This window comes from Symphodus melops, assembly GCF_947650265.1.
Source record: "Symphodus melops genome assembly, chromosome: 3".
NCBI lineage: Eukaryota > Metazoa > Chordata > Actinopteri > Labriformes > Labridae > Symphodus > Symphodus melops.
Window position 1 is genome coordinate 3,265,615 of NC_136693.1, and position 288,358 is coordinate 3,553,972.

Here is a 288,358-nt window from a genome sequence, read left to right on the forward strand (position 1 = left end):
CTTATCAGTAAGATGCCATGAATTGCCTTGGTGTATTATGATTTTCTTATTTGTCTCTATGTTTTTATGATGGAGCAAAAAATTATGCAGACATGCCTCCCCATCTTGAGCTTCATCACAAGCGTACGAAATGCTCTTTAAAAATGTGTGTGTGCTGGTGTGTTTGTAGGATTTACTGCTTGATTTGTCCTCGGTGGTCTCTCCTGTTGAGTGTCTGACAAAGAAGCTAAAGGCCAGTAAATGTCAAATGCTGTGGTCTGACCCCCCCCCCCCCCCCTCCCTCCTCCTCCTTCTTCACTCAAACCCCCCTCCCCTGCCACAGCCTCTGCAGATTTCATGCTGGCTGAAGCCATCCAGCAAACGACAGCGGCCACATCCAACCAGAGCCACACAGTGGGAGTGTAAACTACATACTGTGAGTACATGAACATATCCACACATACATGTTGCCCTGGGTGGGACAAAACACCAAGCAGAGGTTGTCCGATCAAACTTTGTTAAGGTGATTGACGTTCATACACCCCTGTAGAATACTGTATACGGTTTCAGGAGTAAAGCCAGTGCAGTATAGTGTCTGAAACCTGCATTCTTTCTCATGTCCACCTGGGGGAGACTCGCCAGTGTTCACAAGAGCTTTAAATATGTGAAAACACATGGAGACAATAAACGCTTAAAGGTTGATCTGCTAACATTTTCGTTGGAGTTTATGATGTTTTTCTATTTAAAAACATGTTGTGTTTTTTTTTTAGTTTTTTTTTATATTTGACATCTTTTTATTCTATTTTATATACAAATTGCTTTTACATTTGCTTTTACATCTTGAAGTATTTGCTGTTTTTTTTTTTTCCTTTTTCCCCCATGTTAACTGTTTTTTTTAGCACCAATATACAGAGACAAATTCCTTCTGATTCTGATTAAAAGCTACTTTCAAGTCTTCAATACTGCAAAGATAATGTGTTTTGTGGACGTGGCTATATATTATTGATTATTCCTTGCTGATCAGACAATGAGTAAAAAAAGTTTAAGTAAGCATATCCAATCCTTTGGTCAAAATCATTTCATTTCTGGTAAACAAAAAAAAAGAGATATGTTTCAAAAAAAAAATGTAACAGCGATTTTATGAAATTTTTATCTTGCCATGCCAATGAAGAATAGTCCTACATAAATCTACACATCTCCGCAATAACAACGATATGTTTAACGCAACATGAACAGTGTATTGCTCATGATGCAGTTACTGTATCAGTTTAACCTTTACTAAAAAAAAATAAATGTGATACTTTTATCATCCAAGGTGATAAAACCAATTAGTTTAATCCAGTTCTGCCAGCAGATCAAAATGTTCTCTTTTCTCATGTTTGGTATCTCCTTATTCTAGTCAGCTTTTTTAAGCGAAGGCAAAGCTAGCCTTTATTCTAAATGTTAAACCAAATGTCAAATGCCTTTTTCAGAATATCTTAAGAAATAAGGATGCATCCCATACTTTTTTTGTATCTATGACAACCATGCAGGAGGGGGGGAGACTGGAATTGAGCCTGAAAGCTGAAGATGGTTTGTTCCCTGTGGGTCGGCCTCCTGGAGACTCGTCTCTCTTCACACCACCTCCTGTTCGACAGCAGATTGTTTGTAAACCATGCCACAGCATTTTGGCACCGAGCTGGATACCAGGCAGACCGAGATTGGTGGGTTTGTGTGGGTAGAGGCCAGAAATCCTTCTACAGAGGAGTTATTGAACGGTGAGGGGCAGCCTGAAGAGTTAAACGGTACCGACTGCATGAAACAGCACTTATTTGGGTTAAAGCAGGAGAAATGCTTTCAGACCCAGAAGGCTATTTGTAAAGTTAGCTCTTACTTTCTCTACTTTTCCTCCTGCTGCAGTTATCATTCTGACCTCTGAAATATTCATCTAAAATGCCTTGCTTATTTCATATAATTGAAATTATCTCAGGCAAATGGATGCCAGGCCTTTTCATAATGAAAAGTAGACGTTCATCCTCAGGCTTCCTTTGCACTGGATCCAAAAATTCAAGACCAGCATTTAGAAGCAAGTGCATTGCAACCCCCATCTATCCAGGGTTAATTGACTCTTAGAATCCATTTCCAGTACTCGTTTTTCTCTGTTGCCTGAGCCGTATCAATATCACTTCATTATTCCAGCAAACAAAAAAGCCGTTCCAAACATAACAAACCACATAATAATTTCTGAACCCTCGCTGCTGGGAAGAACTCTGTCTAGACTACAGTGAACACTGACATACCATCGGTTTCCAAGGGGTATTCTCCATCTGCTCGCCCAGATAAAACATCCAATTTCATTCGCGTTGCGAGGTGAGCCATGCTCCCATTCTGCTCCAAGAAGCAAAGACAAGAGCAGGATGTTGGAAACAAAAGCCCGATGGGAGTTTTACCAGCCTGCCTTGGCTAACCCACTCACCATATAATTAACTATCCACATTAAATACACCTCCCGAGTTTCAGTAGAGTATAGACACTGTGGTAAACGGTCTGGAGACTGCACGCTAATCTTTTTGGCAAACAAAACTAAGAATAATCATTCAGCCATCTAAGCAGTTTCCATGACAGGATTTCTGGAAGGTGTCCCATTGTAGCAGTTACCACTAAGATCCCACGGCTCTTCTCTTATGAAAATGTGTCCTTTGATTGAACAAGTTAGTGGGACACATCGGGCCCATGGGTCGATACCGATGATGATCAATGAATGCCAAGAAGCAGAGCTGCAGCACAACAAGAAGGAAAAGAATGGTAGCGAGACTTCTTTTTCCTCCATGGACCTCTATGTTATCCCCAGCCCAACTTCCAGGTATATCTATCCATCTGTTTGTGTGTGTATGTGTGTGTTGGTGTGTTGGTGTGTGTGTGATGACAGTAGAGTTTGGGACACAGACAGTGGGGTTCCATTTCTACGGCCCATTGTCCTCCATCAGACACAACGGGATGTTATCAGCCTCATCCAGGCTCAAGCCTCTACAATGCTTCATTACCCGTGTGTATGTGTGTGTGTGTGTGTGTGTGTGTGTGTTTGTGTGTGTGTGTATGAGAGAGAGTATTCTCATCCTTGAACAATGCTTCATTACATGTTTCTCCCAGGGCTCCCTTAACATTTCCTCCTGTCTCATTACCTGAGAGCCGCGCTATCTGTTCCAGTCATATTTACCGAGCAGACCTTTGCCTTGTCACACACACACAAACACACACACACACACACACACACACACACACACACACACACACACACACCGGTGCTGAGCCGTCATGTTTGTGAGCAGCATATTATGACATCTGTTCTTGTGATAAAAAAACAACTTAGATGATACAATTAGTATACACTCCATTTACAGTGAATCCTGTGGTATCCAGAAATGTTTGTATTTGGCAGGATCTGGATAAATTAGAGGGTTTTTATAGTCCTAAATTAATTTATTGTGCAAATAATACCTTGCCAGAATCAGAATCAGTATTTTTTGCCAAAGAATAACACATGGATAGTGTAGGAAACCAGGGAGAGCCAGAGGAGAATGTTGTGGGAAAGAAGCCACAGGTTGGATTCGCTTGGGAGGCTATGGCCTACATGCATCACTTTTACCATCCTTCATTCATTCAGGCAGTTCATAGGACAAAACCTCGCCAAAAGGTACTCTATAGTCACTAAATTATTATTGTAATGGCAGGACAGAGCAAAAGACTTCTTTTTTCTTTCTTCATTCCATACAGCTGACACTTCTACATTGTCAGCAAGACGAATCAATGAAACATTCATTAGTTGAAAACATCCTGGCATTATTATAGAGTTGCACAGATCTGGGAAGACTTCCAGACGGATAATAGCAGAAGTGGAAAGGGGTTGGAGCACTATGGTGACGAGCCAGGGTCTGAAGTGTGAGCACAGTTATGTTGGCCTGTTCGTTCCACTTTTCCACTAAAACTAAAACCTTCTTTGACATTTAGAGCCAAAGCCTCTGCCATCAAAGATTTGGGAAATTGTAAAAAGATCCACTTTGAAAAACAAAATCAAAACTTCACACCATAATAATGTTGTTTTTTTTTTACACTTCACCATTGACAGCATAAAATATATAATGGCCGATTTTACTCAACCGCTTCCATTTGTGCATGTCCAAATTATTCCCTCAAGTATTTGGAGCCAGCACCTGCACAGTATAGGGAGCCTACTGATGGAGTAGCAATATTGACCTCCCTCTCTGACCAAAACACACATTTAACTTACTAAGTAAAACATCAAAGATCTCGCGGCGGTTACAGTCCAAAGCAAAATAGATTCCTGTGTTAGTTTGAAGCAGACACTCGGCTTAATGAATAGTTCAATGTCTGCTCTTTTAGTGTTCATTACATTTCCTCTCTCTGTTTCCCCTTGACTTCAAAGAGCAGCAGAGCAGTTCAACACAACAGCCAATCATGGAGTTGTGACCCCTTGAATAGCATCAAATGAGTTGTTGAAACACTCAGGCCTAAATCAGAACGGTAAGAACTAACTATAATGGCAAAAACGATTTTTAAAAGAGTTTTATGTGATGGGTAATTTGAATGTAAAGTTTGATCAATGTCCCGTCTGTTAACATGGAGGAGGAAGAAATCACACAGCAGCCAATCAATCAATCTTAATCCAATTTATAAAAGTGTTATCTCAAGACACTTTACAAAGGAGGTAAAAGACCTTACTCCTGACTATTACAAAGACACAACGTCAGCATCATGAGCGTAGCACTTACCAACATGTAGCAAGAGTTACAGTGGCAAGTCATGCTGTCCACCAATGATCCCGAGACATGAGCGAAGATTTTCAGATAACGACATGCAGTAATAATCAATCAATCAATATTTGTTTGTTTAACGCCAATTCACAATAAGTGTTAGCTCAAGACACTTTACAAAAAGCAGGTAATAAAGATGTGAATGCACAGAGAGAGGGGGGGTCAGTAAGTGGATTTCAAATGTTTTAGCCTCACTTTCAAGAAGCTGTCATGTCGTCTTTTTTTTCAGTCTTAACAAATGTAATGAAAAAACAATAACAAAACACAAGATTTGTAACATATGAATTAAAAAAACAGGAAATTCTTTAGTGATTGGAGGTGAAATGTCTACAAGGATTTGATCCAGGTGTAGTTACCCTTTGGATTACATTTTGGATAATTAAGGAGACTGTTTTAATTGACCAATAAAAATACAAAGACGTTGAAATAGTAGCTAAAACACATCTGACCATTCTTTAGAAAGGCTGTGGAGATAGTTTAAAATAGATCGTAGAGGGTACAGTTAGATAGAAACTGAAGGGGACCAAGTGCACCAAAAGACTGACTGTATCAATTACTGAACTTTTGGAGTTTGGACAGAACAATGTGACCTGTTAAAATGAAGTGATTCACAAACTTTTTTGGCCAGTGAACCCAAACTGACTTAACAAAACTCACCCAAAACAACATTCAGCTTCGAACTAAAATAATGTGTTTTCAATTTTGTAAGATTTTTAAACAAATTTTAAGGCAACCCCATTTGAGTCTTAAGGCGAGGTTTTAAGATGATCTACCGTTTCTACCTCACCTGCACATGTGATTTATTTTCAAATGCAATCCTGTTCGACTCTTCTTTTAACAACGTGCAAACAAACCTCTAAACCTCTCATGGGGTCAGAACCTGAAGGTGGGAAAAGCCTGGTCGTGTTGCCTGTCTTCAGGCTAAGCTAAGGCAGGCTAACTGGTTGTTGGTTGTAGTTTCAAACGAGCTTCATTAAAGTGATAACCGTCAACTGATCACTGCATAAAAACACTTTTCTTAAAAAGTACTTTTTCATTTAAACTATCCAGTTTTGAAAGTCTTGCTTCCATATACCACCACAGTAAAAGAGAACTGTATATTATGTGTTAGGAATTACGTCACAGTGAGGTGTGTGGATAATAAGAACGTTATATTTGGGTATAGACCCAGCAGTGTCAGAGGCAGCGAAGATGTTATTGTGATTTGTCAGTATTCTTAAACTCTAGTCCCTTCACGTCTATTTCTTTTTCAGCTGATGATTGTAAGCCTCTTAGCACTTTCCTAGAAACGGTTCTATATCTCCTCTTTCTGATGCCGCCACGGGAACGAAACATCCGTCTCTCCAGGAAATAAAGACTTTGGCACTCAGGTGTTTCAGGCGGTTCGCTGTCACAGTCTGCTTTGTTCGCATCCAAATATTCAAAGTCAGTCGGCGTGAGTGCGGATGAATACGATGGCAGTGCTGGAGGCTGCAGCCTGTCAGGTCTAATAAGAATCTGTCAGGTTTTCATAGAAAGTCTATTGATCATCCACATCTGGCCCACTTTCTCTCCTCGGCCCAGATGGAGGATTTCACAGAATCGACGACGGAAAATGAATCACAAAAACAGGAATAGTGGGACACGGTTGAGTTTGGGAGCATGTATAATTACATGCAATTATTCAGCGTTATGCAATCTGTTTTTTTCCAGTCATTTCAAGGAGCTATGTGTCATACTGGTGCAAATTAAGCTTAATGTTTAAATGAGAAACGGCATCCATTTAGGTCCGCATTTACATAATTCTGAATATTTGAACATTAGCTTTCTGCTTTGATTTTGTCTTCAGACTTGAGATTCACACACTCCTACTTTGCAGTCGGTTTAAACGGTCAGCGATATTAGACGTGTTGTTTTCCAACGAACCTCTCTGTTTTCAGTTTGATGAAGTGGAAAATAAAAACACATTCTGAGAGATTTTTCTCTTAAAGCCTGTCTTTTCTCATAACAGCCTCTGAAGGGATAATAACGCTGCGAGCTGTTCAACAGCTATTTGTGAATTCATGTTTTTTTAATAAAGGCCAGCTGCCTGCTCAACTTATAATCGTCAGTCTCTACACACAGTGATAAACAAGCGCATTAGGGAGCAGTACATCTGCTGACACCTCCTGATACACAAGGTCTTGGAGAATTCATTAATGCCTGGTATTTTCTCTAAATGGGCCTGGCACTTTGCGTGTGGCTCTGCCTCTGGGCTGCTTGCCCTCTACATTAAATCTGTTTGCCTAATTGATAAATGTTATCGCTTAATAAGTTGTGACAGAAAATTAATGCTGCTGGTCAGAGCGGTTGTGTGAAGGTCGTTGCGGAGGCTGACGGTTGATGGTTTAATTGGTTTTTACTCAGCCGAGCCAGACACAGCTTCCTAAAACCACCCTGATGGCTAATTCTGGCACACATGTTGGCACTTTAATCAGGATCCAGTCCAGCCACGATACTGCCCTGCTGCCTTTTAAATTCACATTGTTGAAGAGAAATGCCCTCCCTAGATATTCTTCTATTGTAATACATAGGATCAGTAATTTGACACTCTCTCTCTCTCGCTCTCTCTAAAGTTAGAAGTTAGAAACAAGAAGACAGTGATTAAAGCCAAAGAGTCAGATAGCGTTGAATACAACCTCGTAATTGCATCTGAATCTTCAATGTTATTGAGCCCATGAGTTGACAATGTGAACGAATCGAGCCACTTTGAAACAATAACTGACCAATGTGTTTGTTTTAATGCAAACACATGCTGTATTTCCTCCCTCCCACGGTTGGAGAAAAAACCAAGGAGTGCAGCTCTGGTTTGTGCTGGCAGCACTACAGAACGATGATGAATGTGCATGATGTAATCGTGCTCAGGCCTTTAACCGTTCACGCTTTGGAGCAGGGCTATGCTCGTCAATATCACTTCTTCCTCATGGCCAATCAAAATCAAAAGGGAGTGGGACTTCTGATATCAGCTTCGACTGCAACAATGGCAGGGGAGAAAGAAACGTTAATATTGCTTAACATGTAAATTATGTAATCTGAAACTTACTTTCAACTTTGTTTTCAATTTACCTAAACTTTTTTTTTTTTTTCCCCCAACTTTCACAGTTGCTTGAATATTGCACAATATCATTTGTATCTGTTGCCTCAAGTCAGGAGTTACCTCCAGAAAACACTGCATGAATTTTCATGACATCAAACCCAGCATCAGCAAAAAACGACAAGTCGAGAGCGGGTGAAGAGGTCATAAAAATACATTGAACACAGAGAATCGCATACATTTGCTTAAACCAACACATACACATACAATGACACTGAGTTAAATAAACACTTAACCGCTCCATCTGACCACAGGTCAATAATAACACTGCAGCGCCGCTTGTCACTGGCTCAGCTGCACTTTTTAATTACACGCCCATTGATTGGTTGGGACGTCGATAAAGCATTTAAGCTGCTTAATCCTTGTTGTATTAACATGAACAATATGCACATATTTATGTATTAATTCTCGGCCCGAGGAAGAGCACTTGTAGTTGTTGCCTCCTGCATTTTAATCAGGCTGCCCGGGGTTTTCAGGAAACGTCAATAAGAAAAAAGGAGGAATTGATCGGGTTCACTGCTGGTGGCGAAAAAAAGGAGGAGGAGCTGCTGAAGTAACTTTCCGCTTTGCTGGAAGGTTGCCAAACTCGTCCTTTCTCTTTTGCTCTACTCTAACAAATCTATCAGGAAGAGTAAGACATCTCTTAGAGTTAAATTAGAGCTGATTGAAAAAGCAATTTTCAATTGTGTGCTGTTAAGTCTGACCATTCATGCAGAGATGCTAGCTCTGACCCCCTCCCTCTGCAGCTATACAGCAGATGAGAGTTGTTGTTTAGGGAGTCACTCCATCACCTCTGTGGCAACCTCCTAGGTTCCAGCCCATGAATGGTAAGCACCTTTGGGTGCAGCCATCCCCACGACCGAGGGGAGCTAAGGTCGGGGCGGAGACGGAGCACAGGGCCACCGCTCACCATGACTGGAACAGACAAGGCGGGGAGAGCAGAGCGCTTGCTGTACAGCTGAGTGACAGCGGGTTAATTGACTGAACCCTCCCACTGCTGCTCTCTGAAGAGCCCCCCCCATCACCCCCCCGAGAACCATCTCAATACACCATCTGAGATAAAGACGTTAACTCTGATTTGATTGATGCTCATAGCAGCACACAGGGACTGATGAAATAATAGTTCTTAATATTACAAAAATTCCCTTCTCTATTTGTGCCAACCTCAGAATCCGTCGATTGTCTCAAGAACAAAAGTTGACAGATAATACACTAAATGCCAAGAGATTTGATTTTAACTGAGAATAAAAGGAAAAACACTTGAGCATATTAATAAGCATTAGTGGAGTTTCTTCTGGAAATCTGGTGAAATCACAGAGAACTGATTTGGTTTCAAACTCTAAATATTCCCTTGTGATCCAAGTGTAAAGTTGACCTCATTGCCAGTTCCATTGACAAATTTGATGTCACAATTAAGAGAGGCTTACCACATTACATAAGTCAGCGGTAGCATCAGTTAATATAAGGTTGAACAAAACAGAGTTTAAAGGCAGGGCTTGTCATTTTTGAAAACTAGCATGATTTTGAAAGTAGCATTCTCTTCTTAAATTTTCTTCTTCTTTTTTTTATTCACTAAACATATTTATATCCATTGAAATCCCTGATACTGTGGAGCCTGGAACTGAGCAAACGCAGTGACATTTTGGTGCTGGAACACTTCACATGCCCTTCACTTGTTTTACTTGTGTGTTTGTCTTTTACCTTAACATGGTTTAACTGCGAAACTCTGCAGACTATGAAACTGAATGAATTGCTCGCTGAAGGATCAGTGACATTTGCAGCTTTGGACGACATCTGTGATGCTTCTTTGCAGGCTCAGACACAAAAGTTGAATAACTTGTGCAGGAAAAGTTTGCAGCTCCTCTCCGGCTTTATTTCCAATTCTGGGGGTAGTTTTAGCAGCAGCACAGAGGTGGGCACAGTGAATCAAAATATAACTCTGTTAAAGGAAAAATCTGCGACTTTTTGATCCAGTAGATGTCACCCTTCAGCACCAGCTTGAATTCATCATAATAAAGAACCAGAACCATGAGCTGCGGACTAAATTGTCCTTTGCTCGAGCTGCAATGGTCTGTGGTCTGCCTTGTTGTGTTAGCAGGATAATGTTAGCACACTTTAGTTAGCTCTTAGCTTTATATTGACACATAATGACCGTGATCTAAAGACCCTTACAGTATGTCCCGTCCAAATAAGCAGTGAGTATGTTTTTCTTCCTTGATTTGAAGATGTCTCTAAATCATTCTTAAAGCTAGGGTAGGTCATTTTCTAAAACTTACATGATTTTGAAAGAAGCATCCTCTACATGCTCAGATTTCTGATTTCTTTTTTCAGAATGAAAATTGTGAATAAACATGCAGGTGTTTGCAAGTAACGATGTAAAACATATTTCAGTTAAGTAGCATACAACGTTTTGTCACATGCTTCAGTGATGTTTCTAGTATAAGCCGACCTACACAGAAATGGCGCAGAGAGGACAAGTGTTTGGGCCCCTCCACAGAAACTGTTTTTGAACAGTAGTGTCAGTACTACAGTCTCCTGAATCACAAGTTATGGTTAGGGATAATGCCTTAGCTACTTTCTTTCTGGCATTCTGACTTTAATGCAGGTCCATGGCAGGGCTTTGCCCAGTCCAAGACAACTAACAGTGAAGTATTAATGAATATACTAGCTCATTTTGGAATGAATCAATAAAGGCAGACATTATTCAAAGTAAGTCGTGTGTATGTAAATCCTGTCGTTTCTTATTTAATGCATGGCTTCATTAACTTGTGATTACCTGGGGATTAATTGAACATTCATACATGCTTTTCAGTAGAGCAGAAATGTCAAGTTTATAAGCTCGACTTCCAGTCGTCATTACACTGAAAAGTGAAATAATCTCAGCAAATAAACAACTAAAATATTTATTAAATGAAGAATTATTTTACAGCAAACTCTTATCACGACACAGTCTTCAAGTCAAATGACACTTAACCCTTACAATTAGGTTGGCAGCTCTCATCTGGAGAAGTAACAATGAACAGACCGTGGAGGAGTCCTCCGCCGCGGTCTTCTATCAAAAAACATGAACAAGCACATCAGGGTCTAGGAGGTCCAAAACTGCTTCTTTGAAAAAAGTCCGACATGAAAAGAGGAACACAATGGCTTGCCGTTTTAGTAGGAACTGAATCAAGAACAACATTTTTTTCGTTTCGTTTTTTTTTTTTTTTTTTTACACGTGTACATTGTCCCGTTTTGTCTGCTTCCTGTGGACATTGTTCAGTTCAGTTTATAAAGGCGTGTGTTGAAAGAAAAAAAGGGTGAGGTGAGTGGTCGGCTCACAGGTCTTCAGCTCTTTGCAAAGACGTGCTGATCAGACGCCTGCCTGTCTTTGCTCTTACAGATTCCCAAAATCCACTTGTGTTGACTCGCAGCTTTGAGTGAGGGACAAATAGATCCGTACGCACAAATCCATAGTGTTGTCCTTAAACAGTGGAAAGACACCAAACCAAACGACAGATACTAAAAGGGTTAAGGCAAGAATAGAAAAATAAAGAAATAGTAAAAACAATAGAAATGTTGCTTCTCTGTCAAAGTTGACTTGCGAACGCTCAGATTTCTAAGAAGCCGTAGTGAGAATCATTATTCACATAATCTTACTCTCTTTACAGAACCCTTCACTTTACACATTATTTACAGCAAGAACAGAACCTATCGACTGGAAAACAAAGGTAGTGGACTAAAATGAACACGTTATTCATGAACACAATGAGAATTAAAAAACTGTATAATCGTATCATATCGTCAGTATGTAAAAACATTTACACACATACTTGCAAATAGTGTTCTACAGTAGTCATATTTTATATCAAATCAATCGACAGAGCAATCTGAAAACATGGTCTTCAGTCATTGTTTGTACAAATGTTTGCTTCTTAATTGCTGTGATAAACTCTCAACGGGGACAGAAACCATTTACATCACTTGTTTTTCTTTTCTGTGAACTTTGTGCACATTGAAAATTTCAGGTTTTTTTTTTTTTTTTTACGAGCAGCTTCATTGCGATGTAACAGAGGAGAGGACACAGAGATGCTCAGATGAGATATAATAAATGAGGCGGCGAACAAAGACGACACAAGGACATGACGACTGAGAGGTCAGAGCGACAAGATCACACGTCGCTGCATGTCCCCTTCAGAGGGTTCAACAACTGCATCACCTTCGGCAAAAGTTTGTGAAGTGGTCACCAAACAACGTGTGACCTGTGCATGAAAAGAGAAAAAAAAAAATCACCTTTCATGCTGTTTCTGTGAAGGGCAGGGAAGACAAACCAAAAACAAGAAGTAGTTTGACATTAAAAAGAGGAAGGTCAGAGGGAAGAAATTTACTTTAAACTCCGAAAGTAAAGGAAACAAAAGAGTATTTTTCTTTTTAGCGACAGCTGAAGTTGTTGGCAGATACACATGACACAGCTCTAGACCAGGGTTTCCTAACCGAGGGGTCAGGACCCCATGTGGGTTTGCATGGAACTCATATAGGATAGGCTGAAATTTGCATTAAGTGATCAATAAAAAGTTATTGTATTACCAAGTTACCGTTGGTCCTGTTGGTTTTGTTTTACGTTCCAAAGTCATTTATTTACATACCTTATTATTCCACCAAGTACTTATTGCTTATTTTAGTATCTCTATTCTATTTTTTATTTTTTTTACAGTCAAAATTATTTCTTTACTTCTGTACTGTGTTTTTGAGCAACGGTAACAACCGAGTTTCCCCCTGGGATTAATAAAGTATTTCTGATTCTGATTCTGAGAGTTTTCTGAAGTGAAAGTGAAGTCATGAGCCGAACCACTGCTCGAGACACTTTTCAAATGACTCACTCATATCCTGCCTCTTATATTGGCAAATGATCATTTCATCATTGCACACTTATCTCCAAGGTACCCGTGGACGGGCATCTTGTTCTTCACCGTGATTGAAAAATGATGAAGTGACTGAGACATCTTCAGGAGGAGTCCCAGAGAAAGACAAACTCTGAGTGTGAGTTTGGATCTTTAGAGGTGGAGTCTGTACCCTGCTTTTAAAATAAAACTGGTTGCTTTTTTTTAGAGCTTTAGCTGATTTCTTCAAATAGAAATAGATCATTTATGAAGCCAAATTGAGGTTTTATTTTAACTGCGAGTGATTATATTAATAAGTGGAAGCTCGTCGTTCAGATGAGCCACAATAACAGCAACGACTGTATGATAAAAAATAACATGTAGAGTATACTCAGACCATTGGTACCAACTCCTAAATAAACATACACTGCTCGATTTCATTGCATTACCTCCCTACAATGATCTTTTAAAGGGGTTAATCATGAGCTGTACGACAGGTTAACAAAACAGCTTTTTACCTGAATCAGTGTGACACCTGTCAGGTGAGATATCTGCTTTTACCTGCTTATTTCATGGTCAAAGCATAATTCATGGCTCCAACTTTGAGACCAAACTTCAAAGACAACATGTTGAGAAATTCAGTGAACTTCTCTTTGGTTTCATCTGCAGAAAGAACGGAGGGTGACGTAAAGACAGGGCGATAACAATGACACTTGAAGGAAACTTTAGCGCTCTCCAGACAAGCCTGAGGAGAGGAGGAGAGGACAGGGACGAGACCAGAGCAGCTTTCGAAGCTGTAAATGTGAGAAGTGCAGGGAAAGCTCCAGAATCTCCTGCCTTAATAAGCCTGGCCCATCTGTAAACAGTTTTGACACTTGGTGACCTCCTGGCATACTCAAAATCCAGATCCGCCTGGCATAGCTTTAATTATCCACAATTCTTCCCTCTCTGTCTCCCTCTCTCACTTCCCTGCTGTCTCTCTGGCACTCTGCGGTTACGAGCTGAGGGGCCTTGGGAGACGCCAGAGGAGTTCAACCCACCACATGCTCTCCCAAACAAGACAAGAGCTACGGCTGAATGTGAGTGTGCCATCACAATGCTTTCCCAGTGCTTTAAAACCATAGCTGCTGGTGGGTGGTTCTCTGTCAATCAATCACAGCACGAAATAGACGAGGAGTTGAGAGAAAGTAAAAAAGACGGATGGGTTAGTGGCTCAGCTGGTGAACCACAGCTACTGAATGTCTCAATTCAGAGCCTGGATCATCTGGAGGATGTGACTTATGAATGTTGATCGATTAAAGGACCTGAGGCCTGAAGGCTGCAGGAGGATTTAAATTAACTTATTCAGGCACCATATAACCTAGCTGTTAACTCGAACGCCCAATGTATAGATGTGTGGGTGGCCGTGGGTTACAATCCGACCTTGGCCCTTTGCCGCATGACCTCCAACCACTCTCTCCTTCCAACATTTCCTGTCACTCTTCAGCTGTCGTATCCAATAAATGCAAAACGGCCCAAAAAAACAAAAGAATTAACTTCCTCACAGTTATTGCTTCAGTATTATCTTATGCATCTCAACCTGAAGTCAAACGTCAAACGGGAGTGCAGTGGAGGCGATGAAAGAAACGTGTGTTCGATGGTGCCATGAGCATTTTGTACAAAATGACTCTGACAGATTCAGACTGCTCTTACAACTGCCAGAGTCCAGCTGCACATGGACCAAAACTAACGGTAGCGGCAGCAAGGCCAGTTGACTCAAGGATAACCTCATCATGAAAACAAAGCATTGCAAGTTCTTGCTCTCTAGGTGAAGCCCTCAGCCATAGAACCCTTACTTTAAGTCAACGTTTTTTCCTTCAATCTTGTCATCAAACAAAGAGTTTAAGAAATGTAGTTTAGTTACTTTTTAAGATTCCAGTCAAATGGACCAGTTTAAAAGTTCCATTGGACATGTGACTGGTGCACACAAAGAGTGAACACGACTGCACCTTGCCAGTCAACATGGTTATGTTTCTTCTTGCATTGTCTTTGAACCATCTGCTTGTAAACAAATACGTGTTCTCCAATAAGGGAAGGTGTAACAGCACTACGTGTCTTGCAACAGTGCAGTTGCATTCAGAGACCTTTGGTGGGCGCCAAAAGTGCACCAAGCCATATCCCTTCATGTTGTTGCTTAAAGTGAGAGGAAATGATGGCTCTGAGTTTACATGATGGATGCAGATAAACTGTTGATTTGTTGTTGATTGTTTTTGCATGATCAGCAACATACTAACTATAAACATGTAAATGCATAATCCATCTGAACAAAGAGAAAGTTGGTTAGTTGACTTCTCTGCCATGAGAACAGTTTTTACTGCTTTTTGTATGAGAGGAGAATAAAGAACACAGAAACCAAACAACCTATCAATGATTAAACATCGGATTGTCGACACGTATCATGAAGTGACTTTGATCAAACACAGAGCGGAACATCTCAAAGGTTTGGATGAGCTTTTTGTCACAACAGAAGAAAAAAAAAATGTTGAAATCACATGAAAAGTCTCTCCAATGGGAGAAGTTCGGATTTGAGTTGGAAAATGAATCATCAGACTCAAAGGTACCTTTTTCTGTTCTTTTCCGACTTGTTATTTTTACATCAAACCACCTCCTGTTCCTGTAATGTCAAACTTGACTCCTCATGTTGTGGCTGCACAGATCGTCGTAGAAACGGAGGATGCTTTACTCTTTAGTGTGAAATAATAAATGTTTGATCCGACCTCCTCTAAATGCAAACCAATCACTTGTCTCTGGTTTCGGGGTATGGAGAATTATCTCTTAAAAAGCTTTCCTCGTGACATGTAGTGGAATGGAAACAAGACAAAGACACAAACACAACACAGTGATTGTGGTGACCAGGGCCTCAAGTCTCCACCTGGGCCACACACACACACACACACACACACGCGCGCACGCACGCATACACGCACACACACACGTTCATTCACTTTTTGTGGAAAGGTTTACAGCATAAAAGCACAGCCTCATCATCTTAGTCTGTCGAGTGTGTGTTCCTCTTTTTCTGTGCACACTCTGGCATGCACATTTTGTGTGCGTGAGTCTGTTTTCAGTAATCCAATGGGGAGTCATCAGACGTGGGGGGAGGGAGGGAGGGGGGGGGGGGGGGGGTCATGGCAGTCCCGCAGTGATAGGAGGAGGGGAGCTTTAGTTGTTCTGAAGGCAGTCGAGATCCACTGAGCAGCAGACGTTTCCGTTCTGCACAGCAAGAACAGACAGGAGAGAAGAGACGCAGAGAATGAAATGAAGTGTATTAACACAAACTGTACATGCTGCATGTAATGACACAATCCAGAGTCTGGATGGTTGGACTTACATAACTGAGGGATTTGGCCATATCAACGCGACATAATACCACTTATACACATTTTACAAGAGAACATCTTTTGCTCCTAACGTTAGTGGCATCTAGTGATTTCCTCTCAGGATTATCTTCTGTGTTTGTGAAACATCCGTCTCTAAGAGTGATGCTGCCAATCCTGTACATTTGAGGGAATCATAATTTAGGATGTGTGGCACCGAGAAGTGACAAATATGAGTAATTCAGCAGCAATTTGTCTTCCCACCGACAAGGTCTCAGTTATTCTGGATAATAAATAGACCCCAATGTCACGTCGGATATACGTTGAAAGAGATTCTCTCTCTCTCTCTCTCTCTCTCTCTGGTGCGGTGCCGGCTTAGACGGCAGAGCGAGTCAATCACTAATCAGACAATCAGCAGTTGGATCCTCTGGTTTCTCCGGCACACATCTTGAGCAGGCTTCTGGCACAGCACGCGGACATGAGTTGTGTATACGTGTGCCTGAATGGTGAAATTTAATGTTAAATACTTAAAGAGGTCAAAAGACACCACAGGCCAGGTCAGAGCACTATGATAAGCATTTACTTAATGCTCCAATCGAAATAGTGTCAGAGGGCAAAATCTCCCAGCGCATAGATCAATACCTAAAGATACACTCATGTTTGTATTTGAAGAGTCTGACCCTGAAAGTCATGTAGAGCAGAGTAGAGGAGTCTGAGCCATCTGATTATAGGGAAGCATAAAAACAAGGTGCCCTGCTGCTCAGAGGCAAACTACATTTATTCTTACAGCGATGCAGAAACAGATAAGCAACAGGAAGTTCAAACCAAAATCACAAAGCGTGAAACACTTTTTTTTTCCCTTTCCAGGAAGATTCCGGTTTGTAAATTTCTTTGGGGACTGGTAACATGTTTTCTCGTCTTTTAATCTTGCTTCCTTGGCTTTTGTAATTTTGTTCTCAAAGCCATTAAAATGATTTTTAAGCTTTGCAAAAGTGTTTCAAACTTTGTGGTTTTGGTTCGATCTTCCCAGCCATCATACGTAATGCAAACGAGTGCCTGCAACATTATGATCGCAAGGAGAAATCAGAGAATCCTGATCTGCACGTTAAACTGTTAACTTTTAATTTTGGGAGTTGATATGTTTTGTGGTTATTTGATTTGGTGCTTGTTTGTTGTTGCTGCTCGGCCTACCTTGCACTTGCAGGTGGTGCAAGGTGAGTTGGGCATATGCCATGTGTCCCCGCTGAGGCGGATGACACCTGCGGGGTCCTGGCACGTCTGCCGAATGTCATACAACAGGTTGTCAGCCAGGCAGGGGTCTGTGACGCAGCGCGGGCAACACTCGCCCTCCGCCACCGCCGTGTACTCGCACATCAACACGGGGCAAACCAGAGGCCAGCAGTCCACCTCGCCCTCCTGCACAGACAGACACAGAGGTAAGAATAAAAGAACAGTGAACCGTGTGTGCTGTTTTTCTTGTGTGCAATAAATAAGGTGAATGCAGTTACAGCTCACATGCCACATCTGTAATTAAAGAGGTGAGAATAACAGACACACACAGCCGAGCAGCCTGGCATTACACAAAGTCCAGCTGTCTGCTTCACGTTGGTGAGAAGGTTTTCTGTTGTTTGTCTCATCTGTTTCTTTCTAACAGACTTGTATCTGCACGCTGAGGAATTCATCCTTATATTTCTGTTGGCAAGCGACATGTAGTGTGTGTGTGCATATTTGTTTGCTTCTGTGTACAGACCATGCAGCGGCACTGCTGGCAGCCGTAGAGCCAGGAAGCTCCGCTGCGGTAGAGTGTGCGTCCGCTCTGGTCCAGGCACTGGCTGCTGGGCCTGTTGTCACAGCCGGGACAGCAGAACAGATCCTCGTCTGGGTCTCCACACTCACAGGGTCTCCTCCTGCAGTACGTCTGAGCATCCTGCAAAGGAAAAGTTCGGACACGGAGGTCATGGAGAAAACACATGACGTGATGGTTTCCCTGTGCAGAAAGGTAAAGAAGAAAGGCAACACTTCCAAAACACTGCAAATGTCATTTCTCTTACCTCTAGTAGTAGACTGTTGCATGCACTACACCCATTTCTATATCATGTCTCAGGATATTTAAGGTCAAATAGTTTTTTTTCTTTTTTTAATAATTTATGACCCTGAACAGTATGGATGGTAGTGTGCAAAATGCCTATATATGTACTGTATGTGTTTTCCTTTCTCTCTGAACATGAACCCTTCTTATTGTGGCATGGAATAAGTGTGCAGGCTGGCCTCGTTTGATTTGTGTTCTTGTTCTCATTGAGCTGCGCCTACATGAGGAGCATAGAAACCCCCTCTCATTCACCGTGCTGCTTTAACACATAGTGCTTTCACAAAGACTTCACCTTCGCACACCACTTCATATGGCGTGCTGCAGATACATTTTTCTGAGTTTCTCTATATCGCTGAGTGGGTGAGTCACTCTGCGTTCAACAGCTGCAGAAACTGAAAGCTTTTTGTCTGTTTGGTTCAGAAGTGAAGAGTTTAAGGATTTCCTAATGCTCTGAATGACGCTTCACATCCGTTTCCTCTCCTGAAAAGACTAAAACCCTCGAAAGAAAACAAAGCACCTGAGACTTTCTTTTAATGCTAAGCAAGTTATGCAATTGCAAAGATACTGAAATGTATTCATTTAGAAACTAAAGAAAAAGAGATCAGCATATTCAGACTTTAAAATTTAAGGTGTGTCTGACGCCTTTCTTACTCGACTTAAGGGAGAGCCGGTCTACAGCTCTGCATACTGGCTTGTCAAAGCAGATAATTCAAGGCCAACATGCCAATAAAGGTATTTTACTCGGTTGTATCACCTCTCCAATTTCCATTTTCTAACAGCAATTTATTAGAGCCATGAACGAAGACGGAATATGTAAAATGTTTGGTGCCTGCGTTGGAATGCAAAGTGAAATTCAAAGAAAAATCCTGGATCTGTGTGACTACACCCGGCCGCTGTGTCCCCAGCTCACCGTCTTTACTCAGACTAAAACTTTATGGTCCATTTTACTCACCACAGCCAGCACAGTCTGGCCCGGAGACGGCAGGGTAATGATGATGTAAAAATGTAACATAAAATGGCTGTTAGAAAATGTATGGGGGGCATAAAATCATTGCGAATACCATTAAAAGGCCAATACAGAGCCAATGTTTTATTGATGTGTATTGTCCTGCTACAGTAACCATTCAGCCCCTGGGTATCGACAGCGATGGCGCTGGTCTTTAAGGTTACGGCCTTGGACTTGCTTGGAAATTACTGCCAATTGTTGCGTGCTGGCAGGAGGCATAAAGGCAGACTTTTCATTTTAATGCCAGGAAAAACACAGCGCATGCTAATGCTGTGCTAAAAAGAACATCAATACACAGCCTTCGACGTAAACTTTGTTGACAAAAACTTAATAGTGGATCGGATGCATGCAGATGATTTTCTCTTTCATCAACACTTTGCTTTCAACACTTCATTTACGGTTTCTTTAAAGGTAATTTGAATTACAACTTTTACCTTGTTGAGTCAGTGTACGGACAAAATCAATCTCAAACCAAACAAATGATCCGACAAAAAGACCAAATGGCTAAGGTGTGAATGCACCCTTAATCTCACCTTAAACAACAACTGAACAATTCTACGTACCTTTACCACAAGTCTTTTCTTTCTCAACCTGACTACCTTTAAAATCCTTCAGGCTAACTTATAAAACGTTTTGGTATGACTCTCATGCAGTCTTCTTTTATCCCTCTGTTGTGAAACTCAGAGTTCTGCCTGTTTGCATCCAGTGAGCGTCCCACATCTGACTCACAAACCAGCAGGACACTGGATCTCATAGGCATGCTAAACACCCCTAAACTGACAAAGAATCCCCACTGTGTTTCTTTTCTCCAGTGTACTGTTTTTTCTGTCTTGTCCTTCACGGGAAAGCTCTCATCTGTGAAATCTTCTTGTGAATATACATCATGCAAATACCGGTGTTTGATGGTGACATGTGAAAGAAGCCTTGTTGCTTTGTTATCGACTTGTAGCATAGCTACTTTTTTTTTTTACCCTTTCTTATTTATGTCCCTGCTCTTAAAGTCTCTGAATCATAAGAAGGAAGGCTTCAGAATGAATCCTGCTAATAAACCATGAGATAAGGAAGTTCTGGAAGTGGTTTGAAATGTAATCCACAAATCTGTTCAAGGCGCCAAACGTACTCAATGGGATTATAAAACACAATAAATATCAACACAGCGACTTTGAACTACACTGAAAATGCATCCGACACGTTCTCGTGAAATATATTGGTTGTACATTGGATGGTTTATGAGACATCACAAGCTGAATGACATCCTCTTACCTGACATTTGATTTCAAATAACAATCGGTGTCTGCTCAGTATCACTCTCGCTCACTAAGCCTCACCTTCCCAAAGAACAAACCTGATCGATATCTCATTTTCCTGCAGTCACAGCACCGCCTCCCGAGAACAGAAATAAGTTGTTAGCTGACCTCAAATACTTGTCAGAACGGGAATGCCAATTGACACGAGACTGGTCACTGTGGAGCACTTTTCTTTGAGTTGACCCTGGGCGATGCTTCATTGGGTCAGTTGAGGTCATAAAAGCAGTTTGTATTTGTGTTTGTTTCATGACGACTATCCAAACTTTTTACATCCCTGTATTTAGAAAATATGACGTCTGGAATATGCTTATTTGTAACCAAAGCCTTTTTACACAATTGTGTACTTATGAAAATAGAAACAGAAAATCAGGCTCACTGACCCTGAAATCTGATCATTCCCACACTGCCAAAACTAAAACTTTGGCAAGTGTATTTATCTAATCTCACATTCACCTGACAAGTCCACATGAACATTTTATTTCATGAAATACAAATTGAAGAATAAAGTTTAAATTGTTTTAATGAATGAAAATAGTTGCAAGTAAAATGTACTTGTTAAGTTTCTTGTTAAGTTTCTTGAATTAAGATGAAGAGCTAATTTTAAAGAAAGCTTATGAGCATATTTCAGCTTGCTGCACTTTCAGCAAGTTTCACTCATTAAAGCAATTCAGGCCTCACATTGAGTTTTATAATTCGTGAAAGAAGATGTTTATCTGGACTTGTTAGGTGAGTTTGGTTTATAATAAGCACGATGAGATTATTTTTCGACCAGAAATTACACAAACACACTTTGCTAAGAGTTGAGTTTTTTTCCGTGCATGTGCACCCTGGCGATGGGCGTGGTCATTCGGTCATTGGAGACAAGACACCACCATCAAACTGTGTTGTCCCCACAACCACCGCCGTCCTCATTCATGTAAGGCCTGTTCCAACCTCCACCTCAGGAAGTGTGGACAACAGGAACGTGAAGAATACAAAGGAGAAATCCTTCCTGCATATTTCGCTGTTTGGTAAAGCGTCCCGAGATAACACTTGAAGAATTGGCGCTTTGTTTGATTGATTGATTTCTTAAAGACACATCACAGTTTAATGGACTTGTGAGTGGAAGCTACATTTTCATTGCTCAGTTGTAAGAAACAGAAGGATTGCTAAAAATATGTCACTGGTAGTCTTTCACTTCACCATGACTACACATTTACAGTTTTGTTAAAGGGAGCAACAGAACAACGAGTTTAGATCGAAATGTTGCAATAGGAAACTCCATAGGAGTAACCATGAAGGTAAGTTAGATGGCATTTATCCTCTGTACCTTGCAGGAGCAGATAGCACAGCGGTCAAAGCCTGGTTTCCAGTCCTCCCCGTTGCGTCTGATTCCCTCCTCCTGTGGACAGTCGCCGCTGCAGCCTGGGCCAGACGTGCACACGCAGTCGTAGCCTCCAGGGAGGTTCACACACACACTGTCGTTCCAGCAGGTGTGTGTCTGCAGACTGCACTCATCGATGTCTGGAAGACAAGAAGTGGATCATTGCAAGTTCTGTCGTACACATTTGGGACAAATACTTAATCTAGCTCCAGTAGTGTCAAACTTCTTCTGTCATGTCGAGGGCACACATTTACAAACAGATGTTTATGTTTTCTTAACTGAGCCTTCAGGGGGGCTCTGTGCAACACACCAACAGTCCTGTTTGAAAAAGTGATACTTGACTCTGTTAGCACAACAGGTCAACCTCGAGAAGTGTTGTTATCAAGACCCAGCAAAACCAAGAGCGAGCAGAAGCACATCAGCAGCAAGCAGCAGCTGCTGACGAAAATGAAACCAAACAAAAAGGCAGCGTTGTCGTGGAGCAGACGTTACACTGCTTCAAATGTGCTCAAAGGGAGCTAACAGCTGATACACTGTATCTCTCTCTCTCTTTCTCTCTGTTCACCTGCAGAGTAAACAAACCTGCACCATGTATGCGAGGGGTACAGAGCGAGGGAGATCAATCAACTGCAATTCATTGGTCTTGAGAGGGGACATAATCTAAAGAACTTTTACAGTGTTTTTGAACATAAACTGTATTTCGGTAATGTGATCGTCTACCGACACACAAAAGGTGAAATAAACCAAGTTCTTTGTTTGTGGTCTGCGTACGTCCCTCCCCTCCCCTGTTTTCTCCACACATGGACTTCTCCACCAGCCTAGAGCAAAACATTCGCACCGGTCCGCCATTTTTATTCTGGCCAGAGAAGGAGTGATGTCTATGGGGAAAACTTTTAAAATATTGAGGTCAAAACATAAAAGGACAAGTGGCTAAAGTTATTGAAGCTTCATAGTTTGTTTAAGCTGTGTTCTGCAGTATTTTCTGCTCGAGAAGTTAACCCTGTTTATGTGATTGTTATTATTGTAAACATTTAAAGTTTTAGCCAGAGACTAAAAAAATCCCATACAAAAACTCGAAAGTAAGAGTAATTCTGTTAAAAAACAACAACATATTTTTCATTGACATTCTTCATTTATATTTGTGGAAATGGATTAAGAAACAAATAACAGTACAAGAGACAGGGGAATATTAGCCAACTGTGCTGCAGGTTGGATGCACCTTTAAAATCGCAATTACATTTTCTATTCTCTCACATTACCCACAGGCTGTTAAATGCAGCATTTATATTAAACTGTGCAGCCCTCAAGTCATCAAGTGTCATCCCCATATCCAATCATTAGCAGAGGGATGGTATTGTTTCTGTGGTCATCAGAGAGCAGAATCAGGCTGCTGGTGGTGCAGTTCAGAGGTTTAATTCACTTGCTCAATTCCCCAGACTGTGAATGTGGCAGCATTGACTGTACATGCGAAGAGTCGCACACATGGGGCTGTGTGAGTGCAAAATAAGCAGAATATATATGAGGAGAAGATTAACTATTTCAGGCCTTGGCTGTCACTCCCAGCAATGTGCTTTTAAAAATGTTTGAAAAAATAAAACGTTTTGCATCATAATTTGAAAGAAATTGGGTCACAATGTATCCCCTTGGCTGCCTATACGAAGTGTGCGCCATTCACACATCCTGGCCTCAACGCTTCAGTCACATCAATCAGCACCTATAGATAGTTTCTCTTCACTGGTTCAGTGTAGCCATCAAAGGAAGCAGACATCTGCTCTGTCAGCTTCTTTCGCGTACATCTTCTCTCCACACACCAAAAGGACCGTCAAGAACAGAGAGGACGGACGCCATTTTTGATCTACTTTTTCTTTATCAGCGGAGCCACAGGAAACAGGGTGCCAAAAGGTCTGCCCCATCCTTTTATCAAGCCATGACATTTAACTCTCTTTATCCTCACTAAACGTGAGCTGTTCAGAGAGAAAAGAAAGACCAAAGTCCCTTCGACAGCCGCTCCTCTGCTAGCACCTGCTGCCTACGGACATCGATCAGCCCCACACTGACAGCACAGTGCCGAGTGCTGCATGAACAAAGAAAAACTAAGACTAAATATGAGCGACATTCAAGTTTTTCCACGTGTGTTCAACTCAATACATACAGTCAGAAATGTGTTCCACATAAACATTTTTCTCTGAACTGGTGAGTGAGATGAGAAGCTGTCAGACGTATTGATTTAGAATGAACTGTACCACGTAAAATAAGTGGAAACATGTTAGACTGCAGCAGACATTTCCATGGATTAGTTTATGTGACAGAACTCTGGAAAGGATTTTGCTGTCATTTTGGACATTTTTGTTTTTCTGTCTAAACTTTTATAAAATGCCTTGAGATGTCAATGTGGGTTATATAACTCTTTCAATACTGACCCAGAATCCTAGTTTCTAATAAGTACTCACAGGCTACTAATGTCAAGTTGATAATGCTGTGAAAAGAAGAAAAAAAGCAGAAGAAAAAAAACACAATTTGTACCTTCCGAATGTCACATATAAATGTTCATAGCCTCTGGTAGGGGATTCTCAACATATACTAAACCTCTTGCAGGAAGACCTACTGTGGGCAGATAAGAGGCTATGACCACACCAGCCTTATAAATAAACTGTGACAGAGCTGAGAACACACTGTAATTGGTTACACTATCAGTTTTGCTGGATACAGAAGGAGAGTGAAACAGCTCAGTGGAGAATTTATTGTGTCTGTGGCAGACTATTTGCATACACTAAATGAAATCCCTGTCAGCCAGTCAGACATACTGTACCTCTGCTGGTAGAAGGATTAATGCTCTTCATGCTACATTCACCACATTCAGCCACAAGCTGCTGCCTGCAAGATGAAGCGTACTCTTACACGCAGGCAGTGAAAGAAAGCGTCACATCCACACACAAAAGCCCTGCGGAGAAAACCAGCAGAGCAAAGCCAACCATACGAGGAAGTTCCTCTCACATGTGCTGTTATACACGAGGCACTAATTCTGCAGCATATGAACGCGACAACACACATTCTCACAAACACACGGGGGCACAGAACAAATAAATCCCTGTGACAGATGTTGGTAATTAGAAGGCATCAGAAAGCTCGGTATATCAGTATTTAAATTATAGTTCTTTGGTGAGTCTCCAGGCTGCCCATATGGAAAGGTCATGTTCATCAGAGAGAGAGAGAGAGAGATGATGATGCACACACACTGCTGTGCAGGGAGACAGTCGTAGTTTATAGTGTATTATCCTCATCTCCATGCACAATCTGTTTATTAAAGCCACCTGCCTGTCCCTGAAGCATTAGGCATGATAAACAGGTTAGCGACGCAGCACATGCAGCTCCTCAGTCAGAGCAATAAAGCACAGGGATCAGTGCTCGCAGCTGCTCGTGTAGTTACCGCGACAGAACGCAGTGCAGCACAATGAAAACATTGTACAATGTAATGAAATGTGCTGCATTCTAGCGCAGAGCACTAAACACTCTGAACAGCTACAAAACATCCGAGTGTATCATTCTAAAGTGCTATGATGGGACGTATTGTAACACAAGGTATTGTAAGAATCGGGATGTGTTATATTGTAAAGAAATGCACCATTGCTGACTTGTCGTATGCTTTGTTGTCACCGTTGTTTGGCCTATAATGAACGCACACAATGCATCTACTTTTCAAGGTTCCTTCCAGCATGGAGGTAAAGATCTTTTTTCTTTCCTTCGAACACGTGGGGCAGCTGTGGCTCAATGGTAGAGGAGTCAGAAAACAAGCAAAGCGCCACACAGGCTCTTTAAGGTCATTTACCATTTGTGCTAAATGGACGGTTCAATGAGCTGTTCCCTGTTAGCTGCCACCTCAGTAGACACAGGCTCCATACATGTAAGCTCCAGGAAGTGACATCACTGACACTACCTATGCCCCCTCGCAACTCAACTGTGTTGACTGAAGGGCAGCAAGAGCCAGGACTTCACCGGCGTAGTCGCTCATAGATGACTTTTGGATGATTACAAATGTAGAAGTGATTGTAAATAAGGCCATTTAGAGGACACTTAGATTTGTTTTCAAATCATTTAACAGAGTTCTTTGAGGATAGTCCAATGAATTTTGTTCATTGAAGTGTCTCTATGAACTGATACTTAAAAAAAAAAAAGACCACTCATACCCAAAATGGATGAGCGCTGCTCACAGAAAAAAAAAACTCTTATAGATGACTGTGTCACCCAGCAGGATGCAGAGAGAGCTGCACAGCCAGTTGTTCCAGTGGTGCCAAACATGAATAAGCACCGACACGACAACAAAGCATTCTGTTCATTTGAAAAACACAACACATCCTTTAGCTGGAAAAGTCTTTTTATCCACCGGGAAACAATCCACCAACACTGAATAATTCCCCAAATTGTTGTTTGCTGGCAAAACAGAGGATATCAACACTGTTTTGTTTCATCATCCCATTAGCCTGCCCTAAGGATTCTGGGGTTTTTTTTCCAACAGAAATAATAATGTGAAAGTAATGTTTTGGGTGTGCACATTTGGTTGCTGAATGTTCCTTGAGAGAAATCTATAGAAACAGGTGAACGTATGTTCGATGCATAGGACGATGCATGCTCATTTTACAAATGTCTTGATTTAAAGTGAGCTCTCAAATCCACTTATTTATTTGTTGTTATTATTTTTTGGTTTTGTTTATTATTTTACATGACTTTGTATTGTATGTGTGTTTTTATTGTGTATCTTTGTCTTCTGTAAAGCACATTGGGTTTGCGTTTATATGAAATGTGCAATACAAATGAAACTGAATTGATATTGTGGCTGTCTATTTGCTCCTGAAAGTTTTAATAACATCTAAGCTGACGTGTATGAGTTCCTCCATCAGATTAGCAGAGAAGAAAGTTTTTGTATATTTACATCAGTATATGTTTGGATGATTGCATCTGCTTTCTTAAAACCCTCTGTCACACCCATTCTGGTCCCCAGTGCTGTCTGCGCTCTCTGCACTTGTGTCACAAACTATCAGGCCAGTAAGACGCTGTTCATGCAGCAAACTTTCCGCTGACTCACTATTACAAAACGCTTCTGTCATGTTGACTCATGAGAGGCTTTCTGTGGGATATTGTGGTGTTTGAAATCCTGTAAAATTGTCATTTGTACTTATTTCCCCTGCGGTCCACCAACCTATTACTGCATGGAGGGGAGAAATGGTTGTGCATGAACGGTCACATTCATGTGCAGCTTTCTCGTTAAGGATCTTTCAGGGAATTCAAAAGCAATGCTTTCTATGAACATACTGAATAAATCATAATTCAGTTAATAAATATGTTGTTTTCAGGTGCCTCTGGTCTCAGAGCCCAAAGAGCCAAGTTCATTTAGTAAAATTACTTTTTTTTTTAGTTTCCATCAAACGGCAACTTGTGTTAAAAAAAAGGAGCAAGCTGCAGTTCCTCAAGCACCCACTCCAGGCTGGCTATTTCCCATTTACAATATGTCCTGTCAGGTTGGCATTTTCATGTTTCACTATTTTATTTCAGAAAGAAAAAACCCAGTTCCTTCGATGCGTCAGATGTAAGGCAATCTTGTTATTGTGGCGATGTTTGCCAGGTAATTGGCAGCTGTCAGAAACCGGGGTACAGCACCTTCTGACAACCATTCCCCTCCATTTAGGGTAATGAAACTCTCTTGTCGATTTCAATAAAGACTTGTTTATTGTTGTTATATTTGGACTGCTGTTGGGGGAATAACTGAAGCAGTATGTTTTTCTTTTGATTTGATGGATTTGTCCTTACATGGTTGGTGCTCTGTCAACACCCCTCCCCTCTGTTGTCTTCCTTAAGAGCCAAGCCCCTCCCTTACATGCACGAATGCCTAGCTCTAGGAGCGGACCTCAGCTTATTGCTTGCATTGTGTAGAAACATAAGCAGGGAGACAGGGAGGCGTGACTGGTTCATTAGTTTGGTTCCTCGAGGCGACATTGGTAAAAGTTTTTACAGACTTACAAACTGATACAGATGACAGATTTTCTTTGTTCCTTTTTCAGTGAACATGAGTTTTTAATTTCTTTTCGGACCTAAAGGCAATTCAACCAAAATCGAAAAAAGTGGATGTAGAGAAAATGACCAACCCTGTCGTTAGGACTATCAAATGTTTAATGTACCAACTGCATTTAAAGATGTTCTGCATGGCGTCAAATGTCAAATCAACTTCTCACCAAGTTTTTCCTTCTGATTTATTGATTTATTTTCTCAACACAGACACATTCTCTGTTTCATTTAAAAAAGTGACTCATTGTTCTAGTTGTCATTACAAACACTACAGCAAAACAACACAATTAACCTTTCAACGTTTTTAGTACATGGTTTGGTGCAAATGAGCTCATATGATTGATCACGAGTTGAACACGTCTCTAAAAGTTCAGCCTTCAGGTGTAGGAGGTGTCAGTAAGTACATCTACTAATTGGTATTGTGTTAGCATGCTAAAACAATTCATTCTATGGTTATAAGTACGATAGTGTTAATTATGTTTTGCAGCAGTGTCTGTGCTGGCATGCGTGAGGCTGAGAATAACATCACTTATTGAATGCAAATTAGTCTAATTAGCAGATGTTTCTAATTTGATTAAAAGTTAAAACACAAGATAATATGAGCTTTTTAATTTCGATACCATTCAGAACACATTTAAGGAAGTGTGACACAAAGCTGCTGTAAAGGTACATTACATGAAGTCTGACTGCCAGGTGTCATGAAAGACTCACTGACATCTTTCTGAAATGTGTTACAATCATCAAACTCTCAACCCTTGAAGGGAATCAATTAAATGCAAAATATGTCGAATGTGTCCACTAAAATGTCTAAATTAATTAAAAATGGACTGAAGCTATGTTTATATTTTCTTGTTTGTTGAGTGCTTACATCACCTGAAATATTTCCAACCATTTTTTAAAGCCAGAGAAACCGATAATTTTATCCAGTAGTTGTAACGCGACTATTTTATGCATATTTTCTTCCTCAGGTCTGTTTCACGTTTTCGTCCAGACAACTGTCAACTCGGAGTGAGTTTTCATTCGGGGTGAGGGGAATAGCATCATTCCCATGATTCCCTGCCAGTCTCGACATAATCTTTTATTGTTTTAATGGAGAACCCCCTTGTAGCAGAATTTACATACTGTGCATCGTGGTGATTCAGATGTTTATAATAGATGCTATATTTCATATTCAATTTTCTGTTCCCCATCCATGTCCCACATGGTGTAAAGAAACTAGACACATACTCTTCTTCTTCCTCGAATGTTAGTTTGAAATTGTCACATTTTGTTGTGTAACATTGGTGCAAACAATGTGACATGACAGGTTTTTTCTGAAGATGTTTCATTAAACTGAAAATCAGACATAAAACAGTTACATCAGTCAAGACAAGAAGTGGAACATATTCAAGATGAACAAAGTTCTGAAATCTGAGCAAACTATAAAAAGAAAAAAGCTCCACGAGGCAGTGAAAGAAGTTCATGAAGCTTCTTAAATCTTTAATCTGATGGAGCGGCAGAACAAATATCCTGCTGTTGGATTCAGAGTTGCAGCGTCTGTCCCAGAATAAACTCTGCTGAGAAGTTATCGATTTCTTTCTCCTCTGTTTCAATTTTAGCTTTTTATAATGGACTCAGCTAGTGTACCATAAATCAACAGAATCATGCCATTATGTAGGAGTGAGAAACAAAGTGGTGTAAAAAAGTATTGTAAACAGCCTGTGCATGCAACGGCATCTTAATGATCGAGCAAATTGTGAAAGTATTGCAAATCATCAAGCTTGCAGGGTAACTGTTTAGCCAGCCTTATAAGCGGAGCAGAGTCAAACTGGTTGATAATTGATCATAAAGGTACAACTCTCTATGTACTCCATGCTCTGCACTCCATCATTAACAGTGAGGGTGACAGGAAACACATGCTCAGTGTTTCTCTAGGTATTTCCGTCTTGCACAACACGAGAAACTAGTGGAAGCACGAGGCTAATATGTGTCCCTCATGAATATCTCATTAAAGGTCACGTATGTGGGTTTCACTCTGCCTGGTTAGATCTTAAGCTGATGAGTAGGTGGGAAGATCTCTGATTCTGATTAGCACCCTCGACACTGAGCTATATGGCACGTTGCAGCTATATGGGCAACCACAGTTGTCGTAAAAAATAGGGTTAAAAAAAAAAATGACAAAAAAGACCTAAGAAGACATAAAAAGGCAAATAAAGTGACAGAGTCAGTCACTAATGACAGTCTTTCAGTCTTTAGATCAATGCTACATGTTTATCAAACATTCAGAGCATCAATGAACGAGTGGAAAAGAACATTCTGTAAAGCCATTAAATAAAGTATGAGGCTGCTTTCTTATACGTGCACACAGATTACACCATCGGCACACGTTGAAACATCATGACTCAAAATGTGTTTGTTTTTTTTGTACTGGACCCCCTTTATAACGAGATGGATCATCTCAAGGGGCTGTCCATCAAATAAACAGAATTTGAACTATAATTGATGCATGTCTAAATCCCATAAAATGTTTGATAACTAACTGACTAATTATTAGTGTTCACCTTGCTGCTTTGGTTCGATGTGCCTGTATCTGCAAAACTGAGTATAAGGCGTACTTAGATGGTCATCATTTAAAGCCTGAGGCCAAAGATTAAGCTGCCAGATTTAATGACTTGTGAATGCGAAAGTGTTGTTACAACTCTGTGCTGGTGTCTACGTATTGAATTTCCAAAGAGGTTAAATGAGACAAAGAATGCCAATTAAGGAGCATTTTTGAGACCAGAGATAAAAGAGCTTTGTAGAGGCAGCCAGGCAGGAAGTCACAGTGTCCAATAGTCCTGGTCAGAGGGAGAAAAAGAGTGGAAAGAAGCTGCAGCAGCAGCAACGTGCAGCAGAGGATGAGGAGCTAATATCCATAGCAGTGATGAGGATGTTTTGAAATTCAGTGTATGCTCACCAATGCAGGAGCTCCCATCAAGCAGGTAGGAGCCATTGTCATGGAAACCACTTCTGCATTCACAGTGGTACCAGCCGGGCAGGTTGACACAGCGGGAGTGGTTGTGGCACTCAATCAGGCCCTCTGCACACTCGTCGATATCTGAGGACACAGAGACACACACACACACTGTGGCATCAGCATCAGTGCTAATGGTTTTTCCTGGCAACAAAAGTGAACCTGAAACATCACCTCATTTCTGTCTTTTTTTTGTCTTCTTTTTGATCTGTGATTGCCGCGACAATCGAGGTCGGTTTACTCAGACCGAACTCCCACAACAGCAGCAGAGCAGGTGAGCAGCTGCCCACACTAGGCGGCCAATATCTCTGCAGCAGTAAGGATCAACGCCTTTTCCAAATCACACCATTTGGCGTGTGTTTCCTTTCGTGCACATTTCTCGATTTCTTCCTGGCACTCAAGTTGATGCTTTATTTTCTGCTTGTGGCGTTCGCACACATGCCCATCCCACAGACGCCAGGTCCTTACTCCTCTACAGAATAAATCTCTCTCATGCATAATGTATGCTGTGAGCTCTGCCACATGTATGCAGCTCTCTCCAGCTTCCAGCTGCAAGTCCAGACCTGCGCACAAACACCTTTTTTTTATTCTAAGCATGACCTTTAGCCCCACCCTCTGAAGGCTCAAATGCAAACTGGAGCAAAAAAGAAGAGGTAAAGTGGTACTGCTTGTTCGCGTCATGTCTTTAAATATCTCATATTGCCACAGAGGGAGGAAAACCCTTACCAAGAGCAAATTGAATGTAAGTGTGTAGCTTTACAAGCAGACATTTCTAAACATGAACAAGCTATAATAAACTTTCTTTTTGTTCTCTGTAAGGAGTAGTTCGGGATGGATGCTTGTAAAATGCACCTCTCACAGAGCCTTGGTTAAAGTGATGATAAATGATGATCAAATAAATGGGGTGATTCCTGCAAGCTAGTTCAGGCTGGCAACTGGAGCTGCACTGATTTCTGTGACAAAAAATTATGAGCTTAACTTATAGAGCTACAATTTTAGCTTTTTTCTAAATAGTCATAACTGCATCATTTATGAACAGTGTCACTATCTCTCTATAAAGACAACCAAACTGACCTTTTGATCTCGTGCTATAAACACTTTCCTGTCCAGCTGTGAAAGTCACAGTTGATACCTTCGGCCTTTCTTAAGGACCACACACAGTACACACAGACACACACATTTATCTCGATAGAGATAAAAGAGAGACTGAGGTCGAGCTGTTTAGCAGTGTGTGCTGTGGTTGTGTTGTTAGCCTGCTGTGCTGCAGGTAATCAGACGTGACAGCTGCAGGGAGGCCTGCCCTCTGTCAGCCTCTTAGGTCAGAGCTACACCACAAGATTCCCCGTCTGACATCCCACTGAAACATACTGAGATTAGAGGTGACTGGTGGCTGAGAGCAGCTAACCCTTCTCAAAAGAGCAGTGCTCTGTGTGTGTGTGTGTGTGTGTGTGTGTGTGTGTGTGTGTATGTGTGTGTGTGTGTGTGTGTGTGTGCGTGTGTGTGTGCGTGTGTGTGCGTGTATGTATGTGTGTGTGTGTGTGTGCGTGCATGCATGCGCATCAGAAGACACTGTATTTGACCACATGATGAGGACGGTAATGCTGCTAGTTTCAGTACATTATTTATTTAAACTAAATTCTGATCCTAATTTCACATGTAAATACTAAATGCAACAAAAGTAATGTTCAATATATGTTTTTTTTCTGGTTTGCAATGATATGTGTGCTTTTCTGTTCACAAATGGAATACGCACAAATTTGTGGACATTATCATAACGTATCATATTCCCATTTAAAGGAATAGTCTGTTTTTAGTTGTGGTCGAATAAGTTCCTTTCCTATATTAAGCATATTAGCCTCAGGAGATGCTGGTCAGTGAGAGACCATCCGGAGTGATTGAAAGGAAGCAAGGCCATCCGTGGCTGCAGACAGGGCTATTTGTACCAAATAATTTACCATTTTCTCTTTAAGAAAGAAAAAACAATGGCTGGTGTCTCAATAAAAGGGTCAAGTTGACAGACGTCTCCTGTGGTTAATAAACTTTGTCGACAACCAAAGTTATTGCTGTTGGATACACAACTGTAAACTGTACGTCTTACTTAATTAGTGTTTTGTGAGTCTCTAGTGACGACATATGAAAAAGGGCGAAAAGTATTTCAAACACTTTCCCTTCTATGGACCCCAGCATCACAACATCTTCACAAAGACCCACAACAATGAAAAAAGACACAATCCTTTAACAGCTTCCAGCAGAGACCGACGTGCCCAGAAAAAAACCAGAAAACAGAGGTGCAACTGAGTGCATTACAGCATTTCATTTTTCTTCTCTTGTTTGAGCTCTTTGTCAACGATAACTAAGAAAAATTCATTGACAAATATGTTACAATGGCTTTTTTTTTTTTTTTTACAAACCCAAACAAAGATATTACATGAATACTGCGTATTTCAATTAAAGGTGCACAATGACATAAACGTAGGTAGCCATGCGTTCAACAAAGGGATGCTTTCATAAGAAAAGAAGGAGGAATAAAAGGGGTTCACCTGAGGGTAAAACAAGTGAATGTGGTTTTGATCTGATTACATATTGAATTTAATTTGCAGCTGTTTATAGAGGAAAGAAGTGATGAAAATGAATGCATAAAGCACGTCAGATTAGCATTTCAATGAACTGAAATGAACACACTTGCAGTATAATCTTCTCATATTTTCCATGTTTTATTCATTTATTAGTTTTCACGATTTCAAAGCTGTTGGAGATGTGTGCAAACACAGGTGTTTTTATGTGACCCTGCAACAAAACACACACAGAGGTCAGCGTGTGATGATGGCTAATAGCTGTTCTTGGGTTATTAGTTATTTTTTTGTTTTAACTCACATTCATCATTTGGAGCTGCTGTAATTACATTGTATTACCATTACTGTTTTATAATCCAAATACTGTTTGTTGAGTTTGACTTCAATGTCTGCAAACCTCACCATCCCAGTTTCCAAGTGTACTACGACAACAATGAGGGGACCTTCGGTGCTCTGTTTATCTTGCTGCCTCCCCGTCGACTGTTTCTACTTACAGTAGAAACCCCACCTCTTCGTCCTTCCAACAAACATTTGCGCGTTAACCATTTGTGTACGTTTGCACCTCATCTCTCTGTGGAAAGAGGAGTACACGTGTTTCTTGAGAAAGTCACACCACCAGCTACTGGTCTGGTGCATACTACCGCACTTTTCATGTTTTTTTTTTTCTTAGATCGTCAAGATATTTGTCATGCAAATGTTGTCAAATGAAATCAGAACTTTTTGTAAATGCAAAACAAACAAAAAGTTTTCAATTTCAATTCATCATTCTGGTTTCCTCGTGGCCTCTGAAGCTGAAAGGGGGATTCCAGGTATGCATGCTGGGGCCTTTTTATAGCTTTTTTTAGTGAGTAAAAAGGTGCTGAATTTTAAAGCAAGCAGCAACTGGGAGCCAGTGGAGGGAGATGAACAACAGAGTGACGTGCTGTTTTGGCTTGGTTTAAAACCAGTTGTGCTGGGATCTTCAGATCCTTTAAGAGATATTAGCAAGCCACAACAAAATCTGTGTCGAGACTGTAATGCATCGGGCGAGAATGACAGGAAGAGCTGGGTATCATCAGCATAGCCTGAACATTACAACTACATTTTTTAAGACTTTTTTAAGCTTGTCTTTTAAGTCTCTATGCTTTTCTTACCTCTCTGTATGGATGCAGAAAACGTGCGACCTTCAAACCAGAGTCAAATTATTTGTTTAACACCTTCTGACAATTTCAAAAATTCCTCTGATTATTTATTTACTTATTTACACCATCCGCAGTGCTATCAGGCATCCTTAAAAAAACAATCCAGCTCTGCTCTACAACTATCCATAATTTATGAAATATGACTCATTCTAAGATGTTTTTCACTGCAATGATACTTCTATTGTGAGGTCCTGAGTGCAGCAATTCATCCATCATCGTCAGAGAGAAATGCTCATCTTAGTGTCTCTTAAAGATTTTAACATTTTTCATTGTTTTGACATGAAAGTGAACTCTGCATAAATGTAAATAGAATTTTCTTAGCCAATAGCCTTGTTTGCAGCAATTCCAATAAAATGTGTTTTCCTTCTAAACTTCAATTCAATACTTGTAGTAAAAGCAAGAAGTGAATGGCTGCAGAAAATGAAGAGGAGAGTCTGCTGTGCTGCTGTGGAAACTGAAAAAAAAAAATAAAAAGGCTACTACTGGGTGCACTGCATCCCCAAGGTGACTCTGCAAAGTGTGTGCACGCATGGTGGATGACTGGCTGGATGAACGGACGATGAGAAGATCTTCCCAAGCATTTAGTTAATGATGAATATTGCTACCTTGATTTAAAAACTGTCACTGTCTTTTTTTAAATTAGAAAATAGACATTGCTTGTCAACAACAGACACACTTGTAATGTTGGACCCAAGTTAGACTAACACGATGTATCCTGAGTCCTGGGATGCAGGACAGCATCAACTGTGAGCACACAAATGTACAATTCCAGTGCAAGAGAAGCTACTTTCATAGAGAGCAAATGCTATTTAAAACCCCATTCATCACCCGCCTTGTAAGGTCTTTTTATTTAGAGCATTTCATGCACACAAAGTCAATAATTCCTGTCGCTCAGTAGTTGTATGGAGCTATTTTGTTAGCTTGAGTGTCTGTACACAATGTAGGAGAACAGCTTTCCTTCCACTTTGCCCGTGGCAGTGAAGTGGACAGGTGACCTTCCTGTGGTATTAAGTACAATAAGCTTGAGTACACACACACACACACACACACACACACACACACACACACACACACACACACACACACACACACACACACACACACACACACACACACACACACACACACACACACACACACACACACACACACACACACACACACACACACACACACATACACACCATCAATCTTTGCTACAGCAGCAGGAAGGAAAGCAGGCAGACAGCATGTCACATTTCCCTCTGTTTCCTTCCATTGCGATGCAAACGAGAACACTTAGTACTTTCTGCAGGGTTTTTCTCCTTCCCGTCAATGAAGTTTCCCAACGGGGGTTCGTGAAGACAATTTGACAGCACAAACTATGAAGAGTTGTGAGGTTTAGCTCGGCGAGGAAAAGGGAATTAATCCACACACATGAAGTTAAAATAATCCCCGAGCCCTCTGGAGAATCCTCTGGAAGCTGAGCTCTACATAATTACACTCAGCCCTACTAACCTACTGAAACAGCTATCCTGGAAAATGTTACATGGGCTATGTACAGTAATGTGTCCTCAGATAGAACGGACAGCAACCAGAGTGAGTGTTACCTGATAGGCTGTGACCAGTAAATGTGCAACAAATGAACAACCTGTTGGATTAAAGGATCACACGATGTGACCTCAGAAAAGCCATATGCTAAAGGACATGTTGAACAGCTGCTAATGTTACCACTGATATCATGGCTCATTCTCAGTTTCCTCTCATGTATGCAAATTATCAGAAGTTTGCCTTCTAACATCACGTGTTGGACCCCCACAGGAAAATGAGATGGTTCATCTACGCATCAATAAACAGAATTTCTAAATAGTTCTAAACATAATAAGGTTTTAAAGAGGAGGAAGTGGATTAGTTGTTAGGGAATTTGTTGCAGTCTTTCTCCCTAGTTTCTCGATCCACTGTTCTATCCAATGAAATGCAATATATGTATACACACACACACACACACACACACACACATACATACATACATACATATACATACAGAGAGAGAGAGAGAGAGAGAGAGAGAGAGAGAGAGAGAGAGAGAGGAGAGAGAGAGAGAGAGAGAGAGAGAGAGAGAGAGAGAGAGAGAGAGAGAGAGAGAGAGAGAGAGAGAGAGAGAGAGAGAGAGAGAGAGAATTAGAATAAATTTAGCCTTAATAGAATCCTTGGGTAAGTGTTAGGTGTTAAGTGGTAAGTGTTAGAAAAAAAGATTCTGGTCATTGTAGTTTGATAAGACAAGGGAATAGGATTGGTTAAAATCACTGGCTTATGTGTCAAAAGGGAGGCAAGATTTGATCTAAAATGTTTCAATAGTTGGTAAATTTAGCAAAAAATCCACATCACTACTGCAGGTATGCAAGCAAACAAATAGAGACAAATATTCATTGCTATGTCAATTCAATCCAGAGTGGACTTTGAAGTAAAGTGCTTTACGATGTAAACTAATCTCCCAAATGTCCTCCACGAGAGCCTCACAGGGAGCCCTTTCATGTCGGGTATACAATGTGCTATGATAGGATATGATACAATTCTAAAGTATATGATGTGTTTACAATATGATGCAATGTGATATGATTTGCTTTATCGTGCCATGGGGGAAACACTGCACTGTATGTCTTCTGCAAACTGTGCTGCATGCATTTTGCTTCCTCCTCAGTCGCGTCAATAAAAAACCAACAATCCACATGTAAACAGATAAGCACATAGAAGAAGAAGTAACCCAACTGGGGTCCAGTAAACAACATTTTCAACATGGGCTGATGAGTTTTGTTTCATGACAGATTTTATTAAAGCTGAATCCAATCTTGTTCGAGGCTGCACTTACTTGAAGTCTGTTAAAGAACATCTTGTTTGTCTGCATTACATGTTGAACTTGGCAGTGAGAGGAGCTGGTACTTACAGCTTGGTTTGGCTGCACCTCAAAACTCCAACTCAAACTGTGTACACACATCGAAGACAGCATCACACGTCCATGTTCTGGCATTTTCTAAAGAGTCAGACTGAAGCAAACTTGTGCCAATTTATGTTAAACTCCAACCCAACCACATCCTCAGCGGTACAGTATGTAGCTTTGCATGTACCAGTTTTGGCACATATTTTAGCATGCACTTCACAATGTGCGAACTGTGAGTTCATCACTGGGTCAGTCCTTCTGTTTTTTTGATGCTTTGGAGAAAGATATTTCAGAAAATAAATCCCACAAATCTCACAGCTGAGAGTGGAAAAAAATCAGTGAGGAGATCGACTTTGTTCCCGTCGGATTTATATTTAGATGCTCCTAGCCTTCCATCGAGTTACAGTATGAGTGTGGAAAGGGGAGAAATCAGTGGCAGGTGTCATGACAGATTGAGAGGGAAACAGAACACGTCGCTCACAAAGTTCAAACAAGAAGCTTTAGCTCGTACAAGAAGCCTGCGGCAAGTCTTAGACTCCAACTCAACAACCCCAGAAGCACTGTAAGAGGACATGGAAGTAGGTTATAGCTCCTGTCAATGCTCCTCTCTGACACATACTACTGTATGACATGAGGAGGATGGATAATTCAACGAGGTTCTGTGGCACTATGACCACCTCACATTCCTGACACCCAGCCACAACCTTCGGACTGTGCTGTCCCCACAACCACTACCGTCATCATTCACGCACAGCTTGCTCCGACCTCCACCTCAGCGCCAAGGAAGTGTGGACAACAGGAACGCGAGGAACACAAAGGAGAATCCTTCCTGCATATAATCCCATATCATGCTCCTGGTGTTAAAATTGGTGCTATACAAATAATGATTGATTGATGATTCATTTTTATATCGCAGTGATGTTTGCTTCAAGAAAGTTGCAAATGATGCATCCAGTCAAACAGCCAAAAGTCACAACTTCTTATGGACAAAAAAATCTGCTTTCTTATTAGAAAAAATGTACATTTCCATTCTGAAATGTATTCTAAGATGCTTCTAATCATAGAGGGAGTAGATACTGGCTTCTGCAAATGTGATGAAGAGACGCATAGAGGTTCTGACATGGAGAGAAGGAATGATTTCACTCTGCATCATATCCGCCCGCCGCTGCCTTGGGCAGCAGCCAGAGGGCCACGGGGTGGAGCCTCATTAGTGAGACGATGTGCTAGTCCTCATCTGCCTCACAATTCAGCATGGTGCCATCTTTCCCTCCCTTTAACCCAAAGCTAAGCGGTTGAAAGAAAAGCAGCAGTATAATTTTGCCACTGGAATTCAGTTATTTTGATCCAAACCTACACTTAGTCAGTCATTAAAATTCAATGTTGGGCCCTATTTGTAAAGTCTGAGCCAAGTAATAACATTGAAATGCTATGTTTGTATATGCATGTAAATCCCCAGTAAACACCACAGAGAAACACTAATTAATTGATTGATATCTGCTGCTGTTTATTAGGTTAATTAGTCCTTGGTTGATTGCCGACTTTCATTAAATGTTGCACGCTGATTGCCACTGATTACCTCTCAAAGCTTTAAAATGCTCAGGCATGAGAGCATATGTATCAGAATCTACGCAACTATTGCTCTGCAGAGAAATATGAGGTACCAACAAAGAAGGTGCAGAGAGACATTCAAAGAAAATGTATAGCCTCCAAGAAATTAACCTTTAGTTCTGAACTTCGCTGGATGTCTAAAACTTAAAATCGTTGGTTTGGTTCGAATTCACGCAGACAAGGAGACGTTTCTCAGTCAGAGGGAGCAGATTCATTAAAGTAACTTGAAGTATATATATAGAATAGAGTTAATCCATAAAAACTACAATTTCACTCCTTCTCTGGATGTCACTCGTTGTATATGTTGCTGAGAGAAGTCACTGTTAATCAGTGATTTCCAAAGTAAGGCCTGAGGCGCCTCTGGGCCTGAAGGTGTCGGGGGCGGCGGCTAAATAAAAACAATGCACACTGTTTTGCACTGCAAACATCCATCCATCCGTTATCCATACTGCTTTCCCTGTTGTCTAGAGACAGACTGCACTGCAAACAAAGCATGGCAAATCTTGTGAGAGTACTTCAAGGTAAACATCAAGCTGACAATAAATCTACAGCAGATGTCACAACTACTGAAGCAAAGACAAGAAAATATGACAAGTCCCATCTCCCCCTCAACCTCACCTGAACCGGGTCAAAGCAATAGCTGTTGTTACACCCTGACAATGTGGAGGTTTCTTTTTCTGTCTTAACTCTCTAAAATAAAAAATAAAAACGCCTGGTAGTTTATTTCATTTTGTTGTAACACTGAAGGATGAGCAAAGGACCGACAGTGTGATTGGTGTTTAATTGATGTGTTTTGATGTGTATGTTGAGTGGCGGGGGGAAGATTTTGGGAAACTCTGCCGTAAATTCACACGAGTGGGGAGGAGCAGACGAGTGTGAGATGAATCCAATCTTGTTCAACGACTGTTTCTCAGATCACCAGAACGTTGGAGGACTTACATCAGAAGGTACCTGTGGCTGCAATTTATAGTAATGCTATTGTAGCATTTGCATCGGCATCATTCACGTTCATGTGTAGCCTGTTATTGAACTGGAAACCTTGGCAGCGTGCAGTAAATAGCTATTATTCAAGCTGGTAGATGAATCTGGTAATATTATAGCACAGAGGCAGAAAGGTTAATAAAAAGAGGGGGGGGGGTGGGGGGGGGGGGGGGGGGCGTGGTGAGAAAGAGAGAGAGGGAGGGAGGGAGGGAGGGAGGGAGGGAGGGAAAACACAAATAGGAACAATGGGAGAAAATGAAATTCAAGGAAAGAAAGAGTAGGAAAAGGAAAATGGGTATGGTCAGCGAAAGAGTTAATAAGAATGGAAATTAGGCAAAGGAGGGTTGTAAAGGGTAGAGAGAGATACCGAGGTAGGAGATGATTAGAAAATGATGGTGGGTAAGACATCATGAGGAGGAAAGAAGAAGGGGGGAGGAAAAGCCGAAGAGGAGAGCGAGGGCATGCAGGGAAGAGATGATTGAAGAATACAAAATATGGAGATGGTGAAAAGAGGGGTAAAAGGTGTTAGGAGGGAAAAGAAGAAGGGAAAGGAAAAAAGGGGGAAAAAAACAATGAGAACACGAGGTAAGGATAAGGGACAGGGAGGAGGGAAGACGAATTAGCAGTCCCTTTTTATGGCTCTCCGGGGATCCTCATTCTCTGCAAAGGCCAATTTAAACACAGGCTTTTACAAATGGAGTGTGTGTGTGTGTGTGTGTGTGTGTGCGTCTGCGTGTGTCTTTGTACTGTCTAAGTATTGAGCGAATGCGACAGAGAGAATAAGAAAAAGGGCTACAGCTGACCAGTCCTCCAACTTTTAAAACTCCCAAGCTGCCTCAGCTTCTGCTCCTCAGAGGACAGATGAGGGGGGGGACGTGGGTTCAACCTGGAGGTCTTTGCATCTTACCTGTCTCACAGCGACGTCCCGTAAACCCTGAGGGACAGACACACGTGTTGGGAGACACGCAGGTCCCTCCGCTCCTGCAGCCCTCCTCACAGAACGCTAGAAAGAGAAAACAGAAAATGCACGAGCTCAATTTCTCCTCATATCCAGGATATCAAAGCAGAAGCAGAAACACATAAAAAAAAGCATTGAACTTCTGTCGTTTAAGGTTTCATGAAGGCCTTACAGCGTACAAAGTGGCTCCCCTGACGATTTTTTAAAAGCAGTTTAACAGTTCTGGGAGGAAACACTCGCTTTTTTGTCATTCACAAGGGTTTATAAATGGTGTTTTTATGTTTCTCTGTGTGTGTGTGTGTGTGTGTGTGTGTGTGTGTGTGTGTGTGTGTCTGTGTGTGTGTGTGTGTGTGTGTGTGTGTGTGTGTGTGTGTGTGTGTGTGTGTGTGTGTATCTGTGTGCACTTGGGATGTGGAGCACTGCAAAGGAACCTGATAAAATATTTTCACAAGATCTGAAATGATAAAATTGTGCAGTGAAAAGAGACACTTCACACGATCTGCCTTTTTCAATACTGACATCACATCACATCATACACAGCTCACAACTATAACCTGAACTCTTGAAAGTCATTTTTTGGTGCTTTATTAAAAACGCCTGGTGGGAAATTTGTCTTCAAAAAGGACATCATCTGATTAGAAAATGTACCATGAGTAAGAAGAAGAATGTTCTTCAAGAGAGACTGGCAACAGTGCTGCTGCTTTACACACGATCAAAGCTCTAAAATTGAAATCAACCCAAGAGTGTGTTTTATGTGAAGGGGTGATATGTACTGTGGCAAGGAACCATCAGCTCATCCAATAATGCGACTTGGTTGGCGGCCACAGTCTGTACAATACAAGCACTGACATTTTGTGAATTTACAAGCAGAATCTTTGAAGTAGGGATCGGCTGGAAGAAAGCTGTGGTAACCAAAACAAACATTTACCGCTCGAACGTGAAAGTTCTCTCAGGTGGGTACAGTCCAAAGTGGAACTTATTTATGTTGGTTTGAAGCAGACTCTCAAAGTCATCCTGTTTAGGAATCATGCTAAAGCGTTACTGGCTGCGTCATGATTTGAAGCATTTGGCCTCTGGTAAAGTCCTCATGTTTGCAAGGCTCAAAGTGAGAAGGGAACCACTAAACCGACAGCGAGCAGCATGCTGTAGCTCTGTGGCTCTGGGAAGCTCTTTTAGCCCAGTAGCTCATTTTTTAGTCCGCTTTACAGCACATTTACTGTAAAGGTCAAAAACTACAAACCTGTATCAAACAGCAGAAGCAAAGTCAACAACTAGCTTGTGAGGAAGTGAAACAGTCTGCAAGATTTAGTTTTGTTAGAAGGAACGTAAATATTGGCTTTATAGTACAATAATTAGTTGAAAAAACCCCCAGCTTGAAATGAATAATCGTGCTGCACTTTTTGCCGGTGTTATGAAAGATTTAATTATTCTCTCTGGCCTTAATCACACTTGATATAGAGGCAGCACATAATACGGCAGGGGACCTGTTATGTATGAGCTATATTGGCAGAGAGCAACTGCAGAACTGCATTCAATAGTATTTCTTTTCTTGAAAACCTTGAACAAGTGTGACTGCACACGGATGCAACATATTTCATTATGGATACTGAGGCTCAGCCTCAAGGTAAGTGGACTTCTTTTGTGTGGCACAATCATCCTGAGGACAGCGCAAGCACTTTGCAGAGCTCCGCATTCAACCAAACACACACTCATAAGCTGATGTAAGGCGCTTATGTCAGGAGCAGATTCAAGTTTGAGTGTCAAGGACGAGCTGCTCCAACACCTGAGCTGCTGTTGAGACACTCTCAAAAGAAATATGATAAAATCCTGGCATGGATGGATTTTCTGTATCAAATGTTCTCACTTTAAACAGATTTTTACAAGGGCCTCTCTTTGCAAGTAAAAGGCCCTGGCACCTGGTCCTTTAAACTTAATAACAGCAGAGTAGCTGAAAGCTCTTTCCCCTAAGTATCGACCTCAGTGTTCAACAAATAACAACAACACTTAAGTAGAAGTCCAGGCACGTTTACACCTTTAGAACTACCTGGTAGAAATTAGAGAAGGTTAACCAAAACAAACCAGCTTTGACAATATCTGCGTTTCAATCTGTGTCGATTGGAAGAGGCTGACACTTTTATATCCATCCACATCTACTTTACACATCTTCCATAACCTGTGTGCCATACCCATCATCAGTTGAATAAAATGTAGTTAGAAGCGTATTTCTGCGTATGGGTGTTTCTGTATGTGTGTGAGAATCTTTGTACAATCATCCCCAAACCTTTTCCTGGAAGCAAGCTAGCAGACCAAATGACTGTGATTTGTTCTGTGTGTGTACATGGCGCGATGCATCGACACGGCTGAGACAAACACACGAGGAGAAGGGGGCAGGTTGAGAGGAGCTGGCGGAGAGACTCAGTGTTCAGAACAAAAGGAAGAGCGAGTGACAAAGAGTGAAAGAGAGAGGGAGAGCATTCAGCCAGTGTTTAACGGGAGGAGGATTAAACCAAAAAAAGAGGTCAGACTTAATTGAGCAAGTTCATTAAATAGAAATTACTTGAGTATTTCTAAGCTTAATTAGTGACAAGATTTGACAGATGAGCCTTAATGTGCTGAGAAATCTATTTATAACCCACACATCCAGAGTGTGTGACTTCAATATGTGCGGGTGTGTGTAATGTATGTGAGGTAGCCTGTCTCCCAATGCATTATGAATCCAAAGAAACATAAATTATCCGTGTAAATAATCACTCTGGTGTTTAGAAAAACGTGCTAAATATACAAACGAATGCTGAAGTGCAATAAATAAAAGCAGAGTCCCATGCCTGTGAGCTATTAGAGCTATTCATTTGACTGGATCCACTATTTAAGACGTTCTAGCAGGCCCTCATTAGGAGCCTGATTGCCTCTGTACTAATAAACCTCACACTAAAAATTAATTACACTTATATTGACTCAATCTATCTCCAGCTCTAATCATCATTTCACCACCATCAGCATAATGTGGCCTGCCAGTCAAACAAATGACTCCCTAAGAAAAGGGGAGTTCTCACTGGGTATGTACTCTACGACCCCCAATAAATAATAATTAAAAAAAATGCAGCTGGCAACAATTTCATACCCAAATACAACCCCTATGTCCAGTTGCCTCCAGTATTTCATTCACATGACAGAATGGAAGAAAAATGTTATATAAGTATGAAGTCATACCATTAGCAATTAAATATCTCCTCTGAAGCTCGAGTTTTCACCCAAACAATGCTGCTGCCAGTTATCAAGCCCGGAGCTATGCAATTGCTCTTGGCATTTTTTGTATTATTTTATACAATAACGTGCACTTACAGAGCACCTCTTTTAGTCTTCTTACCACTTAAAGGCACTTTACAGCACACTTCAGAATTCACCCCTTCTCTCACAAATTCATGCAGCGCAGCAACGTTCACACAAAAGCGCTGCACTGAAAACAAAATCATTTAGGAGTTATTTTTGCTCAGAAGCAAAGCCACTTAGAATCAATCACCAATCATAGCCCACAATGAAACTGAATGGTTTGTTGTATACATTGACAGCTTAAACCAAGTGTACGTAACCTCAAGGTTTGAGGTGGAAGCAAAGCAGAAGTCATTCATTTGTCTGTACTTTAATGTCATGCAGCATAACAAAATTAGCCAGCCAGTGTCACCTCAGTAACTTCTACTTCAACAGTGATTGTTGTTTTCATGGCTAGTCAAACAATGCATCATGTATGGTTAGAATAATTTCAAGATGCACCATGCTAACAAAGCATGCTAACAGCTGGTCTGCTATAACTCTCACTGCTCTCCATCTAAAGCCTTTTATCCAAATTAAGGTCACACAGTGGCTTACACCTCTTGCAGGTCGTATTCTTACTTGCAGTTTACAAGTTTGCAGGTATAACTCTGACTATGTTGTGCCAGCCGGTTATTGTAGTGACGAGGAGAAGACAGTGACAAGACAATCCAATCAAAATCAATTTGCTTGACCTTTGGGAGTGTAAAGTCGATGTTAGATGTTTTGCTGCTGTTTCAAATTGCGACCTTCTGTTGTCACTGAATGAAAAAGTCAGGTGTATTGTATCTACAGCGTATTCCTGTGGTTTTAGGATTATATCTTCATGTTTTCTTCTTTGAAACCAGAGCCAGATGTTAACCATTGATGCTGTAGGATGCTATCTCACTGTTTTGTTGCAGAGAAATATATCTCAACTCCCCAAACTCTTTAGTCTCCCCACAGACTTATACATAGAATCCCACCAACACTGTACCCACTGCCTCCATCTTCTACAGCTCTTTGTACGCCGTGTATCAACTCTTATTCACAAATTCTTCCTATTACAGCTGTCCATTTCCTTCCTCTGCTCCCCCTCCATATAATAATATGAGGACCCCCGCTACACAACAAATAGCCTGTTTTGGGGGCGACTGGCACGCGTTCATTGGCCTCCTTCCTGTGACCTCCAGCTAAACTATCTTGCTGCTTAACTGAGCTTGTTGCTGACTCGTGACTTCTCGAGACATGCTTATACCCACAGATTTGCTATTTGAGTTTCCCATTATGGGCCTAGATTGCTTTCCAGTGGGTGGTGAGAATGGAATCATTCCACTCGGCGCCGTGGCTAACAGCCACATTCACGGTCATTGGGTGTCCAAGGATGCATCCCAGAATTAAGAGCGTGGACATCTCAGAGAAAGCTGTAAATTCAAATACGAATGAAAAGAGAGAAAAAAAGCTTTTCTATTCTTCAGAAGAGTACTGTGATAATAATTTGTGTCCTGCATTAATACTATGATATTCCTGAAAATGAAATCATCTGCAAATAAGTTAAATTCTCAGGATATAAGCAGCATTTTTGCAAAGTCCTGGCTACAATGTTGGAGGAAATGACAGGCTTAATACACTTGAATCACTCGATTAGTGTCTAAACATCAAGGTCACAGTGGTAAATTTGTATTTCCCTTCAGGATAAACTCTGGGATTACCACTGCTCTGATAGTCCCAAAATCTTTAAAAAATCTTCTCATCACCTTGATAAAACCCCCCCCCCCCAAAAAAAACCCATCCAATTAGCTGTGTGATTAAAACAACGTTTCACTTTATTTTTCTACGTTTTTAAAGCTAAATGCATGTGACAGATGGGATATTTATTTTCAATTAGAATCGTTTTGAAATAATCTAGCCGAGGATACATCACTCAAAGTGATGTCGCCTCAGAGAATGTTATTCTATGTCAGCAGATTGTTTTATGACACATTTAATAGATCAGCCTCACATGTATTGACCATAATTATGCTTTTAAACATATTCCTTATAACTCCTATATCTCATAAAACAATTCTGCTTTAGGTTTCTACTTGTCTGACTTACAGGAAGTAGACTTTGGCCATAGACTCGCCATCGGGTGGTAGCATTTAATGACGCCCTCCTTCCTTCTAGTTAAACATATTCCTTATTATAATTATTTAGTTAGATTCTTAAAGTAATTGCTGCTAATGAAAGTTTTGACATGATTTTTATAGAACAGGCAAGCACTTCTTCTTTCCACGTCTCTCAATCGTCAGGCCTCCCTTCTCCCAATGCACATGGTCCACCAACAAACACTTTATTCTGCCACTTTTTGCAAGTAAGGCTGCATCCTGGGAGAGAAGCGAGTTAAGTGAACAATGTAAAGAAAGGTGAATGGTAAGGGGACTTCTGACTACTCAAAACACTTTGACACCACATGGCAAACCTTTCTTTTTTAACTTAACTTTAACTTAACCAGATAAGAACCCACTGAGATCAGGACTCTTTAACAAGCGTGACCTGGTCAAAGCTAAAAGCTCTTTTTCCTCGTTCTCTGTTCATCGGGTAAGGACTGAAAAAAGTGTTGAACAAGAATGCAAGGCAGAGGAATTGCTTATTCTGCGCAATAAAGCACACAAATATGGACGAGTCAAGCCTAAAAGAGAATTTAGGGTCAGCCAATGTGTGTATCTGCATGCACTCAAAGAAGGCAAGTTTCATTTCAAAATCAATTCACATCGGTGGGTGACTCCAGTCAATACCTACACATTAACACACTGATGGTCGAGGTTGCTATGTAATGAGACCATCAGAAGTAACTAATCCCATTAATATGCCATCAACAAAGAAAGTGGGAGCGAGAGAGTTGAGTGTCTTGCCCAAGTACACATCAGACACGTTGCTGGAGATCAAACCCTCCACCGTCCGGTTGAGAGACAAGAAGTCACCCAACTGAGCTACAGCTGCCCCTGTCTCGCTGCGCATCATATTTCTACCAATGCTTTTATTCAATTAACTGAAATCCTCACACACGTCAGAAACTTCCATTTTAAATTCCTCATGCTATTACGCATCAAGTCCATGCTTAACATAATAAGCTATGATGGGGTATGGGAAGTATGCGGGGGGGCCGATTAGTGATCAATCAAGACCAGTACGCACAGAGAAAAGACAGCAATGATATTAGGGGTATTTCTGATATTATTCATTCTGGTTGAGACAGTCTGGCTGGTTATGCTGTGTACTACCTGAAGGACAGTTCCCTTTGATGATAGTGACAGCCGTAACCAAGTCTCAGAGTCAGTTTCGCTTCACGTCTGAGTAGCATTTAAGTACAGCTGACACGATTCTTTCCAGCCAGTCAGTCTCACCAAGCCTAACTCCAGCTAAAGCAACAAGCTCTCAATAACCTACAGTAGACAAAGCAAAAATCAATTACTGTAGCTTTTAAATACAATAAAACACATCACAGAGTGCTTCTGAGCACAGCGTCAATAGCTCTGACAGAAGAACAGAAGGGTTTCCCGATAATGGACTCTAAAGCCCTTGTACCCCTCCATCTTTCACTCCCACAGACTTGATCTCAGAGGACAGAAGAGGCCTTTCCCACTCTTCTCTCTGCAGTATATCTGTGTCTGCCAAACTTTCCCGCTAATGAATGCACAGCAGCAGGCGCAAATGCAGAGTTAGATGTCCACCGTCAGCCTGTGAGGAAGAGCTGAGCAGGTCAGAAACTCAGCTAAAGAAATACTTAACACCCTCCCATTTGCTCGTACAAATGTCCCACTTTGTTATGCATCAGAGTAGAGGCAGTTCACCCTTGGCTGTACTCTCTGTTGGGCATTCACCGAACATCACAGATAATGACCGCACTTACAAGACAATAAGGAACCGGGCCAGGCGGTCGGCATGGATTAAAGACGCATTAAGGGAGATTTTTACTGCCATAATGTATCTGCAGAGGGTTAAAAGGGTGGTTGATCAATATCGCCGACAAGACAATTAATTCTACCAGGTGCTTTCAGAGATTTCTCGCTCTGGAACGAACCTCCACACATTTCAAACCACTCAAGGTTGGAGGGCTGGAGTGCTAGCGAGCGAGGGATCAGCATACACACCCGTGTGGATCTCGTCACATTACAAAGTCATTCCACGAATTAGTAGAGGACCTATGACTGCCTCTTTATTGTTGTGTAAATGATTTAAGGCGGCTTTTACTGGCATAATTAGCCACTCTTTGCGGTTGTAAAATCTATTGGTGTTGCTGGATTACATTTGAGGTTACTTAGAGAGTAAGTGCAAGGGTTACATGGCAATAGATTTGTACCATTCCCCTGATTACTAGGTATACAATGAAGTAACTAAAAATAAGTAAAAGATGGTATTCACTAAAAATATGTTGTCGTACTACACAGTCCAGTGATATCACTCCCCTCGTGACTTAGCAACACAATGTGTCTTAAAGGTACATCCCACAATTACAGCAGTCACAAGAGCTAGAACAAGAGAGTAGATATTGCACTAACAACCTGTCCAAACAGCACGCAACACGAGGGAGCGCCAGCAACAAAACCAGCCTGATTCTATTGTTCCTAATTAGAGTGTCCTAACTGCCTACGAGCGACGGAGTGCAAAGCAGCGTTGTGTCCCTGTTTGTATTTTCCTCCCTGTTGCTCTTGTAGACGGACGAGGGATGAGGAAAGAGTTGGCTCTACAAGGTTCTGACACTCGCTTTTGTCAGCTTGTTAGCTTATCTAACAAAGTGGAGATAGTGGTGCAGCAATAATATCCACATTCACGATTTAAATGTGCTTTGACTTGTGTCATTTACGGAAAATAACCTTTTTTTTCGGCTCACCCGTTAAAAGTGAGACTACTGAAATTCATAGAGCAGAGAATTCAGTGTATAACAAATGCAGTGTGGACACTGCACATTGCTTTGTGATATATGCTGTTAGGACACAGTGTTAGGTTCATCTGACACAAACACCACTCTGAATAAATGTGCATGTAGTGTTTTTTCTGTATGTGTTAATAGACATCTATAAACAGAAGAGAAGATGACATTGTGTCAGTGATGTTTTACAGTTTCCATTTCTCACTTGCCAGAAGAAATAAAGAAATAAATGCAAATAAAGTTTTATATCTTTAAGTTTAGGGTCAATGAACTTGTAAGTCTGACTTGAATTCTTACTTCTTGATTATTCAGTTTGACCAGAAAATGAAAGCTAGAAAACATTTCAGTAAGGCTGTGTGGGAGATTGCGTATACATATTATGTGCTTGAGAACTTTGGCAGCTGAAGAGCAAATTAAGTTGACAAATGTAAATGAAATTAGTTTGGGGAATATGAGTTTATAATAACAGAAGTTATAGCAGGACTGGAATGGAACAAAAAACCCCAAAGCTACAATAGTTAGTTTGTTCTGGAAGTTATTTGTGTTTGTAAAATAATCATCTTCCAAAGAAAGAACTAAATATATATATATTTAAAATATAAATGTTTATTTATCTCACATTTATCTCTTTTGATTGAATCATTGTGAACATTAGCTGGCTGTTCACGTCTCGCCTGGATGATTTGATCTATTTTCATCAGTGGAAGAGTCGCGGGGCGTGAACCTTTGGAGCGGCGACGATGGGAGGAGCTGGGACGTCCTTGGCAGCTGGATGTGAGGAGCTTTCATAACCAAGAGCGACTGCTCCTTTCTGAATCCATTACTAAAACACACACTCACACAGTTAGGCATCTGACCAAGCTGTTTTCTCAAACCTCTGCTGTTTACCTATTAGAAAGCAGTTCACTGCTGAGAGGTGAGACATACTGGAAATACAGCTGCTGGGTTCTACTGGATACAGATCACACTGAGTCATGATAGGAATTTGATTTTGTGGTGATGATTTCAAAGTGTTCACTTATTTGGTCCAGAGTTAGGGCATTGTAGCTTTACATTTATTGTATTCAGTGAGGTGTTTGTTGTTGCTGTTGCTTTGTCCATCTCGTCTTTTGATCGCCCTCTATCTCACTTTCAAATCCCAACACGGCACACAGATCCTGTCTGGTTCTGGCCGAGGTTTCTGACTCTTAAAGGACGTTTCTTCTTGCCACTGTAACATTGTAAATGTTGCTTGATTCTGTGCCCATGGTGGAGGAATGTTGGGTCTTTGTAAATATGAACTGATATTCACCAACAACGCACTTTAGACACAAAGAAGTACAGAGTTGTATTTTAGTACATGAAACGTTTAAACACTTTTGTGTCGTGGATTTTTTTCATGGGCAAAAAAAAAAAGAAATTTAAATTATTTGCATAAAAGACATCTTCTCATCTGACTCATCTTTTAAATATTTATGGTCAACATTTTTTGAATAAATTTGTACATCATGATTAACATTTTGCTTTATTTCTCTTTCTCCGGAGCATTTGCATTTCGTCTCACTTGTTAATTTTCCAATGATAATGTTACGATAGTATTAATATAATAGGATTTGACATACTTACTGTCTCTTTTTATTTCTTTCTGCTTTTATTTCTCTTTTTTTTTGGTTGCAAACAAATATCACTGGCTTTTGCTTTCACTGTAAGACTCTCTCTCTCTCTCTCTCTCTCTCTCTCTCTCTCTCTTTTTGTGTGTGAGTGTCCCTCCAAATTTCCTGTTGGCAGAAACATTGCACTAATTAGCTAAAGAAACCTTGATATCAGATTCTAATTAACACACACACACACACACACACACACACAAACACACAAACACACAAACACAAACACATACGACGCAGTGCACATTATCACATCCCTAAATAAGACACTGATATCACAGATGTATAAAAGGCTGATGACATCATCTGCTCGGATGTAGCACTGCCTGAATGACACATTAACTACAAGTTGGCAGGTTTAGTCTGCAGCCGATATGTTTGTCAGTATACAAATCAGCAATTTTCTTTTCCTATGACTGTTTTGCTGTCAGTGCCCTGTAGAGACGTCAGCAGGCTTTCATCACACAGAACATTTTTGCATTTGAATGGGTAGATGACAGTGCCACTTTTGCAGTGATATTAAACCACATCATGGTGATATTGAGAACATTAATGATGTCAGAAAAATACTGAGAATGAAAAAAAAAAAGGATGTTGCAAGTCGACAATCATAGTCAAAGTTTTAGAACTAAACTTCCTACAAATGTGTTTCTCTAGAGGAGAGAAAAGAAAGTCATACTGTTTCCTCTAGAGTCAGTTTGAAGTAAGCTTACATTGGAATTCCTTCCGTTATGACAGATTAGAACCAGTACAGCTGGAGATAACTATGCACGCTATCAGCTACGCGTGTCCATAGCACGATGGCTGCCACACATGCCCGACATAGCGTCAGTGATGCACATCCTAAAAAATAAAGGTAAAACAGATGCAAAACAGACAGTATGCACATGACCAGCAGGGGCAGTATAGAGGACTTTGATAGACACTCAAAACGCTGTTACACTACAGGTCACACCTACGCGTTCACACCAGTTCACAAAGTGATGGCAGAGGCTGCTATGTAAAAGGAAGAAGTTGCCATTGGTGTTATACTATTATAGAATAATATGTAATAAGTAACAGGGCCACATTTTAAGGAAACATCCCCTACAGTGACTAAGAGTAAACATTAATGGACTACACCAGCTCAAGTTTCAAAGCATTTTCTGAGTCAATTCTTTCCTCTACTTGTCTCTCTGTTATTTATGCGTGTGCCTGTGTGTGTGTGTGTGTGTGTGTGTGTGTGTGTGTGTGTGTGTGTGTGTGTGTGTGTGTGTGTGAGCAGCCTGCAGCCTGCCATAAATCAGTCAGGGAACCACACATCTGAACTAAAGTGTTTTGGAGCTTTGGAGCCTCTGGGCTTTGTGCTTTTCAGCCCCAGTCAAAACCCCATCTGTGTTTGAAAGCACAGATTTCTCTACCGCAGCTATGCACAAGGTGATTTTTTTTTTGCTTTGAGTGCAGCTTGCGAGTTAAATTGTGTCTAATTTTGAGAGCAAGGGTGACACATTTGCTTCTGAGGAAAATTAGTTTTAGTTAGATTTGATTGAATTAAGGAGAAGGCATCTTGAGAAATGAAGCTAATGTGAGTACAATATTATCTGAAGTTAAATGAAAACTGTTTGCCATCCACAAACACATTCAGAGCTTAACACTTGCTCCTAGTAGGCTACGTCAGGTGAATCTTGCCAGATTTTTTTATACACTTTTAAAAAACATGAGCCGATCCTGAAGCTATAACATATAAATATGAATAATAGATTACTGCCTAACAGAGAAACAAGTGACAAAGCTTCTTAACTTTTCTGCATTTGTAAAAATCCTCTAAAATATCTAGAAAAACAAAGACAGAAAGTTTTATGTCAAGGATTATTTTCCTTCTTTGAGTGGTCTGTGGAAGTCATAAGAGATGCACAGACATTAGAAACAACACTTCAGCACAGTGTAACTGTTTGTAGTTGGCACAGTGAAGTAACTGATGTACATTGTTGTTTCCCTGAAATCGCCCTTTAACTGTGTAAAAAAGCCGCCTTAAGATGAAGTGTTCCCATGCAATAATAATCAGAGGCTTATAACTGAAGTGAAGGTGGTTTCATTGACTTTTTATCTAATGTCCACTGAATGAATGTTTACAACAATGCTAAGTGAAATTGAAAAAGTGAAATAAAGTTAGAGGTCTCAACAACGAGCCTGGATGGTATCTGACAACTTTCAAAATAAATATTCCATGAGAAAGATACGTATAAATGTTGAAAGAAGGATCTACTTTGGCACACTTTGGTGCATTTGTAAGAGAGACAGCTGTCCCGGCCAATCATAGTCAAGAAGAGTGCTTGCCATGTCCTTGTACAACCCTCAACTCCAAACAGGCACAATCCATGATGTTTATAAATCTCCACAAGATGATCATAAAACAAACTCTCGACTACATATCATCTCTCCAGACAAGAGGTCAGGAGTTCCCAGCTGTTCAGAGGGTCCCCATGGGAAATATGAGGAAACAAAGGGGACAAATGAAAACCATTATGGGTTACAGAAAATACTTTTTTTTTTCAATCACTTTTGCGGCATGCAGGACACTAATAATCCTTTAAATACATGACAAAAAAGGCTGCAGTAAAAAAAGCTGTCAGTCTTCTAAGATCAGGAATAACAAGTGGCTAAATGATGAAATTACAAGTGCAAAGAGTTGGGATAACAATGGTATCTTAATTCTCAATCACTGAATCTCTATCATTCCATTGATGTCTAAAGTTAAAGCAGGCGTGAACTCGTGAAGCTCTTCCGACCTCACATTTGCATAAATGGAGATAAAAATGAGCACATGAGAAAAGGCCAATGAAACCATAAAAACACTCCTCAAATGACTACGGAGAAAAACTAGACATAAGAATTCACTCAATTTCCTCCTGAGTAGCTTTTCAGCCATTAAATTCTCTGTTTCATTACGCTCCCTCAGACAACATCCCAGGTATTAGGAACCGAGACAGAGACTTTTTAACATCATTTTGAAGCCTGAATCTTGGATAAAATCTGTCAGAGCATGTCTCATGTGTCCCTGCAGTCGTTCACCTGTGGAATATGCTTAAATTTATTCCATGCTTAGGGTTCCTTTCGCCACTATCATCAGAGCATAGTGCAACTGCCTAATTATAACTTAGTGCTTAACATTGTCAAATAAGGACAACAACACCACTGTAGATCATTTTATAACTTACAGTTTGATTGTGAGTATCGTCGACTGCAGTTTTGTCAAACTGGAACATTTAGTGGGCCAGACTGAGTCTTAGGGCGTACTCGAACTAAGCAACCCATTTCATGCACAAGCACACTTGACCCCCAAAGTCAAGTTAGTTTGACTGTGAGTGCTGCAATCCATGTTCAAGCACGGTACGCTTCCTTAGACCTGGCCTAGATAGAAGAAGTGTGATTCGGTACGGTTCAGTTGCTCATGCACAAGCACAAGAGTTTTGTTGACACACTATTTTTTATCGACACCTTATATTCTTTGTATAATTTTGGTATACCAGTGTTGCTCATTTGCTGCTCTTTGTGCCTTTGAGTTAAACTAAAACCAACAGGGGCACGCAACATGAAAATGAAGCATAATTGATACCTGCCTTCCAATAAAGAGAAAATCCAGACAAAAAAAAAGCGGTCACGTTCTCTGTGTTTTCACACGCAGATTCGACCTCACATCCCTTTTTTCAAACTTTAACCTGTCTTGTAAATTCTTGAGGATCACATAAAGTCCTGTATATGTCGTATCACCACGTCATGCTCAGGTCCGGTTAGTCCTGGAGTAGTGTGAGTGCAGGCCAGTGTGGCAATGGGAAGAGGGGCAATCATGCTTTAGCATAGTACTTGGCAAGTGGGCATAAAATGAGTGGGGCCTTAAAAGTCCAGAACTACTGTTCTTACCCAGCCTGTCTCTGAATCAGAGTTAAAGTCAAGGTGCAGATGAAGTTTTTCAGACAGATACAGACTTAGTCATAGCCCTTGGCATCTCATAAATACACATAAAGGTAACCTCCAGTTTCTGCATGAGAAGCAAGGGGCAATGAAAAGAAAAGTGATGTGTACCCCCCACCGGCAAAAAGGTGCTCTGAGAAAGCAGTAAACAACACAAAGACCTTTCCTGGAGGTGGTTGGAAGGGAGACAGACACTTTAATCTAAAAAAGATGCTTTATTGATTTTAACTACCGCATGATTCTCGATAGATAGATAGATAGATGGATAGATGGATAGATGGATAGATGGATAGATGGATAGATGGATAGATAGATTGATTATGGGTGGTCATCCTTCCTCTGTACACCATTACATCACTGACAAGCCTCTCTGTGTTATAGAAGAGAGTCCTTTGCACAAATTTAATGTTGCAAAGAAACACTGACACAACACTAATTGAAAAAAAAAAAAAAAAAAAACCCGAGCATACATAAGATGGAATGGGAACAGCTTGCTATCTCGTTGCCTGGTGCATTATATTATAAGAGAGGATGGAGTTGCACACATGAGAGGATTTGTTTCTTTGCTGCAAAGCAGCTATGGCTAACAGCAGGGCTCAGAGTAAAAAAATAATTGCCTCAAATGATAATTGCTTCAAAGCTTCAAAAACAAGTAGTGCTTTTTTTTCTCCCTGGGTAATTTTTTTTTTCTTCCACATTTGCAATTAATCATAGCTTCAGATACTGCTCTTCTCACCCAATTAAATGTTGTAAAACATCATGCCCTCCAGCCCAGAACTACACGGCAGAGGGGCAGCTAAACGTGTTGTTCCTATCAAAGAGGAATGAAGGGGAGCAATAATTATGTAAACAGAAAATTAAATGCTTCAGACTTGTAAAGGGAAATGAAGGCTGTATCAAGCACCCCCACCCACTTTTATTTCACTCCCCTCCTCCCTCCCTCCTCAGAATACATTAGCCTGGGTTTCACTGCTTGTTGCTTAGCTGGTTGCAACACGGTTCCTCTGTGATTAGCTCTGATAGCAGCATGAGAAAAGCACAAGTCAATGCTTTTGTCCTCGGAGCCGCTGTTTAGACTCGCTTCTCAAATCCTCTATTTAAAAGCCCTTTGTCTGTACAAACCAGTCCAAGGAATGAATCGGACCATTAACGAGATTAGCTCACTCATTCTGCTGCCGACAAAGGCTGCTGATCATTAGGCTGGCAGCGGGAACAATGCTGATCTATAATCTTATGCTGTGCTCCATTTGAACTATAGTGGCTTATTTATTGTGGACTGAGGGAGATGACAGAATGGCCGCCTTTTTTCCTCCCCAAGAGAATTGCAGCACAAAAGGACAGTGGTTAGGGGGAAAAAAGGCAGAGGAAGGAAAGGGAGACAGAGTAAGTAAAGGTAAAGCCAGTCCTAACCCCTTATATCTTCTTGCTCCCAGTCAGCCCAGTCGATCAATAGAGTATAATAGGCTCTTGAGATAGCAACCTTTTTTCATGTGACCCTGATATCATCTGAGTGACAGAGGGCAGGCAGGGATTCCAGCTGCAGGCCTGTGTGTGTGTGTGTGTGTTTGGCAGATATGCAGATGCTTTATGGTTAAATCAGAAAAAAACCAAGTGGACTAACAAGCTGCATGTTTCTCTGTGTCGTTTGTGAACAAGCTGGATAGAAAAATCTTACAAGCAGCAATGAATAAAATCGTTTGTCTGAATTTTTGTGTTTTTAAATTGTGCTTCTGAACTGGAGATGCGTTACAGCTGAACAGTGTGCGCCTCTGCATGAGCAGCACTTCTCCTTCTATCGTCTGTTTGCATGAAATCAGCAGCAGGCGGATCTATTGTGTTGAAAGCAGTCACCAGAGGGGCACGGCTTTACTGTAGCAACAATTTAAGCTGTAATTACTCTCCTGTAATAGAAATGAGATGTGGAATGAGAGAGGACAGCAGTTATTTACAGGACCACACAAGGTTGCTTGTCTGGAAAACTCGAGTAGTTTTAGATAAATGAACAGTGCTAATGTTTTTGTTTTCTTCAAGGATGAGTCACAGTCAGTCATAGAAACGACAAAGAATTGTGTTTTTCATGCTCTTTTTGCACCGACAATCTCTGTCTCTCTGTTACTATAGTTGTACTTTTATGGCCCAACAGAATTGTCTTATCATTAAAGTCAGATGCCAGAGCAACTGTTCCTTTTGTCCAGCATGTGGCAAGTCACGACACCAAGTAAAGAGGCTGACAAAGTACACGAAAAGGTGCACTACGGAATGGATGGCTCAAATAACACAGGACTGATCCAAGACGATATCGTCTCAGACGTGTGTAAAACAAAGAGTCAATGCTGGATTGTAAATGTTGATCGGGGCAGCTGTGGATCGATGGTATGGAGTTGGCCTTCTCCCAACCAGAAGGTCAGGGGTTCAATCTCCAGCTCCCGCAGACACATGTGGAGGGGACCTTGGGCATGACACTTAACCCTGAGATTTCTCCCCCTGCTGTATCAGCAGTGTGTGAATGGGATTACTTTATACTAGAGAATAATTTATATAGCAGCCTCTGCCATCAGGACAGTATGTGGATGGGATGTAAATGCAGAAGTATGACCTCTTAGTGTAAAAAGCATTTACCATTAAACCAATACTGCCTGAACTAATGCAAACATGTATTCTTCTCCTTACCTAATAAAAGTACATGATCGAATGAAGGAAAGCTGGCTTAAAAAGTTTCAGAAACAGAAACTTCCCTATACATCCCTAGTGGATTAGGATTAGGCATAAGAGATTGGTCTGAGGCGATGGACAGGTCCAATAGCACAATACTTTCTCCAAGGACACAGAAGTTTGAGCAATGTGCAAGGTCAATTATAGACTGTAAAACCCATAATGCCTGTACTGCAGTGTGCAAAGTATTTAGTTTTTTCATCCGTCAGGGACAATACATGTGGGTAGTGTTACTTCTAAATAAAGTCCAAACAAAGCGACGCAGGTTGGACTCTTAGTCATGGCTAATTTTGCAGTCCTTGTTCCCTGGTTCGGCTTTTAGAAAATAACATACATGATACAACAACATAGTGCTCATAGATATATTTGTTGTTGCCTTAAACGACCATACCTGCATGTTTCATTGATGGCAAACAATGTTCTTAAAAGACACCACCCTCTGGGGCCTTTGCATTAGTATTACACATCCAACAATAGGAGCAGAAACAGATTGGTACGCCTACATACTGCAATGAACATGGTGTCTGTTTAGTAACATTAAGTAGGACATTATCTCTCCATCGCTGTATGTTTATCCACTTTAATAATAACTTAACACTTTGAGGCTATTACTAGTCTGCAGAACAGGATTATTATCCAGGGAGTTATATCAAATGCTCAGGTGAATTTAGATAGATAAAGTATGTGGTCAGGCCAGCTAAGGAAAAAAAAAGAAAGAAGAAAATAATACCTGTAATTCCTCAAATTAATGAGGTATAACAGAAGACGAGGGTCTCCTTCCATTAAAATCTTGCCGTAAAATGAGAGATTCAGAGTTTGTAAGTCATTGAGTATGCAAGGCTACATTTGTCGCTGTCCCTATCATCCCTCGAGTCACAACAAATGGAAAGGTCAAATCATACCTTCACAACACCAATCATCCAGCTTCCTAAACCAATTGAAGTGCGGCAGTGGAATTTGAAAAAGTTTTGGCTTGTATGGGAAATAAGCTGTTGTCACTCAAGACCAATCATCACCTGTTTAGCTTCTAACATGGTAAGTTAATCACACTCTTTCAGCTCTGAAACCCCATCTCGTCCCATTTACCAAGACTCATTGCTCAAGGCTGCCTAAACACACTTTTTTTTTGCCTTATTAACATTAGCAGGGACAGGCTGAGGAGCTGCAGACGCATTCAGACTAATTCCCTTATTCCTGAGGGGGCTGCGATGATGTATGAGGCGAATGAGATGGGAGGCACAGGTCGATTGGCCAACACTGTCGCCATCACACAGTAATGAGATCTCAGGGGGGAGGGAAAATAGAAGCCGATTCCTTCACCTCTCTGCTTGGGTAATATTAATGGGTTAGAATAGTATAGGTATAGACATAGGGAGTTTTCATGGCATTATTAAAAACCATATATTCATACCTGATTCTGACAAATATTATCAGGAGGAGAGATTGACACCCATGAGTGCTTTCTATAAACTGGCTGATCATCTATTAGTTAGACTATACAGTATACAGCTTAAACTCTGTGGCCAATTACTCGTTTGAACCTTCAGAGATATTAACGTATCAAGTATCTCCTTGGACTGATTAACATGTGCATTGCAGCATTTTGTAACATTTACCAATTGGCTTCCTATATTCAATTAAAACACATTGTTTGGCAGCTGTACAACAATGTGTTCTCTTGGAAGATAAATTCAAAGTGACCATTTGCAACCTCCAACAAACTTCAAATCCTCTGCAAGCACTTCAATGTTGTTCTTTGCTATGTTGTTCGATAATAACCTGAAATCAGTCTCTTGACATCTTTAAAACAGTACTCGCTCACGGCAGCCATGATAAATCCATGGTGGCGGTGCAGCACAACTTGTCGGGGGAGGCTGAGGATTTGGAGCAGCAAAATGGAATTTGCTGTAAAATAAGATCATTTCTTTTCAAGGCTAGCAAATGACAGTATTGGATTGGATCAGTGCATGACTGAAAACACTGATTCCACATTTAAGGTGGTATGTGACACAAATTACATACTGGTATTTGTATTGATAACACTAGACCACGGATTGGCAAATGATGGCCACATGTCACCCCCTCCTCACTCAGTGTTGCCTGCAGGTCAATTTCAAATATCAATAAATTGTTAACACGAACATGATGAAATCTGCCCTGAAGGATTTCAAATAAAGTTGCAAATAGTTACAGTTTACAAACTTTTTCACATCTTTATAAATCATAGTTTAAATTGTCTTTAAGGCTGTTTCGCTCATACTGATCTAATTTAGAGTATCCTACAATTTGTAACAATCCGGCAGCAAGAATAAAACAAATATGACCTTCTTGCTAACCAAAGTTTTCCATCCCCGTACAAGACAATAACATTTTTCTCAAATTAGAGTTAAGAGTGGGAATCTACAATGTTCAAAGTGTGCTCCAGAAAGAAGGGACTGTTCATTGTTCAATGCAAGAGTGGAGGAACTTCAACTCCATCTGACTGAAAACATGTATAGACAATCGTCAGCATGCAACCTCACTCATTCTTTTGGGACCTTTCGTGGCCTGGTTCCAAGTCGAGTGGAGCATATTTAACAGTCACATAAAGGTGTAATGTCTGCTTGGCCACAAACTGGTGTCCATTTCCCAGATGTCATACTCCAGCATTAGTGCAGTCTTTCCACCATGTTAAACAATTTCCATGTATTTAAAATCCATAATACGTTGACCAGGACCTCTAGAGAGCAAAATATCGATGAAGCGGTACAGTCAGGTGATATATAGCGTGCAAATGTGTAAATGTGTGTGCAGCATGAGCTTAGAGACAATCCAGGAGCCAAAATTGTGTGGAAGGCACTTTGCAAATTGCATTGATCTCTCTCTAGACCTTCCTTCCACCTGCTGCCCATCCTAATGACTGTGTTACAGGAGAGGAGAGGGGGCTGTGCAGTCGGAAACGCCTCCTTTTCTCCTTCTTTTTTTTTTTTTTTTGCCTTTGTCCCCATGTCTGTTTTTGCCTTTTCATTCTGTATCACTTACACACATTAGTTTCCTTCATTTATCTCTTTCACCCTTGCATTCACTCACCATCTATCACACGTTCACACCCATACGAATGGACGTCCACGTGCAGCAGAGCATTACACACTTTCCTAAGCCAGTTATTGGTATGACTTACATGTTTTCCCGGGTCCTGTCCCTCTAATCAAGACATTATTAGTTGTCACGGTGATGAACAGCGGTGGAGATGCAGAACATGGCTTAATGAATGAGAAATGATCGTGGAACATGCTAGAGGGTAAACTGTAACCGTTTATTTCCCCCCGTGCTCTTTTAAAATTAATTCTGGGATGATTAAAACACCTGAAGGGCACTTTGACCAACAATCAGAAAATTTGGTTTTGAAATTTAATTCTGAATATCATTTTTTTTATGCATCATGTCTGGTCTGTAGATGTTGGCTTTCTTTACAGCACTGATATATTCCATGATGCAACAGATTTTGCTGGACGTTTACTGTAATCATGTGTAAGCAGATTGGGAAATCACAGCTTAATTAAGCCTGATGATACTCCTATCACTTGGACCGCAGCCAAGCATACGCACACTGTCATGAAAATTACATGAAAGGCCTCCTTGCGAGCTCTCGGGATGTCTTTATTCACAAATGAGGCCCTAGACAGGAGACGGGCTGCATATCAAAACACTTCTTTTGATTAAATTGTGACTTTGACTGCTTGGACAGATTCTTAGTCAAATGACTTAATTCTACAGAGGTTTTAAAAAATGGTTTTCGAATATTATACATTGTCTGATGACTGTCAAGCAACAGAATGCTAAAATATAAATGCAAGGAAGGCAGTATGCATGAGCCTTTCTTTAAACTATGGATCAACTCCGGCCTTTTCTAATCCAAATCCAGTATGAAACCTGGTGACATAATCGTTATCCTTTGTAATCTTTTCTTAAAAGGAGCAAAATGTAAGATATCTCATGAATTAAATCATAAACTAATCAGAAAATGACCTTACTCTGTCATCAGACATTAAGTGAATGTGTGATGTTGGAGTGCTGCTTCTCTGACTACAATGCAGCAGCGAGTATGTCCTCCATCCACATTTCTAATTTCCTGAAAGCTCTGTATATGTTTTGACCAGAAAGGCTGGCATTTTTAATTTAGGCTGCAGTACCCATGTTATACACTAGGTGTTAGAATGACATGCTATATATTTGCCAATTGAAACGTAACGATTTCATGACAGTTTGTAAGATATTAAACAAAAGTTCTCACATCTGGTCTTTACTACAACCCAAGTTGAATGATGTCATGTTGATATTTAAAGACTGCTGTGCGGTTCAATCTGTTGCTCATAGAATCTATTTGGATCCATGTTCTTTTAAGAAAGTCCACCCCTCTCTCTTTGTGTCTTTGTCTGTCCTGTAAGTGTGCACGCTGCTCTTGCCTGTTTGTGTTCTTTGTGCGGCTGTCATGTTGTAGACGAGGTCGTGTACCTCCTGAAGCCGTATCAATCATCCATCACTGTCCTCTCCCGTCTCTTAGCCTCAACCATTGTATCAAACTGTGCCAAGACAGGTTTTGTGGTTACTGCAATAAAGCCGTATGCACTTCTTGGGAGAGAACCGCGCATGGCCTGCTGCCAATCTTACACACCAGAGACAGGCTATCATATTGTTGCTTTAACATTGACATATCATAAGGATACAAGGAAAGAGGTTGCGGTCTGTCGTACAGACTCTATGGCTGTACAGGGCAGTACTGTTTTTTTTTACTTGATCCAATTTTAAACAGAATATCAGAGTACAGGTGGAACATTCATGTGTCCTATTCTGCACTCCCATTTGTGTTTCCCCTCACCGAATCCTGTGTAAACAGGGCTGTTAAACAGGGCGGTGCACAGGGGAGTCCAGCTCCCTGGATTATGCTCTTGTTTCTGTGTTTATGATGATGATGGACCCCTTGTGATGATAGTTGTACATCTGAGAGCTCATGCTGTGGCACTCCTCCGGCCTGAAGAAGCTGCCAACTCTCTAACGAGTCTCCTCAGACTTCACAAGAGCCCTACAGACTGCTGCCGACTGTCCTGCTTCATCTGCCCCGAACCTGCAGAGGCTGTCCCACTGCGGCAGCTCCACTACAAATATTCAGTCAAATATAGGTCATACTGAACATGGCTGAGAGGAAACTGATGGTTCTGTAGGCATGTGCATATACACACACTTAAAGTGTCAGAGGGCATGTAAACACCCACACAGCACTCTACAAATACTCCCTTCCATTAGGGTCACAGAGCTACAATAAAGAAACAAATGTCACTGCAAGCTTATCCATTGATTTTCATGGTAATAAAAATAAATATAAAACGCTTCATTTTATTGTTCAGTGCAATAAAGGAGTTGTTAAACACAATGCAGCTTTCCCGGAGTCAGAAATCATTCTGCTGTAATAAACCAGCAGTAAGTCACTCTGGTTGTAAAACTCCAGACCATCGACTGTTGTTATTCAATAACATATCCTCATGGGCTTCATTCAAGATGCAATTTCTGAATTGGCAATTCAGTAAAACAGGCCAGAGTTGGCCAAAAGCCAATAAATGTGCATTTATAGTGACTAGCCATTTAATACAGAAAGATAGCAATGTTGCATGAGTGTACCATGAGGTCCAGACTTTTTGAAGTCCATTTCTTTATGCACAATCTGGACATGAGGGTCTCGATTGTCAGCATTGGAAGTGCTTTGGTTTTCTGTAGTCTGAGCTCTGTTGGCCAATCACGTATCAGCAGGCGTTGGTTTAAAAAGTAAAACATAATCCCTGTGTAAAGCCTGATGTGTAGAAATTACCTGCCAGCTCCAATCGGTGGTAATCAAACGGTGATTTGTTGACCTCTTTGATCAGATGATTGGATACAAGTGAAGCTAACAATCCGTTATCGATCAAACATTTCAACGTTCAAAACAAAAATCTGCTCGATGGTGTGAAACTAAAGCAAATCAGTGTTTCAAAGTCCAATCTACCTGAAACGCACCATAAAGTGATCGATCTGACCTCAGTTCAACAAACAAACAAACAAACAAACAAACGCGGTCGTCTCCTTTTAAGGAGAAAAACTGAAACATCTGCATGTCTCACTTTTACAAATCTGCATCATGATGATGTTATTTCAGCAAACATAATGGCCATTAATAGCAAGTAAATCTTACATTTCTGTCTGAGTGAAGCTGCTGCCTGACACATAATCAACTTTTGCACTGAGGGAAGACTTAACGTGTTTAAAGAACGGGCGATATTTGGAGATACTGAGGACCAAGAAATGATGGCGTGTACGTTCCAGAGGTGAACGTTCACTTAACAAGTGATTAGCAAGTTCTACCAAGTGACCAGATCATTCAGTCTGCATCTGTATAGTTACAGGTACAGGAAAATCATAAAGGTAAATAAATGCGTCACTCTTGTTGGAAATATAGTTGTAACTCCTGACTGCTGTTTTTATTCAGATCTGTAAATAAATAAATCTACAACAGAATGGTGTTTGCTGATACTTAAAGATTCCATACAGAGGAGGGGAAAATGTAAATATAAACATTTTATAGCTAAGGTTTAAATAAATGATGGAATGTAGCCGTCAACAATATTTCGCAAAAGTGACCTCCGGCTGAGGTTAGTTTCCGTTTCAGGATTGAATTATATTTTGATTACTGAAGACTTTCCGCTTTGACTTTATAACTGATGGTAAGTCACACTCAACAAGCGCTTGTGTGATTGGACTGCTGTGATCAAACTCTTGTATTCTGTATTGTAAGAGTTTTGCTGCTTTGTGCAGAAAACACACAAACCGCTCTTCTCCTCTTTCTCACTCCATCTGTGGGGCCAATCTGGGGGAGTCGCCCGGGTGGAGCTACAGGTCAACAGGGAGCAGGGTGAGCAGTGAGGGAGAGGAGGCACATGTGTGGAAAAACAGGCTGAAACTGGTCCAGAATCAATTTTCATCATCTCCGCGGCAGCTGCTGCCTGGTTAGGTGATGTGAAGGAGGAGTGAACCAGACCGGGCATGATGTTACGGAGCAGAGGATCAGCCACCATCAAAGGATGTGGAGGAGTTTGTGTGTCTGGAGGGCTGTTCCAGGGCTTGAACTTACCTCTGCAGATGGTGCCATTGCCCACGTAGCCCGGCTTGCAGGTACACAGGTGTCCTCTGATGGTGTTGGTGCAGATGGCGTTCTCATCACACAAATTTAGCCCGCTGGCGCACTCGTCATGCTCTAAAGGGAGAGAAAGATAGAGACACTTCTCAGTCAGAATGATTGGGTGTGTCTGTGTGCATGTGTGTGTGTGTGTGCATGTGTGTGTGTGTGCGTGTGTGTGTGTGTGTGTGTGTGTGTGTGTGTGTGTGTGTGTGTGTGTGTGTGTGTGTAAGGTCATGAAAATAGCTTTTCCTCTCTTAGTGCAGAAATTCAGCTGATTAGAAGATGGTCAAAAAAGCTACAGTAATTGGCTAAAAATACAACATTCAAAAAGAGCAGCACTTCCATCAACAGCCACCGTTATAAACATCAGCGTTTCCAAGCACCAATTTAAAAGTGATTTCTTTTATTTAAAGATATTCCTTCAACAATAACCAGGGAAAGGTTTTCCTAGGTGCTTCATTAAAACAAAAATCAGATGGTCGAGGTTTTGGGAGGAACAGCTGACATGCCAGGTGTGCGACTGATTGCTGAGTATCAGCAGCAATTAGCCTAATGATGTTGGCTTGGATATTTGTGACTACTGAGGCCAAACATCAAGAAATATATCAACACTTAACAGTCACAACATCATGTAAACAAGTCCAGATTTCCAGAAGCTTCCAACCAATAAATCCAGACAGATATTTCTTCCTATGAGTGTGTTTACATGCTCATTACTAACTTGGTAGCCTTACTTCCTGCTTTTGATCTTCAGTATCTTTACTTGGAACATAATAAAACATGTTAAATGATGATGAATAGTATCCAGACTTCTGATCTCCAGTATGTCTTGATTTCATAACTGAAACTTAAAAGGTGTTTCCATGTCTTGATATCCCATGTTTCTTCTGGAGCGCCCTCTTTAGCATAGTGTACAGGTTTCTCTGAACTGTGATCAATGTCTTTAAAAACACAGATATGATCGCCACATCAACAAAACAACACCAAGACAGCTTAAAAAACCTGCTCATAACCAGAATGCTAGTCTGCAAAAAGCCTCAATGTCTCGATGATTACAAGTAAATGGTGGACTCCAAGATTCCTCAAAAAGTTTAAGGCTACAGCAGCTACGATGATGTTAGACTTGTTTTCTTACAAATGTGTAAGATACTGTTTCGTGCCAGGAATATACTTGACAAATACATCTTTATACAAACATACTAACCAAGATCACTGTTCTTTATTTCAGAAATGAGATATGCACATATTCCTACGAGAGGTGTCAGCATGTATGCGTTAATCACGTTGAGATTACGTTCAGAAATTAAAGCATGATTTTTAAAACTCCCATAAATCGGGTGCTACTTTGTTTTTTTGGTGAACCGTCACCACAGCATCTTCCTGCAGCTGCAGTGATGGGACCACTGAGCCTTTGGATTCTTATTTCACTCAGTTCAACTCCCAGACAGCTCATTTGACGAGTCAAAATGAATATGCATTTTATGTTATCCAACATCTCACTTTGTTACTGTTCCCTTTGACTGTTTTTATTTACTTTTGAATTTTACACGGTCAAGATAACGTTATAACATTTGATCGATTAGCGGAAGTCTTGTTTCATTTCAAAATAAAAGCATGTTTGTATCCAAACATGCAAGTACCCTTAGCTTAAGAGAGAACAACGATTTCAAATGAAATCACGAAAAACAATTTCAAATGCAAATGAAGACAAAAATTGATCATTTGACACCTTTAATTTTTACCTTTGCAAATAAATAAAGTGCATAAGATCATGTCAACTGAAATAATGAAAGCATGATAGATCCACGTCTTGTTTGATCTGTCTACTGACGGCAGGAATCTATTATATGACTGCTCCTGCTTTCATGTAGCTTCATATTTATATGAACTTAAGGAACTCGAGCGAGAGGAAAACGTCTGACAACAAATTCCTGTTTGTATGATGCAGAACTTCACTGGGAAAAAAACCCACATTCCAAACATTTGTAATTCAAGCTTATATATCTGTTCTACAAAGTCATTACAAGACAACGATGAGTGCCTCTTGCTGGCATTGTTAACAGACGATGCTATCCTTTTAAGAAGCTTTGGCTGCAGATGGCTGCAGAGTTGCCAACTGAAGCAGTCACACTTAAGAAACTAAGCTTCACACCGGCTGAGTTCTATACAGCTGACAATAGGGAGTACGACTGCTGTCATGTCAAAAACACTTGCAAGCAGGATTCTGACATTCCTCCTCTTATCCTTGAATTGAAAGCCACATTGTGCTTCATGGGCTGGATAAATCGTAATGCCATAAAACAGAGTCTGTTTTATGATAAAAACAGAGCAAGGTCAGCAGAACAGAGATATACTGCACAGCGCTCTATGTAGGATACATGCTCAGGGTCAGTGTTTTATGTCCTTTCGGGACCATGAACTGCTCTCTTGGTTTTTATATATTTGCTGTTTGCTAGAGGCCAGAGGGAATAAGAGGAGGGTTTAGTTTTGCAGGAGGTGCATGATTAACCAGCAATAAGACACCCTCAACCAAGCATTAATTCGTCCCACTGCTTTGACAGAGAAAGCCTGCATGAAGCTGCATAGCAAACACAAGATATTTGGTAAATATTCTCCACGGACTTTGATGGTAAGCTTCACCTGCTGAGGATTTGGGGAAAAAAAGTTTAACTGAAAACTTGAGGGTTTGGAATCAAAATGTCATTGCCTGAAGCCGGTGGAGTCTGGAAAGCGGGCAGCTTTGATGCTACCGACATGACACTTGATCTCTGATCCAATTTCTCTCCCTTGGTCCTTACAGTCCATGGTTTTTCTTAAGTTGTTGACAGTATATAATATGTTAACAAAATGCTTTACTAACTGAAACACGACTACTGGCGCAGAAGAACCAGGTCATAATGTCACAAATAAACATGGAATAAAAACTGATGAAATATCTGATTTAATGGATAAGGCATGATTTACAGACACACTGATCAATAAGTATCTGCAACAAAGACAAGATCCCTGAACATTTTCTTAACTGCAACGCCAATGCCGGTTAGAACCCATCAACCACCCAAAAGTACTTTTACAAGGACTTATACGACAAAGACAGATGGGGATGGGGACCACCCCTGCACAAATTGTCTCTTTATTGCTTAACATTTTCCACATTGCACACATACAGTAGTACACTCTGTTTGGGGATGCAAAATTGATGCATAAAACATCCACAGCATTGGCCATCTATCCCTTTAGTTTTTTTGTAATTCTAAAGTGGCTTACTAAAAGTTTGACAAGCCAACAGTATGGGAACATAATGGCTGATTTCTGACAGCTACAGATTCCTTAGTTCTATATTCCACTTTGCATCAGACTGCTTCCACATGCTAATCACACCGCAGTCTCATGTGACACATGTTCTACTAATTATCCCTGTACTGATAGATCCTAATGAGGCTCTGGACATGACCTGCGGCAACGACAGCCCTGCTTCAACAGCAAAGAGCAATTAGAGAACGAGAAGAGCCATATCGCATTCATTCATTTTAAAAAAGAACATGCTTATTATGACAATATGAAATCGTAATTGCTTATAAATATGGGATTTGTTTATTTTCATCAGCCTGTTTATTGATTTAAGTCTTGCTGCTGAGGTTATCAAGCTGATTAAGCTGCAGTTAATGCAGCTTCAATTAGAATCTAACATGATTTCAGATGATTATAAACAATACATTAAAAGCAAGCCTGGATGCTGCTGCAGTGGGGATTAGCAGCAGTGCCGCACTGCTGGAGCATCTTCTTTATTTCAAACTACGAACCGTCTCTTTAAGTGCCAGTCAGGACCTAGCCCTAAGGCTGCCTTCACTGGCAAGATACACACCAACTAAAACACACTCTTCATTATTATGCAAAAGCCTTGGTGGGAGTCATGACTAATACATTCCCCTTAATTAATGAGTGTTGCTCATAAAGCCCCAGAGCAACTGAGAGAAATTATTTAGCTTTTCTGTTCCCAAGGATTTCCTCCCCACGTTGAACTATAAAGTGGAGGTAGATGTCAACAGTGCCTCTTTGGTTGTGTGGGAGTTTATGCGATGGGTTATAAAAGGCAGCCTACTTTAATGTTGGTGCAATAAAAGGGAGAGTTCCAAAAAAAAAAAAATATCTTTGTGTTAATGGCGCTGAGCTGATGGAGGAAAAGCAAAACACTGGCAGCCATGGATGCTTATTTACTGTTTAATATCCTCCGGCCAATTTGAAATGATCATGTTGGAAGTGTAAACAGACAGATGCTGTGGCTGAATTGATGGATAATGAGTTAGTGAGACATCGCCAAGCTGCATGAGCAGTACATCAGTACACAGTTCGAGGGGCTCTGCAGATACTCTTGCATTGCAGCACAAGAGGAGCTGCAACAGTTTCAATTATAACCTACTTTTGCTTTGCTCATCTGTGTACTCTTTTAATGACCAGGGCAGAGACTAGAGCAGAGGTCTGAGGTTTATTTAATACCAGCAACTAAAAGTGGGTGTTTCATCCGAATGAAGATGATGAATCAGTCAGAGTATCACTGGAGTTATTATTTAATACATTATCCTATCATGGTGATGAATGATCTTGTCAGTGTAAAGTTATTACAATGACAGCAGTAAGCTCAGTGATTCTCCAGGTGATAACAACAGGATCAGATGGGCGCGCTGCCTGTCTCTGTCAGGTTTGTCTAATTAGAGATGATTATGGAGTGATGTGGTGTCAGGCCTGGACTTGTTGAGGTGACCCCTGAAGCGCTGGGCTAATGAGGCATAAGGACTAATCATCAACACTACGGACAGCTGTCGGCACACTCAGTATATAGCTTCCGCACTGTCAACACAGACGAGGACATGGCAATAAAGGGATCAGAGGGATGAGTCGGGCTTTTTCTCATTTCATTGAAAATCACAAACAAGTCCCAATCACAGTTTGATCAGAATCATGTCCTCTGCAGTCAGTTAAAGACCCGTCTGTTTGATCTGTCTGTGGCTCTCTCTGCTTTTTCTAATCCTGTGTTGTGAAGCACTTTGGGATGTCGGCACTTCAGAGTTGCTGTATCAATAAACTTTACTTATTTACTTATTCACTGCTCGCTGCACTACACAGTTGGTGGTCCAGTGTGTCTCAAATGCATATTTGTGAAATGTAAACAGCTCCCATAAATAATCCAACACAAATAAAACACTGCAGTACAGGATTAATAGAAACATGGTGGAGCACATGTGAATTAATTGCTTGACCTTTTCAGGCCACAACAGCAGAAATCTGCAAGCTTGTAATTGCACAAGGTTCCTTTATGTATACATACAATTATTTCATAGTCATTTCAATTTAGACAGAGAGCAGAGGCTGAACAGAATATAACAACCTCGACAGGAAGTCAGACAATGAAACGCACCAAGTGTCCTGTCAATTTCAAAATAAAACACAATATCCAGACTTGCAATCATATTTTTTTATCACTTTATCAACATTAGTTCAAACTAGGCACTAAATGAACCACAAGCAACCTGTTGTTGGCATTCCCGCGTGATCTCGTAGTTCTCCTGTCATGTGTGTACAGCTGCACATGGCTGCGTTACGCTGTGCCAATGTTCAGTAAATGAATCCTTGTCGGGCAGGGTGCGTAAAAATGTGGCACCAATGGACCGCGGCGTAGGGAGTACGTGAGGATTGAGGGTTAGTTACTGTACAGGTTATTAATGCTTGGAATTGATGTGGATTTTGGAACCTGAATCTCTACAGAGCACTCGTGTTCCCCCTGCAGTTTCTCTTCTTTTTGTTGATGCAGGTTCTGTTTGAAATCTTTTGCCCTCTGTCATTATGTCTTTGTGAATTCATATTGATTTTGCAAAGGTACAACATGCTTGGTGGCCCAGTCTGTGTATTCACAATGTTGCAAAAGCCTGAGAAACAGTGGGACCTTTACATACACATTGGACATACACACAGTGCTGTCCTCCCCTGCTGGCCGTTCCCGTCTCCTGCCCCTTTTACCAGCTCTGATGCTGGTACAGAATTGAGTCCCCCCCACCCTGCCTCTGTAACGTTTAGAGTGAAGGAGAGATGAGTTGAGAACCACAGATTTAAAGGAGCTAAGTTGTTTCTGGAGAGACTTTTTGTGCTAGTTTTGTCAAAATAATTGGATAATGTTCAAGATAACTGGTCCATCTCATTGCAGCGATAAAATAACAAACACTTTGAGCATTGTGTTTCATATCATGTTTAATGTCCACATTTGTTTTGTCATGTTCAAACAGCAATCTTGTTATTCCACTCTTTGTTTGATGCCTATTTATACATTTTTTCTGATGTACGTTATTTAATCTTACTGGAGTGTTTTTTTATCAATCTGAACAGAAAATGACATTTCATATTAATCTACAGAGAAACTACACCAAAGTCAGAACCATTTGTGTCATATAGAAATAACATCTGCCAACATATATTTCTTCTGCTAGAATTCATTTCCTCCCGTCTCTACTTCAGTGCTCAGATTGTGATTGAAACGATGGAGAAAAAAGCCTTACTCTACTGTGTGTATTAGAAGACCTCGGAATAAAACCCACACCTCATGATTCACTTTTACTTTGCATAGTAAATTTCTAAAACATGTCCTCATCTCTTAAGCTCCTACCGTCATCTCGTTCAATAATGTCAAGCAGAACACTTCAGTAATTTGAAGTTTAATGACCAGTGACAAGCCCATAAAGAAGAGGACATGGCAGGATCTTTCAAGACTTTTTTTTTTTACATCTCTTTTTTTTAAAAATGCAAAGTCCTTATGCTCACTCTCTGCCTCAGCCTTGCTGCTCACCTTGACGTGGTGTGAACTCAGCAGAGATTCGTCCCATGTCACAGGGGAAAACATATTGATTGCCTGTCATACCGTTTAGCCTGGAGGACATGGATTTCCATAAAATTAGTCGGTGAAATTTTCAGATTTTCCTGCAGTAATCCACCTGGAGTTCAACGGGTTGTTTTCTCTTGACCCCCCCCATCACTTAATTCCACCATGCACAGCAGTATGTCAGTACTGCTGCATGCAAGCCATGTTTACGCTCAGAGATAAGAAGCATAAATATTAAGATTTTATTAATAGCAAACAGGGCTTACAGGGATCCTTATAAAAGGCTGAAGAATCATGGACCTTTATAGATTCATAACGCTGTTATCCATCCCTTTACACTGAATATGTTGTTATATCTATTATTTTTCAGTGCAGTACACATCTATAATGCAGAAGCATATTGCATGTTCCTATCTAAATGCTATGTTATATATGAAATAAAATCCCCAAGCGACATCTATAAAATGCAAACTTACATTTGTTCCTTGTTCTGCATTTATGTTTAATTTCTGTAGAAGTGGATTAAGAGACTTCGGACTTTAAAGACCACTGGTCCTGTGTCCTAACAAATTCATGAACGGGACATTTTCATCATTTGGGTCTCTGACATCTTTTAGACTTTTAGGTTTTGGGCTAAAATTAGGTATTTTTGATTGTTGTCAAAGTGTAGAAATAAGTTTGTTTTCTGTCAGGTTTTATTGGAAGCTTACTGGGACTACAAACCTTGATTCATCTGAATTATTTCAAGACAATTCCAGATTCTGCAAAATTAGTATTCTTAGACTAGTCACCTCAAACACTTTGATCTTATATGCAAAATACAAGATATCATGTTTCTCTAAGTATAATGTACGTCCCTAGCCTGTCAACACATCCCCCCCCCAATTATTTCAAAAGTCCATCCTCTCTGTCTTTTGCCTGCTCCACTTTTCAGAGAAAGTGTACTGAAAACGGCTGTTTGGAGATTTTCCCTTCATGACATCACAAGTGGCAGTAGCCCCTCTCACACTCCCACAGCTAGGTGTTTGTTCTGCCCTCTGAGTCAACTTTATTGATGTCACATTGGGGGAAATGTGGTAGTTTCAAAGATCATATTAGAGGGCAAATGTAGTCAGGAATAGATCACAAAATCTAAAAGACAAACGCATTTACAGGAATTCAACAAAAACAAAGGAAATACAGTGCAAAACAAAACCTAAATAATGGCAATACAAAGATTGCATATGTGAAACATCCTTTCAAAGACAAAATTACACTCACTTACTGCTATCACTCACCACATACTTGCATACGATGAAATGTGGCAGAGCAGCATGAGGAGTTACTCCTCAGCTACGGTTGTGTGAGTGCCACATGTTTTTATTGATATAGAGCACTTAAGACGCGGCATTTAAAACACAAGTGCTCTGTACAATAGCAAATATGTTTCATCGACATCATGAATTATAGAGACTTCTTTAGTGGCAGTAGCACCCAGTTTGCTTTATAGTGTCCTGACCCCCCAGTTCATAATCCTCCCCTGTGTGTAAGTGCAGCACAGAGCAGGCAAGATAATTCAATACATTTACTATCCAATGAAACATACAGCTCAAGGCAATAAAGTTGCTTAGGCTGCAATTCACATTAATGAAAGCATGTTCCATTAATGTGCTCTGTCAGGGAACATCCATCCCACAGCCACAGTGCATTATTATTCCTCACGTCTCTGTGTGTTTCCAGCCAGGGGGAGCAGGAAGACAATGCATCAAAGAAGAAACCAGCGTAACGTGAAGACAGACCTCACTCTGGATGGTTGTACAGTCGGCCCACGAGCAGGAAGACACACTCCTAACATCAAACCTTTATGGGGGGAAGCTGAATATAAACGCCAGCTTCTCAGAGGCAATCACAAATGGATGAAAGGGGAGGACGAAGGAAAACTTATCAGACTCCTTCCCCAAACTGTGTTTGATAGGATTATTAAATTGGTTGGTGGCGAGCCAGCCTGAAAGCATGACCTCCATTTTTGAAGAGTTAATGTGTACAGGAAGGGTTGCCAAGGTTTCCAGACTCGTCACACCTGAGCTCCACATTCATAACATGTATAATTGGAATTGGATTTGATCAAATTTTCATTAAATATATAATGTGTCTTGGGTTGGCGGGGTGTAGTCTTTTCCAATGCTGGTATTTTGCTGAATATATATAGCTACTGATGCATGAAATTAATGGCAGCTTCTTTCAGTCAGATGCAGAGTTGAGTCAGGGAACAGCTGTTTGATAAAAAACATAAAAAGTCCAGTGTTGATCTGTAGAGAGCAGCTGAGCATAGAAGACACCTCAAAATTAAAGAATCAAAGATGGCAGCAGCACATGACGTGGCTGATTATCAGGATTGGCTATAACACGTTCCTCCACCATAGTGGTTTGACATCAGGAGTTTTTCTTCCAGTTCATGTTGGACATTAGTTGGATGACACAGAAAATGTGCATGCCTTTTTGTTTGGTATCATCGAAACATTTAACAGTGAGTTGTCATGATGTAGAAATATGGCCTTACATGCGTTTGCTCCAGAGCTTTGATATGAATATTTGCTCAGCCTATATCATTGATTCTGGGAAAGTGAAGTCGTGAACTAATGATATATTGTACGTAAGAGGCTAGAGAGAGCGGTATAAAAGCTGTTGCATAACCGAAACTAAGCTCCTTATCTATGAGATGTTCCATGTCTTCACCCCGTGGTACAGGGTGCAAAGCTTCATCTTCTAAGAGATGAGGAATGTATTCTAACATGGCTGTGTTGCTCTTTATCTCCAGGCCCGAGTTGAATCTGCTGTTTAGGTTTATTTACAGGATGGAGCCAAGGCGAAGGAACGACCTTCGACCACACATTCCAGCAGTTTAATCTGTAACTGCGAGTTTATCAGCGCCTGCTTCATGCAGAAGACTATTCCTCCCAAGACAAGGGAATGTAAGATGAGGACACAGTGGGAGTGGGACAACTATTTCCACAATCACCAATACATCAGACAACTATAACCCATCAAGTCAGAGGTCATAATGGTCACCCACAGAGTATAAATCACAGCAGTTCTATTTGCACTGGGCCAAAAACAATAAGGCTCAACACCAGCAACATCAACATCATCAGCTGTCAAGATCAGCACAAACTTAATAATAATCTGAGATGCACACCTGATGCACCATGAGTCAAATAAAGTGCCCCTTCTTTAGAGGTCACCACAGTACATAGAAGGAAACACGTATGGATGGACATTAGAAGTTTGATACTTCTGATCTTGTTTTTAGGACTGATTTGTGTGAGTACGAGGTATTTCAAATGTTTGTAAAGAAAGAAAGGAAATAAGAAAGAAAGAAAGAAAGAAAGAAAGAAAGAAAGAAAGAAAGAAAGAAAGAAAGAAAGAAAGAAGGCCCAAGAACACCAGTGGGCCTGAAAATCCTGTCTTCTGCTTTTGCAAATTAAATAAGCACTGAGAAACACATGAACTGACATTACCAGGCTTCAAAGGTTTAGTGTTTAAACCTTTGTTTAGTAGTTTGTTTAGTACTCTGCATTCTGAGATGAATAAATTCAATCAAAGAAAACGACTATTCAGTTTAAATTCCAGCACAAAAACAATGAACACAGTAAAATACAAAAAAGAGTATTTTGGGGTTAAGCAGCTATTCGGCTTTAGCTATACAATGGTCCTGAACTTCTGAGGTGCAGAGTAACAGCTAGTGATCTAACTGACAATTATTTAATGGCAGGCAGCAGAAAGCATGCTGGGAAACATGGGGCCAGGTCAGAGGTGGCTGTGCAATGAGGGGGCGCAGAGGATGTGCAAACCAATCTGTGAAATGTGCTCTGAACAACTTGATGAGGAATCAGGAAATGACAAAGCCACACTACAAAAACAAATATAACTGCAGGTGATAATCGTTACTTAAATAAGTTTTTGAGTGATTGTCTTTGCTAGAAATGAAACAAAAACACTGATGTTTCTTTAAAATGAGTTTAAACCACAAAGCTGCTGGCGCTGACAGGTTGTTAATCCAGCTCTGGAGAAAGTTTAAAGGAGAAATACATCAGTCACTCTACCACATGAATAATTTTTAAAAAAATGTTTGTGTTGGAAAAAGAGAAAAGTGGTTCAGATGTATTGTTCCAGTGCTGACTGAATATGGGACTGAATCTCTACTATATGGGATCGACAAAAATACCCTTACAATACGGGTCACCTCAAGTTATTTTGACCAACACTGAGGCAGCAGAACAATTTGTCCTGTACTCCCTGTGAACTGTTTTGGACATGGCATGGATGTGTGAACAGCTCTGTGGCATTTTGAGAAGGTGAAGTATAGAACCTCACACATCCTGTCACCTCTCTTCTTCCCTGTGTCCATCACCTGTTTCCCCTGAGCTGCTCGCCTGCTTCCACAGAGGTGAAATCAAGTGGAACCACAATTACGCAGCCTCCTATTGTTTACAGGACGCTTCCTCACAAAGGACAGACACCTCAGCCGGGCAGCTGAGACAAAGGGAGACAGGGCTGAGAGTGTCCACTGCAAAGGGTGATACATGATGTGTCATGTAAAAGCTGCAAAAGGTGACACTTCATTTCAGTAGGGGAAAGAGCTGCAAAATGTAATATGGTGGGAAAGTGTGAAGACTGCAGGGGGCCTTCAGTAAGTTAAGCTATGTTTTTGTGCAGGTGTAGCCACCTGATGATGTCCAGAGACACACGATGCTCCTGTTATTCTTCTGTTCAGGCCTGATCAGAACTTTATAGCTCTCTTTTATCCGTCTAAATACGCACAAATAGGTACAACTTGCCTATAGTCACATTAACACAACTACAAAAACCCATGCATGGAAAACGCTTGTCAAATTGTGACGGTTTTGCACATCTAGATTTCTTCACAAGAAGGAAAAAACATACTGTACACTGGGGTATTTATTCACTGTGAGGTAGCCAATTCTGCATCCGGTAGATGTCGCCATTGAGCTCCAGTATTAAGCCAAAACAAACTGCTGTTTGGTGACACCTCCCATATTCTGCAGCCTCCGCTCTCCTTCATGACACACCTCCAACCCCTCTCTACTCGCATCAGCACGCAGGAGTTATCAATAAGAACGCACCATAATTAAGCACCGTTAGGCACAAACAGCAGAAAAAACGTCTTTTGCTCTAGCTGCAATTGCGTCAGCAGGCTAATGTTAGAACACTTTGGTTAGCTCGTAGCTTCACATTGCACATAAATTGGCATCAATGGCTGTGATCTAAAAACAAACCGTGTCCTAATAAGCAGTTACTAGGCTATGTTATTCATATTTTCTCCAGTCTTTGACTAAAGCATATTTAAGGCTGTTCCGTACACATTATGTAAACGGCTCCGACAAATGTACTAGTACAACATATTCACAGCACCTTGACCATAAAGGCTCCATCTTTATATCACTGCAGCTACTTGACCTTATGAGTTATCCTTCTTGTTTCTAATTACCTGACATAATGAGGAACCACATTGCATGTGTGTGGCCTGCTTAACGCAGTGAGAGGAATATCATTGCGAGAAGCCTTTCCAGACGCAGACACGATGAAGAATTACTGCACAACGCAGCAATTACAGGAGCTAACGTGCAATCGTGTTAGCGTTGTGAAATGAAAGCTGCTGCCTCCCTTCACCATGAACGCTTCCTCTGTTTTACATCCAGGCACAGCATCAGAAACCCTCGAGAAGTAGCCAAAGGAGAAGCAGGCAGAGGGAGAAGGAGGCAGAGAAAGGAATTATCTCTCCCAGCAGATGTAGAGAGCGCTACTTGGGCTCCCAGTCAGCATCAAGGACAGTTTACAAGCCGCAAAAAAGATTGATTGTCCATGGATCGCTGTCCCTGCATGGCTGCCAAACTCTGAGCTAATTAAAGAACACCTCTCGAGAGAAACCCTGAGCGACAACCAAGCACATCCTAATCCCTCTCATGGAAACATGTTGCTCAACGCCCCTACGGAGTACAAAAAAACCCCCACTGTAAATCATCTTGGCCAGGTGACTCCATATGTGTAAAATACCACCATCAACAGAATAGAAACTAAGAACATCTGCATTGTGTTTCAAAACTTTGAACTATCGCCTGTGACAACATCAGAGATGCAGAAGAAGCAGGATATTTTTAAAGACATTCAGTCCAGATGATCCATTAAAAAAAACTGAATAGCTGCAATCACCTCTTCTTCTTTCATAAAATGTGGCATCGCCTATCTTTTAGCAAGACATACACTGAGGTGTTGGCTAATCAGTTTGCATTCATGTCTAAGAAGGCTTTCATTTCACATCACAAAAGAAAGTAAAGCATTTGACAGAAGACAGCATACTACAGTAGTCTCTGTAGGATGGCTTACAGTATGTGTCGGTGAAGATTTGGGGGAGGGGCAAAAACTAACACATTGATAGACATTAGTCTGATCCAACTTTTATCATTATTGAGAAAAGGTTTCCCCACTTCAAACAAGATTTTGGAATTCGCTGGTAAAGATTCAACAAATGTGCAACAACAGCAGGGCTTTGTTATGGCATTAAAACATGCTAGTTTCAATCCCTCTGCCATGGCTGAAGAGTCTATAGTTACAATTATATTATTCTTTGCTGATACTCATCATACCACAGAGTGAGAGCAGTGTGTTCTTAAACATCTGTAAGTCTGCACCCCAATAAGCATCCGTAGAAGCGTGCAGAAAGTGTGCTTCAGTTTCCTTCCTCACCTGCTACATCATAGGTGTTATACGTATTATATAACCCTTTCAGCACAGGAGAGTTCACGAGAGACTGACCTCAAAGTTTACAAGTCAAACTGTTCAGTTTGAATATTAGGCCAAGTCAAAGCCGTAACATTTGTGTTTCGAATGTCAGTGGGCTAATAAGCTAATAGGCACTTAACAAAGAGCTCAGCAGAGGCTGCTAGAAATAAAACCTTAGTTTAGTGGATATTCGGTCATGAACCAAAGCCCTGAAAGGATTGAAATGTAGACATAATGAAAGCTGATCCTCTGAAGAACGTAATAGTCTCCGACAAATGAAATGTAAATTCCATCACCCACTTCAACCAAGCTTTGCCCTATGCCAAATTCTAGCCTTATGCTGGTATGACTCATTCATAGACAATACTTCCCATCTCTCTCCATTGCTCGTCCAGCTTTCCTAACCACGTGATGCTGGGCGTTACGTTTGGTTTTAACCTGTTATAACCAGGAGAGGAAATCAGCTTATTTACCTATGATGTGTTCATTTACCTGAAGGACCCATCTGTAAGTTATTCACTGGGTTACATCAGAAAATAACTTTACTATATCATCAGACATTAAGGAAACGAGCTATGTTGAAGTTTTGGCTTCTTTGACAACAACAAAGCAGCAGCCAGTATGTCCCCCTCCTAAGTAGTTTACCAAGCACAGTAAGCTTCGGGGCATGACTACAGATAATCAACAAGTTATTCACTGTCAACCATGACAGAAGTACCAAATATAATCCATTCTGTTTCCAAAACAAAAAACAAGATTGGAACAGCTAAAATCCAGACCATGAGATCTAAAACCAATTCTGCTAACAAGTGGGCGACTTCACAGTGTCTATGTAAAGTTTCTTTAAATCCAAACATACAGCAGAAACACACAGTCATGTTAGGCCACTTGACAGAGTGTGTGCATATGGCTGTCACAGTATTGTGTGCATCATTGTGTAATAAGATGTGATGAGTCAGGGAGGACATGCATGCAGACGTACCGGTGCAGGAGTATTCGTCCACTCGGATGAAGCCTGGCAGACAGTCACAGCGATGGCTGCCGGGCAGATTGACACACACCGTGTTGGATTGGCAGTAATGCATCTGAGTGGCACACTCATCGATATCTGAGGACAAACAGAACAGATAGAACAAACTGATGAAGAGTTCTCCATAGACACTCAGGACAGAGAGATAGAGAACGTCGGCGATGGAGAAGGCAGGTAGATACAAGTCATTTAACAGGGATGCTTTTATCTGATTAATCAGGCGGAGTCGATCGGTGTCACCTTGCTTCTAATGCAGTGTTTAATTTAAGGGGTTCAAAAAAAGGATCCAACATTGCCCACAGTGATTAGCAGCCTTTCACTAATGCACTCCAGGACCCGCTACCCCTAAGGTCTTCCTGACGTTCTTTTTCAAATATGCCCCTTTCAGACCGAGACTTTCTCTTGGGTGGGTAACGGTAGGGTGGTGGTTGTGTGTGGGCGTGGGGGTGGGGGGGGGAGGGGTCTGTTCATAGAAGGCTCACCCTAAAAATGTACCTTTTTCTTGATGGGCCTTTTGTGCAAGTTCATAAACATCTAATAACACAGACGCTCATTTGTTATTGTTGTTAGGATGCCTTTTGTTTTCCCCCAAGCAAAATATATATCAAGTACAGTGTGTTATTTCTTTACAGCAAACAAGTATGAGGTAAGAAAGACCAAGGCAGAAAGAAATGGAGGAGAATGAAGAAATGAAGAGAGATGAGTTAAAGGCGGAAATAAAATGGAGGGCTCAGAAAGGAGAAAAAAGGTGAAAAGGAAAGAGGATAAAAAGTAAATCGGATGAGACAATGACCTATAAAACGGAGAGGATGAAGGACAGCATCTTTCCTGACGTCAATAATGTTGTGCTAAATTGTCACATTACATCCCCTTCTTCAACGAGCACCTCTCTTCCTAATGAAGCTTGAAAGACATTGTATGAGCATTAAAACACAGAGCTCAGGGAGGCGCTCGATGAGCTGCTGATGAAACAGGATCAGAAACGCACAAGGGAGGTGGAAAGCAGGAGGGCGTTTTTTTTTTGTAAGAAGTGTGTGTGTGTGTGTGTGTGTTTTGAGTATTTATATGGAATTGAGCAGCAGAGGACCAGCTTTCCTGAGGCTGTAACAGGCCTTTTTACCACTTAAGGGAGGCGGTATGCTACACTTAGGGGAAAGGGAGAAAGTGAGAAGAGTATTTCCATATCCTCTCCTTGGATAAATACATTCGAGCTTTGAGGTCTTCAGCTCACAACAGCATGAATTTGTATGAAGTATGTAATTGACTTACATGCAACAGCCAGAGGTTTTTTCTCTGCAAATTTCATCCTTGGAGAGTGTACAGTAAGAGCGTTGAATTGCACAATCAAAGAAAGACGGATCGTGTATTCAGCTGTACAAAGCCTTTACCGGCCTTCGCATTGATCTGCTACATCAAAAACATCTGAACTTGCTCAAGTGCTGGAGCGCTTCAGGCTACGAAGAAGTACCTGAATCCAATTTTCATCTCGTCATGAAGTCCTTCAACACCCAGAAACCTGCTCATTTCATTAGAATATATTCGGGGAAAGGTGGCAAAGATTTGTACAGAGCACGAGGATGGCTTGAGTGTTCTGTTTTGGAATAGCAGCCTCAGTAACTCACAGTCAAGTCCTCGTTGCCATTGTTCGCTTTCATTTAAAGCAGGGAAAAAGCATCTACTGTCAGGTCTGACAATGATGAGGTTTTCTGATCTTTGTCCTTTTTTCCAAGAGGGATGTGTCCCCTGTGTTTGTGCTTCTGACCGTCTGTGTGTGGGTGTACATGTTCGCCCTCTGCAGCCTCCTCTGGGAGCGTTGTAGCATGCTGAGGTCTGCTGACAGAACTGGAGCTGTCATTTCACTCAGGATGGGAATTCATTTCCCTGGATTTGCTGGTGTGTGTCTCTCTCTCTGTTTCCCCCACCTCCCACCACTCCTCCTCCTCCTCCTCCCCCTCCCCCTCCTACCCCCCTCCAGGCAAGACCTTCTCCTCCCACCTCCCACCACTTCTCCTCCTACCCCGCTCCAGCCCAGACCTTCTCCTCCTATCTCCCCCTCCGCTCCCTCCTCCTCTGAGCTCACTTTCTTCATCTCGCTGCTGCTTTATTCATGCTGTGATGTAGGTCAGGGCTGAGGAGGGGAACAGCTAAAAATAAGGCAGGATAGGAGTCTCTGAGTGCGTGTGCGTGTGTGCATTTGTGTGTGTGTGTGTCTTTGCGTGAGAAAGTGTGTTTGTTTGCACTAGCTAATTCTCTGTATGTTGGGAGAGAGGGAGAGTGAGAGAGAGATTGTGTCTGGCTGCTGATTGTCTAAATGGTGTGAGGCAGAAAGAGAGAAGACTCATTGTGTGTTTGTTTGTTTATGTGCCTGCACAGAGGAGCGGGAGTGATGCATGTGTGCACTTGTAGTTGCCTCGCCCCTCACTGTACGGAGGTTAATAGAAACAGCTTTCTATCCAACAGCCATATTGTCTCCCGCTGACTTAAAATGCCTTCATTTTCTTGCCTGTAATCAACCAAGATTGTGTTTGTATGTTTCTACACGTGTGTGATCACTCTCTTACAGCAGCGGCCACACTTTTGTTCAAAGGTTTCTATTCAAGGCAGGAAGTGTTGATCCTCTTCCTGTCATGTTTTCACTTGGTTTATAGCTCTGCAGGTGTTTTCAAAAACAGAGAGCTGTGAAGTTTTGCAGAGATTTAATGTTGCCTGGCATTGGAAAGACATACTTTACATGCCACTCTATCATTAACACAGTAAAGTAACTTTACTAAGTACATACATACACACACACACACACACACATATATATATATATATATATATATATATATATATATATACACACATACACACACACACACACACACACACACACACACACATACACACACACACACACACACACACACACACACACACAGTGACCTCCCTTGGTTAAAATCAACTATACAGCAGATGTGCAAATAATTATAGGTGGACTGGTAGGTGGGGAGGTGAAACTCAGTGAAATGTGTTTGTTTCCCTTTTTTAAGATTGAAGGTTGTAATAGTATGGAAATGTGTTGGAAGTAATGCATTACTTATTAACTCCAGTACCACTTTAAGTAATGAGTATCTACTGTTCATGTTCTTTTAGTTACTGATCAACTTGTGGAGCTGTGCAAATGTCAGATTCTTTCACACAACGTTCAAGCTGGAACACAGCATAACAGCAGTATGAGAGCAGATGAAACAATGAGTGTGATGTCAAAAAATAAAAACACTGAAAAAGATGTGTGAGGTGACAGTTTGAAGTGTGAGTGTTCTGTTATGTAAATACATCTTACACACTGTCAGCCTCTTTTTGGTGAATTTTCCTGATATCGCCGTCTCTTACTTTGTGCAAACTGTGCACTCACTAAGTTTTAAATTGCCCCCCTGGGACAAATAAAGTTTTTTTGAATTGAATTGCATAAGTAAAGCGAGCACATGGAGCTCACGTGTGTCTAGTGATTCACTTTTTTATGAGTTGTTGTTTATGTTGTAGGACAAAAAACATCATGTAGTTCTTCACTCGACCAGAACTACTTTCATCCAAATGCCATAACCCCCCCTGACTTGAATTTCTGCACGCACGCCATATGCATGCATGCATGCACGCACAAATCACAGTTACACAGCAATCAGCATTCCCCTCTTCTGTGTCCTCTCTCACTCTTCTCTCTCTTTGCGTCTCTATTTTCATGCACACAGAAGTTAATTTCACCCAGCAATTACACACAGTGATAATTGAGGATTGCACAAAGTATTGTTCTGTGTACAAGCACACACACACACACACACACACACACACGCACACACACACACACACACACACACACACACACACACACACACACACACACACACATAAATCAGAATATTTCATTACATTTCCTCTAATGCACTTGGTGTAAACAGTTAATCAGTTTTCTTTTTTTCTTATGACTTTACTGAAACACAATAAACAACAGTGCAAGTGAGAAGGAAAAAAAATGGTTTACTATTATAGTCAGTTTTTCTGACAGAAAAGAAACTGCAAGGTCACTTAAGTACAGTATTGTAATTACTTTAATTTTAATAGGAAGGCAGGTGAGCAAAGATAACAATATCCAAGTCAATATTTAAGCTGCCTGACCCCAGCAGCATGGACGGTCACCCTGCTTGCTGATTAAGATGGTCACCAAGTTGAATCCATGGGCTGGTCTGAATGTGTTGCATTGCCAGGATCTTGCCTTCATCTGTATTTTTTCTATTCAACCATTAATTATTTGTGCTTTTTGTTTCTGCCTTCTGCAGCGATCTACGTGGGCTCAGTTAGAAACTGAGAAAAGCTCTGTTTGTTGCTGAAGCACAATGCATTTTTGTGTGTGGGTTAGATGTGTGAAAAACAATAATGCTTTATTTTTGAGTTGTTTGAAAGTAATAGTGAGTAGGTAGTCAAGGGTGAAAGTATTGAACAAATATTTGCAGACTGAGGCCAGAGGCTCTGCTCCTCAGCTGAGCTCGCGTCTATCGACCTTAGACCATGGACTTTGTTCTACGGGCTCCCTCAGTCCATCTTTATTAACATCACTTCCAGTGTGCATGAAGGAAGATCTGTCGGAGGCCAATGAGCTCAAGGAAACTGTGGTTGGTTAAAGTTTGAACAGATACACTTATGCTAAGGTTTGTGCAGTTGTAGCACACTGAGGAGGAGAGCAATATCAAAATCCAGAGAAATGAGAGAGTTTATGGAAAGGCCAATTGGCGGGCCTTCAAACTCTAAAGAGATGTTGATAAGGGCAGTCAGTGGTGCTAGATGAAAAGGAAAGGACTCCCAAAAGGTTGAACGTGGTTTCTTGAGAAACGTTTTCAAATCCGGTCCTTCTTTTGGAATAATAACTTGTCTGTTTTAAGTCAACTGTACGTCACACAATAAAACTGCTGCAAAAAGACTTTTTAGCTTCTGCTTGAGAGTACATCCAATGGTGTGAATGCAGACAGAGAAAAAGTTCAGATGGTGTGTAGTTCTCCGGCAACTTCCTCATGAAGAGTTTGTCATCAAAAATCTGACTGTTTGGTTTGAGTTGACTGGACTGCATTGTGTATTCATAGACAAATCAAAGGCATGTCCTTATTAACAAGTCTATATTTAACCTAGTTTAGTGATTCATGTGATGGGAGCTACAGTCTTCACATTGTGACCCATTCTTCCTGCTATCTGTCCACAAATATGGGAAAGAAGTTTCAGCAGCTCCTCCACAGCTGGTCTCTTTATATCTTTTTGAAAGTAGATTCAAGGTTTTGGAGATGCGTCAGGTTGGGATGCTTAGAATAATGATTTTCTGCCCTGTGACTCAAGTGCTCTGCGATATGTTGATCTTTGTTTTCATCGTGGGTGCTGCTGCTGCCTGCTGTGGCCAGGACTTTCTTGTAAATTAGATTTTTACCTCAATGAGGCTTTCCTGATTAAGAAAAAAAGAAGAAGAAAGAAATCTGTTCCTAACTCCACACCGCTAAAACAAAAACAAGAATGTAATCAAGGCTGAAGGGATCATAATAGAACTCCTCATTGAACTACAGATACTTGATTTGCCAGCTCATGTAGGATATTTTTAAGTATTTAATCTTTCACGTGGTCAGCTTATTTTGTTTTAGTGGATATTGGGTGACTAGCTTCTGTATCATTAGCAAGCACCTTTCCAAGAATATCATATGCATTTGCCATGTGATTGATGGATAGCTGAGCATAATGTGAATTAGCTCAGATATGAAAACTCTCAATCAGCACAATGAAAAACGTTGTGCTCGTTGCTGTGGTGGATTTTCATCCCTGCTTGGAGGACTTTTTTTCATTATATATAAGAATGTACTACAAGAAAAAAAAGGCCTCCTATGAAGTTTGAAATTAATCTCAGCCAGCAAATTACACACTGTGGTAATTGTGTCTTATACATAGCGTTGCCTGTAACAACTGTAACTTGTGAGGAAAGAAAGTGCTTCTGGTTATATCACACTACGCTCAATTCATCGTGAGGCAGGGGGGTTTACTTCTGGCTAAAACAAAGAAGAACTGTGACATTATCCTTTAATATGGGCAGAGCCATGGAGAGTGCCAACTGACTCTCAGTGACGGAGGTTTCTACTCCCTTATGAGAGCACACGTAGGCCTCAGATGGTTGAACTCAGTCACTAAACTCTCTTATCTTTCTCTGCTGCAAACAAATCAAACACAAAATAACAACAAAAATCAACATGCAGCGCAGGAAGACGCCTCTCTCTTGTGCTGCGTTTCCCCCCTCCAGGAGCCACGAGGAGGAAAGAAAAGGAACTACTGATGCATTTAATTAGAAATCCTTCAGAGAGCAGCGGCTCTTATCGTTATCCTTGTCCTTCTGGAAGACACATGCAGAGCAGGAAGGGCTCCAGTTCGGGGAACATGCTGTTTGCGTTGTTTCAAATAGCACAGATCCCGAACAGGAGAACTGCATGATGGGTTTTTTGGTTTTCAGAGAAGGGAACAGAATCGGGGACATATGCACTTTTTCATTCTCATTCAATTATTCCGATATGAGACATCTTTGGGTCGTCTTTTTAGATTGGAATTGATCAATGCTGTTTGATGTTTACGTATGCCAACGTACCAGAGATATACTTGTTTTTTAACCTTGCATTTGCATACACAACCAGCCGCTAAATGAACTTCATTGTGTGCAATGCACTGTGCGTGATACAGTACGATACCTCTTGAGGGCGCACCAGAGAGGTCAGGACATATGCAACTAGCATACATGCCAACACTCAAAGAGGTTATTATTGTATTTATTCTATGGCGCCTCTGTATTTTACATTTTACTGCTGTTGTCTGTCTGTCTGTCTGTCTGTCTGTCTGTCTGTCTGTCTGTCTGTCTGTCTGTCTGTCTGTCTGTCTGTCTGTCTGTCTGTCTGTCTGTCTCTAGGGCTGCAGACTGGTGAGCAAAGTAACCAGCAGGACGAGACACACCTGGGCCTGCAGTCTTTGTTCGACCTCAGGAGAGACGCCGAGACATCATCTAACCGCACGTCTTTGCTCTGAGTTTATTTGTCTTTTCTGTTGGAGCACAACAACAATACAGCACACTTCCACTCACCTCCTACACAACTGATTTTTCAGATCTTTTTTTCACGTGTAAATTGCACCTGGGTCACGTTCATTTTGGAGGAGGCATAGTTAAAAGCTGTTTATCTCCAGCATTAAACTATAACGACTGTTTGACCAATGTGGAAAAGTGGCTAATAATTCACACACTGGGGCATAAGTAGCTCAGTCCGTAGGTAAACAGAGGGTCGCCGGTTCAAGACGGTGCCGACGAAATCAGGGAATTGGTCTGGTTGCTGGAGAGGTGCCGGTTCACTTTCTGAGCACTTACAAGTTGACCTTGAGCATTGCACCAAAACCCACCCACCAGCTCGAGAGTGCTCGCTGTGGGCAGACCCCTGACTCTGATATCTTTCCATTAGTTAGCATGTCAATAGGATCACATTTGTGTTTTTCAATTAAGCATGTCTCAGTAACAGAGTGTAAAGTTGAACTTCCCCTCGCAGGAGTATCTTCCTCTTCTTGTATTAGAGTTCCTAAATAGCTTACTTACAGCGCTAACCCATTTAGCACCTTCCCTTTGATCAGCTATCTTGAGCTGTATGACATTGGTACATGTTCATCAGATCTACAATGAAACCATCCAAAGAATTCATGGTCATACATGTTGATAATTGATTAACATTTAAGGCAAAGTTATCAAATATGTCTGCTACAATTTAATGGTTTGTTGCCTTTAGCGAGTTAGTACACCAACCATCTGGATTTGAAATGTTGGTTTGACAAAAGAAGCATTTAAAATATGTTATATTTGGCCCCTGGAAAATCATAATAATCATTGTCATGACTTTCCAGAATTTTGTTCAGGAAAAAATGTATCACTTCATCCTTGAAATAAATGGTCCATATCAATTACAAAATAATGCTTGGTTGCAGTCCTAGTTATTTCTGACTTCTGTCTGTGGGCGTGTGCAAAAAGAACACAGACAGGAAGTGATTACAACAAATTAGCATGTTTTAAATTTAGTTTCGAGATGTTTCTGAAAAGTTTTTAACTTCCCTTTTCAGCCTCAGTCAAATGTCGATCCATGTATAGGTCTGATTAAGGTGTTGTATATGTAACCGTCTTATTCTGTAGTGGCTGTTTAAATGACTATAAAATAATTCCAAATGTTAATGTTGCATGTGAAAAGAAGACGGTTTAATCCATCTGTCACTCTGCTGTTCCAAAAACAAGCTGCTGTTTTACTGAGCTGAACACTGACAGATTTTCTGACATGTACTCACAAGACTCAGACCGTGATATAATCCTTCTGTCAGGCAGAGCGGAGCAGTTTACCTACATGACAGGTGCTCTAGGTGCGAGTTTGTGCTGGATGTTCTCACAGGTATATTTACTGCCAAGCTTAGAAAAGTACACCTGGGTGCCCACTAACTGAAATAAATCCATATATCAGGTGGAGGTAGGCGGTGCAGTGTCTCACAGATAACTGCACAGCTGAGATCTTATTGTTGAGAGTGAAATCCTGAAGGCAAACTGAATTTGCGTTGTCGCTGCAGAGAGATGTATATCACAGAGGGAAGACACAATCCTCTGTACTAGTCCCTGAAGCTTTGCGATGAAATATTATCAAAGTGGAAGATGTGTCTGCACAGCAACCACACATCTCATCCAGGCTATGAAAAAAGGGACATAAAGCTCAAAGTTTCCTTTTGCAGTGGTAGCTTTTCATCTGAAGTTGGCCTTTCTCTATTGCAGTATAATAATTGTGAAACTAGAACACTGTGTGGTCTTGATGTTGGTCTGGATGATGCAACAGCCACTAGGTCAAAAAGTCAAGGTGCATACTCAGTCAAGGTAAAATCCAATAACTGTTTTATAAAAGGCTATACCTCCCAAAAAGTTTTGTGAACTTGTGCAAATCTAACTAAACATATTCAAATCCCCACACTGTCACACCAACACTGTAATTGCTCCTTCAGATGCTTGGCACTCTTAAGTGTAAGTGTTAGCATCTGTCATCGTCATGCCTTACCTTGCCACATCTGTTTAAGCCACATCCACAACATTTAAAAAAAATCCTGTCTTCAGGCATGTCATTTATCCAAACAAAGCATGATCTTCAACAGAGAACAATGAAAACCTATAATGGAGTCAAGTTCCCCTAAAGAACATAACTTTAATCATCTGCATCGGATCCTGCACTCACTTTGCTAATGACTAATGCTAATGACTAATGCTAATGACTTTGCTATGAGCTGGCAGCAATTACATTTGAGGTTTTTCAAAGTGATTGACATGGCCTCAAAAACTGCTGGTGACCTTCGATAGATGCACCACAGAGAGAATGTTGACTACGACTCACATTGCCACAGGAAAGCCATCAGCATCTGCAATAGACGTATATTTAAGTATTCTTTGGTGTAACATGATGGTATTAAATTACAGACACACCTTGCTAACCTAGCTACATAGCATTAGCTTCTTCAAGTTGTCTATATATGGTCATGGACATTCAAGAGGCCAATATAAGATTTCAAAATAGTCGTAAACTACACAGTATGTGATATCTAATGGTTATGTTTATGGCTTCTTACCGGTAATTGTGACAAAAAGTAAAGCCTCAAGTCTTTAGCTTTTAGCTACTCACACTAACTGGCACAGTGTTATTGAGTGTGTTGAAAACTTGCAAACACAGATCTTCATATTTAATAATCAGAGACACAGGCTGGAGGCAAATATTGCCCACTCATATTCACACACAAACATGATCCAGCACCATGCTGACAGTTGTGTAGCTTAACAGATGCTGAGTGGTAGACAGATGCTGGCAGAAGAAAACGAGGACGCTGCCTGCAAGTGAGTCGAGTTGGGAACTCATGATTCATGCGTAACTTTTTTTTTCAGGACATGAGTACCATTTGAGTCCTGTGTGGACCAACACTTGTAATGAGAGCAACACAACATGTTTTATGAGCTCGATGAAATCAATGCGCTTCTGCTGGGACTGCACAAGAGGCTGCTTCTATGCGGTCCGAGCGTCCCTAAAACATTTATTCAAGACCAACAGATCGAAAACATTTTAAGGTTTGGACCTGACCCAAGTTTTCAATGTCAAAGCTCTCTCTTTTACTTTCCTTTTCTGCTTTTAACAAAAAAAAACCCAGACAAAATAGTCATGCATTATGGGTTTTCAAGATGCCTCTTTTCTGATCTGCCACGTCTCACATTAATATTCACTGGTGGTTTGAATGATGTTATTCCAGTTTCAAGCTTGTTGTTTTCGCTCGGAATATTCACATAACCAAGAGAGAGACTGGTTTCTTTGAAATGACATTTTATGCCATTCTGAACTCGGACCAACGTTTGTGGCTCATCGGACTGATGGGCGGGCTTGTTTTAGCCGTTTGTACTCCAATGGTTGTGCTGTCATCCATCCCTTTGGGGTTAATTGCATAAACAAAGTTTGAACAGGTTTAGGAAGACCCAACACTCCTTCAGTGAACAACTCGTGATGCCTCAATGTTCCACTGAACGACTTGAGAGGCCCTTTGTCCCTGCAGCAGTCCGATATCTTAATGAAAATGTTTAGTTGTGTTTTTGACTCATGGCTGTACATGATGTCCGAAATGTTATCAATGGTGTTTGTTATATATTGACTTGTGTACAGTGATTGTACTGTAATGTAATCTAATCCAAAAATCCTTGCAACATGAGTAATAAAGACACAGCTCAGTCTGCTTTTGTATCAGCTCGTCAGATAATAAGTTGGAGGAGAGAAATCAAAAAGTACTGAAAACTTAAAAACCTTCTTTAACGGGAATATCCCACTCAATTGTCTTTTGTTTTCTCAAACAACAGAACAACGTACAGGGAAATAAATGTTTCCAATCAAAACTTTCTCTTGCATGTATACAATGTTTTCCCTTCCGGATGCTGAGTGTCGAAAGCATGTTGAAGTCGCGGCTCCTAGTTAAAAATACATTTTATTTTTATTCCTTTCTTTTCTTCTTTGATTTGCAATGATATGCATGCTCTACTTGTTCTCTTTTTATCGCTGCAACAGATTAAGAAAAGGGTTATTTTATATGTTGAGACTTAAAAACAACTAGCAACTAACAACCAGCAGACAGAAAACATTTCAACCTGTTAACATCAGTCTTCTTTCTTTATATTTATTTCAGACCCATAGGTCCACATCAGTCTGTTTCCACACGTTTGTGTTTTTATGTTTATATCTGTGGTATGGTTTATTTAGCTTCATTTCCCTACAGGCAGAGCTGATAGACAGTTGTAATATAGAGCTGTACTAGTCTCTCTCACACACACACACACACACACACCCTTAATTGTCTCAGTGCCCGGGACTGTGGGTAGAGCAAGAGCAGCAGATGGTTGAATTGAGGTCCCAGAATTCTACACACACACACACACACACACACACACACACACACACACACACACACACACACACACACACACACACACACACACACACACACACACACACACACACACACACACACACACACACACACACACACACACACACACACACACACACACACACACACTTAATATTGACAGGAAGGTCATCTACATAACATTATGCAAGTCCAGTAGAGAACTTGTTTCAGATTATTAGCCAGATTCAAGCATTAGTGAACTGTTGCTAGGTAACACTGATGCCTTACAGCTAACAACCTGCATGTTCTAATTGACATCCCATCAGTCATCATTCACTTTGTATCTGACAGGACAAAAAAGCTGCAGAGAGCAAGAAGAGGAGGTGTGGAGCTTTATTCCTTCGGGTAAATTAACATCTTTTATCTTTGTGCCAATCTGCAAGTGAAGGAAGAAAACGATGAAAGAGTCACAGGCACCTTCAAAGAAGGGCCGCAACAGAGGCAGAGATGGGAACATGAAAACAAGTGTGAACAGAAAGAAAATAAAAGGAGGAGGCAGTGAACAAAACGGGGATGTGAACACATACAGAGAAACAGAGACATGAGGATTCAGACAGAAACCTGAGAAACAATAAATACTTGTTGTGACTTCATCAATGACAGGCGGTAATCAGTTTACAGGGGGACTGATATTGGAAAATAATGACAGCGCAGTGTGGAGACGCTTAATTAGCTTCATTGTTATTCTCATCCAGAAACAGCTGCCACCTGGAGATGAGGCTGACAAAATGCGTTTTTGTGAGAGTATTTGTCCATTCGGGTTTTATTCCTTATTGTTCTTTGTTTAAGTTTTGTTTTCATTTGTAGCTTGAGGTGGGTGTAGTAGTATTAGATTAGCTGTAGTATTACTGAGTTTATGTTTATGTGGATGGAACAAATAATGTAAAGAAAGACTCAAATTTCCGAAGCAGAAACCGTCATGGATTATACGCAAAAAGAGTCACTTCATTGGAAAGAAAAGTCCAAGATAGAATTTTTTTTTTTTCAAGGATAGTTTTTGCAAACTTATATTTTTGATACTTTTCCTCATATTACTCTATGTATAAGTAATAAGGCAGGGCAAACGCTCCATAAAACTACGTTTTGTAAATTAGGACTTCAGTGAATCTGTTATTCCCCAGGATTTTTCACAGACTCTTACATTTTTAATCGAGTTTGTAAATGTTTATACATGCCCCGCTGCTGCAGTGGCCCATTTTCCTAAAAGGTAGATGTGTCAGCATGGGGTCCCAGCGGGAGGAACAACAAAGTGACAGAAGAGTATCGCTGAAGATGTAGACTGGAAGAAGCAGCTTTCACACACACACACACACACACACACACACACACACACACACACACACACACACACACACACACACACACACACACACACACACACACACACACACACACACACACACACACACACACACACACACACACACACACACACACTCTAATTTGTCCCCATGCCCTGGATTGTTGGGAGGGCAGAAGCAGCAGATGGTCCTGCAAAAGCTTTCATTGTCTCAGGATGTGGCATCAGGGAGCAAGGCGTGGGGCCTGAAGACGCCGCTGCCACGTCCTGCGACAGTGTCACAGTCAACCTCTTTGCCATAATTAAGGCCGGCCCCTTTTGGTTCCACCTGACAGCAAAGAGCAGCTGGAGGACAGAAGAAGAGGAGGAGAGGTCGAGTCCTCCAGACGAACGGCAGCTGAGCAGATCTCATGTTTCAACATGAGCTCTGACATACATGTCCTCTGCTCACATGATCCCTCATACACGCTCTCATTATAATGGGAAATATCAATATGTCCAGTGTTCTATGTCTGATCCTAAACTCTCAGTCAGTGGAACACATGTCACACAAAATATCCTTCCCCCAAACAAACATCAACCCCAAAGAGAAACACTTAAAGCTTAAATTTTAAAAAATCCATTTTAACGAAGTTACAGTTAGTTTTCCATTGTGATTCAATCCCATAATGCATTACCAACGTTTCTCACACCTTTGGCCTGTTCTGCACAAAATGACATTGCTTATTCTAAATGTCTTGCAAAAGTGCTGAGTTTTACTTTCATTCTCCTGCTGATACCTCAAACTCTGAAAATTTCTGTCAAGGTAAAGAGACCTGATAAAAAAAAAGCAACAACTGTGAAGACATTGTGGGAGATCTGACAAATTAAAGCAGCTTCTTTCCTTGTGACAACTGCATCAAACACATTTCCACTCCTGTTTCCTTTCTCAGTAGAGTTTAAAATTAAGACATGATGTTGACAAGTAAGTTCGGTGTTACATGAGCTGTGCAGGTGACGCCACATCTGCCTCTGATAACATCCACAGGCGTCATCTGCTCCGCCAGCTGTGAGACAGCCCCGCCCACCCTCCAAAACTGCATAATCAGTTTCTGCAAAGATGTCGTATCGGAAACCACCGGTGACCTGTGAATATGAACAGCGTGTTGTTTCACAGATGCCAGCGTGAAAGTATGCAGTCCATCATCGTTGCTCATTACTTTAGACACCGTGGGATCTCAGTAGTTGTATTCCATATCATATTATAAGTTTCTTCAGTGTCTTGTGCATTGTATTAGGTTTTAATTGTACAATTTTACAATTCTACAGTTCATTTAGCACACGCTTTTATTCTAAGTGACGAACTTCAGAGAGTAAATACAACACAAGCAAGCATCTAGAAATGAGGAAACAACACCAATAACCATCAAAATCATCCTATCAAATAAAACTATCATCACCATCATCATCAATAATATCAGCAACAGGTTAACAGTATGTAACTTAACAAACCTTGGAAACTTATGTCTATATCAGCGTGTTGGAGTTTCAGTAAAAAAAATATAGTCCTCACAAAGTATTGTATCAAAGTCAAGTGGCTTGGATGGGTAATCCATCAGAGTAAAAATCATGACCTTTGCAGTACGAAGGCTGACAGGACTTTCACATCCAAAGCCAGAGTTTGACATGGTGCAGAGGAAAGACATTATTTTTAAAGGACACGGCGGTCGTGCTCTCTCGGGCTCGAGTTCGGCTCATGACTCGAAAATGTCCCGTCAGGTTTCAGTTCAACTATATCGAACCTGGCTCCAGATATGCTGACCTCCACAGAAGCCCATGGTGTGGGACATTGAGGATGTGATAGCAACAATCTGTGTTGAGTATAATGAAGAGACATGAACACTCTGTTCACCTGCTTTTGAAATGTTTCAGTAAGTATTTAGCTGCTCTGACCCGCTGCATGTTCTCTGCAAAAACCTTAAGCACACTGTTGACTGTAGGGACTTCTCAGTGTGTCACTTCAGGAACACTCCCATCATATTAAATGAATGCTGAACAGCAACGTCTGCAATGTAAGAGACATATTAAGTAATTTTCTTTTAGCAACATTCTTGTTTGTTTTTCTTGCCAGCACAGCTTATGAAATCATTGCTTTTCTGCAGCAACTTGTCAGACCTCGGATTTCCCTTCAAAACTCAAACAGGGAGTGTTTGAAAAGATGCCCATTCTTTCTTTCCTGAGGTAACTCTGACAACAGCAAACATGAATCCGTGTTTACTATTATTGATCGGCGATCTGACACCAGGCAGTTATTTTTATACATCACTGCAAAGAAGTTGGTGTGATGTCGGACAGTCTACAAAAAGAGATGAAATGTTTCAGGAAACAGTCAGCATTGATTTCAACAATGCATAATGGCTAGCTAATAGGCAAAAGCTCCAATATGGCCTTCCATTGAAATAATAATTGGTAAAGCACAGCTAGAAATTAACTCCGATTTTGCAGCTAATCTCCGTATAACCATAACAACCTCTTCCATTTCTGCATTTAATTTCTCATTAACTTCCCTCTCTGAATCTCCTTTTATTTCCAATAGTTTTTTTTTTCCTGAGGTGACTCATTGCAGGACTGTGTCCTTCTCCCAGCCACAGCTCAATCTACCTGCACTGATGCTATCAGCTCCTGACTCACTGTAGCTGCCTCAGCTCTTATAATTGATACAGAATCCTGATGCCCCAAGCAGCTGACATTCAACGCAGTCTGAAGGACAGCTGGGGAAATGAGGAGTGTATAATGGAATACGCCGGCAGCACAAACAGGAGGAAGAGCCACTTGTAATGTGATCTGCTCCAGCGCTTAAATATCAAGTGCAATTAAATGCCGGTGAAGGCGGGACAGAGACAGCTTGAGCTGCATGTGTGTGTAGAAACACATTCGCGCTCAACCGGTGGTGACATCCTTTATATAGTCGGCTGTGATTTAGTGTGTGTGAGCAAAACAGCAGGTCTGGTGGTTCCGCCCTGGCAGGGACAAATCTGTCTCACTAGATTTTGTGAAACGAGGACAAACTCTGAGAAGCAGATGACATTGTGCAAACACAAGGTGCAGATTTTTCTTCCACTGTTAGAGGTGACATTTACACTCGTCGGAGGATTTTCAAGCTGCCTAACTTTGGATTGAAAGTCTGAAGGTTTTAATGCCAAGGCCTGAAAATGAATAGCAAACTAATTTCAAGCAATACATGACCACACGCAGAAGAAAACATAAATGCTGACACAGCAACACATTTGAAGATACTTTAATTCAAAAAACCTAAAAACTTCTCTTCCTCTTGCTGCTTCAGTCCTTTCCTGTCCTCCATCTTTGGCCCCTGGGCAGTGAACTTTTGAGGCCCCCGCTGGGAGGGGTTGTCTCGGGCAGGAAAGGGACAACAGGGAGGCTGCACTCAGTCACACACCAGGTCAGTCATTATGCTTATCTTTTTTTTTTTTTTATCTTCCACAAGTTGTACACTGAAGCACTTTACCCTTGGAAGTAGACAGCGTGTGGTGGCAAATTGTAAGAAGTAGTAAATGTGTGCATGAGTGTGAGACCACTTGAGTGTGTGTTGGCAAGTGTGAGACCTTTCTACAAGGGCAGAGCTCAGGGGTGCAGACAGAGATTAATGACAGAAGGTGACAGCTCTTTCCATATTAAGGGAAGGAAGTTCTGTCATTGTATGAGCATCAGGGGAGACGGAGAGAGGGGGAACAGGAAGCGACGAAGGAAATGAAGAGAGAGATATTTTTGCATTCAAACCAAATGTTTGTAATGGATGTGCTTTGCAAAGACTCTTTTTCTACATGCAAGTATTTTGACCTTCTAATGCAACAAAGCATGCTCTCATTTGCACCCTGAATAATATTCAAGAGTTTTTAATCTCTTTGAAAATATAAAATGATGAGTCACCCAGCACTAATCTGATATGCTTTCTTTATGTCCCTCTATGAGAAACAACAGTCACAATCAGACTGACATTGAAAGCTAATGGCTGCTGTAAAAGAAAAAATCATTAATCCTTGAAAAGTCCCTCCTTTGCTTCTTGTGTTTAAAAAAAAGAAAGTTTTTCTGCACCATGCTAGTCATTTTTGGAAATTGCATCTATTTCCATGCAACTATTGCATCCTTTTTACTCTCATGATGTATACACAAAGATAGATGAAAATGGACTTCAGCTTGTAGCACTTGCACCACTTTTAACTTCGGAAAGTGGTGTTTAAGCAGCACGCTCACACATGATCAATCTCAGTCGTTCACACACACGATGGCAGAGGCTGCGTCTATCAATATGAACTAATCCCTTCATATAAATTCACATACGACAGCAGCAGGAGCAAATGGGAGGTAAGTGTCTTGCCCAAGGACACATCAAACATTTTTGCTGCAGGAGCTGGGGATCGAACCTCCAACCTTCCAGTTGAGAGACGACAGACTGCACCACTGAGTCACACAAAGACACATCCTGGTCTACACAAATTTCATACGGGTTGAATCCAGAGGTCCAAACTCGACAACTAAAGTCCTGAGCGAGGAGAAACTTTGTGTAGGTTGAGCCTGATGTTTGGGAACATTCAGCACATCACTCAGTTGTTAAAAATGCATGTAAATAATCCCTTTGGGGCAAACCTGCAGGTAAAACTGAAGCTGTTAAATTAACAACATCTCCACAACATGGGTTGTGCTTGATCACAGAACGAGTGGGACAACATTTTGACATCCATCAACACAAAGCTGTCAAACCTTCCTGATCACAGTCGGTGTTGCTCGTCACATTAAAGGCCCGCAACATGAAAAAAATAAAGTCTCCAGTTTCCCCGCAAGCAACGTATTTCTTCTCACACTTCCAAGAGTCCCATCATTCAGTTTCAACAATCGGTACCAGCTTCCTTCCACTAATGAAACCTTCAACACTTGACAAATATACATTGAACTCCAGCTTCTATAGCAGATTCAGTGCTCCCACAGTGATACTGATGAAAGTGCTTTGATGATAAAGTAACATTCAACTGAAGGTGCTCGCACATTTGGATTTCACTCCAGATACAGAATGGTTTACTTTAAAATTGGATCGTTTTTCAAAGATTTAGCCGCAACCTAGAAACACCAAATGAGGTGAATTTGAGATGGATTTTCTGTGCGGTTGAAGGACGATTTGTGTCACCAATGGGAATTCAAATCACCTGAGAAATTCTGTTTATGTAGGACACAAGGGGATACTATCTTCACAAAAAAAAAAAAAAAAAGCCAACGCATAGAATTAGTCCTGTAAGTGCGGTGGCAAATAAACTAATGTATAAGTTACTACAGGATGTGGTCCATATGGTCATGCTGACCCCTTCTTTCTTTATCACATCGGTCCACCTGGTCGTACATTGTTTGACGCTTTCCCCTTCTACATCAATCATGACGACAAAAGTAAACAGCTGCCTTTACGGATGACGTGGTCCTCAGATCTGAACAATGGCAAGAAAAGCAGACCAGTGGGGTCAGATGAAGGGAGGACAATCAGTCAAACAATTAAGACACTAACAAACTAAGAGAAAAATGCTGAATGTAATTTCAATGTAATGCTTGACGGCAGGCTGGTGTTACGTTTATAAAAGCTTAATGTCAATCTTTAAGACTTCTATTTCTTCATTGAAAGAACACAACTGTGGGTAGTGTTTACTGCCTTCCCATATTAGAAGGGAAATGCTGTATTTTGCATACAAGATTTTGCATCTTGTCCTGTCTATATTGACATACCGTCTGTCGTCAGACAATAACTTACTGATCTTAGATCAGATCTGACATAGCCTGTCGTGCACAGATCACACCCATGAAGTGACACCTTTCATCCAATCACAGCCTCTCTCATCATGCAACAAGTAAATCTAGAGCATCATGAATGAGTTTTGTCCATGTTTTGTGTTCTTGGATAAAGTGTGAATAAAAATACAAACAGCTACAACACACAACAGGAAGCAAAGAAGACGTGGGTAAGGCAGTTGCTTAAAATCTAATTTTCAAACTATCTGTTCAGTATATTCTTTTGTATTGTGTCTATTTTCATTATCTCTTGATAACTCCAAATTCTTGTCCAGACAGAAGGACCTGCACTGACCCCGGATTCCTTCAGCCGCTCTCTTTTGGACAAAGATGACTTTTATACAGATACATTTACATCAGTGCCCCAGGCTTTGCCCTTGCCTTTGCTTTGCCCAATAAATAATTCCTTGCTGGCTTATTTCCTTCCTCTGTAGATCAGAGCAGGGTCTTATCCATGCAGGCTGGCTCTTTGGGTTGCTGCTCTTCACTCCTGAGTGACATCACCCTCTTCACTTCAAGGTCACCACCGGTCGAAATTCGGCATCAGGCAGATTTCAGCAAAGACATTCAGCTTGCTTTCCACTGGATGACTTCAGTTCAGCGCTCTGTTTCCACTTCATTTACTGCGTGTGTGTGTGTGTGTGTGCGCTCCATCGCAGTGATGTCATGATGAATGGGCAGCCAACAAAGCGGAGGAGATGCAGAGAGTGAGAGGAGGGGAGAGGAAAAGCGATCTCTCCTCTGCCTTTTTATCGCTCTATTTCATCATGGAAATCACCTCATTTACTCTGAGCACTTCTCCATTCATCTCTTATTGTCACTGGCAAAACCCATTTTCTATCTGCACCAGCGCTGCAAGTGTGTGTGTGCGCGCGTGTGTGTGTGTGTGTGTGCATGTGTGTGTGTGTGTGTGTGTGTGCTAAGAGAGGCATAGGAACAGAAAAAAAAGCAGCATGTTCACTGCTTGCCTTGGTTTTCACACGAGTAGCTGCATTAATAAACTCTGTGCAAGTGTTAACATCAGCAAGCTAACTTATTATGAAGAAATAGACTGTGGCATCGGTATTTTTCAGACTTTTTTTCAGGCTGCTGATCTACTTTGCAACTTGGAAAATAATCTCTTTTTTCCCCCCATTTGAGTTCTTATCAAAAACCAATTTGGAAACACTTCTTTCTTTCATCTTCATATTTAACCCCTCCAATTTCATAAGTGTCAGCTGTTCAGTCGATCATCCATGGATATCCCTTAAAACATCCCAGCATGGGGCACAGGACCACCTAGATAAGACACCAGAGACCTCAGGGGGGGCGCGGCTCTGTCTACATTTTCCAACACTGAGTGGTCAGGGTGTGCTGAGGACCTTTTGGTTTGGAGAATATCAATGAAAACATTTTATAAAGGATTGCATCCCTTCTTTTTTTTTTATTTTTTTATTTTATTTTATTAGTTTATTTGTCAGGGACAATGTACAAAATACATTAATCTTTCGAAAATATGCTTTGTACCAGATTTAGCGAATGCTAGTTTCCATCTGCTGTCCCCGGGCAGGTGCACACAGGATTAAAACATGACATTACAAATAACTGTCAGTAGCACAAAACAAATACATGCAGTAGTCATTTAAAAGCAGTAGTCATTTAAAACTAATCAGATGGTTTCTTTTCCAGAAAACCATCACAGCCTAAAAACTGTTAATTAATTAATATTTTAAGTTTTACGTTTTTTACTATGTTAATTAATATTAACACAGTAAAAAACTTTAGCAACAAAATTACATGCGTAAAATTTAAGTGCGCTGATGCTGACACAGCTGATTACTGAGAAGGTGTTTCTTTAGGTTTCTAGAGAAGTTATTAAGATCCACAGACAGCTTCAGACTATCAGGAAGTTGATTCCATTGTTGAATAGATTTAAATGAAAAGGCTGTCTGTGCAAATACAGAGGACCTCTTTGGGACGGCACAGTTTCTGCGAGTGGTGGAGCGGGATGTTCGGGTCGTTTGTTCAGAATAAAGTTTTATGAATTCTTTCATTGAGGGTGGAGCAGTATTGTTAACAATTTTGAAAACGGTTCTTAGATTTGTATATTGAATTACATTGTCAAAACTTAATACGTTATATTTATTGAGAATATTGCAGTGATGATGGCGAAGGGCTTTTCTATCAAGCACCTTTAATGCCTGATTGTAGACAGATCTGAGTTGTTTGATTGTGGTCTCATTGGCCTGAGACCAACAGGACAAACAGTAGGTGATGTGTGAAGAGATCATGGCATTGAGATACATGAAAGATGCTTCAGTAGTCAAGCTATTCCTAATGTGTCTAAAGGTGGAGATATTATATTTAATGGAGTTGCACATTCTTTTAATGTGTTTTTTAAAGCTCAGAGTTTGGTCCAAATGGACACCTAGATATTTTATCTCTGTCACAATGTTAATTTTTTGTCCATTAATATAGATGTTAGGCATATCTTTGGCTTTATTGGACTTAGTGAAATACATTCCAACTGTTTTTTTAATATTTAAGGTCAAGCAAGAAGATTTAAGCCAGTTACTTATTTTGTCCATGGCTGAGGACAATTTAGTGGCTACTTGCTCCATGTCCTTCCCATGTACAAAGATGACAGCATCATCTGCATACATAATGATGTCTATGTCTTTGCACACAGCCGGAAGATCGTTGATGTAAATGCTGAACAACAAGGGTCCCAGGATTGATCCTTGTGGGACCCCAGTTGTGCAGGGCTTCAGTGAGGACAATGCGTTATTTACCCTCACACACTGCATCCGATTTGAGAGATATGATTGTATCCATTGCAATGTCTCCATGGACAGATTATACTTAGAAAGTTTGGACAGGAGGACACAGTGGTTTACCGTGTCAAAGGCTTTTCGCAAGTCCAAAAACACAGCACCCACCGTGCCCCCTCTGTCCAAGCTGGCCTTTATGTTTTCTATCAGGTAGCAGCAGGCTGCATCAGTGGAATGGTTACGTCTAAAACCAAACTGCATTGAATGCAAAAAGTTATTGCAATTTAGGTGATCGGTTAGCTGCTCTACGATTGCTTTTTCAAGAATTTTGGATGCCACAGGCAATATACTAATAGGCCTGTAGTTGCTTGTTTCATTTTTGCTTCCAGATTTGTAAATTGGGGTTATGACTGCTGTTTTTAAGACACTGGGGAATACACTCTCATCAATAGATTTATTTACAATATGAGTTATAGCTGGTGTTAAAATCTCCCTGTGTTTTTTAATGATAGAGCTGTCAAGTCCCCAGAAATCTTTAGCTTTTGAGTTAGATAAGGACTGTATTATTTTATCTGTTTTAGAATATTCAATGTGTTTGAAACACAAAACCTCAAGAGTGGAGGGCTGAGGTGGTGAGCAAGGGTAAAGCAGTCCAGGAGTGTGTTGGATAATTTCATTCACTGAATCAATAAAATAATCATTAAAATAATTTGAAACTGTTAGACCATCCTTGTGGTATTCATCATCTATTTTTAGCTCTATTATTCCACTTTTAGTTTGCATCTTTCCAGTTAGTTTGTCTATAGTTTGCCAAAGTTGTTTAGAATTGCCTTTTGCTTGTTTGATTAAATTCATAAAAAATATTGCTTTTGTTTGTCTTAAATGTTGGGTAACTTTATTTCGAAGTCCATTATAGATCAGGCGATCAGTTTTAAATCCCGTTTTAAGGGATTTTTTTAATGCTGAATCTCTAGTTCTCATCAATTTCCATAGATTATCATTTAACCAAGGTAGAGGGATTTTGCCTTTAGGCTTTACCTTTTTCACTTTAGAATGTTTAGAAACAAGCTGTTGAAACATATTTATCAGGTCACTAGAAGCTGCATTGCTGTCTTTATCATTTACCATTTGGGACCAATTTACCTTTCTTATTTCATTATCAAACATCTCGATATCTTTCCTGGGGATATAGGATACAGATTCATTAGAGTCAACCATATGTAAATTTCGGTAGCGCGCTTTTGACAGTTTCCTTGAAACTAATGTTAAATTATGATCAGAAAGACCTGTTATTAAATTGTAAACTTTACCAATACGGTCAGCTTTGTTTGAAAAGACTAGGTCTATGAGTGTTTGAGAAGTCTTAGTGATCCGAGTTGCTTTTTCAATCATTTGTGTAAAATTGCACTTTTGAGTAATCTCCTTTAGTTTTTTTCTACCATGTTTATCGAGCCAGTTTATATTAAAATCCCCCATGAGAAGTATTTCTTTAGCATCACATTTTTTAAGGATGTCAGTTAAATGATCAAAAAATACATTATTTGATGTCGGAGGCCTGTACAAAACAAGAACAGCAAATGACATTTCCGGGGAAAGCCTAATTTTTATCCCCACACATTCCAGAGCATCTCCCACTGATTCCATTTGTAAACACTGAAAACTGTCCTTGACATAGATCATTACTCCGCCCCCTTTGCCATGTCCGCGGTCACGCCTGTAAATGTTGTAACCTGGAATATGAACAGCACTATTTGAGGTTGTGGGTTTTAGCCAAGTCTCAGAAAGACACAAGAAGTCAAGGTTGGAATGTGTCAGCAACTGTTCAAGTTGTTCAGATTTTGATACAGCACTTCTTATATTTAGGTGTCCCCCAAATACACCTTTAGGTTTAACCTTTGGGTCCCAGAGTACTTTGGCGTGGTTAACAGTCTGAAATAGTCTGTATCTCTGTTGTTTGGTGACGGCGTTTGGGTGACACGGTATGATTGGATGAGACGAGCGCACCAAGTCACGTGCTGCTCCAACTTTCTCCACAGCACCACTCCGTTTGTTTATCCCAGTGTCCGGAGAAAGTACATCTGTGCGTGGTGTCTGTGCAAAAGCACCCGACAGGATCTCATTACGCAATGTCTCGGTACCGTCAGGGTAAGGCGCATCTAACTTTACCGAAGGAGAAAGTTGCGATGTAACAAGTCTATCCTCCACTGTGCCTAGTGTAGATGGCAAGCAATTTTGTCCGTTTGTTTGTGTGTGCTCGTAAGGGTAACTCACTGCGAGCGTGGCTGCAGATCCACACATGAGTGTAACGCCGTTAGCTCCCGCTAGCTCTTCCCTACCGCCAGGTCCGGGGTTTAGATGTATATCCCCGCACAGTAGGAGTAAAGTGCACAGCAAGGTTGAAACAGCTGATCCTCGGCGGCGTTTATCAGAACGGGAGCTGATCGACAATGGCACAACTGCGCGTCCGTGTTTTAGAACAGATGCGTAAATGGCGTGTTTACTCCATGTGTTGAAAGGTGGTACGTGGCGCATCACGCTGTGATTCGACCGGCTGCAAAGAGCTTGCCAGTCACTCCACGTTGACAGTAACACCGCGGCAAGCACACACAAGGCAATAACTACATACTGATTTGTATTTAGTCGCCCACTTTTTCTCAGATAAGGCAACTGTGACTCAGCATCAGGTCCACTGTTTTTTGATGATTTTGGCGACTCCTCAGAACGTATTAAGGAAGGTGAGCTCGCAGGACCTGCCAACCTGCAGCCTCTACCTGTCGCCATCTTGATCAAGACCCACCTCAGGACCTTTCATCTAGGTCCTGAGGTGGGTCAGCTTTTTTACAACAGGGGTGAGGGGGCTTCTTAGGGAAAATAAATAGCATGGAACCACTGCATTAAAATCTATACAGACATTGATGAATCACTCTTTGGTGATTCTATCCGTGTAATGTCGCTCCAAGGTTATCATCAGGTCTAATATTTGAATAAATGTTGGATTGATTACCATGGCAACTGAAAGACATATCAATGACTTTTGCAGAAACACTTGCTCTGACTTTCGTGAGCCTGTCATTGTCCATCTCTTTATCGACCCTCGTTCAAGGGATGGCTTTCACTTCAGAGTTAAATCTCTAAATTTACTTACCTTAGTTTCAGCACTGCACCATTAAACCTGGTGATGGTGGCAGTAATGTGTGCTTCGTGTTTGATACCGATCATTTGTGTGTCCTCTGTCTTTTTTAGTAGCTGAAGTTTTCCCGCTTGGTTTCAGATTTCATATGAATATTTTTGTTTATTTTTTCATTTTATATACTTTATTAAATTCTGGAGAAGGACGCTGAGGCTTCTCCTCCCCTTACGTGTCTTGGATTGTCTAGACCTACTTGATTTGCCCCCTAACTGTTGTTACAGACCACTCTTTGTTTAAATGGCTGATGCAGTGGAAACTGGACACTATTATCTGCACAGGTTGCTATGGTTACTGCTGTGCTACACTCTATGATGGCTGCACATAGCTGCAGTTCTGCTGTACTGTAGCCACAGATCTACGCTTGTCTATTAATAGAGAGTTTTGTCAGTAGTTTGTGTCTAAAAATACACCTGGATGGATGCATTTAGTGCACTCTGTTTAACTCTTTGTGTGCGGTAAAAGTTTTTAACTCAAGCGTTAAAATGCTGAGCTCCTTGTTTTTGTTTTAACCTTCACTTGAAACAGCACAACATGAGATTAATTATTTCTGTAATTTATCTTTTACCATCCAGCAGGGGATTTAAACCACATCTGCTGAGAATCTAATCAGTGCCTTGGAGTTTCCATCCCACGTCAAGCTAAGGCTCCATGACTTTGGAGGCTGCGCAACGCTGGCTAATAACATGAACATGATTAATAATTCAGATCCAAACCCTATGTGGGTCTAAACAGAAACGTGCGATTGTGCCGGGGCCCTCGGTGAATAGCAGAAGAACAGCAGCATGGCTCTTGGAGTAATCTGACATGACAGCATTCACCTCGGATGATAGAGAGTGGAAGAAAACTATCAAAATCCTCATAAATATCTTATAGCGCCACGGTGAAGCAGGGGAGCAAGGGGGAGGGGGGCAGGACGGGTGAGGATGCTGTCAGATGTGCTCCAGCTTCTGCTGCTGCGGAGACAAACGTCACGCCACTCTCATGAAGGAATGATGTTGTGTGTTTAATCAGTGTGTTTTGTGTCTGTGATGTTGCATGTGTGTGTATGTAGGTCAGCATATGGTAACAGTGTGAAAAGGTAACAGATGCACATTGCGGCGTGCAGCTGGAGGTGGGAAGTGGCAGCAACACTGTCACACAAAATGGATTGTTCGATTTCAAAGTATCTGTGTGTTTCTGTGTATATTTGTGTGTGTGTGTGTGTGTGTGTGTGTGTGTGTGTGTGTGTGTTTGTGAGTGAATGTTCACACAGCCCATGGGAGCAGAACAAAATCTGTAGTCGGAAGGAAAACACGCAAAATAAGAAAGCTGAGTACAGTTTCTGGGCTAAATCCACCTTCTGGCATTGGAAAATAACACAGCTACAAGTATTCCTCAGCAAGTTGTTACATGCTCTACCACAAAGAAAGCCCCAGGTCAGTTATTATGAGAATAACACAGGACTGTTCAGATAGGAACACTTCCTCCTCAAGCACCGTACAGCAAAAAACCTGGAGCGAGAAACCAGTTTCAGCCTCTGGTGATGGGAGGTGAGCGAGTGAGAGAGAGAGAGAGAGAGAGAGACAGAGAGAGAGAGAGAGAGAGAGAGAGAGAGACAGAGAGAGAGAGAGAGAGAGAGAGAGAGAGAGAGAGAGAGAGAGAGACAGAGAGAGAGAGAGACAGAGAGAGAGAGAGAGAGACAGAGAGAGAGACAGAGAGAGAGAGAGAGAGAGAGAGAGAGAGAGAGAGGAGGTAATAAGGGTGAGGCATCATATAGGATGAGAATAAAATTCTTCAGAGACACACTTGGCTTCCCTTTCCTTCTCTTTTGTCTCCCTCTCAGCTTGTACAGCGAGAGGAAACAAGATTTTCTTTTCAGTGCAGGACTACAGATTTGTTCACGTTTTTCTGTAGCTAACTCCACTTCAGCTGAGCTATTTAAAGCCAGGTTACTGCAGCTTAACTAAGAATCGTCTCTTCTAATAGGTATCTCTTTTTGTACACACAGAAAGTTAAGAAGTATAATACATGATAACGTACAGATCAAAGAATGATCATTTACCCGTCAACTCCTGCAAAACTGTCATGGTTTGGTTTTGTTCGGTATTTATTCCTGTTTTAGTTTTCATTATTTCCCTTGTGTTCTGTGTATCTATGTTCCTAGTGTGTTTTCCTGTATTCTTGTGTTCTTCTATGTTGCCTGTTAGTTTATTTCCTGTCTTGTGTTTTAAGTCTAGTCTTTAGTGTTTCCTGTTTTATTTTGTATATCTGGTTTTGGTGGTCTCGGTGTCAAGTTGTACTTTGTACTTGTCTTCAGTGTTCTGGTCTTGTGTCCTTTTGTTCCTTGTGTTTCCCGCCTTCCTGATTACCCTGATGTTCCTCACCTGTCTCGTTAGTCTCACCTGTGTCTGATTACCCCTTGTCTATTTAGTCTCTGTGTTTGCCTCAGTTTCTTGTCGGTTCATTGTATTGTCTTGTCGGATGTCAGTTGTCGTGGCCTGTTGTTTCCTCTCCCTGCTCCATGTGTTTCTCCTCGTCGTGGTTTTTGGTAAGTAAGTTTTTGTTTTTGCCTTTTTTTTGTTAAAATAAATTAATGTATTCTGCACTTGGGTCCTCCTCCCTGTTTCCTGCCTGCTACTCCGTGACAGAATGAATACCGAACAAAACCAAACCATGACAAAAACCTGAACAACAAAATATCAGGGACGTTCACTGGAAAAAATCACATATGCAGAGCTTGAACAAGTTGGCACTTTGCAGCAGCACTGCAGTGTAAAAGTGATTGCACTGGTATCAGCAGATAAAGCAGTCACAGCTCAAGTGTTAGCAACAGTTGAACACATCCAACACGGTCGTTGAAGAAGTCTTGGAAACACTCTAATTAAGTCTAATTAAAGCTTGAGTTTGGCGCCACCACCTCCACAGAAAAGGAGTAAAAACAGGATAAAAAGCTCAACTGAACATCAGAGCTGTATAATCATTCCATGTGGGTTTCTTATTGTGCAAGGTGAATGTTATGCAGTGTTGACAACATGAGCAGAGCTTTTAACAGTGAATCGCTGTGGAGAGATATCTGCAAATGAATGCAGAACCTAAAGAGAAGGGATTCGATTTTTGGTTTCAACCTGCTTTTGTTTTCTGTTGGAAATCTGGATCATTTACTCAAGGCTGTGTTTACTGAGCAAAAGAAAAGGCCGAATGCACCGACTCTGTTCTTCTCTTTTCAAGTTGGAGTTCAGACTGCAACAATGACCAGAGCACTGAAAAATTCAGCTATCCTCTGGCTATGAACCTAAATCACTTGAAATATTTACTCTTGCCCAAAAAGGCCGAACCCAAGTCAGAAGATTGCTGATAAGTTAGAGAACAGGTAAACAACTTGTAGCGTTGTTAAAGTGAAAACTCAAAGGATTGTTTAACAACCCCTTGAAGTAGAGGGCAAGAATGTAGAACATCTTGTCCTCCTCTCTTTCACTTACCCCAGAGTTCCAGAAACAGGTCTTTTCCTGAACCAGGTTAGGCCTCTGTGTTTTGTCAGTGTGTCTTTTATGCCTTAATAGAAAGGTCCTGTTGGACTTATCTCAGCAGATTTAACACGCTCAGTGGAGAGGAGTGCTCCTTCCTCTTTAAATCTCTTCCCCACCAGGCCCGGACCAACCAAACACATTATTGATCACAGGAGGTTCCCCCATCAGCCCCGAGCCTCATTTAGACCTGCTTCATTGTTTCCAGATAAAACAGCCGACAACAGCCTCCCGCTGACTGAATTTAATGCACGCTGCTCCCTCCAAAGCCTTTGTCTCTCACTCGGTCTCTCTCATCCCAGTACGTGACCTCATCAATCTCTCCTAATCTCTCGCCCTTATAAAGCCTGCTCTTCATCTTTTACCAGTCACCACTATGTCCTTTAAATCAAGTTTCCTCTCCTCCTGCTCCCCCTCTGCAAGACAATTCCAAAACTTGATTGAAACAGGAAGAGAGCCATAAGACGAGTTCAAAGATTGCTCTTCTCAAGGCTACAAGCTTTTCACTTTAAGTTTCCAATGTGCGATATATAAGATACATATAAGTGTATCGTATATGGTAAAAGAAGAAATATTCTGTATTAGTCATTAAGCTGTCTAAGTTCTAGTACCCTTAAACACCTGAACATGTATCAAACACAGGTGCATGTGATATCTTAAGTGCAAGTTATGCGTATTTCCTGCAAATATTCCATATGTTTTGTAAAACGTCTCCAGATGACACTTGTTATGAATCACAATGCACAATAATGCCAACCCTGCCTGCCACAACTTGCATAATGTGTGATATGTTTCTCACTGTGGTGAAATTTCTGTTATTACAGAATTAAAGGTGTAATGTTAATTCACTGTTTTTAATGTCAGTCAGACCTCATACAGTTCAGCTTTGACTAGAAACCAAGGACAGCTCGGTGAGTCTCAACAGGTCTCCCTGATATCTGCAAGGATGTCTGGGGATACCTCGGAAGTATCTAATAATCCGGTACTGTGTTTCAGCATGACACTGAACCACGAGTGTGATGTTGAATAATGTCTCCTCGAGTATTCATCCAAACTTTAATCAACGTCAGACCTCCGAGTCTAAGGAGTCTTATTGTGTGCAGTCAAATCTTGATCATTTCCTCAACAAATGCGCTAATTAAAAAAAAATCTAAAGGTGTAAAATCCAACTCAATATGAATGCCATATGAATTGTTGTGAGCTGAACTTTGCGATTAGTATTTTCATAAAAGGAGTGAAAACCTTGAAATAAAAAACAAGCGCTTCAGACTTGTTAACAGCAAAAGAAGAAAAAACACTGCCACCCATTTCCTTTCTAATGAGGTCAATACACCCAAATTAACAAATGTCATCTTGTATTCTAAAAAGATAATTAGACTATTTAACTTTTCAGCTCCAGCGGTTCCTCATCAGGATCGTCAGTAAAAGTGTCAATCACAAGTTGTGTGAACTACTCATGCACAGTGTCAGTGATATTCTTGAAACAAATGTAAAACACTCATTATCTTCAGCAGAACAGTTTGTTCCTCTTCACCATCTGGATCCTACCCACAGATGATTTTGCATGCCAGTACTGGGTCAGGAAACTGGCACCTGTCCCTTGTCGACCTCTCTGAGTTAGTCAGAGCGTCAGAACATCGCAGGATCAAAGAGGAGCTCATTTCAAACACATCAGTTCCATATTTTCTCCAGGCTTCTGCTCTGCTTAAAACAAAACAAAAGAAAGGAAGAAGAAAAAAAATCCTCACAGCTTCCTTTCTTCTGTGAGCCACGGTAATTTCATATTGTCATAGTGTTCGAATCAGAGAGTGTGTCAACATATCACATTCTCATTACTCGGCAGTGAAAATAACACAGCAGAGGTAACACAACAACATGAACTCTTTTGGGGAACAACAAAACAGAAGTTAGACAGAATGCAGAAAGCAAACAAACATGAGCCAAACCAGCTTTGTATGATGCATAAATAACAAGAAAAGTTGTTCTTTTTTTAAATGACTGCAAAGAGAAGGATACGTGTACGCTTTTAGATCTCTGAGGCAGGCAAATTGAAATCTCTCCGTGCTGTTCTCCAATGTTTTCATACTAAGATGGTCTCACCAATTATGCTGAGGATGTGAAATGAGGTACTCAGAATCTGGTGGAAGTAACAGAAATCATAATATCAAGATAACAAAGCAGGTTTTTCAATGAATACAATTGAACAAAGACACAAGCGCTAAGAAAAAATGCTCGGTGGGAACAAGGGCTAAGTAGCTAAATACCAAGTAACAATCTACCAAGTGAAAGTTCTTAGATTTTTAAAGAATAAGAATACTCAGCGGCAAAACATGGGGACACCAAAGACAGCAGGACAGCTTCAAACCAATTGATGACACTATGATCCTCTAAATGCACACATTCGGTGGTTCGACCAGACCGGGAGCGATTCAACAGAGACGACATCTCACAGAATCTGACGAGGCCTTTGGACAGTAGACGTTGGCCGGCCGTACCGTGGTACGTCTTGCATGAGCTGGTCTGCTTTTTCAATATTCCACTTGACTCGTGGCACAGTTGTCTTTATATTTTGACACAAACACAGGTGTGGATTGTCTGGGGGAAAAAAAAGGCCTCAGAGCTTACGATATGCTTTTGGCTGCTAACCAGCAAAAAAATGCAAGTCTGGAGCAACATTATCATATCACCATGAATGTGCATGCCTGTTCACGTAGAGAATAGTCAGGGTGATTGTGAGGTGCTATAGCAACAGACATATCCATTTAGCTTTGTTGGATAATGAGGATCTAACACAACGATTACCTCTGCAGCTCTCCAGGACAGCACAGCGTCGGCAGCAGCAAAAGAGCCTAACAAAGAGCAGATGTGAACCTGTACAGTCCAAAGATGTCCTCCATGTAGAAGGTTGAGCAAACACAATGGCGAGTGTGTGTGTGTGTGTGTGTGTGTGTGTGTGTGGGGGGGGGGGGGGGGGGGGGGGGCGGCGGCATTAAAAGCCACCTCACAAACAAAGCTGTGACAACATCTTCCACGTATGATCCATGAGACACTATGACCCATTTAAATAAGCAGAGATTCGATTACAGGGTGAATCGATACAATGTCGACTCACAAACATTGAGGCGTCACTCAATGAATTATTCATAAATCAAGATTCAAGTGGGTGAGGCAACTCCAGAGACGATCCTTGTGCTTCCTTGTGCCTTGATAGTGGATGTCAGAGGCAACGACAGGAAGAAGACGAAATGCAGCAGAAACACTTTGATATTAGAAACATCCGGGTCAGAGGTCAGGAACATCTCTCACTGAGCATTTCTGAAAGGTTGAAAGATTTTGACCTTGAGTGTGGAAGCAGAGGCACGAAAAAATACTGTAAAAGACACATTGATCATGTCATTAAAAAATTTTTTATATGGCTCTCGTATCTATCTATCTATCTATCTATCTATCTATCTATCTATCTATCTATCTATCTATCTATCTATCTATCTATCTATCTATCTATCTATCTATCTATCTATCTATCTATCCTTTAAAAGATGTGCTCAAGAAAGAAACACTAGGTGTCCACATGGCCTCACAAAAATGCAAAAGAACATGACAGGAATTTATCCAAACAGAAAACATCTGAGAAGTGTAAACTGAAAGCACAACGTTCGAAATGATCCATTTGAGTTACAAATGAAAAAAGAAAGATTTCTCAAACATCTAACTCAACTCTAAAGTAACAGTGTGGTGGTTAGGATATTAAAGGGGTCTGGTGTCAAAGTTTAAGGTTGTGGGAAATTGCACTTCTGATTAAAGAAAGCTTTAAAAAAAAAAAAAAAAAAAGTCTCTGATTTCAGTTTACAGAAATTTGCTTTTTAAGAATCAAAATGTTTTGTCTCTGAAAGGACGGACCACAGAGGAGTCGCTTTTCAAGGAACAGTGGGACATAACTCATGTCTAAGCATTTGGACAAACAAGCAATGCTGTAATTTTCTCATGGAGAACTGTTTCTGGGGGATCACTATCTCTTCATATCGTTTGATTGCTGTATTGTACAGGATGCTCTGATGATACCCTAAGGCTGAGAGCTCAGCTCGCACAGAGCCTTCATTCATCTCTCTGAATGATTCCATTGTTCACCAATCTAATTTTTTGCTTCTATAGAACTTGATGCAGATATTATATCCATTGGACCCTTCAGATAAAACCCAGGAATGAAGAAAAAATGCATTCACCATAGCAGTAAATAAAGAAATGCTTAGTTGAAGCACCCATTTTGACATATTTAAGTATTTCTACAATCAACATCTAAATATAGCTTTAAATGATCAGATTCTTTATCAAAGTATGAGGATACATACAGTACATTTGTTCAATGATAAAAGACCCGCAAAGACACAACCCAAGTTAAAGTTTCTCTCTCTCTCTCTCTCTCTCTCTCTCTAATGTCCTACTCCTTTCTCCTATCAAAATAAAGGCTAATATTGAGAGCCTATCAGTCAGGTATTGCTCAATGTTCAGAAGCTATAGTTGTCCAAGCATGCAGCCCAGGTTCAAGTCCTCAATCCTGCAGCTTTTTTTCAGCAGGTTTACTTTAATGTATCAACTGTCCTTCCAAAATAAAAGGTTATTTTCAAAATAAATCCAAAAAGATAGAGTTTTTATGTTATTAATGTCTAATGCACAGCTTGTGAGAGCAGATTTAAATGTGAAATACATTTACACAAACTCAAGCTAAATATTTACCCATCAAATTCTGCGGCACTAACGACATCAGTATAGAAGGATTTAATGAGCGGGGATTTAATTTCTGTAATCTTAAGCACCACTTTTATAGCTGTTATAAATTGTGTTTACAGTCACAACAAGCGTTGATGTGATCTTATTTTGGTTTGATGGATTAAAGCAACCTGCTATAATGAAAATAAAGTATTCATTAAAAAGTTAATACATCTTCCCTCCGACGAGAGAGACAATCTTTTTTTTTGTTTCTTTGAATTCCACTTTAAAATAAAAGAGATATGTATCATGCTATTGCAGTAATTCAACTGTGAGCTTATGAGGGAACATCTTGAAAATAAATCACACTGTTAAAGTACCGGCTGTCTCCGTACACAGCTACAGCTGAAAGTGTGTATTTGTGGATGTTTCCTCCAGCTGGTTCAGTTTACATTCACCATCTTAATGAACCTCTTCAGAGATTATATCTTCCCTTTTATAGAAACCTCAACCGGAATGGCTTTGTTGTCATCTGCTCGGATCAAGCAGGGTAGAAAAAGAAAGCATTTGAAAGTTCAAGTAAACTGTCAGAAATGGTTCTGTGTGTGAATGCAGACCGTTTATAGCTGGAGCTGAATCTCTCTTTGGGCCTGAGGGTTTTCCTCAGAGGACAGAGCTGATAAGAAAAGAGGCCAGGCTGAAGGTATAATGAGCTCCAAAGCTGTGAGTGGTCAGAAGGAGGCAGTTACCTTTTGGAAATCTCTCTCACTGTGATGTGGCATTTTCCCCTTCTGCCCTATTCACCATGAGTCGAATGTTGCTGGATTATTGGTGAGGAAAAGGGAAACTCACTACCTGACGACTAAATCCAGAAGTTTATATCAGGTTGCTTTGTTGCTTTGAGTGTTAAGAGTGTCAGAGTCTGGTATACATTACAACAGCTTAGCAAACGTTAGCATTTTTAAATTAAATACTATAGAAAAATCTCTCGCTGGAATTTCATCATAAGAATGTTGTGCTTTCATGAAATCTCAGCAGAAGGTCTTTTGTGCACAAACACAAAGTTTGACTGAATGTGGGTTTGACATGCAGATGTTCTCTAGTGTGTTTTCCAGTTGTATTGTGCATGTTTAGGCACATCTAGCAAAAATTCAAAGTCCATGGAGACGCAACAAGGGAATAAGAGATTTACAGGTCTCAGAAAAACCCACATGTTAGAAATCAAAACACTTTGCTTCATAGAAGTTAAAGAATAAACTTGTGAAACAAAGGCTGAGGCCAGGCGGGGTCGGACGAAGACAGAGGTGTACTGCATGAGCCGAGGGAAAGGACAGCAGGCTGAGAGGAGCTGAGGTGATCTGCTTGGTTCGATGGAGAGCAAATAGAAGAAAAAAAAAAGAGTAGAATGAAATAAATATGGAGGTGTAGAAGAAGCACAGCGAGCAGAAATCCTTCGGAGCCCAAGGAGCAGCACATGCTGCAGACTTTGCTGCAGTGGTCTGAATCATTCATTCTCTTTCAGATTTTATGGCGATCTCAGTAAACATCAGCCCTGTGCTGCGTCCAGGGAGATGTTTTCTCCAACAGCATGTGAATGCTGCTGAGAGAAGACGGCTGCTGAAGAACAACACTATGACTGTTCTATCCGTATCTCTCTGCCCTTATTTTAACCCTTTACCTCTCTCTCTCTCACTCACTCGGTCCCTAACACACACACTGAACACACCTGCCAACAGAGAGCCATGAAAGTTTTACAGGCTTGGCATGAAAAGCTCACCACAGTCAAAGTGAGTCCTGGTTGACTGTTTCCTGTCAGGTATTTACAGAGCAGTTGAAGACAACAGGGCAAAGCATCCAAATTGATGCAATATGCATTATGTACCATATATATTTCATCTGGGGAAACAGTTATGAAAGCTTCACATGCAGGCTAGAGCACGCTATGCTGTCTCACACAGCTGGAGGATACACAGTAAGGGAATGACACTCATTCTGGTCTCCTATTTATTTGCTGTTTCCCGAGATAAGACTGCATATGGAATTTTCTAAACATATTTAGACAAGTTGGAAAAGTTCATCCTAGCTTGACAGAATAAAAAACCTTTTTTCTCTGCTGTTCAAATTGGCCTACATGAGTATCTGCTGACCTGGCCCTTTAGTCAGCATCATCTCCTTCTCTCTCAAAGAGTCAAATACAGCTGATTGCTCCAAGGCCTGATTCATCAAAATCTAACTATCTCTAGCCTCATTTCTGAACTCTGCCTTAAAGCTCGATGTGTTGTGACTGGTTAAAGTCAGTTGACTTATTATTGAATGGCAACCTCACATGTTGAAATATTAGTGCCAGTTTCTTCAAGTGTCCACTTCAGGTTTGCTCCAAAAGCAAAAGAAACCTCATTGAGTCCCATATTAAAATGACACTTTGTAATGCAGAAGCACATATTTTTATAGGCTGGTTAAAAAAAGAAGAAGAAACAAACAAATCCCCGGGTCGCCTGCTTGAGGACGCGTCCTGACAAGCATCTGTCAGGATGCTGCACCCATGTAGAGAACCTACGCGTGCACAGACAGGGAGAACATGCAAACACTCTGAGAGGCTACTGACCGACGGGGACTCAAACCAGAAACCTCCTCGCTGTAGGGCAACAGTACTAGTCAATGATCTCATGAAAAACTGTCATAAGTTAAACTAAACAAACGTGCTTTTTTAAAATTACAAATTTTTCAAAGGACAGAAGTCTCAGGAGCATGTCGACTTGTTTCTAATGTTCTTGTTTTTTGTGTCGTTTTTATTTTAATGATACATTGAACAACTAATTGCGATGGTTTTAATTTATTTTGCATGAATTCCATCAGATTATGCATATAAGACTAAATTCAAATTTATGCTTCCATAATATGCAGCTATTTCAAAAGGAAAAATGTAATCAATAGCGGAAAAGAGAAAAACAAATCCCACACTTTCTTATCTAAACTGTCTGAAGCAGGCCAAGTGTTTTATTTATTTATTTATTAATTTTTAAACCAATCCCTTGAGCGGATGCTTACACTAGCCCTGCATGCAGGCAGCTGGGTCTGTAATGTGGCGAATCGAAACAATGAGAGCCAATGAAATTAGATTCCTGACCATATATGGCGAATAATAGACCGGGCATCCTGATAGACCCGTTTGCACCGGCTGAAAGACTAAAGTACACCCGCGGTATGAAGAAGGTGAGCGGACACACCTCACACAGGCCGCTCTGAACGCTCTCCCGACGAAACGCGTTACACTCAGATAGAAATGTTTCTTTCAGAATCCGAGGATGAGCAGGAATGGGATTCAGACTCGGATAGCGATGTCAGCGACTGCGGTCTGGATGAGGACTACATGCCCGGCCCTAGGGGGCTGGGCCGAGGAGCTCACCAGTAAGTAGCCCAGAGAAAGACCCCGCTGGCCCCAGTCCAGAAAGATAACAATATATATATACACATCTGTCATTCTTATGTTCTTTCTTTATGATTTTTTCAAATCAAATATCCGAAACACTTTGCAATATAGCTATTATGCACGTGTTATTTTTACGTTACAAACAGATTAAACAGTCAAGGCATGCACTCCATTTACAAAATCTTGCAGTCGGACTTCTTTCACGTGCAGCATTTGCAGAACACCCGCATACTCAGAGAGACCCGCTTGCATGGCCCTGCTTCTCTGCACACACGCGGACATCAGTAACAGCACCTGTGCACGCGCTGTACCGTGCGGGTCGACTCAAACATGAAGCAACGCGCGCTGATCATCAAAAAGGACAAAGCGAAGGGAAATCACGTCAACGCATATGTTGCGCAATACTGCGGTGAAATATTAACACACTCCATGACTATGACTTTAACCTGCACGTGACACCCTTTGAAATTGAGGAAACAATACAAATATACAATGTTATCTGAATATAACAATGGGCAATATAATTCTAATGGTCCAATGGAGCAGGGGCGGCTCCAGATTTTTTGTGAAAAGGGTGGCCCAGGAAAAAAAGGGTGGGGAGTGAGGTTGACTAAAACTTTTACTTTTTTTTATGTGAAAGTTTTGAAATGCATCATGTATAAACTGCATTGTGACAATGTATCATTAACATGACCGCTTTGTTTCATACCAATAAGCAGGTGGAAACCAGAGGTCTCCAGAGGTCTTTTATCATGTGTGACAAAATAACGCTGATGATGTCATTAATGATAGAAACAGAATATTTTGAGTGAAACTCGTATCAGTATTTAAAATGTTTTTATAAATAATTCATACATGTTATGTGACTAAAGGTAGGCAACATGGAAAAAAACGTGTATCCATTTTTTTATGGTTAAACCACAATCACGATTTTGTCCCGTTTTTTTCATACTGATATTAAAGACTAATTTGCAAGTTACTGATCCCGTTTAACCAAACTTATTTCCCTTTTTATAAAGTTTTTAAATGCGCTGACATCCTACAACTGTGTTTCGTGTACCTGAAAAAACGCTCCCACCAGAAAATGTATTTACCTTGATGTGATTAATATGCACAATGTGAAGATTTCCTGCACCACTTCGAAATTATAATTTAATAATGTGTCCCCTTTTTGTGTTCATCAGGAACATTTTCAGACATTGATGCATTCATTTGAAAACATGTAGACTTCAGTGTTTCAGTGCTCTTAAATTCTTACAGCTGCTGACTGACATCACTTGATCAGCATGCATCGAATAAATGCAAAGATTTAACTGACTGTAAGTCTGCTGGTAGAATAAATAAAGGTCCGGACCTCGCTGATATGATCGCCTCCCTCCGTTTCGTAACGTCGTTTAGCTTAATCCTTGTAGGTTCCGTCATCACAGCCTGTGAGCTTTTAGTGGAGAGGCTTGTCAGTAACTTTTAAAAAAACCAGAGAGAGAGAGCAGAAAACACAGACAGCCACATCACCTCTGATGTCTGACTCAGACTGTTCACAACTCTCCGACTCATTTTGTCATTTTGTGTCATTATCCTCAATGAAAACCTCTTTTAAAGTAGTAGAATACAAGTAGGGAGAAAATAGGTCTAAATAGGCAGCAACACTGCACCTCATTGTATTGCCCTATTTTATTCTTTTGACTTCTTTGTCATTTTATATTAGTTAAAATTTCTCTATCCACTATTTAATGTCCTTAGTGTTGTTTGTTAGGCCTGTTTTCGGAAGTGTGGCAATTTAGATTTGAACCAGCAAAAATATTTAAGCAACTGTATCAATAATATGTTCCTATACTCTGTTTACAGGGGAGACTCATCTGATGAGGAAACTTCTGATGAGGAGTTAGAGAGAACCCCCCCAAAGAGAAGAGCACGTGGAAGCTCTGCTACTTACTCTCCAGTGTCATCGCCACTGAAGACCCCATCCAAGAAGTGCACAAAGAGCCCAATCAGCAAGAAGATCCGCACCGCTTCTACACCCAAAAAAAAGACCGGCTCCCCAAACAACCGCAAGGCATTCTCCACTCCACGCGGAAAGAGAAAACTGTTAAAACCAGAAGATGATGTAGCAGATGAAGGAGACAGGTGGCGCGACATGGACGAAGAAGACGTCGAGCCTCCGCAGCCAAAGTTCAGACCTGAGAGGGATGTCGGGCCGCAGGTGAACAGGACCTCCAGTTACACACCACTCGACCTGTTCCAGCTGTTCTTCTCTAAGAAAGTCATCGATACGTTGGTGAGAAACACCAATATCTACGGGGAAAAGAAACATCAAGGTGACAAGAAAGGCTGGGTGCCAGTCACAGCAGCCGATATGTACACCTTCCTCAGTCTTGTCATCTACATGGGTATTGTACCTCTTAAAACCATGGCGGATTACTGGAAGGGGTCTAAGCTGTTCCGTTTGCCATTCCCCGCTTCTATAATGCCCAGAGTACGCTTCACAGCCATCCTCGGCAGTCTACACATGAACGATCCTGCAGTAGAAGCAGCCAACGACAAGAAGAGAGGGACATCAGAATATGACCGATTATGCAAGATTAAGCCCCTGTATGAGCAGATTTTGGAGGCCTGCTACACTTTTTTTCATCCCCACCAGCACATCTCTATTGATGAGCGGATGGTGGCGAGTAAAGCTAAGATCTCATTGAAGCAGTACATTAGGAACAAGCCTACGAAATGGGGGTTTAAGCTTTTCGTTTTAGCAGACTCAGAGTGCGGCTACACTCTGAACTTTTATGTTTACGCAGGGAAAGAACGTGGACCCTCAGGGAAGGGAAACAGCTACGATACTGTCATGAGGCTGCTGAACATCCCCTTTTTGGGCAAAGGATACAAGCTCTATGTGGACAACTTTTACACCAGTCCGAGACTCTTCAGCGACCTCCTACAGAGAGGTGTCTTTGCGTGCGGTACTCTCCGTTCCAACGTGGCTGGTTATCCAAAAAAGATCAAAAATGACATCCCAGAGAAAGCACCGAGGGGAACCATCCGCTGGATCAGGAAAGGAAAGGTGTTGTTTGTGAAGTGGCTGGACACCCGGGAGGTAACTATGTGTACCACCTTGCACAAAGCCTTCAGCAATGACACGGCAAAACGCAATACCAAAGGTGCAGATGGACAGTGGCAGGTGAAACAAGTGCCCATTCCAGGTTGCATCAAAGATTACAACAAGTACATGGGTGGCGTTGACCTCTCCGACGCTCTCATTGGCTATTACAACGTCCTCCAGAAAACCACAAAATGGTACAAAAAGTTTTTTTATCATTTCGTGGACATCGCCGTCGTCAATGCCTTCATCATCCACAAGGAAATGTGCAAACTGCAGCACCAGCCAGTGCTAAAGCAGAAACAGTTCAGAGAACAGCTGATTCTTTCGCTGGCAGACATCGGGTCCTCTCCAAACCGCTCAGGTCCACAAAACTTCATATGGCCTTCCTTCCCTCTCAAAGGGCCTCTTAAGTCCCAGAAATCCTGTCATCCCCACCCCTCAACTTCCCCTTCCAAAGAGGACCCTCCTGCTGGGGCCTCTCAGCCTCCGTGTAAAGGTCACCTGCCAGCTTACTTTGCAGAAAACGTGAAAAACCTGTCTTCAAGAAATCGGGCCACTGCACGCAGAAGGGCATGTGTGTTGTGCAAGAGGAAGTCGCCGATCTATTGCAGGACTTGTCTTAAAACAATGTGTTTAACTACTACGAGGAACTGCTTTAGTGAGTGGCACAGAAGCAACGGCATCTGTGTCTAAGAGACGAGACTTACCAGAGTATCATCTGTGACAGGGTTCTTTGGCGTCAGAGGCGACTTCATCATTTGTTCACTCAGTTGATGTATCCTCCTTCTTAAGCGAGTGCCTGTGATCACCGGGGGTGAACAAATGTGAACTCCTTTAGGTTCCTTTTCCCTAACTTTAAAAAAAACAGTGCAGTGTTAAGAGCGATTAGGGCTCGGGATGCACCAATATCACTTCTTGTCAGACCGTGTACAAGTCAGTTTCAGCAGAAGTGCTGAGTCGTGAAAAATCCCTAGAGTGACTCATAATAGTGGCTAATAATTTAGTCGTTTTTGTAAAAGGAATATCTTCAAACTGCAGACATGCTCCAAAAACCAGAGGCCACCATGATGGTCTGTTTCAGACTTGGATTGTCATATTCTGGGCCTCCAAGCTTCTGCATTACTCTGTGTACAATGATGCAGAGAGAAACCACAAACACAAGGAGTGTCAGGTAACACCAGCACTGCTCCTATAGAAAATACATGACCTTAATAACCTGTAGTCAGTGAAGTCAAAGGTTGAATGTTGGTTTCTTTACAGGCAGACATAACATGTTAATGTCCTAAAAGGCCTCATAACTTTTCCAGTCATGAGTCATTGAAACATCTCAAAGTGTCTCTTAAACTCTTCATAAAGACCATCCAAGAACTTAATGGGATTGTAAAGTATCTTACAGACCAGTTAGCAGCATATTACTGCCTTGATTAATCGAAGACGGAGCTCGGCTGCAGTTCAACTCCGGAGCTGTTATGGCTCCTTAAAACTGGACTATCATATCACCAAAAAGGAAGATAATTAGCATCATAAAAACATGTGTCTCTAGCTACCTCTGTGTGAGAAACTGCAGTCAAAATACATACTGGACCTCAAGTCAGCTCAAGTGCTTTCTGTAGCCTACAGATCAGGAGATGTTGCTTCACGTATAAATCGATTAAATTGACCAATTTTTTTCTTGCATGAATTACAGCGACTCCGTGGATCAAACTTGAATTTCACAAATGATGAAAAAGACTGTTTCACACAGCTAAGAATATCGACGTGTACAGTTTTGATACCATTTGAAACATAATGTTTGCATGGAACTTAAGTGTTCCTGGTTTTTCAGCGCCGTCCGTTTGCTGAATTTTGCATTCGCTCGACTCGCAGCTAATCTTTGACATTTTTAATTACTGTACCTCAGCAGTCGAGGATTAACCCACTTTGGTTTCTGCTCGGATTTATAAAATGCTCGGCTGGATTTGGCTTCTTTAATTTGTCTTCGAGAAAACCTCCAGGGGTTCAAGCACAGGATGAACCAGCACGGTCAGCACGACAGCATTTCAGGACTGCCACACAGTGTATGATCGCACTTTCCAGATCACACTGAACCTCTTCACCTCCACCTCAGTTTTACGCACTTGAATGAACAGTAAGGCTGGTTTGTCTTTTTGACACGCGTGGTCATGTCCTTTACACCTTTGAAAAGAACAAACTTAGAAAGAACTACTTGGCTCTTCATTTTTTGACATGATGGACACTACTGAAGTATCAACACTGAGTCATGGACCGATTTTCTTGCTGAAGTTCTTAAAAATTGTGTAAAAAGATTTAAAAGCAGTGACCTCATAGTATCTTTCTCTTGTCTTTGTAGCTTGATGAGTTTTTACACACAAAAAAACTGCTGTGGTCCTGACTGTCTCAGAGGGAAGTTTGGCACTTATGTTCAGACTGGACACACGACTGAAGCAAGCTCCACTGTCTTATGGATCTCATTAAACTCATTTACTCTGAAAATGTTCTTGGAGTTGTTTTTAATGGTTGTAATATAATATTTAGTTAATATTATTCCAACACACTTTTTTATATGTATGTATCTAGAATGTATTTGTATGATTGTTCTCCTTTGTGTGTTTTTCAAAATAAAAACATTTGATTTGGAAAAGGGACTGGTTGTATGTTGTTTCTAAGTATAACAAGTTAATCCGAGTGATGAATGAGTCTAGATTCTGTGGATGGAGTTTGTCTTGTCAGTGATGTTAAGTGTGAAAGACACGGTGGTACATTAGGAACGTCACAAACATCATGAGCATCAATGGGATTCAGTGTCCATTTCACAGACGTTTTGACTACATTTTGGTGACGCTCACATTAAGAGGGATGGCATTGCAAAGACAGCTTTATGTTTCAAATGTAATTCTCACTCAGATATTTAACTTCATTTAGTGTAACTTATGTGTTAGTTTAGACAGTAAAGCAGTTTTGTCAGCTCTGAATCTGTCTTGAAAACGTTCTGTTTTAACCTCTCCATTTTTCAAAAGCGTCTCCAATGTTGATCCGAGTTTGGTTCTGTGTTTCTGCTTGTGGAGCTTTTTTTGAAAAAACTGACTGTAGTCAGTCTGTCCAGGTACATTCACTTCTGTCTGAAGCAGTTCACTTGCCTGATTCTGTCGTATTAACACCTGTTGGTTTACTGTTTGTCCGGCAAACTGAGGGGCAATACGGCAGCACGGGGGGCCTTGAAACCGTCTCTGGTTAAAAACAAAACCAAACCATTCAGGTTGAGAATATAAAGTTAGAAAGAGGACATACAGGCTGCTGCATTGTTGTAAGAGAAGCCAGCACTTCAACATAGCATGTTTCTGTAACGTCTGTTCAAAGAGTACGGTCAATTTATGATTTCATTCAGTAAATACCTTACATACTGGACATTTAGGAAAGATTAAGGTTAAAAAATAGAGTCTGTGAACTCTGAACTAATCCAGCTCGGAACTGATACAGACTTTACATGGTGGCTAGGTGGAAAGCTACAGGGCTGTTCTGCCTGTGATTAATAGCGTGATAGCTCTCGTCACGGAGGCTTTGTGGATAGAACATCCTCTCAGGTGGAGCTATGTGATGTGAGCATCCCTCTGTGATTATATATCCTGTGTCTGCAGATAAGAGACTGTTTAACCTTCTGCCAGTCACAACCGCTGACATTATTTGGTTTTCCTCTGAACGTTAAATTGGGAGCAATTCAGCGGGCGCTGTGCTGAACCTCATATCTCCGTCCATAAAGCAGAAACATCAAGAAGGCAAACTTTTGTTTCCATTTCACAGGAGATTAATAATCTTCACTATGCTAGAGCAAGCAAAATGTAATGTCCCGATAAAATAGACTCTGTTTGAGGGTTAATATCACACCGCTTATTCAATCTTTTCACTACATTTGGCTTACATTTCCTGTATCACAGAGCAGTTTGTTCTGTGACTCTGAAGCTAAGCAGTGCAGAGCTAGATTTTTTTCCTGTCTAGTGCATTCCAGGATCAGTTGCAGATTTTCAGCATGCACCCTGTACTCCTGAATAACAATAGGCAAGCAAAGACAATGAGCGTTCTGCATGTGAATAGACCTCCTGATCTGGCAACAGTGGAGACATGACAATTGTGCCTTACTGAAATTAATGGTTGGCACTAAAGCTTCACAGGGAGTAGGGTGTGGATTTCAACAGAGCAGCTGCTTCAGCTTCCTGCCAAAGACCAAATTGGGTGAATTGATAACTAAAACAAATTGGCATAAGTGTCTTATTTATCTTTCTTTATTGACCAAATTGTTTCTGCAAAAAGGAACTCCAAAAGAAAAGTTACTGAACAAGCCCATTATCTAGAAATTAGCACCTCTTCTTTTTTTCTTGTAATTAACTATTTACCTAGCATGATGCTTGAATAAGAGTTGGAATGAAGACATGCAGAATAGGGAGTGTATTACTTAAAGGTCCCATATTATGCCTTTTTAAGGGTTCATATATCTAATTTATGTCTACTGAAGTACTTTCACAATTGCTAATGTCCAAAAAAAGTGTCTGTTTTCATGAACTGTCACTCCATGCAGGCTCTCTCATCTGCCTGAAACCCCTTTTACTATAATGGAAATGCAGACAGTTGCTCTAGGAGCAGCATGAGCCAATGGTCTTGGATCAGTGACATCATCGCAGTGTGATATCACACTTCAGTTTTCAACAAGGGGGGCTTGGGAGCGAGCGTTTCATGTGGCTAATGCTACTGCTAACAGGAGGACGTAGAAGAAGCCCTGTTTCCGCAGATTTTGAATTTTTGCATATAGATGTGCCTAAACATGTACAAGACACCTGAAAAACACACTGAAGAGCATCTAAAACCAGTAAAAGAAGAATATGGAACCTTTATAATGTAGAAGGTTTAAAACACCAATACCGGTATTAACCTTTTGAGATAAAGCTAATCAAACCCGGGGCTCTCTGAACCACACTGCTGTGACCACGTGCTTAGAAAACAGTCACTCAATTGCAAGACTGAAATAAAACAAAGTGAAATTGACTTCTACGTCACGTGTAAGACAGCGACAGGTGACCGACGTGCTTCACAAACATGAGCAAACTAACTGTGCAAAGAGACAGGACTGAACTTTACCTTGGTTTCTTATTTCAATAATAAATCAAGGTTTTTGAGGCCCTAAATGTTCCTTCAAAGTTCATTTGGTTTAAATGCTTCTGTGATTAACTGACATCATGTCTCGTTTGTAATCTAACTCCAAAGAGCAGAAACATAATTAAAGGCTAGATTGAAGAACTTTTTAAGTTGAGCAGTGAAGCAGATCATCAGCTCTGAGTAGAAACATTTACCATCATGACAAACAAGCCTCCATTCTCTCATCACATTATTTGTCTCGTCAGCCTGATCACTGACCCACAGCTCGGCCGCTCAGACGGACAGCATATGTTGTAAAAACACTACGTGCCCTGCCATTATGTTAATGGTGTTGGCTGTCAACACCCTGCTGCTGCAGCCCGACAGGCATGAAGCCTTATCACATCATTACACACCATTACCGTTTGTAATGAAGTCAACAGCTCCAGCAGAAGATTCAGTCGCTGCTGTTGGACTCATTAGATGATCTAACATGTGAATGACCCAGGGCACATTCTCCAGTCGCTCAGCTGTCCTTGTGTCTGCTCACCTCCTGCTCACTCAGCTCCACATTCACTCAGCCTGTTAGCTTACTGTGCATGCTGCAGGTGTCCTGAGTCTATGTAGGGCATGTTATCTCTGTGCCAAGGTGGCTTCTTATTAGATGGTCAGTCATGCTGTACGCTACAGATGTGAGGGAAGTGGGAGGTTTTTGCATGTCAAGTCTAGAATTTGAAGACTCTGAGTAAAGAAATTTTGCACCTAGCTTACTCTTGTTGATTTGTGATTGGTGGAGGAATAAAGGACGCCTATGACCCGGATCTGAATAAAAAATGCACGCAGGCCAATCGTCTCCACGGTGGTGGGGGGGCTGCAGTCAGACATGGAAACTGTACGCTTCAGCTACAACTTATTAATAAGAGGTATTATGTTTATTTATTTGTTTAACCAATTTAAGATTGATATCATTATCATTGATTTGGAAATGTCATTTTTTTCTATCCAGACTTTAATAGGAAACTGGTGAGTCACTGACTTCCTGTCTGTATTCAACAATGTCAGAACGCCGTCATACAGGTGCTGATTTGGTCCCCAGATGAATCCCAGTTCAGCCATTACAATAGGCTTCATTATCACAGATGGAGTGTCCTTGACTATGGAATTAAAACTCATTTCAATTACATGTACAAAAAACAATAAAATATTATAACAGTGACTTTGAAATGCAGGAAACTCTGCATGTGTGTTTTTACTCTAGTTCAGTGTGAACGTTATCCATCAGACGAGTTACAAACGTGTCATCGGGGAGTTCCTCTCGGCTCACTGCGGGACGTTCATCACGTGAAGGTCAAAGCACGACTCTGCCAGCTGCTCTTTATTAACACTCAACCTTTCAACGCCACCATCTGCCCGCCACAGAAAGGAATGTTGTTCAAGCCATTCGGGACGGAGCGAGGAGAGATAAACAGGAGACACGGGTTTGTGTTTCCTCACTCGTGACGACCTTCCGCTGACAGACTGACAGACACTAAGCTTAACACCTGTCGTTACATGCTTAACCTCTCTCTGTACGCCATGTTCTGTCATTTTGGATTCTCTGTAGAAACAAGCTGAAGACAAGGGGAAGGTGTTTTTCTTTCCATTAATAACCCCCCTTGCGGTAAGTTTTTTTTATTTATTTTTTTAAACTTTTTATTTAGTTTTTTTTTTTTATATATACAGACAGCAGGAACAAATAAACTATATAACATAAAGCAATACAAAAAAGGGGGGCATACAAATTCTCAGTCAGTTGAGTAAACATTGTCCTTGTTTTTGAATAACGTCCATTTCCTCCATTTTTGTGCAAAGTCACCCGCTTTGATTCGCAGATGAAAAGTCATTTTCTCCATTGCATAGATCTCCTCCATCTTGTGGTAAGTTTAAGCTGGCGCTGATGGGGTTTATTCTTGTGTTAACAGGCTAATGTTAGCATGCTAACACAGCGCCGACAACAATACAGCCAGGGGGACTCTCCCTTCTCACTTACTGCAGTCATGACTCAGAGAGACATTTACACAAGTAAAATGTTGCAGTCTTTTTCTTTGCATTTCAAAAACCCTTTTGCACAATTTCGCTCATATCTAAAAAAAGAAGTCACCTTATTGCTGACTTAGAAAGGGAGGAAAGAACTGATTATAAAGAGAAAAAAAAAACGTCATGTTATTGTTAAACTTTTTTTAGGAAGTTTTAAACCTTTTCAAAATGTTTAATATGTCTAATTGGGTGAAAAATATCATACATTTGGGTCTAGGTTTTGTATGAAGGTGTTGGTGTTGGGTCTTGAGGGTAGACGAGTTTAGAACCTCTGCTCTCCATGTAAAGCCCTCCATGTTTTACTCATCAAGTAAAATATCATCTTTTCCTGCTTCTTTGGGACTCCATCAGAGCAGGGAGGCTTAAGCTTCTAGCAACGAAGAAAAATCCGTATTCTCTCTGAACTGAAAATAATAAACTGTGCTTCACCTGCAGCTTTCATCATGTAAAACCTGTAAAAATCCATGAGCTCATCCGTCACTGTGCCGTCAGCCTGAACCGCTGCACCCGGGCTAAACCTCACTCCTCAAAGGCTGCCACAGCTGACATGCTTGGGGCAATAGGTGTAGATTGCAGAAGGCCTTTGTACTCTGAGCATCTATATTATAGCTGGGAGCGCTTGGGTGGATATTTTTGGGGAAGCACTCGATGAGGCTCCGGCTGTGGTAAGGAGAATATCCAAACTCATTTGAAGTGCTGCAGAGTCAAGATCGAAGGAGAGAAATCATAAACTTGCTGTAGTTTGTGCTGTTTACTCTCAAAACATGGCAGCTTGATTTTTTTTGAGCTAGAGGGTACACAGCTGTATATTTATACGAGGCAAAGTCAAAGATCGGAAGGGAACAAACATGCTGCAATAAACACCCTTCACCAATATCACTTGAACTAAAAACAGAAGAAGACTCAATGATGAAGATGGAGAGGGGACAGGATGATTAGAAACTGTAAGACTTGCACACACTTTTTTTTTTTTTAATTCAGTGACATTATTTTCTAGCTCAAAAGACATTGGGAGCTCAAACAGGACTTCATTTACAGAAATGCATGTGGGTCAGGCTCACGTTCAGGTTATTTGTACTTGTTGGTAAATGTGTGTTTTGCAGCCAGCAAGATTGTGATATCCATTATGACTATCACAAAAACAACACGTAAGAGAGAAAACTATTGCAAACACACTCAAACATGACACAAAATGATATTGTTCAAAGTCCTCAAGGAACCAGTCAGAACACATTCTAAAAACTAAACATAAAACACTCAAATAAATACAGAAATGTGTCCAATTTGATTAAGGAGTCTCGATATTGCAGAGGAATGGACCTCGCAATGTGAATCCTAAATGCTGTGTGCACTTTCTTTTGAAATGCCAGTGCAGCCTCTGGAGTTCATTACTGGGACAGAGCAAGGGAAAGGTTCATCTACACAGCATGCAGAGAAACTCAAAACGCCTCAAATCACAAGGATAAGGATGTTCAGAGGACTAACAGCTTCACGCCACCTCTTTATTTGGTGAAATGCAGGGTAGACAATCTGTGGCTAATTAAACACTTTCGAAATAAGACACAGAGCGAGTCACATGAGGTTCAGAACACAGACGGCCTCTGCAAGTACTACAAACTTCACGCGGTCTCCATGGTTACGCCGGTCGACTTAAATGGGGCTTTGAGCTGATGTCTAAAGTGTGTTGAAGCTGTACTTTTTTTTTCTTATGGGCTGCAGGACACTGGCTTTAACATGTCTCAGACCGCACTGGTCCATTAAAGAGTTCTTGTTTCTAAAACACAAATTCACGTATCTACAATGACAGCATCACAACCTCAATTCCTTTAACGAGTGTCATTTCATTGCTTAGCAGAATAAAAAATTAATTATTTTGAAGCATACAATATTTCATTAGTTCAGTTAGAAATGCCTCAGTTAGCTCAGATTCCTCCAGGATCCTTCAGAATGATGACATTTTTAGGAGCATGCTGTGAACTCAAACACGACCTTTTGGAGGTTCAAAGATCCACAGGAGACTCACTTTTTTCGCTGCCTATAACAGGAATATTTGGGAGTGATTAGGATATCCATGTCTGTGTCCGTTGACATTGAAGCCTTTTTCAAAAGAGAACTCTTCATACTACATAATGTTCACTTGGATCAGCTCAGCCGTTGCTCATTCTTGGTGTGGACGTTGTGCCTTTCATCATCCCCGCTTTCTTATAAAGTCACAGCTCATCTCGGCTGCACTGGAGCATTAAATTAAAGCTGTGACAGTTACAACGAAAGGTTGTTGGCGGGTTTAATTGTCAGCAGTTAAATATGGTGTGAATGTAAGGCAGCCTGGCAGAACATTTGGGTCATAAAGCACTCACTGAGCTGCCGTGCTTTGTGGGCCAGAGCAGAAAATCACTGCGCCAAGGGAAAATCCTTGACATGTACTCTGATGGCTAAAAAAATCAATCGCCAAACAAAGCTGAACTTCAGAGAAATGTAAAGTTCTTGGGTGCACGAAACTACAATCACTCCTTCCAAAAAGGGACCACTGATCTGAAAAATGCATTCATTTACTCAATCACTCGATGTAATGCATGGCTCCAACAGAGAGATTTATACTGAAAGCTGCTGCTTTACAGCCTTTTCCACTTCCTGGTGTAGGACTTGATTCATATCGCCATGTCTTTCAAAAAGCCTTGTCAGTTCAGTAACTCTGTGTAAGAGAGTAATTTAGCTCGATGACACTCCGTCATCAGAGTTTTTGTGGCGGTCACTCGTCTGAGTGTGCGTGTGTGTGTGTGTGTAGGTGTGTGTGTGTGTGTATAAAGGCCAAGGACAGTGCCGGAGCGAAGTGGAGATGACTGATGTCCTCACACTTATAATTGTGTCATTACCATCCCAGTGGAAAATGATCATTAGTCCCCGTGGTCCTCGTTGTAATTAACAGATTGGGGATGTCTGAAGGGAAGAGTGAGAGTCTGTCTCCTGACTCGACAGAAGCCATGTCTTCACCTTGAGCCGGAAACACACAGCCAATCACCATAAGTGCTTTTATTGTGGAAGCCAAAATAGGATCAGACACGTGGAGGTCTGCTTTTTTTTTTTTTTTTTTAAAGAATAAAAATGTTTGAATGGTTACTTAATTTCCCCTTTCATGTCCAAACTGTCTTTTCCTGAATATGAAGGGAATAATCAAAACATCCCTTTAGAAGTGATAGAGTACCAATTATCTTTAATTGTTACTTTCTGCCACAGTGTTGAAATTCATAGTCAGAAAACAAACCAGACAACCAAACACACCATGTTTTAACAATAAGGTCAACATTAAAGCTGCTATAATGTTCGATGGCAGAGAATCAAGTGTACTCAAACTGTCATCGCAGCTTAATAAAAAAGACAGAATGTGTAAATGTGTATGAGGAAACCTCTGCGTTTACAGAACTCAAACTTTATAATGCCACAGTGTCAGTAAATGATATATTGCATGAGTTGGCTTTTTTAGCCAGGAGAGGAAAGATTGATAAGATAAAGTAAGACTGGAGTATTGACCCCAAAGGGACATTGGATGGAGTTTGAAAGGAAAGAGAGAGAGTGGGGGATGACATGCTGGTCAGGAGCCAGAGGTCACATTAGAACCCGGGCCGTCTGCCTGAAGGGTCGCAGCCTCTGCACCGTAAGATATGTCCTCCAACCAACAAACCCACCGGACCCCCCATCGCTGTAGTTAAATAAATTAGAACTATCCTTCTGCTCATTCACCTTCGTCAGGTGGGGGAAAGAAAATCGATAGTTTCTCAAACATTTGCTTTCAAAGTTTCAAATCCCAAACACTGAGTGCTTAAATGTCGTCCTGCCTCGAAAAAGACTGACATGAAAATAAAATAAAAAAATGTAGTACAAAAACACATTCTGACTCACCGGCTGAGATTTGTCATTCAGTTTAAAGTGATTTGTCTGCCCCAATTGAAAAAGATGGAGGAATCCATACCTCCATCTTTCGTATTGAAAATCTGGCAGCAACTTCGGCAGTGAGATGACATTTCACAAACTCCCCGATTTGATAATAAGGAATTGCAAATTGTCTTTTGTCTTTGTGCACAAGATGGATCAATGCTGATGAAATAAAACAACGGGGCCTGCAGATAATCTGCATTCACTCCCACTAGAATACTCAGTGCCAATAAGTTTTTCAAGCTTGCAGAGAAGCTTTCAGGCTTGATTCCAATGGAAAATTTGAACATTTTAGTCCAAAAAAAACCCAACAAAAAAACATACCAAGCAGCGAGCCAGCAAGGCCTCTGGCTCAAGGATTACCCGCACAATCCCCTACAGCTCAGAAATGGTCAAGAAATAAGCAGGGGTAAATAACCATATGAGGAATGAGGCGAGGGAACACAGAGATGCCAAGGACAGCGTTGGCTGTGTTGGAACACATGCAGGCAGGGTGGAGAGCAGAGATGGATGCCTCCAAGAAGAGAGTTTGAGAAGTGGGACAGGGCAGGAGCAGCACACACAAACACACACGCACACACATGCTGTCGTTCAGGGAAATGACTGTAATTCATTACAGGTCTTTCAGTGACCTTTCAGCAAAGAGCTCGCCCACTGTGGCTCCAGCAGACCTCTGCCAGCACTTCACGGTGGGTCGAGTCTACGCACCCACTGCCCACAGAAAAAGCCTGTTTCTAGGCTCAGATTTTCAGCACCATGGACAGATCCCGCACAGCACGGCTGCTCTAAATGTTCCTTGCATATTATCTCCTCTTTCTGAAAGGGTTTCATAGTTATTCGTTACCCCTGCCTGCCTGTCTTAAACTCAAATTTCCCTCCTGGAATCAATAAAGTCATATAAATCTGACTCTGTTTTTCTTGTCTGTTTGCAGGCAATATGTCTTTTTATTGCTGCTGTTTTTCTATGCTACTGTGAGGATGGTTTGTGTTTGCGCTCTCATAGGAGAAAGCAGCATGTCTTATCTTCTGGTTGATCATGGTATTGTACATGCAAACAAAATACATTTCGTCCCGCTTCCTTTAACGCATCATTCATTGAACTTTTTTTCCCCCTTTTGAAAAAGTCAGAAAAAAACACCCTGTGTGCGCTCAACAGCTTCCTTGGACACATACAAGAATTTAAAAAAGCTCTGTACAAATAATCAGTTATGTCACTAATGATCTCGTTCTCTTTGTAGGCCATAAAGAGGTGTCACTATTTAATTCGGTATGTTTAATGAGCAGTTAAAAACACCTCAGAGAAAGTCTTAAAAATAACCAGGCCTTTGCAGCTTTGGCCGCTGTTTCCACCAGCTGTGGTGACATTACTCTCACAAACTTAACTGGGACATATCTACAATGATAAGGTAAGCCCGAGTTCAATCTGAAAGTAGGTCTTCGAACTGTGATCTATATTTAAAACAAACAGCTTGCCTTTGTTTTCTTTTCTAATTAACCTCAGCAGGTTAGGAAGAAGACAGGCCCACACTTTCTCTCAAATGCCACAAAAAGTTTGAATTCCTCACAATGATCAGAGGTCTTCCTCAGGTACACTACGGGTTTGTTTAAGACCTATATAACTGCTGTAACTGTTTGAGTTTGCTGCCGTCTTTGCACCTCAGACATTAACATGGCAGGCACTAATCCCATTCTTACGCCGCTGACTTAGCAGTGAGAGCAACTTTGAGTTAAGTGTTTTGCCCAAGAACACATTGGTGGCTGCCGGAGCTGGGAATTAAACCCCCAACCTTCTGGTTGAGCTATAACCACCCAAATGTGTCTATAGTCTGCTAAGTAGGCAGGATGGGTAAGAGTCTCACCTGCAGCTTATTTACTGCGTGTCATTCCAGAGTCTCTCTCTTCCTTATTTTTTATTCCCTCACTTACTGTCCTAAAGAAAAAGCTGAAAAAATAAATCTTTGATGGGCAATTTATAATATAACAGCCTCTGGCATCTGTGTGTGTGAATGGGTGTAGGTGTGACCTGCGGTGTAAAAACGCTTTGAGACTCGGAAAGCACTTTATAAGCTGAAATCCGTTTACTATTTCCATTTGGCATGACTAGACTGGAAGGCCATCTGCACCCCAAGGAGCAATTTTAAATACCTGCTTTCAAATGAACAACAATATAGGTTTCAAGTTTTTTGAATATCTCCAGGCTCTCTTTTCCAAAAAAGTCACTGTTCAACACAAAATGTAACCTTGCCAGCTGCACAATAAATCCACAGTCTGTAATCTTCTGGCCACTGAGCAGCCCGACTGTGAGGAGCCTTGTTGAAGGGCACTTCAGTGGTGGTAATGGAGGAGGGGCAAGCACTGCAGTTTTTTTCCCCAATTCCCCCACTGACATTTACCCTGCTGGTTCAAGGATAAAACTATTGACCTTTGGCTACATATGGTGGGGAATTGATGGGCCAATACCTCTCTACCTGGGGCTAGTTTGATACGATTTTGGGACCAAAAAAGAGTCATGTTGGAGGTAATGCTTTAATTAGTTGCCCTTTCCTGCAGTTAGATGACACTTCGCTGTAATGCAGCCATGTAACGCAATACTGATGCTAACTTCGGTAATCGTGTTACTTTCATTACTTTAAGCTTGTCAACTTCCAGAATCGGAATGACGGGAGGACAGAAAAACTATTTTTACTCTTTATATAACCAAGGGAATTACAAAAAACTCTATTTCAAGAGTGTCCTGATAGCAGGACATTTCTTACCAACCACTAGCTGCCATACCCATGATATAAAACAGTTGCATAGTTATGAAACAGTATTTTAAACATTGACATGTTCCTCTTTATGAACGCTTATGCAACACTTTACTGGCTTGACATTGGCTCAAGTCCATGGAGGAGGAAAATGTCAGAGCAGTTTAAATCAAGCCATCTTTTGGGGCTTGGAGATATGAACACTACTTTTAATTAGTTGTGCGACAGGACAAGAATGTAAGAAGTGTAGTCTGTTCCCATGCCAGAAACAACTCTCTCTACCGCTGTGAACTCAACATCAAATCTTTCCAAACATCTGCAACGGCAACATGCTAACACAAAGCTAGCAGCTAAAGACAGACAGAGAGTGGCGCACAAGATAAAAGCACAATGCCGACACTGACCATGAAGCCGAGGCTTGACTTTCAACAACAAAAGCAGAGAAAACTACTGTTGGCTTAGTGCTGCCTTTTTTGAATTAAAGAGCATTTAACTAGAACTAGGGTTAAACTTAAAATTATAATTTGGCAGTTAAGTGACAAAACATCTCAGGTGATTAGAGATGAAATGACATCAACATAATTTAGATATCAGATATTGGACTGTTCGCACTGATCCACGTCACTTATGAAGAAAGATCGTTGAGCACTTCAAATGTTCTCGACTCGCACAGTCTGAAGATTCTTTGAAGACATTCAGACTGAACTGCAAGAAAACGCCACAAATCATCTCCATCAAGACATTCAGACGAGACGGAAAAGCTCCTTTAATTTGATCAAAAAGAAAAGAAAAAAGTACTCTTACAGTTCTTACAGAATCAGAATCTTTCTTTATTGCCAAGTATATATACATGTACAAGGAATTTGTCTTGGTGTATTGATGCAAAACAAAAAAACAAAAAAACAAAAAAAAAATGTTAACATGCAAAATTATTTAACTAATAATAATAAGAAAATGTACAAATGGTGCATGAAAGAAAATACATTCAAAATGTATACATTGCAGATGAAAAGATTTAATGTGAAAACCTCACAGCTGTTGCTGCTTCCTGTTTGTATGTGAGGCCATATTATGGATCAATGCAAAAGTAATATAACTGGCAACTGATTATATTCAGTGTAATGCTTAACTTAACATGAAAACTCATTCAAAAACTGGCTATGACGGGCTGACAGAAGGAGCTGGGGGGGGGGGGGGAGTAAGCATGAAGGCTAAGAGATGCAGAACTTCACGTCAGCTCTACAGATGCTCACTGATAGAAAATGTATCATCAGGTAACATGTTTGAATTTTAATTCTACTGAGTCAAACATTGAATGAGTCGAACAAGAAGATAAAGTCATTTCATTTCAGGGACACATTGTGAACTTTATATTTTATCGCTAACTATTTATAATACATGTAGCCTTTGCTTGGCTTGGAATAGTCAAAAGACTTCTACAAGGTTCACCAGCCGGCCACTTATTGATGTAGATTACAATGAATTCTTTTAATGACTTCCCACACAAGATAGAGTTTCCCAGAACTTCAAGAAACAAAATCCTAGAGAAAAGTGTTTGCTTCTCTTTCAACAACAGCTGCCATCACCTGTTCTGCTGTAATCACTTCCAATCCAAACAAGCTGAACAAGCTGTAAGCAGCACAAAGAGGCTTGGCCAACACTCATGTCAAGTGCATTACATCGGCAACGGGAAGGTTTAATGTGTTTTTATTGTGCAATGTTTCTTTAAATAAATAACCAAAGCAGTCAACTTTTATTAGGAGTTAAGCTTGAACTAAACATATAAAGAAGTCTTCCTTTCTGCTTCTCTTCATCCTCACCTTCTGCGTTTTGTATCCCCAGCACAACGACTGACCCCCACCTCGACCCCTGTCTCGCTCCCTCTCACCTCACACACTGTTGCTCATTCGTTTCCTGTCATTACATCCTTGTTTTAACACGACGGAGGGAGGGTTCCCACAGAGGACCTGATTGATTTGTAGAAGCACAAACACAGCCAATTACTCTTTAATGCCACTGAGTGAGAGCCAATTCAGCCAGCGGCACTCAGCAGAGCCACAAAAAGACAGACGCACACACCACGGCTCCCATCATCCCAGGCTGAATAGGAGCAAATGAGGATTATCTCAACTGCTCACAATCAATAAATCACCTTTTTTTGCATCGCACCTCTCAGCACACATCTCATTTGCTCTCATTGAAGAACATTAATAGTAATGACTTGACGATGAAGTGGTCTGTGACATAGGATGAGTAAAGCCTGAACAAATTAGACGTGTATGTGTGTGTTTTCACGTTTCTCGGGCTCCTGCGTGACCGGTCTCTGCAGGGAAAAGCGAGCAATAGCTGTTAGTTTTAGAGGATTAGCAGGAGCATAACAGCAGGTGATGCACACCGGCTGGAGACACATCATGTTTTCCTAAGCTTATCTGGAAAACCCAGGACAGCTAAAGACACACACCCTGCAAACACACACACACACACACACCTCCAATTCTACTGTGGAAGCTCTGCAGGAAGGCGCTGGCCTTGATTAGCTCTCTTCCAACCTCTGTGGATATGATTCCTGCAGCTCTGCACTCCCAGGGATCTGTCTATGTCTGTCTGTTTGTAGTTGCAACGTCCCACTGAAATAAATCTCTCAATCTGTCTGTCAGTCAGAGAGCCAGTGTGTACCACCCAGAAGCCAAATGCCCAGTTCATCTCAGCTCATCTGCAAACATTCGATAACACTTTCTCTATCAGACTGTGCAATATTGAGGGACAAGATGGAGGTAAATCCCCCGTAAATGACTTCCCCTAATCCTCGCGGGGTCTTTGGGGTAAGAATACAACGTTATCGGCTGTGAGCATCTCAGCAGACAGGGCTAATGACAAATACAACATAGGAAGCGTGTATTTGACCAGCAAGAAAAAAACCTTCTGCTTTAAAGAGAACAATAATGGAAAAACAAAGATAACGACAACTAAAGGGTCTTCCTCTAAAATGTGTTTGTTTTTTGCCCCTGTATGTTGCCAAGTGCTGCACTGATTGTCATGATTTAGTCTTTGTTTGTGTCTGTTTAGTCTCAGTGTTCCTTCCCTCGTGTTGTTCATTGCTGTGTGTCGGTGTTAACGTAAGTTCATGTCTTCCTTGTTGTTCCACGTGCTCTCTGTTTTTTACCCTTTGTGGGTTTTTTTCTGATAGGAGATTTGAGTTTGTTTAGTCTTTTTGGATTTTTAAGTCCAAATAAACGTTTAAATTTTCTTTCTGCTATTGGATCCAGGGGTCCGTTTCTGAAAGACGGTTTAACAAACTCTCAGTTTAACACTGAGCTCTGAGTTGATTTACTCTCAGGTAAATCAACTCAGAGAAGGTTCACTCTGTGTTCAGCTCGTGCACCATGAGACTAACATTTTCTCATTCAACACAGTAACTCGAGTGAAGCCTCGTCGGGATTAGATTGTCAAAAAGTGTTTCAAGGTACATAACAGCTGTTGTTGGTTATTTAATCTCTTTGCCAGAAACTGCTGATGTGCTTGAAGAAGCAAGTCAGAAAAGTGATTAACCGGTTTGTCACACTCGGATTCATTCCTCCTGTGATGATCAACCAGGTGTGTTTGCTTCATATGCAGCTTTTTAAAGAGTTAGACCCACAAGGCTGAAAGGACACAATAAAAAAAAAAATAGAAACATAAAGCACTCATTTCACTGAGACACTTTAGCAAAATAATTTGCCTAATAAGCTAATTCAAAGTTTCACGGATGGATGCTTAAACTTGACAAAAAAACGTGTTTCTCTCTTGAGGAGCTCGGAGTAGATCCGCTGCTGCTTCACATCTAAACGTGCACGTTGAGGTGGTTTGGGCGTCTGGTTAGGACGCTTCCTTGACACCTCTCTCTGGAGGTTTTCAGGGCACGCCCAACTGGGAGAGATCTGGGAACGCCTCGGAATCCCCCAGGAGGAGCGGGAAAACACTACTATACACAGTACAGTATATCTAAGGGATACTGGTGTGTGGGTGAATGGAACCATTTAATATTATGATTTTTTTTTTTTTACTTAACTATTTGCCTTCCTGACCTGAAAGTGCACAAATGCAAGGTCAGTCAACACCCACACCAACACTCACTCTGTAGATTTGATGTAAAACAGCACACGGACACATCAGACTGACCAGACTGCAGACATAATTAGCTCTGAAGAGATTTTATTGAGCTTACATTCAGAGTAAGCATCGATGTTAACAAGGCACTCATGCAACACTATTCAATATGATCTTATGACAATACCATTACCTCAGAGTCAACTTCTCCTCCTTTAATTTGATATTGATATGCTCATTCTTTAAAGGTGATTATGATGCATGAACATGCATGAGCACATAAACACATTGATGGATTGCCTCTTGCATCATTCAACACACGTCTGAAGAGTGCCGAAGCAGCAGCTACGACTGCAGCAACACTGACGCTACTCGCACCAAAGTCGCGGCACATTATAAGAGAGTAAAAACTGAAGGGAGAAAGATCGAGCGAAGGGGAGAAGAAGAGCTGAGATCTGCTGTGGTGTCAGCAAAGATTGACTGGAGATCAGGGACATCAGTGCTTCCACAGAGCCTGTTAGCTCAGGGGGACACATCATAGAGCTGCTGCCTGAACCTTGAGGACTTTCGCCTGCTCCAGAGCTAAATGAAAGCGAGCTGAACAAACAGAAATAGCCCCGTCAGGTTTCATGTGCAGGCCTCACACTGTGCGCTAATCTTATTACCCCATAGCAGAAACTGTGGTCTGAAGGGCAAGTAAAACTGCAGAAGAATGCAGCCCCAGATGGTAATTGACATCAGTGCGAAGTGGAGAGGCAGTGATTACACTTTGATCAAAAGCATGTAACAGTAATTACACATAATTACACTCAGCAACTAAAGCGAACTTAAACTCAGAGCTTTTTAGGCAGTGAAACAAATCCACCTTTATATGTAAATCAAGGCCATTTGAGTCACACAGAGGAGTTGCAGGGTGAATAAAGCGCAAATGCTGCCATTAATGTGCGTCGAGTGACCCCTGAGGATTCTTAAAAGCGGGAGAATCCTTCACAACAAGCTCCTGAGACCATTTCTATGGAAATAAGCTTCATCTCTGCAGATGTGGAGATACTCGACTCGACTCGAGCGTCTTGGTAACTGCTCTGACTTTTCTCTAATGTGCTCGCCCATAAACATTTCCAAGGACACGCTGCAGTGTTGGAGTCTTTAATTTGAAACAAGGAGGGAAAAAAACACAGCAGAGCCACTTGAGAGGCTGTATAACAAAAAAAAACCATTAATAACAAAACAAACAAAAAAAAAAAAAAAAAAAAATATATATATATATATAGACACACACACACACACACACACACACACACACACACACACACACACTTTCTTGTATATGTAAAGCTTCCTGCAGAGAGGGAGATCATTTGGGTGTATTGAGGGAAAAGAGGGTTCATATAAAACTGAGAATGTGCAATGAAAGAAAGATTACACTTTCTAGGAGCGCTTTGGTTCAATATTAGATCCCTGCTGGGGTTTTACCCGCCGAGGGAGAAAGATATACAGAGCTGCCTCTGTGTTAACAACCGGCCGTTTGGGAGCAAGAGTCCCTGCAGCACGCAACTAGGAAACAGAGGATAATGTTGTTTGTCCTGAGGTGATGCAACTATTCTCTGAAGTGTTAGCACTCTCTTTATTTGCAGCCTTATTGAGCTGGGCTCAATCAAATGTAGCCAACGTGTTCCAACAATAACTGTGTTTTTTTTTTTGTTTTTTTGTTTTTTTAGGTTACAATTGACAAGCTGTCAACAAAGTTACAACAACATTGTTAAGTTCTGTGTCCTCTGGGAACTGAGCGAGATTACAGTAGATCTGATGGGACTCAGAAGAAAATCACTGACAATACAAACAAGACAGATGAGAGTGAAAGGCCTTCGTTGAGTCCTTCAGCAGCAGAGTTGGAAAGTAGAAGACACAAATACTTTTTTAACTACCCTTTTCAAACTGTGTAGCAGCTTCATAATTACAATGTGTTCTGCGGATGGCATGATGCTGAAGTCATGTGGAGCTTCTTCTAGACCATTAGCAACTTACAGTGTTGAAACATGAGGCTACATTGAGAGACCTGAGTGGACATTTTGGCTTCATTGGGTTCACTGGGTGAAACCCTATTATGTCTCATGACCCATTTATAATAGTTTTACAACCTGGTACAAAACTGAATTCATGTCTGAATATTTTATTTCCTTATTGTTTCACATTGTACAGGGTTGGATATGGACAAAAGTCACTTCTACTATGTCTAAGTTATCCATATCCAGTGAATTTAACCTACAGAGAAAAACAGACAGCAGGTGAATATCATGTGTTTTATATTCATCGTTTTTACTTATATTTTGATTCATCTTTCTGTTCCTTTTTTTAAAATTATTTTTAAGCTCTATTTTTTTCAGTCTACATCTTTACCATGATTGTTTCATTACCGTATTTGCTCTTTTGTGAAGCACCTTTGGCTGTATGAAAGGTGCGATATTCATAAAGCTGAGTTGAACTGAGGTGAGCAGTGCCCTCTGGGTAATGAAATTGCAACAAACTCTGGGTCAAACCCGGAGTCTCCTCCCAGTTGGGCATGCCCTGAAAACCTCCAATAATGAAGTTTATTACGGGGGGTGATCACTGTACAGGGAACCATAACAAACCTGAAATAGGAAAAAAAACAGAACCATCTGCTTGGGAGGAAGTTAGTCATAGACTAAAGAGAAAGATGTGAAAACCGAGCACAGTACGCATGAAAATTGGTACAGTTGTCTTGCACATTGTAATTCTAGTGTGGGTGTAGAAATGTACATTTCTACACTTTGTAAATCTGCATCTGAAGGTTTCAAAGGGAAGAGGGTTGGTTTCAAATAAATGGGGGAAACCAGCAAGCCTTGTAGGAGACTTTGTGTTGACAACACCAAACTATCTTAATTACATTTTTCCCCCAACTGGACATTTCCTTTAGAGCGAAAACAATGCCAGACCATATTCTTAAAACATCTTCAGTGGAGTACATAAACACACAATGATGGGTGGGCGAGTGACACATGAGTCATCGTTATTGTGAGCCTGTTTTTCTGTTTCTACACGTGTACAGATTCTGAACATGCCGGCACATTTGATTTCTCTCTGCGATCAGGCAGATGCCTTTAAATACTAAAAAAGTTCAGGACATTTTCTCGCTGAGCAGGAATCAGACCTGCATCGTGCATACAGCAGCGACAATCACCTCGAGCACTTTCAGAAAAGTACAACTCGTCAGAAATCAATACTCTTATTCTCAGTGTGAAAAATCAGTCCACTGTTAACCTTTCCTGCTTCGTTGTTCTGACCATGGTCAGAGAGCACAGGGGAGACGTATTTGTCTCCTCTGGGGTCACAACTTCAGGACTAACCGTCATCAGAAAGTGGGCAGCAGACACCGAGGGTCCGGGTTGTTCCTTGAGAAGTCGGAGTTTTTATTTTCATACAGTGAGCTCAAACGGCACATTCATGTTTCTCTGAGAGCTACAGCTACTGTTAACTCGTTTCTTTTCTCAGACACTACTTCAGTCCTCTGCATCAACAGCGTCACTCACACACACTGAAAACACACGCATTTCCATTCTCTCGCTCCTCACTCGCTCGCTCCACCCACACACAGACGGACACACGCGACTAGTGTTATAGTAGAAACAAAAAATCATTGGAATAATCCACTTGACTTACTCCCACCTGTGAACCTTCTTTTCTTATTTCTGAATAACAGAACACAGATTTGATTTTTAAATCAGGTCAAATATTTTAAATCATTTTTAAGGATGTCAATTTTTTTTACGTTTTTTAAAAAAAAAATTAAAATTGTGATTAAATGCGATTTACTATTCAATTCCAGCATTTCATTTAACTATAATTTAACCTTTTTAATTTAGTTTATAATTCCACTGTTTTGCATTTTTACACATACTTTCAGAAGGTCAACACTCTTCAACTGTTATGCACAGGCCTAAATACAACTGTTCTGAGGTTATTTAACTGTTTAGGGGTCTTTTAAATAGCACATATATTGTATTTCCTGCACAGGTTACGAAACTTGAATGAAAACAGCTAAAAAAAGTGAAAGGAGTGGTAAAAAAGTGAAATGTTTGATGTCACAAGGTGGAAATAATTCTTGACTTGTCACCTGAGCAGTCGAGGACTTTTATAAAGTGAAGTGAGACATTCGAATGCACAAGTGTCTTTTTTTCCCCCCAATACTACGTCTACATGGAAGCGCTGCTGTCTGTGTGATGGCTTAGCTACGGCGCGCTTAAAGGGACAAACGAAAAACAGTTGATTAACGCAGCTACGCTGACAGCTTTAATTATCACCCGCCATAGTTGGATATTTCATTGTGATGGGCTAATTACTCCATTTTGCATTCTGTCATTTGTTGCCCTGAAGAAGACACCATTTCTACAGACACGATCAAACCCTGATTGTAAGACTCCATCTGTCTGAATGAGGACAGAAAGAAAAGCAATGATAACAAGGAAACGCATCAGAAAAGATGACATGGAAATCAACTTAATTGAGTTGGAACTTAGTGCAACGAGGTGATGACTGACAGATAAATGCAAAAGAAAAGGGAGCAGAGAGCCTCAATGGGTTTACTGCAAAGACTTGTGCTCGTCTTCTTCTCTCACTTTACCACAAGTGGAAACATTCAGTTCAACGTGTGAATTCTAACAGCTAGGGGGAATTTTTTTTTTTAAGACTTTAGAAGATGTAAGGGCCCATCATCAACACGTATCTTAACTTCTGAGGCACAGGGCGGTGTGTCCCACCAAAATATCCCATTGAGAAGGATTAGATATTCAACTTTAAGAGAAGGAGACTAATTATTGCTCCACAAGGTGACTCAATGCAGAAAGCTCAAGCTGTCTTTAAATCCTCTGGTTCCTCCTTAAACAGCTAAGAGTTTCCTCTTCAATCATTCTGCAGCAAATTAAAATATTTATGAGGGTTTAATGGCCACATTTAATGACAGCTTAGAGTCCCAGCAAGACACACTATTCTGTTTATAAATGCAGGAAGAGAAATGAATCTGTGCTGTAAAACATCTATTAAGCTATCAGTGATGCCAAATCAGACTGCTGGGCTTTGTTTATACATCAAATAAAATGGAAAAAACCCCAGTCTGCTTTCTAAGACATGCTATCTCAAGCCAGTTTAAGTTGGAGGTGAGTGAAGCCATGTCAAATATCATCATACTGTACAGCTTGATACCAGCTAATCCACTTACAATGGAAGTTTGAGCTTCCTCCAGGGAGCAAACCCTAAACATGGATAATGCCGTCATAGCCCGTAGAGCCGTGGATACACGATTTACATAGTTGATCTAACAATCAGTGTTTCCCAGCCCTGACTCATATGGTGTGGGACTGTCGTGGATTGGATTGGAGCTCTGGGTAAACCTCTTAACCATGCAGATCAAACAGAGGCAGACAGACTGGAGGGCTCGTGGCTACCCGGCGCTCAGCGCGTTTACCGAATCCAGTCTGCTGTGGCTCCGTCCCAAAGACAACTGCAACAGCGCATCGAGCAAATCCTTCAATCCGCCGACCGCCGTTCCCAAGCCTCTTAATCAAATAAGGCCATTAGCTCCTTCACAAGCACTCTGGGCCTCCAGCACCGACAGACTAGCGCTTTTTTTTTTTTTTTATCTCAGCCAAGTTCAACAATCAGCACACAAGAAGCACCCTGGCACTCTTAGAGATAACTTGCTTTTTCCAGGGATCCACTAAAAAATGCCTGGAAACTCTAAAAGATTAAATATTTTCTAGGAAATGTGAAGCAGACACAGTGTAGAGCAAAGGACACTGTAGTTTAAGATAAATATAGAGCTAAAGTACAAGTATGCTATTTAACATTCTACAGATCAACAACTCACCAAATATAAAATGTGAGAGGATAATTCCTGCTTTAAGTGTACTGTGACCAAAAGTTTGATCCAAGCAAAAAAAGAAGAAAAAAAGTGTGCCAGCCTTTCAAATATCCATTTTTTTTTTAAAAGCATGCAGTGGCTTGACAAACTGATTTTGGAACTTGCAGATATTACAGGCTTCACATTGCTTTCATGGTTTGTCTTGGCATGCAGGAGAATCATCTTGCAGACTTTAACCTCACTGTGACTGGTGCTCTTATTTCATCATTACAATTTATGCAGCTACAAGGACAGAACATTTAAAATGTTTTAATATATGACTGAGGGGATGACAATCAGGAAAACATTTTCTCAGACCAACTCCAAGTCTGATTAAAACTTTTACTAAAAACACAAATTACATCCGTGATCTGAAGACATTTCTTCTAAATCCCTGCTCGATCCTGACAGTGCTTAGTCAGACTTGTGACATCAAAAAACAAGTTCAGCTTTAACTGACCATTCTCTCAGCCAGTCATCATCACCACATCATACAATCACTTATATGCACAGTTAAGTCGAGCTATACAGTTAAAGCTCTACTAGGCCTTTTTAGCATACTGCTCTCTCCTAGGAGATAATCCATTTCTGGTCTGTAGAATGTAGGACTCCATTACATTAGATGGCGATATGTTGCATCTCAGATTGGATCTTCTTGCGTTTTGTAAAACTGTTGGTGAGTTGAACAGTCGAAACATGGACTGCTTCACACTTCTGCACGCTATCCCTCCAGGTTATGGTCACACCGAAGTCAGAAAAAAAAAAAAAAAAGAACTTCTGCTACGCAACACATTTAGGCTGTTTAACCTCCGGGTCAAAGTGGGTCCAGTTTGGGTCCGGTTGAGGACGAAACCCCAACTGTATTATCTCCATGTGTTAGTCCATGTTTGATAAGTTTGACCTATTTTTGACTGAATTCAGTCAGGCTAACATGTTTACATGCAGTTCTCCAGTTTTAGTCTGATTAACAGAATGACTCAACTTTCTCTGACTGCAGTTAAATGTACTGCATGTGTAAACATCTGCTCCTTACAACAATCCTTAACCGTGGCCCACTCCTTTGACAATTGCAAAGCCAACATATGAGCCAGCTGACCCTGGGCAAACTTAAATCCAGTCCTACCTTCACAGTACGTAGAATCCCCGTGGATTGAGGCGTAGCCGCTCTTGCACTCGCACTCCGCCTTAGTATTCCGATTTTTACACTCAGAGTTCTCTCCACAGATGACTCCCTCCGCACAGAAATCATAACCTGTGAGAGAGAGGAACAAAGGACGCCACAATTTACTCTGCTCTTTAGAATTCACTTTGCACAAGGTTGTGAAAAGCTGAGTACGGACGCACACATACACGACTGGATGTGCAGTTGCAAGCTGACAAACGCACACAGTACTGTGGTTGGCAAGAAACTCGATGGCAGAAAAAATGCAATGAAAATGTTTTAACTTTTGCAAAAGCATGTGCATGTACACACACACACACACACACACACACACACACACACAACCTAAAAATTCATCCAACAAGGAAGCTGCTCCTATGTGAAGATCTCAGATGATGTCATTGCTCCTTTCAGTTAAGTGCTGAAAAGGACTCTCAGGTCTGGTGCAGTGTTGTACAGGAAAAGTGTGTTCACCTCACTCCTGGGTTGATATTTTCTATGAAATCTGCTGGCTTTTGCTGGTTTTAAAAGTTGGGTAACACTTCAAATTAGTATGAAGTAGAAGTCAGATGTCCAACAACTCCCTAACTTACTATCCATAAGCATTAATGGGGATGATATTGAGGGCAATTGGCGGCAGTAGCTCAGTCCGCAGGGACTTGGGCTGGGAACCAGACGGTCGTCGGTTCAAGTCCCAATGATCAAAATATGGACATTGGTCTGGTAGCTGGAGAGGTGCCAGACTCCTTCTCGAGCACTGCCGAGGTTCAGAAGAAATGTTATCTCAAGACACTGTATAAATGAACAGTCCATACCTTAGTCTTTGTTATGTTATTCATTCAATCCTTCATTCAAACCCTGTGAAATGATACCAAGCTGCACTCATCATCGACTCATTATGTATTCGACATACTGTATGTTCATTTCTTTGGGTTACATTGGTGGTTACACACTGTGTGTGTTTTAATACCTGATCTGTCTTTCCACAAGCGAAAGTGTACAAAGTGTTTATGCCTTGTATTATTTAAGTCTATTGTATTTTTTTAACCCCTTCATTTCATTCATGTAAATTTGCTAATAGCTGTTGTTTGTTTTACTGTTTTTTTGGAGCTGCTGTAACACCCGAATTTTCATCATTGGGGGATCAATAACGTTTATCCTTATCCTTTTTGTCTAGAGACACATGCAGACACTACTATAAGAGTCTCCAATTTAGTTAGACAATACAAGGTCTTCATCATTGTGCTTAACCAAACAAGTGAGAGGAACAGACACAGTTCAGCAGCTGCTGCAACTCCAAAACAGAAGTTTAATAATAATGAGAGTCCACAACTGAATATATCAAGGGTTGCCTCAAAAATATCTCACTGCATTACATGAGCTCTTTAATGCATGAAAGTTAATTATTAGCTTTGTAGTAGAGAATAGTGTGTGAGGCATGCTAAAGAAATGGAACTAAAGTGATTTGGCTTTTTAGCTGTCATCCTCTAAAAGGAATCGAGAGGCAAAAGAGTTCAGCAATAGAGAGTGACGTGACAGAGTTCAGGATCTCTAAATGGCTTGTATTAGGCTTATTATTGTGTTGGCTTGAACACGTGTCACCAGTTCTTAGATTTTAAACAGTGACTGTGGTGGAGAGAAACTTTACAACCTCCACTCCCGATGTTTTGTCGGGTTCAACCCTCGCCAAATCGGGCTCCTTCACGTGTCCAGGCGCATGAGAGGGAGGTCACATAGACAGACGGTCTGAGAATCGGTCTGTCTGATATAGAGGCAGACTGTTGAGAGATGATGGGTCCTCTGCTCTGTAAGTATGAGCTGATGTAGCCCATCATGGCCTGTAATGAAAGACAGACCGGCTGCACATAAAAGCCCCCGAGAGGCAGAGAGCCTGGGGAGCCATTACTGAGGAAAGAGCTGCGCCTGCACTATTCTTTGACGTCTACAGCAGCATCCTGCAGAGCGCTGCATACAAGGCTCTGATTAACCAAGACGTAACACTTACATGTGTAAGTGTGTGCATGTGGTGAAGAAAAGTACCATTCTGTCTGACCACAAACACTGACATGTTTAAATGCGTTTAATGCTCGACAGGCTACAGCTAAGGTACTTTATTTTCCTGCATTTTTTTTTAAAGAAAATCCACATGAACTTACCCACTGAAAAAGTAAGTGGCGAAAGATCCAAAAGTAAATGAACACAGCTACAGGGAACGTTCAAAAAGTGAAATATTTAATGTTACAGGATGCATATTACATTCGACGTGTAACCTGAGATGTCTGGGAGTTTTTTCAAGGGAAATGAGCCAATCAAAGGGGTAGGGGTGTCATTATTTTTCCATTAATGCTGCTGCAGGAAGACGCTAAAGCTGCTTAATAACAGTGAGCTGAAAGGGACAAAAAGCTTGCTTTGGAAAAAATACAAATGTGTTCATTACGTTTTACATGCTAATGGTGACTGCGCTGACATCTTCATTTGACATGTTTAACTATAATTATGAGATTTTTTTTGTTTTTTTTGACCACGTGTCATGCAGGAAGGAGGAGGGGACCTTCACTGTTGAAAAATGAAGTTAGTGAGGAAGTGCAATATCCTGTCGTTCACTGAATGACCGCTTGAGGTTGGCTGCAGGAGCACCAGAAGTCACACACACACACACACACACACACACCAACATGGTTCAACAAATGAAGAGGGTCTGATTATGTCATGTCAGCACACACTGTACGGTGGGGTGATTTCTGTTATTAATCATCCGTTTAGATTTGATGAAGGATAAGCGTTATTCACAATGAGGCGCGTAGCTGACATGATTGATTGGCAGCTGGGTGCAGGCTTGAAACCCACCTCAGCTCCAGCTCTCAGCTGTAATATTTACAGAATATGGTCGGGACTTAAAGACTGAAAGGGCCAAAGAAATCTCAAAGGAGACGGTTTCTTGTCATATTCCGACTTAATTTAGATTTTTAAATATCGGAAAAAGAGTCTGTGCTGTGTGAAAGGCGCTTCACTGAACAAACTTTTCTTACTTACTAACTTTCCTTTGAGCACAATAAATCTCAAGCTTAATCTATTCTCCTCTCACTCCCCTGCTCCCTCTCGCAATCCTCCGCCTCTCCTTTGCTCTCCTCTTAATGTATAATGTGTTAGCCTTATCCTCCCTTTGCTATCCTATCATTTTATTCAAAACATCTTTTCTGCTTCCTCCTTCTTTGCTGCTTTTCATTTCCTTTATTTTTAACACAGGCGATCTAAGACTTCATACATCTCATCCTCGACACTCTAAAACTTTCTCTCATTTTTTTTTTGTTTCCTTCCCTTTCATATGCTGCTCTTTAGCACTTCCTTTCCCTTTACCTCTTTCTTATCTTCTGTTCTCCTACTTTTAACAAAGCATGTCTAAGACTTAATATTTCCTCTCCTCTCATTCCCTTTACACTTTAAACATTCCCTCTCTCATCTTCTTTACCTCCTTATGTCTATCTGTTTCCAGCCTTCACTATCCCCACTTTCACTCCTCTTCTCCCCTCTCATGCTGTGCTGTACACTCTTGACCATTTCCTCCTACTTCTTTTCATTTATTTTCAGCATTGCAGGTTCAGGACCTAACATTTCCTTCCACCTTCTTCTTTCTTCCTTTCCTGTCTCTACCTTAACACTCCTAACCTTTCCTACTTCATATTTCTTCTCTCCCTCCCATTCCTGTCTCTCCTTTTCCTTCTCTATTACCCTTCTCCTCTATATACCATGGGTGTAAGGCATGCTGCTTATCTCACCCGAACAAGAGTGCAATTTTCTTCGCTCAGAACCTTTCCTGCGTTTCTTTCATTATGGCTCTATGGCTGACAGCCTCCTACAGTTTGTTTATTCAATGTATTTACTGAATTACCGGTGGCTATTTACCCTGTGGTACCTCCCTGCCAAAGCAGCGGGGTACAGGCAAATTGGCATAGCAGGTGCTCAATAGCAGACAGGCCAATCTGCTCTGATAAGTATCTCAGCCAAGAAGCATACCATAACAGGAGGAGGAGGAGAGAAAGAGAAGAATTGCAGAGGAGAAGCCTGAATCAGCAACCGGGCACACTGGCTGTTTACACTCTTTCACTCTCAGCGGTGCGTGCACGTCCAACAGTGATTCATGCAACTGAGAAGAGTTTGGAAAAGAACAAAGCCATACCTCTGCAAACATTGCAGCACCTGCCATCTGGTAAGATCTGTTCACTGGTGGTGCAGTTGAGCTCCGGGCAAGTTTCTGTGACTTTCACCGTCAGACCGTTCTGTGAGCACGGGACACAGACAAGACATGACACTATCACTGCTACAGCTGAATGTGTGGGACATCTCGAACATCATCAGAAAAACAACGTCATGGAAGGACCACAATCAAATCTCTTTACACCAGTCATGAGGCTTGGTCTGGATTATTTTTACACACTGTCTACTCAGTGCTCGAGTCTAAATATGGGAATCACTTCTATTCTGCTTTCAGCCTTTTTTGGAATAAATCACTGTATGAAATAATGTTGTGGGTCGCCGATGTTAGGAGGGCTAAATCTAACAGATACCTGAGGGTGTTTGTCCCATCAGCTGTTGGGTTTTTAAATAAGCTGCAGGCAGTGGTGCCCGTACACTTTGACGACATACTGTTGGTCTTTGTAGGGAGACCAACAGAATAAAGATTTTCCAAATCCAAATTCCAAAAAGTGCAAATGTGGGTTTTCGGCTGTTGTATCCTTTGTGTTGTTCTTTCATGGCACCAGTGTTTAAATAGACCTACATGCTTTAACCTTTCCAGGGACAGTGGGGGTCCCCAGTCTCTGGCATCCATATCTTGGCCGTTACGTGCCAAAAAGTTTGTGAACCTCTTGGGTGAGAAGAACATTCAATAGAAAAACGAATAAACTGTGGCACACTGAAAATGACTTTACTGTAATTTTACTGAGAGTGAACAATGTGTTCACAGCTCCCTCAGGTTTGCCTACTTTCATTTCAAAGTTTCACTGATTTGTATTTCATGGGTTTTTTCACAGTGTTTACACACTCTCTGACCTCACATGAAGGCTTGTGTTTAAAGGCTCCATTAAGCCTGTTCAAACCTTCAAACTTAAATATCACAAACACTCATATCTAGCCACAGCGTTGATTTAAAGGATGTTTACTTTAAAAAAAGAAAAGAAAAAAAAAGAGAGAGGGCCTTTTAAGGTTTTCCTTACTGAGTGAGGCTGCCATGACAACCGAGAGAAAGAGAGGAAGGTAAAGGTGCATGTGCCACTCACATTCCCATGGAGAGGAGGAATATAGATAGCAGGTATAGGGACAGACAGGAGCCACCATAGAAGGGAAACAAAGGCAGGTAGTTCTTTGTATCATCGTCCCCTGGGCCTCCTAAACAAATCGCAGCAGCAGCTCTGGCGGTCCCGGATGAATCTCAAGGTCTGATAGTCGCTCAAATTTCTGAGAATCCTTCTTTACAAACTACTTCAAAGTCCTGTTTTCTGGGAACATATTAACTGTCCTTGTTTGATCTTTTAAAAAATACAGTCACTTTGTTCTGTGAGGCTTTTGTTAGTTGGGATATTTCTCATTAAAAACAGAGAATTAGAAGTTGAATCGTGAACTAATCTGCCTCTCAGTTAAATCCATTAGAGTTGTTGGAGACTGTGCCTTTAATCAAAGATGCAGATTGTAGGGATCAATCAAAGTTAATTATGAGTGCATAAACATGTAAAATGATTATTTAGACTGTTTGTTCATTGCTTTGGATTAAAAGTTCATCAATCCAACTCTTAAACTGTTTTATTAGCAGCTTCAACCAAAATGCAGACCGTTGAATTCCAGAGCAGCCGTCACAACTTTACAAGATGATAATTTGTTATATTGATATCACTGATTTACTACTTTTATAGTAGCCTGAAAACATCATAGAATATTAACAGCATTATGAATCTGTCATGTAAGATGGCCATCAATCACTTTCTTGTCATCAGTTTCAGCTTGATGACATCATGTTTTAGTGTGTCCCGTTTTGGATTCTGACTATGGCCAACAAGCACGATAATTCTTCAGTGGTTTTTTTTAAGCATACCCCACAGTAGTGTTGGCTGTAGTGGATATAGTTTGCCTAATAATGTGCATATGTCTCTTCTTCAAATGCAATACATTTTTACAATGAGAATTGTTCTCTATGTTGTAAGACTTGTGCAGACTACAAAGGAGTGGATGGGTTTTATTTCACATTTTGTGGGTTGATAGACACTCAGGTTCATGTTCAAAAACACTGTCAAAGTGAATTCTTCATAATAGTCTTTTAAGCTAGCTTTGCACACACAAATATCAGACAGGAGACCCCTGCTGGCCATAAGGAAGAGTACAGGTTGGGAGCACCTCTGCTACCTTCTTTCGAAAGCTATTTCAAATTCTAAAAGCTCTTTGTGGTCAACAAACGCTTCCACAGTTGACCCCTTGAATCCTTGTAGTCAAACATTTTACAACAAAAATGATTTGTCCACAAATTGGGCCTTTAGCAGTGTTACTTTGGATTGTCTTGTAACAAAGCTTCCACACAACATAATAATGTTCAGAGGTGCCTGAGGGCCCCTAATGAGTCCAGGAAGCCACTGTGTGAAACCTTGTAAGCAATTACATGCATAAAACACTAATTTACCCCTTAAAATCGTGTCTTTTAAGATGAATGGCTTCCCAGTGAAGAAAGCTCACCTCTGTTCTATGCTGAACTGGAATAATGAGTTTAATTATAATCCATGCAGTGATGAAGCCCCATTTCAAAGCAGGCCTTTGTGTTGCTGTGTTCATAAGTTATTCTAATTACCTGGCTATCTCGCCATTAGAGAGAGGGGGAAAAAAGGCAGATTGAACAGATTGGTGGAGGGAGGGAAAACTAATAAGGCCTGTTCGCTAATTGAATAACACGCCACTCGGACCACCATGCACATCCATTACAGATTTTAACTGACAAAAGGAGCCCTGCATGGTGGTCTGATTGCAGGGTTGAGGCTGAACGTCAGGGAGTATAATGTTACCTTGCATTCCCTGCAGCTCCGGGATAAAAAGCGCTGGCCTTCAGAAAAGGTTTGCCCCATGTAGGTACATTTCGCTGTGGGCAGAAAAAAAAAAAACCTTCAATTACACTAATAAGTACTATACAGTTACTATGAAACACCAGAAATAGAATAATCCCCGAGCTCACATCAGCTTCAGTGGTACTTTTAACAATAAGAAAAACGCTTTGAAATTGCCTGAGAAGAGAAAAAAAAAGTTTCCTGCCTTAAGTTCTGCATATTTAATTCTGTTGGAAACAAAGTTGTTCTGTGCTAGTGAGAATAAGCGGAGGGGAAGTGTAACAGCGCATTAAGAATACAACAGAGGAGAGACCCTTCTGCATATTCCTCTGGCAATAACAGAAATAGAAAATGAAGCATATGATATGAAGTCCTGCTTTTCTCCTCTCCAGGGGGCAGGACTTGCCGAGCGCTCAGTCGCAGCTCTGCAACGCGGCTCCCGCATTCTTCTGTGCCAGACCTCTGATGTTCACAGGAGAGGAAGAGGAGGAAGGAGGAGTGAGTGGAGGGATGGAGGGGAGGCAGAGGAGGGCTGGAACTTTACAAAGACAAACTATACGTCAGGGATTGAGTGTTTTTGCTGTATAGAAACAGAGACACAGCTGTCCGTTGGTCTGTGAGCAGCTACCAGACCTCTGTGTGCTTTATAATAGCAACGGAGCTTCGATGAACATTTTACAACGGGGATCTTTGTTCTTAAGTTGTTGTTTTTTTAACTCTGGTTTCAATCCAACATCAGCCTTCTGCTGGAATAAACTTGGATCCTGGTGGTCGTATAAACTACCTTAATCCAGAGTGATAGAACACTTTTGGTTTACAAATGAATGACTATCTCCTCAAATCAACAAGTCAGGACACTACAGATAAGTGCGGTAAGACCAAGGGTGCACTTGAATTGCCTTTTTAAAAAAAAAAAATTCCAGGAAGGTTCCTGACTGAGGGAAATGACCTGGAAGCATTGAAGGGGCGGCCATGATGAGAGTCGCTCAAATTCTCTAAAAGTTAAGGAAAGGTGAGTCAATGCTTCCTTTATAACCTCTTTTAGCATAGAATACACTGGACCATCCTTTACGAAAGGAGATCAGATAATGCCGTCCTAAAATTCCTCACAGCCGTAACATTTAAAGCGACTTGTGCATTCGACCGTTCATGAAAACTAACACTGACCAAAAAAGTTACCGTTGCAATTCTATAAAACAGGATCATTTTAAGCCAGCTGATGTTTTATTCATACATACATACATATTTCAGTCACTTCAGAATGAATTATACCATCTCTGTTAATAGAATGAATGGGGAAAAAGTACTGAGTCTGCATGCCAGAAGTTGCCCCAATAAATGAAATTTAATGGACTCTCATGTTTTAGGCCCTCACTGTTCATCAGATATTAACAAGTCAATGGACACACCTCCACATATATAAAAGCCCAAAGGTCACCTGACATGTCATGTGATACAAAACCAGGAAAAAAAAATTAAATTAGGCTGTGCAATACATTCACTGTAGAGGTCCGAAGACATATGAATAGATGTTACAAATGCAAATTTATTTGGGGAAGACCAAAACGATTTTATATCGGTATTCGGCTCCAGCAGAAAACAAAAAATCCTGCATTCACTTGAGGATTACCGTAATAAACGCTTCATAATAAACGTCAGGAGAAAACAACTTAATAGAATGAACTTCTTTAAATCACCTTCTTGTTTCAATGAGGCGCACAATTAAAGAAAAGAGCATCTGTCAACTAATGAAGTCTGTATTAACACCTGCTTGTAGAGAATCAGTGCAGCTTGATGTTTAGAAACTCGACATAGAAAGATAAAATTATGTTTGATTGAAATCATCTAGTAGAGAAAAGAGGGATTACACAGGAGCGTTGTGAGGTGAGGAGAGATAGTTCAGGATTCTCAGATGGTTTATATAGAGATTATAAACTACACAGTATGCAAAATCCATACAATTTTTTACCAGATGACATCATCCTCAGCCGTGTTGCTGCTTGTCAAATCAACATACGGTATCAGTGCTGTGTCAGCAGTTTGTGGGGTGTTTTTGTAGTCATGAAGAGCTTTCACAGGTTTGGTGGTTAAAAAGTCTTCTTGCCTTCTGTTTGATCTAAATAGATGCAGCTGATACTTACGTCTGCATTTCTTGCAGCAGGTCCCATCGACGTGAACAGGTAAGGAGTCCTCTGAGCAGTTTGCCGGCGGGCAGAAGATCCTGCGACACTCCACCACACCATTCTGAAAGACATCATTTTCTTTCATCTTTTCTATTTTTCTTTCATTTCACAGGAAAAAAACAAACTTCTGACACACTTACAGTGAGCTTCAAGATTGTGCCTTTGGCGCAACAACAAAACCACCCTGCAAACATCTTCTATTTCCATCTATGTCTCGTGTTGCATTTGCACAAGCTATCTTGAAACTCAATGTCTATATTTGACGTGACTGCCCTGTGGCCCGTTAGTAATCATCCTTTGTTGCAAGTTTTTGTAATTAGTGGGTGTGGCTTTGCAATCAGCCTGACTGAGACTTTCTGCGTGCGCCTTGTTTGGTAAATGTGCCTTCCTTCTCTAACCAACACAAACACAATACACTTTCACACACCCACTCACTTAGTCTACTGACTCTACTGACATCCAAACTTCATCTCTTCTGCATTTTAATTAACATTTTTGTAAATATATCACTTAACTTTAATTACGTTTTATTTCTGTCACTCCCTTTATTTGCCATGACCTGGTTTGGCTTTTTTAAGATTTTTAAGCAGCTTACAAGGCGAAAGTCCACGTTTTTACACCATGCAAATCTGCCCCAAACTGCAGAAATGCAATTTGATATGGAAAGCATTCACATTTACAAATGAAATAGAAACAAATTGCAATGAGCCATCAGATAACAGATTCTTCACTGAGCTCTGGATGGCAGATAGTGAAAGTGAGCGACCTGCTGATAGCAGGTAGTTATCCAGGCCCTGAAGGACTGCTTTCATTTTTTTTGCAGCTGATATCTCTCTCTCAGCGTGCGCCTCTTCATTTCATGAGTCATCTGAAATGATTCCCCCTGGACGCCGTGGTTATCAGTTAATGGCATGTCCGCAGGAGGAAATCAAACCGGCTAAACTCCACCCTGTGCTTGATATGCAATGATGCAGCAAGGCTAATTCCCCAGGGCACAGCTCTGGCCTGATTCAACAATTTTCAAAGTCTGGTTCATATGTATGAGTGCAGGCAGGGAGGCTTATTAGGGGGCAGGAAGGAGGCAGGGGGGCAATGCAGAAGCTGTTAGAAAAGGAAGGTCTGATGGGAAGGCAAGCTAAGAAAGCTAAGTGTTGAGAGGAGGGTGGGGGAAATAAGGACTGTAATGACTCTATTGTTAAGAAAAAAACCAACAGAGCTCCTGCTGTGCTGTATGTACCGGTACTCTGTTTTTAAAAGACGTTATTTGCCTTTCAAGTAAACTTTCCCTTGAATATGTGTCATTTGAAAATAATAAAACTGCAATCACTTTAATTATTATGGTGGGAATATTCCTTGTGTTATGACAGCTGCTTTTGCATTGGCCAGGTCGTAACTTTAAGCTGGCAATAATATTACAAGTAAGACCCTAAACTGGATATTTCTACCCAATTTAGTAAATTCAGAAATAAAAGATTCACATATTGAAGTACTCAATATCACAGCTACGCTTACCTTGCATGCACAGTTCCTGCAGTTCTCTGGCTCTACCCACAGCTCTTTGTCCCTGTAGACCAGACCGTTGGCGCTGCAGGTCCTCTCACAGTGACAACCCTCCAGCTGGGTCAGCCTGGACTCTGCGTAGTTCAGCTGAAATGAGCAGAATGGCCTGAGTCACAAAATTAAATCAAAAGTCTGATTGTTAAAGCAGGTTAACCTCTCACTCTAACCTCTTGCCCCCTTCCATCGTCCCTCTGCCGTGCCCTGATTGGCTGCTCCACTGGGGAGACACTCATTAGAAGGGCACTAAACTGTAGAATATGAGGAGATCATCATTCAGTTCAGGCTCCACACCTCAGGCTATAATCTACTGAGAAATGACAGACAGCACTGACAGCTCCGATCCCGTCTCACCCCCCTTTTATCCCTTCACACTGATCAGCTCTTCTTCTTCTTTGACTTATTTCATGCCCTATGCTCTTCCACGGATGTCAAAAATGATGCATCTTTGACTGACTGAAGTGTCATACGGCACACTGAGGGTCAAAGAGAGCTGGTTGCAACTATTAGGATTAACGTAGAGGATTTAACAACTCTCGTTTTTAATATCATGTTAACCGTTTGTTACAAATATGTTAAGGAAGCATGGGTTAATGTATTTTCTAGTTTAAAACACTTTAAAAATCAGGAAGGGAGGCATTTTATCCTTGAAACTTTGAAGAGTTGGTTTTAGAGAATTGAACTGTTTAGTCCTATTAACATCTCTTCTCATCATTATCTGTGATGTAGAACGTATTTAATAAGGTCATTTGCCTTTTCAAGAAGAATATGCACCTTTTGATTCAGTATTTTTTATTTCATCCAGTAGATTTCTCCCTTGAACACCAGCATGAAACCAGAACTGCTATTTGGCGACACCTCTGCAATTCTAAAGCCTCCGCTCTCCTCCAGCGACACACCTCCACTCATGCTGCTACAAAGAAGTTGTCAAATAAAAGCCACAATAATTAAGCACCATTTAGCACAAACCACGGACAAAATTGTCCTTTACTCGAGCTGCACTTGCCTGTGTCCTGCATGGTTGTGGATGTTAGGCTAATGGTTAATGTTAGCACACTTTAGTTAGCTGGTAGCTTGGTAGCATGTCAATTTACACATAATGCCTGTGATGTGTGACACTTACGTGACATCCAAATAAGCAGTGTGTTGGTTATGTTATTTTTCTTTCCTGTAGTCATGGACTAAAACAGCTTGATACACAAGGCCGTCCAGTCCATGTCAACACAATGTAAAACCACTCTGGGTTCCCAATATCTGGCATCCTTATTTTGGGAGTCACAAGCTCAAAAGTTTGGGAACCGCTGTCATAAGCAATAACTGTTTCTAGTTTGTTGACCTGATTTCAGTGAAAACCTTTAAAGAATTCTGTAACCATTAAGGTTCAGTTTGCATTTATCTATAATCTTGAGGATTGAGAAGTTTTCTTTCTCTACCTCTCTCTGGATCCATCAAGGTTCTATTATGGTCTTATATATCAGCTGGCTTGGCACACACAACAGAAAATCACTTATAACTTCGTATATCTATGAAATACACATAGTGCCTGACCCACACATGCTCCGATAAATGCGGGAGAATTCCAAAAGGCCCAATTGAACCATGCAGAAAAGGTCAGCTCTGAAATTGTAGGTCCACTTAAGACATTTGAGGCTGCTCTGCCGCTCTGCGTCTGCCCCTCCTGCTCCTCCGAGACCTTCTCCGGCCTCAGTGTCACAAAGCGAGAACTCGTCATGAAAATAATAAAGGCTTCTGAGCGAAAAAAGAAAACTGCTCGATGTCACTGAGGCTTTTTTGCTTCATTTAAAGAAGTCCCTACTGGCTGCAGGAAAGCCGTGTGAGCTGTGAGCGCTAAAGATGTGTCCTGTCAATGCCTCAAAACAAAATGTTTGAAATGCCGCTTCAAAGACTTGCAAGGCTGCTTGCAGGCTCCACGGTGAAATACCTTTCCTGTACAACCCGAGCATCAAATGGCGTCAGGGGCTAATAACCGTGTAGCTCCTATGGCACATGAGGCACAGAGACATGATATGAATGATAATTTGATTTCTTGCTGTCAAATTACAGGGTGGTGTCAAAACATGTAGAACAACATTAAAATGAGATTCTGAGGAAGATCAGTCTTAGGAAGATTATCTTCTTATCAGATTGTGTTTTATAATTAAGATCAGGGAGGTCTGCCATCATGTATTTATCATAGTTTAGCCACAAATGAACAAGAAACACACACAATGAAACTCGAAAAGTTTTGAAGGCTCAACAGATGCATTTTAAGTGATGCTGGAGAAATCCTTCTCAACAAAATGATGGAAGACATTTGAAGAAGGAGCAGCAGAAAGTATACAAAATAATGACATATATGGAATCTAAAATGCATTAAAAAGCACCTTAAATTAGTGTTGTGCACGTTTAGTCGACGGGGCAGAAGCAGCCCAGTCTGTAGGGACTTGGGTAGGGTTCAACGGTTTTGGGAATTTGGAAAACACTAAAATATCGTTTACCATTGCAAGCAAGTCAAACGTCCAAAAGCTTGTGTCCAAGTCCCAAAGCGAGGAAATAAATGATCCACTTGGATTTTTTTTTTTAGCACGAAAGAAGCTCATTTGGGGGAAACTGTAGAATAAATGCAGCTTTCCTGAAGTAATAATAAATAATTGCACAGTTGACGCAAGAACCCAGAGTCCTCTGTTAAAAAAATAGTGGATTGACTAAAACATCTTTCAAGGTTTACACACAAGGGAATCTTATGCAGCAGCAGTGGAGGAGAATATCTTGTGTGCTATGCATCCTTTATTCAGACAGCTATCCAAAGAAAAGTGTACATTAGTGGGTTATTTAAAGCTGCAGTAAGCGCCATGTAGCTCAAGAATACCAACCCTCCATTAACCTGGAGCACAGTCTTAGAGATGGATCGCTCTGAAAATAATGCCAAGGAATATAGGAGGAGAGAGAGAACAGGAATACATGGCCAATGTTTTGGAACATGCCAGGAAAGGAAAAAAATAATTAGGACCAAGAAGAGTGGTGTTTCAACGAGGCTCAGACGTGTGAACTCCAATCTCAGCCAAGATTTTTCCGGCCTCAACCACGTGACGTATTAGCCCAACAAACACAGCAGCGACAACGAAAGTGTGCCTTTCTAGTCAAGTGACAAAGAACAGGTGACAGAGCTTTGTCTTTTGGTAATAACACAGTTTAACCTAACTGGAAGCTTAGATGGGAGGAAGCATTGACCTTTTCAAGTTTGTGGTGAAGTGGCTACAGGACGCCTGTTCCCAACTCTTACAGTGGAGCACATTGGAAAGTAGCCTACTGAAGGCACAGCAGAACAGAACTGGGATGCTAGAATGAATCCTGACACAGAGATATGAATAACCAGGTTTCTGGTTCTGCATGCCATATCCTCATATATCCCCAATATGATCAAAACCAGGAACAAGGTCATAACCCGGATATTCAATTCCATGTCAACGCGACGGTGAAGGAGAAGTTAATTTGAATGCGGTTTAAATATAAAACCCAAACTGAACGGCCACTTTAACCATTAAAGTCTTTTGTATTTTGGGTCAACTGATAAATTGATGCTTGTATAGCACCACATTATGTCTCCTCTCTCATACACAGGTATAATACATGCAAATTGCTGCCAAGCCAATCTACACACAGCTGAGCTTAATGTCATTTCACCTCGCCTTGACTCTCAGGACCGGGCTATTATTCACGTCATGCTGAATCCCTCTATTCACCACAGCATAAAAGCAGGCAGGCCATTTAGCACCGGAGATGACTGCACCCTCCCCGTTGCGTCTCATATTAGGAATGAGGTCAGGTGGCGATAGGTCGAGGTGTGTTCATGTGAGAGAGGAGACGTTGACACAGCGGTAGGGTAATGTTCTTCATTTCACCCTTATTTACACTGAAAATTATTCTATGGCTCACCTGCCTGCTGAGATGTCCTCGCATCGATTCACTCCCACCTGATAGCACTCACTCATGCACACAGAAGCACATACTCGATCCCCCACACATACACGTACACACACACACACACACAGTTATGCAGATGTTGGGTCTTATGAATAGTTCAAGCTCTCCCACATGGCTCCAGGGCAAAATGCACAACGCCTGTTAGCCTCCTGTTGTCACAGCGCAGTCGGCATTTCCTGACACCTCTCTGAACCTTGCCTGTATCAGCATTGTGTGCGTGTGTGTGTGTGTGTTTGTGTATTTGTGTGTATATTCATGTGCAACAAAAAACCCTCTACCTTCAAAATGACACAAGCAGGCTGGCAGGAAAAAAAATCATTTGGATCTGAAGTTATCAGCAGCTCTATGACATATTGTCCATCGAGCATTCGCTCAGAAAGCGCAGAGAGATAGGGTGAGCAATTCTGGGAAAAGCTGGTGATATTTCACAGCTAATCAAAAACTTCTTAATGGACCTTCAGGCTCCGCCCCCCAAAATAAATGGCAATGACAAACAAATTAATGAAAAAAATGCTGTGCATCTGTTGGCTGGTAGCAAGTAAGCTTAAACATTAGATGATGTTCCCATGGTGTAAAGCTGTTCTTCATAAGGGAGGAAGTGGAAAAGGACGACCAGCTGTCAGATATCTGTGAGCTAAAATAATGCTAAGTGGCCAATTTGTGGCTTTCTCCTCCCCTCCCATTAAGAGCTAGAGACGTTATCCAACTGATTATTGTCAGCATGCACACAGAACAGAAAAGTTCAACAGACCGCAGGGAGAAATTTGACAAGTGGATCTGATTTATTGCATCCTCCTTCTTTATATTGCAGAACTCAATGAGCAAAACATCTTTGAGTTACCATTTCAGGCTAATCAGAGAACAGCAGCTAGCCAGGCATGCGACCAGAAGTTCAATCAACCACGTAAATAAACCCTGAGATAAATCAAGAAGACATGGTATATCATAAATTAGTCAAACTGACAAAGAAAACATTGAGTCGTTTTTTAAGGACTGGAGTTAGTAAAGAAATCACTTTTTGGAGTGAAAGTGAAACGGGTCATGAGCTTATTAAGTCCCCTGAGCCTCCTTCTTTCATTCTACCATCAACAAAAACCTAAAGAGAAAATCTCCCACACTTGGGGTTTAAATGAAATCGAATCCTCACTTGACAAGTTGATAGCTGAAGGGACTTTGCGCTACAGTTTGTTGGACCTTATTGAAGGGTCAGACGCCCCGAGTTAAGTGAGTAGGTGGAGTTGATGTTTCTTAAACTGATCAACCTCTGCTCCTCTTTATCGTCAGTGCAGCACTCAATAATCCAGCATTTCGCATTGTCAAAGAGATGCCCTGCATGCATTCACATTGCCTTCTCATGCACAGTATGTCCAGTTGATATGATAATTGAAAATTGCTCTGCTTTCTCATAACACCTTATCCTGAGAAACTGCAAATTGCAAAAAGATACTTGAGAAAAAAAAATGAAGCCTTCAGAAAACAAACAAAATTATCTGTTTCCTGTTTCTTTCTGAAAGCACATTAACATAGTTAGTGTTTTGAGTCCTCTTAAACCGTTTAAATCCAATCGTTTCAACTGATTGACTATTTTGCTTTTCTAAAGACAGATTAAGTTGCATATTATTTTTTGTGTTTGTTTTACAGTCACAAATTGAGATAGTGACTTCTGAGGAGACGCAACAATGAGCTTTAACTGAAGACAGCATAAAAATAAAAAGACTCTGTCGTCATTTGTTTTCCTTTTAATTAGTTATCTATTTTTGCAAGACTGCAACAAGGACATTTATCTGGAGATCCTTAAACTGCTTTTTGTTTTTCCAAACAGCCATTGTTCCCAAAGCTTTTTGATATTTCTTTTAATTGAATGCACGGTTAAGTTGAGTTACCAATAGTTTCATAAGCTTACTATCAATTTTACCAATTTTATTTGTATTTCTCCAACCAGTAAAACCTCATTGAGATGTTTATACATGTGGCATTTGATTCCTACCTTCAGGGTCATCTTGGCAAGCAGATCCTGAAGGTCCATGATGCCCTGCACCAGGCTCAGGAAATCACTGCAGGTCGGACAGGCTCAAAGGAGGAAATGAAGGGCACAGACATAGAAAAGGACAAAGAAGAAAAGAAAAACAGGAGAGTTTAGATAAAGGAATACCACAAGAAAAATGATGAAACCGTATCCTGATTATTTGGAGGAAGCTCATGGCGGCAAATAAAAAACGAAACAACTGTTTGCTCTTTGTCTTAGAACGGTTTCTGGTGTTAGTATCAATAATAAAGCAACAAGGTGCGATTACATATTGATCAAAGGCAGCGACAGTGGCACAGCTGTGGTCTCGTGTCTTAATCCGTTTGACAGTAAACAGAAACAGACACGAGGCGGGGAACGAGGAGACTGAGCTGAATCTGAATGACAGCAAACAGAAAAAAAAAGTGAAGAAGAGGTTGTCACCAGCTCACACTTTTTTTTTATGAAATGGAGAGTACTCTTTTATTCCCCTGGTACTCTCCGAGCATGCAAAGGGCACTTTGCATGTCGTTGAAATCGTGATACTTACTGCGGTTAAGGTTAGGGCACTGCGTGATGTAGCCGTTGGGAGCAAAAATCAACTTTACATCCTGGATTACGCCCTGGGAAGACAGGGGAGAGGGGCGCAGGGAAAAGACAGGCAGAGATAAATGGTTAATGCTAAATGAGTTGAGCATACACCGCATGTCACACTCTGATGTAAGTGGTTGCTCTGTAGTGAGAACTCCCATGATTCTCCGCTAGCTCTCAACGTTGTCTTTTGTCAATGTAATATTGATTGAGAGCCCCTTTATAGAGGGATCTATATTTTATATCTTTAAAAAGAATTATACAATATGGTGTGGCAGGCTTGTTTTTAATTCTTGCATTGGGTTGTTTTTGGGGCTGGCTTTGATTGACCAATGGGCTGATTTTGTCACTCAGAGAACTCTGCTTTTAACAGTAAATGTTTACATGACGTACTGTTGCTAACAAATGCTCTGCACATCCATTGCATTTTTTGTACGCATGTTCAGGGTTTACAAGCCTCCAATTACTTACATGTGTAGTTTCAGTCAGGGTGTGCCATGGTTATGTTGTATCGTTGTGTTACACAATATCAATATAATGACAATAAAGAAGTGTGTCGGCATTTCAGTACAATCAGTCCACTAATATGCTATACATACAGCATCCACTCTCACTGCAGTGGTTCAAAAACACCTCATCTACAGTATAGGCAGCAGAAGATGGTCTATAACCAAAAGAGCTCTTTACACTAACACACTGTCTGTCAATCACTGTGAATGACAGGCTCTCTCTAGAGGTGCAGGCCTGGTAAATAGAAGCTCCATCATGACCACAGAGAACAATCTCGTAAAAAACGCAGACTCTCTAATGGAAAACCAAACTTGTAAAACACTGGGGCGCCCACTAACACGCACACACAAATACAAACACACACACACACACACACACACACACACACACACACACACACAGGTGTAATATCATTCCAGCAGTCCTTCAAAGTGGCTCCTGAAAACATGCTGGAAGGACATTAGAATTCAGCACCTCTAGCACAGTTGGCTTCAGTTCCTCTCCGCCTTATGTGTAGGAGAAATCCATTTACAGTGCATTTGGCGAGCCTGGATGCAAGCAACAGCTGCCTCCATTTCACACAGAGCCACTCAGAGAGAGAGAGAACCTTGAGGCGAACAGGCTTGCAGCACAGACTGAGAACAAACACACTTACTCATACACACACACACACACACACACTCTGAGGCTATGAGCGCAGTGGATGGTGAAGAAGAGATTGTCAGTGTCACTCAGAATGAAAATGAAGGTGTAGATCACAGATGTCTGTCCCGGTGGTGTAATATAGGGGTCCTGACCACACATCACTGTCAATGATCAGCGGGTAATTCCATCTGAAGTCATAAAATCTCTCCCCCTCTCTCTTTTTTTTCTCCCTCAATCTAGCTATCTATCTCTCTCTCTCTCTCTCTCTCTCTCTCTCTCTCTCTCTCTCACACACACACACACACACACACACACACACACACACACACACACACACACACACACACACACACACACACACACACACACACACACACACACACACACACACACACACACACACACACACACACACACACACACACAACCTAAAAATTCATCCAACAAGGAAGCTGCTCCTATGTGAAGATCTCAGATGATGTCATTGCTCCTTTCAGTTAAGTGCTGAAAAGGACTCTCAGGTCTGGTGCAGTGTTGTACAGGAAACGTGTGTTCACCTCACTCCTGGGTTGATATTTTCTATGAAATCTGCTGGCTTTTGCTGGTTTTAAAAGTTGGGTAACACTTCAAATTAGTATGAAGTAGAAGTCAGATGTCCAACAACTCCCTAACTTACTATCCATAAGCATTAATGGGGATGATATTGAGGGCAATTGGCGGCAGTAGCTCAGTCCGCAGGGACTTGGGCTGGGAACCAGACGGTCGTCGGTTCAAGTCCCAATGATCAAAATATGGACATTGGTCTGGTAGCTGGAGAGGTGCCAGACTCCTTCTCGAGCACTGCCGAGGTTCAGAAGAAATGTTATCTCAAGACACTGTATAAATGAACAGTCCATACCTTAGTCTTTGTTATGTTATTCATTCAATCCTTCATTCAAACCCTGTGAAATGATACCAAGCTGCACTCATCATCGACTCATTATGTATTCGACATACTGTATGTTCATTTCTTTGGGTTACATTGGTGGTTACACACTGTGTGTGTTTTAATACCTGATCTGTCTTTCCACAAGCGAAAGTGTACAAAGTGTTTATGCCTTGTATTATTTAAGTCTATTGTATTTTTTTAACCCCTTCATTTCATTCATGTAAATTTGCTAATAGCTGTTGTTTGTTTTACTGTTTTTTTGGAGCTGCTGTAACACCCGAATTTTCATCATTGGGGGATCAATAACGTTTATCCTTATCCTTTTTGTCTAGAGACACATTTGTTTCACTCCTCTGCCAGAGCATATGGGGGAGGTGTTTAGATTGCTCTGTTCAGGAATAATGTCTATCTGCACACAGTGAGACAAGTAAAATTACACAGCAGCATATCAAGTAATAAAAACTACAGACCGAACAGAAACACCATTTGTTTTGTTTTGTCCTTGTGTGCTGTCTGGGGTGCTGACTGTCAGCTTTGAAGGTGCAGTCATTTCATTTATTTGTAATATCATTGAATTATAGAGGGAACCATGTCATATAAAAAGTTGAGCACTGATTTTTTTGAAGCCTCATTTAGCTCATGCTTTCGGTTTTTGCTGTATGATTCGGGCCGGTCCACATGTATGGGATATGTGATGAAACAGATGCTGTTCTCCTATTCATAAAATGATAAAACTATAAGTTACAAATTTCTCCTAAGGTTGACAATAAAAGCTAACTAACTAACTAACTAAAACTGTCCACTTACTTTGGATTACAAACCCACATAAGAATGCAAATCCATAAACACTGTCTCCACATGGACAAAGTGTTGAGCTGCTGACTGATTTATCCTCTGATTACTTTCATAATAGTAATAATGTTAAAGCCATACCGACTTACAGAATTTAAATATATTATTTTAAGTCATTTGGAGGGAGAATTGAATTATGATCCTTGGAAAGGTGGTATTTCTAAAATAATGCGGCAGATACTACCAACTCCCAGTTGAGTGCTGAAGCTATTAGCACCGCTGTTAGTGTGTTAGACACTTTTTCGCAGGATGGCTGATGTACTCACTGTGTTTCCACTTATGTCCACTTATTACTAACTTCCTTTGTGTCCTGCGCTCAATGTAGTCAAACGACTACCTCCAGACCCTTTCATGATGTATTCGCCAAGGTTTTAAATTCTATATATCGAACACATTTAAAACAAGTCATGGCATCCCTGATGATCTGTAAATAATCGGCTACGAGCGGCCTTGAGTCGGCAACAACCGTGCAATTGATGTGGAAGGAGGAATTGGAACTGAAATTGGCCCGATAATGCTGCAGTCTGGGTCAGGCTTTGCCAGGCTAAGACAACTCCTGAACATGAAGAAGCCAGAGTTGAAACGAAAAAGAAAAATTGTGAACATAAAATTCCTGTCTTCAAAACTTTTCATTGGCTCAGAATCATGTTTACAATCATTTTACTATTTCATAAAGCTCTCAAAGGTTTAGCTCCCGAATACATGTCTGACCTGCTCATCGTTGCAGCTGTTCTGCCCAAACCACTTGGAGACTCTCAAAATTTGGTTGAGAGCAAATCAGGGCAACTAGACATTTTGACTTCCTTTTATCGTGCTTATACAGAAACAACACCTCAAATTACTGATAATGTTGTTCTGTCCTTTAGATTTATGTAGAGACAGGAAACAGTTTACATCTTGAGTTAGAATAACTCCATAAATCGATAAAACAGTGGGTTCTTCTGCCTCACCGGGTCAATAAATACTTCAGAATATATGAGCTGTATAAAGATGTTTTCATACAGCTCTCATATCAGCTTATCTTTAAATAAACTAGGGATAAACACACAGAAAAGGCAACAGAAGACACGTTAAGGCCAAATAGACTGTCTAGTCAGAAGCATGAGTCAGTCTGAGTTCAGTTGAGTGTGTGTGTTACTTCCACGTTAACATAACTTTCCACTTGGGGGATTTAAAAAACAGCCTGCAGGTTCTGAGTCATTGATCTGATGAAAGTAGAGTTGCAGCACTTTGACATCATTGTTCCACTTTAAAGCCAATGCACTGTATAAATAGTGTTCCTGTAACTTATGGAAGGGTTGTATTGACCTATTTAATTGCACGTTTGTGTTAATATCGTTTACACTTTAGCTGGTTTCATTGTTCATTCTCATATTATGTTGCATCGACTCCTCCACGCAGGCTGGTTCATTTTCCTGCAAGTCATAAGCTGCTCACATCACCTGCTATCCAATAGCAGTGCTCCACTCCCTCATTGTTAGCCGACCATATTGCTGCTGTCTTTTTTCAAATATGGCGTTTATTTATGCCATCGTTACGTGCAACCCTCCACCTCTCCATCACCACAGAGTCGTTGTCTAAGACAACATCATCCCCTTTCCCCATCCGCTCTATTCGTCAGTCCAATCAGCTTCTTTATCCCATCAGGCTCAGATGATATCATCAGCTAACAGCTCCACCACCAGTGTCTGGATCCATGGGGGGATAGATAGACATGTGTCAGTCACTTGATCTCCATGACCATATCATGAACAGGTCAAATAAATTCTCCCCTGATTGAAATGTATTTATATTATAAAAGATGTTGTTTATCCATCCAAAATATCTGGAAAGTTCCCCTAAGTGATGGCACTGTTTTAAGGTTAGATTATGACTCATAAAGGGTAAAGGAACAGTGAATGCATACAGCCAATAAGGGTTCACACAGGTCCCGTAAGCGTGCATGTGTGGGTGTCGGATCGGTGTGCTTATGTGCTGTTTTTATGTATCATTTGTGTCTTTTGTGTCCCAGAACGATCACAAGTTCGCTCACATTATTGCTGCTAAAATTACCTTCACTTCACTTGTGTGCACAATTTTGCAGTCATAATTCTCAGTTAGCTTGTTTATTATAGCGATAATAGGCCTGGAATGTTTGGCCAGCACTTCGCCCTCAGGCAGCACTGACAGAGGGTTATTATCCTGGGTAAAGCTCTATCCGCTGATTCTGTTTTCTCATTTATGTCATGCAAAACATGACCTTTCAGCGTTCTAGCAGGTTCCTGAAGACTTAACCTCCACCTGCATTTCATCTCCCAGGACTAGGCTAACTTCAACAGCACCAATTGACGAGAATAAGAGTGGAAAGGGTTAGGGCTTACCCTACCCTAACAGCTGATTGCTAAGCCTCACAGAGCTGATCTAATCAACCCAATGCAACATTTAAGCCCTGTGTGACATTATAGGTATTGCCAAACTACAAAGAGAATATACAAACTCAAAACGCATAGATCAACCCCAGTTTCCATGTACTACGGTCTGTTTCTGGAAGGTGAGCGCAGCTGTATGCACATTTCAGGAGAACTACAAGATTACATGGGAATAGAGAGACAATCGTGCAATCAACATGTTTCTTTGTCTTTCTGAGGATGATTTGTTGTTCCTTTGATGCCTGTTTTGACGTGATGTTGAGAAAGGTCATGTTCCGTAGATGGTATCTTATTTTGAAATAGACCTTCACACTGAGCGTCGTGGAGCTGCTGGCAAACTCCAGAGTCGGAGCACGGAGCCCGCAGTGGAAACACAATTATTCACGACAGCGGTAGTGCGAGGCGACGACTGACCACAGCTTGGACAGCATATGTGGAAATTGAAGGTTAAGGGCGTCAGATCACTAAGATGGCAATTTCCATAAAATTAAATGAACAGGAAAAAAAACCCCAACAACAATTATAAAGACACAGAGAAGCAGCAAAACTTTACCAATTTGATTTACAGTCAGCTGACGTTTTTCATTTTAGCTGCAACAGGGTAATAGCTATCAGATTGCACACAACATGTTTGTGTGCTTGTTGTTCAGTGTGCACCAAGACTCGAGGGAAGGCACTACATACACCACTGCACAAGACTCCCTGATAAACACAAGTGCAACATAACAAAGCAAAGCAAAGCAGAGCTCTATAAATTAAACAGGGGCGCTTTCGGAAGATGTTTTGGCAGTGGAGAATTTGTTACATGATCGCCCGATCATGTTACTTAATTAGACATGAAACTCACTCACAGGAAAAATAAATGAACAAAATCATGAAAAATAAACAAAACACAGCAGTTCAATCTAAACAGTTCGGAAATACACGTGATAAAACACTTACAACTCCAAATGCCTTTAAAAATGTTATTGATTGACTGCCCCCCCGGGGACAAATCAACTTTTATAAAGTTGCCTCATAAACTCTTAAAGAATGCATCTGAGAACAATTATATTTAGCTTGATATGTATAAAAACACTGTTATTTAAGTTTTACATTGGGTTGCCATGTTTTATGTCAAATAACGATTCCAATTACTCCTTGAACCAATCACAGGAATAATCACACAACCACTATCCAGCTGTTGAGACTGTAAGCTGCTGTGAGTGTTGATTTATTCAATATGTTTTTCAGAGACTGGGGTTGACACATAATTGACAAGGAATCTAATGATCTATTTCTTTCGGTGGTATTGAGCTTCACAACAGGGGGTTTGGTTAATAATAAATGTCAAACTAGCTGACGCTACAGAGCCATCATTCATTGGATCCATAGATCTGATGCTGTCTGCAAAGGAAGGCACGTGTCGATCAAAGAGCGTAGGAGTTTATTTGGAACAAAGTTTTCTGGAGTTATGGAGATTTAGTCTCACTCAGACTTTTGTGGAATATTTACCAGAAGATGACAGTTTGATCCCCGTTTCTATAAAATGTAAACCTTTCAGCCTGCATCAGCAGAAATACACTGCACGCATGAGTTAATGTAATCTTTAAACTAAGTACAACAAACAAGTATACTAAGACTGTCTATTTGCAATAAATCACTGAATTTCTCAAATGTGATTAACCACAGTCTTAATTACATATTTAAATTCTATTGATTTTCATTTTGCTATGCTTTTATTTTGATTCATCTTAGACCATATTTGACTTCCTGTTTGCTTAAAAAAAAATAGCAGAGTGAAAGTTACAACATTAACTTAACCGTGGTAAAAGGAGCTTGTTGCAGATGGAACCATAAACGACAACAGCTGAAGTTTGCTGTGATAACATAAAATAAAAGTTTAATGTCACATGGTGAATATTAGTTTGGATTCATCAACTGAGCTGTCTAGGAGTTTTATTATTTTCAGTGAAATGAGCCAATCAAAGGCTCAGTGGTGTCGTTACTGCCATGGCTGCAGAAAGATGCAACAATGATGATGTGCAGAAAATAGCCTGTGATCAAAGTGTTTTTCATGATTAAATCTTTAACACAGGCAGCGCTCAATCATTCACACATTTTCCACTGAATTCACACTTTTCCTGTCTGTTCTTGGTAAAGAAGTAGGAACTTTCACGGCATGTTCTTTATAACTTCTGATAGAGATTCTGATAGACTTCGGATGAAATTGGACAGACTGAGCACAGCAAAGTATGCTGCAGATGTAACAACGCTGAATCAAAAGGAGAAAGACAGAAACGAAGCATAAACAAATCAATTTAACGAAACAGGAAACAACGAAGACACAAGACGAACGGATTGAAAGATCTGAGCTCTGCGTCGCTCGTGTTTACGTTCGGCTCATCCTCCATCATGCTGTCTGATGTAACCTGATCATCCGTTCCATCGCTGTCTGCAGGATACAGTACATTCATTACTGTACTGTGTTGCATAAAGCGCTGAACACACAGCCCTGTTCAAAAACAGGTCTGCAGTGTCCCTGAGGTCTCAGCATCCTGGGAACAATGGATTCTAGATAAACATAATTTATTATACTTGCTCCATCTGTTGGAGAGATTCCCAGGAGGAGGTGGCACACAGAGTGGAGCGTCTCCAGCCACTGTGAGAGCACGCTATGTTTTATTTACAGGCCTAGTTAGCTCGTCTTATCATTATCCCGCTCCTGGGTCTGAATGGGATAGATTAAAGGTGCTGCATTATATCACCTCCTATCTCCAATCTGCAGTGTTACTTTTAGCTCTTGGCTGTTTTTCATTTCGCTTCAGCTATTATGTCTTTATTCTTTTCTCATCTTACCAACAAGCTCTTTACCCTCTGTACTTTTGGCCATGAGAAAATGGGCAGACTATAATTTCCCCCTCCTCTTCAGCAGGTTAAAGTAGGGATCAGGTGAAAAGATGTGAAGGGAATCGCAAAGGAGTGGGGAGGATAACACAATGGCCCAACTGCAAGAACCTTCATGCAGTTTTGCAAATAGTGCCCAGGCAATACAGCCAGGATTTGAAGTCTGTATCTGTTGATTTCTTTCTGTTTTTGTCTGTATTCATGTTTGCACGTCTGTTAAAAGCTCTCTGAACAGTATGCCTCAAGAACTTTCGCCAAGAAACAGCTACAGCTTCTTAATTGCTGTTGTCTCATAAATATGCATTCATGGGAATGGATAATGAGGGTGTTCCGGCTCAAATTGGCTCCTCTGAAACTCCGGGCAACAGGTCCATGATTCAAGGTGTTACAAGTGCACCTGTCAGATAACACGCCAACTCATCCCAGTGCAAATATAAAGGGAGGATCTCCTCATCTCGTCTGTCACTTCACACAGGCCTGTGAGCCTCCACACCATCTGCCTCTGCTGCTGACAAACACTTTAAAACTCCCTGCACACGGAGGGAAGACAGACTCCACTGCGGGCAGGGAAACTGGATGATAAAGCTGCTTCTTTTGAAGACCAGAGCTTTCACTCCAGAAGAAGAAGCTCCTTGAAGCCTCGATGCAAGAGAGAGGGAGACGGAGCGGGAGGGCCTGGTTGCAGCAGCGATAGTGTCAAAGCACAGGGAGGTGAAATAATACACACGACAGGAGGGTCTGGTTGCTAATCAATGTGTGACAGGAAAAAAAATGAAAGCACCCATTGATTGCATTGCAGGTGGGCAGGAGGTGTGGGAATATCAAGAGCATGTGCATGTCTTGGTGGCTCTCAAACGCGTACCCTTCCTGCTGGGAGTGCATGCAGGAGTCTGAGAGAATGAGCAGTGATTAAAAATCGACTGTGTTTTAACGGACTGAGGAAATAAGTGTTTCAAAGCAAATGTTAAGCTTTTCACTGCTCCTCTGTAAACCCGTCAAGCGTCTTTCTTGTGTTTCCTGCTTGGCTTCCTGCTCACACACAAGTCTAGTGCAAATATGGCCACTTAATCCTTTAAAAAGTACCAAGTAAAAATCAGGTTAGCTTACTTCACGTTTCTTCCCCTCAGCTGTCAGCCTCATGAACAATGTCCCCTCACCCCCCACAGGACAAATTCCTTGTATATGCAAATGTACTTGGCAATAAAAAACGATTCTGATTTAAGCTCATGTGTTGTCTGAGGAGCTGGTATTTTTACACTGTTTAACAGGAAACAAAGTCAGAACATAAGATTTGTCTAAATATAGGTATGTTCATGTTACTTTGAAAAGCACACCAAAAGTGTTACCATATTGGTGCTATAAATCCATGTTCAGCACACAATGTTTAATGTTTCTTTCATAACTAGATAATTCAGCTGTTCTGTTCATTTAAAACATGTTCAATGAAGGTGAACACTGGTGCAACTATAGTGGAAAAAATTGATAGTGTGGTCTCATGAAGTGTGTGCCTGTGTGTGTGTGTGTGTGTGTGTGTGTGTGTGTGTGTGTGTGTGTGTGTGTGTGTGTGTATCATCTCTGAAGTCTTACCTTAAACAGGCCATGCTTGTGACTGTGCTGGCCCAGCCACACTCCGCTGCCTGGGGTGAGTTCCATCTGAGGAGGGTCTATCACCCGCTCGTAAATCCTGCAAACAACAAATCAAAAATGTTTGGTTATAATAACGACAAACACAAACAATCACACACACACACACACGCACACATACTCACACACAATTTCTCTTTTAGTCCCGGTCTGGCAGAAACACTGATCCAATACAGCTGAATGTCAGAGTAAATCCAACCAACCGTGTGCATGTCCTCTCCCTCCCTCCATCCCTCGCCTGCCTCCCACGCCCCTTCATGAGAAGCAGAGAACGAGGAGCATGGCTGCTCTCCTCAAGCATGACAGCCTGTCTCGCCCCACGGCTCTCTAACACGGTATTGATATCTGGACGTGGGACATAGGCTGGATTAACTGCCCAACGCCTGACACAGACACAAACAGACTTTGGCATTATCAAGGCAAACACCCTCAGCATTGTTCAGCACCAGTTTTTCCTCCAATAAGGTGGGCTTAACGATGCTAGTGAGCTCAGATGGGCCTGTGTGAGGATGTCAGGGAACAATCTGTCTACTCCTCCTCTTCACTCCATGAGCCCATGCAGAGAGACACACTCAGAGTAGGGAGCTGATTTCTCTCTTCTTCTCTGTATGTAAAGAGCCATGTATTAGTCATTTACAAGCTGTACTGTAAAACACACCATACGAGCTAAATGCACTGGGCCATTAAATGTTACGTTTTGTCATTAACACCGAGCTAAACTACTCACTGTGAAGAAGTCAAACGTAGTTTATGCAGCTAATCTGTGCAGCTCTGCAGCTCTCACAGTGCAGGGCAGCGTTTGCCAGAACGCACTGTTGACTGCCGATGTTCCCCTTCAAATAAACACCAAGGAGGCCTGACCCAAATACAAGCAACCAGTCCTGCACAAAGTAGAAATAAATCATGGTTCTGAAGAGAAATTGAGTTAAATCATGATTTCTGTTTGGGTCAGTGCTTCTGCTTCAAAGCTCATATATTATTTGCTAACGTGTTATCAATTTGCACAATGGAACTTAAGGACAGGAAACATCGCCATGGTAACAGGGGGCTCCACCAATCAGAGACGTCGCTGATACATTTTATGATCGTAGGTAGTGCTTTCTTTTCTCGTAGATCGCAAACAAATATGAAGGTTGATATCAGAAGCACGTAGCTGGTAGTGAATCTACTTTGGATGGTTAATAATCACATCCGCAACGGAGAAAATGAGTTAATGTTTTTTCTTACTTCTAGAAACACACTGTTGAGTTCTGCAAGCGAGCTGGCCAGGTTCGAATCCGACCTGTAGCTCCTTTCATTCACCACGGTTACTGACTACCTAGCCACTGTCCCTTCTCTCAAATAAAGGCGCGAAAGTGTCCAAAAATGAACCCTCAAAGATGTTGTGTGGATGTGATCTTAACATTGATACTGCTGGAATGTGATAGAAAAGAATGAGGCTTTTCACTGGGAACCATTTTAGAAGTGTTCATGCAGGAAACTTATAGAAGTATAGAAGGACAGAAGTAATGCCAAGCAGAAAAGGGATGTGCTCCCAGACTTTTTTTTTCATGTCCTGACACCACAGACTGCAGCCATCAACAGCTCATTATAGATGACATGATAAATCGGCATACTTTACAGCATCATTAACAGCACTTTTCAATCACCATGTTGCAGGATCCAGTGAGTAATTACTATAGACACACCAGAGAAGACTTTATTTAAAAATGGTGTCTGATTAATGGAAATTTACAGGCCTTGTCTCTTATGTTATGTCTTTAAATGACAAAAGAACCCTTTAAATAAAATAAAAAATAAACTAAATATTGAAAATTGCAGACTTCAGAATATTAGCAATAGCCTTTCACTTTCTTCATAAAGATAATAAGATTTCACAGTTTCAACAGTGGAGTCCATGATCCCTCAGTTGCATTCAAATTGCCCACCTATGCATGAAAGGTTAGACAAATTGAACATTACCTGCTGCTGTTAGCTCAAATTTAAAGCGCTCAACCACAACAAAAAAACATTTTGTCATGGAGCAGTCACCTGAAATGCCATGCATTTGTCACTGAGGTTTGTGTTGACAGGGATTATTCATTATTTAGTCTTTTTTTGGCACTTTGTCAAAGCTGGTCCTTTTTAAATAACACAGGAAGTAACGGCCCAGCACCTTTATATGTTTGAGTCATCAGAATCAGAAGAGGGTGCAGAAACCCTTGTGACTGAAAATCACTCATTTCCTCTGAGTTATAAATGCTTTTAAATCCTTTGTATGGTTAGCAGTCAGAGCACATGTGCAACATTAGCTAAACTGTCTGTATTTGTCCTCAGAGCTATGATAAGCTGATTGATGAATCTGAAACATTAGTTCATTTTGTGTTTTAATTTAAAATAGTTCGACAATGGCCTGATTATAGCCACCTGCAGATGAAACTCTGAACAGCACACACAATAAATCCTTTGTGCACCATGCAAACAGTCCACTTGTAGGACCAAATCCTCTTCACATGGGGCACTAACCAATAGGCTACCAGCACCACTAACTTGACAAACTTTTTTTTCATGTCGAATCAGAAACACCCATTTCATCCACCTATCCATCCATCCGTCTCCTTCCGCCAATCTGGAGTCAGGTCGCGGTGACAGCTCGCACAGTCAAAATGAAAATGTCATGCCTGTAACAACAGTCTTTTCTGAGCTCAAATTCTCCATCTGCAGTATATTTCACATTACTAGTTGACCATTAAGCAAGGGTGACGCCAAATACACGAGTAAATACAAAATAGTATGATTTCTAAGTGGAATAAGCAGTGGTACTGGGCTGTTGCTAAATCTTGAGAAAGGTAATACTAATGAATAAAAACTAGTTGTGTGTGAAGTGTCTTGCAGAGAATTCATGACACAGTGTAGCCAGATAAACCGGAGCTATCACTTCATCCATAACCAGAAAAATAGGGCAGCAGTGCTCCACTTCTACACAGCACCTCTTAACCTTCATCTTGTCTGTGTGGATGTGAGTGAGAGAGAGAACCACATCTTGATACAGAAGGAAGACCCAGGCAGGTGTGAAGAGACTCGGCCATCATTCATCCGAATGACGAGGATGTAGCAAAGGGAAAAAAGATGAGATGTGGAAAGTGGTGCATTATGGCCGGCTCGAGCAGTAGAAGCTCTGTATGCTAGACACTGCATAAATCCACATCTGAGTACATAACACATACTTTGTTGACAGTCCACTTCAATAAGCTGCCAGGCCACCTCGTTTCCACCGATTTACCGAGTGAATTGAATAAACTATATTTAATCTCGGGCAGTCAGGATGTGAGCTACACTGGCTGGCTTTTTCCCACATTTCATCTCAAGCATGTGATAAGATAAATCTATTAATAAGACTAAATAAACACCAAAAAAAAAGTAACAAACTAGCAAAAGCTGTGTCTATCGTCTATCTTGAGGCTTACAAGTCAGAACATGCTTAAACCGACAGCTTTCATCTTCAAAAGTGAGAACCAATATTTTGGTCTTTGGCAGCCGTCACAGCTCCTGTTCAAAAAGAACAATCTCAATCACAGCCTTCATTTTTTGCTCTGCCAATATCTGTCAGCCACTCTAAAAACTCCAGACCACTTCCAATTTTCCACTCATTGAGTTTGAGACACTTTCTGTCATGTTTGTGTCTTTTCACTGCCAGGGAGACAGAAGTAAGAAATTGAGAGTTGAAGTTTTTTTTTTTTTTTTTTTTTTTTTTTATCAGTCCCCTCACTGTGGGACACAATTCTGAAATGACTCTGTTTATCCTCAGCCAAAAGCACGAGCTGGGATGTGTCACATTCCTGGAGGTACAGGAGTTAAAACTACTGTAGCAATATGGTCAGGAAACTAAAAAAAAAAGATTGTCCTGAATGCTGTTAAAGGCAAAATGTTACTTGGGATTCACTACCTAACCAGTTTCCCCCGAGGATTCAATTTATGTGGTGGTTGCTCACCTTCCCCCACTTAATCATTCTAGAAAATAATGTATTTATTTGGTTTGTTTTGATTTGGTTGTGTCCCCCAGCTCGAGCCTCCTTCTTTGACCTTAACTAGGTTGGTCACTAGCATTGGTCAGGGACTGTCGTTCAAGTCACAATAAAACAGACGGCTCTATGCTCACCTGATCTGACACTTTGAGCTTTGTAAGATACAAAACATCATGAAGTCTAATGAAGGTGTATGCTAGGCTCAACAGTGTGGTTCACTGAAGGAAAAAATCCCTTCCATTTTCTCCACAGCAGATTTGATTATTAGCCATAATTTCTTAACTCCAGGGTAGAGTTACCACGAGCTACCACAACTCTGAAATGCTTTTATATGCTCCTGTTGAAGACACAAGATTGTATAGTAACAACCTCCTTTTTTTCCCCAATCTCTGGGACAATTACTAAACTACCCACAATCCTCGGCATCATGTTTTCAATTTCCCAGCAAAAACGTCTCTGTCATCTATCATTTTAAAAACTCAATAAATTATCTGACTGATTTACTACTCTCTCACCTTTAAATGGTATAGTAACCATCAATCTGTCATCAACCTGTTTTCAAAAAAATCCTCTTCATAAAGCACAGGTACTAAACATCAACACCAAGGCCAAGACAATGTAACACAGCCTGGAATTGCAGTTTTTATTGTCATAGCGAGCAGAGGTTTTAATGACCTCATTTGCAGTATCTTTAAATATTCATACCAGAACAAAGTTTCCACTGACTATATATTGATTTGACTTAGTAACAACGTAAGAAACAAATGAGCTGTCTCTCTAATGCTGCAGCAGGATCAAAGTGAAAGGTTAGGGTTAATCGATTGTTTTTTATTGTTTCATTAACCAAAATCATAACGGTTTCCCTCAGGTGTACTGTAGAATACATCTCAACCAGAGATTGTAAATAGGACGAGGCCGGAGTGACATCAGCCCTCTGTTACACAAGGGGGGCTCCGAGGGATCATCAGCAGCAGTCGCCATGCTGGAAATCCTGTTTCAACCTAACTTTCAGTCAACCTAACGACAGGCTGAGAGCTGGAGCTGAGACGACGTTACGCTTCTTGATGAACCGTTACATCGTGCTCACCTGTCAATCATGCCAGCTGCGAGCCTAACTCTTTAAAACTGTCACCCCTGTACAGTTTGTGCCAGTGATGCTAATCTGCTCCTAGAGTCAGCCTCAAGTGGACACTCGAAGAACTGCAGGATTTTGCGCTTACGCATTTGCTTCATTTTTCAAGAGCGGAAGTTGCTGCTTGATCTAAAAAGCTGTAGAGTGTAGGTCCTGCTTTATGAAAAGCAACACAGTTACACAGTCCTTCAACTCCTTTGCTGCACAATTAAAAACATTTGAGAACTAGAAAGAAGAGAAAAATGTTGCCAGGCAATGTAATATGCAAAAGAGTAATGTTTCAACACACAAAAAAAAACAATTATAAAAAAGCCACTTAACAGCAAACAAACATATCTTGGAGATAGCTTTGCTTGTTTTACTCTTTTAAAGCAGCCTTCCTCTTCCTTATGTTGTAATGTTTCAGGAGGATTTTGTTTTTTGTCTTCTTTAAGATCTCAAGCTGTGTCAGATACTGTTGTGAGCCCGTTGAAACACTGCATGGGATTTCAGAGTGTATACACAAACTTGCCTTGACTTTAGTTCTGTCTCAGCGCCCGCAGTAAATGTCTTCATCATGGTGCCGCTCAGCTGTGCAAGCCAAGCTGAAACATTCTTCACGGTACCACCATGGAGTACAAAATACCAAACACACAAGTTACCGGGTACGGATGAAGACGGAAGTGAAGATATAATGGGAACACCATGTACAAGAATTATCGCGACATGTTTTTTTCTTTTGTACACACAAGTCATACCACAGTGACTTTCATGTAGTTATAATAATCTGACCTCTCAGCTACAGCCCGTTTGCTGAGATTGGATATCAATTCTGCCTCATTAATGTGAGTTTCTCCTATGCTGTACAGTGAGAGCAACTGTTCAGCACTTTCCTTATGCTAATGTTCTGTTTATACTGTGTTATGCTTGCATAAAGCCAACATAATACAAGAAGACATTAATCTTATTCAGTGGTAGATCCGAGCTGAGTTTGAAATTGAGGCCAGGGTGAGATAAAGAAAAGGCTTCTACTTCTAAAAGGGTATCTGCCGGTCTCTCTCATACCGCTTAAGAGCTTGGAACAAATCAAACTGTAGCAGCTCCACTCAAACTGGAGCTCTGCCACCTACAGCGGTTGAGCATTATGCTCTCAAATGGCAGACCTGTGATTTGAGTCAATATTCCCATGTGTTGTTAAACCCACTCTAAGAGAACCTTTTTTGGGGAGGTAGAAATTCTTAATAAAAAAAATAAAAAAATAAAATATGGGCAGAAAAGGATTTTCTACCCCCATGAACATGTGTTTTTTTTTGGTTTTTTTTACCTCGGCAAAGCTATGCAGAAGATTAAAAAAAAGCAGACTATACCGATAAGAACTAGAGCATAGCTTTAAAAAGGAGAATAAACTGTTACCTAAAACTGGAGCACATTGACACAAGGCGGCAGATATATCACATTTAATGGATAAAATGACCCAAATTCCCTTTTCCCCCAGCTTGGTGCATGGATAGGACTGGTGTTCCCTACATGTAGATGAAGATAGAGTCTAATCTGGCTGTGTCACCTAATTCCCAAAGGAACAGTATGCCTGCTTCCTCTTGTCTAAGATCTCTGTAATTACTTCACCTCGACAATGACCTTATCTGTTGGTAGAAGCTCCTGTCCTTCTCTGATAAGACACGTCTACTGTAGCTGCAGATATATTCAATAGAAAGAAAAAAAAAATAGGAGATGGTGAGGCTGGTAAGACTGTGTGTGTACACTCTTGTCTGGATGTGTGTGTCCCCTGGGTCTCCTTGTCGCAGGAAGCTCCTCCTGTCCTCCTCCTCCGTATAACTGCCATCTGGGGGCCCGGAGCCGGGGCGCCTGCCCGCATGAGGTGGGTGGGACCCTGCTGTGCTGAGTGCAGGGAGGCTACAGTAATGACACACTCCATCACACCTTACACAAGGCAGCAGTGAACCTGAGACACAGGAGGGCTATTGCAGAGGACTAACAGCCTCAGATCTGCTCCTTAAAAGTGAAGTCAAAGAGTTGAACAGCAGGATGATGGAGGCTCACAGAGGGCTAATGATGGCAGAAGGCTGACAAAGCTTGGGCCACAAATCACGAGCCAAGTATGAATTCATCACACAACAAGATGTTAGGGCAACTGTTGCAGATAGCCAGGTACAACACTAATGACTGTTGCAGAGCAGTAATGTGAAACAAGTCATGGAGACTTGGAGAAAATGAAGGGTGTCCTGCTTAAAAAGAAACATGCTTAATCACGGGTATGTCCACAATTTGAAAGAGTGGAAGTCTCCATTGATGCACACTTCAGCATCGTATTGTGCTTTTTACATTCAATGACTACTATACTGTGTGCATCATATTGATTTTTCCTCCACAGTCTCCCCACTTAATAACAAGCCCTCTTCTGTCTTGCTGTAAACACCAGTTCAAGTCAAGGCCATCATTTCTAATACTATCTTTGCTGTCCCAGGACAGAACCAGATTATTCCAACATGACGCATGTCCTGTTAACATAAGGCAAGGCTACTCTGCTACTGTGGTAGGACACACTCACATGAGAAGGTACAGTATAAATACCAGATTTTCTGCAAAAATGACTGCTGGCCAGTTTGCTTCTTCAACTGAAGACGATGCACACTTCAAGCAAGACAAACTTGGCCCGCTGCCAAAGTTACATACTGTGGTAAACGAATGGTCGAGCCGTGCCTTCGAGAAAGGAGAGCTGCTATTCTCACTGTTAAAAGGTATAACACACCTTTTATCCAAATGTTGCATATTTCATTTGCTTTAAGAGCTGTCAGCTGTATTTCCAGTAACCTACAACCTCCTGATCTCGGTAGTCAACCAGACTGTTCTTAGTAATCACTGGTGTGCCCTGGCTGAATAGATGAAAAATAGAGTTTGTTTTTTTCAGGTCTTACAAGGTGACCGAGCTGGGATTCATCAAGCCCCGACTTGTATAAGCCAGAGTAACATGTCCAGGAACTTTCTCCTTATGCTGTTTGTCTTTATTATCCCCGTATGAGCTCTTAACAAAAGGCAGAAAGCCCAAAAATGACCATTAAGTGAAAATATTTATAGTGGAAAATTAAATTAAAAACTAATTAGCACTAGTTTCTATTCAGCTCTTGATTTCTAATTCACCCGCTCAGGCCTCAAATCAAAGTCAGGTGATTAGTGCAACCTGATGGAAAATAATGTGTGTTGCATCAGTGGAATAGCAGGCCAGTAACACTGATTGAAAAACCTTCTTAAATGGTAGACTTTTGTCTGCACAGCCTGACTCACATGAGGAACACATTACAGAAAATCAATTGAAAGAAAAGACTTTCCACCAGCGCTCATTGACATTTAAAAATTTCCTTCATTAGGCTTGCGAGGGCAGGAGCAGTAATTACTCGTAGAGGTCTGTGAGAGCTGCTGCACTGGAACTGCAGCCACACATTGATCTAAATGTGGGTTATTCTGCTGGAGTTACCTCATTGATTAGAGACCCAGGGGCCACATATAATTTCCTCTGCGCTTTCATTGCGCTTCTTATCGAGTGCATCTGTGACAATGCAAGCACAAAGTAAAACAAAAAGAGCTGCATGGTCGAAGGTGCCAAGTGTTTGAAACTCCCAAAGCTTGCCGAGGAGAAGGGCAAAGGTGTGAAGGGGACAGACTGCATCATGTGGCATTATTAACCTGATTTTGACTCATTATCATTCTCTGTGCAACACCTTCCCCGTTAGCATGGGCGTCAGTGATGAAGTAATAAAGTAATGAATGCTTGACGCTCTGCTGAGCAGCCTGGGCACTGCCCTTCACAGGAAATTAAAGTGTTACACTTGAGCTGCTCGTATGGAGAAATAGTTTGAAATCGTCATGCATGGTTTTACTATGACTAAATCCTCCAGAAATGTGTCTTTGAATTATAAAAAAAACATAAAGTTTGGTACAAGATAGAGCAAATGGTTTCTGTTAAACTGAACAAAGCACGGTTGTGGCAAATGGCATCCCGACTGGCATCCGCCTGCCTTTGCACAAACAATGCTGCAGGTGAAAATCAAAAATGTGCAGCCCAAAAACAACATTTTGAGTTAAATGAGTCAGCTTCAAAGGAGACAGCTGCCATCTGCAGGTAATCACTTCAATTGGTTACTGAAGAGCGAGATATCAATGTAAGCAATTAGCATACACCATGCAACTGGAGATGCCTTAATTAGTTCTCAAACATTTAATGTAATGCTAAAGTATTGGTTTATTAAGGCTATAATATTGCTGTTACTTAAAAAAATATTAGCATCACACTTAAGAAGCTGAAAATAGACATCGGAGTTTGGAAGTTAACACCTAAAGCTGTATGATATTAACTGCACTCTTTACTGCAGACAATATTTCTGCTCAGTGTAAACAGCCTTTGAGTGGATTTTATATGATTAATTGTATAATAAACTAGAGCTTAAAGCCCAATGCCAACCAAATATTAGTATTAATTTCATTTATACAGAACCTTTAAAAACTTAACATCACAAAGTCAGTTGACATACAGTGAAGGAGAAAAAGAACAAAGCAAAAAAACAAGAACAACATAAAAAACATCCAACACCCAAATGAAAATACCCAACAAACATTTTTATCCCAACACTCACAAAACCAATCTTCAGAACCACCATGAAAACATCTTAAGAACCCATCATGAGAACCACCTATAGACTAATCAAAAGAACCACCAGTAGAACCATCATAAGAACCCAATCAACAGAAGAACCCATTGTGAGCTGGTACCAAGAGGACCCAATATTTTAGATGATGTAATCAATTAAAAGACAAAGAAATAATAAGAGCTCAAAGCGGATAAAAACAGATAACAGCAATACGAAGGAAGAAGATTTAAAGGCGGTAAGAACAATTCAAAGTGGTTCAGAAATACCAATAATAGCAGAAAAAGATACAAGACAGACACTTAAAGCATTACTAAATGAGAACATTCAAATAATAAAGTCATGAAAGTTTAGAGAAACCAATGACTACTTCTGAATTTTGAAAATTTTCAGACGTTATTTATACCATAAGATCAAGTACATTTAGAAGCCTGTAGTGGATTTGTATTTTCTGTGGCTTTTAATCTCCCCAGACATAACCCTATTATAAAACAACAACACCAAATGGATTATGGGATATCTGAAAAACTGTGCCCTGTTATATGCCAGGTGTTTCTTTATATGCAAAGATGGAAAGAGGCTGACAAATGGACAGAGCTTTTCAGAAGAGGTTTAGCTTCATTGCTAACTCTATCGTTATGCAAATGTTCCATTCCAGTCTAACAGCCTTGTTCTTGTCCTAATGATAGTATTGGCCGAGCTGATGAGCTGTTTAGCAGGTAAGAAAGAAAAGGAAAAGAAGACTGAACATACCTTCCAGCTCACTGGCTTCTTTAATGAGCAAAGCAAAATGTCATTTTCTAGCTGCTGGACACAAAAGCAGTACGAGTCCCATGTCATTATAAGATCTTTAAGGAGGAGAGCCCCCAATGTCTCCCATCCTTCATTAGCCAAGTGAGTAATGAAACAGACAATATTTCATAGACTACGTAGAAATCTGAACGAAGGCAAATGAATGAAGAACAGTTCAAAAGTCATTGCCGCTTCTCTCTTTGCATAAATATGTTGATCTTTGAAATTCAGGAACCTTAAAAGATCTAATGCAAATCTCTCTGAGCCTTAATTTGATTCTTTAAATGAACACTGACACTAACAGCACTGCGTGAACAGAATTTGGGAATAAAAGAGAGGAAAAAATAGTTGCCATAAAAAATAAATACTTGTAATTTATGGCGAGAAAAAGACAGCTAAAATATAATTGAATTAAAGCAGCATGGAGCTCTGAATGAACCCAATGCAAACACCTTGTGTTCTTCATATTTGCTGAACTGATCCAGTTGTTCTTATTCACCATTTTTAAGATTACCTCGAACATTGTCTTCACATAATTTGCATTTAGAAATCAAGTGTTTCTACTTTCTGTCAGTGTCAGAATATTATCGGTTATTATGCAAAAGCCATCAGTGCTGACTGTCAGCTGTTTTGAAGAATTAATTAGGACAATTTTCAAAACTGCCACGATGGGACAGAACGAGACAAACAGAAAGAGGATAAAAGAGGCGACAGGGAGAGCTCATGTGTTTTCAATAAAGATTTTTGAAGTCATCACACAGTAACAGAAACACATACGGCTGCAGTGAGATTTCTGATAATGTGTTCAGTGTAACAGTGAGGGAAAGAAATCAAGTAAAACAGTGGCCAGTGGCAGTTTGCTCCTAATAAAACCAATAACAGCCCCACTTTTAGGCACAAAAACAGCTCGTTAATGCCGTAACTACATCTTAAACATTGATGTCCCGGGATGATTTATGGGCCAAATGAGATGAATAATGCAGATCAGACTCCACCGTTAGCCAAGCTTCTGGTTAATTCAGGCCACGTAAATGCCTCTCCATTGCTATGTCTCCCTGCTGTTCAAGCATCTGCTTTCCTAACTGTGGCTAAAACCAAATGTCCATCTACTGGCTGCCATTAGTTATTTATTAACAGGTAGTTAGATAACAAGACAACGGATTGGTTGAGGACACTTGTAGGAATGATGCTCCCACGGCACTTTTTTTCAGAGCAGATTGGTTTAAATCTACCGGTAAATGTTTATTTTTACAAGACCAAATTTAATGTGTTTTGTTACTGTTGATCTTCTTTTGCCAATTATCCAACCTCAATTTGTTGCACTGCAGATCCATTCAATGGGATCAGAGATTTGGTCAATTTTATCACTGCTCCAAGCAAAACATTTGCTGAGCCAATTCCATTTGGTATCAATTGTTTATGTATTTGTTAGTTTGACCTTCTGTAGTGCCACAGGAGAGGTCGTGGGGATTAATCTGAGGGATCTCCAATTTGTAAAAATAAAGTGTTTTTTGAGATATTACACTTTATTTAGTTGTTTTGTCTATTGTCTTTGTTACTTTTGACTATTCTCGAGCACAAGATGGTGGCGACCTCCAAAGTAGGTGAAGAAGCCTGTCCAACATTAATGCCATATTTGTGCACCAACTAAAATTGAGATCGATGGAAATCACAAACAAAGCAAACAAAGAGCTCAACTTAATGATAGCTTTAATTGGAACATAAGGGATCACTTAGTTGCTTAAATTTGCTTTAAAGTGCCAGAACAGCCCTGCCAAATGTCACGCCAAAACTATCCAAAGTTGTTGACCAACCCAACACCATTTCAACCACAACGAAACATCCATACTGAAGATATGATGCATGACCCAAATATCTGGGTTAGTTCCTCTTTTTTAAAAAAAAGGTTTAAGACACACCGATATTTGCATCTCTAAACACGACACTGTACCATCTGCAGTTACGCAGAAACATCACAGTGTCAGATTGTGTCCATGTGTTGGAGTTTTAAACAGTGCTGCAAGCAAGAAAAACATGTGAGGAGAGTACAACATTTAAGAAGATTCCTTCCTTTCTTTTTTTCACTGACTCTGTATTTTAAAGAACCTGAAATCTGAAAGATTTTTTTCAACATCAACGCAGTGATTCAGACACTGCAGTAAAGCTGATGGAGTAGTATCAATAAGTATGTGTCTAATCCTTGACCTTGAAGTGAACATTTTACAGCAGATGTCAAACCACCTGCATCAAGGGAGGTTTGACTAACAAGTAGCCTCACTGGACCTCTGACTACACACTTTCCTGCATACATTCGAAATGAGGCGTAATTGTTATTCAGTTATTCAGCTTATCCATAAGTCAAGCTTCTCCTTGATATGTGTGTAAAGCTTGTTGTTGTAACCCCCACAGTCTCACACTCCAGCAGAGAGAGAAAGCACAACAACAACAAAAAAGCATGTGCATTTATTATAGTTATTTAACAGAAAAGGAGCTGGAAGACACCCCGGGCAGGATACAGAACAAAGGCTTCTGTCTTTCAGTTTCAACGATAAAAGTGTTCACGAGTTTTCCTCTTATTATTCCATGTGGTACACAAAAGCACTTATTTGAACCACTAGGGGACAAGCTTATTGGAGGCTACTTTTTCTCATTATTCGGATCTTGTATTGTTTGTTATTACTAAGAGTAATCCATTATGAGATTAGTCCTTCGAAAAGGATGATGGATCTTTACCATTTTGGATGTTTTTGAGCTTTAGACCATTTTCAGCTCTAACTAGCAGACACAGTATTTCATTAGCAGATTTAAAAGTTTTCCGAGCTCATACAAGTGCCTGAGGTGGTGAATTATTTTAATGTTAATAACCTAGTGACCTTTCCTCTAGCAGTCACCCCAGGACAAAATCTATATTTAGTTCTGCTGCCAGAAATACTCAAAGAAAAGCACACTTTTGGTGTTGTTCTGTATCGTGGTTTAAATCCTTGGGCAGCTCGGAGAGCTGAAGATTTTTCTGGTCTTGGTGAAAAACAAATTCTTCAGTACAGTCCACTGAGGGTAAAAAAAAAACAAGCAGGCGGAGAAGAGGGGGGAGTAAAGGCAAAAAGGAGGTTGAGTAGATCTTGAGAGGGGGGTTACTTTTGTTTGGAGCCAATTTTTTTGTACTTAACCCCAAAGGAGCAGGTAAGAAGAAACCGGTTATTTCAATTCAACCCTGCTGGAAGGTTAGCTCTCATACCACATCAGAGGATCACATGTGCACCACAGGACTGGCTAAACTTGGTGCAGAATAACAAGCAGCTCAGCGGAGGGGAAGGAGCTTGGAGCAGGATGTGAACAGTGCTGCAAGTAGCAAAGGCCCTCTGGGGAACACCAGCCGGTCTGCACATAAAATGACCTTCTGTGTGTCGAGGACAACCGCATGGTTGTAAGTGACAGGCAGAGCCAAAAGTGTGATTATCTATTCAGGTCCAAAACAAAGAGCAGGATGTGAGTGTGTGGTGAGGGAGTATGTACTGGGTGTCTGCCACTAATTCAATTAGGAAAATTTGGAAATTGCAATTACATACGACAGTTGTGTAAGTGTTTGACCTTGTTGAGGCTCCACAGTTGCACTGCGGCAGGTGGTATAACACAAATGTGTGTATCTGTCTGTCTGTCTGTGTGTATGTGTGTGTGTTTGTGTGTTTGTGTGTGTGTGTGTGTTCCAGTAAAATGTATTTGATAATAGAAAAAGTGGAGCACTCAAAAAGCCTGAGACTGATAGGGAACACACTGCCACCATCCTTTACTTCCTAAATGGAATACAATTATATATTTCTATTAGTTCTGAATTTCTTAGTTTCTAGGTTCTTGGTTCACTGTAATGCTCTGACTAATGCAACGCAAGCAAAATGCAAAAATGGTGAGTTGCAATATTTCTTACAAAAAGAGCAGCGATAATATGGAACAATGATTTTTGCTCAGGATGTTAATGACTTTGACTTGAAGTCAGAACTTTTTTTGTGTAGAAGAGCAGAAAAATACAAGCTAAGGTATTCTGAACTCTGAAAACAGCTATTTTGCTTAATGAGGAAAACACAATCTTGATGAATTTTATGGGATCTGTGGATGTACTTGTGGAGAGTTAAGAAGCCTTTTGCTTTTGCATCAAGATCATATAGACAGTATATTAGGATGGATCTAGCATCAGCCTGCTGACTGGCTCCAATGTTAGCAAGACAAGACAAATTTATGCAATTGAAAATACTTTGCACATGACATTAACCCTGTGTCTCTTTGTTAATCCACATGGGTCAAACTATACTTTATTCTTTAAATGAATTTATTTAATGCAAAACAGAGCAGATTTATCACCATGGTTGGCAGCTCTGTTGTTTCTTTCTGAACCAGATAAGCAGAGTAGAGGGGCGAAAGGGAAAAAGTAACACTACATTCTTTATAAAACTGATTTAAAAAAAGCAGTGAAATTATTTTTTGTTTGTTGCTTCTTTACTTTAAAAAGAAATCCTATGCTCTACCATTAAACAGTCGAAATCTTTCATGGCTTCATCAGTATGACCATTCGCTGGAGGAAATCAAATGACTGATCTTAACGTGACTTGGCGGTTCATATCATCATTGCGGCAGATTTCAAAGGATTTTGAAGTCCTTGCTGTGTGGCAGTGCTTAGAGTTGAAGCATATTAAAGAACAAGTGAATAGATGGAGTGCGGCTTTGCAACATTCATGATTTAACAAATTTGACTCGGGCCATTATTGAGTTCAACTATAACTAATCAAGGTCATTTATTAGGTCAGCAGTGAATAGATATGTTGTGCTTGTGAATAAGCTTAGCTGCACTGAGCTGCACTGAGCTGTGAGGCAAACCACATTAATCAATAAGCAGAAGAAACAAAATTACACATAGAGACAGAATATTGATAGAATAAGAGAAAAATCACAGCAGTGGAGAGAACCGTTCAAGGCGAGTTAGGAAACTACGATTGGTCAGGACGAAACTCAAAAGTCAAGCAGCCTTAAGACTAGTCCCTTAATGAATCACTTGGATTTGTTATTGGAACACCTGTTACAGGTCACTGTTAAACAATTGGTTCTTCAGTGGAAAAAGATTGACGCAAGTCATTCTTGAGTTGCATTGTCAAAACAAGAGAAACAAGGGCTTTGTCCAAAATCAATCATTCTATTCATGTTTTGCATCAGTGTCTATATGTTAAGGGAAATTATAGTAGATTCATTATTGTATGAGGAAATCAACGTTTCCCTGTTTTAAAGGAGGCGTTTGCACATTCAACTGTCTCTTGAAGTAGGTCCAGAGGACATCAAACTGGCAACGTGACAAAGGTTCACAGGGACTGAAATGTTGTGATTTTTTTTCTTATAATCTGGTAATTCCTAGCAAAGTGGAACGTGTGCCTGATTTCTTTCTTTTCAATGTGACCATAAAGCTCAACAGTGACCACCTCCCACTTTTTCAGCAGCTCTGGTTCCGGAAGTTCATTTTGCCATCCAGATCCTCCATTGCCAATTTGCAAAACCACTGTATCAAGAGACTGGTATTTGGAACCAAGCGACCAGCTACCACAATCGGCCCTACATTTGATACATGTCATAGATTATATTAAGTCAAAATTTAAAGTTATCACTGAAATTTTTCTTAAAAGGTTGTACTCAATAAGTTATGTAAGCACGACAGTCTTTCAATTGCAAATTAAAAAAATGCAACTCAAAGCACCCCAAACTTAAAACCTCTTCCCATGGCTCTGTGTTGTTCTTCTTTAAAGAACATGTTCAGCCTTTAGTGGACATTTATATAACAACTTTAACTGAAGCCATTTCAGCAAACTCCTCTTAGATAAACTCATTGCCACAGAGGTCTCTGCTGAAGATGAGGCAGCTTTTTTTAAATGCTCCACCTTGAATTTTTGGAACAGCAGCTGGCACAAACAAAGTGCAGATTCATGTTCTGTTCGTGGCACCAGAGGAATTGTTTTGTTGTTAAAAGCTCAGGGTGGAGGCTTGTCTTGCATGACTCGATGGACAAGATAGAGAGATGTTTCGCAGACAACCCATCAACAAAAAGTCTGCAATGCCCATGTGAGAACCATGGAAAACATCTGTAAACGCCACTTAAATAATGTGACAAATGACTTCAGTATTCAGCCCCAGTTCTTACATGCAGCTGTGCTGTATAACCTGATATCCTCAGTAAGACTTACATTTGCATTCTTATCATCAGTTTCAGTGCGAAACAGTTTTTCTTTGTATCTTGAAACTCTGACGCTGTTCACTTCTTTTTGTGCCAAATTTAGACGTTTGCTTCATGTTGGTGCAGATATACAGTTTCTCTTTTTTATGGAGTACTTATCTATTTCAACGGGTTTCAGTGACAGGTTCCACCCCCAGGTGAATACAACACTGTCTCCCTGTGCTCCTTCAGTACAGTGCCACCAGAGTGTTTACCTCTGTACTGATTTCTTTGGATCGTTCTCAGACAAGGGCAGACACTGGGACGTTTCCATGAACCCATGTGTCTGATCTACCAGCCGATAAAGTCCAAATCCTACACTAAGGTGAGATTTCTTCACTTGGACAGAGTGACCGTCCTGGTGCTGTCAAACAAAATGACAGGTACAAATTGAAACTGTTGCCCTGTAGAGTGCTGGATGATTTTTGCTTTTTGTAACAAACTGTGTCAGAGACACAGACATTCGATGCAAGGATATCTCAAAATATCTGTTTGTAAGAATTTGGTTGGGGCACTTCTGGTGACCACTGAAAGCCTCTCAATGCACCTGACAACATGCATTTGTAAAAAAGCAGAGGATGGTGAAGCCAGTAAAGACATTTTGAGAAGCCAAAAAACCACGGCCGACAAATATGACTCGAAGCAGCCATTGCATTAAACCATATAGAGACGATTAGAAACTACACTTTGTCACGCATTGGAAAACTTGGAATCATTTCATAAGCATAAATCAAACCACTTGCAAATCCAAGCCTAATGGCTCTGCTGATTTGTTTTGTATTGAGAAGTACAGTAATTCCCAGCTCTAAGGAGAAAAGAGATGATCAGGTAAGGTGGGATGCAATCTTTCTGAACCTTTTTTTTTTGTCATCAAAGCTAAATTTACGGCTGTGAAAGCAGTCAGAGAGAACACTGAGGCAAAAGACAGTTGGATTCTAAATTTGTTCACAATGACTCAATTAGTGTTCTCTACAAAAACCTTGAATAAACTATCCTCATTAGTGCCCTCTGGGAGAGTCTGATTTGTAATTCTGGACAGTGTATCCTCGCTGCAGTGTTCAACTGTACCAAAGCTTCAAATCAGAAGATTGAACTCTTTCCAAATCTGATCGGATAAAACAAGGCGCATGCTGTACTCCCTTGAGTAGTTACTATCAAACAAAAGTAAATATATTTTGATTTATTAGCTTTTGTTGTCTGACCTTTAAGGTAATCTAAAACTGCACAGTTCAAAGACTCTTTTGTGAGTCCATTGCACTTCAAGTAACAAAAAAAAAAATTTTGGGATTATGTCGACTGTGGGACATAAAACATAAAATGCCGTCAGTTAAAGATGTGATGAATGACTACATACCTTCCCAGTGTATCACTGGCAGTAATAAGGGCTTGGTAGCCATGGTGACTAACAGACTCACCTGCCATACATCCCTCAAAAAAAGCTTCACGGAGCAGCTTCACCGCCTGACGAAGCAAAACCATGTTTCTGACATAATTGGCTGTTCTAAATGATAGTTGACCTTTTAATTACCTGCTTAAGACAACATTTTAAACACAGAATATTTAAAACGAGGTTAGAAGATGACAATTCAGATAAATCTTTTTGAGCAATTTACAATAAGTTTCCAAATACATATCAGCTGAAGAAATGAAGAACGATGAAAAATCACTTTGAATTATTTAGTGAGTTGAAAAGAGTCATGACTAGTTTCCATGGCTGATCAACCGTCAATCAATTACTACTAATGAAGAAAATGATTTGTCAGTCCACAGATATGAAGGAAATCGTGATTAATTAACAAATGCCTCTGAGTCTCCTCTCCAGAGAATCCTCATTATCTGCTCTGTAGTCTACTCATTAACGACTCATTAACTATAATCTCTTACAGTAGTTACTATGGTTACTAAGGGGTACCAAAGTATATAGTGTTCTCAAACTTTTTAAAGTAAACTATCTATTTTGTCGTCCCTTAACCACCACTATCCTCCTTCATGCACGGCCTGCTCCGACCTCCACCTCAGCGACAAGGACGTTTGAACAACAGGAACACAAGGAATACAAAGGAGAAACTATTTCCTGCATATTATCCCATTATTCTGTTGATATTGGTGGTTCTTTAAGAGTAAAGGACAGACAAGAGGGGCAGCTGTGGCTCCGGTTGGCTGTATTTCAACCGGAAGGTTAGGGGTTCGTTTTTGATCTCCTGCAGCAACATGTCTGATGTGTCCTACCAGCACTGTTAACCAAATCTACCTACAAGTATGAAGGTAAGTTATGTTACCTGACAGTACGTTATCTCGTTTAAAAATTGCATTATAGGATTTGTGTATCAACAGGTGTATTCCATAGTTCTACAATAAAATGCTTTCAAGGCCAAAACTAATGCTGGTAGTCGTTTAACATTCTGTATGAAATGATCAGCAGAGATTAATAGTTTTCATTATCTTTTTCCCCTTACCCACATAACTGTACCAACAGATGTGACAATGTCCACTGTCACTCAATTTCTTTGGCAAACGTTGGTCTGTATTTGAAAGTAATGTTTACTAGTGAGGGGAAAGTTAAAGAAAAGATGTTTCAGGGAGAATTAAATATTATTAAAGAGAAGTTTCCACTCATTAGGAAGCTGCTTGTAATATATCATTATGATTAGTGTTGAGCTGTGAGATTAAGAGGTTACACTTTGAGTGCACGATTCAACTTCTGACTGATTTGAGATGTATTTTTTAACACTTAGTGTGGACTTTCATCCACAATGTGGATAAGGCTTCAAAATATCTGTCCAATACTGTCTTTGACATGCCAGTTTCTTGACTACATTATGAAGTCATCCCCCTTCAAAAAGTTTCATAATCACAGATATAATCTTACTATCTCTTAATTAACTCCCATCCCAGCCACAGAACTGTAAGCAAGCTACATTATGTATTCCAATTTAATCCAATTATGTTTTGATCTTTCCCCCCTAATAACTTTCCGAGGCTCTCTTTCATCTCCACTATAGAATCATCTGACTGACAGCCGTGGCGGCCGTAATTAATAGAAAAACCACCGACCTGATGAAAATAATGGCCATCTGAGGGGACAATCAATGCAACCGCGCAATCCACACAGCTCTTCATCCCCGAGAGGTGACAGAGCATTACATCTACTCAATTTACACCGCTCGTCCGCAGTGTGTCTCTCAGGCGAGTGCGTCAAGAAAAGGACAAGTGATGCCTTCCTGGCTCTCAGGAGGGGAGCATCAGGGCCGAGAAGGATTGTCACAGCTGAAGTGCATGTTTATAGATCAGCTCTGACTGAGTGCTGCTTTAGAAAAGAGCCTTCAGAGCTCGATCGATGAGCCGATTATATCATTGTTACCTTCCACTTCATTATGGAACAGTGTGAGCTGATGGCACATCCTCCTTCAGGGTGAATGAAGACAAACACAACATTTCTCACACTCTGCAGTTTGTGCACATGTACGTATGTGTTAATTTGTCCTTGGTTGTCCCATTGTCAGCTCTGTTAACAGCCTGTCAGCCACCCTGAGAGAGCAGCTAACAGATATTTAACTTGATAAACACAAACAGCTTATTAGATATGTCGCTTCAAAGGAGCATGTTAAAAATAACACTGCAGAGCTACTTCTGATGATGGTATCATTGTGTGTGTGTGTGTGTGTTTGTGTGTGTTACCTGTTACAGTCGACGTGCAGCAAGAGGTGGGAAGCGCTGATGGTGAGAGCGATCTTGTGCCACTGGCCGTCGGCGAGTCGGTAAGGGAAGGACTCTGAGCGTGGCTTGCCTTTGAATCGGTAGTGGTAGCGGATCTCCTCTCTCACCCCGCTGCTCTCCAGCTCAAAGTAGCTGCAGGGGAAGAACAGGAGGTCAACAGTCAGAGACGCTCTGTTTCCTGTTTCAAGTTCTCTGTTTAGGGGGGAAAGAGATATATAAAGTCATGGCAAATACTCAGAATGGAGCATTATGGGAAAAAACCGACACAAATGAACTATTCCCAATTCACTAAATGAAGTTCAATTCATGTGCCTCAAATATAAACAAGAACATGTTTGCAGTGGTATCTGAACCGGCAATGAAACAGCTGGAGGACTAATGGATGAGTCAGTTAACTTTATAAATGAGTTTTGCTTCAAAAGTGCAACAAACGTCCTCTTATTTGGCTCACTCAGATGTGATCCTTTGTTTTTCTTTTCTTTTCTTTGGTTTCATATAACTAGGTTAAATACAATCAGTTTTCTACTCTTGATCATACAGACAAAAGGAATAATTGGAAGGTGTCAATATTTTTATTTGTATCATTATGAAGACCAAAAACAAAACAGAAAATGAAAACCATCAGCCCTCAACTCTCATGAAAGACTGATTTTATTAACTCATAAGCCCCATTAGAAGAGCTAAAAATATTAGAAGTCATTTGGACTGTTCTGTAATCAATCTTGTTATAAAAATGAGCTTCAGCGAGTCAAACAACAATTAAGTTATAAGACTTGTGGAGTTAAATTAAATGACATGGCAATGGTTCATCCTTTGAGGAAAATGGCTGGTTATTAAAAAACGTAAAAAAAAAATTGCAGCGGAAGACATTCGAGATCAGGATCTTCAAGTAAAAAAACTCACTATTCAGATTCTTGTAAACTGTAAGTCAGCTTCAGATTCTCAAAACCCAAAGCTTTCAAACAGATTGAATGTGGACTGTGTGTCCCAACAACCACCGCATGACACCCAGCCACCACTATCAGATTGTGTTCTCCCAACAACCACTGTTTCCTGCATTTCCTCCATGTGCTCTTTTGGATAACATTGCATCATTGCTTTTGGATGGACTACCCTTACCTATGTTTAAAGCAACATCGAGGAGGAATTTCATTTTTCTTTCTTTAATTTTTCATTTTAAATTAACGAGTATAACATGACTTGCATGTATCATGTACAATCAGTGAAGTAAAAGTTTTGCTAAAGTTGGACCACTAAATATAAAATCCACCTTTTTCTTTCATCCTTCATGTTTTTCTCTTATCTGTTTCTGTCGTATTCAAGTGACAGAATGTTTTCCCTGTTTACTTGAACCTATCAGACTTTGCAATGACCTATGTGCTGTCCACGTGTTGCTGTCAGATCAGTATTTTTTAAAATCCTTCACTCTTGCCTTTGTCAGTTGTCATTTCATTGTTGAGTCGCTGGGACCAAACCACCGTCTGACGCCCAGCCACCACCATCCCAACAACCACCGTCTGACGTCCAGCCACCACCATCCCAACAACCACCGTCTGACGCCCAGCCACCACCATCCCAACAACCACCGTCTGACGTCCAGCCACCACCATCCCAAGAACGACCGTCTGACGCCCAGCCACCACCATCCCAACAACCACCGTCTGACGTCCAGCCACCACCATCCCAAGAACCACCGTCTGACGCCCAGCCACCACCATCCCAACAACCACCATCTGACGCCCAGCCACCACCATCCCAAGAACCACCGTCTGACGCCCAGCCACCACCATCCCAACAACCACCGTCTGACGCCCAGCCACCACCATCCCAACAACCACCATCTGACGCCCAGCCACCACCATCCCAAGAACCACCGTCTGACGCCCAGCCACCACCATCCCAACAACCACCGTCTGACGCCCAGCCACCACCATCCCAACAACCACCGTCTGACGTCCAGCCACCACCATCCCAACAACCACCGTCTGACGCCCAGCCACCACCATCCCAACAACCACCGTCTGACGCCCAGCCACCACCATCCCAACAACCACCGTCTGACGTCCAGCCACCACCATCCCAAGAACCACCGTCTGACGCCCAGCCACCACCATCCCAACAACCACCATCTGACGCCCAGCCACCACCATCCCAAGAACCACCGTCTGACGCCCAGCTACCACCATCCCAACAACCACTGTCTGACGCCCAGCCACCACCATCCCAACAACCACCGTCTGACGCCCAGCCACCACCATCCCAACAACCACCGTCTGACGCCCAGCCACCACCATCCCAAGAACCACCGTCTGATGCCCAGCCACCACCATCCCAAGAACCACCGTCTGACGCCCAGCCACCACCATCTCAACAACCACCGTCTGACGCCCAGCCACCACCATCCCAACAACCACCATCTGACGCCCAGCCACCACCATCCCAACAACCACCGTCTGACGCCCAGCCACCACCATCCCAACAACCACCGTCTGACGCCCAGCCACCACCATCCCAACAACCACCGTCTGATGCCCAGCCACCACCATCTCAACAACCACCGTCTGACGCCCAGCCACCACCATCCCAACAACCACCATCTGACGCCCAGCCACCACCATCCCAACAACCACCGTCTGACGCCCAGCTACCACCATCAGACTGTGGCTGGCCGCTGAAGGCTGGTGGTATGCACTTCTCATGTGAGAGCCACGGCCTGCTACCAAAGCTACGAAATGCAAGTAACAGGTGACCAGGGTGATCTATGGAAATGAAAGAGACACAATTGACCCTGCTGAAAGTTGCTGAACAATAAGATTAACTGAATCTATTTTTTTGGAAGTGGAAAAGTTACAAATTGTTGCTTTAACTGCTAAGGAAAGGGATGCAAAATGTGTTTTTCACGATTGAAATTACAGTATGATTAAGAATTAAGCAAATTCAACAGTTCCCAGATAATCTCAGCACCTGCCTTTTGGCAGGCTGCGATGATTTGCTGATCCATTATTAATAAGAAGACAATTTGGCTATCTTTCCAACCCCTGAATACACACATTTTATTACCAAGCTGACAAACAATCAATACAATGTGTAACAAACAGCTACTGAGGTGATAACTCAGTGTAAGCTTGGTGTGAAAACATGCCTGTCAGCTTGTCTTCACTATCAGAAAAAAAAACATCCATCTTAGCTTCACCTCTTCTCACTCTGTGCTGCCGCAGCAGGTGTTAAACCTGCAACTCATCTACACGCCATGTGCGCTCTGCTCTCAAAACTCATCAGCTACGCTAAATTAAGAGCCAGCCAGGCGCAGACAGCAGCAACCCAAGAGCCGCAGGCAAACAGTCATGACATTTCAGATTCCCTGCAGCTGTAAATGACCCCCACACTGGACCCTCTGGACCCTCAGCTCTATCTCACACACACACACACACACACACACCCTTACACACATGATGCATGGCACAGTATGTGACAGCGCTCTCCGATAATCCAAACCGAGCCAGAACCCAATTCACCCCAATATATTCAGGAACAAGAAGGGAAAAACAGTGAGACTCACACATACACACACAGGGATCAAGCCCATTCAATACCAAAGCTCAACAGCCCTCATGCATATTTATGGGAGTAGAGAGTGGACCCACTCCCGAGAATATCAATCGAGGCTGAGGGGCAGCAGATTTATCCATCTTCCAGTTTGGAAAATGAATGAAACTGAGAGGACCTCATAAGACCTTAGCAAAAACAAAACTTTGCACACGTGATAGGATAAATATCAGGAGTTAATTTTTACACTGACTAGGTTCACATTACACTTGATGTCTTTGCCTGCAGCTTAAAGACACGATGCTGCCGAGGGTGATGAAATGAGCACTAGAGAAAAGAGACTGAATGTGAAACAAACAATGAGTTTTTTTACCAGTACAATCAAGTAAATACAACATTTACCAAAATGTTTCCTGCAACTAAGACAGCAAGTTTGCAAATATCTACATATTCACTTTGTACAACACATTATATGGCTAATAAAGATGTCAGAGATGTCAGAGGTGTCTTACTGATGACATGGCAGCGCCTCATTTCTTCCCGTGATTCAAGATTAACATCCATCAGTTTGTTCTGGTGCGGTTTATGGCACAGATTGTTTGTAGAATGGACAACATATGATCTCCAAAAGTGAGGTCAAATTATTTAGTACTCCCCCTGCTGATTGGCTGCAGAATAGATCATAAAGCCTGCCTTCGCTATGTTAAACATGCAGTATGTAAAATCTGCCTCTCAATCAAAAGATGACTTTGAGGCTTGCGTTGCATCATGGGAGTAAAAAGAAGCAAACGTTGTGTTAAATCAATACGAACGAACGAAACCGGTCTGAGAAAGACAATACAATATGTGTACTGATGATGTATCCAAGTATAATATACATAGCGTTTATTATCAAAGCAACGGCAGCCTTCAGTAGCAGCTAGCGTTAGCTTAAGCAGCGGTCTTTGACGTTACATCCGCTGTTTCCTTAGCGGCCGTCTACAAGACACGACCAGTTAGAACAATACAATTACAGATTTCTCTGGCTTTGATAAATTTTGGAAATATTTGATGGGATGTAAGTACTTAACTACAAATATGTATGACATGGGCTTACTCAATTTTTATTTAAATTCGATAGTTTAATTTAAACATTAGCTTACAATTCTACATATTATCTTTAAAAGATGGAATATTTACAAACTTTAAAGTCAAATGACACATTAAACACGGTTTCTGTCATTGAACGTATTTCCTGACTTATAGGAAGGAGAAAGACTGATGTTGAGCAAATAAAAAAAAAAAAACATGAATTACAAAAGCAACAGAAAGGAGGGGATGTTGGTCAGTACATGCAGTCTTGCAAAGATTAGCGAACTGAATTCAGTTTCTTTCTACAGAGCTAATGACAGCCCATCAGCCACCCACACAGCAGGCCGTGTTAATACTAAAACAATTATCACCCTCTCACTTAATAAGCATCACGGGGAGTTTTACTCTGCAACAGTAAATGGCTTTGCACACATCAAGCAGTGGCTGCTTACTAACCCACTAACGTGTGCACGTATAAGCAAATCGAGAAAGAGTGAGAGAGTCAGTATGAGAATGGGTAGCCGGTCTTTGCCCCAGCGCTGTCATCAGTCTGATATTAAATGAATACATCACTCTGTGGCTGCATACACTGGGCACTGAACCTGACAGCTCGTCTCCATCATTCTGCAAGAGACCGAGCCGCTGATACTTGTCAGCCAGAAAAGAATCATTTGCATGGAACGAGGAGTAAAAGGAGAACGAGAGCTCTCCAGTTTTGCTTCTTCCACTGATGGAAGCGTCCTCAGGGCTTTGAGAGGCCTGGAATCACTGAACGAGCACAGGAGCACCGTTATCCTGATTTGACTCATGAAATAATCATCAAAGGCATTAACTCCACTTCAAAGCACGCCTTTTTTTTTATGAAGCATTTAGTGGTAGCGATTGTGTCCCCACATTACCGTATATTTAATGAAGCCAGAGAAATCTATCAGCAGGAGGTCCATTTGTTACAAACAGAGTAGCCTGAAAGAGGCTAAAAATAACAAACTCGTTGTTTTATGTTCCTCTGTACAAAATAAAAAAACAAAGTTCTTTATTTACCATTTTAAAGGCTTTCTTGTCATTGCTGATCCTTTCATAAGCAGCATTTTAAAAAGCCTTTTCTTTTCTTCTAATAACAACTGAATGCATCCATCAGGCTCCTAATGCAGAATACAGAGCTCTCAACAAAGAAAAAAAAATCGTGTTTGCAAATCAAAGCAAACAGAACATTTTGGCGAGGCGTGACAGAGACAGAATTTTCCATGATAATAAAAATGTGATTTGATATGAGAGAAAAAAAACACTCTCATGCAGTCTACTGTTTGCTAAAACTAAATAAACCATGTTGGCCCAGATATAAGAAGACCCTGATTGTGAGATACCTGTACTGTATGTGCGCACACAATGCCTTGTCAGGCACAATTCAGTTGTGCCATAGTCCATACGTTGTGCCATAGTCCATGCATTCATAGCTCTAGCAAAGCAAATATAATATTTATTGATTTCCTATTTAGTGCACTATAGTTCTGTTCACTACTGATTATATGTCTGTTTACATCTTTAGCCCCGATCACTGTCCACTTATAGCTTCTTTTTTGTATCTAACTTTGTATTTTTGTATTTTAACTTTGTACTTGCATCTTGAAACTTTATTCTTTTGTTGAAACTTTATCTTTGATTACATTTTTAGCATAGCTGTACTGTTGTTCATTTACTGCTCTGTGCGCCCAGGGACAAAAAAAGTTTTATGAAATGAATTAAATTTTTGAATTGAATTATAGTTCAGAAGGCAGGCAATCATCCACTACTTACTTATATTTAAATGATCTTATAGGGATAAATTCAGAACCCATGATGCTGCATTATCTTTTTTTAAATCTTTTATTTTTGGCTTTTTTATGCCTTCATCCAGATTGGGCAGTGGGTGGAGTTAGAAATTAGGGTGAAAGAGAGAGTTGGTAATATGCAGGATAGAGACCACTGGTCAGATTTTTGAAAGACTTTCATCCTCTGCATATGGGACCCGTGGACGAACCACTAGGTTACCACTGTGGCGTCTCATGCTGCATTATCTTGAAATTGGCATCATAAGTCCACCTCAGTCGTCCTTTAACTTGACCTACTTTTGAGCCAATTTGTTCAGGGCGATCACTGCGTCTCTCCCTGGAGTCTCCCCTTGGCACTCCTGGAAGTGACAGTTGGCCTCATACATGGTACACAGGACACTCTCGATACCAATAAGTGGCTTTGTCAGTTGTGGCCTATCGAGATTCCCACTTTTTCTCGGGTAGGTTTTGGAAAAAATGTCTCACATCTTGGCCAAGTTATAATGACTTTTTCTCTTATATACTTTCCAGTTAAACAGAAAAAAAAACTCTGACGGAATGAGGTAAAATACAAAATGCACTTCGATCGGGATCTCTGAGATTCTGCATGAAGCTATGACAGACATACAATGGACAATGGGATGAGGAGGGCTGCAGAGGACACACTGCTGACAAGCACTGAAATTAAAAATACACTGCACTTCTACACACTGCAAGGATGCTGCTGCATTGGGAGTATCCTTTCAAAAGCAAAATGCTTTGTTGGCCAATTATGAGCGTTCACTCGAGGAATGTGAACTTCGAGGGAAAAAAAGGCGCCTTACAAGAAATGTGGGTACGAGGATTTCTTTCTCGTTATAAGTAAAACAAACCACCACAGTTGTCTGCAGAGGAAGGAACTTTTTTTTTTTTTTTTTTACTTTATGTCTTAGCCAGACCAACAAGCTGCTGGCTGTAACTTCAGATATAATGTACAAGTATGCAGGGCTCTTCAATTTCCTCAATTTACTCCGTCAATTTTTAAGGCAGCATGTATACTTTAGAATGCAGTTTTAACATGACATGGTGAAATAGCTCTTGCAGTTTTGCCTTGAAAGGAATGCAGCTTTTCATATTAGTTTCTGACCACACAACAGTGAAATATTCAAGGAGACTTAGCATCATAATTACCATCATAACGAGGGAAAGAAAACTTCATGCTAATCCCTCTCCCCATTTCCTTGACAGTATCAAAAATATGCTGAGACCAGGCCATATGGTGTCTCAAACTGCTGAGTAATAAATAAACAGTCTCAGCGGCGGGGTTACAGGCTGTGTCTCCTGGGACGCAGATCTCAGCCTGCATGTGAAAGGGTCCCAGAACTGCAGTGACAGCTCTGGGAAGAAGCTGTTGAGGTGGCAAGTGGTCTTCATCAAAATGCACTGTCAACATGTGTAAGTGAAAAGTTTTGGGAATGAATGTCTGCCCAAGAGTGCAGGGTTGGCTGTATATCATCCTGTCCTTTCTCTTCACCCGCGGTGTCATGCTGCTGTTTTATAGAGGGCAGATGACAGCCAATTATCTTCTCAATAGGGAGGTCAGCACTCTGGAGTCTGTCCGCGGAAAAAGGAGAGGAGGAGGTTGACCAGATATGAAGATGGAAAGTCCAACCAGCGAAAGAGACCTGGATTGATGGTCAAACCCTGACCTTCAGTTGTCATAATGCTATCCTTGATGAAAGCTTCTTGATTTAACAGATGGCCACACACCACAATCGATGTTGATGGAAGAGAAGTGTGACTTATGTAACTGAACCCAGCTTGAGTTGCACGTTTCAATGGAAGCAATGAGCAGGAGGGAAATAATTTGAGCCTCACAGTTTTGATTATATATAGTGTGATAGTGTTCGCAGCAATGCAAGGAGAATGGCGGACCACCTCTGGTTCCGGATGATGAGGACCATCAGGGAAGCGATGCAGGAAATATTGGTTCTGGATAAAGACTCAGTTAACAATGAAAACACAATATCATAACCTATGAAAACGCCCAGCGCCGTTTAATTTATGTTTCATGTTAGGTTTTGAATTTTTATGCTCAGCAACTTTTTATGGACAAGCCTGCATAGGATCAGGAGAGCTTGCTGAATCAAAAATGTAAAAATATGTAAGAAAATGTATGTATGCGTGTGTGTGTGTGTGTGTACCAATAAAAAGGATGGATGTAAACAATCAATACTTATATGCATTTGATTAAGACTGTATGAGTTGCTCTGCCTAAGTTCTTACTGCATGGCTGAAGTGTGCAAATCAACCAGATCTAAATACAGACTCAGTACTGAACTTTCAATTGTCATGGAAATAAGAAATCCACTTCTAATGTTGTTCATGGTCTTCTGGATGTTTAAATAGGCACATTTTTGCTGATATGTGAAAATAATTCTTTCATTTTGGGCTCTTGTGCACCCGAGAGGCAGAAAAATAATTATAAAACTTAGAGTGTGGTGGGGGGGGGGGGGGGGAGCACCATTTCTAATCAGGTCTGCAGGGCTGGTAGTGTGAGTCAGGTTTTTCGAGCGCTGTTATCTGCTCTGAGAACAGACAGGCGAGTAGATCCAGCTTTGCCCAGATTGTTTGCACACCAGCAGGAGTGATTAAGAGAAAATCTCAGTAGAGCATAACTTACAGGGTCAGTCCATATTTGATCACTGAAATTCGGGGGCAGAGTGAATCATTGATGGCATCTTTACTGCACTGCATCCTTCTTCTTAGAGTTAATAATGCTGAGCAACGTCATGGGTGTGCAGTGTGAGAGCTGCTGTCTGTCTGCAGGGAGAAGGCCCTAACTCATCTCTCACCACGACTCCACGGAGAAGATCAGGAGTTCAGAATCAAAGCCAGTGGCTTATACATCATGACCAGGACCTTTAAAAAGTGGTCACTAGATCGGTCGTGAGAACTGAGAATCTGAGAACAAGAACAATCTCAAGTTCTACAAATGGGTAAAAGGTAAGGGAACAAAAAGAATTGAGTGAATCAAAATACAATCTACAGAGCTTAAATCACGGAGCATCATATTAGGATGGTGATGAAAGTGTGGGCCGTTCTTGTACTCAGCCACAAGTGCCTGTTCTTAAGAATAAAAAGTGAACCCCTGTGTGTACCCCCGCATGCTTTCTCACCATCCTCAAAACTCTTACCACAAAGTCTCTGACAAGTCCCTCTCCTCCATCTCTGTGTGTTTTCAACCCCCACCAAGAGTCGACTTCAGCTCAGCATGTTCCCTCAAAAAGAGAAGCACCTGCAAGTGCTTATGAACTGAGTCATGAGGCGAGAGGCAGACCTGTGGAGTGGCAGAGGGCAGGCAGATGAACAGAGCAGCTGGAGGAGCTGGCTGGGCATCTTTGGTGTTTAAGTGCTCAGTTGGGAAAAGCAGCGGAGAGACTGTTTCTTTGAGTTAGTTCATCACAGAAGTACTGCCACTTGCTGACAATAAGAGCCTTACTGGGACTCGGAGAAAACTGCTGGCTAGGCAAAAAAAAAAAAAGGTGTCTTTTTGTTCTATTCAGCCAAGAGGAGCAGTAATAAACCTTTTCTGCCACTTCTTAGTGCCGTGCACAGGAACAGAAAAAAGAAAAAAAAAAAAAGTTTCCCCTGAATTTGCAGCAGGGACAGAGAAGATGCTTGCATTCAAAAGACGTTTTCACTTTGAGGATAAGAAGGGCGGCAGATGAGAGGAGGGAGGGAAGATGGATATTATCATATTGGGAAAGCATAGCTGGCAGAGGCGGTGGGAAGGAGGAGTGGATGGTTTCATTGTGTTGAGAGAAAAGATGAAGAGAAGAAGCAGAGAAGGTACAGAGGAGGAATGTATGATTGGATTTGGCCGAGTGGTACAGCTAGCTGTCTGTTAGCAGGCTGAATGGGAGGCCTGGCCTATAAAAGGAAAGAATGGGCATCAGCAGAGGGCTGTAATGGGGCCTTCAGAGAGGATTCAGAGGCTCAGAACAAATCCTCGGTCACAATGGAGCACAGGTCTGCACCGAGCCAGGCAAGGCGGTGTCCAAATTTAATTACACTGGCAGTGTGGCAGCCTGACTCACACAACAACTCGTCTCAGAATAACTTCAGGCCTGCTGGGCGGCTCGGCTCAGCTAGATTTACATCCCAATATCTCCTTTCTACAAGCCAACAATACACAATATTAGAAAGAAAATGAAAAGCCTTTAGAATCAAATAACTGAGGAGAGATATTGTCACTTCATAAACCAATGACAAAAATACATTCTGTATTTCATTTATAATGACAAATTGTTCTGGCATTGTCTTCAAAGGTGTCTTAGTTCTCTGTGTTGGAATTTTCAGAAACCTTTTCAATTTCCTTCCCAAAAAAAACAGTCCCAGTCCTGCAGATCAGTGGTCCTACAGTAGGTGAGGGTGGTTGGAAGTAATGAGGGAGGACGTGGCATGGCTGAATACACGTTGTTTTGGATTGGCATAGAACATTTTATTAGAATACTTACAGGTGAATGTAAGGCTGACAATAAATCTACATCAGCCGTCGTAACTACAACAAAGACATATGTCTTAATCTCCATTTTGACTGTCCAACGGTAGAGAGACCACAGTCTGTTTAATGCCTAAGAGTATTATCTTCGGACTGCATGAAACTGAACAAGTTTAAACTAATATCAGACAGAAAGGTCCTGTCTTTTGGGGATTCAGACCACGAACCTTATTGCAGTGGGACCACTGTGCTCAGTTACCACGGAAATATCTTACAGCCCAACAGAAACATATTCCCATTAAGAATTATCAGAAAATGTATGGGTACGTACTATGCAATAACAACAGTCTTCTTACCAACCAACCCTGGAGCCATGGGACGTTTTAGAATTAAAGAATATGTTGAACGTTACATAATTTCGATGGCATTTGGTGATCGATCATTGTAATGATGTGTCAGTCCTGATCAATGCATCGTCATGACCCTTCTGAAAATGCTGACCTGAAAAGTAATTATCAACACTAGTTGGTCACTTTTGAAGCTGATGACACATATTTAAAAAAAAGATGTTTAGCGTTGGAGGACATACTCTTCCCCAACAATGCAAATGTCATAGACGTGCTTAAAAATCAGTGCACCTGAAGTACAGGGGTTTTTAAGTTTAGTGCGAGTAGTTTTATTGGAACATTTCGTTAGTCCCAGTACTCCTCTGAGCCACCCCGTCGGTATAAATCACTGCGCCTGAAGGAGTGAGATAGTAAAGTAACCAGGCTCCATTTAGCCACACTGATGTTTGGCCAGCCTGCTGTGTGGCAGTTATGCCTGCAGGTAGTGTGTGTGTGTGTGTGTGTGTGTGTGTGTGTGTGTGTGTGTGTGTGTGTGTGTGTCTGTGTGTGTGTGAGAGAGAGAGAGAGAGAGAGAGAGAGAGAGAGAGAGAGAGAGACTGACAGAGGGACAAAGAGAGAGAAAGGGGACTAAAAGGTAACACTCAAGGTCACCTTGAACACTCAGCGGAGGCCAACACATTTCTCTGCAGGCGAGCGCCATACAGCAGGTGCTCAAAGAAAATTGATGCATGGGCATGTACGTAGACATGAGCTGTCCTTTTTAAGCTGGAGCCAGTGCACAAAATGACTGGTGAATACATCTAGTAATATTTGCGCATATCTGCGATAAAATTAGCCGATAGTCAATTGATGTGCTAATATCAGTGATATTATCGGCTAGCCTTCACATTTGTTTTCTAACAATAGTAGCAACATGTTTAATAACTGCTACCATTAACATGCAACATCTTTCAGATTTTTCCATTATTTTTGGATTTACAAAATACTGTAGCTACAACATACTTGTTAAGTATTTCATAATTTTTTTGAGTCATGCATGATGACTAACATCTACCACTGTTGTGATGTTTCTCAGTGCAGGGTAGCTAACTGCCTTGTTTACAACACTTGAGAGGACTAGCGCTCCCTGCAAACCACTTTCCATCAGTTAAGAGTCCCTCGATTTCACTCTCTCATTGTCTATGATTTTGCCTCTGTCTGGACTCCCAGTGTACACATATATGCACTCTATAGTGTGTCCACTTTGGCTCCGTGTTTTACAGAACCCCAGGCTTTTACCTTTGCAGAGGAGAAGAAAAAAATCGATGTTGCTTGCCCTTTAAAAACAATCCACAGTTGTATAGATTCTCATGGGGCCGAAGGCGGGCTCTCTGCTGCCACTCACTGATGTCCTACAGCCATCACATTCAGCTGCAGCAGCAAAGTTCAGTCCACTGCAACCATTCAATAATGCTCCTCGAAGCAGCAAGAAGAGTTTACTACTTGTGTTTAAATTATTACTTGGAGAGAGAAAAAAATTGCTGTGTACCTGTTTTTGTCCGCAGGTAGTTTATCCCCGCCTGGTTTCAAGGCCTTATGTTCACGATATCAGAGCAGTTAGAGAGGCTGTTTGTCTGTTTATGCAGCATCATATGAAAAAATAAAACATTTACAGCATGCTGGATATTTTTGAGTACTTCACACTCATCTTCCAGACACCATCATGTCAGGTTATCTTTCTGCCCAGAGCATGCAGGAGGAAATGCCGCATTATTCCTCCAGTCGACCTGCTGTCCAATCATCTGCTGACTTACACTAGCAGTGTAGCAATCACACAGCAATCTTTGCTTTACTACACCTCATCAACATCCCTCTGCAAACAGATACGAGTGAGGGGAGAATTCATCTCCGGGTTTAATTTAAAGCGAGAGCGTTCAGTATCCAGTGGAAGTGAAGTTGCGCTGTAAAAAAAGAAGCTGCAGGCCAAAATGAAGAGGATTACAGATGGATTACCTGTGTTCTGACTCGTGGATGGAGAATATGACTCCCGACGTGGAAGACTTCTGCTGGATGGAGGCCAAGAAGGTAAACTCGCTTTTACTCCTGAACAGCTGCACCACTTTCTCTGTGATGTGTGGCGGGGCGTGAATCGCTCTCCCAACATCTGAGGGAATAAAGTGAAAATGGGAAGAAATCATGAGCTTGTGTTCACTAATTGTCTCACAGTGATGCGACTTCTGCTTCCATCATGTGCCAGTATAACATATTAAACAGGTTAAGGACACGTGGTGAAACACAAAGCAACCACCTTTACACTTTGAAAACATGTTTCATCAACAGTTCTGGCAGCTCCATCTGGTAGTCTGTTGATGCCAACAGGCTTGGAGACATCGAAGTAGTACATGAAATTCAGCATGTGTGTGCATGTATATGGAGCAAGATTTTAGTCCGGGGTCACATCCTGCAGCTTCTACATACAGTTCTGTATCAGAGTGTTTTCATTTGACTTTAAGAGGTAACAACAGGGTACCATGACGTAGATCCTTACTTTAATATTTACATCATTTCTATTAATTATGTTGGTTTTTTTTTCTTGGACTTTGAAGTAAATTGAAGGTTATCGATAAGCATTGGCTTATTGCTGTTTTACACGTGCACAAACAGATTAATTCAGCTGATGTGTGCTATGTAAATAAATGAAAGTGATGTGACGCAAGTAGGTCTTGGCAACTTTAATTTTTTCAAAGTAGCTGTCAGGTGAAGAAAGGTTGGAGACCCCTGATCTAGACCATCAATGTCATATGAATAACACGCCCTACAACTACAAACTGGACTTTGTGTTTTGGAATCTATCTAGCCGCGGTTCTCATCTCGAAGGTTGGGACCTAAAAGTGGGTCGCAGAGCTGAATTCAGTGTGAAATGTTGCTCTGGAAAAAGGATCTTCTGTCTTATAGTCTGTGATGCACTTTTTCTTCTTTCTAAATTCCGTCACGTCTTGTTCTGTCTCAACAATTTTTCAAAAAGTGAATCTGATTATTTGAAAGATGCCAGAAATGCTGAGTCACCATTTCTCATAGAGGAGTGGGTGGTGGGTTCCCGAGGCTAGACGAGTAGAGGACCACTGTTTTACAGCACTGCTGCATGAGTAGTGGTTGTATTTGTATTTCCCATACAGATTTCCTATTTAGGATAAAATCCAGTGTAAATATACATTTTGAATTATTCTCAGAGACAGTGGTTTCCCTTCATGTCATCAAGTTCAAAGAGACGACCACCGTGTACAAACAACAAGTGAGCATTACATATCTCGCCGCATCACACGGCAGCAGACGCTCGCTGTCCACACTGCGTCAGCTAAATATTTACTTCTTTACTCTGTGACTTTCAGTTTCCCCTTCGCAAACACTGACATGTGGAGCTTTTGTGCTAAAGGCAGCTCAAACAGAAATGTGTTTCTTGGTATTGACGAGCTGTTGACTCAAATCACAACATTCAAAGGCTCGTCACTAAACAGCCTCAATCTGATATACAAGACTCACACATGCAAAACTGCAGTACACTATCTCCAGTTACAGCTCGCCTTTGTTTTTAGGACTGCATTAAGTTTGTATTAGATTAGATTAGAAATTTGTCTTTGCCTTCTCCAAAATATAAAAACACACAGGACAAATTAAAACACTCCACAAAGTCCAACAATAAGCAATAAATAAATAAATAGTTGTGCAAACAGGCAACAAAAAAAAGGAGGGGTTGGGGGGGACAGCAGATGTAATAACTGTACCCTCTAAAGGGGGATCACTTGTACAGTCATGACCTCTTTAAATGGCATCGAGAGCTCGTACAGCATGTGGCAGAAAAGATCTTCCGTAAATATTGCGGCTCGCCCTCGGGACTCTGAATCTGCGACCAGATGGTAGCAGTATTGATCCAAAAGCATCGCTGTCTCGACAAAAAGAAGCTCGTCTTTACTCCTACTCTTGTCCATGCACAAATCTGACTTCCAGTAATTAAAGGGAATACATAAGAGGTAAAAATGTGAGTTGTGTATGTCGAATACAACACAACTTTACAATTTCTAGGAACTTTAAGTAAATTCTGTCCTCATAAGTCCTCTTAGGAGTTGTTGGTTATGAAAGGACTCAGCAAACGTGTAGCAACCATTAATATGAACGGGGCCAGAACTTAGCAAAGATCTAAACAAGAGACTCCTGTGGTTCCACTCTATCAGCTGTACATGGCAGACCATCTGTGGAGAGGAACCTGATGCAGTTTGGATGCAGGGCTTTTAAAACTCCCCAGGGTGACAGTGGCCTGCCTGCCTTCACACTCAACCTCCCCCTAGTGTCACAGCCCAGTCGATAAAGTGCCACTTCCTCCTCTGCCTTCTCCAGACCTGAGTCTGTCATTAGATCACCTCCTCCAGTTCTACAGAGAGTTGTGGCCCACTTTATTCCTGACGTGAAGATGCTGTCAGATTACATGTTGGTGTTTTTTTTTTCCCTCTTGTGTTCACCTTCAACTGACTGACAAGTGAAAAACTCTCGAGAAGAACTTTTTTTTTTTTTTTTACATTGAGTCAAGTCTAATCCAAACTGGAGTTTTTTCTTCTCGTGCAAGTGGTTAATACAGTCAGGTTCACACTCCTAACAACAATACCAAGAAATTGTAACAATAAGTCCTTTTTTAAACTCCAAGCAACAACATCAAAGCAGTCTCTTACTTCTGTGAGTATGAGCTTAAAAAAAGCCAGGGATGGAAGATCCATAATTTAATGAGCTCAGATATTTGGACAAATAAAAAACTGAATTTATCCAATATTTCACATGCTCCCAATATGGAAATGGAGCTACAACTCACTTACTCTTTATGCTGTTTAAACTGACATGAGAGTTTGTTTGAAAAGCATGCTAAGAAGGTGATATCACCTAAACTATACTTTATGTCATTTGCTTCTGATTTCCAGAGGCTGCATGGAGTAATGTGTAAAAGAGAGACAACAGGAGCACTTCTGGTATCACTCAACCACAGGTTCTTTAAACTTTAGACTGTCTATACATAAAGAAGAAACATGCTGATACATGTTGGTGTATTTTAAATGTTTCTAGTCTGATTAATTAAAGGCTTTTTATACTTTTCAAACCTTCCATAGCGCCTGGACCTGGATCATTTATAACAATGTTTTTTTGGGGGGGTTTAAGTTTTCATTTTATAAATCAAAGAGTGTATTTCTGATCAGACGCCTCAAAGACCTGGACACATGAAGGGAAGTGATAGAACTGGGAAAGCATTCGAAAACTGGTTGAAAAAGAAATGATTATGATCGTAGGAATGGATGGGATACAGACATCAGTCAGATATTCTGCCTACCCAACGCTCATTTGTTGACCCTTCCTCCTCCTCAAACAACTCTTGGCATTATAATATGTCACATTACTACTGGCCTTTAGAAAAAAAAATCGTTATACAAATGACCTGCAGTGGATTCACTATTTTAGAAAGAATTTAAAAAAAAACCATCCCATTGAGTAAAATCTAAAAAGACAGAACTTAATAGTAAGAGAAGAAATGAATGTTTCTTGGGCGCAGATGGCCTCGCGGTTAGGTCATGCCCAACGTACAGAGGAGAAAGTCCTCCAGGTGGATGGCCTAAGTTCAAAACCTGATGTTTAAATAATCTTCCTGTGTGACTATTTCCATGTTCACCAAAGTCCACGACATGCAGTTAGCTCCTTCTCGCACCATGTGTTTACTTTTAGCAGTTGAAAGTTTGCACTCCTGAAGTTGAATCGTTTGCTGACATTCTCGCTGATTTTGTGAAGTATGGACCTTTAGCCCACAACCTATTTACCTAGAAATGCATTTCATTTAATTAAGGAGTCTTCTCAACAGACAGTAAAAAGTTGAAAATATTGATTTTACATTGTCTATTTTTTTATGTTAAGAGTCATCTCTTTGATCCAAACAGCAAAGCTTCAAATATTCTCTGCCTTGTTTTAAGAAATGAGCGTGACAACCATGTCACTGTTTCTTCTGTGGCTAAGAAAAGATCAAGAGCAAAAACCAATCAGGACTGGTTTCCTTGAGAGTAAGAAAGAAAGTGTTTGATGATTGTTGAAAGGTTTTCATTGTGCACATTCTTAACATAATAAGATGTAATCGTGAAATAAGATGTCATTGTTCTTTTATTTGTACTGTGCAAGGTCAACTCTTCAGAAGTAAGGTCAAGAGCTGTCAGTATCATATTATGATCATGACAAAAGTTCAACCTCTTCCATCTGAAATTTTGCCGATGCTATTGTTGCCGATAATATTTCCAGATGATTTGTCGTCAAATTCTTGATTTGAAATCTTCACATTTTCTTACACACTCCCGCACCCAAGACCACATAACCCCCATGCTTCATAACCCCCACTGGCTGCCCAACTCCCAGCACATCCGCTTCAAACTCCTCATCATCTACATTGCCCTTTGTAGCCCTTAAAACTTACATCTGACACATAACAATACGCAGCCTAGCAGGAAGATGGTATAGGATCCGTTCACAAACTTGTGTACTAAAAACATAATTATTCATAGTCAACGAGAAATGGAAAATGTTTTCAATCAATTGGTAACAAACATGAAGATTTATGATTTATTACAAATCCTGGCATTCCATTAATAGTGATGGATCGACTGTGAAATGGGAGCAGAGAAAAAGTAGTGCACCCTCACACGATCTCACAGCAGTCTCAGGTTTGTGGACATACTCAAACACATTTACAGTGACAGGAGGAAACAGGTAGAGCGAGTAGCCTCGTCTCCAAGCAGACATGATGAAGCTCAGTGTAGCAGACAGCAGCCGGCTGTCACCACCCCCTCCAACTTGATTTTTACAGCTCATCACTTTAATCAGGAGCCCGGTGGGTCCTCCTCCAGCTCAGTTAAGTCTTACAGATGGCCTCTTTAACTGGCAGTGAGGAAGAGAAGCTCAGCCGCGCTCCGGAGAGACTTTATCCAGCAAAGGCACAGCCAGCCGAGTCTGTGTGGACTTCTGTCCGGCCAGAGATGGAAAAAGTGTGTCACAGTGTCACAGCTAGATAAGCACATTACTATACACCGCTCAAGTTTTTTGCCAAGGGCTCAAAGTAGAGCAGGGCAGAGTTTTCAACCAGGCTGGTGTCCAGCAAGTCGTAAGAAAACATTTGAGAGCTGCAACTTTTCAGCTCACTTGGGGAGCAACTCCAACTGTATGTCTGTGTTTACAACGCTAGAATTGACAGGAGTTGGCTTTTAATTAAAGGCTGATTGAAAAGCCATACAAAACTTTCAGGCTACATTTATCAGCCCCTAATTATCCAACCTTCACTATTGGCATAGCTTCATTACACCCTCTATATTAGGGCTGCAATTTTGCCACCTTTTGTAGAGATTGCCTTTTTCGTTTTTCAAGAAACATATGGTACCCTTGTTATAAATGTACTTTTGGATGTTGGCAGTGAAGCTGGTGGATCCAAATAACAGACCAACCTTGTTTGAAGTGTGAACAGACTCTTTATTTTCAGCCAATGTATCAGAAACTATGTCCGTTACTTTGAGCCAAAACTAACATAAAGCTCTCTTTAGAATCCAATCGATGCTGCCTTCTGCCAGGAGGCCGTCCTGACAAGTACCGTAAATTCCGTACTATTGAGCGCACCTGGATATAAGCCGCACCGGCTAAAAATAAGTAAATAAATGTATTTGTACATATATAAGCCGCACTTGATTATAAGCCGCAGGTGTCCACGCTATAACAAGAGCTATTTACACAGACGTAGGCTACCGGTAACATCCGCAAATACTGTAGCGTCCGTACGGATGTTAAAGGACGACGAGAGCGTTCAAATAATAACTTTTAATAACGCGATCACTGTCGGCCGTGACCACGCCGTTTACAGCAGAGAGCAACACATAACTTGCCGTAACAATCCAACTCTCTCCCCCAGCGTTCTCTCATACAGCCACTCAACACGTTCTCGCTGGTGCATTCACTGACTCTCCACATAATCGGAATTATGAACACATTATCAACTACTGACTTTACAACATGAACCGTTACAATACGAAGCCTAGCCGACGGTGTCTGTAACACGGCTGATGAAAAAGATGACCGTAATATATTTCACAAGAAAAAGTCCATCCATTCACTGCCTCAGAATGACTTCATTACTCACTTCCTCAGTCTCTGTTGTCGCTGTCAGTGTCATCTTAACGTGCAGCAGCTCTGTTAGCTTCTTTGACAGCCAGGTCGATCGCCTTTAACTTGAAAGCTACATCATATGTATTTCTCCGTGTGTTTTCCATCATGAGGGTGCGTGCATGAAGCGCAAAATGACTGATATTAAGATCCGACGTGACGAAGTCAAATGTTTTTGCGGCAGAAGCTCATTGTCCCCCATAAAAAATCCATGCATTAGCCGCACCGGAGCAGAAGCCGCAGTGCTCGAAGTGTGAGAAAAAAGTAGCGGCTTATAGTCCGGAATTTACGGTAGTTCATGTTGAGAAACAGTCTTAATCTCTAGAATTCCCCTGGACGGTTGGGGAACTCTGTATTTGGGCGAAAAAATGAAACAAACAATTTTTCCTATCTGATCACAAAGCCAAGACTCTTTGTTAAAAGTCTCGAGGTTGACCCATCCTACCTAAATGTTCTTGTTCCATACAAACCTCTGACGACTTATATGCAGGACAGCTTTGCATGTTTATCTGAGCATTGCCAAGGCTAATTCTACATTTAAGACTAGTGCACCTCAAATGAATACTGTGGGTTATCTTGCGAGCCTGATGACCTTGCCAATGTATTGGTATTTAATGGTATTTTACTTTAAACATAGACTGTGGAAAACATAGACAGAGCACAAGTTACATTATCTCAAAACAGTGCTTTTGTTGCCAAAAGAAAGCCCAGTGATGGTGGACACCATATATAAAAAAACAAAAAAACAGGTCTAGGTCAAGTTGGTAGAGGTCAACCTTGCAAGAGGCAAAGCAGTGGAGCAGAAAAGGGCTGAATTACTCCTGCAAACAGCTACAACACATCCACCTGCCGGTCTGATCAGTCATGAGCCTAATTAGGCAAAACTTGAGTTCTTTATCAAATCACTATGGATGGGTTATTCGTATACTGTTTATAATACTGGTGTGTGCTCCAGGGTCTTTTAATAGTGCAATGCTATACAGTAAGTTCAGTTAATTTCCATTGCAACCAAGAGAAAAGGAGAAAAGTGTTAAGAGTTACACATCGCTGAGCTCTGCTTTGTATTATAGAAGGTATGATAAGGGAGAAGTAGCAGAAGACATCTTATAGGTTCAGCCAGTAACTAACAATTATTTCTTTTTTGTTGATTTATCCTCCACGGCTTCCCGGAGCCCAAGGTTACATCTTCAAATGGAGTCAATTTATCTCTATCTGTACAGGCCAAAAATCACAAACCACAAATTGCCACAGGGTTCCAGATAACCTAATAAACCCAAAGACACTCGAGTCACAGAAACAAAAAAGAGAAAACTCCAGAGGTGATGCTCTGCTTCAGAACTATCACCATTACAGTTTGCAGACTTGGCACTCGTGTCAATGTTTTAGACATGCAGGAACAACCACCACTGGATCAGTGCATGTTTCGCATACAAACTAGCATTTCCTGGGCAACTCGCAGATACAGAAACACATTCTATTCATGCTCGGGCATCAGATCAAAGGGCACCTCCATGCACTGAACAGCCAGACGTGCCGTCTCCGCTGGGCAGTAATCACATGTTTTCAGTTCCTGAGGCAACACATCCATATTCACCGGCAGCTATTCAGAGGCTGCTGGTCTGTGGTAACAGCAAGGAACAGCATTAAAAGCTACAACAAAACAAGAACAAGTCATCAAAGTTGTTGCACCAATCAACTAAACCCACAAAGCCTGGACTGATAACTAGTCAGTGAGTGACACAGGAGATGACAGTGTGTTTGTATTGGCTCTCACAAACTTTTAAACTCTGTTGTTGGCTGAAGAAATTCCATGACCAATAAAAGGTTCATCCATCCATTAAGATCCTCTTCAAAGTAATAATGACGCAGCTAACAAAGATGTTTTGCCCTTATATTTTAAAATTCTGATGAAACCAGGCATGTCAAAGCTCACAAAAAAACACTACTATGAAATCCGGAAATATCACCATAAAACTCGAATGATGTTTTTTTTTTTTTTTTTTTTTTTTTTTGGGGGGGGGGGGTTCCCTGTGGGAAAATAATCCCAGTGGGTAGAGTCAGAAATCGGGGAGCAAGAGGGGGAGTGGGCAATGACGTGGTGGAAAAGAGCCACAGGTCGGATTTGCATCTGTACCATTAGCACATGAGGCACACACTTTGACCACTAGTCTTTTCATGAATATGCTGTTCCCTTAAATAAATCTTGCTGCACGCTACGATGGCAGATAATAGCTGCTGCCATGTTCAGTTGTTTGTGTACAGGATTTTGCTCTTTAGAATTAATTTCCAGGAAGTTATGCTACTTTTGGGGAACTGCTTTAGTGTCGACATCACTGAACTGAAACAACAATGGTTACAATCAGGCACATGAGGAACTTTTGTTCCCGTTCTTTGTTTTGTATTTGTCGTTTACTTTTTTTTTTTTTTTTCTCTTCACTTAAAATCTTTTCAAACGCTTCACACAACAGAGAATGAAGTCTCCCACATGTGTCCTAACAAACCATCTACAATGGCTGCCAAATGTAGTCCTTTATGACTGGTATTGTAGTCTCTCTTACAAATAATGCTGCTGTTTTAGTGTTCTCTGTCTTTGTTCTGTTGTTTAATTGTCCTGAGGACAAATGTCTGGTGGTCCAGTTATGCTGGTATATTTTTTTCATATGTTTTTGAGTACCGATTGGAAAGTTAAAAAGAGGAAGAGTGTTACGAGGGTTGTCAACATTTTACATTCTTCAGAACTTTTCTTTACCATGTGCTCTAACATGATACAATAGCCGATATTTTTTACACTAGATGTCCTGACAAGTCCCTCGGTTCTAAAATAAAAAACAAACACAGTCCCATTTTTGATCAACTTGCTGCCACAAGAGAGAGAGAGAGAGAAGAGACGCAAAACAGTGATACTGCAGGGAAAGTAAGACGCTTTGTTTTCCGTTTGTTTCACAGCAGTTACGTTCTGAAGAACTTAGATTCAGATCCACATGAAGCAAAGTGCAGGAATCAGTTTGATCGCTCCTCCCTGCCTTGTTGTGTCTGTCTCTCTGCTCTGCCATCAGTCAGTCACTACAACACCAAATGCTCTCAATCACTGGTGGACTGACAAGATTTGTGAAGTCCCTTTAACGTCTCATTAACATGCACACGTTATGTTGGTGTCTGTTGGAGACGTACAAGAGAGCAGAGGAGACAGCAGCATCATTGCTTTTAACCAGATGTCGGAGTTAGGTGGGTGCTCAGTGACCCTTTAAATCATACAAGCTGGATATCAAAGAAGACAGAATTAGCCAGTGTTGGGTGCCCAGAAGGTCACTGAAGGTTGCCATGGTAACGTGACATCTCTCAATATCCTGCAGACTGGCCTCCAGCGTCGACCATTTTTGACAAAAAATGTTTGCAGTACATGAAATTATTTTTGCAGAAAAAAATCCTTGCTTTTGGCATCTCGTTAAAATGTTAATAAAGTGGGGACACGTTTTACTTGGCTGTGACTGTGACACTTCAGCAGTTCCATTAATGCAAGATTACATGGGAATAATACAAAAAAAGTATGGACAAAAACATGTGCATGACTGTTCCCATGTAATTTTATTAACATACAATGCATTCTCTTTTCCCATTTCTCATCACTCTCTTTTTCTGATTCTGCAAGAAGGCGGTCATCTCTACACTTCCTGCCCTCCAGTCATCTGTATATCCACACATGAGGCCAGCCAGCCCGTCATCCATCCAGCACACAGCACACCGTCCCTGAGGAGCTAGCCTGCTTTCGGCTGCTCAAGGCGGGTTCTGCAGTGAAGAGTGGAAAGCAGAGAGGCCGGACTGCAGAACAGGGACTGAGCTGGAAATGAAGATTAAGGACTGAGACACACACACACACACACACACACGCACGCACGCGCACACAACCCTCAGGGATTCAGGACCAAAAACCTGCTTGGTAACTGCAACCACTGATGGCACTTTACCTAGAATACAGGTGAGCCAAAATGCCAGCAAATTTAGGATACAGTTTTCAATCAAAGGTGAAAAACAAGCATCAAGAGATGCAGAAACAGAGATAAAAACAGGAGTCATCAAATAAAAAGCTGAACAAGGGAGTTTGATGCAAGTGAAGCAGTTACAGCAAAATGACAAGGAATGTCTAATCAGGCTTAGAAAGGGTGTCAAAGCCAAAGAGAGAGAACAGCACCAATTCAGAAAACAAAGGAGGAAGAGAGTTTGAGGCACGTGGAGGAGGCTGAGAGTGCATGTCAAGCAGCCGACAAACAGAATCGAGCGCTCACTGAGACTCCTCTAAGTCGACTCGGCTCACATTTGAAGAACTCCTCAGCTGCTGAAAAATTCATGAATGTGAATTGATAAAACATTGATGATCCAGTTCAAGTCTTCCTTCCCCTTGCAAAGCAGAAAACCTGAGAGTAAACATGTAAACGCCTGTAAGCTCTTTCTGGTGGTTTATTGTGTAAGGTGTGCTGCGTCATGAATCTAATGAGAAGGTCCACTGACAGGGGGAGCTCACACGCACGAGCTGACAGCTCTTTATCACAAACCATCAGACTGAGTGCAGTTTGATTACAGGAAATAAGGATGAAACTCGGATAAATAAAACTCATCCATCTGCGGGAGTCATGGGCTGTCACTTAAAGAACAATAATGCAGTGCCCTGACGAAAAAGAGCCAGAGCCAGAGCAATATTAGTTATTGGTTAGAGTAATGAACCTCCCTATTGAGTTCCTCCAGGGGCCAGCAGACATTTGCATTCTGTGTCTGTAACTCACAGCAAACACATGCAGAGTGAGGCTGTGAAGCTTGTGTTGGACTGAGTGTGTTTGAACGCGTGTGTGTGTGTGTGTGTGTGTGGGGTATGAAATGAGATCAGCCAGATATAACCCTTGAAATGAATGAGAAACAGTCACGCTCAGTTGTCATGCTTAGTTTGTCATTTACAGAAAAAAACAGACACTTAACGGTGTTTTGTATGTTGACAACAAAAAATAACAAGGAAGCAAGGGAAACATCTCACATACAAACAACTCAGTTGAACTCCGATGTTGAACCTGTTTGGTCAAATGTGTGCATGCTAACTGTGGATTGATGTAGGATTTACATCATGATTGTGATTCAGAAATTTAATTGCAATGTGATAATTTCACATTTTCATAATGCAGTCACAATGAAAGTTCAATAAGTTGTGCTGATCTGCATTAAGTCTTTGGGAAAGTGACTTAGACAAATCTCCAGGAAATGAGAATTTCAAAGGTTTAATGTATTTTGAATGCTAAGTGAAGTAGGTTTGTCTCCATCCCAAAACAATGCTCATGGTGCAAGGACGGGCCTCTATTTACACACAGTAGGCGCACCAGATGGCCTAGCGGTTTTGCTGCACGCCACAGTTTGGCGGCTGTAGTCCTTGTTGCAGAGGCCGTTGGTTCGAATCCAACTTGCTGCATGCACCTCACTCTCTTCTTCCAGAATTTCCTGTCTCTCTTTGGCTGTCATATCCAATAAAGGTAAACATTGCCCCAGAAAATATTTTAGAAAAAAAGTAACCAGATGCTTATCTTGCACCCATCAGCATGTTACAGGTGTTTGTATCAGCCGAGAAGGGGCCAAGCTTGGCTGTTTTGTTTACAACCCGCAGCAGAAAAGTCCTCCTTATTCTGCCTTTAGGCAAATGACAGCTGATAACCAAACAACAAGAACAATCCCACATAATCACATTAAGTTTTAAAAAAGAACATAGTACTTTTTTTGCAAACTAATTACCTTATTTTAAGTGTTTAAAATTCAGAGATGTAATATCAGCTCAAGAAATTCAAATTTATGCTTCTCAAATACAGTCCCTGTGGGCACTAATCTGTTCCCATATTGTGAGGATTTGGGGGAGTGTGTGTGTGTGTGTGTGTGTGTGTGTGTGTGTGTGTGTGTGTGTGTGTGTGTGTATATATGTGTGTGTGTGTGTGTGTGTGTGTGTGCATGAGTTTTGTTAACAACTCTAGGCTCAGATCCTATCCATATAATCTGCTCCACCCCCCACAGCTCTACACAATCCTCCTCTGCTGTGGGAAGGTTTTAACTCCACAGCTGACACTCTGTGCTACATATACAGTTTGATTCCACGCACATTATATATATATATGTGTGTGTGTGTGTGTGTAAGTAAATAACACATGCCAGCACAAGGGAAATAGGTGGAATAGAGATGTGAGCTAATTTAGTGGAGCGTGGAGGGCTTTGAGGTGCCATATCAGTATCTGTCAGGCGTCAGGTCGGCCCACTGCAGGCTCACTCTGAGGGACCCCGCAGCTGTACAGCCCCTGCAGAGTTCCAGGAGAGCTCCAAACAGAGAGATTCCCCCATCACAACTCAGCCAAGCTTAATTACCCCTTCTCACTCTCCTTGTGCCGCTCTGCCTAACAAACAGCCGATCATCGGATCAGAGAGTGGGATGATACAGCCAGAAGGCTCGTCAGGCAGCCAGCCTCCGTCCTGTCATCAGCTCTGCTTACACAGCTATTTATCTCAATTAGCCATGCTCTGCATACTTGAAAAATATGATGTCAGGATAAGCCAGTGAAAACAGTGTCCGTCGGTACTGTCCCTGTGATATTTGTGATAAATCATCCTGCAAGAGCTGTAAACTAAAGCATGCTGTTAGATGCTGAATAAAGTCACAAAACGGCAAATAACCTCATCATCACACAGTCATGTCTATGGCAGGCTCCTTAATCATTCTCTCATAACCACAAGATGACAGCCACAGCATACATTGTTTACCTCTGCATGAGCCCCGCTATATTTCTTTCCCCTTTGAAAGTGAAGAAAAAAAAAAAACAGAACAATGGCAGCGGAGCAAACAAGTGGTGCAGCGTGGGCAGCATGCAGAGACGAGCTGGGAGATACGATCAGGACAGGACATACAGGGAGGAGACACACAGAGAGATAATTCAGCAAAAGGTCACCCAAGGGCACCTCACTTCTTTCTCATCGAGAAAAGTGAGCCCAGCGGCACCTTAATCACCAGCCAAGATCATGTACCTCTGCATGTAACACGGTCATGTGTGCACATTTTTGACATTAAACACGCTAATCAGATGGAGAATTCACAACTCTGAACCCTCTTTCTGCAGATATTACATCTCTTATATCTACTATTCCTCTTTTGCATTGTGATAATCCTGCAGCTGCTTCATGGTAAGGGGGGGGGGGGGGGGGGGGGATGTGACTTCAACTTAGAGAACCTGTTGGAGGAATTTCTATGAGGAGCAGATGACAATAAAGAAAGTAGTTGGAAGTGTTTGGGTAGCTCTAGATTAGTGGTGCTCCACTCATCCGGACTCATGGACCCACCACCAACTGCTCCATGAGAAATCACAACCCAAATATCTCATATTGTTTAACCAATCAGGTTTATTTAAGGAAACATGGCGCAGTTGAAGCCTTAGACTCCACAAAACATGTAGCAGGTGGAAGAGAAATTAATTCCACAAATATGAGAGTTGCTAGTTCGTTGAAGAAGTAAAAACGTGGTTGAAGGTCATCTAAAGGGTAAGAGGTTGTTTTACCCCTCTGCACTTCAAGACCCACTGAAAACAGCTGCAAAAACCTCAAAAAACCTGCTCTAAAGGACATCCACTAACGTCTTGTGATATTTCTTTCAACCAGAGAAGATGTTGTGCATGATGTCTAAATCATCATGCAGTGCCAAAAAAATCAGTTCAAAATCATTAAGGGAATTAATGAGGATTCTGTGAGGGCACTCATTCTTTTGGCTCTGTGATAGTGGGGAGAGAATGAACTCACTGCAGTCAGGTGTGTGTTGCACTGATTGGCTTTGATTAAGCCCAGGTGTGGGGAGCTTTTATATACCCTGAGTCTCCATTGCTCTGTGTTGACTCATTATCTCACCTTCAGAGGTAGTGAGAGGTTCTCCCTGTGTTTTCTCAAATATATAAACACCAACTAAGATCGTTGTGTGTACTGTGGCCCGGTGTATATCTTGGGGTGCTGGTTAGTTTTGTTTTGACTCCAGCCTTTTGTGTTATCCCAGGTCTCCCTGGCAGCCTCTCCCTTTTTGTTTTGTCTGGTCAGCTACTTGGCAGTAGATGTTCAGTTAATTATTTTCGGTGCATTATTTAGTTTAGGAAGCCTGTTGTGGCTCTACACTCTGCACCTCCCATCCGCCCTCTGTCTTTATAGATTCAAGAATTAATGAGGACAACTCAAACTGATCCTATGTCGTCCTATATATATCCTATAAACATATAGTGCTATTCTAAAGGAGTGGAAAGCAGAAACAATGTGTGTAGAATTGTGACATAAAGGCTGCGTTGATAGAGCCGTTACTGCCTCTCCATTTTTAATAACGTGTCATTATTCTTATTTATACAATTTAAGTTTGGTCCACGTCTGTCACACTTTCCTCGAAAATTTCAAAATGATTTATGTTTTTTTTTTTTTTCTGAATAAACTTCCTTTATCACGAGATAAATCCATTCTGACGTGATGTTAAAAAGAGATAATTGGAAAACCAAGAAGCGTAATTAAATGTTCAGTAAATCTAGCAGAGGAGAAGAATGTTGTGTAAAGAAATATTCATGGAATACATTGTCAATCAACTAATTGATTAACTGTTGCAGTTTTAACTGTGTATTGACCATTTTGATGCTAATTTGACAGTTTCAGATAAATGTCTGCAAGACAAAAATTGGGGGCATAAAGAGGTCAGCTGGTGTCGAATAACAAGACACGTGTAGGTTCAATATGTGAAATACTTGTGTTGTTTGACAATGTCATTTCATTATTGAATTAGAATGCAATTACCATGCTTAATGCATTTTCACGCTCTGATTTGCTGCCTTAAGCAGCACTCAACGGGAACCTGCGCTGTAGAAAAATGAAGCCAAGGTGCTAATGTGAAAGTGTCCGATCTGACTGCAGGTGGTTGTATTGTAGTTGTTCAGGTGGCTCGAGGCCCACCTCCGCTCCAACTCTGTGCCTGGCAGATGACCACACATTTCATCGTGTTAGCATTTACATGGATCAGTGGATATGATTCCAAAACAGCCCTTCATCTCTGAGACTTTGTTTATTTTTATGTACATTCTATGCAATCAACAAAAATCGTTTTAATCATGCGTCATATAAAAATCAGAATCAGGCCAAGAATCCTTAAAGCCGCTCCTGACAGCATGAGCGAGCACTAGCGTCAAGATTAGCTTGATTCTATAGTTAAAATATTTCACATTCTTACAGTCGGTGAGCAACACAGCATGATGCAACGCAGCACGATGCAAGGCGCTGATTTTACCCTGATACCTAACTTCTGTTTTCTTTTCTATCACTCGTCTGCACACGGAACAAGGAAGCAGGGGGCTAAACAAGGCACTGGCAATCCCTTTTCTCACTTAATAGAGTTTGTTAGCTTGGCGTTTATTGCAGATCCTTTGAGTGTTGTGAATCAACAACTCGTTTGTCCCCCCGAGAAGTCACACGGTTTGCTAGGGCCGAACTTAAATTCAGACAGCAAAGAAATAAATATTTAATGGATGCAGTGTGGACCGCAAGTGTGCGAGATGTGACACGATAGCCAACACTAGCGAGCCGTTAAGAATCAGATAGATGTTATTTTTCACTTACATTTGGGTCAGTATCTCAATGCATTTCAGCCCAGGAAGAGAAACACAAATACTTCCATAAAAAGGGGAAAAAAAAAGAAAATAGCGACACAAACAATACCATCAGTTCTCTCCCTCGTTTATCTGAGCCAACATAGCATCAAGAAGCAAAGCTGAAAGCAGGCAACTCATCAAATATAGTCGACTGGAAATGCAAAGTAGCAGCATGGAATAATATCTCTGTGTACTCTCAACACGTGTCAGAGTCAAGTTTATTCACACAAGACTGTAGTTTGAAGGGTAGGCGTCTGTGTTTAGTGGCTCTGGCAGTGTTGGGGTTGATTATGAAGTCAGAAACAATGAATTATTAAAACAAATGGCACTCCAGATGTTTCCCCTGTCCTCATGACAAACGCTATCTGCTCTCGAGCATGGAGATACGAGCCGAGAAGAACACAAGGCTTGAAAAATCTCTGTGGGCCGCCCTCCCTCTGTGTATCTGTGTGTTTGTGAGTGTGTGTGTGTGTGTGAGAGCGAGAGAGAGAAAGAGAGAGAGAGTGTTTGGTGCAGTTTCCATTCTCCAGAGGGACTGTGGCTGTGATACATGAGCAGCCCTCAGTCATCAGGCATTGTAAAGTTAAAGCTTTAGTGTTAATAAACTGCTGCTGTAAGGCCGACAGGTACTAGATTTTCTGCTCAATGTAAAGTCTTGTTGTTGTGTTTCTACTGAGCTACTTTCAGGAGGCTTTGCGATTCTGGTTGGGTGCACCCTTGGCGAAGAGTCAAGCAGCCTGGCTGGCTTTTCAGGTGAACACCAAGCCAGCACCTCAAAAGCATGAATGGAGTAATAATGTGGTGACATTTTACAGACGCTGGAATGAAACCGCTGATTTCAGAACAGTTTCAATGATCTCTAAATTTCTATTTCAGAGCTGGTTTAACACTAGGGTTTTTATTATGAAAGGAAAACAGGTACTTAGCAGTGAATATTCATTGTGCTGCAGGAGTTGTCCACATTTGAACTAATACAGTGTTATTCTGGTTCAACACAATCATGAGCTCCTTTGTTTTAGGCAACATTGCAAACTAATGCAACACCCAAGAAAAGTCACTCACATGATTCAACTAAAATGTTACGCTTTTTACTTGTAGGTGTGAAAGCTGCTTGAGGAGCAAACAACAAGCCAATTTCATTAAGCACCAGGACTGAAAAAGCCCCCGCTGCCTCCGTCAAAGCCCCTCTCAGTCTTCAGCTCCCTTTCATGCCTCAGAGACACAAACTGTAAGACATGAAAAGCCGGCAGTCAAAAAGAGCAGCAGCATCTTTAACTGTGTTCTGCTCTGCCTCTTCCTTACTCCAACCCTGACTAAAACAAAATGACGGCTCGCCTTGTGATGCAGACAGTGCTCACATTTCTTTTTTTTTAACTTTAAACCCAGGGTCCTTTGATCCTGCACTGTGGAGTTTTGTGTTTGAGCCGTCCAAATGCTGGAGCTTTAAACACTGAAACAGATACAGTACGGTATCCGGGATGCGAGGGAAACAGAATTATGCCGCTCGTGGCCGGCAATTAAAGCCTTATAGGGCCTTTCACACATGCAGTGCTAAAGTGCTAAAACACATCAAGCCCTGAGTCACAAATCTGAACCTTTAATTACAGCCTGCAGGCCTATCTGAATAAGAGGCATTTTAACCTGTTTTCTTTGTACAGTAATATTTAGTTACATTTAACAAACTTATTATGTTTATATGTCAATTTTATCTTCACTTGCCAAAACTAATTATATCAGATTTTTGATGACATCTGAAAGTTTTAATTTGGCATCTACATCAAGAATAAGGTCTCATGTGTTTGTTCAAATCCAAGTGCATTTGAGTTGGCTGAGAGCCAGTTTGAAGCCTCCTGACAAGCTGGTACATTGCACCCATCTGTCAGCTACACGTCGTATTGTGAATAACTCTTATCCTTTTATAAAATAAAAACAGATTAGTCATCAAAAAATTTAGTGTGCCAATGGAGACCTAAGCTAATCAGACCTATTTAATTTGTTGAACCAGGCTGTAAAACATGTTAATGTCTGCTTTTCTGAACGGATGTGTATGTGACTTCCTGCTTCTGCAGCCAGCCTCAAGAGGACACCTGAGGAACTGCAGGAGGCTGTGCTTCGGCACATTACGGAAAGACTTTGCTAAGTGTCACTGTGCCCTAAAAAAAAATTGTTTTATAGAAAAGTTGAATTTCTCTCTTCTGCTTCTGCGGATTCTGCAAAATGAAGTTATCTGTATAAATTCCAGTCTGTTTCAAACCCAGCTACACTTTTCAAAGTACTGTAAGTTTTCATCTGTGGGTTCCATTTACTTGAAACATTCCCCCACTTCCCAAAACCTATGTAGGGGAAGTCTTCAATCTGGCACCAAAGATTGAACCATTTGATACAGAGAATTTATCTCAGTGCAATTCTGAATCAGTCGTTGCATGAAAAACATTTTCCACAATTTTCTAAATCAAATAATTTTCAAGCAATGCTTTTGTATTTAGCAGTAAAATCACAACATTTAAATTCTAGTGGTGTTATCCCATTCTCCCTCTCAGTCTGATTTTCATAATTTGAAATATGCCGTGTCCCAGAATGAAAGAAATGCTCTTACTTATGTAAATTAATGGCGTTATAGTTTAAAGAGAATCTCTTGAATGAACATGAGTGAATTAAAGTTGGTTCTGGATGAAAACAATTTCCCACTTTGGAATAAATCAATGTTTCTTAATGGACTGATGACATCAAAAGATAAGTGCTTATGTTTTCAAAGACTCAGAGAGGTACTTTTTTTTTCCATTTTCTGATAACAGCTAACGAAGTGCTCGTTCCATCTGGTCCTCGATGCAGCACATGCAGGCTTGCTCCGCGTTGGTTTGTGCAGGTTTTTGTCCATGAACATGATACCTGAATGAAAGAGTGTAACAGAAACAGACCATGGGATCCCTACACTATAAAAACATGTTTATGGGCAGGATCTCCTCTCTTTGGCTCAGTAGTGTTTATTTAAGTTTATACAAGTCACTCTGACAACAACTCATCTCTTTATCTCTCTCTCGTTGTGTCCCTTCCTTCTTTAATTCAACTACAACAGAAAGTGTTGTACTGAAGCGGTCGATATTGTGCCCTGCCTGTCAGCATCTGTGTGTACGATCGCCTGTTCGTTCATACTGACGTTGTTTTCTCCTCCTGATAAAAGCGTCTGCTAAGTGATTGGTAGAATTTTAGTAGAACTGTATAATCAGCATGAAGGTAAAAACGTTCATTTGATCAGGCTCTTTAAAAGTTCATATCTAATACTAAAAAAGTGTCCGGCTAAGATAAAAGGCAAAAAACCCAACCTGTTCACCCCCAAAGCTAACAATCCCCAAAAAGTGGGTTGCATTTCTGAAATTTAAAGAAGCATTTTCACTTTTGAACATTTGCCTGATACTTTTTAAATGAGAGTCAAAAACAAAAGTAGCAGAAGATCTCTTCACAGTTTAAAACCATAATAGACGAGGTGGATTGTGCTACAGTATGCGAGAATGATTTTTTTTCTTCTCTTGACTCTGCTGTGAAAACTGTTCACCTTGCATTTATTGGGTCTACCTTCAAATCAAGCTGACCTCAGCTCCTCCGTGAGAGAGTAAACTGCTTTTAAAACGTTTTAAAGAATCACAAAGAATAAATACACATCAGCATTAACTAAAAAAAAACAAAAAACTTCTACTAAATGAAAAAAAAAAAAAAAAAGTTTCTCTCCATGACTTATCTCTTTAATTTCCACATTGAACTGCTCTTGCTTGCTTTGCATCCGGCTTCAAGTTCAGGGTTGAAATGATTCATGTAGTTCCTTCACGACTATGAAGAAGAAAAGCAAACTTCATAATAGTAAATAGACTTGATCTTATATAGCGCTTTTCTCACTTTTGTCTTCCGACTACTCAAAGCACTTTATGTCACACCTACTCATTCATACACTGATGGCAGTGGTTGCTTTATAAATCGACCATCAATCAGAAGAAACTCATACGCCCCTGATGCAGCAGGGGGATTCCAATTCCAGGTCAAGTGTCTTGTCCAAGGACACGTTGTACATGTTGCTCGCAGGAGCTGGGGTTTGAACCCTCGACCTTCCAGTTAAGAGACGACTCTACCAACTGAGCCAGAGCCGCCTTCATAAAGCACCTACATATTTATTTGGGGGAAAATGAGTTGTTCTTCAAAACCTTTATCATCATCTCAGTATAAGCGGTGTCTGGGTTCATATTGTTGCTGTATAAAAATAGTTTACTTAAAATCTGGATGAGACCCATTGGGTATTTGCCATAAACGATATATTGTGCCTTAATAGCAGCTGCATTTACAAGCTGTTCATGAAAGTCAGTCCTGCTTTTCTCAGAAAAATCTCAACAGTCTGTTAAAATAGATTCTGCTCTCAGCTCAGAGTGTTTGAAAAGATACCGATACCAGGCTGAAGGGAGCGAGAGCCAAAGCCGTGACAGATCTTAATTCATGGTTTCACACTGTGCCCAACATGAGTAACATCTTTCCACACCGGAGTACCCTTTCCCATGTCCAATACAGCAGGTGGCAGTATGCATGTAGTTGGTTTGCAAAAACAGAAAAAGAAACCCTGGCAACCACTCTCTATGAACCACTGATGATGCCAACGTCTCACAGATCCAAAAGGATGAAATATGTGAGCACCCCTCTCCCCACATCCCCACTCCCCACTCCGTACTGAGAACACATTTATAAGAGCAGTGGCAAAACTTTTTTTCAGCCCCCAAAGGCACAAGAAGTTTTATTTGCACTTTCAACATGAACATCTGCCAAGTTGGCCTCGCAAGGTGTTCTCATGGTAACAGCGACATGCTCAGTTTTCACCGGCATGTTCCAGGCTTAAACTCGAGCGGAAAGGTTGTCTGTGACACCTTTTGCCTTGAAGCTGCCACGGGTGCGCCGTGTGTGGTGCACTAAATTACCCGCAGTGTGCAGCCATGGTGGTGTCAGGGTTGTCTCGGTAACCAGCTTGTTGGTGTTGACAGTTAATCCATAACGTACTGTGGAGAGAGATGAGCCTGGTCTGCGTCACCCCCATTCCCTCCCTTGACCAACACAATCTGTGATTGCTACTTGTTTTAATCCATTCTTTAAAATGTAGTTTTAGCAGCATTAGGATTTTTCTTCATTGAAATGTCTTAAAAGGTCACATTTTTGTACTTTACATTGTCTAACGACCTAAAACTCACACGCCCTTATCGATGTGACCTCGTTTTTTTCTCATCTTGATGACAGAACTGACACAACTTGCGTGTTTACTTTTTACAAATCTGCATTATGAGTTTCTCACTTCAGTAAACTGAGGTCATTTTCAAGGTTCACAATGAAATCGCTGTCTTTCTGCTTAAAACCCTGAACGGATCTGAGGTGACGCCATCAGATAACTTACAGTTGACTGTTGAACTGCGACTTGAGAGGTGAACTGGTGCAGCTCTAAATTGTGAAGGATCAAGAAATGAAAGCAGACATATAGCCTGGCGTTTATGTTGTGTGCACCATGTGCAGAGGCTATAGTCCTTGACGCAGTGGCTGACTGTTTGAATCCAACCTTTGCCCAGGCAAAAAGGCCAGACAAAAATATATTGAAGAAAAGAAAAATGAAGTCTGGAAGCTGTTCAACACTAATCTCTGGCTCCACTGGAATAACAGGAAAATTAACCTCCATTCCTTGAGGTGTAATGGAGGGGAGGTTTTCATAGAAGGATTCCCAGACAGCAGAATAATAATTACCAAGATCCTCCCTCAGCCAAACCCAAGTGATATCAGGTGTTCAACTGTGCTTAAGCTTTCAGGACACAGCACACTGGTTGGTGTGTTTTTGTTGGTGGTATAAGAGGAGAGATATACATGGATTAATATGCGTGAAGTGGATCTTTTCAGACTAAAGAGAGAAACAAACAGAGATGTCATCAGATTGCTTACGACAATCACAGTACAGAAAGCACCGACTCTCCATACATTTTTCTCAAAGTAAATAAAACAGATCAATGCTCACTTTTTAAAAGTTTTATATTTCCTACTAGGGAGGATAACTGTAATTAGAGTAACTTGGACACAGGTGGAATCTGTTCCCTCTTCAATCAGAAATAAAGTATGAATCCATTTACCCTTCTAAAGGTGCATAATCAAAACACGAAGAATAAATGAGCTAGCTCAGGCAGTCAACTGAAGGCTGTTTATGAGCTTGACATGCGTCATTTACAACAACATCTAACAAAGGCTTCATCCCAATCTAGCTGCCTGTTTAAGATCTGATCTCTCACTGCGCTTTTTACAACACGACTGAGTTCATTCTTTCATCCCCATCACCACCAACCTCCCATCCACATGCAGGCTCTGACTACAGGGTTCAGGTGTAAGCTCATAATATCCGCACGTAAAACGTATTTCTCGTGGACGGTGGGAACATATTATAGGCGCCAGATTCTACCCGTCTGTCTGACAGGCAAAAGTGTCTCAACTTTTTTTGTTTCACTAAACGTTCATCATATGAGGGAGACAGATTAACGTATATTAGGAAGCAGAGCGTTGGCTCCATGATGGCATTAATGGAAGGAAGAACACAGAGCAACCACAATCTCAAACTGTAAAATAGATCTCCAGAATGAAACTCATTCAAATGTTTCATTTTGTTTGTAGACAAGTCTTTGTGGTTGGCAGTGCATGCAGTTGCGACAACATGTCCAAGTCGTACCAAATGTTATTAGGTGTAATTAGTCAGAGCAGAACACGTTCCAATTCCAATCTATGATGGGTTATAAAGCCACCCGAATGAAAGTGAATGCAATTACAGTGCGAGTGTGATACCATCAAAACAAAGACAATGGCTCCAGGCAGGAAAAAAGCGGGCTAATTATATCAGACTTCTGATGGAGATAGGAAGATGCTGAAGGCTCGCTCGCACACCTTCAACGAACAGTTTGAGACGGCGATAAATAGACAGAGTTTAATTGCTCCTCACTGAGGTTACTGTGCTGGTTTTTAGTCATGTAGGCAGGGATTGAAAAAAAAAAATAGAGCACACCTTACTGTAGAGGACATTTCTCCGTGCCTGTGATAATGAGACAGACTTTAGAGGCAGCCATATGCTTGTGATAATTCCCTGCTGCAACTATTTTCCATACGGGTGATTTCAAACTTGAATTGTTCATGAAAGAAAAATTGTAGGGTGCTGAAAAATAAAAACAAAACAGCACAGTTCAGTGGCGTCTAAGTCAGCAAAAAATAGAAGAGAGGAGTCGTTAAAGGAGCCAGCAAGCCAGCCTCCTTCTGTGCAGTCGACTCTGTAGGGAGCTGCAATATGTGCCGTTATTATTAAAGCTCCAACTATTTACTGTGTATGTGTGTAAGTTGCACACCAGGATAAGCTGGATGTGTCAGACTTGCAATTCCCTGCAGTTTATTCGAAGGTGTCTCACGACACTGCAGGCAAAGAGGCCTTACAGTTAATTTGGGTGCATTTACATCTGTTTAAATATTACTGTTCAAATAATGGTAGTTCCAGCAACCACATGAGAAATGACTTTAAAATGTATTTGTCTTGCTGCTTTATGTTACAACAGGAAGAAACTTCTAAAGAAACTTCCTCATCTTCGAATTCAAAAGAATACAAGTCTATAGCCATCCTCGCTACGGTTACTGTCTCAAAATTGCGAAAGTGAAAGCCGCAAACTCTTCATGCTTCTGTTCTGTACTAAGAAAACGCGCAGTTGATGGTGTGAATTCTCGTAGTTCTACGTGGACATACTTGGAATAAAGCTTTGTTTTTCTCTGTAATATGACTCATCCATGCAATGTTTCCAAACGTTACAACATGCAATGAAGCGCAACTCACAAACAAAACAAACGAAAAATGTGTTCTACAAATATTTAGTCATTGAGCAAAGTGCTGGGAAAGGTGATCATATGACATGAGGATGGTGTTGTTTATAGGGTTATAGACCGCATAGTGGTTTGGAAAATACAAACACTGCTCGTGGAACAGCAGAAAGAATTCATAAATAAATGTTTAACTACTGTATATGGATATAAAGGTGGATATGATAATACTTTATTTGGATTTGGATGTACAGAAATTCATTCAGTCTTATTTTTTAGATGCAGTCGGAACAAAAGTGATGCATCCATTGACAGAAGGACAATTTGCAACATTGCTAGCATGGCAAGTGTGTGTACACACATCCTGAAAATGTTTAAGACGTTTAAGATGAGCTGCATGAACACAAACTGACAAATATTTAGCCCCAGTTTTAAGCAGACGTTTTTTTTTTTTTTTTTTCTGGCAGCCCCCTTGTGGACATCCTGTGTCAAACAGTGAGCCAATGTGTGAACGTAGCAGGTAACATGTCACATGCATAGCACGGGGTACAACTTAAGCTATCTAAATCCTTTCATAAATGTATACATTTCCACTCAGGAGCTTTGAAACAAAAGAACAATGAAGAGAGAAATCTACAGTTTGGGTCACAGTCCAGAAAAGGCTGCTGGACTGTGACGCTTCAATGCCAGAAATAGATCGTTAACAGTAAATCCTCTGTATTGATCCTGATTCCAGGAGACCTGCATGCTCCGCACCAATTATATAGATTTTTGGTCTGGTTGTGCCGAACAGGATCATGTTCCTCCCATCCTAGTGAAGACACTTGTGTCCTCCCTTGCTACTCTGTGCCGCCTTTAATTTGACAACAGGGGGGCAATACAGAGACACGTCTGTCCCTTTAAAAGATATCACCCTCATGTACGATGAATAATTCAGATGGAATAATTCCTCAGAGGTTCCTGTGAGGTGGGACCAGTGTCTCGGCTGCTCCAGCTGTAGGACAGCCAGGAAGCTCATACATTAAAGATGAAAGGTTTGATAGCCTCCATCGGATTCAGCAGCTGGGATTTCTTTTCGCCTCAGACTTCAGAATCGTAGCCTGGCTTAGCCGCTCGCAGCCTGTGAACTGCCCACAGCCTCGGAGGACCTGCTGGCGAGGGGCTCTCTCTGTAATATCTGTGACATATGCAACCAAGCTCTGCTCTGCAGTCTGATGGGGAGGGTATAAATAGCAACAACATAGATTCAGGAGAGACTGAGAATCCTCTCAGTTTCCAGCCAATTCCGTCCAGACCTGCAGGAATGGTGCCGCTGGCAAATAAAAAATAGAAGTGTTTTGTTTGTTTTTTTGAAGTAACGTTTTATTGCTGCTGCTGTTTTTTGTTTTTTTCAGGAATTTATAAAATGTGCTATCCTCCTTTTCTTCCTTTTTAAAACTCTTTTCACAGCAGTATCTGCATTAGAGAAGCTAAAAACAGCTCGCTAATTTGCAATTTTCCCTTTCCTATTTGATCACACGCAGCTTGGAGTGATCTCCAGCGTCAGAGAAAACAGTCAGATCTGTTCGAGTGGAGCCAAACCTTCCGCCTGCCCAATCGCCTGACACAAACATGATAACATTTCACTGGAGCACATCAAAGATTGGCATATTTTGACTTTCTAAACTGGGGGTTAACATGCGCTGTGCTGATATGCCTTGAAGAAAGGGGACCTGCAGGGAATCGTGGATTTACCTGGCCCTCGTGTGAACCTTTTACCCTCCCTGGTTACCCTGAGGGTATTTCTGTAAGGCTCAAAGACGAACGGCCAAATATAAATGTTCTTTGGGTTCAAGGCACTTGGTTATTATTAACTGTCAAGAAACGCTTAATTGTGGAGAAGCCAATATAATTAGCATTGAATTGAATCATGAACTCTTTGGCTAGTGCTGAGTCAATGGATATGCTCCCTGTTGCTGCTAAAATGTGCTACTGAGTGTTCATATTGATTCAAACACAGAAGCTCCTGGTAGACAAGAAATCTGTCAGCAGAAGCTCTTATTGAGGTTAAACACTGCTGAATCTATTATGAGAAAACGGGGTGGTGAGATAGAACTTTGACGCATGGTAGTGTGGAGGATAAAGGGAAATCATTGAGCTGCATTTAATGTGTTTATCGTTTGGTTACCAGGCTTGATACTGCAGCTAAAACAGCACATCAATTATTTCAATGCATTTCAAAAGAGCAGCAATGCAATGTTCCTCTTTTTTTGACTCCATAAACACCAGCACCAAGTGATGCATGCTATCACCACATTGCAGACCCTATTGAAACACGTGCAGAGAGTCATGGTGCTTTCATATTAGTCATTTTAATTTTTATCTGCAGCTGGCAAGGCCATGATTTCTGAAGAAAAAGAGATTTCCTTCGTTTTTGACATTTTAGCTGCAACATTGGCATTAAGGGCATAATGTGCAACATTACATAAAAACAGAATAAATCAAGCATGTCCTTTTTAAATATGACTGAGTGAGAAGCATGAGTCCCATCAGCTGTACCGTTGCCTGAGCCGTGTTTAAATGGACGGGACGGCCTTCAGTGTAAAGCTGATTGAGTCGAGGACGAGAGAAAAGAAGAAGAACACAGCATCCTTACGTGGATGTCACGGAAGTTTTTTTTTTTTTTTTAGATCACGGTCATTCTGTGACAATGTACGTGCAATATGAATCTATACGATAACCACAGTGAGCTAACATTAGCATGCTAACACAACAATACAGGCCACAGGCGAACATGAATAGGAACATTTTGTCCTCCGTTTGGGCCTAATGGCGCTTCATGATGGTGCGTTCTAATCCATAACTCTTTCGTGCTGAGGCGGGTGGAGATGGATTGGAGGTGTGTGGAGGCTTCAGAATAGCGGAGGTCTTGCGAAACAGTTAGTTTTGTTTGAATGCTACTTGAGGGCGACGTCTACTGGATCAAAAATTGGAATTGGGCTCATCGGTGTGTTTGGTATTTTGCTGTCAGTTTTTCTGTTGGAGTTATGATGTAATTGACTTGCATGTCCACAAACCTTCAAGCTCTAACAGACTTAAAATACTTAGTTTACGAAGTGTGAATAGAATTACAGCTGTGAGTCTGAAGGGGAGCTGTCCACTCAGCTGTGGTGCTGATTTCTGTTTTGTTACATGCAGCTTATTTCCTTGTGTTTCAGTGACTCTGCATCATGTAAACTAGACATTGCTAATGTGATAAGACTAAAGCTTCATCAGTAATATAATTGTTTTGGACTAAGATGAAAATATGTCATAATAAATGATGATTAAGTTAATGTTGCTGTTAAGCATCTACAACACATTAGGGACAAATGATCACTTCAAACTGCAGCGTTAGCTCCCAGAGGATGATCTTTTTCCCTTCTCTTCTGCCTTATTTCCCTTTACAGATGAAGCTTTGCTGTTTCCTCACTTCAGTTTCTTCTTACTGTTATAAAAAAAAACCTCTTCATCATATCAGCCTGCTCTTCTAGTTAGAGCTAGTGATTTGGCCAAAGTACAGTATGCAAAGACACAAGAGTTCTGATTATGCCAAAACAACCCGGATTTGGGAAAACATGTACAGTATGCATTAGACCAGTCTTGTTTACCGTTTCCCACAATGCAAAGCAGCAAGTCAGAGATCGAAACAGCAATGGCTATCATAACACTAGAAATGATCACAATCAGCCAAACACACAGAAAGATACCGCCAATTATATTTTTTGAATCTCAAAATCATGAAAATCAAAATAAATCACTTGTCAGTTTCTTTCAGACTAAGTGGATGCTACACTGAAGCGGCGTTTGACAGTTTGGCTGTTGTTTACTTCCACAGTAAAAAAAAAAAAAAAACGGGAACCAGCTTAGCTGCAGTCTGACAGGCTGCAAAATAACCACAGACAGGCAGTCATACAACATACTACTGTTAAAACACTGTGTGCAGAATGCATTATGCATTACATTCTGCACACTGCTTTCGTTAGCAGTATGTAGTCAACACAGCCTCTGTGTAATTCAGCCTGTTTGTTCCAAATCATGAACACAACCACTCGCTTAACACAGTGAGCTCACAGGGAAAAAAGGGTGAGGAATATGGGAAACCATCAATGACCTGTTGCTTTAGAGTTCATAATCAGTTACGAGTGAATTACTTTTTAAGTACTAGATCAAAAAATGTGCGTGCAAATAGACGTTTCATGCACATGCAGCATGTGCTGAGGGATCAGATCAGAGCTGGATCCTTCCTGATGGTCGGGGGGTTGACAGAGATGAAAACATACACCATTACAGATAATTAGGAGCTCTTCTATTCAGAGTATTCAGGGACAGTAATGATTGTAATCAGCAGTAAACGCCATGCCCAGCTTCAACTGAGACTGAAAACGCCCTCAGGGAATCATTCTCACATCCACAGTTAGAGAGCGTCATTATTAAAACTCTGAACACTTCTGAAGTCTAGACTGATGTATCGTCACGGGGAACTTTTATGACACAAGCATCTTCTGGGTGTCTCTTTGGTCAAAAGGGTAGGGTCATAAAGACACATTTTATTGGTGAAATTTAAACTGCCTCATCTCATGCTGAGATTCCCTGTCTCACCGTTAGCAGACTGCAATCTGTGACAGAAGTGAACAAAGGTGGGTTGCATCTACTTCAAGGTTTAATCTTTAAACAAAGAGAGAGTGATAGCAATCACAGTAACGGAAATCAATCATCAGCCCCTGAGGTTGTGGGTCCCTTTTCGAAGCTTTGTCTGCATTTCCGTGCTCCTGCTCATGTTATTGGGCTTCTTTGTAGCGCTAGTGAGCATAAAAAAAAACATAACTAAATTTAAAGAGCAATGTCTCCCTACTTTTGTTATTTTGTACCTGTGATTCAAATTGAAACTCAGAGTGGTCACAATGCCCTCCAAAATCCTGACCAAGAGGAAGACAGAGTGTTTATTTATCACTTTTTTTAAAGTACTGTCTGAACTGTTTGACTCTTAACTGAGAAACCTTTCAGTTTTTCTATCAGCAATTTCGAAAAAGATTGAGAGATTTCAGTCAACAATTTAGCTGTTCATGTAACTCCTTCAGCTTTCACAAAACACATCTTTTCCCCCCCTTTATTACAGGTTGTTGTTCCTACTTAGAGCCCAACAGAAGTGGCAGCTGGACACATTGTGAACCGATCACAAAAAAAATTCTTTCTCGAAGATTGTCTGTGATCACCTCTGCTCTACGTGTTCAAGTGGAAAATATGAAATAATTTAGATGTTTAGTTCTTTAAATTGAAACTGTGTCGACTAAATTCTGCAGGGGAAAATAGCAACAAGCAGGTCTGTATTTCAATTCTACCATTCTACAATTTATTTATCCAAAGTGACGTACATCTGAGTGTAAGTACAACAAAAGCAAGAACCAAAGAGCAACATTGGTGTGCCAGTCCATTGCGTTAATAATTGATTATGGACTTTCCTGCATTGATGCAGAATCTTTCTACAAAGCACTGCGATGCATCTTAGAATCCATTATCCTCACCACTACCTAAATCATCCAAAACCTTCGTCATCATCATCATCATCATGAAGTGATAGGTGTTCATGAGAGAGCTGGGTCTTTGAAGGTTCAAAGGGACTCGTTCCACCACTGGGGGGGGGGAGGGAGGGGGGCAGCTGGATCACATGTGGTATTATCTGGCAGAAACCTTGAGCAGGACCAGACTCATGTTCAACAGCCATCTGTCGAAACTGTACTGGCAGGTTAATGGCTGGAGATAAACGCCAGAAGTTTACACCAGGGTCGTTTCCCATATAAAACAACTGAATGTGTTTGAAGCGTATTGGATATTGCTTTGAGTGCTTCGATATTTTCCACGTACAGTATTTCCCTCAGGAACGTCCACTGCATGCTTTTAAAATCCCCTTTTGTTATCCAAGACTTTGGGGACTTTTTTGTTTGTTTACTGCAATGCATTCTGGTCCACTTATTACTGCTTTTGGTGTATTCATTTTCAGGACTTCCTCTGTCACAATGGATTTCTCCCTGCATGGTTGTTAAACATCTTGTGCAAACTGTCAGAAGTTTAAAAAAAAAAGACAAAAAAAACCCCCACTTCTCACTCTGCTTCAAAGGGTCTGAATGCAACAGACGTGAAGTTGATGTTTTTGACATTTCAAACATTTCCTGGACACATCCTGAGTCCCACTTTTTAAAACAAGAACTCTCTACTCCACTGTGCATCGGTTATAACTCTTTCTGGGATAGTGGTGAGGAGCTTTGGAGAGGAGCTTTGCTTTAAATGAGGATGTTAAAAAAAAAAATGTTTGAATTCAATCCACTGGAAAGTCAATTAAACGTTAATTACGCACCATTCAAGAAGTGAAAACAGACTGCAGGGTTGACTTTTGTTCGCAATAATTAGCCTAAAAGGCCGATAGGAGGCCTGTTTATAGATTTCAGGGATATCAGGATCAAGGTTACATTTGTTGTTACCGTTTAACTGTTTAACATTAATGATTGTGAGAAAGAGAGTCAATGAAGGGCCGAGGAATCTATTCACTGACCTGACAGCTTCACACATGGCACTCATGCATGCCAGGCAAAATGTCGAGTCTGTTTCTCGTACAATATTCTATTAATTAGTAAAGGTAGCATCACCAAAATGCCATCAGAGTTATCAATCTCTTTCACTATGATGGCAGTATAATGCAGTACAATGAATGTAGTTCATTGAGCCATGCTATCAGTCCTGGGAGGCTATGATTACATTTTTTTTTTTTTTGGGGGGGGGGGGATAAAAGCTGCTTTTTATCAGATATCTTTACAAAGAGTTGAAGGAAGAGGAGAGGCATTAGGGAAAGGTCATGTTACCAAAGTGTATCCTTTGTACAGGGGTCACTTTAGGACATCTTACTTTCAGATAGTCAGGCAAAGCCTCCTTGGGGTAAGTGTTGGCAGCTCAAAAGATTTTTTAGTCCCTCTTTTTCATCTATGCAACCGCAGAGTTGCTCAGAAACAGACGCATGAAAAAGATTCCCAAATATGATGCACAAAAAGACAAAATGGAAAACAAGGACAGGCAGACTGTGTTCAAACAGATTGGCTGATAATTACACAGCATCCAAAATGAGGTCAAGCAGAGCACCTCTAAAACTGTGAGATGAATATCAAATCTGGCAGCAGGCAGATGTGGCACCAATTAATGAGAAATCACAGTTTAGAAGGAAACAGTGTTTTCTGTCATTCCCCCCCCCCAAAGAAATCCAGTACGACTCTCCCGCGCGGGAGTCAAAACGTCTTTTCTTTTATGATGAATACTGCACACTTTATGATCAGAGCTGAGCTGCAAAACACAGTCATGCACAAAAACAGCAACATGAGGGGGGTTTGCCTGAACAATTCAGACTGAACATAGTTTTCAAAAAGCCAGATTGTGGTCCAGAGTCAGGCCTCAAAAATCAGGAACCAAATGAACCTCATGAGCGTACGTCACACATGATAAGGCTGCAAAATATTGTGAAAGTGACACTGCAAGTGTTTCTAGATCCTCAACTCATTTTACCATTCTTGAGCAACTGGCAGGAAGGACCGATTTTTGGAATATCTACGATAGATGATTAAGGATATTTAAATGTATGCTTCATTAAGCACGCTCAACCGGCGACAGCAACTTAAAAATGACATCTTTAGATTCTGCACTATCTGTCACACGCACAACATAACATCATATGTGCACAACGGGTTTATCCACGCAATCTGCAAACAGCCACGTTATGCAGCCACAATGTTAACCAGCACCTGCATCGGTCGCCGCTCACGATGATGATAATACAGCTAATAAAAATGTTACCGAGCTCCTGCATTTTGCATCCAGCGGACATCATCTATGACAGCAGCGTGGCGTTCATGCGCACAGGTAGGTGAGACTCACATTCTGCATGCACAGCTATCAGTTAACAACATGCTCCTTAGAAGGGGTGCACTACAGATATCACTACAGATGGACTTTCCTCATGCATTACATTTCCCTGAATGTGGTGAGAAATGTTTTTAAATCCATTTCTTGCAATCTAAATATTGCTCATGTTCCTATCATACTTTTGATGCTGAAAAGATACATCCTGCAGCTCCAACTCAATGAGAATGTCTTTTATGCATTTCAATTATCTGTAGACCTTTTTAGTAATTAAATGAGGAAAGTCATGAGGGATGAGGGAGCAAGCATTTATTTTTAGTTTGAAAGGATATTTCATCCTGCACCACAGAGACACACTAACACATCATCCAACATGTTCCCACAGGACGTTACCAAAAATACAAACTGATTATTGCTATTAGAAGAGTTTTTAATCCAAATCAACATTTGGACACAAGGGGGGGGGTCTGAGTAATGAGGTGGACAATCTGGGTTTCAATGTGGAAGGAAAACTAGGTCACCCCATTCCTGGACTAACAAACGCCATTCATTACATCACAGAAATCCTCACAATGTAAAGAATCATGTAGATAAATCTACGAATAATTAAAAGCATATATCCCAGTAAGAAGCTAAGTTGTGTTCCTATTTGTTCCGTGACGGAGGATTATTAGCATTTCTCTTTTATTTCAAGGTTGGATGACACCCAGATAAGGACCTTTGAGTCGAGGCTCCACTTGTCTGCCTCTTCTAAACGGTCTTTCATCCAGTGCACTGGTGCATTCTACTGCTGAAAATGTAAGAAAAGAGAAGCTGAAATCTGTTTTCTAATGCGAACCATCTGTTGTTTGTGCATCAATGTCTGAGCAGGAAACTGGGAAGACTGGTCCCAGTGTCCAGCCAAACGCACTGCCAGAGCTCTCCTTGTCTCTCGGTGCCACTGACACTAATTGGATCAGCACATTATCGCTTGTTTCCCTGCAATTTCCCCAGCATTACAATATGTTCCTTCACTATTTATGCAATCAAACAGATGAAATATGATACGAGGCTCAGGGCACAGGATGATTGCGTACGCCATACATAAATCATCCTGAATAATCACTGACCCAATCAGCCACAGAGGCTCCTGCACAGCTTGTACCAGACGACTAATCATAGACTGTTTGTTACTGTCACTTATCAGATTCAGAACACAGACATCTACACTTTTTTAAGGGAACCTGCGAGTTGCTTCAACTTTGACAGCAGTTTCTCTGGAGAGCCATCAAGGGTGCAGAGCTATCGCTATGACAGCCTCGGCGGCGGGGCGACCCATTAAATGGGTCACAACACAAACATCTGCTCCAACACTCACAGGTCCGGTTCTCCCCGCTGGGCCAGCCTCACCTTTCCTACACTATCTAGCTGCTGCACCTCAACCCTGGGAGCCTGGAAACCTCAGGGAGAGCTGCTTGGATTGGAGTAGCAGTATGTGCAGTTGTGTGTGTGTGTGTGTGTGTGTGTGTGTGTGTGTGTGTGTGTGTGTGTGTGTGTGTGTGTGTGTGTGTGTATATATATAAAAAGTGTAGTATTAAAAAAAAGGAAGATTGTGAATCCCTCATGGCCTCCAGTCTCAAATCTTGGACAGCTTCACCTCAGCAGAGTTGCCTGAGCTGCCCTGCATTCATTCATACAGAGCCAGCGGCACACAGAGCCAAGCACTCTAGAAAATAAGACCACATGCACACACACACACACACACACACAAATTAAGAAAAGAAAAAAACTCCACTCTGCCGATATGAGTCTAAACACCCAGTGCTGCTTATTTGTGATTCAGGCTGCTGGTGTTTGTGCCAGTATCCTCGAATTTGAATATTTCCTTGCCAGTAAAAGAAAACAGCTCAGTGTTTCTCCTCAGCTTTGCATTTTCATCCAGGCTGGGAAAGACTTAAGCCATCCTGGGACAAATACTAAGACCATTTTAGAAGAATTTAATATTTCTCTGATGGAAGTTTTCTTTGAATATCGAGAAAATAAAAACAACATTTAACCCAAATCAACTTTAAACCTTCATACTTTACTGATTGAAGGAGCAACCAATCATAAATTATCTCTGCAGAAGACAAAACATATTTTAAGATTCTGACATGGGATGAATGTTTTCTGTGTTTTTCTAAACTAGTAATCCAATCATTTGCCTTTTACAGCTTCACAGATAAAGAGTTTGCAATGTAAGCTTTGGATTTTGTTCAGTCTGTGTGAGAGAAGAACACATCTGAAGTCATCACTTTGAGCTTCGGGGTGTGTAATGAACATTTTTCTTACATCTGAGACATTTATGGACGAAGAAATGAAGCCGTGAATGAGCAAAAACAAAATCTGCTAATTAACTGACAACAGAAATAGTTGTCGGTTTCACGACTTAAAAGAGTCTTAAAAGAGTCATACAGCTTTCCTCGGTCAAGGGATAATTAGTATTCATAAAGCAAAGTCTCTTTCTGTCTCGTACTTCTCTTTCTTCTGTTCTCTAACAATTCAGCCCCTGCTTTAATCTCTGTCCTTTTTCAGGACACAAAGTGGAGTTATCATCTGACACTCATCACACAACTGAAAACACTCTCAACAGGCTTATGACAATATGACATAAGGGCTTATCGCTCTGACTTGTTCTTCCTTGAGGGTGTGAACATCCCAGCCACATGTTGGGTGTCCTTCATATTACTCACACTCTGACACACCTGAGGACATTAACCACAGATCGTAGGATTACACAACCCTGGATGTCCTTGGAAACACTGGAAGTGTTGCAGAATTCCTTCACACAAACAGAGAGCACTCTTGTGTGTGCAGGAGCATATGCTGCCTGCATGGGACAAATTAATGTGGAGTAATTATAGAGAAGAGGCTCCCCGGGGTGCCACCGTCTCAGCATCCCGGCTAATACTGTGAAGCCAAAAGGTGTGGCGCTGCGTGGCTCTGCTCACACCAACTAATGAAACAAAGGAGTGCGCGTGTGAATGCGCGTGAGAGGAGTCATCATGACATAGTAGACAAAAGGCATCAGTGAACTTGAGCAGCCCGGGTAATGTGGAGTGACATTGTTTAAGGCTGATGAGTGTGTGCCTTACCTCGGAACAGGAAGGCTTTGCTGCTGTTGTGAAGCCCCGCCACTTGGGTAATTCCATAGGTGGCATTTGCCAGGTCAAGTTCGTTGATGATATCAATCTGGTAGTCTTGATCTGATCCGAAAGCCAAAGCTGCGCAAGAGAAATGCAGGTTAGATGATGTGGCACTGAGAGGATTAACCCTGACGGGGTTTAACTAAAACCCTAATTCATTAAAAAAAAAAAAGGCTTCCCACGTGTGTTTTATTTTTGTTTGATTTAGGGGTTTTTTGGGAGGGGGTGCTGAAAATAGATGGTTGAGCAAAAAAGTCAGGCAGTTTTAAGATCGCTAACGATGCGCACTCAAATTCACCGTTACTGCCCGCAGCCCACACCTGTGTTCTCCACGGGGGCGCGCGTTAGGGTAAAAGGTAACGTGTCCTTAACCTTGCGTTCATTCTTTCTTATTGTTTTAAACTGCAGGTGGTTTAGGGGGGTAATAGACGGTGTAGCCGAGTCGGTACCAGAACAATATAACATGCTTGAGTTCCGCGCAAGAAGCAATATGAGCGTAAAAACCGTTAAGAAGCGCGTCAGTCGTAACTACATTTCTCATCCTGACCAAACAGTGGCACAAAGCTTGTACTCACCTGGTTTGGAAAAAAAGAAAAAGGAAAACAAAGCCACGTAAATATCCATTTGTGTTGAAGTTGCGCTGTATACAGTCCTCAGTCGTGCGCTCCGCTTCGTGTCCACACTCTGGGTCTGTCTAGCACTGTGCGCTGCTCTCACCTCGGCTGAATGTGGAGGAGCGGAGGAACGGTCCACAACACAGGAGCAGGGGTTCCCTCGCACACAAACTAACGTCTAGTTTAACGTCTGTGCTGTTTGAATGAGCCTGATTAGTCACCGGATGACATTTCAGTGAAAGGCGAGTGTGTTTATGCAGGAAATCAATCAACTGCCATGCAGACATGCCATATGAGAATATTCTTAATCATCAAGCTGCAAAACTCCCCCCATGCAGACATCAGAAACAACCAATTTCTGAGGTGAGAAAAAGGCTTTCAAACGAAAGCCTGTGAGTGGAGGATATGGGAATTCTGTGTAATGGATAGATAGGCTGCTCACTCTTTTCAAAGAAATTCCCGTCTCTCGGGACAAATTAACAACACTGCAGATCACAAAGAGGAACACATTTTATTAACTGTGTGAAGATAGTGATCCGTGCAGAGTAAAGTGTTTGCTCTTTATGAGTGTTTTGTATCACAGCGCAGACACAAAAGGAGTCCCGCATCTCCTCTTCGCTTCATAAAATATCCCCCATCACATCCTGCAGCTCCTGCATCGACCTCTCCTCCTCCGTGCCTCAGAGAATCTCCGGGATTTATAAGCACTGCTGCCCCAGTCCTCTTTCCTCTGGGGCCTGTCCTTATTGAGAACCATTAATCATACCCTCTCTCTGCCTGCTTCTAATTTGTGTACAATGTCAGGTTGTCTGGGTTACCTGCATCAAAACAAACGGGTGAGCAGAGGGAGCAGCGGTGCCTTCAGGGACCTGTGGCAGTTACATAGTGTGTGAGTGTGTTCTTCTCTTGAGATGGTGTCACGTCTGCTTTGGGATCCAGGTCCCCATTCCCTCCTCACAAATGAGACTCTGAACAATGGGCAGCCCTTAGTAAACGTACAGCTGCTGATCCAGAAGAGAAAAGTCTTGAAGGGGGAAAAAACACATTAAATGTAATTACAGGTTGCAGATCAGTGATGAGAAAAGGAAGTGAGGGATGCAGATTTTAATTGTTTTGGACAGCCAAAGAGGTTTACAGGCAACATAATTTGGGTATTTTAGGCTTTTAAAAAATATTAAGAAGCAATTAACCAAGCATCTTTCTTCTTTGTCAGTTCTCCACTTAACACTGACTTTTCTTCCCAGACGTAGTTTGGGATTATGTATTAGTTGCTATTTTATTTTGTTTTGACATTTAGTTAACAATTTCACTTTAATTTTAAGTTGTTTTTAATGTTGATGGGTAAGTTAACTTTTATCCTGTGAAAGTGTTTGTTTTTAAATGAAGTGTCATTGGTTTTGGTTTGTGTCTTTATCATAAAAGGTTCAGAAAAAGATATCAAGCAACTTGTGATTTTTGTTGTTGTCAATAGTGGGAATAAATGTCAGTCCGCTATTCAAAACATCATGTTGTGAAAGGAGAACATGTTCTGCCAAATCCCCGCAAAAGAAAAAGGTTTAACTTATGCAGCCAGTAAGCTCATACAAAATCGAAACTGACGTACCAGAGACAAATTGTAAGATTGGGTTATGGGGCGGCAGAAGCTCAGTATGAACTTTGGGTAAGGGACAGGAGGGTCGCTGGTTCAGGTCCAGATGTAGACCATAATCTGGAGAGGAGCCAGTGCACTTCCCGAGTACTGCCGAGGTGTCATTGAGCATGGCATCGAACCCCGCTCCCTGTGTAGCAGAGTGCAGCCGCCCCACTCTGACATCCCTCCACAAATATCCACAGGTTGTGCTCCTGTTCCACCTGTGAAGCCTATATATAAAAAAAAAAAAAAGATAGAAGAGCATCTTTTCCTTAGAAGCAAAGGCAGAAGTAGTGAGATGTTGGTGTTGTTGGGTCCGACTTTGTTGTTGTCCTGTTGATGAGAAAACTCACCTTCGGGAAACTTCAAAAAGAATGCCTTTGTTTATGTATGAGAACGTGTCAGAAGCAGCCCAGCGTGTTTCAGTGTGCATCCATCCATCCGATGTTCAGCATGAACTCACCCATCTGTGTGTCATCTCGACATCTAAAACACTCACTTTCCGTGCAATTTAAGCCTGGCTCAAACCTTGATATGATCACCTGCAAATCAACAAATCAGTGCTCACAGTGCTACAGACGCTCTGATTTGTTGACACAAACAGTCTGCATCAGGGCTGTGCCAAACCTGAAGCGAACAAACAGCAAGAAAAACACAGACAGAGCGAAGCAGAGACAGAAAGACTGACAGGGATATGTATGTGGACAGCATTATCTCTATAATTTAGTGCCATTCTCCAGATGGCTGCCCGGCCTTGCTGCTTTTCAATCTGCGCCTGTCAACACATTACAATGCCTCGCCGTCCCTGCTCCGCAGTCCCACACGGTGAGGTCATCAGAAAGGTGCATACAGGGGACAGGGAACGGGCGAGCGAGACACCCAATTGCACACAAACAGAGGTGCCATCGCAAACAGCACTCGGAAAGCTCATTCGCTGCGGGTCTGAGCTGCCTGACGGAGAGATGGGGGGCAAAGTTTAGTATTTTGTCTGAGCAGAACAGGAGTCACATTAAACCAACAGGAGGCGAGACAGTGCTCACTCACTGATTTGATAAATGCCATGCAGCAGTGTTTCCATTTTTACATGATGGCTCTCTTTTTGTTCCATTATATTCATCTGCACTATGTTTTGTATTCAACAACATGTAGGTAATCATACCTGATGTATTTGGTTATTTCCAGGAATGAAGAGCAGCAATGTGCCGTGCTCCATATATATAGGCTGACACGTTTATCTTTTTGGAGGTTAGATTTTCAATTTAAGCAAAGGTAAAACTTTTATTGCTGGATGATTTTGTTAAAAAGTTGTGTATGTCAGTTCAGGAGTAGGTTGTTGGGTATACGGGAAACAAATGTACTTTTGGGAACACAGTGGACATGAAGAAATTGTCAGAACACAGAGAGTGGGCGCTGCAGAAACAGGCAGATTCACCTGCAACACCTATATATATTTACACCTATAGGCTATTTTATGCTACGTTCCATTTGAAGTGTTTCTTCATTAGTACCCACAGTCGACTGGCTCCTTTTGATTTCATTGTGCCTAAGAGATACTTGTAAATTTGCATTAAAGCTCAAAGCAAAGTTGACTGACAGGATGCCTCAGCACCACCTCTTTGCCTGTTACTAGATTGCACCGAAGTTAAAGTAGAGTCAGCATTAATGATGAGAACGCTGGCTCGATTAAGTGATCCAGATCAGCTCTCAAACGGCTCTTCATTTGGTACCACTTTGAGCTTTAATAAATAACATGCAATGTGATGCAATACACTTCATCATCAATTTCAGGGGAAATTTGTCTTGTACTCAAATCTTAAGCTGCTTCCACTCGAAATAAAAGCAATAGAAAACACATCTGCACATACGAGACAACATACTTTATATTGCACATTATCCTTATTGCACAAAATCTTTAAAAAAAACACAGCATAAGAGATAAAATAAAAAAAGGTAAGAACAAATTAAATCATATAGAACCCTATGAAGCATTTGCACAACCCACACATATTCTATGACTGATGTCTGTGCATTGTTTTGACTGAAATTATTAATTGTTAATAGTGTATAACTCCCAGACTGACGTGATTTTAAAGGATGAGTCCCTTTTTTCTGTAGTGTTAAAATATTACAAAAAAGTGCAAAAAAAAAAAAAAAAGAAAGCACTCAAACTGGAGTCAGTTCTCTTGTCTACTGAAAATACTCAGCACATCGATCCAGCGCGTTCACAACCAACACGTCACGAGTCACCTTCTTTAAAACTCCCTGTGAGTGAGACTGTGTTCTCTAAGTCTGTAGTAACAACACAGTGGAATCTTGAATTATTCACTCTGACCTCATGTTGTGTCACAGACTCTGCACCATGACACTAACTTGAGTAGGAACGGGGTCTAGAAATATATCATTCAGCAGCTGAAACGGGAAGTGTAAATGTTAGAGGTTTGACTACAGCAGCTCAGACTGTTCAAAAAGCCTCCAGATCTCATATTCTGACTGTCTCTGCTTCCAACAAATGAATAGCAGAATCCAGAGATGTACAGTTTTTAGACTTTTGAAACTAAGGCAGTGGTTTTTGAATTAAGGCTGGAACGTTACAGCCCAGTGAAGAGTGCAATGCAGAAGTGTCCTGCTGCGTCTGCTGAAAGCCTATCATTACCCATTAATCACAGCGTTAAAGTGCTCACCACCATTATGCCCCAATGTGTAATTTTCAGCAGTCTGGTGGACTTGGCATCATGTGTGCCACCTCTTTGTTAAACCCTGCCATTGAACATAACAACCTTCATCTGATAGAAGTGAAGTTTTAATGAATCACCTATACTGCAAGGCATGGCTGACTGAAGTTTTATAACTTAATCAATCACAATTGGAATTCTTCTGCTGAGAAAATAAAGCAAAGATATATCAGTGACAACAGCTGTACTGCATCATTAGCCAGACTAAGACATACAATGGTCAAAGTAATTGAGCTGGACCTGCCTGGAAAGAAAAACAGAAGGAAAAGAAGCACAGGAGGAAGTTTCCGCCAGTAGTGAACAAAAACTTCAAAATGTAACACTCTGTGTTTCCTTCTGGTGTCATGAGTTATTTCCTCTATTTAGATGTATTGTTGTGATGTGGAAATAAGTCCAGTAATGTACTAAAACTCTTTACATGTTGAATAAAACCCTATTTATTTTTTTCATTCTTGTACAACAATATTATATGATTATTGAGCCATAAGAAGAAGAAAAAAATGTCACAATCCTTTCTCATGGTATCCAAATCTGTGCATACAGATTTAAACTCTGTGGGCACAGTTTCCTAAACTGTGTGCTTTGATTCGTAAACTGAAACTAATTTTGCAAACAGTGGGTACGGTTTTAATAAAATTACCACATGGATATGACTGCAAATCTGTGGGCAGGGATTGGAAATCCATGCATACAGATTAACAAATGGTGTGAACACATTTATTAACCACTCACAGATTTGTTAACTGTTGGTATGAATTTATAAGTGTGCTGTTTTATGTTCTCACCTGAGCCTTGTGAAGCTGTGTATCTTTTGCACATCTATTGCATATATGGTTTTCAATAGGCCAGTTACAAAAACACTTGTATAGCTTTGTATTTTCGTTTTGTATATGTGTACATTTGTGTAGAACAAACAAAAAAAAATACACTTTAAGGAGCACAAAAGTTACATTTGTGTGCAATGGCTGGGTAAACTTATGTTATACTTATATAGAACTTTGATTTAGGAGAGTGGTTTTGATTTCCTTGTGAACGAAAAAAAAAGCTGACTTCTTATTTGGAACTTTAGTTAAAGTTAGTTGACAAATGCAAACCTGTGAACACACAAGTTTGTACTTGTTCATAACTTAATCTTGAACCTGTAGCTTCATGTTTTTTCTTTTTTTAATTAAAGGCCAGTGTTGACAATGACAGGCCACACTGATCTGGCTTACACATTGGATCATAGTTGAGGTGTGCCTTTCTGTACAGACTGAGGGCTATATCCTCTGTGTGCTCTCCCTCTGTGGTTAAAACAGCAGGGTCAAGGTGAAGCTTCAGTAAACAGTGTGTGTTGTTCCATTCAGCTGCTCTGCAGAGTTTTGGTCCAGCCTGGCTTTTACAGGTCAAGTGGAGGGGGAGGAAGCTGCGGGTCATAAGGCTGCTCTATCAGAAGCTTGTAAAGCCATGGGCCGCTCCAGGGGGGATACCTTAATGGATCTCAGGGGAATCAATGCTTTAACTTTATTTTGTCAGCCACAGTTAGAGTCTGGTTGACTGTCACTCCTCCAGGAACATGATTAATGTGTTCCTCAGAGGAACTTTAAAGGGGAAAAATAGAATAGACGGCTATACCAGTGTCAGAGTGTGGTGGATGCTTTTTAATAGGAAAGCAATTGAGCTGCGAATGTTGCACAAAAGATCATTTCTGCACCTGCGTGTATTTTCTACACCACAATTTAAAAAATTGGTTCCCTTCAGTCAGTTGTACAGGATGAAATGGTGAGATGGAGCCTTTTTGTCCACCTTTCATTCTGACCTGCTGGGAAAGTAGAATACGCTATGGATTAAATGTGCACCACAGCTGCAGACCGATGTATTGTCCTCAAAAAAAAAACTGTGGCCAAAAGGCAATTACCAGGTCACACAGAAAATTCCCCGCTCAGGACTTGATGGGCATGAATTGTCCCTGCAAGTTTGTTGCTTTGATTCCTTTTGACAAATATAGCAGCACTTATCCCAAGCATGACCCAGTTTTCGCTATCAACTTTCTTCGTGCCGAGGTAAACACGTTGGCTCGAAAGAAAGCGGCGGCGTTTCTCTTGCAGGAGGCAGCTGCAGTGTGATTGGAATGACAACCTCACGCTGCATCTCCGACGTAACATCTCTCCAACTGTAGACGAAAGCTTTCTAATACAAGAAGAATCAAAAAGCCTGCAACAAACAGCTATAAGACAACAACAATATCCTGTCGCTGACAAATGCACATTACACATCATTTTTGAGAAAAACAATGCTATAAACAACTCGCTGTTTAGGAAAACACTAAGCCATTCTAAATATGAAACTGTTACCTCAATATTGGTGTTTACTGTTTGAAACCATTTTTTAAAAGATTAACATCAGCCTTGCTGCTGAGTCCAACAGGCAGGATGGGTAAGTCAGAAAGTTTGAAAGGAGAATCAAGCTCTATTGTTATAAATGCCCATACAGCCTTAAACTGTTTGTAGGTATCCTATATCAATGCATAAAAAAGTACAGTATTAGCTGTCACACCAGAATCAGATCTGTCACTTAAATCTATACCAGGGGTGCAACAACAATTATACTGCGTACTGATTCTCAGTCAATAGCAAGATGTTTAGTCGCTGTGAAATGCAATTTATTCATAAAATGACTGTGCGTGCGAGAGAGAGACAGGGGAGAGAGAGAACACGTGTGAGGGCAGGCACACAGGGAACAGAGCGTGACGAGCGAAATCCTGTTGAAAAAAACAAATTCCTTTTAGACTCCCACGGAGAACTAAAACTAAGCTAAGAGTGTGGAATCACATCAGCTTCAGAGAAAGAGAGAGCGATAAGGTCCACTGTCCATACACCTCTCCAGTAAATGCAACTTGCTCCAATCAAAACTGAAGCATCTCATGCTTCGTTTTAATGATGTTAATGTACGGCTGCTGGCTGCTGAAGCTGTTCTGAACTCCTTTAAATAACAGATTATCAAGTAGAACTTTTTTAAAACGTGAGGCGTAGTCGTTGTGTATGTGTGCATGTGGGGATAAATTGAGCAGATAAAAGTTGTGTGTTGCAGAAACTACATTAATTTAGAGAGAGAAACACATTTAATATAAGCAGTGTGCCTTTGAATTTATTGGTGTATTTTCGATTTGTTGTGTGCGTTTTTAAATTTGTTTGTAGGTTGGTGGTAATGGCTATGGCTCCCTATGTGGACTGGTAGACTGGCAACTTTAAAAGTAGATCTTGGTTCAAAAAAGGTTTGGCACCCCGTTCTATGTAGTCCTCTGAGTCCATAAAACTTCCTCTGGAAATAAAAGACACAAATGGAAGGCAGTTTATGAGGAGTGATTTTTGAAAAATGTAAAACAAGGCATTAAAGTTGAAAACTAGGAGGACAAAAAAAAAACCTTTGAAATGTTAAATACTCGTAAAATGGAAGCAGAGCACAAAGCATTAATAAACCATTAACTGCATAACACCGCTTTGATCCATTACATTGCTTCCTAAATTTGCTCACTTTATCAGTTTCTCATAATGAAATCTGTAACATGAGGAATCTTCTTCACACATTTGAGCTAATGCGTGTGTTGAAGATGATAAAGAGGATTGCGCTTGTGAAATGTGTCATCTCTGGCATCATGGCCCATTGAATCGTCTCATTATGTCGTCTCGTATCGTAATATTATGCTAAGATCTTTTTTTTTTTTTTTAAGCAAAGGCCCTCTCTCTAAATTGATGCTTTGATGTGAAACACTATAAATGAAAGGCTCGATAGTATCTCCTTCGAATGTTTAAATACTTCTCTAACACTTTGCTACAACATGCAATTCACAGAAATGGCATTTTGATTATTGGCCATTGAGCTGTGCTATTAAGGCTGATTGAGTCTTGATGGTATTCTTGTGGTTGGAGTTATTAGAGAACAAATGGAGGAGTGCCCTACAGTAAATACAGAGCGCAGACATTTCATTTCCATGGATGCAAATTAGCTATTAAGAGACAGCAGGGTGCTGTATTCTGAAATAACGCTCATCGGCTCGTATGAACACCCCCGAGGACTATGAGCGCTCAACCCCTCCCTCCAACACTTAGGCGGGTTTTGAGGTGAGAAAAGAAGTATAACACATAATAGAACTTGTGTGTTTGGTGCTCATTTAATTAAGAGAATGTCAGTAATTGGATGTTGACGTGGGTCGCTTGCTCATTACTTTCTTTACCAGATTCATTTCCAGCCTTACACTTGACTTCCCATAGCAGTATCATTACCCCCGTGTGGTCGGGTTGGAGCTCACAATGTAGCAAGAGAAGAAGAACAGCACTTTATTCTCTATTTAAGCCACAAGCTGAATGCAGTTTAATACATTAAAAATACTCAGGATGCGCTAAAGGTGTTGAAACAGGATTTTATCTATAACTAACTAATGGCTCACTATTCACTGAATTATGTTTTCTTTTAATTGTATTGCTCTTGATGGATTTGTCAGCATGATAATACAAGAGAGTACAGTATGACTTAAAAATGTAAAAAAATAAAAACATCCAGCAGAGTCCAGGCAGGTTTGACTTCTCTGTGGGAGGTCAGTCTATCGCTCTCTCTCTCTCTCTGTTTAACTGACATGACTATTGATGCTATCTCAAAATGGACAGCGCTTCACAGTCTAGCTCTGTTGTACCCCATTGTACATTCTCAAAAGGTTATTAGCAAGTCGGACCACGGACTGGTTTCTTTTTTGATTAGTTTGTATCAGTGTGTAATATCAATAGACACAGAAAGTTTCTACTTTATTGATCCCAACCTGGAAAATGTTGGTCTTTGTGTATCTTCACTATGTCCAAGATATGAGGAACATGGATGTAACTCTGCTAAACTAACTGCCTTACACTCAAACAAATATACTATTGGTGAAATGTGTACATACTTGACTTTGCACAAGAAAGACTCAGGAGACCTAGATAGATAGATAATGTATTCATCCCAAGGGAGACAGTCTGTGTGGATGACAGACGAGGAGCTAAGCATTGACAGTAATGCAGTTAGTTTTCTTTGCTCACATGCTCGTTTGCAACTCAACCAATGAATCCCATTGGTGGTCTACTCACTAACTTTAAGCTTTTTATCAAACGCTGTATATAACACTGTAATGCATGGGAAGATAATAATCAGCTCTTAAAAGAGTCTCAATTTAAAATCCATTTTACGTCTTAAGTCAGACTGTAAATAATGGCAAAACATAGCCAGAAGTCCTTTAGTGCTGGCCACACAGAAGCCATTGCTCCCAGGGGCATCTGATCGTCAGACCATAGCCAATGGCCTTTGAGATTATAACACAACCGGTCAAGGTCTATGGCTCACCTAAAAGAACTACATTAACAGCTCCCCTTATCTTTATTGATCATTCTGTTACATAACACTGTTTTAAAGTTATACTGTCCATCCATCAACTCATCATTGATTTAGGGTTATGATGGCTTCAAGCTAAGGTAGACCATTAGTGCTTCCTATAGCTACATCCTCCAGCTCATCTTGGGGAGTACTCTGACCTTTGACGATTCTATGTTTCTGACCTGTCTCCTCCGCTAAACTCAAATATATAGCCTTCAAAGGAAACACATTTTCTACCTTTTGTATTTCTAATCTCCTCCACTTACTCACCACCCACAGTACATGACCACTTCAGTACCGAGAAGTAAACTGACTGATAAACAAAGCTGGGCCTTTAGGCACAAACCCCCTTATCTGTATTTCCCACAGTATCACATAAAAGAGCATTACCTACTGTACACAGCCCAGCTGACATCCCTTTAAAAGAACATTTTTCAGATGTTCTGAAGGGTGACACACATTCATTGTTGACACGTCCTTTATTCTACTAGTCTAGCTTCTGGCAATGTGAGTAGTCTGGAATACTAATGTGCACATAAATGACACTGACAGGATTTCCTGTAACAAGTCTCGCTGTAAAGCAATTGATTAATGCTGCGAGACTACTTCTTTTCAAGTTGGAACTTTATATCTGTTGCTTATTTAAAATCACCTTTACTCCAATCTTTGAACTATAAAAACAAATTACAGCCGTAGGCTAAGTGACAATGATGGATAATGAAGCAATTACCGGCCAAGCAGTAAGTGCTTCTTTGAGACACAATGATATGCTTTTTTTATTATCCGGACAATAAGGCCTTTGCATAACCAGGCAGTGGTGGAGAACTCTGTAAGAGCCGAAGATTAATGGATAAATCAGGTGGATTGTCCCAGGGGCCGGAGAGCAGTGTGAAACTAAATGACCTCGGATGGCACAACGGAGTCCAACCGCTCTTTCATATATGTAAGCCATACTGAGATAAATTGCCCTTTCTCTCTTCATCTTATTATAAGTTCCATTGGAATGATTGTAAGTTCTTGGGCTTTAAAAAACATCCAAACTATGACTATGATTACTGTACAACTTTGCCGTCTTGACGAAAGTTCTATCTTTGGAATGAGCTGAGTAGACCCTCAGTAATCTGTTTCCTTTAATTGGTTTTCTTTGCTGACCTGTGCTTTTGCAATTCCCTCAATCATAGCTCAACAGAGATACTGTGATAACTGATGACTGGATGTGAATCACAATGTTGTGACATACAGAGCTCTGTTAAATGCATATATACTTGATAGATTTAGTTCATTATCTGCCCTATAACTACAGCAGGATATTTAATACTATGTATAGACCAACAACAATTTAGCAATTTGAAAACCCCTCAGCTGAGGTTTGAAAACCAGTCTATGTTCTTCATTTGGTGGCAGCACAGCACAGCTGCTGTAGGATAAAGTAGAGACTGCAAGGAATACGCAGATGCTACAGAATACATAAGCAGCCTACAGAACCACACTGACTCATTGAACACGTCCTCAAGACAACGAAAAATAGATACAGGATTTGTCCACGACTACTTTTTTTTGCACTCACAATGCCTTTTCAGAGAAGGCTGTGGCTCAGTCGGTGGAGTCTGTTGTCTTTCAACTGCAAGGTCGGAGATTTGATCCCCAGCTCAAGTAGCCACATGTCCGATGTGTCCTTGGGAAAGACACTTAACCCCAAGTTGCTCCCACTGTTTGTCAGCGTTGTATTCAAGCTGAAGTCCATATACCATTGACCAACTTTACAAAATCAATGCAGCTCAGTGTTGTGATGCCTATTGATGTACATTATTTCCCTCATTGTTTAGATTTGTGAGTGTCATTATGTAAGGCTCTGTACATTGGTCAACATAAAGTCCGACCTGAAGCGTTTTTTTCTTAAACAGCAACAGGTGGTTTGCGTGTGATTATTGAAAGCACACATTTTGTACCTGTTATCTTTACATTTTAAGTTGTTGGCTAATCAGACAAGGTTTACCTGAGGGACTCAACTCTTTGCTCATAAATTCCCAAGCCATAATCACCTTAGTTAATTGGTGAGAGATAATGTGGGCAGAGGTTCAACATATGAAGACAGAAATTTCCAGACCCAACAGTCCATCCCAACTTTGGAGTTTTTAGTTTTTGTATTTGCCTCTTTGTGAGGACAGTCGTTAATGGAAAGACAAAAAGAGAAAGCAGTTTAACATACCATTAATTGTACATGTTTGTATGGAAGATGCTTTTTGAGTTGTGAGGATGATGAACAATATAAACATTGAAGAGTACATACATTTTCCACAAGTAAAATGTTAAAGAGATATGAAAAACTGAGCCACAGCCGTTGTCAAGTTAACCTGAAGTACACTTTATCTTTGGATTGTGTATTATTCTTGAATTTTTCCTTTCGGTCTTCAGGAATACTTCAGTGATTGAGTCTCAGATTGCTGCATTTTGACTTTTAAAGCCACTATGATAAAGGATTTATCTGAATTCACTGTCGGCCTGATTTTGCCAGATCATCCTACACCTCCATCTAAAGAGCAGCTTCATTAGCTGATCACAGAAGTAATGGATAGGGAGAGTCCAGACATAACCCAAGGGACTAGTATGTTGTTTTGTATTTACTTCTTTCCCTCAAAGTCTCAGACACAAATACTGTAGGTCATACAATATAGCTCTTTAAAGACTTTGTTTTCTTTTCCATAAAACAAAACCTTCTCGGCCTGCAGATGACTTATATAACTCCTCATATTTATACTTTCTGGTCTAGTAGCTGAATGTGTGTCGATTCGTCTTGTCATAATGTTCTTCTCAGAATTATTCAGAGCTGGGGGGCGCAACCCCATATATGGAAGCTGTAGTCCTCAATGCAGACGGCCTGGGTTAGACTTCAGCCTGTGGCTCCTTTCCTGCGTGTCAATCCCCACTCTCTCTCTCTCTCTCTCTCTCTCTCTCTGATGTCCACTGTCCTATCTCTCCAATAAAGGCACAAAAAGCTCAAAAATAAATCTTAAAAAAAAAAAAAATTACTCAGAGCTGCATAACTATTAAAACTCAGTGTCTGTGTCAGATTTTGACATTTTAATTTACACTTTTGAAGCTCTGACAGAGATTAGCATATTTCTCAGCCTCCACAGAACCAACATGTACTTGTGGTGATGTTTTGTTCCCTGGCTATGCTCCGAATATATTGTGAAACACTGTGAAGTCTTATACTGCTGAGCTGAGCATGTCTAATATTTCTACGCCAACATCTTAGTTTTCTCTCATGTTCAAAGTCAGAAATTATCACCCACCAGGTTTTCATTGCTGTTAACATTTGGAAACATGAAAGGATGACATGAGCAATGAGGGCTCATATTTGAGTTATGGATTTCTGACATGGTCTCATCAGCCCCCTGCTGAGAGGAGGTCGATGCCTGCGGCTGTACTCTGTGATTCATCTTTGTCATAAAAAAGACTTTACATTAGCAAATATTTTTCAAGTTTGTGATACAACAGAGATGTTGAGTCAAATAAAAGTAAATGCTAACACTGTGTTTCTGTGTGACACTTTATTTCCATGGACTGACAGACATGTGTGGTCCCAACAGGCTAAATCTCTTAAAATGTTAAACAGGATTAGACAAAGCCACCATAATGTCTTGGTTTTATGGAGTAGCATTTGGGTGCATCAAGTTAGCAGCATACATAAGGAGTACTCTATACATGGGCCCTACACAGAAAATAGAGTATGGCCTACATTTTAAAGCTAATCCTAATGACATTCTCATGGGTGCCAGTCATGCACCTCTCTCTCCCTCTCTCTCACTCTCTCTGTCTCTCTCTGTCTCTCTCTCTCTCCTATCAAAAGTGCCCCTCAGCCTATATAGTGAGAGGAACACATCAGTAGGAACACAATTTTGTTCTCTCACTAAGCCCAGGATCTCTGCACAGCATTCCCTAAAGCCTTAAAAATCCTGGAAAGTCTTTGGATTTGAGAAACGTGAAGGCGGCCTTAAACATAAAAATCCATCATTGTGAATTATGTCCAATGAAAAGAAGCCGAGCACACGATTCAGACTGAAATAGCTCAACAAGCACTGGATGAATTTCCAGGAATTTTTTGTGCATCTGTTCATGGTCTCAATAGGTCTCAAAACTCATCTCAATGCTCACACACTATCTTCAAGTTGAAAAACTTTGCACTGTCATGGCCAGTTCTTCTCTTCCGCCACTTCTGCTCTCTCTCTCTCTGTTGTTTCTAGCTTCTTCTAACAGTATCATGTCTGCAGCTTCATTTGTCTGAAGCCCTGTCGAAGATTTAGAGACAAAGTGACAGCAACTTTTTAATAAGCAAAACAAAGGAGCTAAGACAGCTTGTTATAGGCCCCTTATTCAATATTTCACTTCTTGTTATTTACTCATATACCTCACCATAAATCAAACACCTGCTCAGCCATGCTCGGGGTTGCATTTATGAATTCAAAATAAACTTCAGCTCCAGAAAATATATCAAAATCTTTATTTTAAACAGAACAGGGTGCACCTAGAAAGATCTCATCGTTTTCATAGTTCATATGTGCAAGCTCCAGTGCAACAGATGGCTGTTCCTTCATGAGCCCGGGTCTGCAAAAGATTTCTGACCATTAAAAGGAATCTTTTCTTATTATGCTATGACGGATTAAGCTGGGTCCAAGAGAGGTCTTTTTACCTGCTCTTTTGTAATGCAAACAGACAAAGAGTAACCCTGAACCTAACACTTGAGATAACACTCATTATGAATTGACACAATACAAATAAAGATTTATTGATGGATCAAGTGCCTTGTGCAGGATTCAGGCTCCAAAATGCAAATCAAACATAGCAACGCTTCTGCATGCCCGATATCGACATGTAAATGTCACAATACATTTCCACCATATTTTAAATCTTGTATTCATCTAATTAGATGTTAATTTGATCTTATCATGAGTGAGTTTACATTCACCTGATAAATCAGTTATCGGTTTGTCTTTATAGAACAAAGAAAATCTGATGGTTCTCATTCAGTTGTAATCTTGCAATGACAAACTATTGTTATGCCAAATACATCCCACCAGGGGGCGCTCAATCAAAACCATAACAAAAGATAAGGCCAAGACTGGCGGGGAAACGTATTTCTCTGGCATTTGATAGCTGTTTTAAATGTTTGAGGTACTGTAACTACTCAAAAAACAATAGAAATAACATTGGTTTAGTCATTTTTTAAACCGATTTAGATATTTACATGTGAACATTGGCACAAAATACAAAATACAATATCTTGAAAACACTATCCCTGAGTGGGCATCTGCCTAGACATGTACAGAGGTCTGTGGCTCCTTTCTGGCATTCGAACCTCTCTCTCTCTCTCTCTCTCTCTCTCTCTCTCTCTCTCTATCTATCAGTCTAACCCTTTCTTCTTACAGTTCCTACACAAGGTGAACAAAACAGACACCACTACCTCTCTCAATCCTTTCTGCAGTTTCTCACCCAGAGAAGTTCAATCTTTCTAAAGTCTATCACCCACTGCTGGTGCTGCTGCAGAAGGACTCAGCTATGTTTACATGATGCATTGGCTGGTGGGATTTTTTCCCCTTTGGTTTTTATGTGAAGTCGTTCTTTCTGACAGCTTTTCCTGATGTTGTTTAACTGAACTTGGCAAGTCAGTGTGACCTGTGTTCACTCAGCAGGTCCTCTGTAAACCTCTGACACCCGGAGCTCCAGCCGCTCTGCGCTCTCTGATTCATAGATACCATTAGTGGACCCCATTTTCTCTCCGATCACACAGCTCTGCAGGAAATGAACATCACATTTGTTTTATATGTCCAGAAAGACAAATAGCTTTTATTGTTTCATTCTGAAAGTACAGAGCCTGTGTGGCTCTCAGTAATATCTTTGTTGTAATCATTCTTTTATTCTATTAGAGTGCAGACTTCAGTATAGCATATTCTTATTACTTTGAGCTGTTCTTTTGTCACTCACCTACCTACCTGTTCAGCTTATGGAGGTGATGCATGGCTCTGTTGACTTTTCTGTGAGCCATTCATAGATTAAAATAATATCCAACTTTTCAAAACTTTGTGGTCTGCTCAAACTTTAGCTCATTACCTTTTACACTTCAACTGACAGATGCATCCCAACAACTCCTGCATCAACTTGCATTGTGCCAGTGACACAGCATCCAATCCGTCACATGCCTTTAGAGATTTTAAGTGTGACGCTTAGGCTTTGCAGACAGAGTAGTTCGGGCAAAAAAGACACCTGAATTCAGGTCATGTGTTAATTTAAAGGCACAGTATATAAAATCCACCACCAGGGGGCTCTCCATCCCAACAAAAACAAAAAGGCTGGTGGAGAATCATGGGAGCGATTCTCTTCGCTAACTGTCCCGCCCTGAACCCAAATGAAAACAAACTCTGAGTTGACTGTAGTCAAGATGAACAGACAAAACAGACCTCAGGAAGAGAATATGTTTCCTGACGAGCTAACGTATCCACGTATAATATACTTTTTTTAACATAGCAGCACATAGAGTAACAGTATAGCATCTTTCAGTAGAAGTTCATGCTTCATTATGCAGCTGTCTTTATGTAACATCTGGTGTTTCCATGGCAATAAAAACATGTTTTGTCTGTCAAACAACAAGACATTGCGTTTCAAAATTAAAATTAAGTAATTATTTTATTATCACAAAGCCTTTAAATGCCATCCAGAATGCTTATAATTGTAACTGCATTCTGCATTCAAACGGACTACTGGAGTTTACAGCTCAACTGCAAACATTTAATTTACTAATTATATACAAAACTATCCTTCCACTCATTACAATGGACAATCTGTCAAGTCAACTATCAAACCCTACAATTCAAAGCATGTTTTGAATGATTTAAGCACGTGCGGGGATGTGGGGGTTTTTTACTGGTTATGAAAATAAAAGCCCAGCTTTGCCAGATTGTTTGAATGAACAAAGAAATAAAAAAAACAACAGATAAAATCTAAATCATTGTTCAACCGAACTGTTGTAAAAGATCTATTGAAGTCCAAAATGCTGCCTCCTGTTTCATGGAGATAGAGCTTTCCTTTCATAGTTGCATTATAAACATCAAAATGTAATTTGTGTTCTTAGCAAAAGCAAAAAAAAAACAAACAAACTGCAAAATATCAAAAAGAAACAGAGTGACAAATATTATTTGACACATTTAATTACCTGAAGTGAAGTATTCCCAGACCATGCATGTGAAGAACTGTGACAGTGATCGACAGTCAGAGATAAAAAGGAAAAAATAGATGAGCTCTGGTGAAGACAGTCCCTGGCGGGAGCGTTTTTCTGTGTGTTCGGATGCTGTTTGCTGATCACGGTTCAGTGTGTGAGGCAGCTAAAGTAGGCCAGCTGTGGTGGAGTCCATTGATTTTGCCGAGAACATCAGACTTATTTCAGAATCCTACAACTGCAGCTTCTGTCCCTGAAGACCCGAGAGGCAGAGATCCAGCTTCACAGTGGAGAGGAGAGGGCACCGTATGGGCTCTGTGATCTTGACCTGAAAATGTTACGCATTCACATGTCACAACTGCAGAAATGTTGACTTTTTTTTTTACATCTATTTTCAACCAATTACTTGAAAAAGAAAATGAACATGAACCAGAAAAAAAGGAGCGTGAATTTCATTAACTGATCTAACTATAGTCAGGAATTAACAAATTACTTAATTTGGTTTAATTAAAACCCAAACAATAAGTGACATTTGCATCCAACTCTGCATATCGACTCATTTCCAACTCTGGGTCTCTAATTGTGACCTTTCAAAAACTCCTTTTACTGCAGATATTTTAAGGTAAAGGCAGTGTTGGCAATTTTGTCCAGATAAACTTTCAAGTATTTGGTGGAAATTGTTTTTAGGTCCTGACAGAAATTAATCACTCACGCACTCTGAAAAAGGAACAAAGAAAATCCATCATCTGCAGCAGTTGTAAGGCTAAAAACTTCCACCAATGTCTGCCACGAGGTACCAATCAGATGAACCAATCACAGCCTCCCTGCTCCTTCTCTACCATTTAAGCGCACAAGTTCATACTGAGTTTGTCGGTGGCCGTTATGAGTTTATAAATGAGTTATAAATAAATACTCTGGTTTCTTTTGCATGTAATAAGACAACGTTTACTTTCAGCTGAATGAGACATAAGAAGACACGATTTCTACACAATGCAAGCGATAGTGTGTTATTGTTTTGATTGAGTGTTGGTGGAATCTGAATACTGTGAGTTGAACGTGTTAGAAATATTGTTTTGTGGATATGTTTTTGCTACTTTGAAGGCAAAGTTAAACTGAGAGGGATACACATTAAAATAACAGGATTACTGATTAGCTAAGGAAGTTGTTAAAGTGTTTAGATGCTTAAGTTATGGTTTAGCATTACGCCTGAGGAGGAAAACATTATCATTGGTATTAACTATCTTTAATGCAGAGACCGCCAGTTTAACTTCCTTGCCCATAAAATCTGCAAGCTTTTATTTATTAGGAGTCAAAAGGTACAATTAGATTTAGATGTCGCACCAGAAACAAAGTGTATCGTTCTTTGTGTCCTCTGGAAGCCAAAGAAAGGGCAAAGTTAGATTTTAAACAGATTAAATGTTTGGAGCAGAGCTACAACTCACAGGCTGAGGTATATCGTAGGACATGTTTGATGTTATCAGTCGAGCATGTCCTGACAGTTGTCCTCACTGCCTGCAATACCTAGTGTTACTGCTTTATATATGCATGTCATGCAGGTGATGTAAAAGGCACATCTTAATTTCCCTCCTTTCACTTAGCTTGTGTCATCGCTGACAATCAGGGTAAAAAGTCATCGAGTTTCGCTGAAGTTAAGTTGAGTCATGACTTTTATCCTTCGCTGTGTACCCTCTCGCTCTCACTGCTGGAAACAATCCAACACTGAAATTGTGTGGAAGGCACTTTGCAAATTGCATTGATCTTTCCCTGGACCTGCCTCCCACCTGCCGCCCATCCTAATGCCAGGCTCGTTTTCAGACGATGTGTGCTGCGCTAGGTAATGACAGCCTGAGATGGTGCTACTCAGAAACAGAAACCCCTGATCAAACACACACACACACCCACACAAGAATAGAAAACCAGGAATTGAAACAAGGATAGCACATTTTTATCTCGTGTCAGCTGTACAAATCTAATTATGTCAAAATAATACCAATAGTTTTGTTGTGTACACGTTCTGAACTACAGGTAGTAGTCCCAAAAAGCCTTTGAACGAATAATACAATGGCACAGTGATGTGGCTTTTACCTAAAATCTAAGATAACCATGTTGTGACGTCAGTAACTCGAAAGATTTTCCATTAAACATTAAAGAACCAGTCTTAAAGACAAGTTGAAATGGAGGTCTGTCATCTCTCAGGTCTCTCAAAGTCATCTTCTGCTAAATGAATAAAACAATACTCTTAAAGTGTTTTTCTGTGTACCAAGCTGTTCACCTGTTTAATTTATGTTGCGAAGTTGAGTTTAATCATGGTAATGAATTAACTGCTCCTTGGTAGTGTTCAATTACAACAGTGTTGAAGGTGAATATATATACACATATATAGCCACATGATAATGTAAGGGTTACGGTCTGGACCTTCTCCTTTCGTAAAGTGTCTTCAGATTACGTTTGTGATAAGTTGGTGCTAAACAAATAGAAATTAATTGACAGCAATTGAAGTTGTCCTCCAACTAATGTGATGGAAATCTGTGTTTGTGTGCAAAGTTCAATAACATGAAGATATCAGTCACTAGTTGCAAAAGAAAGAGTCCTGGCTGAAATATAAAGCTTCTGCACAGCACAGGCAAGCAGCGCAAACAGCAGAGAGCAGGTTGTTTGACTGGCACACTGTATTTCTGCTGTAGGGTTTTGCATGCTGTCTTGTTTGCTGTTACAGTATATACCACATGATCATGACTGTAAGAGTAACTCCGGCAAGCATGGTGTGTTTTACGGCACTTTTACAAAGCCCTATTAAAGTGGAGTGGGATTCGTGGAGATAATTGCCATGTGAACCACAGTATCAACTCAGTGTACCTGACTCCTAATGAGTCTCTCCTCGGGCTCCATAACGGCCCTCACATGACGCCATGGTGGCAGGCATCGAGTAGTATTGAACGCCCTGGTTCTTTCAGGTTGAACCGCCAATGTCTGTCCCGCAGCAGCAGCACTGTCACTCCTCTCCATCAACCTCCTTCCCCTTTAGACGTACGCAGCCTCAAGCCTGAATGCACAATCACACCGTGTGCACTCCGGCCTCACACGCCGCTGCACATGCAATGAAATCAGGGCTGCTATCAGTGTTTTCGCTTCATAACCCATCATTTAAAATAACACCTGTCTCTTTGAAATGAAAAAGACTGCCTCTGTGGTGAGGCAGCAGGATGCAGAGGAAGAGGAGTTTGGAGGGGGGGGGGCGGTTTTGAAGGAAAGGTGAGGCCTTAATAAAATCAATTACCATCATCACCATGTGCCAGGCGGTGATAAATAAGCAGGGCATGGCGTGGACAGCCGCCAGGGTGGGTCCGATGGTTTGACTACAGATGGCATTCTCTCGCTAGCACTGCCCACTGGCATACCGCAGAGTGTGGCTCGAAAACAAAGAGAGTGCACAGATGGACTGAACAGCTGAGATGGATGCTAACATGATTTCTGGAGCTCCGTGCAGGCTGATAATGGAGTGTTTGTTTGTTGCAAATAAAAGGATGATTGTGCAGGTTTTTTTATCAGGAACAGAAGAAGAAAGCATCACACTCCTCACCACTGAACGATGCTTCATCAGTATTCAAGCTCCATATTAATCAGCACTAATGCATTCCCCTCTTAATGAGATGACTTTATTGAGTCCTAAAGCAATCTCTGCACTAATAAGCTGTTTACAAGCAAATCAATTATGGAGAAAAAAGGTCATGCATAGCAGTCAGTGTGCACAGGCACTATCATATCAAAGCAGATGATTGTGAACAATTGAATAAACACTGGACTCAAAGGTGATTTTTAAGGGCATATCTGCTGCCATAATTATTATGGTCAAGCTCAATGAGAAAAGAGTTCACCATGTCCTCTCCCCTATTAAGAAACATTCACAGCTTGGTCAAGTTTTGGCCCGGAACTTCTTGGTTAATTTGGAAACAGATGATGGAAAAGTACTTGTTCTCGTTGCAACTTCTGGTGATGAAAAAACAAAGCCGAGATGTGAACGACTGCTGTCCCCTTGAGTGTCCACTCGACGCTCGATGAAGAATGCCTAGAAGTCCATTAAACATTTATATTAAAATACATATTTTTACAGAAGAAATAAGCATTTTTACAGCTAGGTAAGAAACCAAAAAAAAAAAAAAAAGTTTTGGATTGAATAGCTCATGACATTATTGGGGGGCGATTTATCCGTTTTGGTTTTCATTATGTCAAGTCTCAAGTTGTGAATAAAAATAAATAAATGAGGGGTGTGGCTGATCAGACAGACAGACAGACAGACAGACAGACAGACAGACAGACAGACAGACAGACAGACAGACAGACAGACAGACAGACAGACAGACAGACAGACAGACAGACAGACAGACAGACAGACAGACAGACAGACAGACAGACAGACAAAAAGCTAATTGCCAGGAAGCTAAAGGCAGGGCTTCAAAACTTGGCTTCGTATTTTTCTCGAGGCAGTTAAAAAATCCATGAGGTTCTCAGAGAGTCTGTGCTGCTTGTTCCCTGCTGCAGACTTCCTACCGTCAGGCTCATTATGTAAAAGTCATGCAGATCCTGATCAATCGCAATTCTGCAGAGCTGCACTTGCATCCTATGGAAAAGCTATAGCTGATTGCCTGTGACTGGATGTCATAGCACTTAGCTCAGAGGGTATGGATTTCCATCAGGCAAGTTCAAGAATATTTCTTATCGCTGCAAAATCAGCTGTACATAGCTGAAGAGGGAGGTTACAAGAGTGCACAAGTGAATTGATTTCAGGCTGTGGCGTCTGCGGTTACAGTCACCATTACACGTGATCAAGTACTTCAGTTCTATGGCTGGGAAAAGGAACCATAAAGATGCCAAAAAAGGCTGCCATTGTTGTTCTACACATAGAGAAGGGCTGACTGCTGAAGCAACGGGCCGTTTCTTTAAACTGTTATTAGCCAGGCTACTCAGCTAGCCATGCTGGGTATTTGTCTACTAACCTGGTTCCTTACTGGTGAACATGTCACACATCCTGACGCATTTAACTTTGTCATTTGAAGGGCCTTTCTGTTCCTTATTTCCTCCCTCTCTCCTCCACATTTCCTCTTCTTGTGACCGTCCATATCACCTGGTGCTAATGTTGTAAATGTCTGTTGAGAAGCAGCAGGTAGATGGCTGCTGTGTGCATCGAGAAGGACGCTCTGACGTCTTCTTTTACCTGGACAGCACAGAAACTTGCTTAGCCCAATAAACCAAACACGAGAGTCTCAATTGCATAATTATGATAAGGCTTGCATTCAGAAAGCTTTATTCACTTATTCTTGTAGATCACATTGGCTGCTCACAGCAGGCTAAATAGTACCTCAGGCACTGCAAAATGTCCCGGTGCTCCAGACGTACAATCTGTGCTTGCAGCTCTCCCAAAATGATATAAAATACTTTGCAAAGTGTGAACATCCTTATTAATTATTTGGATCTTCTAAAACAACTCCAGGAATTTGACATCAAGCATACTCGTGTGCCAAATTTATTCAGTGAGATCTTTTGAAGAGAAGCGGCCGAGCAGTAAATCTGCTAGCGCAATTTTTTATTTATTTGTATGTGATAAAAGGACTGTTTAATGACTTTAGTTTTTCTCTTATCTGATAAATAGGGAAAAAATGTTTTGCATATGGGCGCTTTTATGTTCATTTGACTTCCAATATCAAGAGGAGGAGCTGCAGAGCAGAGTTTACATGTTTTAAGTAGCCTACATTTACAGATTATTACGCTGCCTGTGTGTGTGTGTGTGTGTGTGTGTGTGTGTGTGTGTGTGTGTGTGTGTGTGTGTGTGTGTGTGTGTGTGTGACACAGCTGCTGCATCAACACACTGCACACCAGCCTCCTATTTACTGCACATTCAAATCCATATATTCAATTATGGCAGAAGTGGACTCAAAATAATGCGGGTCACTTTTCTGAAACAAGAAAAAAAATGATGCTGAGGTTTTTGTGGGGTTTAAGGTGTTAAATAAACGGTCAGGGATCCCTGTCTTGATAATGATGCACAAGCAAGAGTCAGTTTGCAAACCTTAAAATTCCTCCTCGTAATGGGCATACATATTTAGAGCGTACTCTGTGGGGATCTAGCCAGGGAGATGTTAAATCACTGCATCTGGAAAAGAGAAGACGGCTGTAAAGACTCCAGTCCTTTACTGTATATTTAAAAAGCTCCAGTTATTTCCTGCAGAGAAATGTAAAGTATTCTAAAAATGTATTCATTATGCTGTATGGCATTTTAAATGCCATACAGGGCTTTTAATTCCCCCCCTTACTCTTTTCCCCCTATTGAGTCTAGATTGTGCAGCAGCACAGAAACATAGAGAGACTGAAATGTGGAGATAAGCAGCAGGCATTTTCTCCACAATAGAAAAGGCGAGAACGAAACATTTTGTGCAAAACTAATTTCAAGTTTTAAGAAAGTTGCGTGAAATATGGTCACCATAATATACAAAATACAATGAACTTTTTGGACTCAGTCAACTAATGTAACTAAATAAATAGAGAGAAAATTCATAAAACGTGATAATTCTAACATGGCTGGGCCCCTGAAAGGCCTGGTAAATGGGCCCTCCCAGGATATGATTTAAATCCACCTCTGCACATTGATCAGTAGTGCTAGCACTTGCCTCCTGACTAACATTAGCTCCCTTCGAATCATTACAACAAAGAAAGGTTCCTATCATTTTAAAAAGTGGGTTTTACATTTTGAAACAGGCAACATTTTACTGATGAAACAATGAATGAAATGTGGGTTTTTGTTCAGTAAAGAGGGAAGGGAGAGGGTATGTTCGAAAGTAGTTCAGCAGAAAAAGATCATTTTTAAAGGCAGCACAGATGACAAGATATTGGGAGAACACAGAACTCGTTTCTTCTGTTGTAGTCTGAGGTCCCAACGAGAACAGGACGAAGGACAGCACTGCTCTTATCTGTCGCTGCTCGAGAAGACTGCTGGGTGGTTTGAGCATTAACAGAGCAGCCGGGACACTTTACAAGGAGAAAAGTGGTTCAATTGTCCACAGGCAACCCTGCTCTGCTGCCAACTCTGACTTTATCAAATCATTCTTCTCCAGAGCAACAAACAGACACATCCTGCCTGCTCACCACACGGCTCAGAGAGACTCGCTGAACAGCTCCAAACACAGACACCATGGTGCGCTCAGAGGTGTTTTCAGCAGTGACTAATTGTCTGCTTCCCCTCAGTGCTTCCAAAATCCAGCCTTGATATTTCCTTAGCTGAGCTGTGAGGTCGAGCCTCGCAATTACCTCCTGCCTTGTAAACAAATTGTCCTCCAAGACTGTCTCCTGCCAGGAGCTGTGGAGCAGAGGAGAACAAACGACTTCATGCTCATTAGATAAAGCACGCCTGGGCTTTATAGCCACGAAAACTTGCACCACTTCAGAATAGAAATGAGAGGATCTGCATTTCAATTCGATTTCAAGCTGAGACATTTCTCCTTTTCACGGAATAAACCCCTAATGTACACGGTTTTACTGACATTCCTCTCTGATTGACCATCAGAGTATGAAACCTCTGGTACCGAGACACCGAGACCGTTGTTAATATTACACATTCTGGATTAAAAGAGCCATAAAACAGCGGATGTGGATGGAGAGAAAATGGTAGTAAAGAACTAAGTGTAACTCTAAATGTGCACTCTGAGTGCTCATGCTGCGGCGAGCCGTTCGCTGTTCATTTAATGCACCACTTGAATGAATGCATGAATTAAGAGGGAAAGGATCTGCTAAGTATGGGAGTGATAGTGAGGCATGTGCATTGTGTGAACTGCTCATTTAAAATGATACAGTTACTTCAGATTCTTTGAGCCATCCTGTGTGTTCACAAAAGAAAAGAAAAGTATTCAAATAAATGAAGTCACTCTAGGTATGACAGTCATTAATAAGTCTGGTCTCCATCAGTACGTTTTCATGCACAATGAATTCAAGCTACGGTTATAGTTTCATTTGGCCCTTTAATTGGACTACTGTCCTTTTCCCAGTTTACAAGCACATGGGGAGAATCGATTTATTGACCTTTTTCTATTTATCACATCACATAAACGAACAAATGTCTTGTTTTTTTTCCTTCCTTCCATCTTTCTTCGATCTACCTCAGTGTGTTCCAATCCGTCAGCTAATCAAAATCAACTGCGTCTCCTTGTATACAATGTGTGGTTCTCTCTCTATCCCTTCACCATGTTGATACCTTCTCCTTCTTCTTATTCTTCTTCTTCTTCTCAGCTTTCTGACTTATGGTTTAAAGCCAGAGACTGTGTGCAACCATGAATGAAGTCTCAATGGCTTCATCCTATTGGTTTCTGAAGGGCTGTTTGGAAGCGTATCCATGGGCAACCGCCATCTTGGAAATGCTGACTCTATAAATTCTTCCGGTCAACCGAACAACAGAGCTGGAGGTAGAGGCGGGTCTCCCCCTCACAAGCCACTGCTTGCAGTCAGATCCATCAGGCCCCTCATTATACACACCTAATTTAACCCTATATTTAGTCTAAAAGAATTCTGAAAAGCTGCCTTCTTTGTAATTCTAGTTTCTTCTTTCGTATGTCAGTTTATGTTTAGAAAGATGAAGAGAAAAAGACTGAAGGGTTTGCATCAGTTTTTTAAACCGTGTTCTGTTGCAAAAAAAAATGACCTTCAGAGCCACCCAGAGACTCGGCATGTAATGGGTCATGAAAATATGTATAATGTAAAAATGTGCAGATAACTTACAGCCACATTGTCAAGCTGATGCATGGCTGCACTGTACTTTAAGGTCCATCACACACCAAACAGAGAGAGGCCCTGGATGAGAAGCAGCAAAAAGAGAGGGGGAAAAAAAGAGGCCAATCTGCTAAAAGTCAGAATGTAGACCTGCTGTGATCAGACACATATCGGAGAACTTGTGTTCACATCATTCATCTTTCATTATCCACTCCCACCTGAGAGACGCTCACTCTTCTTCTGTGTGTCGAAGCAGAAAAAATGCAGATGCTCTTCCTTGGGGAGGAATGAGGCATCCTGTCATATTTCACTGGTTATGAATATATGGATGCAATTGTATAGCCTGTGACTATGCATTTATGTGTTCACTGTGTATTTTTCTTTTTGCAATAAAAAAAAGTGAAAGCTTGTAGATAAATGGAACAGAGGTTCCTCAGCCCAGGATTGAACACATGCAGACTCACTGTCAGACTTCAGATCTTTACAAACACATATTCTGCTGGTTTTAGAAAGTGTTTACTTTCCTTTAAACGTACAATGTCAATGTTGTTTGATGTTTGGCTGTACCTGTGTGTGTGTGTGTGTGTGTGTGTGTGTGTGTGTGTGTGTGTGTGTGTGTGTGTGTGTGTGACAGAGAGAGAGAGAGAGAGAGATTATGTTAGACTGGCGACAGAGCTGGAATCTTCAATTCAAAGCAGGCTAATTCATTTCTCTGGCTCCCTGTGTCCCCCCCCTCCCTCCCCCCCCCCCCCCCATCTGCCTGTCTACCTCTGTCTCTGTCATAAACAGAGGTGTGAGATGTTTTCTGTCCATTATCGCAACCTATCTGCCAACGCCAGGATGAACAATTTTCCCTCCAAAGGGGGGTGGTGGGGGAATGGAAAACTGCAGTTTCAGAGCTGCATGCGCCTCTCGTTTTTTTTTTTAAACTTTAAAAAGGTAATTTATTATTGGTATAAAACCTGTGCTGCCTTTTCATTAAATCATCAGGCAACTTTTTTTTTTTTTTTTTTTTTGTATATTTCCTAAACTTAAATGTTACATCATGCCTTGGCGGCGCAGAACCTTTCGAGTCTTAGGCAATCTGTTGCTAGAAATGAGCAAATAACAAACAAGTAATGTTGGCAGACATTTCCAGGACAGACACACGGCACTGAACAGGATTTCTTAACTGCTGAACAGGAGGCATAGGAGAGCAAAGGTACTCTTGGCGGAGATGACAAAAATGACTCTTTGATAGAAAAGCTTGCCGACAACACGATTATATGGAAGTGTGCTGAGTGGTCAAACACTGAAAAAGAGTCACTATATGATACAAATTCCACCATTCACATCTGAAAAGTAAATGTTGAATACCGTAAATTCCGTACTATTGAGCGCACCTGGATATAAGCCGCACCGGCTAAAAATAAGTAAATAAATGTATTTGTACATATATAAGCCGCACTTGATTATAAGCCGCAGGTGTCCACGCTATAACAAGAGCTATTTACACAGACGTAGGCTACCGGTAACATCCGCAAATACTGTAGCGTCCGTACGGACGTTAAAGGACGACGAGAGCGTTCAAATAACTTTTAATAACCCGATCACTGTCGGCCGTGACCACGCCGTTTACAGCAGAGAGCAACACATAACTTGCCGTAACAATCCAACTCTCTCCCCCAGCGTTCTCTCATACAGCCACTCAACACCTTCTCGCTGGTGCATTCACTGACTCTCCACATAATCGGAATTATGAACACATTATCAACTACTGACTTTACAACATGAACCGTTACAATACGAAGCCTAGCCGACGGTGTCTGTAACACGGCTGATGAAAAAGATGACCGTAATATATTTCACAAGAAAAAGTCCATCCATTCACTGCCTCAGAATGACTTCATTACTCTCTTCCTCAGTCTCTGTTGTCGCTGTCAGTGTCATCTTAACGTGCAGCAGCTCTGTTAGCTTCTTTGACAGCCAGGTCGATCGCCTATAACTTGAAAGCTGCATCATATGTATTTCTCCGTGTGTTTTCCATCATGAGGGTGCGTGCATGAAGCGCAAAATGACTGATATTAAGATCCGACGTGACGAAGTCAAATTTGCTCATTGTCCCCCTTAAAAAATCCATGCATTAGCCGCACCGGAGTAGAAGCCGCAGTGCTCGAAGTGTGAGAAAAAAGTAGCGGCTTATAGTCCGGAATTTACGGTAATTATAATTATTAATCATCAGAAATGATCATGTGTTTTTGTTTCCTTTCATCTCCTGTCTACTCTCTCAATAATAAAACATCACATTTACCAACCACTCTTTTTGTAATCACTAGCATCTTGTTTCTGGACTGAAATGGAAAAAAAAGGAGTTGAGTTTGAGTTTGCTTGCTGAACTGAAAACTGTTTGCAGATTTCAGCAGCTGCAGCTTGCAAGCTAATTAATCTAGTGAACTTCAGTAACAGATAAAAGATACAAGTGTCCAAAAATGTGCATATCAGGAAAATGGAAAACCTGCTGCTCAAGTGTACAGGATGCCTTGTGAATAACATTACACTTATTATAACTTATAATGTCTTAAAATGTAATGTGATGTAAAATTAGATTTAATAAATAAAAAAAATATGCGTTTTTTTTTAAAATAACAAGACACAATTTGTGCATTTGTCTGTTTTTAGCGGCTATATTCCTTTTTTCTTTGACCATTTGAACCCAGATTAGAACTTCATGAACTGTGTTATTGTTGTTTTTAAGATTTATTTGTGGGCATTTGCCTCCATTTATACTGAACAATGGGTAGAGCAGGTAATGAAGAGAGAGAGAGATGGAGACAGTGGGGAACAACATGCAGGAAAGAAGCCGCAGATCGGGCTTGAACCCGCCTGGAAGACCAAAAGCCGTCATATATGAGATGGAAGAACTTATGATTAAAGCTTTTCCCTCCCTTGCAGAATTTATTATTTGGGTTTCTATTTGTTTCCACATGGAACTGTTTACATTATTGTTGTTGACGTTATTGATGATTGTTTGCGGGGGTTTTTTGATCATTTTAAAAAAGAAAAATGCTAAAAATTTACACATAAACAATCAGAAATCAAGTGTATCCTCCAGCGAGAAGCGTGAATCTGAGCAGTGTTTACATCATGTTTACATGGACAGAACAGCCTTGAGTATAAAGCTGTTTTAGTCAAGGACTAGAGGAAAAAGAATTACATATTAACTGCTTATTTGGATGTCATTAAGTGTCTTTGGATCTGGGAAGCTAGGAGCTAAATAGAGTGTGAGGAGTTGGCGGTGTGTCGCTGGAGGAGAGCGGAAGCATCCGAATAGCAGAGGTGTCGCCAAACAGCAGCTTGTTTTGGTTTAATACTGGAGCTCAAGGGCGACATCTTCTGGATCAAAAACTCATTAATTTTTGCTCTAACGTTCGTGTCGTCTCAATGGCATTAAAAATGAAGGAAAGCCCATTGTCTTTTTGAGAAGAAAGGTTTGAAATGTGCACACACGTCACGTTTGCTTCGACTGCCTCTAAGTTCTCCTTTGACTGCGTCAAACTGCATACATGATGCTGCTCATTGACTGGAGATCAAAGTCTTCCTTAGCCAGTAGACAAGTGGAGTTCAGGCGGGCTGGCAGGCTCCGCGGTATAACAAAGAAGTTAAACTGGTGTTTGAAAAGGTGGGCAGGTTACTCACACGCACACACACACACACACACAGCTCTATCTCTGTTGCCATGGCATCCACAGAAGAGTAAAGCCCCTCGTGTCTTGCTCTGTGATGAAGGCATTTGTCACTACAGTGACATCTGTCAAAGCTCTGATTTACCGCCCCCCCCCCCCCCCAAAAAAAATGCAGACATCAGCAGACAGTGTCATTTCACATTTTTCCAAATATGCACAAAAGATCTGCACAAAATACAGCTCTGTTTTACAACACAATATAAATTGAGTGTCAAGTGTCATGCTTTAAATCAGATTTTACTTCCTTGGCTAAATTCTGTAAAAAACGGAGACATACAGCCTTCCAAAGAGCTGTGCATAATTTATCATACAGCACCATTTATGCTTCAAGGAAAGGGCTGACAAAAATACAGGTCAGGCTATGTATGAGCAAAGCAGCAGAGCAGATATTCCTGGATAACAGCAGCTCTCCGTTTGACACCACAAGCACACTATGACTGGGGGAACTTCTGACAGCGTGAAATACAACCTGCGCTACACGACAGCCGCAGAATGAATTCATCTTACATTTGATTGATTTGTTTGTTTGCCTCCATGCTCGTTTAGATTTGTATATGCCAGTGATTCTACTATATTCTCTCAGAGCAGCAGCTGCAGAGAAATCACAACATGGCACAACAAGAACAAAAAGCGTACGAAATGCAGTTTCTGTAGAGTATATGACGAAAAGGAATACTGCATTACCACTGTTTGTCAGACTGAGCCTTAGAGAGGTCAAGTGAAGGTGACACAACCCAAATTCAACATTGTTCACGTGGAATATAAATTGCGAGTAAAATCTCCATTCTGGTGACCTTAGGAAGGCAACTTTGTTAGAACCACTGAGTGACCCCCAATCCCCACATATTCCGTGCACCTCGCAGTCCGTCAGCGCTGAGGTTTTGCTCCGTTGGACGGCGCGCACTTTGCCCCACTGGATCCGTTTCTGGAACGTGAGCTCAGTGGAGCGCAGCCATCAGCAGCTTTACACACATGCAGAAGAGAAAAACGTGCCAACACATTGCTTCGTCTTTCTGAGGATGATTTGCTGTTCATTCAGTGCCTGTTTTGAACTAATGTTGATAAAATAATGAAAAATACGATGAACAATGAAATGAAAAATAATAATGAAATAGTTTGTCTATAAACAATGAAAAATATGCAAGTCCGTATATTGTTTATTTTGAAATTGACCAGGCGCCTTCCTGTCCGGGTATTGATGCTCTGTCCAGTTTAACGCCTGCATGGAGCGTACCAGCAAGGCGTAGAGGCGCTGGAGGCACGCTCTGGAGATGGACCGCAGCACCTGCTATGGACTGACTAGAGTGGCAGTGAAGTGATGGACCATGGCGTAGAAAGTATAGTATAAAAAAAATGCAGGTAAATTACATGTCAACGTTAGAAATCAAAGTATTTCAAAGCCCCCAAAACACATCATGTTCACTGGCTCGCTACCTGAACAGGGTCATTTAGTGACTAGCATGCTATCTTTGGCTTATGTAGGATTAGTCATGCTTAATAAATAAACAGACGGAGGGCCAACAGATATATAGGTATAAAAATGAACAGACAGGTCGGCCATATAAGCGTCATTCTGATACACTGGTTGTACTTTTTCCAGGCCTGCATCAGCCACAGGTGGAATGTTTCTGTATTTTTTCTGCACATTAGTTCAAAGAAGGACAGAGTGTACTCATACTGTCAGTGATAATTGTCTCATCCTCGTTACCTTGGTAACATTTGGGTTACTCACTAACACAGACAATAGACCTACCATTGCAGTTGTGTCTGGTTTAACGCTCTAAATGAAGTGCTTGTGTGGCTTGTTCACAAATTGTCTGACTGCCAGTTTTTTAAACAAATAAAAAAAGAACCCAACAAGTCAAAAAAGCAACAACCCAGAAATATCATTGACGCTTCCAATGAGGCATTTTATTATGCCCTTCGATAAATGCTCATTTTATTTCTTTATGTAATTTTCTGTTCAAACTTTCATAGTGCCGAGTTATGTCACGTCCCTACCATTAACCAGCCAATGGCGCATTCCTGCTCGTCCCTGCCAATGTGCAAACACCCCATTAAAAGATAAAATTGCCTTCCCTCTCTCATGTACATTCCTCCTCTTCATATCTTACCAGCCCAGGTCCCTGAAAACGTGTTTTTGTCCCTCTGCTTCTACAGAATCAGACTCAGGTAAACAGTCTGACAAGCTGCATGGGCTGAAAAGAAACACACTGTTGGATTCGAACAGGAGTGATGTCTGACACCCGTCTGAGTGCTTCACCTGTTAAAATGACAACGACGTTTAGTTGGCCAATGTAAAAGGTGTGATATGTAGCCAGCCATTGGCTACATTTTCATTTGATTACGCTAAATTAAACGAGCGTTCCTTCCTCATTGGGAGTGGCGTCTTTCTGATAAGAACCTGCCACTCCACAGATCACGAGAAAACCAACTGTCACTCAAAACAAGCATTTTCTACATTGTGGTCTGCAATAACTTGAACCCTATTTAGGTAGGGAATATTGAGGATATATAGGAAGGGATGGAATTGTCAGAATATAAGAGGATAAAACAGGTAAAGAAAAGGCCAAAAGAATATTAAAGTACTCTTATAAAATATGCAGAGCTATGCATAAACCAATAACGACACATTTCAAGGCAATAATCTACAATAAAGCAACTCCAGAAAGAAACTAAGTTTGCAAAAAAGGCTGAAGGGTAACCTAGAGTTGAGTTTGGGCTGTTCGTTTACACAACTATCAGGCATTTTAGGTTAAAACGCAATGTGCAGTTCCTCTAAAAATGGAGACATATCACCATATTATGGTTCAAGTCATGTTTATGAGTTAGCCATTTTTGTACAGTAGGTTTTCACAGTGTGGGTTTTATAACCTGTGTCCTGTACCCAGTCCTGTGAGTGCAATCTTTCTCAAAGGAAGAAGAGTATTATCAACTGACCTTCTGCTGAAAGAGATATCATCACAAGCCTCTCATTTATGCAAGTAATTAACAACTCATTATCTGTATGATTTATTTTTAGCTGCTGAATATTTCAAAAAGCTAGTGTCAGGTTTTCTCGATAGACCTTTGTAGGATTTAAATGATGTGTCATTATCACATTCCTTGAATGAGCCGTTAAAAGGATGGTGAGAATAGCATATCTGCTTGAGCTGTAATACAAGCTGTTTCTGTTACAGCTGTGCAGTAAACCTTCAATCTAACAAATACTGCAGTGCTCTTTTCAGGCACTTTGCCAATAGTTTTGGGATTGTGAGACCAAAATATTTCATTTCAAAAGCTCTTGTCCAATGTACTCCCCCATATAAAGAAAATACATAAAACTGTAATTTTCGTGGAAAACTTATTTCAACCACGATGTTAATTGGTTTTGAAATTGAGTAAATGAAAGATGTTATGAAAGACAGGCACTGATAAAAGCCGCCTGAGTAAAGAAAATGTTGCTGCCGTCATTGTACCTTTGTTGGTGTGTTATGAAAGAGGAAAAATCCAGACAAAAAGGTGATTGCTTTTACTGATGTCAGCTGTCACCTTGTGATAGAGACATAAAGTGGGCTTATCCTGGCTGCTGTGTTGACTTTGACAATAGGAGGTTTGATGTTTCTGGCAGGCTTCACTGGACACATATTGTACCAATGTACATGATGGAACATCTGAAGTCAAATTCTGTCCAACTTTCCCCATCTCTGTACAAGCACCCAAAAATGTATGGAAGGACAACAAGCTGGAAAAACTACGAGAGGAGAAGAGACAGAGAGAAAAGGTTTGCAAAGACAGATGCCAGACTTGGCATCCCCTCTGTGCTCTGGTCTGAGCCTCAGAGTCAGTCTTGTCTGGGGCTTTCAGTGCCACACAATAGGCTGGAAGTTACCAAGCTCTTTTGTTGCTAACAGCAGAACATAGAGGCAACAAAACCACTAAAAGTGGTTGTTTTATTCCACTGAAGAGATCTCTGAACTGAAGAGAGTCTTCAAGATATCTTTGTCAATACTTTCAAACACGTCTCTGTTTCATTCAAAATGCCAAAATATTTTAACATATATGAATTTTGATGGACCACTTTATGATATTACAATTAACGTCATGAAGCAAGAATGGAACATCAAAGTGGGATGACTATTGAGGATTTTTTGAAAATAATATCTGGTAGCTCTGGTGAACAGATATCTTTCAATAATACAATTTAAGGATCATCATTTAAAGGGAGAACGTTTTGATCCAGTAGAGGTCACCCTTGAGCACCAGCATGAAACCAAAACAAACAACCTGTTTGATGACGCCTCCATCATACTGACGCCTTCGCTATTCTCCATCAAGACACCTGTAAACCCCCTCCCTTCATGTTCACACAATTGATTCAACAAATGCATCCCACTATTACTGAGCCAAAGTAAACACACATTTGTCTTTTGCTCGAGTTGAAAATAATGTGACCTGTATTGTTGTGTTAGCAGGCTAAGGATTGCATACTTTAGTTTGCTTGTAGCTTTAAATTGTATGTAGATTGACACAGAATGACTGTGATCCAAAAAAATGTTTACATGACAGTCAAATAGACTGAGTGAGTATGACATTACTTCTTTTCTCTAGTGTTTGATTAAAACAGCCTTTATATGCAAGGAGAGGAGCAGGCCATCCCATCCATGGTAACATTGATGTAAACACAGCTCCAGCAACAACACCGCCAGCAAGAGTCACGCTTCTCACTCATTGTAGACGGTCATGACTCATAAATACAGTACTGAATAAAAACCTGATTTCATATATATTAATATACAAAATGTTGCAAACTCTTCCTTTATTCTATGCATTCCTCAAAGCTATACATTGAAAAACTGTGTAAAGCAAATCAATCCGTGGTTGGTACACGTGGAAACACCAATTAAAGGGCAATGTAGGATTCCACTATGAACATTGCAACACACCTACAGTACTGCATGTGAGTAACAGAGAGAACAACTCACTGGTGAGACTTTCACAAGATTCCGTTCCCTGCTGAAGGGATTTGCTGCCTTTCAGCAACGAGAGCTTTGGTGAGGTCAAACAGTGATGAGCGGCGACAAACCTGACTCATAGTTCATCCTGAAGGTGCTGAATGCAGTTGAGGTCAGGCTTCTCTGCAAGTCGGTCATGTTGTTTCCAACCAAACTGTGAAAACTATCTCTTGAGGGTACTTGCAAAAGGCCGAAGTAAACTCATGTTCTCTTTGTGCTGCATTAATTAATGTGCTTTAGTAGAACCACAGAGCAAAATCCCAAAACCATCATATCTAGACAAGCTCATAATAAGTATTAGCCTTCAGAAAACTGTAAATGGCACATTGGAGGCTAATTTATGAGTTTGCAAAAAGTATTAAGCAAGGTAGAGCTGTTTTAATTAGCTACTCTCCTATGAAATCAAGCAGTTTAAATCCAGGAGGCAGACACCCTTTTTACTCCAACCATGCTGTCTTTCCACTACTATCAGATAAGACCTGTCATGTGTAATCAAACTGAGTGAGATGCGAACCATATTATCCATGCATTCTTTAACGGTTTCCACTTTTCAAACTGATGACAGCGACGGCACTGCCTCCACAGCAATGACAACTCAAAAGGTCTTACAGTACTTTTTTGACAGTCATTTGACTTTGATGCTTCCTCTGAAAGGACTTGCCACCTCCCAGCAGAGGCAGAGTGCTCCTTTCTCTTTAAATCTCTCTTCAGACCAACCAGACACATTATTGATCACAGGAGAGCCTCCCACCGGGCCGGCAGACTCATTGAGAACTGCTTCGCTTATTGAGGGAAAACACAAAACAGCCTCCTATGAATTGAGCTGCCTTCACCACTTGCACAAATTTTCACAGGAGCTCTGCAACATAATTCTCCAAGTTCAACACAATGGTGTCGGCAAAGTGCAAAACACAGCAACATTTGTCTCCATAGGCTTTGAATGACCTTAAGGAAATAACATTTGTGTCAACACTTTTGAGGAGATGGACTTTATCTTATCAGATTGCTCCTACTGAGGGCTATAAAAAGAAAGATAAGGAGGAAGAAAGGACGCAGATACAATCACAGCCATTATTGATGGCGTCGTCGTCTCTTGTTTTGTCAGCATTTTGTGGGGTAGCGGTATGGGACTCAGGGCATTTGGTAGGATGCAGATAACACTGATTATAAACACACTACCATACCCATAAAACAAATATGTTTGTCCTTTCTGTAAAATTAATTAGGCTGAAATAACTTTAAGGAGGGAAACGATTGTAGGACCTTGTTATAATTTCGATATCCGCAAAGGAATGCAGATTTCACAGGTGAGGGTAAAGATTTCGAGTGCACTCGTTTTGGTTTGTTGTCCAAGTATTTTTGTGCAATCAAATTGATCAGGGTTGATTGTATCATATTGACTTTGTATTACCTTTCATATTTGTCTTCTTGTTGTAAATGGATGGTAAACGGACTTGAGCTTGTACAAGGATTTTCTAGTTTTCAGACGACTCATAGTGCTTTTAAACGGTATGTCATACTTACCCATTCACACACTGTTGACAGTGGTTGCTATGTAACGTGTCCATCAGAAGTAACTAATCCAATCACACTCTGCTGACGAAGCAGTGGGTTACGCGTCTTGCCCAAGGACACTTCTGAAATGTTGATACTGGGGAGCGAACCCCCAACCTTCCAGTGGGGAGACGACGGAGCCTCAGCCAACTGTTTTGGTTTTCATAAGCAAAAGGATTTCTCCCAAAGCCACACATGTATTGTGTTTATGTTTGATTGTTGCATTCTTGTGTGAAAGAAGTTCACGTCATGAAAACGTAACTATGCAGGGAAATGATGTGTGTAGAGTGAAATATGTCATGCATTCCTAATGCCATCTTAACTTTATCTCTATAGGCAAGGCAAGGCAAGTTTATTTATATAGCACTGTTCAGACACGAGGCAATTCACAGTGCTTTACAGACATAAAAACAGAAAAACATTAAAACAGATATATGAGGCTTCTTAAATCCATTCATGGGTCTCAAGTTTCTAGTTAACCCGTGAAAGCTAACTGATGCATTGTCCTATGTTTTTATATATACTGTATTTTTACCCACTGCTGTTAATCAAATTTCCCTTCCAAAGGGCAATAAAGTGCTGAACTGAAGAGTAAGTTCAGGATTACAATCTGTTATCAGTTGCACAGACAGCCACTGGAATCATTGTTAGCCCTGCAACAGTAACCGTTTCCTCCAGAGGAAAATTGATACTCAGAATATAAGTGATGGTCGCTGAGATTGATACTAATAGATTGGTAGAATTTGGTAGAACATTTGTATGAGCTCCACTAGCAGAAGAGCAAAATGGCATTAACGATTGTTGGATGGACCAACCTCCAATCTACTGCCATCATGGCCGGTATAAATTGATAAATATGGCTGACATAATGCACACCATACATAATCCCACTCTGCTTCTTTAGAAAATGTTCTTCTCATGAGTTGCTGTATACCAACGATCATCAGGTTGGCACAAGCATGAGTCCAAATGAATGTTCATAAAGTTTCCTGACAGACATTGATGAAGTATTTTCTAACATATCAGCCAGATTCAAAATGTGACTGAACTTCTTCACATCCCTCTAAACAGCCCTCTTCAGAACCCACATCGCTCCCAGTAGAATTTCTTTCAAAGCACAGGGAGGTGAATAGTTCACTGAAGTGTCCAATGAATGTGTGAGTGACAATGATCAAGCATGGTTAAAAAAATAATGAGACCTTGCACTGCATTTCTAAATGAATGCATTCAATGACTCGATGTCTAACTCAGGGTTGTGATCTGTAATTTGGGCATTTCATACTCACTTCAGTGAGTCAATTCAGCTTGTATCGAATCACCTGCTTCCTCTTGAGCTTGTGGTCTTTCACAGAATGTCTTTGAAAGTACCTGCATAACAATTTGAGTTAAGACTAGATATGTACAACATGTGCAAGTTGAATTATATATATTTTTGAAAAAATACTTGACGGGGCGCTTGGCCATCGGCGCCCTGTTAGTTTGTCTACATTGTCTGTTTTTATTTTTGCAATAAAACATGTCTTCCTTGAAACCCTTTTTTTAATGTTCACTAAGTTGTCGCGCTGTCTTCCAAGAGCTGAGTCAAAGCATTTCTTTTAGAAAGGGAATCAAAAAAGCAAGCATGGCCTTAGAGGAGGCACGCTTTGATTCACTGGGGTTGATCAAAAATCCTTTTAACTCCTGTTGATGTATTGTGCTGTGGGGCCATAAAAAGGTTCTTGTTGCCAAAGGTTACACAGGGATTAGTGATTTGGAGGGCCATGATTTACTGAGATTGGCATGTGTGCAGAGGAAGCAGTGATGGGGGGGTGGAAACTAAAAAGACATTTCATGTCACTGCTTGAAAAGCAGGAGTATATTTCTGTGTTTCAGCATCAAGTACCTTTTCTCTGAAAAGAAGCCCAGTGCTTTTCAGGGCAAACAACTGGCTGTGGAGGAGGACTTTTTGTCCACAATTTCAAGTCAAGAAATTTAAAACAACCTTCAAAAACAGCCATCACATCCAAACCGTTTATAGTAAATATCCAGCTTTGCTTTCCAAAAAACATCAGGCTAACAATTCTCTTGCTTATATTGCGTTCAATTGTTATTTTCTGTCAGAGGTTCCAGTTTTGACGAAGGTATTCACAGAGTGCTGGAAGCTGATGCTGGATGGCAACATGTGGCAGTGTTTATGCGCTGCGTCTATTGTTCCAGCACATTATAAGCTCTATTTGAGATCAACCATGACACTCCTAGCACACAAGAGGCTGCATGTTTACATTGTGAGGCTGAATGTTTGCTCTCTGCTCCTTTTCAACTGAATGTGTGATTGGGGCTTGGAGCATAACACACAGAGGGGATAATTATTCATACAGGCTCAAGTTGGGCATCAACCCACTAACCCCAAAGGGTGCCCACTTAGAACTGCCAAAACATACGGCTGTCTGCTGTAATGATGAAGAAAACAAGATCCTGCAACACAAGAAGTAGAAAGTATGAGTCCAACTGAGTCGATTTATGTTTCATCCATTACACGATTTATTATAGTTTTGGATCAAAAACATCTATCCATTATTATAATTACCAGGGTGGAAACAGAAATGCATCCATTGATTTATCCATGTACAGTATCCATCCATCTATCCACTTTTCCATCCATAAGATTTTTCAGTGATAACAATAACTTTTCATCCATGCTTCTTTCCAGTTAGGGATCACAAACCATCCATAATAATAATAATAATAATAATAATAATAATAATAATAAAAGATTTTATTTGAAGCACCCTTAAGGACACACAAGGACACTGTACAACAATCAACATTAAGAAACGTCACTGGATAAAATCCGCACAGAGTAAAAGAAATGAAATGTAGGACAGTCAGTGTAATTACAGTTGAAAGTAAGTAGGCGAGAGCAGCTGAAGGCCCAGCCCCCCATGGTGCTGAGGCGGGCAGAGGGCACAGTGAGGTGAATGGAGGAAGAGCATCTGAGGGAGCGGGCTGAAGTGGCGATGTGAAGGAGGTAAGACAGATGTGGGGGGGCGAGGTTGTGGTGGGCCATAAAGGTTTAAAGGCGGAGTTGTTCAGCAGGAGGTATATGAAAAGAAAAAAGATAAACTCAAACATAAAATTCCAATAAACTTTGCTACATCTTGTGATATGTGGAAAGTTATAACTCCTTCTGAAAATCTTAGTGTAAAAATATTACCTAAAATTGTATGCAGCGTCTGGGTCAGACAAACCTGAACTCAATATGCTGGTGTGAAGAAAACCTGAACCTGTTAAAGATCATACTGAGAGTTTCTAAACCGCTCCTTAACAGGCACCTTAATAAAGGTCTCGATACAGGAAACTGACCCGCAGACCCAGGCTGACTTTTTTCAGTGGAGCACGTCTGCTGTCAGATGCTGCATTTAAACTGACCGCACGAGACGCATGACGGGGCCTGCTGTATGCTGAGATATATGTATAGTGTGCAATGAGTGGGAGGAAATATCTAGTAAGAAGACTGATTTTATTATCCAGGAAAAAAGGTTTGTTTTTTTTACTGATGGTTACATTCTTTGACTATGAATTGAGAATACTCATGTTAAGCAGTTCGAGCTGGAATTGAAGTGTTTGCTCTTTTGTTTCTCCCTCTATGGTTTATTGTTAACCGTAGAAGACAAGTTATCACAGAAGCGTACCAATGGAAAAAATAAACTGTACTAAATTGGTTTGAGGTATCCTGAATAGCCAAAGAGATCTCTCTCATAAATTGCCTCTGCCACCAATTCAATCTGTACAAGAAATGCCAATCAGGGCCAACCTGGGCCCACAATAAACATGGTCGCCCACAAACAATCAGCAGCAGTCCACTCTCAGCAAGTGTGGAGACCCTTACAGCCTCTTTTATTTTTGTTTGTTGTGTCTGTGGGCGTTTGCTCTTACGTGAAGGACAATTTCTTGTTGATATTTCTGGAATTTGCAAACGTATTCAAATGTAATAGCATGGTCTGTGATGCTTTGATTCAAATGATGACACCGTACGTACCACTGTCCAATCATCTGGCACACACGGCGTTGCTACCAAGCAAGCCACAAGCTAACAAATGTTATCACAAGCCTCTGTAAATAAAAAGAACCGTCTAAACCTGCTCTTTTTTGTATAATGAGCCTTCATTAATCCACCCTGAGCACAGCACATAAGCAACATTTCGCAAAGTTACATTGGCAAGGAAAGAAATGCCTTAAAGAGGCAGAAACAGAAGCAGACTCATGTATCAGCTACCTGCTGAAACTGTGTTGAGGTGGACAGGGGATAGAGAGAGATAAAAAGAAAAAAAAAACTCTTAATAAAATAGATTTAGAGCAACATTGCCATGATTAAAAGTATGTGTTGTATTAGCAGTAACAGCTATGATAATAGACTGATCAGTCTAAAATAAACCATTGTGTGGTGTTCACGTCTTTCTACTCCTATGTCCATGACCCAAAGCATTATTAGATTCTTCAATCAAATCAATTGTGCCATAACATGAACCTTTTGTTAACATTGATTTGAGTGTAAGTGTACCTCTTTTTCCATATATCACTCCTTAATCTTATTTAACCAAGCGTCACACAAACAGAAAGTCAGATTTCACAGTTAAAATTCAAAGGAGAAGGAACTGCTCACTGTCCTCGCTGATTGACTGACAAAGAGACAAGTTGTTAAGAGACAACATTTACATTCCAAGGATAAATACAAACTAAATAATAAAGCAAGAATTTGGCTTCTCTAAATAGACAACCAAATGTGATTTCAACAAAATGTGAAGGAAAAGACAAAACTTGTTTTGTTCATATTATACTGTGTCAATACAAGCTTCTTTTTTTGCAAGATCGGCGAGTAATGAGAGCATGAGTTTATTATACATGCGAAGAGTCAAGCTGGCAGACTCTTGAGATTCTGACATTTGAAAGCCCGGGGCGGTGCAAAGAAACAGTGCTGCTGTGTGGAAATCAATACAAGTCATTACCATTGCTCTAATGAGAGCTTGAAATGATGCAGTGAGTTGGTTATTTAATACCGACAAACTGTGATAATGCATGAGAGATTTCCTCTAGAGTAGTGTATAACGTGGTGCTGCTGTGCAGACTTGAGATCTGCTGAATTGCTTTTAATGATGCCACTTTGCATTTGAGTATTATTGAAATAAAGTCTTGTGGCGAGTCAAGCTGATTGCATTTTCATCCCTAGACTGAACAAAAAAACCCTTTGATATGATGCTTTACACAGAAGTGTATATCCATCATTTCTTTAATATTGCAAAATACAAGTTAGTAAAAATTGCCCACTTCTCAGGAGGTTTTAGAGTGAACCTCTCCCTCAAATTGTAAATGAGCAACGTTTTAAAGTTAAAACTCAGCATCTACCATGATGCAACTTTTCAATTAAAGGGCCATACTTTATCTCTTTTTTTAACATCAAATGTTCCCAGATCACATGGCTGGCAATTTCCATTTCTCTACACAGAGCTTGCTTTCCTTTGTCAAGCAGAAAAATGGCACAATTCTATCTTTACAGGCCAACTGCAGATATAGCTTAGACGGATCGTTGATCTTTCCAATGGGATGAAACCTGTCCATTTGACACTAGTTCCTACAGAGACGGAGTGTATATCAGTATAACAATTCATCTCTCTCCACTGACTTTGTGTTGTGTGAAATTTACTTTTACACTTTTGTCTACCATCAAACAAAAGAAAAATGTCTTAATGCTGCTGTGTTTCGGCACGCTCTGACATTAGATAATGAACCAAGAAAAGAGTGAGGGTTAAAGAGAACAACAGTGGAAATGTGCAGATTCTACTTAGTTATTCCATCAAATGCAAAGATCAAGTTATTTGACCTCTGACCATTCCCTTGGTGTATATATACTGTAACAAAATGTACACAGAACAGAAGACAGAACAAAACCATTGCCTTTGTCAACATAATGTTTCTCTCCTACAAATGACTATCACAGACTGAATTGTGTAAAACCTTTGGCTTATAGAATCAAAGAGCCTTTAGAGTGGCCTCCAATACATTTGAAAAGTTTAAGAAAAATAACACGTCTTATTGTAGAACACACATTATACATTAAAAACACAGGACGGACAGCCAATAGCCCTGAGGAGCAGTTACTTCCTTCAAATGGACCCAGAGGGACATCTGTGCACTTATAAAAATCCGGTGCTGAAAAAGGCCACAGTGATTATCATTTCCCATTTTAGCCATCAGGGCGGCTCTTACAGATAAGCAGTGGGGATCTGATTTGGCCAGTTGGGATGTTGAGGCAGAATTCAATCAAATCTCAGTAGTAAACATCTTGGTGCAACCCTACAGTTGGATATTAGCATTTGTATTGTGCAGCGCCGCTGTTGACCAGAGCGGCTCAGCCTTATCTGTGAACGCAGACTTGTCAGGTCTGCACCTCGCAGCGAGTGGCTGTCGGTGCTTCCCATTCAAGGCTGCAGCACCGGGAGTGCACACTGCTCCGGTTGGAAGCTCAAATCTCAGAGCATAAAAGAAACAACACTCCACTCAACTATCATTGAATGCAAACAAATAAACAAATTTAATTCCCCACGACTGCATTTCCCTAAAAGCTCGTCTACTACCGCACAGAGTTTAAGTCAGTCCAGCACGACACTTCCTTGTCCTTGACTTCGTCTGTGCAGCCATGTGTGTGAAATAGACTGAATGTGGTACCTATTCAAACTTTCATTGTGTAAAAACCTTAAACTTATTGGTGTATGACCAACGCATGGTAACATTTGTTTTTCTTTCTTTTTTAAGTTGTAGTTGAGGTAGTTAAAATATGTTTTAAAGAAGATCATAAGACCTGTTGCCACTGTATGTGAGTATCTCTGGATTGCAGCTGCTGCAGACCAAGTGTCGAAGCGTCCTTGTGAACAGAACCAAATTGCTTCTGGGTGGTTTAGCCAGAAGTGTGTCAATGCATTTGAGTGATTGGTTTATACTGACAACACGTAGCATCCTCAGCCTACGGTGTTTGAATGCGTGTTCGAATGGGTGAAGGTGTCATGTATTTCAAAAACACTTTGATGGGTCATAAGACTGGAAAGGTTCAGTTCATTTACCATTTTACTTTTACTGATCATCATTTAACTCTCTCTGATTGTATCACAGTTTCATGTCAAGGATCCGATGCGTTTTTCCATCAACAACGATACGAGGCAGAAATAAAAGGACTTATGTGCTCTGTAAAAGTTCAGGTGTTGTTTTTGTAGCCAAAATACAATTGATAGTTCAAAACAAACACCATTTCTGAGAATTATTCAACTTACAAAAGTAGAAAGCAGCATCCAGCAAACTAATTTACAAAAAAACACAAACAACCATTTCCAATTCAAGTCTACCTTCAGCATCACTCATCCACATACACTACAAGGTAGAAAGCTGAACAAAATGTTGTTTCACACAGAGCAGGTGCTATAATGCAAAAAAAGACTGCAAATGCAGGTGTAGGGCATGAGGCTATGGTTTTAGATATAGAATATAGATACTGTTTGAATTGTGAATCCATGTATGTGATGTAAATATATGCATGAAATGTTGCACAGTGTGAATTAAGAGAAGCACAGCGGTGAGGACAGACTGAAATGTTCTGTCAGGTGAAGGTGTTTCACTGCACCTTCCTCTTAAACTAACTTTGTATAACGTTATTCCGGGATGAGATTTTTCTGTGGATTTGAAATAGATGTAGTTTTCTCCGCGAAATGATTGTGATGCTTCTCTCAGATTACAATGAAAAGGTTACCAACGTTATCGACCAGTTAAGGAAGGCAGGAGCGACTTCACTTCCCCGCTCCTTGTCTGGGGGGTTACTGCAGGAAGAAGGCTTGTAAATACTGAAGACAGCCAAATCGATTATCCTCAGGGTGCATGATCTGCTCTTAACTTCAAAAACTCTTACCAAGAAGGTGAAGCGGCAGTGGAAATCATCACATTAGATGAGAAAGTGATATTAGTGGAACTGTGACTCTTAGATCTGATTATACCTCCACCAGGTGCTTCTCTTTAGAGAATAACAGATCTTACATAAAGATGGATATCGCCGAGTAAGTGATTGTGTCTATTTCTGTCCACTGGAGGGATATTTCATAAAGCAATGCGAAAGGCCATGATTCAGCTCGAGAGTACTTGAAATGTCAACAGGAGCCATGTTATGACAGTGCAAAGCAGGTGCAGCATAACCTTGTGTGATCGCAGTATAAAACAAGTCATTGAGCAGCGCCGGCTGAAGGGGTAATAGCCTCATACAAGCTGGCAGCTGCAGCTTCTGATTAAAACGCGACTTCCTCAGATAATCTGCTTTCAGTTTTTGATGGTGGTGTGAGTGAAGGTCTGCCTCGCAATGAACTTCCTTTTTTCTGCAGTTTAAAGATGAACATAAAAGCTGCAGACAGAAAATAAGCTGACGGGCTGAAAGCAGGGCTGCCACGAGCATAGTGACGCAAAATGTGTTTGTCAAACATTCACAACAATTATCTCAAGTTTAATTTAGAATTATTATTAAACCCCTACAGCAGCCCACTTATTAATAATCTGCTTCAAATCAAAGCACGCAAAGCTGGGCAAAAAAAACCAACACACACACACACACACACGTTTAAAAACAACAATAAGACAATGTTGCTGTTCATGGACCACCCTCTGCTCACTGCTGCACGCTGCAGAAATTGTTGGAGGAATGATTACAAATTAGAGTCATCAAGGCTCTTAATTAAAAGTCAGATCCTCCTCAATCACTTAGAAGCTAAATGAACGCAACAAAAACTTCAGAGCTCCCAGACGGAGTGTGAGAAAGACGATGATAGCGGCTCCCCGACATGTATGAGTCATGGCAGGTAATTCCACAGAGGCCATTGTTTGTTTGACAGCAGCATGCTCCCTCCAACTGCTCCTCTGATAATGGTGTTTATGTACTTTGGCGCTCCGCTCCGCGAGGCAAAAGGGCCACACTAACAACAGAGGCAGTGGACAGAGGCAGCAAGTGGAATGGCACAGATTCAACCCTCGAGGACGGAAAATCACATCATCAGCATTCAGCTCAGTGTTTATGGCTCATCTTAATTATGAGCCAACCTGAAGAAGGGTTACAGGATTATTTAAAAGGAAGAGCAGGCTGGTGGCCACATGACTAGGTGATTGGTGAACAAGGTTTTATATGGTGTGTTAATGTATGGTAATGTGTCCCGAGGTTCATCTATTCATACAGGCGGTAAAATTAATGACTGAAGCTTGGCCACTTAACTAAGTGTATAATCCAGCTAGAAGTGCAACACCCCTATGGTGCTGGTTGTGCAATTAGCAATGAGCCAGTGCACTGAATGGTTTGTATTTAACTGACCTTGGAATGGGAAAAATGCTTTTCTGTCTGTGTGATTCTTTGTCACTGTACACAAATTTTAACGAAGTTTTTTTTTTTTTTTTTTAACAGTGCACATTCATGAACATAAATGTGTAAATATGCCAGGATATTGCTATATTCCAAATTCCATCTGAAGTCAGCCTCCTTTTGAAAGGATCCTACTTTCTCTGCTTTGCCGCCGTGCGTACGTCTGTCACGTGCACAGTTTTGAATCACATCCAATCGCTGAATTGTATCCCACTCCCAGACTCACCTGTGCACTGTCATTGGCTGGGGGAAACACACCAGCTCGCCACCAAGAAGCAAGACAAAACAAAACATCCAAATGAAGCGAGAGGACAGGGACTCTGCAGACACAGCCACCACCACACATGCAAAACGGGCCAGCCGTGATGATAGAGCAGCATAAGTCTATATTTGTTTTTTGTTTTGTTAAAGAAAGAGCTACTGACGCTTTTTAAATTAAAGTGTGAAATAATGCAAGTGAGCATGTGTTGTCCACGGCTTCTTAAAAATGAATGAAACTTATTGTTCTTCCCTGCAGTCATCTGAGGGCAGCAGGATGTTTGATATGTAAATAAATCTGTACTCTGATTGGGCAAGTCACACCAGAGTGCAGTGTTATTAAGCGCCGCCGTCCACTGTGTTTACCTTGATTAAATTATATGCAAATGACATCTGGCTGCTACAAATTAAACCTCCACACCTCTCCAGCCTTCAGACGAGTCTGTCATAACTCAATATTGTCCCTGTTTATGTGGGAGACGTCTGATTAGTGAAACTGATTAATCCTGTGTGTTACAGCCTCCTCTACAACCTTTAAAGAAATCTGGAGTCCACGTTTTTTTGTTATACTTGAAATGCTTCACAAAGCAAAAAAGCAGTGCTGTGCTACATTTTCAGATGATGTAACCTTTTGCAACGAGACATACAGTGTAATTACAACACATTGGTTTGACGTCAAACTATTCTGTAATGTTCTTTCTGTCATCATGGTAAGGCTTCTGGCTGCAGATTTCTGGTGCCGTGTGCACACGGAGACACACTGCACCTCCCAGACAAATAAATCATTCACTGAGAAAAGCTGAACCCAAATACCTTCTTTCAGAGAAGATGCAGTCTGTTTGTGAATCCAAAAGATTTTAAGATGGTTTTGTTGTAAGATCTGGTAGAATTAGGACATTTATTTAATTAAAAAAAGACTGGACATAAAGTCAAACGCATACAGACAGTAGGTCTACATTACATATACACATAATAGACACATAAACCCAAAGACATGCACGGAGAACAGTGGGGGAGTGAGAGCATTAAGTATACTGAACATCTTCTTTATGTCTGATCTTGACAAAAAAAAAAAATCCATTTGATCCTGTAATGAGCTGAAAAAAGACCCAACGCTATCATCCCTCAGGCTCTGATCGAGATGCATTAATGTAGCAGCACCTCGTTTCATCCTGATTAAGTCCACAGTATAAACTTTTACAACCAACCGCTCCAACTGAAACAGCTAGGTGCACAAATATCTTCCCAATTAGCAGCTAGACGATCCAGACATTTAACACGTTTCATTTTCCTCATCGATAACCCACAGATAACACTCGGAGATAATCTCTTGGGTGTATATACCTCAAACTGGATCCAAACTAGATTGAGCACTACACCTGTCCCAGTGCCGGACTTTGACCTGGATGTGGAACTGCATAAATTCTTAGCATAGCATATGTCGCTTAGAAAGAGAATCCCTTATGTCCTTCTCCCAGCAAAGTTGTCAGTCAGTAAGTTACTCTGAGCTGTGGACTCTTTATGTATTAAAAAAGGCACCAAAACATTTTATATCATATTTCCTGCACAGGGAGACGCAAATGGACCAAGACTGTAGTGGTGCCTTCCAGACATAACAAATACACAGCGAATAAGAGGTCAGTAAAGGTCCTGTAGAAACGACAAAATCTAAGGTTTGTTTATTGATGATTTGAAAGAAACAAACCTGAACAAAAACAGCCTCTTAGTGCCCAGACATGAAGAAACCTTGACTCTGCTTTTCAGTGATTCTGACTTTATGGCTGGAGCGCAGAGGCGAGTTATATGAGATCATCAAAATACTATGAAAAGGAATCAAAAAAGAAGCTTTTTCTGCACAACGCTGATACTTTTGTCCTTGTTGTGACTGTGCTGCTTTTGCGGATATTGCGATTAATTGATAGCATGCTTCACTAATAACATGCAAATAGTGAAATGCATGCAGACAGCCTCTTTGTGCCTGTTTCCCATTTGGAGGCATTTAAGTGAGGGAGTGTTCAAAAATGATGTGCAAAATTCTCCCCTTTCCTGTGCAAATAAAAACCACCTAATTCACAAAGAGCAGTGCTAATGGACCCCGACAGTTACAGTGGTGCTGTTCATGTCATTTAACTAAGTAATGTCTTCATCTCTATTTTTCTCTCTTACTCATTATAAAGACAGCGTCCCCTCCTAGCTCATTGTCTTTATTTTGACAAAATGAACAAAAGAATTTAGCTTACATTTACCTTGATCTTCTTTCACTTGATTTTTATTGAAATTATCATGTGAAACAAACAAAACCCTGTATGCATAGCCGTATAGCCTCGCTTCCAGACTGA

At 41.0% G+C, this 288,358-nt stretch overlaps 1 protein-coding gene across 1 annotated transcript; it reads right to left on the reverse strand.

Annotated features, from left to right (window-relative positions):
- Positions 1-14,500: 14,500 nt before the first annotated feature.
- LOC306821143 (protein kinase C-binding protein NELL1-like) lies at positions 14,501-240,487 on the reverse strand. Its single transcript, XM_079339382.1, has 20 exons — positions 240,333-240,487; positions 239,707-239,835; positions 204,948-205,098; positions 191,662-191,832; positions 171,115-171,211; positions 161,258-161,330; positions 160,690-160,772; positions 154,674-154,808; positions 153,120-153,222; positions 150,940-151,013; positions 148,077-148,176; positions 143,861-143,989; positions 79,472-79,597; positions 64,794-64,916; positions 41,099-41,194; positions 30,875-31,015; positions 21,829-22,022; positions 17,868-18,044; positions 17,309-17,533; positions 14,501-16,013 (listed from the first exon to the last, which is right to left on the reverse strand). The coding sequence occupies exons 1-20, from the start codon at positions 240,379-240,381 to the stop codon at positions 15,963-15,965; spliced, it is 2,427 nt and encodes an 808-aa protein (XP_079195508.1). The 5' UTR covers positions 240,382-240,487; the 3' UTR covers positions 14,501-15,962.
- Positions 240,488-288,358: the final 47,871 nt, after the last annotated feature.

Excerpts from the sequence above, each read along its gene's own strand:
- LOC306821143 (XM_079339382.1), bottom strand. The coding sequence starts at position 240,381 with ATGGATATTTACGTGGCTTTGTTTTCCTTTTTCTTTTTTTCCAAACCA. Across the intron at positions 41,195-64,793 it reads CAATGGCACCATCTGCAGAG|CGTTCTGTGAGGAGGGCTGC; the intron begins GTAAGTTCAAGC and ends TTCTCTTTCTAG. Across the intron at positions 18,045-21,828 it reads GTGCTATCTGCTCCTGCAAG|GATGCTCAGACGTACTGCAG; the intron begins GTACAGAGGATA and ends TTTCCTTTGCAG.